The sequence below is a fragment of the Cupressus sempervirens genome, chromosome 1, assembly GCF_028749045.1.
Source record: "Cupressus sempervirens isolate cs-2001-9-10 chromosome 1, ASM2874904v1, whole genome shotgun sequence".
Taxonomy (NCBI): Eukaryota; Viridiplantae; Streptophyta; class Pinopsida; order Cupressales; family Cupressaceae; genus Cupressus; species Cupressus sempervirens.
In genome coordinates, this window is record NC_143118.1 from 223,570,760 (window position 1) to 223,859,117 (window position 288,358).

The 288,358-nt window shown below is 34.5% G+C and overlaps 1 protein-coding gene across 1 annotated transcript; it reads right to left on the reverse strand.

The window, feature by feature from the left end:
• Nucleotides 1-30,027: 30,027 nt before the first annotated feature.
• Nucleotides 30,028-184,243, reverse strand: LOC149576967 (putative NAD(P)H dehydrogenase (quinone) FQR1-like 1). The gene is made up of 4 exons (XM_089821276.1): nucleotides 184,108-184,243; nucleotides 148,526-148,619; nucleotides 89,434-89,696; nucleotides 30,028-30,466 (listed from the first exon to the last, which is right to left on the reverse strand). The coding sequence occupies exons 1-4, from the start codon at nucleotides 184,128-184,130 to the stop codon at nucleotides 30,235-30,237; spliced, it is 612 nt and encodes a 203-aa protein (XP_089677402.1). The 5' UTR covers nucleotides 184,131-184,243; the 3' UTR covers nucleotides 30,028-30,234.
• Between the last annotated feature and the right edge of the window lie 104,115 nt (nucleotides 184,244-288,358).

Sequence of the window (288,358 nt, forward strand, 5' to 3'; positions counted from 1 at the left end):
AATAGAAATATAATTTTCCTTTTCCACTCAATTCTCCCTCTCCAATTTGTAGGGTTTCAAATGGATTAGGTAGGATACAATGTATCTACCTCATATCTTGTTCTTATCTAGAGACTTCATCTAGGTTCTCGTTGTAACCTCAAAAACATTCTGCATGGTGTTTTGTGCCACCAGCTCATCATTCTTATCTTCCATTTAATTCACAGACTTCTAGATAACAACCTTGTTGGCTTGGATCTGGAAAATCTTCAATTATCAAAATAATGCAACAACTCGGCATTATTGGTTTACTGATGCTCGACATCTTTGTGTTACTCAGCTCTATTGGTTTTCTGATGCTCGGCATCTGTTTCCTGGATAGCTCAGCACCTAAATAAAATTGTATCACTCAGCACCTGATTACTCGGCACTTGATAAACTCTGTATCACTTGGCATCTGATATCACTCAAAACTTGATAAACTCTGTATCACTCAGCATCTAAAGTTCACTCGGCACTTGAAGTTGAACTTGCTTAGCTTCAACTAGGAATCTGTTCGACACCTACTAGCTTGCTCGACTTTATAGATGTCTTAGCTAAAACCTTATATCTTTGATATGTTTCAGTGTGCCCATTCTCTGTGTCTTAGAGTATGTCATCAATAAATTATTTCATCAATGGCTTGACTGATCCTTCTACTTCATTCCAACATCATAACTTCAACCTTTCTCTAGGTGTTCTAGTTACATCTTATTGATTTCCTCCTCCTTGTTAATCAACTAATTGATAGTATTTGGATCACTAAAGCAATTGTCATTCCTGCAAGTAGCAAGTTTGATATCAATGACAAAACAATGATTGAGAACATTCTTTAGTAGTTCCATATGATCATTCCAACAATATTCCTTATGATCTTTTCAATCATTTCCAACATTGTCTGATACTTCATTCCAATCTAATTCATAATGGTAGATAATTCTCGGTACAAACAAGCCAAAATGTTTGATGGTGGTAACAAAAACTCACCTATCAATCTATAGTTCAACAAATATGCATTGTTAATATAATGAATATTACTTGCATGTTAATATTGAAGATGACAAAAATGGCATACCTTAGCATACGTGACATTGCTACATCGGATAAACCATTCATAACCTTTAAGTTCACCAACAACACTATAGCCAAGAGTAGAGTTGTTTGGGAGCTTTCTTATAAGGGCTCATGTGCCTTCTCAAGTAAAGGTATATCAAGACCATATTCATCATCATTATCAGATTTTCTAGTACCATCATTGTGAACCTCTTCATCACCTACTCCAATACCATTTTCTTCCATGGGAGTGTTATCCTTAGCTTGGATATTCACACCTCTATATTCCTCCAATAGAAAATCCATATTCAGAAATGGACAAAAATTGTGGCCCCCTTCAATGTGATCATATTTCCTATAGTGACTCTGGGCTACTATGATTAGAATTTTTCAATTCTTTAAGCCCTTACACTTTTTGCAAGGACAATACCATTTATCAGGTTCTCTTCAAAACTGAGATCACAATGTAGCCATTGTCTCATTATTTTGTTCTAGGCTCATATTTTCAAGCATGGTCTTTCTTCATAGGAAAATATATTTGCAAATAAATTGGACATGTTGTAGTTAACGTTTATATCTACACATATGGGAATTGTTGATTAATGTTTTTAAATGTAACTAAAATGATCTTATAATTTCTAGAAGGCATAGATGTTTGCAAACTATGGAGTTATAGAAAAATTATCTTAATTATTTGCAAAATGCCTCAAAGAGATGTCACAAGGTGAAATTTACTTAGGTGCTATTAGAATCATGCCTTGGCTAATCCTAATAGCAATGACTAATGTGATTAATGCATCAGCTAATGAAGATAACTAAAAGATCAAAACATATTAATGTATAGCAATGTTTTTCTCAAGGAAATATATGCTCTTCAGTAAGATATAAAAGGAAATATGAGTTATAGGTGATCTATGTGTGCTCCAGGAAGATGGACATTATCTTTTGAAAATCGTTCAATAGGGGCATCATATTTTCATCAATTTATTATGAGATTTGTATAGTTTGACACTGGAGTAAGAGACAGTTATCATTATCCAAAGGATTGTAGACTAAGTGTAATCAGACATTTCATTGTCTATGGTTTTACTAATTTATCATAAAAATAAATAGATTCTTGAAAGATGGGTTCTTGAAATAGGTTCCTATTTTAAGAACCCATCTCATTTCAAGAACACATCTCTTAAGAATCTATTCATTCTTTCCATTTCAAGAGTCCCTTCATTCTTTCCATTTCAAGAATCTATTCATTTTTTTCATTTCAAGAGATCATCTCTCAAGAATCCATTCATTTTCATGGAAAATACCTTTTTGAGACTACTACTCATGAAACATGGGTTTTTGAATTTTTATTTGAAGGACAACACAGCTGACTTGTAGTTTAAGAAAATGATATTTAAGGTTCTTATTATGTGATTCATTAATGTACCTAGATGGTTTAGATATGTTATAGTAGCACTGCTCAGGTAGTGACTTTAAGAAACCCATAAAGGACCTAAGATTAAGTTAATTATTTTCTATTTATGTTTTATGAATAGTTATGTTATGTGATGATATATCCATAATTCTACTTTATTAGAATGTAAATTTAACTTAATGTTAAAATAGAAGCTCTAATCATATGTAATGAATATGTAGTTGATTGTTTAAACAAAATATTTGTACCTTTATTTTGGCTAGATTAGTGTCGTTGTCTTGGGTTCCTTAGTGGGGTGTTGCACAAATAGTCCAAACAAAAGAATGGAAGCAATCTGATTTTCTATCTTCCAATATTTTGTAGCTTGAACGTCTATCTGAACAGTACAATGGATCAACTTTGACTCTTGTTGAATCTCTTTCCAGGTATATTGGCTCTGTGTTATATTATAAAAATTGACATACTTTAAATGTATCTCACACATCAGGCAGTTGTTTGCACCAACATGGTGTATTTTTAAAGATGAAAATAGTATTATTTTCTAAAGAAATTAGTGAAATTTACAATAGACATGGAAATTTTGTTGACATTGGCCTCAAATAATTTGACTGTTAACTATATCAATGTTGGATTTAACAATTAAGGGACAAGACAACATAAATTTATATTTTTGTTTCTAGTTCATGAAAAAGCTGATTGATACATGTGTTATTGCCCATAGACAAATGCTTATGCTGCTCTGGAACATTTCGGACAAAGTACGCCGATATACATTGTAACATTTGTGTTTTGAGTTTTAGCAACATGCCTTAATCATGTTGCTAAAACTCAAAATATATGTTTTGAGTTTGAATCTTGCTGCATTAGCTGCTTCAAATAAACCCCAACTAGATAACCAAAACATATACAACAATGTTTATATTATGATTAGACAGATAAAGAAGAATGAGTGCAGCATATAAGGAGCAATACATCAGCAAATAAACATATACAAAAATTTTTATATTATGATCGGATAGATAAAGAAGAATGAGTGCAGCATATAAGGAGTAGTACATCAGAAAATAAACATATGATACTGTCAACATTTCCTTTATAGAAATCTTTAGATTTCTAAGGATGTAAAATTTGTCTCAAGCACCTTTTACCAAATAAACTTTGAAAACACAATAAACTAATCAAATAAAAGCTACATAAGTATGCATTGATCACATGAGAATAATTAAAATATTTTGATCACATATTAACTCTATTGAGGGTACTACTAGCTTCCAATTCCACTTGGAAGAAGTTTTGTTGAAGTTCCTAATGGTCTTGACATTGTTTATCACCACACTTATCATTTTTCTTTATGGTACCTCTAGTTCTCGTGTTGAGACCAACATCCCCCTTAGTAGTCATCATAGAACCAAAACTAATTGCGACATGTATGCAAAATGTGGAAATATAGACGAGGCACGTGAACTCTTTGAACAAATTCATCTAAGAAATGTGGTATCATGGAATGCCATGATTGCATGATATGTACAAAATGGATTTTTTGAAAATGCTTTAGAAACTTCAAGCAAATACTATTGCTAATGATTTATTGCTGCTCTATTTTGGTATTTGATGATTGTCCATGCTTAAACATTTAATATCATTATGGTTATATGAATGGATTCTTTGCCTTAGAACACTATCATCTTCAAAATCCTATATGAAATCTATATGACCATTTCATTTCTTCAATATGCCCTATGGATGTCCCTATCTAACTATATATCTTTTAATTGCATATAATAACTAATTTATGTGCTCTTTCATGACTATGTTTGACTCATATAATCGTGATCTCTCTAGCACTATGATGTTGTTTAATATGTCTTGCTAAAGCTTGTAGATTTTGTTCCTTTTGCCATGTCATGTAATATGTCCTGCCTTGTAGCTTATATGTTTTGAAATTTTTGTTAGGCCTTGTAGCTTGTATAATTTGATTGTTGGAGAGCTTCTATAGCTAAGCAAGAAGGTCATTGCACGAGTTATAGCCGCGTACTCGGGTATGAAAATTGTATATTTTTTAATCTAATGTATATTTTAAATAGACTTTTAGCTGATATGTTTTGAAATTGCTTTTAGTGGCTTAATGTTGGAAGGTCTCTTGAAATAAGACCTTCAGGCGGTTGGTCAAAGTTTTTCAAATAATCTTATCCACAAATTTGTCTAGAGCAATTGACTAAATGTTATAAAAGGTGATGGGGTTAAATGTCTTAGGAATAAAGTCAAAGAAAGTATTTTTAAAAATATTAAAGTATTTAACTAGGTCTAAGAAGATTTGTGTACTTTTGATAGTTTTTCTTAGTTTGTGAAAGTTGTAGACCGAATTTTTCATAGCCCAATTTTTGCTTCCTACGAAGAAGGATCATGTCAGATAATGTAAGTGAAGAACAAAATAGAGAGACAATCACTAGATTATGGTCTAACTTGAAAAGAAAAGGTGATGGAAAATGTTATTGTCCTTGCAAAATTTGTAAGGGCTTAAACTGTAGAAGACTGCTAATTAAAACAGTTAAGAGACATTGTAGGGAGAATGGTCACATTGAAGGGGGGCCTAACTATCATCCACTGGTAAGTTGTTCATTATATCATTTTAACAATTTATATACATATGAAATCACTTGATGATGAGTTGATGATCATGGTCTATTTATGTTAATAAATTTTATATAGGTTGATCTCCCCAGGAAAGTACATGATATGAACCACAACAATCCAAAGAATATGGTTTTCAAAGTGGAGGAACATGGAGGTGTGAATATTCAAGGTGAAGATAATGATCCCATGGAAGATGACGATCATGTGCCAAAAAACATAATTGAAGATGATTAGTCCAAGCGTATCTGATCATGATGATGATGATAGCCTTGATGTACCTCTACTTGAAAAGGCATACAAGCCCCTATACAAAGACTCCCAAACAACTCTTCTCTCTGTTGTATTGTTGTTGTTGAACTTGGAGGCTATGAATGGTTTATCCAACATAACAATGTCATGTATGTTAAGGTATGTCATATATGTCTTTATAGTTAACAAAGGGTGAATAATGTACCACTAATATTGTTTATATTAAAAACTTATATTTTTTGTTGTGGATTGATAGGCGAGTTTCTATTACCACCATCAAATATTCTATCTCGCTCATATCAAACATTATTTGTTGTTATGAAAGATATTGGAATGGAGTATGAAGCAATACATGCTTGTCCCAATGATCATATTATATATTATAAAGAACACAAATTTGCAACATAATGCCTTGTATGTCATACGAGTAGATATCGAATAGATCGACTAGCAAAAAAGGTGCCTCAAAAGGTTCTTCGTTACATCCCCATTATTCCACGAATGCGACAATTATTCAGGTGTAGTAGCTTGGCTCAATTTATGGATTATCATGCACGCAATAGAAGTTGAGATCACACTATTCGAATCCCTACGGATGGTTTGGCATTTATGCACATAGAGGAACAGTGGCAACACTTCAAAGAAGAACCTCATAATCTCAGGCTTTTATTGGTAGCGGATGGTGTCAATCCATTTGGAGAGATGAGATCTGTTTACTCAGTGTGGCCTCTTTTTGTTATCAACAATAACATTTGTCTGTCGATGTCAATAAAGAGGGAGCACATTATGTTGGTAATGATTGTTCCAGGCATCTTATCATTTGATAGTAATTAATTTACATGTACTTACAAATCTTGCAGTAAAATGGTTACAATAATTATGTAATGTTACTGTTCATTCAAGTAGGTAAATATCAAGTAAAAGATATGAATGTATATATTCAGCCTCTTATCAACGAGTTGGTGGAGTTATGGAACAGTGTCACTATGTATGATGTGTCTAGACCAATAGGACAAAGGCAATTTCAATTCCATGCAATACTTGCATGAACAATACATGATGCCCCAAGGCTAACACATTTTTGTGGTATGTTATAGTGAATTAAAGTTTTGCACGATAATTCTAATTATAAAAATCAACATATTTAATAATCCAATTATATCATTATCTTGTAGGTCTTCAAAAAAAGGAAAAATTTGCATGTCCAGTTTGTGGTCCAACGATGAAATCTCGTCATTCAAAAAGTTTAGGAAAGTAGGTGTTTGATGAGTGTAGACACTTCCTCCACAAGAATCATAAGTATTGAAGTACAAAAAAACATCTTTTGAATGGGAAAGAAGAGACTACATCAAAGCCACGAAGAATGGCACCTCGCCTATGGAAGTTGGAATATAATAGAATTAATCGTCGAGGTAATGTCATTCCACCTAATGGTTTATATTTTTAATTTATATATTTCTATTGTGATTTTTGTGTACTAATTGTGTAATTGATCATGAAGGTCGTCAAGGCAGTACTGACAACCTTCCAAAGGGACTAAAAAGCTATCACAAACAATTTAGTAGGTTGCACTACTATGAGCACTTGCAAATTGTGAATTTGTTTGATACTATGCATATTAGAAAGAATATAACAGAGACATTGTGTAAAATATTGGATGGAAGGTGTGACAAAAAAAAAATTGTCAAAATTTGCAATGACATTCATGAATCCAATCATGCATTGAAGAATTGCATTCACTCAAATAGCAACAGAGATCATATTAATATAAGTGCCCTTCCTTGGTTATTAATGGAGCAGCAAAGTGATTCCATAATAGAAGTCATATGAAAAAATTGATTTCCCACAGGATTTGTTGGGAACATAAACAATCTCATATCAAAAAAAGGTGAAATGGGCCAGGGCTCAAAATGCATGATTGGCATACTTTCATCAAGGTAAGTTATGTTCTTTTGTATTTACAATATATTCATAAACTATGTGTACTGCTCGTTATGTTATGTTAGAAAACAATGAAATGATTGGTTTATAATTACTGTAGTACGTGCTTCCTCTATCTCTCCTAGAGCACTTCAACAATAACATCAAACAAGTGATATACGATCTTGGAAAATACATGAGGTAAGCAGTAATATCTGTTCAATTTGTTGTATATATTTATTATATTCATGATTTTTTTTTCTTGCTATGTAATCTATTGTATATTATTTTATAAAGTCTCGTATCTATATTTTTTTGTGACTTGAATCTCTTAATGTAGGTGGTTGTCATCTAAAGAAATCCATAAAGAAGATATAAACTATTGGAAGAGAAGAATTCCCCATTTACTGTTTGAAATGAAAAAGTGTCTACCTCCAACTTTTTTCAATGCACAAGAACACTACCTCATACACCTAGTTGAGGACATTGAATTGTGTGGACCTGTACACACTACGTCAATGTGGATGGTTGAGAGGCACTTGAAATCTTTGAAGGCTTTGGTTCGAAAAAGAGCACATCTTGAGGGTTCTATGGTAGAGGGATATATGCTATACCAGACTATGGTGTACATTACTAAATATCTTCCTAAGTTTGCATCAAATATCCATGTAGATCGCATTTGGGATCTCGAGCAATTTAAAAATTAGAAGGGGAGTACTTGATGGGGAAAGGTGCATTGAGGAAAGTGAGAGGTAATAAATTATAAGATGTTATTGTAATAAATTATTTCTTAATTTTCAAAATAAATCGGTTGTAAGTTGTCTATTTTTTTTTTGTACAGATGCTCGAGAGTGGGATGCACTACATTTGTATATTGCAAACAATCTTGATTAGATGACAGTATGGATTGAACAATGTCAACATTCTGGTCACACATTAACATGGAAAGGTGTATCTTCATTGGTTAAATAAGCTCATCGTAATGGAGATTCCAATGTTACGCAAAGGGAAATAGATTTAGCACATGGTTTAAGAGATTTCCAGGTACGTACAAATTTATTAATCACCTATATGTTTATCAAGTTATGATACAATAATTTTGACATGTTTCACATATTATTGTAGGTTAAACACCACAAGGCTATGTTCTGTAATGGTCAAAAATTTTGCATCAAAGTGTTGGATGACTCGAAGAAAACTTGTGATTCATGAATAACTGCAGTCTTTCAACTAACTAATATTTCATCTAGAAATGACTTACATCCTCGAGAGTCTAAAAATCAATACTATGGCATTTTGGATGATATACTTGAGTGTGACTTTAGTTCCTTCAAATTAGTACTCTTCATTGTCAAATGGTACAAGCTACGACTTAATTCAAATGATCCTGATAGAACTATTATTGAACATGATAATGGATTTACAATGGTTAATACAAGGTTGTTTGAGCCAGTTGGGGATGAGCCCTATGTTCTTCCAAGCCAATGTGAGCAAGTATTTTACTCAGAGGTTCCACATAAATCAGGTTGGTCATTTTTTGTTAGACATGAACCAGGAGGAAGGAAAATAAAGTATAATGCAATGGAAGAAGAAGATATCGAAGAAGTAGAAGATGATGTAGATGGTGATCACGATCGACAATTATTGGATGATGTTCCTGACACAAATTTTCATGAAGAATAAGAAGATGATGATGACGATGATGTTGCTACTGATGATGATGATGAAGATGATGTTGATGTTGATGATGATGACGACGACAACAATGATGACGACGATGACAACAATGATGACGACGACAACGACAATGACGACAATGATGATGATGATGGTGAGGATGATAATGATGATCACGATGATGATGATGACAAGGAGGATGATGATGATGATGATGATGATGATGATGATGATGATGATGATGATGATGATGATGATGACGAGGATGATGATGATGAAATTTAGAGGTATGCCATCAATCCTTAATTGATTTAATATTCATTTCTTGATAGAAATATATTTGTCTTATATGGTTACATAGTTTATTCATTATCTATTTAAAATGTACAAGTTTCAACTACAAATAGAATATTGTTAATCTAAATTAACTATTAATCTAAATTAATTAAATAAAACTATTTAAAACACATATTGATGTGTGAATGTATTGAGCCTTATTTTCTTTCAGGTCAAAAGCATTTATAAGTTTTTAGTTTAGAAAAGGGAATTCATTAAATATCTATAAAAGGGAGTTGTACCTAGAATAAAATTCATAGGGAAAACATAATATAAGTGCTTACCCAATTTTTTGGTTAATAATTCTGCCTCTATAGGTGATGCAGAGAACCTAGGTGGACTTGCAATCATTCATAACAAGAGGGACTTCCATAGTGTTCTCACAACACCAACCAAGCATCTTCATAAGATCCCTCTCCTTGATCCAAGCTAACTCCATAACCTATTAGAGTGCACACCAAATCCTTATGCCACCTTAGGTTCTACATCTTTGGAATAATCCCATGAATGTCCTTCAATCCATCCAAGAACTCTAATAAAAAAACTATCAAATATGTTTACGATGTAGATTGTAATGACCCCACTTTGGTAGTCACTCAACGTTTAAATTTTTTCACAATTTTATGATTCCAAACCATAAGAACTTGACTCCATTCATAGCTTGGATATACAAGGTTATGTTATAGGTCAAACTTCAATTAGTTGTCTTTAGTTATGAAAGATTGTAATATTAAAGATCATCTTCTCTTGTAGTATATTATCGCAATTATATTCTAATGCAAAGTCTAGTAGCCACTTCTTCTACTAGCCTTCAGAAGGCTTTCACAATCCAATTTTTGGATCTAGGACTTGGTATAAGTCCCCTTACCCACACTGTGTATACACAACTGCTGAGCCCAAATGGGGCAATCCACTTCAAAAACTTCACTCACTAACACAAGCAATGGTGACAGCAACCAGGACCTCCAGTCCAACCATAATCCTCAGTTTTTTTGGAATCTACCAAATCCACAACAATCCTTTGCACTTCTAGGCCTACAATCCTTGTAGCCTTTCCAATCCATTTTCTTGTATTTTCACCAACTATCCCTCTATGGCATAGGGACTTCTCCACTATTTTAGGCACCTCTTAAGACACTTTCTAGAATCCCAAAAGCTTCTAGGATGATCTTGCTCCAGCACCCTCCAAACTGCTGCTTGGTACCTAGGTCTAGTTGATCAAGTTAGGCTAGGGCTTCAAGGAAGGATGGACTAGGTGGGTTCCCAAGACCCCAATCACTTATGGAAATCCTAAACACATTCAATGCATCTAACTTCAGCACTCACAGGGATCAAAAGTGCCTCCAAACATGACTGTCACCACAATAACAGCAAAAACCAGTTAAGCACATGGTCTTACTTGACCTAGGGCCAGCTTGGAAAAATACTTGCCCTTCTCACCACACCTCCAACTCTTGGAATCATGTAGATAGGTTCCTTAACTCTCATATCCCTCAATTTTAGAGATTGCCACCAGTGGATTTGTAAGTTAGGGTTGCATTTGTACAAGGCCCTAGAAAATAGGGCTATTCAGACCTCTCAAGACAAAAATGCTAATAACTCACAAAACACAATTGCAAATTGAATCAAATCAAATCCAAAACCTTCTAAACACACATCCACCACTAATCTACTTACAGAGTAATCATGAAAGTATTGTACGGAACCATACAACCCACTGTAACAACAATTTTACTAGTAAATTAGAGGTTTTTATTCATTTTCTCCAAGCATCTGCTACAACCTAATCTCTCCCTCCAACTGAGACCTCAAATGATATATTTGTAGGCCTATATGACCATTGGAACAACCAAATAGGCATTTCCAACCATGAAACAAACAAACAACAACTTTTTGTAATTACCAATCAACATCTTAAAAGTTGTCAGCAACTTTTAGGCATTTTTTGCATTTTTTGCAAATCAGTAAGTCTAATGAACTTAAAAAGTGCATGGTCATTTCTCAAGGCCTATATTGACTCAAACACCCTATTATAAGGCCTTTTGGTCCCATTTGAGTCACTCAGTTTATAACCACACCAAAGTGCTAATGGGCCTTACATGTGCCTTTATTACAAAATATTACCAAACATGGGCCAACTTACTAAAGTATGGACCAAACCTCGTTAAAACTTCCTAAATTGCTTGAATCCACCCTTCCATGGAGTGGGTAGGTGTCCTACCTCCTAGGTACTCGTTCCCTACTTGTTCCCCTGCCTCCTAGGTTAGGTGCCCTGCACCATATTCATGTGCTTGATCATGCAATGAGATGTGAATAAATATTGCCTTTATTGATGAAATAATTTTCTAATATAATGTCCTTGATTTCATATAATGGTTAATGGGATAATAAATCTACAATGATGTAGTTGATATTTCAGATGAGCCTTATAAACTTACATCAAGTATGATTATGTTTCTAATGTGTATGAGTTACTTCATGATAAATGGAGTTGTCTTACTTTGATCTTCCTTAGTATTAATCAATGCTTTCATCATCTTCAATTTATATATATATATATATATATATATATATATATATATATATATATATATATATATATATATATATATATATATCGATTGCAAAAACTATGTTGTAATTATTGGCTCTGATCTATATCTGATTTTTTGTCTTCCCAATAGTCACCCTTCATAAGTTACTCGAGGATTCAACAATGTCTTGGAATCCACTCAAGGAACTAGAGTTCAACTCAACAATCAATAAGAAGTCCCTGACTTTAGGATATCAACCAAACACTCCTCTGTAATAGGTTCACTACCTTGATTCATTTTGAACAACTTTCAATTCACTTTGTCCATGTTTCAACTTCCCTTTCATTAGGAACACTCCTAATTCACCCTTCATGCAATCAACACTTAATCTCTGTCTTCAAGGATTCTCCTGATCCTTCCAATGCCTCAATAACCTTCAAACAACATAACTAAGGAGTTCCAACCCCTACCAAGCATCAACTCTATACCAATCTTCAAAATTGTCTTTTGTAAGACTGTCCTATTAGCCCTATCTTGCAAGCAAATTGCATTTTTCTTCCAAATTTCTCAAACACCATGGTAACTTCTCCACCTCTTCAAATACCCTTTAATGATTTCTTAAACCCCTACAAATATTAACCTTTCAACTTGTGACTGATGAACCCTTCTATGGCCATCTCTACAATCAATTAGGCCTAATTAGCCCTTGCCTAACAAAGCAACTACCTTTTGTGCTTATTATCAACCTCTCAAACCTTTACACAACGTTAAGGAATCTAATAAATAGTAGGATTTCTCAACTTGTTTAACCCTCCATGCATTTCTAGATACTTTTCCATCAAACTCTCCCTTTAAGGGTTTCTAGCCTAGGGCTTCCTAGAAAAGACCCTAAATCAACTTATAAAATCTTTCTAATGGCTCAAACACTTTTAAACAAACCCTCTTAGATGTTTTCAAGAAATATTTAGTCATTCCAACCCTCAAATCATCATATTCACCATGTGGTGCCTTGCAAATGCACCTTCACTGTTTGGTTCAACAGTCACCCTGTCATTCCTTTCTTTGTTCACTGTCACCTGCATCTAAATCATGTTAAAGTAATCATATTTACAAGCCTTAGTACCTCTCCCACAAGTTACATTTTAATCATAGAAAGTGGGAGAGGCACATTTTCCCAAATTACTTCAAAATAGTGACAGACTGTCACGTTTCCTGTGACAACAGAGATCTAAAAAGTAGTTTTGCTTGAGAATAACTTACAAAACCCTTGCACAAAGTTAACTAAATATGAAAATCTCTTCAAGAAGAAAAATAGTAACTCTTGAATGGCAAGAACCTTATTGAGTTACCAGTCTGAATCTTGCAACTTAGAAAACTGTCCCTATGACAATGAAGTGCAAAATTCTTTTATTTATATCTTTTCTTCGTACACACACACCCCTTTTCTTGACTACAACACTTGTGTCTTATAAAGACCTTTCTTTTCAAGCCTTTTTCCCATCTAACTGACTCATCAAACTGAACAAAGACTCCTTGGATGCCAACTGCCCTTCATAACTATCTTATGACAGCAACAAACAGTTTCTTTTTTTAAACTTTTTAACATCAATTATCATTTGTTCTTTTATACTTTGTGACAAAGACTTATGAAACTTATGAAACTTTTTGCAATAGGAGCTACAGCATCATTTCTTGGATGTTCCTATGTTCCTAGTACGGTAACGGTGAAGGATGTCATATTGATTATCAGCAACGATGAAGGCATTCCATTAAAAGTAGCCAAAGTTCTAGGTACTTTAAAGTTATTATTATTCTATAGTGATATAATAGTAATTTAGTTTTTGATCACTCTTCATAGACTAATGATCCTATGATTGTTTTGTAGGGAATGATGTTTTTTGGAAAAAACTTCAAGTATTCTAGAATAATGATCCCATGATTGTTTTGTAGGGAATGATGTTCCGATGATCCATAAGAACATTCAAGGCTTGATTCACCTTCAAACAAGGAACTAATCTGTTGTTACAACTGCTCCTTTAATTCATGGACCCAACTCATCACATAAGGCTTCATACTAGTTACTTCTCCCTTGTACCATTCAAGGCCTCATACACCCAACCTTGACACCAAGTGTTTTGGAAACTTTTGTATTTCCTTTTGATATTTTAACTACCCTCCATTGGTTGATGAAACAATGCAAGTAAAATTCACCATACCACACAAAAATGCAGGGCTCAGAGTTCAAGACATGCCTCACAGAAGAGGATAAGAGAATTGGCTTCCAACAAGGCTATAGAGTCGTGGCTAAATGGCTACGAGCTGAAATCAGTGCGGAAGGTTCTAATAATGATGCATCTGAGACACATGTAAATAAGCTAAATGAAATTTATTTCAAATTGAATACTTTACCAATTAGTCTATTTGATGTTAAGTTCCAATATAAAGTGAGTATATTTGTTTTAAGCAAGCAATGATAACAATGTGTAGGATGTTGGAATGTAGCATGACAATCCTTCTACACAATCTGTGGATGTTGAAGGTTCGCATGATGTGCATCCTAGTGGTGGAGGTATACATTTTCTATTAAAAAATTTATATGTAATTGCAATTGGTGTTTGGATTAACGTAACATTTTGTATAGCAGTTGTAGAGGATCGAGGGGTCGATGTTCATGAGCGTGTTGACGTTGAGTCTAGACTAAATGATGTGGTCAGATCAAGTAAAGAGTGCCACAGCTATGTTATTGAAAATAATTAAATACTTGTAAAAATTATAATAAATTATTTTTAATTTAACTCTTTTATTTGTTATTGCAGAGGACCCCCCCTTGCAACAACATAGGAATTTGAGATCATCAAGAATAGAGAATAGAACAACTGATGAGGGGGGAATTGATGATGACACTGATGCTCCTCTTAGAGCTTACATAGAAAAAAGAAACAGGAAAAAATAAAATGATTTTCATCTATATACCTTAATTGATAATGACTGAATTTTATGTCTCAATAAATTTAATTATGTGCTAATGAATGTTCATGAATTATGTGTTAATGCAGAATATTGATGAATGTTGCATGTTAATGAATCTAATGTGTTAATGAATGGTATCATGTGATATTGATTGAATGTTACATTTTATTAATGGTTGAAAGAATGAATGAATGTTAGATGTTAACGGGGAATGTAGAGTGATGTTATGGGGAGGGGGGTGGGGCCAAATGAGCTTCCACCTTCACGTGGTTGGCCCTGTTTAGTAGAGAATATTAAACTATTCTCAAAACAAAGTGAAGCTCAATAAGATACTAAATATTTCTCTATTTTGTCCTATGTTTAGACTGTTGTCCTATGCATCTAAGGCTTCATGCTTTGAACTGTCATGAAGTTCTAAACTTGTAGCTTTTTTATTTGATCCTTGGATCTCAGCACTATCTTGGGATTGTGTTATCACCAATGATACAATTATCATAATTAACTAGGGAAACCCTTGATCAGCACTGTCTTGGGACTGTGTTATCTGAATATGCCGCTTCTTGGAAGAGGTTATTTTAAGCAAAGGGAATTAGGATTTGATCATATTAGATAGCTTTCTTAACAAATATATCTAACTCTTCGGCTTCAAATCAATTGTATCCATGAGTTCATGGTCAGATACAAAGCTTACCTCCAAGTTCCAAATCTTCCCACCCATACTCTCTGAATTTTATATTGAATGGGCCCTCTGTTAGTTCAGTAAGCATAGTTGTTGCTTGAGCCAAGAGAGTCTAAGATATTGCAATATGGATTCAATGTTTAATCTTTTTGATCCAACTATCTTCCCATTCAAGCCTATCCTAACTGGATTTGTATCCTCAGCATTCAACAAAGTTATGAATTGTATCCTCATTTTTTTTCTAAATTTCACCACAGCTTCCTAGTAGGGTGTTTTAAATAAGTTTTTTCTTGCAACTTTTACTTAAAAGAGCTATTACTGTTCATGGCTTTCCTAAACATTGTTTCTTGTTTATTTACTGAAGTTAGCTTGGGTTGTATCTCAATATGTTTTGTGTATTTATTTTAGTGAAAGTTGCAAAGGGCTAATATGAAATTACATTTTTTTAAAAGCACATGTAAGCCAACTTTCATGGAGCTCCCTAATCATTTGTTGTTATGAAATTTTGCTATTTCAAACTGTGATAATACATTATAATATCCGAATTTTGTGTTATTTTGTCATTCTGTCTATTTATGGTCTCAATGTTTCTTTTAAACACAAGCTAGTTTCTTATTTCAGTTCTAAGGTGATAGGGAACAAATTACTTCCCAAGCATGCCCCTCTGGATTTAGGGGTGTTCATGAAATTCACAAAACAGATTTTTGTTTTTTTGTTGTTGTGATTTACCTTCTGAAATGTGAAGTCAAAAACTAAATAGTAAATTTTTTAAGTATGATCATGATAGTTTGATGGTTGGGATTTTTTTTTGATAGGAAGAATGTAGAAAGGTCTCAACAGGAGGGCAGCAGAAACAGTTCAAACTTTCAAATAAATTTCTTGATGCAATTAAGGTTTGTTCTATATCTGGATTTGATTTTTTGATATACAGATAAGACATCTACACATTCTAATTCTTAGCACGATATTTATGTTTTATTTGCCCTAGGTTGATTGTGAAGTATAGGCCTACTATGCCAATAATTTCTATTATCATCCCAAGATTGACAAAAAATCAACTGAGATGGGGCTTTACGGGTGCATTTCAGGTATGCTATACATATTAAAAAAGAAAATTGTTTTATTTTTCTTCTACCTGAGTGACATGGATTAAAATTCAAAGTAGCTTTATTATTATGTGTAAGTTTTTGTTCAAATCATTCAAGTAACATTAATTAAATAAAGAATGATGAGATCAATATGCACATCTCAGAAAATTATGATGCTGCACATCTCAGAAAATTTTGATCCAATTACATATATCGATGTACTCAATCTAATGCCACATCATTGCAATCTTTCTTCATAATATTTTTTTTCATTGAACCTTCCCAATTTTACTGGCTTTTGCTTCCATGGTTTCACTACTTCTATATTTGTATAATTAGTTTCACTACATGATATTGTAGTGCACAAAATATATATTGCACATTCCTAGTCCACCATAGCTGGAAAAGTGTGTGCATGTTCAAGAGATTGTTTCTATCATAGTTTATTTTATAAGAAAGCTTCTGAAAAGAGAAATCTAAGGAATCAATTTTAGCAAAATTGTCAGTACTCAATGATTTAAGCAACATAAGTATGACATATTAAGGCCTAAGAAGAAGTGAGGCAAAGGGAGGAGACAAGGGAGGTGAAGCTTCCAGCTACGTCATTCTCAACTACCTCCAACATCAAACCAAATCAAGACTCTTAAACCCTACGTAACTTCATTTGGTCACATCTTATATTTGAGCAGGATGGTGTCTTATTGGTGCTCCTTCGATTATTTCATGATATATTATTATCAAGCCATCCAATCAACTATAGGAAAAAGATGATTCCTGAACAATCGAATTAGCAATATGGTCGATCTGCATTGCATTTGGACACTTGGTTTTAGGTTCATCTCATTGATTCCCATTCATCGCAAGATCTTTATCTGATTAGACCTCGATAGAAAACATTGAGATTTCCCAAGCCCCAAGCCCAAATCGTGCAGGCTTCAATCTCCACATATCATAAAGCCTATATATAGAGCTGAGCATTCTCACACCATCTGAGAGCTGATGTAGGTGAAGCTTCCAGCCACGAGATGCTCAACTCTATATACAGGCTTTATGATATGTGGAGATTGAAGCCTGCACAATTTGGGCTTGGGGCTCGAGAAATCTCAATGTTTTCTATCGAGGTCTAATCAGATAAAGATCTTGTGATGAATGGGAATTGATGAGATGAACCTCAAACCAAGTGTCCAAATACAATGCAGATCGATCGTATTGCTAATTCGATTGTTTAGGAATCATCTTTGTCCTATAGCCGATTGGATGGCCTGATAATAATATATCATGAAATAATGGAAGGAGAACCACTAAGACACCATCTTGCTCAAATATAAGATGTGATCAAATGAAGTTATGCAAGGTTTAGGAGGTTTGATTTGGTTTGACGTAGCTAGAAGCCAAAAAAAATTTTGTTTTGTTTTACTTTTTCTCCATCGCTATTGCGACGTCAGCCACACAAATTGCGACGAGGTTGTTGTAGCAGCGACGCCCTACTGTCATTGCAATTGCGAGGGTGTCTGTCGCAATTGCGATGTCAACCACAAGCATTGCGATGGGGTCATTGTAGCGGCAACGCCCAACTGTCGTCGCAATTGCTAGGGTGTCCGTTGCAATTGCGATGTCAGCCACAAGCATTGTGATGGGGTTGTTGTAGCAGCGACACCCAACTGTTGTCGCAATTACCTGATGTCTGTCACTGTTGCGATGTCAGCCCCAAGAATTGCGATGGGGTTGATGTCACAATAAAGTGGTTGCATAGTGACGAATAGGCATCACAATTGTGACGGTATAGGATAGATGTCATAATTTGTGACTAAAAAATAGCAACATCTATGACTGTCGCAGTGGTGACACATTTTTGTCGTAATTGTGACTCATAGCCATCGCAAAATGATGCCAAATGTATTAATGACAATATCTTCATCACCAAGCATACCTTCATAAAAGTATACAAATGATTTGTATTCTTCTAGTTCCTTCATAGATTTAGCCTCATATACTTCTGTATATTTATCAAATTTCACATTTGCACTTTCCACAACTTTGTTAGTGTTAGTATTTAAACACTTATAAGCTTTACTTCTTGTGGAATAACCAAAGAATATACCTTCTTCACTTTTTGCATCTAGTTTTCCATTGTTAGAATCTTTGAGAATATAACACTTTTTTCCAAATACCTTAAAATCCAATACCATAGTTCAAAAGGTGTTGAATGAGTACCATTCTTAACATGCACACGGTTCAAGGTATAGACATCTACACTTATAGCTTCTCTCCAGTATTTCAAAGCAACATTTTTCTCCATCATGAGTTTCTTAGCACAGTCCATTACGGATCTATTCCTCTTTTTAGCAAATTTCATTTTGTCAAGGGGTTCTACGAGAAAATGTTTGTCTTTTGATTCCTTTATCGTTACAAAACATCTCAAACTCATTTGATATAAATTCTCTTCCTGTATTAGATCTCAAATATTTTAGACTTTCATTTGTTTCTTTCTCAACTCTTGCTAAGTACCACTTAAACATTTGGAAAGCATCAGATATATGTTTTAGAAACATAATAGTCATCATTCTTGAATAATCATCAAGTAGCATAATGTACTTATCTCCTTTATAGCTTTGCACTTCAATTGGTCCACACAAGTCAGTATGAACAATATCTAATATTCCTTTAGAGGTATGAGTCTTACTCTTAAAACTCGACTTTGTCATTTTGCCTAACTAACATTGTTTGCAAATTATATTATCAAGCTTCTTTAACTTAGGCAAACCTCTGACTTGTTTCATGTTACTGATACTAACCAAGTCGTCAAAATTAACATGACATAACCTCTTATGCCATAGCCACACATCATCCAATTTTGTAATTAAACAAGTAGCATCCTCTATATCAAGGTAGAATAAATTAACTCTAGTTTGATCACCTTTCCCAATCAATTTTTCATTAGTATCATATATCTTAGAAATCTTGTTTTCAAACTCAACCTTACAACTTGAATTATTCAATTGTGACACACTCAACAAATTATAGTTAAGTCCTTCAACATAGCAAGCATTGTCACATAAAATCTTTTATGTGAGCTTGATAGAACATTTTCCTTTTATCAGACATTGTGCATCATTACCAAATCTCACATTATTTCCATCATAATAATTCAAGGTAATGAACTTACTTTAATCTCCAATCATGTAATGTGAACACCCACTGTCAATGATCCATCTGTCATTCTTGTTCACACAAGACAATAGTGTGGTTGCCTCATCTTCATTAGATTCATCCTTCATTGCAACATACACTACTTCATCACTATGATCGTTAGATCCATCTTTTGTTTCCTCTGCAGCAATGTAGCAAGACTTCTTTCCTTTGTCTTTGTAATATTTTTTGTCTTCATCTCTTCTACTTTTGTACTTGTCACCACCTATGTAATTCTTCTTCTTTGGACATCTAGCAACAATATGACCAACCTCATTGCAATTGCAATGCATGATGGGTAACTTACCTTTGAACTTGCCTTTACCTTTGTGAATATCCTTGCTAGTAGTGCTTCAAGCTGATCTACATCGTCCTCGTTTGTATCACTGTTGTTGGACACATATTTTGTCTTCTTCTTATTCTTCTCATTAGGTTCCTTCAATGACAGTTTAGCATTGAAAGCAGATTCAACATTGACATTTTTGTAATTATCAAAATTAGATAGCTCAAAATCAGTGAGCCTACCTACCAAACCTTCAAGAGTCAAATCATTGCCTGGCATACATCTAAGTATTTGTATTGCAAAAACTCTAATATCATAGATGGGCAGAAGTATTCTCAAAAATTTTCTTAGTATAGTATCATCATCTATTATACCAATAGCTCCTCTTATTGCATTAACAAAATATTTTATCCTAAAACAATATTGAGCCATATTCTCACCTTCTTGCATTCTCATATCATCAAACTTACCTCAGAGACTTTTAGCTTTGTCTCTTAGAACATTCTTGTCACCTCCATAGATAGTGTGTAGAGTATTCCACATTTTCTTTGCACTACCACAACCTTTGACATCATCAAACCCGGCATAGCTTAGGGAAGAGGCAATCTCCAACATTGCCTAGTTATGTTCTTTCTTCTTTTTTAGATCATTAGCAGTTAAGATTCCATCAAGATTAACATGCTCAATAGAAATGGTATATTGTGCATGATCTCCAAGACCTCCTAAGTGTAGCTTCATTAGACTTTTCCATGCAGGAAAATCAACTCTATTAAACTTGGGTACCTCTATTTTTGACATCTTGCTCTTTTCACTTCTAGTACCTTCAAACTAGTCTTCTTAAACATATGGCTGTAATACTAATTATTGAAATTATTTAGAATAAATGAGAGGAGGGGTGAATCAGTTATCCAAGGTCCAATTAAAACTTTTCAAAGCTTAGTGAACCTATAGCCATAAAACATTTTCATCATGCATACATCCATTAAAGTATCAATCACTTAAACTTGTAGGTTATTGTCAAATCAACTTTGAAAAAATGTAAATATGAAACATAACAGATTCAATAACACATTTGATACAATGATTTAATGTAGAAACTCAATTTGTGAAAAAACACTAGTAACATGCTACTCATTTTCACTCTTCTGAAGTGATGCCCTACCAACCTTGTTAAAGGTTACAATGCGCACTATTAAATGTGACCCGGTTAAAAGATTTTAATCACCTTGTTAGGAGTGAGCCTTGTTAGAGGACTTTAGATCATTCAGTTGGAATGTCACCTGGTTAAATGATTTACAAATAACTGTTAGGTCAACCTTACTCCAAAGGATTTACCCTAGACTGTTACAATGATTAGAAAGTAACAGTAAGGCTTGATTTGATAACAACTTACAACACACTTGCATATTACAAATCTCTGTTTCAGTCCTTCATTCTATTTGGCTTTCACACACTTCAACTCTGATAGCTTTTTCACCCTTCAAGCATCCATACCCTTAAGCCTTCTTGCTTTTCTTGCCAATGCAGTCTCTTCACTTATTTCACTAAATGAAGCAATACCCTAGACTCCTTGTCTTCCTTAGGTTCTCGCACATGACTACCTCTACTTCTAACCAGCCATCTCTATAAATAGAAAATTAAGATCTTTTGTAGTTCATCCTCCATCATCCATTTTAGGATTAGGTCCAATTAGGTAGGATTCAATGAATCTACCCATCTTTTTATTTCATTCCCTTCTAGAAACTTCTCCTTCAATCCTCTTTGAATTCACCTCAAAACGGTTCATCATGAATTATGTGCCACTAGCTAATCAACCTTATCTTCCACATGGTTCACACAATTCAAGAAATCAAACTACTTGGCTTAGATTCATCAAATTCTCGATCTTTCTCATAATGCCAACACTCGGCATAAACTGGCTTCTGATGCTTGGCACATATTGTGTTGTTTGGCATCTTCTATCAAATCACTCAACACAAACTAAAGTTTATCGGTACTTATTATCAACTAAACTTTACTCAGCTTACACTGAATTTGACTTTGCTCAACTCCAACTAATTTCCTGCTTGGCTTGCACTAAGTTTGTTTAACTTGTTCTTCTAAACTTAATCATTGTAACCAACCTTTGCAACCTTGAGTAGATTATCAATGCATTATAATATCACTGTCTTAACTAATCCTTGTACTCCTTTTCCATTTCATAACTCAACCTTTCCTCTAGGTGCTATTGTTACCTCATTTGATCAAATCCTCTTCATCAATCAAATAAATGATAGTACTTAAATCATATAAGCAATTGTCTTACCAGCAAGTAGTAGGTTTGACATTAGTGACAAAACAATTATTGAAACATATTTATCATGCTTGGATCAATCTGTTTTCAACAGAAAATATGGATGAAACTATTATGTGTGTTCGATATTATAACTTGTTAACAATATTGAAATATGGATGAAATTGTAATGCGGTTTCAGTAATACTCATAATGACAAAAAACACTCATCAAGATACTAACCCTAACCTAACTACCCGATAACAATATCCAATTATGGATGAAACTATATTGTGTTTTTTATAAAACTGAAGCTGTCCGAAAACATTCAACACATATCATATAAATGTATCAGATTACATAATGAAGATATGGATGAAACTATTATGTGTTTTCAATATCTCCTCCTTTTTTATCACCAAAAACACTCATCACTGTGACTTTTAGCGATACAACATCTCTATCGATCATCATTGTAATAATTATATATGTTTTTCGTTTGTCGATGACTGTTATATGTTATAGCATACAAATACATGCATCTAGATATAAAGCATACAAATACATGAATTTGTTACTTATTGCATTTATATATATATCTAGATCAGCTTGTTTGGTTTGTTTACTTATTTACTAACTCAATACATGCATCTACGTATTGAATTTTGTGAAAAAAATGCATTTTTAATTAAATTAAAATCATTTTTTAAATTATTGATATTTTCTCGAGAAGTTGTCGATTTCTCTTCGATATTTGCAGAGAAAAAAAAATTGGCTTTGCCGAGAAGTGGTAGAGAACAAGAAGTTGAACTATGGTCATCACTACTTCGCTACAATCAGTAAAGTGTAAAGACAAATAGTAATTCTATCTCTATGTCATAGGAACATTAAACCGTAACATGTAGCAATCATGTGAAAGAAAGGATACGTCGAAGGAAGAAAAAATTGTCTTATCGATTATGTCTTACGATGTGAACATACAAAAGAGATCGGATAAATGTTTAAATGTTTTGTTGATTGACTACGGTTAAATCACTTCAAATGTTTTAACTCTATGGTGAAGTAACAGTAATGGCTAGTTGGAGCTTCGTAAACAGTTATCTAACTTGATGCAACATTAATAGACTTATGAAACCACATTAAATGAGGTTTCTTTTTCAGTATGAATTCATACGAAAATAGTCCACGGTGACAATTCCATCGAAACTCCATTACTTGGCATCTGCACGACTACATAATTAATAAAAAAACACACAAATCCACTATCAATTCAATGAAACATCCATCAGACACACCCACAGGATGTCAGACGACACCCAGGGAAGGACATAGAAGGACCATCGATGGGTCCATGGCATGGACTTCCATGAAATGACCATGCCATTCAAAAAGGATATATGTATTATGCATTTTTTTGTACTTTTCTTGTATGGCAGGACGATTTATCTGGAGGATAGCTATGTCCATAGTCTATTTCCTGCTATTATTTTGGATTCATTGTTTGGTCCTTTCGATGTATGACGCGATGACGACTAGGATCTTCGATCCATGGATTATTGAACCACCTTTTGTGATTGGATGAATCTCCAATCTTGTTCTTTGTGTATCCACGAACTATCGCTTTGGTAGTAGCAACATAGAATTCAGACTTGTTATTTATGGCTTTGTGGTGTTTGTATGGCTGACGTGACCATCTAATGGACATGTCTAGGTAGGGAGAATCTCCTGATTTGTGTGTGGATGTCACGTGTTGATGACTATATTGTGATTATAATACTTTTTGGTGATAAATAGAAGTATTGGGTTTTCATTATTTTCCGAGATTCGATGAGGGTTCTATCAATGCATTTGACTATAAGTACATGGTGGGACTGCCACCTTGCGACCCTTCCCTAAGGGTCACGATTAATATATTATATTTATTCAAGGCCACCTATTCTTAAGCCTCATGTAGTTAATATTATCACATTGTTTGTTTGTTTAATCATTAATTGATTAGCATCATAATGTTAAATCAATATATTAAGATTGTTACCTATTATGTTTCATTGATATCTATTTGCTCATTATTATTATTTAAATAATATAAAGATATCTATTATTATTATTATGGGCAATCCAAAAACAAAACAATGATTCGAAAATATAATAGATGTTACATGTCAATAGGGGGTTATTACAACTAATGCTCAAATTAATATCAATAACACTATGAAATATTTGTTTCCTTCAAAAATATCCATTTGGTAAAGTTGTCCTTTAGTTTCATATTAATATGTCCTTATAACTAATGCTTTGGATATTTCCTTCAAAGTGCTAACAACATGAAGTTGATCTCAAGAATATCTTCCCACTATGGCGATGATATTATGTTATTTTTCCAAAAAGTTGAAAAAGTATTTCCAATATTATGGACTTTGGAATTGTACTGTAACATTTTAGATTCTAAAATTACACATCATAAAATATAGTCTTTGGTGCTTCAACATGGTCTTATTCCTCATTGGAATCCACAAGATTGGAAACAAATTAAACGTGGAGAAATTATGAGGTACCTTCGTATACCATTATGCATTAGGGTGTCACTTCAAATATGTGGAATGGGTACCTTAATAGAGTCAGAGTAAGTGGTTTGATTGGGGAAATAAAATTATACCTTTGGCTAGATGTTAATGAAAAAATTCTTGTTGCTCGTGTTTACTACTCTTCATGCTAGATGCCTCTAAAAAGGGGGTGTGAAGAATTAATCAAAAATCTTCCATCAATTTCTTTGGCCTAAATAGGATGGTAGTAAAGGATTTATATCTACATCATGGACATGTTGTATCCAATCTAAATGCAAAGATAGTTTGGGGCTTATTGATCCAATAACCCAAGGGTTTTGTTTGGTCGCCAAGTGGATTATTAATGTTATCCACAAGGATGCACTTATACAAAATTGCATTAATCTTATCATTGTGAAAGGCAAATGGAAACATGTGCTATGGTTGGATAAAATGCTTCATGCCTCCTTTTCCTCTATTAAAACTTGTTTTCCCCTCCAATCTATACATAAGGCTTGGCAACATACCTATAAACTTTTAAAATGGACTGATGACTTACTTCCACATTTTCCAAATCATCCTTTCAGTGGAACAATCACATTCACTATCAAGTTTGACCCATTGTTTTAAGCTTACCAAAACAATCTTATGCCCTCTTCAAACCAAAGTGTTTGTAATATTGGTGATCTTTGGGATTTTTGTACTATGAGTTGGTTGGCATGGCATTCTATTAAAGAAGGTTTCAATCTAACTAGTCTATACAATGTACTTCTAGTTTTTAATCAGTCTTTAGTGCCTCTTGTATTGACAATGAAATTATGTACCCCTATCCATTGAAACTTCTAAAAAAACTGGTTATAGATGTCGTCATATTTTATTTTATTTGCTTCCATTAAAGATAGTTTACTTACAACTGCTTTCAAATTTGCCCCTAAGGTCTCAATTGAATTCCAAGTGGAATTGGAAGTTCAATGAAAAATTTTGGTCAAAATTGTCAAGTCAAATATGAAAATTTAAAGGCCAATGTAGATGCACAATTAATTACTAGGAAGATTTTACATTTCAAACTACCCATTGCAAACAGGTTGAAATGTATGGTGGTTCAACCATCCAATTGCTCATGTTTTGTCATAGGCAAATGAAGCATATCTTTTAGGGATGTCAATTTGTTAGGAGCCTTGTACATAATGACTTTCCAGCTATCTTTGAACATAAATTGAATTTGAAAGAAGCCCTTTTGGGTGTGGCGTTGCATGGTGATATTATTGTTGATGGTGCCAAGCATGTTATCTTGTCCCATACATGCAAATTAAAGTGCAAAGTTATTCTCAATAATGTTAATGATACTCACTAGAAGCCTATATTAACTAGGTTTTTATTCAAACAAATTTTGTCATCTAACTTCATTTTTTTATCAACTATAGGCTAAGACTAAGAAGAATTTAAAGATTGATTTCTAAATCTAGCAAATCAAACTTTAGGCTACTACTTAGGCAAAAGAAGGTTGGCATGGCTCACAATTTAAGTTATTTTCAAGATTAATTTTTGTTCTCATTCTATGTCTCGCATTTATTCTTTTGCTATCATGTAATTTGCAGTTGTTGTATCTACTGTCTTGTTATTATCAACTGTTGTAATGTCGCATTTACACTTCGTATGTCATATTTTTAGCTACTGTCATTTAATTATTAGCTATTGTTATGCTTTTATCAGCTGTTATGTATTTAACCTTCTTTTGCAATTCAGGACTACAATTTGTTTAAAATTTATAACACACATTTTTCTAAATATATTTATTTAAAAACTTCATTGCCTTTTAAATCCATCCAAAAAGCTTTAATATCTTGCTTCCATGTTGAGCTAAAATTACTGCACTCAATAAAGCCTAAAAGTCACAAGGGGTCAAATAATGTGAAGAGAATGTGTGTAGAAGAAGAAGATGAAGAAAAAGAAAATTTAACATTCACAAGACTAAACATAGCCTACGGGACAGCCTGTTGACCTCAACAGATCAAGTCTTTTCCTATACAAAATGATGATGAGGACCCCAAACTTCTCAAGGTTCTTGCTAAATAAGTTATGCCAAGAGCAAGCAATAAGAAAATTCTTGAATTTGACACTGTTATCCTTATACGCTTCACAATCAACAACAAAATGGTGCTCCATTTCCACTTTTCCAGAATTGCAAAAGGGACAAACCCACTCGTCCCATGCCTCTTTTGGCCTTTTCAATGCCCAGTCTCACTGAAACGCTAATGCAAGTTAGTCCTTAATTTTACTTTCCAAGGACTATTGGCCCAAAGTGATGCTTTCAAAGTTAAATCATTTCGTCCCATTATCTTCACAAACATATATCCATTGTAATGAGAATTGTCGTGATTCAGGTGATTTTGGCAATTTAGCGATCTGAGGAAGCATGGGTGATATATACTAACTTATTAAACTAGATTGCCGATTTTTGAGGCAAAAGTCATCTAACACTATGGTTTTTGTCAAAAATCGGCCCAAAAATTCATCAAGTTAGTAAAAAAATATAAAAAATCACCAATTTTTTTACATATGTGATGGATTTATTAGTTCCTGACAAAGGTAGGATACTATTGCTTTCATTCAATTCAACTGACCAATCAACTCAGATTTAAAAGATTAAAAGAAACTTCAAACATTTATATCTTTTTGTAATTTTTCATTATTTTGTAAATCACATTTTTCATTCATTTTATTGGACCATACTATTTTTGCTAGGGAGAAAATTCAATTTTCTTCAACAAAAATACAAATATTATCTAACAACTCTATCATGCATTAATGAATACATTAATTACAACTTTATCTTTTCCACATTTGTGACAAGTTGATTAGGTTTTTCAAAAAAGTAATCATTTTTATCTTCCACCTCACATAACTTTGACAAAAATAATGTCTAATCAATATTAATTATCACAATCTATTCTTCTTACCAAGTTCAAAGATAGAGTTAAATGTTTTATATTTCTTATTTTAAATATATTTATGAGTTTTACATTGTTGTTTATTTTTAACAATTGTAAATGTTATTTCTTTAAGTTGACACTATTTTACTAGCTACTATTTTACAATCTTGCATTTTTTTTTATACCATTTTACAAATTGTAAAACTAATACTACCTCTCAAACTTACTGGATCTTTTGGTAGTTTGAATTAAGTAATCAACAATTTATTTTTAAAATTAAATATTTCAACTTATAATTAATATAATTTTTATTGCTAGGGGAGAGGACCCAGTAGTTGAACGGGTTCCAATTGTTGTGATAGTAGTTGTTCACTTAATGTCCAATTTTTTTGAAAAAATTGTACCGATACTTGTAACTTTAAAGTTGTTAGTACAATAATGATTACCCAAAATTGAATGAAAATGTACCTTTTGTTTTAAAAAGTAACCAATGATGTGATGCCACATCAGCTATTCAACTATAGGTACCCTTTATGCGCTATTATTGGTCTCACTTTTTTTTGGCCTGTTTTGGACAACTTGGCAAAAAGCATGCTGATGTGGCATCATAACAGGTGACGTGAACTTGAAATCTTAGTTATAAGTAGGCGACTCGCCAAGTAAGTTACTGTAAAAAATTGAGAGCGATTTGAAATTTTTACGTAAGGTTTTGATAAGCGTGAAGTTAGAGTGTTCAACTACTGGGTCCTCTCCCCTATGTATAGATTTTTTAAAATAATATAGTTATTAATATTTTTAAAATTCCTTTCAACTCTCTCTATCATTCTACTTTTACTTGTCCTTATAATAACATATTATTCTCTCTTTTAGCTCTCTCTTTATATCGTTCCTTTCTATCTGTAAATTTCTATTTTCTTTTACTTCCAATTATTGGTAAGAACTTTGACACATTGGTCTCTTGTTATTTATGTTCCTTGTTTATATATGTTAGGCTTTAGCTTCTAGTTGATGATATTATAATGTGTTTAAGTTATATTCAATAAAAGGTGCAATAAATAAGTTTTAAATCATTAAAATCTTTACATTTCAAGGATTTTTTCACTTTGCCGATTTGTAGTCGATTCATAGATGATTCACAATTCGAGTAGGCCTTGCCGATTCCAATCCAATCCAATTCCAAATTTTGGATTTTTGCATATATCTGACACACAAGCCACTGAAACTAAATCGATAAAGAATTTTGTTGTGTTCCCATGATTAAGATAGGTTATAAAAATGACTCAGATCCAATGTTTTGAGAGCTTCAAACCCCATATACATATATGAGTGAAAGGAGTCAAGATTATTAAGCATATTATTTTGACAATTATTAGAAATATAAAGCCATAATTAGTGTGGTACACGTGTACTAAGAAATCTCGAGGGCCCTATTTTTATGAAAGTGATTCATGTAACGCGAGACACAAATTAACTTGCTGCTTATTAAGTTACAATGGAAAAAGGAAAAAAAAATAGACATCAGCAAATCAATGTTAGCGAGAAATAGCCTGAACAAAACATTAATTAATTTGATAATTGGCACAACGGATCACGATGCATTCAGAAACATGGAGCTTGGTCAACCAAAACATAAAGAAACCTTAAAAAATTAAAATGTGATTGCTCATAGTTAAATACATCTTCAATGTTTCCGAACAAGAGAAGAAATACTCCCAATAACAAGATGAGAATGCTTCTAACCTATGATTCAGAGACAATGCCTATACGTTCTTTGTTTATAAGTGCTAAAATTTACTCATATAATTGGCAGTATCTTCTGGTTCCATGCTTCATGAGACTGGAGCAGATGATATAATGAATCCTTTCAGTTCATGGCATTCATACATAACTACCATATTTTTGGAGCAAATCTGAAAGTGGGTGCATTCAAAACTTCCTTTACATGCGAAGTGTACCATCAATGTTCCATCTATCAAACTGTAATCATACCATCTTCAGAGTCTCTTTGTAAAATTCTAAAGAAAACTGATAACTCTTGCAAAATAATCTCAGAAACAAATATTGAATGAATTGGGATCCAATCTAATATAAGTAAATGTCTCCTAAAGAGACCGTATTAGCAGCAGATCCAAATCAAAACACATATAATTTGAATTATTATCTTCTTTTAGGTTGAGAAGCTTATCCCAATCTATAAAAACATAATGCTAAACTAAGAATGACAGGCAATAGTAAAAATCAATGAAATATAATGCATTATACACCCAAAATGTGGGCATTGCAAATCAATAGCACAAAGCATGTAGTGCGGGGTAACAATAATGGACAAAGCACAAATCAACGGCAAACTGCCTATGATCATGGTCACAGTTACAAACAAACCAAGTTATTTCCAGTGTCCTCTACCTGTATCCAAATTTACAAATACTAGTTTTTCAATCAAGCACTCCCTTTAAGCTTCTTTGCAATACCAGATATATATTTTCCCTGATGAAATGCTTGTTCTAGCTCTAACTTGGTTGGTTGGCGTGTACCATCTCCAGCAAAGGTTCCAGCACCGTATGGGCTCCCTCCCTTTACTTGTTCCATCTCAAACATACCAGCTCCAAACGTGTAGCCAATGGGTACATAGATCAATCCATGGTGAACCAACTGGGTTATGGCTGTCAATCTGCATGAGAACCAAAGATAACATCTGAGTGCACTTAAGTACTTTAATAACTTGCAAATTAACTACTGAAGCATGAAAATTAGCAGAAGTAATTTATTGCATAAACTTTCAAATCATTTATTTAAGAGAAGACAACTTACTTTCAATTGTTCCAATCTTATAAGCATAGTAACGAGAATCACCACGATTCAGGTTATTTTGGTGATTTAGTGATCCAAGGAAGCATGGGCAATATTTGCTAACTCATTAAACCGGATCACCGATTTTTGAGGCAAAAATCGTCTGAATTGCCTAACTTGTCCCCAAAAATTAAGTTGTCTTCTCTTAAATAATTGCCAAAAATCTCCAAGTTGGTAAAAAAACACCAAAAATCACCAATTGTTTTTACATATGCAATGGATTTATTTTTTATGTTCCTTGTTTATGTATGTTAGGCTTTAGCTTCTATTTGATGATGTTATAATGTGTTTAAGTTATATTCAATGAGTTTAAAATTGTTAAAATCTTTAAATTTCAAGGGTTTTTTCACGTTGCCGATTCATACGCAATTCACAATTCAAATAGGCCTTGCCGATTTCCAATCCGATTCCAAGTTTTGGTTTTTTGGGTTTTTCACTTTCCTAATTTGTAACAGATTCATAGGCGATTCACAATTCAAGCAGGCCTTGCCGATTCCAAGTTTTGGTTCTTTGATTAGAAGTGACTCTATATTGCTAAATACTGTAAAAACAAAGCAATGACAACTAACTAATGAGATGAAATTCTTAGAAACTATTAACATTTCCCAACTCCTATGGTGATGGTGAAATCCACTTCAGCTTCTATAAGCTTCGAAGAAAAGTAATAAAAATTTACATGACACAATCCTCGTAGCTTCTTTCTCAAAGATTGTTAACTAGAGATTTAGATTGACACAAACCTCCAAAAAATCTTGTAAATCCTCTTTCCTCAAATCTAGGGCTTCTAGTTACTTCCACTCATTCCAATGAAAGTAGAGAAGGTGACTCAAACAAATAAACTATTGTCACTAATGTGCACCATGTTAGCATGAATTTTGATGATACTAAATTGGGGGAGTATCCTAAGCATTGGTGAGTATTAACATGTTGCATTCATGATTGCGTTTGTCATTGATGTCAACATAGCAGTAAGTTTGTGAAAACTGAAAAAGTAATAGAGAGAGATCGTAGTTATACAGACAAGGTTTTGCTTGTCTAGTGATGCACGGTCATGGGCATATTCAGTACAGTGTCTTGATGATGTGGTTCAATGCGCAGCACATAAATCGAAGATGTAGGGAAGTTGTACCTGATTTACAGAGCAGTTCAGAGACAGGGTGCTTGGAAAGCAATTTCTAATGTTTGTATTATATCTTTCATCTAAGATGTAATAACAAAATGCGCAGTAAGACCATGACAGAGGACAGTTGGATGATGATGTCAACAAATGCACAAGCCCTAGTATCGCATGTGTGAAGATTTGTATAAACTGTGAGCCGACAGTGCTATTGTAGTTTTAATTAATTAATTCTTATTATAATTAATTGAGAAAGCCTCGAGGCCAACTCAAGGAATTATTTTGAAGATTTGGTATAAAGGAAAGCTGTTTTCCTTGTTTGTAAAGTGTGTATCAAGCATTGCATTAAGTGTGAAGTGCGAAAAGGAGCAGAGTGTTTACTGAATGCGAGTAAGCGATCCAAGGGTTATTGGATGCGAGTTTTATGATTTGGCTACAAGATCAAAAGGAGCAGAGGTTCGGTTGAGAGGATAGAGGAAAGGAAGTACTATTCATTTCAATTATTCTGCAAGGGGAATAATACAAAGATCATTTGGACGGTGGATTCATTGGTCTTGCCCTTGAAGTTGTTTGGGCAATGGGTCCAGTTGTCTTCCACAACTCCTAACAAGGTTGGCACAACTCCTAATAGGGTTGGAATCTCTTAACAGGAATTCAAAGTCTCCTAACAAGGACTGATATGTATTGAATGTTGTTATAGACTCCTAACAGGGTCCATCCTCTAACAAGGAATATTTATATTAGTACATCATCTTGTGGGTACCATCCCCACTGAGGTTTTCCCTCCGATCAAGGGTTTCCCATAGTTAACATATCAAGTGTTATTGTGTATGAGTATCTTGTTGTGGTTTCTGATTATATTACTCATATGGTTAAGTTTGTTTAAAGTTAATAATTTTGATATTAGTTGGATAACTGATTCAACCTACCCTCTCAGTTATATTGGTGGGCTATATATTGTAACAATTGGTATCAGAGCATCAGGTCCTTGAAGGATAAGCTTAACAGCTTTGAGAGATCGATGGTGAATCTTTTCAGAAATGATAGACCCAAATTTTATGGGGCCAACTATGATAGTTGGAAAGAAAAAATGAAGACTCATCTGTTGTGCATGGGTTCGGGTTATTGGATCTTGACAAAGAGTGAGAAGACAATTGTCGAAGAAGGGAAACTTGAAGAATGCAATGAAGCAGAGAGAGATCTATTCATGTGTAACATGAGCGCTAGAGAAGCTTTACTATCAGCTCTTCTAGAGAGTGAATACAGTCTAGTAAAGACACTTCAAACATCTCATGAAATTGAATATGTCCATTGCAAGATGCTAAAAGGATGGACGATGAATCTATAAGAAACTATATTGGTAGGATATCAAAAATTGTTACAAGGATCAAGTCACATGGTTCAACCAAGGAAGAAGATGAGGTTGTGTGGAAGATCTTGGAAACTTTGACACCACCATTCAAGCAAGTTGCTCAGATTATTCAGCTACTAATACCCTGCACTAAGAAGTTTACCAAGGAAATGTTGCTTGGAAGATTGGAAGCAGCAGAAGTAGATCTGAGGCAATTAGGAAAACTAACAAGAGTTGAGATAGCTTTCAGAGCCTTGAATGTTTGGCCAAGTCTGTCTAGAAGCGCAAGCACACATGGAAATTTTGTTGGTAGTAGCAGAACTAGATCCGATGAAGACAAGAAGATTGAGGAAGGTGTAGCACTTCTTGTGAGAAGAGAAAAAGATGGTAAGAATATCTTTAAATGTTGGACATGTAATGAGTCTAGTCATTATGCATCTAAATGTCCTAAAAGAGAGAAAAAGTATAAGGGAAAGTTCAAACCTAGAAGAGATAGAAATTGTTTGTATGCTAATGAAGATGAGGAACTTGACGAAAGAGCTCAAGATGAAAGTGATGATGAACTAGGATTTGTAGCTATTAAAGAAGATGGTCTTGATAGAAAAATTAGAGAAGAAAAGGCTCTAGTTTCCCAAGTTGAAAAGAAATCTGATTAGATAATAAACAGTGGTTGTTCATATCACATGACTGGTGATATGAATAAATTTGTTAAATTCAAGAACTATGATGGAGGTATTGTTAGAGTTGGTAACAATGCAGCTTATCATATTATAGGGATTGGATCCATTTAAGGGTATCAATTGCAATTCACAGAAAAGACTGGCACTATCAAGAATAAGGATGGTAAGATGATTGGAATTGGAACTAGGTCCAGAGGTAATGTATTTCAGTTGAATCCCACTGAAATGACTTGTTTGGTTGTTAAAGTGGATAACAATTGGTTATGGCATAGGAGATTATGTCATATAAACTTTGATAATATTGTAAAGGTTAGTAACACGTTTGCAGTCAGAGATCTGCCTAAGATAATTAAGCCTACTAATGTGGTTTGCAAAGAATGTATTTTGGCTAAGAAGAAGAAGGTAACTTTTCTCAGCAAGAAGTTCACTATCACAAAGAAGCTGGAGATTGTTCACACAGATGAGTGGTCCCTCAAGAACAAGAGGATTCTATGGTGAAAGGTATTTTATGATTTTCGTTGATGATTTCACTAGAACGATGTGGGTAGCATTTTTTAAAGAGAAGTCTGAAGCTTTTGAGAAGTTTAAGATATTTAAGAATAGAGTTGAGAATGAATCTGGTATTAAGATAAAATGTTTGAGATCTAATAGAGGAGAATTCACCTCTAGAGAGTTCAACATATTTTGTGAAGAGAATGAATCAAAAAGCATTTATCTTCACCTAGGACACCTGAATAGAATGGGATTGCAGAAAGAAGAAATAGATCAGTAACAAAAGCAGCAAGAGCAATGTTGTTTGAGAATGATGTATCCAAGACATTTTGGAGAAAAGCAGTCAATACAACAGCGTACACCATGAACAAAGTACAGATCAGAAAAGGTATGAGCAAGACACCTTATGAACTATGGTTTGGTCATTCACCATTAGTTAAGTATTTCAAAATATTTGGAAGTGTTAAATTAAGAGAGATGATGATGTTGACAAGTTTGATCCAAGAAGTGATGAAGGTATGTTTCTTGGCCATTCATTGAAAAGCAAGGCATATAGATGTTTCAATCATAGAAATAAGACAATAGTTGAATGCGCAAATGTTAAGATTGATGAAAAGTTTGAAACTAAGAAAAAGATGTTATATTACAATTCAAATGAAGAAGATAATTATGGAATTGTTAGACAAAATGCAGAATTTTTCTCTGAGACTAACAATGATCTGCAGAATGATGTGTTGATTGTTGAGCAAAGAGGAGAGCAGAGATCTGAACGTAGAGATGAGATGAGAGTTGAGATGTCAACTCCTACCTCTACCAAGAATATGACAAAGAATCACCCTCTAGAGCAGATAATTGGAAGCAAAGACAAAGGTGTGATGACAAGAAACAAAGTTAATGAAGATATATGTTCGATTTCTCAAGTTGAACCTAAGAGTGCAGATGAAGCATGTAAAGACGATCATTAGGTTCAAGCAATGAAAGAAGAATTAAATCAGATTGTGAAGAATGAAATATAGGATTTAGTTCCTAGACCTAAAGACAAAAATATGAGAGGAACCAAAGGGTAATCAGAAACAAGATGAATGAGCAAGGAGAAGTTGTGAGAAATAGGGCTAGACTTGTATGCAAGGGATATTCACAGCAAGAAGGCATAGACTATGAGGAGACATATGCACCTTTAGCCAGAATGGAGCCAATAAGAATGTTCTTGGCTTATGCAGCAAATAAGAAGTTCAAGGTATATCAGATGGATGTTAAATCAGCCTTCTTGAATGGAAAACTTGAAAAAGTATATATTGAGCAGCCTGAAGGTTTTCCTTTCATAGAAGACAAAGACATGGCATTCAGACTAAAGAAAGCACTATATGGTCTAAAGTAAGCACCTAGAACCTGGTATGCATGGTTGGACAACTATTTGGCAAAGCTTGGATTTGCTAAAGGTACAACAGATAGTAACTTGTATTTGAAAGAAATTGAGAATGGTTTGCTGATAATAGTAATATTTGTTGATGACATCATATTTGGAGGTAATGATGAAGCAAGTGATTAGTGTGCTAAAGAAATGAAGAATGAGTTTGAAATGAGCATGATAGGAGAAATGAAGTTTTCCCTAGATTGTGCAAAATAGTGATGGTAATTTCATTTCACAAGCTAAGTACTTGAAAGACGTGTTGAAGAGATTTGGATTGAAAAGTTGTAAGCATGTTGGTAACCTATGATAACTAGTCACAAGTTATCTAGCAAAGATGAGACACCTACAATTGAGTAGAAAAAGTACAGATCCATGATTGGAGATTTGCAATATCTGACTCACACCAGACCAGATATAGCAAATGTAGTTGGGATTGTAGCTAGATTTCAAGCTAATCCTAAGGAATATCATTATGTAGCAATAAAGAGGATATTCAGATATTTGAAAGGAACATCTGACTATGGAATTTGGTATCACAAATCGAGTGATTTCACTATATGTGCATATACTGATGCAGATTGGGCAGGTAGTATGGATGACTGAAAGAGCACCAGTGGTGGAGCATTCTTTCTTGGAGGAAGATTGGTTTCTTGGCTAAGCAAGAAACAAGATTGTATCTCTCATAATAAAACTGAGGCAAAGTATGTTGCAGTAGGAAATAACTGTAATCAAGTGATGTGGATGAAATAGATGCTGAAGGATATTAGAATTGAGTTTGCAGAACCTGTTATCATATGCTGTCACAACACAAGTACAGTGAGTATGTCTTAGAAACTTGTATTGCATTCTAAGACTAAGCATATATCTATTAAGTATCATGTGTTGAGAGAGAAAGCAGCAGAAAAGGACATCAGAGTAGAGTATGTGAGTGCTAAAGATTAAATTGCAGATATCTTTATGAAGCCCTTACCTAAAAATACAATTGAGCACTTGACAGGGATGCTTGGGGTCATGCCCCTGCCCACTTTTAAGTAGATGATGCAATAAGTGCATCAGTCCAGTGGTACAAAGCACTATTGTTAGACTGGACTGAATGCTGATGCTTCTCATATGGGGGAAGTATCTGTGATGAGTTGAGTCATTGAGGACTCTTGATATTTGGTCTTGAACAGTGTCTTTGGACACTTGAGCTTGTTGAAGACTTGGAATAGTAAATTGACATAATGAGGATTTTGTCATTGATGTCAATGGGGGAAACTATGCATGAAAAACATCTCCTAAGTATGTATGGGGAGAGATGGAAATATCTACTTTATTAGGGAGATTTAGAAGGATTCATGTAAAGGAGGAATATCTCTATGGGGGAGATATGTATTTCGAGTTGTTTACTATGAAGAACTGTTGCCAATCCTAAAGAAGAAGAACAATGTAGTGTTCCAGAGGATTTGAGAAGATGAGGGTAGTAGCAGTCGCAACAGAGTATTGTTTTGGTACTCATGGAACTTAGATATTTTTCATCTATGTTGCCATCAATGCCAAAGGGGGAGATTGTTAGCATAAATGTTGATGATACTACATTGGGGGAGTATCCTAAGCATTGGAGAGTATTGACATGTTGCATTCATGACTGTGTTTGTCATCGATGTCAAGTATATATTTGTGACTACCACCATCTTGGGAGACATTTATTCATAGACTAAGTTCTCGACCAAAACTTCTTAAGTTTGAACTACTCAAAAACGAATGCACTCAAGAAGAGTCAAGATTAATTACGAGAGGAATCATTTCAAATCAAGAGGGAGAAATTCAAGCTCTTCAAATCAGTACCAATAATAAGGGAAAAAGAAAGGGAATTTATCAAAACAAGGAATTCAACAAATCATACAAGAAAAGAGATTGGTCTAAAGTACAATGCTTCATATGTGACAAATTCAGACACACTCATGACGTCTGTCCAGAACGGGAGAAAATTCAAGCAGCCCTAGTGGAAGTTAAGGATGAAAATGATGAAAATCTTGCATTTTAAGTTGTTGAACAAAGAGATAAAGTGGATAAATTTAAAAGAGAATCCCAAAGTGAGGAATCGAGGAGAGTGATACATTTCCAAAGTTTGAATATATAAATGACATATGCAGTGTTGTACTCAGATAAATCAGTTATCTATAAATTCAGTTTTTCTCTTCAATATAAGCATATTGAATCAAAGATACGGTATATCGAGATTGATTTACATAAGCACAAATGAGCAAACAACGGATATTCTTGCCAATGTTAAATTGGAATATTTCAGAGGTAATCTTGGTATGATCAAATTGTAATTTTTGAATATTGAAATTAAGTTTCAATTTATGTGTGTATTTATGCTTCTAATTGAATAGTGGCATCAGATATATAATGAAGGATGACAATCCTTCATAGACATATATTTTTAGGAGGTAATCATTGTAAGGTAATGATCTTACAAATGATAGGCTTGTTATCATGACAATTTATGTTATTGTTCCGGATATGCCGGAAGTCATCGGTAACAAAAGTATTATGATTACTCTAGTTGTTGATCCGGACTGCCAAAGATCATAATACATGTTATGATGGTGTTCATAACATTGTGATTATAGTTATTTGACAAGTCACTAATTCAGAGTGTTAAGGTCAAATAATCTGTTGATTATATGAATATCTTCAATATTGATAAACTTGTTGAGATTTCACTTCTCCCTTGCTAAGAGGAGGAAGTGTTAAATATATAGCTTCTAATGAAGTATTTTATTCTCTCTATACATTCTGATATAGATGTTTAACATATATATATATATATATATATATATATCAAAAGAGATATATTTGTAAATGATATTATCGCTGGTTAATCTGGACACCCCTTTTTTGTTATTGGGGACTCCATTCATATTTCATATTCAAGTCAATATTAATCCTCGATAACCATCAGGTATGTGTTTATATCAGGTGTATGTTATAGCATGACTGTCAGCTATATTAAAGTCTCATGTCCCCATAGGGACATGACTCTTGCCTCTCTCATAAATATAAGATTGCTGGATGGAGACTGATATCAATTACAATCGGCAATACTCAGTCTACATCAGGAGATCTCACAGCCTCAAATATAATATGATCTGATCAACATACTTTGTCTGATCCATATACTTTGTCTGACAGTTATATACAGCAGTAACAAATCAAATCAAAACTGTCTGATCTCATACATTGAATCAGACATCAGAAATTCAGTCTGAGATTTATATATCAGACATTTCTCATATCTTCAGTTAAGCAACAGTAATTAGAGAAATTAGAATCTCTATCAGAGATCTTATACACATTTACATCACATACCCCATTTTAATATTTTAGTACTCGTATATATGCACTATTCATAAACTAATCAGCAGATACAGAAAGAGTGCACAGGAACATATGCAAATCAGGATATTGACAATAGCATGCTTGGATTTTAACTAAATAGAGTCTACATACAAACTGTAAAAGCAGCATAGGACCTGGTATGATCTCATACAATGAATAGAAGGCCCAGATCATCCCCGTTTGAGTGGTTTAATATTCTGAAACTTGCTACAAGCCAATTTCTAACCCTCTAAGTCTGAAAAAAGGTCTGCATTGTACTAAGAATATCAGATCTGTTTGCTTCACAACACCTCAAACTGGGTTTGTATGACCTGGTAACAAGGCCATTTTTTGGTGGAGCTTATTAATCAACTGGGATCAGCATTGGCGTCCTTGGTGTTTATATCACCCCTCTAAAGAGTTGTCTCTTATCATGCAGCAACATTGATGGTTTGAAACCTGATGTGCTATCACAAAAAGGGCTCCCAAGTCCACAATCTAGGTACCACTCTAGCAGATGTTCTTCAGAACAGCAAACCTACGCATAGTTCTAATGCATGCCTTTGAATGTAGATGAAACCCTCTCATGATCTGGCACTTGGTGTGAAACCTTGATAATAGCAATTAGCACAAACCATATTCACAAATAGGCGAATAAGGGAAATCCTGTAATAAAAAATTGCAAATTTGGAAGCAAAACTGAAAAACTGACAAGGTAAGGTTAGGGTTTTCATCCTGACCTTGACATCTTCTAGGATTTGCATCCCAAAACCTAAGAAAAATATTCTGAAGATCATGCCGAACTTCCAAATGATCCCTAACCTGCAAAAAAAATTGCTGTATATACCTGTTTAAAATGGGTGCTAGAGATCAAAACAGTCAACCTGAAACTAAAGCATTTTATTTTATTTTTTATATTTATTTAATATAAGTCAGCACAAAAGTAGGCACCAAAATTAAATTTCTAATTGATTTATTTTAAATGTATATTAGATTGGTGTTATTATCCTATTTGAATGGCACTCAAAAGAATTGTGATATTGCTATCAAGATTCAACTGTATAGTTTTTTCGGTCAAACTCATTGACCAATGTTTCATGAGTAGTAGTTCACATGAACCCGTCTCTTATGAGAATTAATAAAACACTTAGCAATCTTTGCATCTAGGTGATGCGCACAAAGGTGAAGCACTCAAACTTTCGGGAGGTTACCAATCCCAATGCTACTCTAGCTTAAGCGCACTTAACTACAAAGTTTCCTCATGGTTAAACCTTCAGTAAGTGTTGAGCCTTATGAACCATTCATCACAAAGCCCCTTAAGCTCATCAATATATATGTAGGAGATATTTTCCATAGCAAGTCAAGTCATGATATTGTTATCAGGATTCAACTGCGTAGTTTTTTGAGTCAAACTCATTAACCCATGTTTCATGAGCAGTGGTTCACATGATCCCATCTCTCATTAGAATGAACAGAACACTTAGCACTCATTGCATTCCCGAGAGGTCACCCATCCCTATGCTACTACAGCTCTAATGCGCTTAACGACGGAGTATCCTCCATGATTGAACCCACTCTTCTTGCAACACCACTTGCAAAACCTTCAGCAAATTTTGTTCCTTATGAACCATTCATTAGGAAGCCCCTCAAGCTCATAAATTGGTAAGTACGAGATATTTTCTACAGCAAGTCAAATTGTGATATTGATATTAGAATTCAACTATTTAGTTTTTTCAGCCAAACTAATTGACCCATGTTTCATGGGTAGTGGTTCACATGAACCCTGCTCTCATGAGAATAAATGGAGCACTTGGCACATTGCATCTAGGTGATGCTCAAAAAGGTGAAACATCAAGACTTCCCAGGAGGTTACCCATCTCAATACTACTCCAACTCGAGCACACTTAACTACAAAATTTCCCCCATGGTTAAACCCACTTTGCTTGCAACCTCATTTGCAAAACCTTCAACAAGTGCTCTACCTTATGAACCATTCATTGGATATCCCCTTAAGCTCATCAATTGGTAAGTACGAGATGTTTTCCACAAGTAGTCAAAATTGTGATATTGCTATTAGGATTCAATTGTGTAGTTTTTTTAGTTAAACTCATCAGCCCTTGCTTTGCAAATGGGTTTGCAAGAAGAGTGGGTTTAATCATGGAGGAAACTCCATAGTTAAGCGCACTCGAGCTGGAGAAGTATTGAGATGGTAACCTCCAAGGAAGTCTTGTTGCTTCACCTTTGTGAGCATTACCTAGATACTATGAGTGCTAAGTGTTCCAATCATTCTCATGAGAGATGGGTTCATGTGAACCACTACTCATGAAACATGGGTCAATGACTTTGACTTAAAAAACTATACAGTTGACTCTTGATAGCAATATCACAATTTGACTTGTTGTGAAAATATCTCCTACTTATCAATTGATAATCTTAAGGGGCTTTCTAATGAATGGTTCATAAGGCACAACACTTGCTAAAGGTTTTGCAAATTGGGTTGCAAGAGAAGTGGGTATAACCATGAAGGAAACTCCATAGTTAAGTGCGTTCAAGCTGGAGTAGTGCTAGGATAGGTGACCTCTCAGGAAATCCTAGTGCTTCATCTCTGTGAGCATAACCTAGATGCAATAAGTGCTAAGTGTTTCATTCTGTCTCATAAGAGATTGGTTTATGTGAACCACTACTCACGAAACATGGGTTAATGAGTTTGCCTCAAAAAAATACATAGTTTAGTCATGATAGTGATATCACAATTTGATTTATCCTAGAAAATATCTCCTACTTATCACTCAAAAAGATATATAAAAGGGTATCATTCAATCCAACTGGATTATATGTTCATGCTTGATTATATTAAATATTACATAAGAAAATGATTCAGGAGATCCACACCCTCTTTATGTCACATCTACAATATTGGTTATATGCTTTGTATTAGGGTATTTGCTTGCCTCTTACAAAAACATAGAAGAGCATGACATTGTGCAAAAGTAACCCTTGAAGAGACAAGAAATGGTTGGATAACACTGCAAAGTACAACTAGATCAAAAAATTGATTACAAATGTGTCAGTCTTCCCTTTTTCCCGTGCTTCTACAAGAGCTCATGTGCAAGAAAGAGTAAGGATTAATGTCCCACGAGGAGAGGTTTTTTCTTATGATAAAGTGTTACAAAAATACCTTCAGCAACAACTGGCGCAAACTTTGAAAAAATCTAACTTTCGGGTCAAAAAAACAAATCATGGCACGAATTCTAAGAGAAATCTACACAAAATACAAAACTATCTTTTAGGAAAAAATGGTAAAACCCTTTTAAAAACAAATTATCTTCTTTAGCTTTTATTATAAATTGGTGAACATAAGTAGGACCAGCAAAAATAACCTAGTTGTGAGTTTCACAAATACCCACAAAAACCCACAACTTTACTAAAATTTCTTCACAAAATACATGAAAAAATGTGCTAAGAAAACCTATTCTCATGCACAGAATAAAACATAGGCAAAAACATGAGTGCCAAAAAAACAGTAACAAGCTTCTAGTTATGACTTGAAAAAACCCATAATCGCATCTGATGTAGCTATCTACAAAAGGAAACCCCATGTTGGTGTTTGAAAATGTTACCCATTTTCAATTACCCTGATGAGAACAAGATGCATCTAGGGACAGCTAACTCCCATTATCAACACACCCATTCAGACACCAGGCCAACTATAAGGCTTGACCCTTCTTCTTCTTCAGGCTCTGCAAAAGCAAAACCTAGGCGGGTGAACCTATAAATTCCTTACATGGTACCAGTTGTCAAAGCATACACTGAATCTATTCAAAGCAGATAAAACCCTTATTTCTCTTAAGAACTCATGAAATAACACAAATCTACGATAGCTAGATGCAAATCTATGAATCTCATAAGCTGAGTGAGGGCATTCTATGATAACTCTTCAACATGAAAGGGAAAAAGCATTTGATTTTTGATGTTGATTTCAACAACCCTCAGATATGCAGCAGTGAGAAAGTAATGACACTGTAGCTGATCAGTGCCTAGTGCATTGGGCAAATTCATGGATCACAAACATACATATGAATATCTGAGACGCGTGTATCTTCAGATATAGATCTATCTATTTAACTTGTAAATAGACATCTATGTTCAGTTTAAAATCTCGTTCTTACATGATATCCTCCTCAATAAATCTGCAACCCTGTTGATTTCTATGAAGCATTTACACAATTCCTTGAATTATCAGCAACAATGAAACAACATACAGTCTTAGGGGACTGCAACTACAACCTAAACTCTTTGTTCAGAGATCGTAAAACATTGAAATTCAATGAGAATGGAGACAAGATTCAACTGAAACTTAATTATCTGTTGCTCTTTGCATTATTTCCTTGAAAATATACAATCATATGCATGAAATGAAAGACATGAAACAACCTAACAGGTCTGAACTATCTGTATTTATCTTCCTACTGCTGTTCACATGAGAGAAATTGCTGAAGAAATATGTGGTATCACAGTATGGGAACATATCAAAACTGGACCCAAAATCTGGTATCTCAGTAGTGACTAGTTTTTCTCCAAAAACTGGAACCCTTACAATGACAGAAAGAAAGAATGATATAGCCCAGATGAACTCCCGGATCTGATATGCAATTGCCAGGTGTCCACTTGAAATCCAATCTTCTACAACTGAAAAGACTCTCTCTAACCTCTGTCTTCAATCTGATTTGATTTTCATCATTATACTCTAACTGATTTACAAATATCTCCTCCTGAATGATGAAATCCCTTATTTGCTAAATATCTGATTCCTTATGAAAAAGCCAGTGAAAATGAGTTTTTACTAAGTAAATCTGAACCAATTTGACCCTAACTGCATTTTTACTGTGTTTTATCCATATTTAGCTCATTACCATGCCAGAAATCAAAATTGAACATTGACACCTGAATTCGGCTGCAATCTGGAATTCTGAAGGAAAACCTCCTGTAGCTTGAACCAGCTACTACCTGTGCAAAATCTGACCCCGTATTCGGAAAATTCAGGCTCTCCCGGTTCCAATGGTATATTGGAGTGCATATCTAACCTCTCGAAAACGCCCAGAATCTCATTTTGAAAACGACTCCTCTATTATAACTATGGCTTTGCACATCTTTAAAATTTAAATTTTGAGAAATTTAAATTACTCTAAAGTTAAAACTTTAGGTTAAATGCCTTTTTTGGTTTTTTAAAACATCTGACGTGCATCCTTTCTTTGAAAAATGACAAAAAATAATATTTTAAGTTCTTTATTTTTCCCTTTGCCTTCAGATCTGTGGTCAACTCAGGGTTGACTGCCTGCCACGTGGCATCATCTCATTGGTTGACCTCTCGAACTCAATGCCATGTCACCACCGGGAAGGGCCCGCTGTGCCACGTGGCGCCCAAGCGCATCCCCGCATTATTTAACCTCAGCGCAACTCTTTTTGCGGGGATGCGCACGCCGTCGGATCAATCCACGTGTCGAAATCTGCTGCGATCCGCTCATCAACTCGCCACATCAGCGTGCTTATACTTCGGTTTAAAATTTTGCAACGGCTTCATATTGACTTCATCTATCCAACCACGGGCCCCACCCTCTGACCTGCGGCTTCTCAAAAGCCTCTGCCTTCAACTCATAGAGCTTAACGTGTTAAGTTGTATTTAAACAACTCAAACAATTTTTGCAAAGAATGTGGGACAAATGTTGTGTAAATACTTTGTCTCTGTTTTAATGGCGTGTTCTATTGCAGATTCTTCTTTTACCTTGTCTCCATGCGTGGAGCTTTGTATTAATGCTTCTCCTTAGTGCGTGGGTTTCCTTACATGGGCGATTTGCTTGTGTTAAAAATGCGTGGAGATCTCTAGATAATGGCGTGATCCTCCAGCCTGTTTCCTTCTGAATTCGAAGTGTTTCCTCAGATTTGTGCATCGCACCATGGATAAATTACACCTTTAAAGATGTGCATATCATGGGAGTGTGGAGGCTTGTCAGACAGGCCGAACAAATCCTTCACACTCGCTCCAAAATACACAATATCGTTCACTCTGCATTATTGCACAACCGCTTCCTCTGCTCATACTCACATAATACGGTTGATGTAAGCCAATACATGCCCGAGCTCATCAAAAATTTCTCAATCATTGCTCACGTCGATCACGGTAAATCTACGTTGGTAGACCGTCTGTTGGAGCTCACCGGAACAATTAAGAAAGGCCCCCTTTTCTTTTTTAATTCCAACTACCCATTTGTTACGCTACGTTTTTCAACAGACTACAACTTATATCCTTTGTTATTTCCTTCTACCTGCTGGTCTGCGGCTTTGAATCACTCACCTTCAGTATCTTGATTAGTAAATCAAGCCACTCATGAAGCACAAGTTTGCTGCCTGGAGTTTCCATGGCGCTGACTACCTGCAGGTTTGCTTTGACCTGCGTTTTTGCTCACAGGCTTCCTGCTCAACAGCGTGGTCTTCATTCTTTATGAATTGAACCAGCGTGAGATTCGGCTTGATTGCAGAAGCTATAGCAATCTGTTACAAGAATATGCGAAAATGAAATCGGTGGTGAGCGTGTGGGGGCTCCTTTTAATGGATGGCTTCTTTTCTGGGTCAACAGCCTCCAAACGGCTCCCCTGTTTTAAAACTCTTCCACTCTTCCTTTGTTCCTTGCGTGTGAGGTTCTTTCAATTTTCTTTGACAGGCGTTGGGCTTTCTCTAACCTTAAAACCTTTGCTTCAACCTCAAGTTCAACTCCAATGCATGCAACAGACAAGCAAGAAATGCTCATTTTAGTCTGCACAAACTCTTTATCTCCGGCAATTGTCTTCACAGCCGCCAATCCCATAATACTCGTAATCATTGCCACTGCTCCTCCATGCAATATTTCGTATACATTCGCGATGGGTGACTTGACTTTGAGTGTCGAAATGACAATGCCAGGCTACACACGATCCAATGTCAAATGATGGAGAAGTAGAATGCGGTTCAAGGCGTAACACTGAGTTTGAGACGGAAGAAAAGCAGAGGAATGCATAGCTTCAAGCCATTTAATCATTACAGATTGAGAATGATCAACAGAGACAGAGGATAAGATCGATCTGATGGCCTCTCCTGTGTATTGGCGAGAGATGATTGTGTCATTCTAAGACCCTTTGACATTGTTCTTTTTTAGTGCTGTGTGGGATCTTTGAGCAACATGATTTTAAAACGTTGTTGTTTATTGCCTTGCTCATAATGACACAAGCAACATCTCGAAGCTTCTCAAAACTTGACATTTGAAATACAACTTGAAATACCTCTTCATTCCCTTTTTTGGAATATAAATATGTCGATAAAAAGATAGTGCACTCCAAGTCTCGTATCTGACACCCCCTCAACCCGTGGTCCAGAGAAATTTTAGTCGGGCCCCAAAGTGGGTCCGACTAAAAATATTTTTGTTTTCGAACAACTGAGCTGGAAAATTGATCAACTGAACATCTGATACTGATAGAAATCAAATTTGATTGCTAAATAATCGATTTGAAACTCATTTTACCACTTCTTGTTGAACTATCAGTTTCATGTCAGGAGGTCCATTGACTGCCTTTAAAGACTGACCCGAACAACTGACCAAGCTCTAAAACTCAAGATCTCTGTTCTCTCTGATATGTTCAATAGGCTTGCCAGATCTCGTTGCATGAAGACATCAGGGTCAAAAGATATTGACCGTCAAAGTCACCTTTTCCGAATCATCTGCAGATAAACACGTCAAAAAGCAATAAACTAGGTTCGGAATTGTCTTGGAAAACTGTGCAAATGAGCACATGGGAAAATGAAACTTGGGGTGCTCATTCTTTGTCATGAGGACAGTATGAAAATGCGATTTGGGCTCATGACAAATAGCTGGGCGCAAATGGCAGACGTTCAAAGTATGCTACTTGGAATTTTACAAATTGGAAACATTGACAGAAAGCATTTTTTGCGAATGGAATTGACCTGGTACAGTGTGAAGACGGATTCGTCAAGTTCTAAAAATTTGCACACTTGTAATATTTTTAGAGGACAACACAGTGGTACAATTCATTTGATCTTGCCAATCACGGATTTCAAGTTATAATGCCACGAACAAGGGTACTGACAAATCTGCAAATGCTGTCACCAATAAAAAGTTACAAATTGCATTTGGGATCACGTTTGAAAATTGATCAAACGGATTCGTCATGATATGAAACTTAAAACATAACAAGTCTCTGACACCTACAATACAACGCAAAAGGAAATTTCTCATTTGGGTCGACTGGTCGAAATTTACAACACGTCAAACAGGGCTTCCCAGAAATTTGAATACTTTGCAAAAACATGAAAACAGTAACTGACCAACTTCGAGGGATTCAAAACCTAGTCAAATGAGCTCGAAACAGCTTGAAATCTGAAACATAGGTTCTTGGGTATGGATATTAGACACTCCCCAAAGTGGCAAGTCATGACGCAAATCTGGGTGCAAGATATTAAGACGTAAACAAGGCTTCTTATCGCTGTTTGACACTTGGTGAAAATGCAAGATTGACAATTTCTGAAAATAGGACTTCGCCGAATAGCTTAGAATGATGATCTAACTTCATGGAACACATGGACAGGCTAAAAGTAGGGTGTTAGAAACATTAAACATCATTTAGGCTTCAGATTGGCAGTCGGATACATAGGCATCAAAAAGCTTTCATAGGGCTTAAATTCTCAACAGTGCTCAAAATCAGGGCTGCAATTTTGAGCGCCAACACCCCAAGCACTGGCTAAGAACGTAGAAAACATGATTGCAATTCCACCAAACCATGTGAACTTGCCAAAAAAAATGTCAAGTTGTGAAAACGAAAAAGGCCCAAAAAATAGTGGCACAATATCGAGAAAAAAAAGGCGCCAACTTTAAGCTTCTCATGTGTGGGCTGAGAAAAATTGTGCCAAGAATTGTCATATGTGAAAAATAATGTCGCAGGAGGCAAAAAATATACCACGAAAGTCTTAAAAATGTCGTGGAGCTCAGAAACAAAACGAAACGACCTTAGAAATGAGCCTCAAACCTTTTGAACACGAAGGAAAAATGCAACGTGCAAGCCTAAAAAATGGCATCACAAGTATCATTTGCATAGGAAAAGATGCAAAGAAAAACTTTCTACAACTATAATTTGCAGAAAAAAAAACCTTCAACATGATGCATGTAATGCTTCACCCCAAGTTGTGTTTGTAAATTATTCTATTGTACTATAACTATTGATCACCAACCGTAAATGGGTACTGGATCTAGAACCTCTTTATAACTTACTGCAACTTGGTACATAGAGGATAGATATAGCCAGTCCTATGAATCATCCCACTAGTAACGACAAGAGGAAATCTATCAAATTATAGTAACAATTTCCTCCATTCTATTTCCCAAATAATCATGTTACAATTTCCAGCAATAATTATTATGACAGACAAGGAATATGTGTTTACGAACAAAAATAAGAAAATAGCAAACGAACCTAACATTGGCCTCAGTCTGTATGTCCACGAGGCATCCAATGCAGAGAGTCCTAACTTCTGGAACTCCTCGTCTCAGTACTCTCTACTAGTTCAATTCACCTCCTTCGTTGCGTTCAATGGGCCTTCTAACTAGACCAAACCTAATACATCCGCACATGCCTTACATTAGGAACTCATGTCGTCTCAGTGATCGCTATTGGTTTGGCTCATTCCCATGACTGATTTATTCTCAACTCCCTACTTCTATGCATTAAACACAACGACAGTATAGTATCTAAAAAATCCCATTCACCGCCAAAGCATTCTCAAGCCTCAAAACCATTCTGTAATGGCGTCAAGGCTGTTGGACTGTGAGGATTCCATCCCACGGGCCCTTGCTCGTATGAATGATCAAAAACCAGGGTACAAGTTGTTTGCAAAATACATCCCGTAACCTACTACTCCCTCTTGTTGAAGTAACTAAGATCGTTTTTGCAAATGTATTTTCATTGCCATTCTAATTGATGATTTTCAAATGCAGATTTGAATCTTATATAAATATGAGAGGAGACATGTCTCTAAAGTTAATCACCATTTAGTTTATAAATAACTATATGTATAACTCACTTTTAACATATCTATAATATTAATATATTAACCACATATGTAATATAATATAATATTATTATATAATAATATATAATGCATAATACATATTATATTACATATATCATATATATTATATATAAAAGATATATAACGTATAATATATAATATATATTATACACACAATCTACTTATCTTAAGGACAATTTATCATCAATGAAGTAGCTTTAATAAACTCAATCCAACAAAGACTACAACAAGGTCATGTCCCGTAGCTTATGTAAGTCATAGACATACACTCATACATATATATTATGATCTCCGCTGATATATAACACAATTAGTTGATGCTCTCTCAGCCGATAATGTCATTGGTTCAATCCAAACAATACACACACACACACACACACACACACACACACATATATATATATAAGTAATTGTAATGAACATTTATCTGGAAACATAAACACAAATTACTATATCAAATAGGCATCATTTACTTATATTGATGCTAAAACATTAACACTCCCTCTTTAGCCAGGGAGAAGTAATACACCATTTGGATTTCAATATAGAATACCTAATCACTTTATCTAATCTTCACAGAATGAAACAGTTATAGGTCAGATAACAAAAATCACCAAGTTATGAACACTATCATAATATACATTATAATCTCTAATTGTCTGAAACAATATCTAGAGTGACCATAACGGAAATGTTATTTATGATCTCTAATTGCCCAAAGCAATGTCTAGAGATGTCCATAGTAATAACATAAAATTTGTTATTCATGATCTCTTATTGCCCGAAGCAATGTCTAGAGATGTCCATGATAACAGGCCTACTATTTGCAAGATTGTCACCTTACAAACAATTACCTTCTGTTTGTTTGTTATCATGGTATTTGGCAAAATCCGGCCCAAAGAACCATGATAACAGGTCAACCATTTACAAGATCATCATCTTATAATGGTTACCTTCTGTTTATATATGTCAATGAAAAATCGTCACCTTTCATTACATATCACATGTGAAATAGTAACTTCCATGAACCTAGTCATAGGGTGGTACAAAAAGGGTTTTCACCTTATATTTCCCTCTCATAGAGGAGAACACATTATAAAGAATTTCTCTTTAGAACTGCTCCTCATAGAGAAGATATCATCCAAAAAGGATTGTATCTAAAAAAGAAATTTCTCCCTTTGAACATCGATCCTGGAAAGTCAGGTCCTCTTGTTACTTCCTCAAAAACTCTCTTTACCCAAGGATGCCTATCAAACTCATCACTCCCTCATGATATACATAGGAGTAAGCCCATCAACATCATGCAGTCACCCACATGTATTTCTAGACTCCCTCTGAGTATCAATCTTCTAAGCTCCAACATTGCCTTTGAAGAAGTGTCATACTCCCTCTTAATCTAGAAGAATCTCATAATCTTAATCATCAAAGATGTTTTCTTTAAGAGCTTCACTTTATCCATCTTAATCATCAAGGTCTTTGGAACTACTATCATTAGATTTAGTCTGCAAAATATTTGGTAGCATATGTAAAGTACCAACCTTCTTTTCTTGTATGAATATCCTCAAACATGAAGTAAAATATCAAAGCAACTATCCCTTATAGTTTTGTATAGAATTACAAATAAATGAATAGATAAATGTAAAAGATATGAGTATTTATCTGCTCATGAGGGTAATGGAATATCTCTTTTTCTAAGGATGGTTCAAGTGGGAATGAAACATTGCCTATTATTCCCCCCACATGTAAAATTCCCACCCTTATATCATTGAACACTTTTACATCACGTCAAGTTTGATGACTTCTTTCTTGCTCTTTTCATCCATTGAAGCTCCAAACATTCATTAAGCTTAATAGTAGAAGCTAACACAAGCTCGTACACCATACGCCAATATTTTGATTGAGCATGATTGTACCACTTGAATGACTCTACAACTCATACGTCAAGTTTCATTTATCAAAGAGAGACTCATAGATAGTTTAATTTAAAGTACACAACTTTCTTATGATGTACACAAGGGGTAGGTTTATTTACATAGTTGCATGAATTTCAGTCCTCTTGACTGTTACTATTTATTGATTACGAAAGATTCCATCACAACATTTTTTTACTCCCTCTGAATTAATATGATCAAGATCATCAAAGGTTGACTAAATCAGATTCTCTATATGTTTCCTCTCTTTCAAGATTGCCTAAAATGTCAATCTCTTTTTGAATCTCAATCTCCCTCTTTTCCTACAAAAGCATTCTCAAATGGAAAAATGGAGGCACATAGCTTTTATAAATAATAATAATAAAAATACAACTAAGAGAGAGACTTCATTGATATGTTAAATAAAATACTCAATGATAAATTTGCATAATAATATAAGTTGCAAAATAAATATCTAATTAAATATACACTTTAATCTATATTCACTTATATTCGCAAAATAAAGTTTATAATACTATATTGTTGCATATCAACTAATCCTTTTACATTTAACAATGTCAAATTATTAAATTTAAAAGATATTTCCACATATATATGCATTTTATATTTATTAGATATTTATCCCTTTGCATTGACAAATGTTTCGAAATAATCAACTATACTATAAATATTTAGAACTCATACCTTCATACTTACCATATCATGTTTGCTCAGTACCCAATTGATAATTATTCACTAACTGTTCTTCAAATTTTCATTTTCTAGAAGAGAGACTGCTCACAGGAGAGAACTGGTGAGAAAATAAACCAACCATTCTTCCTAACCAAAACTCAAATCAAGAATTAATCTCTCTGGCCAAAATTTTGATGAATTCCTGGCTTTGATGTTCTCACATGATATTCTCTTTAATATAGCAATCTTGACCTAGGATATGTTAAATAGAGTATATACCCTAGATCACGTGATATTCTAGTTCATATTTACGAACTTCCTCAATAATCTTTGTCGTTATCTCTGTGCTGGGTAGAAAATCCTCTACAAATGTCTGTAGATGACTGTAGATTTTGGGAGGAATGGATTTTAATATTCTCGTCTTGCAGTCTATGTGTCTAATTGTAGTAATTGTTGAAGTTTGACCTAGTAGTAACTGGTATCTTCCTTACCTATCTCCGATACTTAGATCATTATTCTTCCTTTCACTATCGGTGTTAGCTTTTCTTATTTGTTTTGAGCATTAGTGTTTTTGTCGAGCCTTTGTTGGTTTCTTCCTTCACATCCATGGTACTTGGTGTTGCTTGTCATCTTTCATTGTGCAATGACAATTCCTTTTGCAAATAGATGTTTATCTGTTCTCCGATCTTGTGATGGTGAGGTATGCATGTTTGCTACTTCCAAATTGTCTTTCTCCCTTCTTTGATGTCATATGCATTAATAACACCAAAGGAGTCTATGATTCCGATGCTTGTCTTTGTACAATGATGAACTATTGTGTTCGTTGACTACTGAGATTCTGACAGCACTTGTGTATATGGGCAATGTAATCGTCTTTACCTATTCCCTTTCCTTCTGCATAATATCATGTCTGATGTGAATGATGCTTACAATGATAAGTATATGTTTAGATCTCTTCTGTCTGTTTCTTCCTATGATGGATTTCAATAAATTTTATGACTTGCAAAAACAAAACTTGAGATATTAATTTTGGTCTCACATGTCTAATCATAATCTTCCCATTTTATTATTCGTTTCAGTCTATATTTGAAAGTATTGTTATGGGAAAGGTTGCTTTATAACTGCAAGTTTATATGTGACATCCCATGCCCTCTAATAATGATTGCTATTGATTCATTCTTCCAGCTTTTGTAATGTCCAATACTTTTAACTTCCCTTCCAACCAAGAAAAAATATATATATTTGCAGTCTACTCTGTTAAAACTCCCAATATTTTTGACTTTCCTCGTTTCTTAGACACCTTTCCAATCTTTGACAATCCACGATCCCCTTCTTCCTCCTTAGTTATAAGGGCATCCCGGTTTGATTAAATAGTAAACAAGATCATATTAGGATGGAATCCACGTTTGTCAAATTGTCACTGTTGATGTGGGGAAGTCATACCCCCGAAGACATGCCTGATGCTGGAGTTCAAATCCCAAATATTCTCCATACTGTCATCTGTTTAGACTCATACTCATGGTATATATATCCACATCAAGTCAATTTATGATTGCTATGTAGATTCTTATGTTGGTGTTTGATCCACATCCAATACCCATACAATGTTGTGTAGATGTATTTATATCAAAAAAAAATTCTGGAGTTTTTCCAATAGCTATCAGTCTTAAAATACTAAACCTCAACTTCTAAAATCAATATCCACGGTAGAGCTTCTTCAGATTCTAAATTTGAAGTGGCACCATATGACACATTTCTGTCACCTCCTTAAATATTCAAAGATTTCCAACACTTGCAGTTTGGCTCTGATACCCTGTTGAAGTAACTAAGATCATTTCTGGAAATGTATTTTCATTGCCATTGTAATCGATGATTTTCAAATGCAAATTTGGATCTTATATAAATATGAGAGGAGACATGTCTCTAAAGTTAATCACCATTTAGTTTATAAATAACTATATGTATAACTCACTTTTAACATATATATAATATTCATATATTAACCATATATGTAATATAATATATCATATATATATATTATATATAAAAGATATATAATGAATAATATATAATATATATTATATATACAATATACTTATCTTAAGGACAATTTATCATCAATGAGGTAGCTTTAATAAACTCAATCCAATAGAGGCTACAATAAGGTCATGTCTCATAGCTTATGTAAGTCATAGACATACATACATACACTCATACATATATATTATGATCTCCGCTGATATAGAACACAATTAGTCAATGTTCTCTGAACCGATAATGTCATTGGTTTAATCCAAACAATATACATACATACATATATATATATACACAAGTAACTGTAATGAACATTTATTTGGAAACATAAACATAGATTAGTATATCAGATAAGCATCATTTACTTCTACTAATGCTAAAACATTAACACCTCTATGATGACCTCTTAACTTCTCTCATTCCCCCCATTGGTTTCCCTTTCTTGAATGTAACTACTACTGCCAAGGAATCTCCGCCAAAGACCAACACACAGCCCAGAGTAGGATTTGGTTGCTTGCACATCCACCTCGACACCTAGTGCTGACATGCCCATGCCTTGCATTAGGAACTCATGTCGTCTCAATGATCAATATCGCTTTGGCTCATTCTCATGACTGATTTAATCTCAACTCCCTACTTCTGTGCATTAACCACAACCACAGTATAGTACCCAAAAAATTCCATTCACCATTGAAGCATTCTCAAGCCTCAAAACCATTCTATAATGGCATCAAGACTACTAGACTATGAGGATTCCATCCCACAGGCCCTTGCTCATATGAATGATCAAAAACCAGGTTGCCAATTGTTTGCAAAATACATCCCATAGCCTGCTACTCCCTCTGCGATGACCTCTTAACTTTCTCATTCCCCCTATTGGTTTCCCTTTCTTGAATGTAACCACTACTGCCAAGGAATCTTCATCAACGACCAACACATGGCCTAGAGTAGGATTCGATTGCTTGCACATCCACCTCAACACCTAGTGTTGACATGCCCATGTAACACAAAAATAACTCCCTTGCCTTGTTCAATGCAAAAGCAATTCTCGGTTCGTCTTTTTTTAACCATCCACCTAGACCCTTAGATGGCCTCTGAAAATGACACGTTCACCCTTCCTTAATGTTGTTCTGACGGGGACATGATAGTCCGTCCCCCTTGAATTTTCTTGTCCTCAAGCGGTCACGATCCCAATTGCCTCAATGTTTTCTCATTCTCCTAGGTTGCATCTTCATAAGGTAAATTTTCCACTATAACAAATACTCCTTAATCGTCTTCTTGCGTAACACCCTTTCTCGTGTTTATAATGGCCTCGAGAATCAATATTAATTTTCCTTCTGCGTAAAGTGGTGGTAACTCAACCAAAGGTGTCCTACTTTTCCCAATAGCCTTCTTAAGGCGCAATACGTAGAAGACATTGTGTATTTTTCTATCTCCTACTAACTCTAGCTCATATGCAACCTCACCAACCCGTTTGATTACCCTAAACGGGCCATAGTAATGAGGCTCCAACTTCTCGACACCCTTCTTTTTAAGACAGTACTGCCTAATGGCTGTAACATAAGATACACCATATCCCCCATCTCGAAAGTGTGTTCCACCCTGTGCTGATTTGCATACTGTTTTTGCTGATTTTGAGCTCTCCATATGTTATCCTTTGGAGTTCTCATGATATCCAAGGTCTCTTGTAACCATTACCTAGATTTGGGTGTCCGACTATCACTGTAAAGAAAATCCATAGTTCAGAGCATCATAACTATAAAGAGCCATAAAAGGTGTCATTTGTATGGACATCTAGTGAGTGGTGTTATAACAGTATTCGCCAATGTGTAACCATTTCACCCATCCTCTTTAGTGCCCAGCTACGTAATTACACAAATAACCTTCAAGCCACTTACTATTTCTATTTGGCCTTTTGTTTGAGGGTGATAACTAGTGCTCAGAGTTAGTTCAGTGAGACATAATCTGAAGAGTTCTTGTGAAAATGAGCTCATAAATCTGTTGTCATCGTCACTGACAATGGTTTTTGGTAGGCCATGTAATCTAAAGGCCTCCCTCAAGAATGTTTTAGCCACCTGAACTATTGAATGCATGGATGAAATAGTTATTAAGTGAGAAAACTAACCAATCTACCAACTCATAAATACAATCTCTACCTTGCACCCTAGGTAAGCATATGATGAAATCCATTGATTGTTGCCCCACTTCTGCTCCGGAATGGATAAGGGCTGCAATAACCCACCACGATATGAGTGCTCACGTTTATTTTGTTGGCAAACTCTACTCCCTCACATGCTACAAAACATCCATCTTGAGTCCTTTCCAAGAAAACTACTCCCTCACTTGCCTATATGTCTTGAAGTATCCATGTTGCCTTGTCATCAGTGAGTTGTGGAAAGCTCTAAGGATTCTTCATTTCATTGTAGAACCACGTACTAACCATATCCTGTTCTTATACATAATTAATCCATTCACAACTGTATACCTCTCATCCTGGATAGTACCATCTATGATTCCTATGGCCCAATCATCTCTAGCATAATCTGCCATAATCAGCTCTCTCCAGTCCTCTAGTAATGCCCCAATTGCACATAAGTGTGGCCTACAAGATAATGCATCAACAACTATGTTTTTCTTCCCTTTTACGAAAACTACATCGAAGTCATATGCTTGTTTGCTGACCCACTTTTGTTGCCTATTGTTTAGCTCCTGCTGCCCAAGGAAACGTTTCAAATTGTTGTAGTTTGTCTCGACCGTGAACTTGCTACCAACTAATTACTGTCTAAACTTAGCCAAGGCATGCATTATGGCCAACATTTCCTTGTCATAAATATTGTAACTCCACTCACCCCCTCTTAGCTTCTTACTCTCATAAGTGATTGGATGTTTTTCGTACATCAATACTGCACCCACCCCCTCTCCTGAAGCATCACAATGTAACTCGAACAACTTAGTAAAATCAAGAGTGGCCAACACTGGGCAAGAGCTCATCAATTTCTTAAACCTGTCAAAACACTATTGAGACCTATCTATCCACTCAAAAATGTCCTTTTCAGTCAAGTCAGTAAGGGGGGTTGCCACTTGTGAGTAACCCTTCACAAAGTCCCTATAAAAAGCACACAATCCCATGAAACCTCAGAAGTGTGAAAGGTACTTGGGTGGGAACCAATCCATAATAGCACGAATCTTCTCTGGATCCACTCAGACGCCCTCTGCACTAATGATATGCCCAAGTTATAACAACTCTATCATGCCAGATTTGCACTTTGACAATTTTGCATATAACGACTCCCTCTCCAAGATGCTCAAAACTGTGTCTAAGTGTTGTAAGTGCTCCACCTATGTCCGACTGTAATGAGTATATCATCAAAGAAAATCAATACAAATCTCCTCAATTGGTCCATGATGCCTTGTTCATACATGATTGGAAGGGTTTTTGGTGCATTGGTCCTAAAAGCAGTCTTCTCGACATCCTCATCGCGGACTCTAATCTGGTGGTAGCCGGATCTCAAATCGATCTTCAAGAATGTAACACCTAGTTTTTTTGGGTCTAAATTAACATCTAACATACTCAAAGAATACAGTTATTACTTTGTTTCATAGGAAGACAATTATATCATTCATGTTCATGTGAATAAGATTTACCGTTAAAAATCAATTAGACAAAATTTCTTAACTAAAAATACCATCAAATGAAATTACTATAGAAATTGAAAACCACATACCTCAAAAAACTGAGATCGAAATCACACTAGAGAAGCTTTTGCAACCACCCGGTTAGTCCACAAATACACTATAACAATTTCACATAACTATCATCTAAAAACCGCTATTTTAAAATCAAATGATAATTACAATTAAATACCGCTATATTTCAAATTAGGGCATCACATACCACTGTATCAGTTAAGGCATCATTTACCATCGGTTCATTTAGGGCTTCTGATACCGCTATATCACTTAGAACTTCCACTACCACGAATTTAATTAGGGCTTCCGATACCACGGATTCAATTAGGGCTTCCGCTACCACGGATTCAATTAGGGCTTTTGATACCACTGTATCAATTAGGGTTCTCGCTATTGCTCAATCAATTAGGGCTTCAGATTCCTTTCCTTACGATTACTTAACTGTAACAGTAACTCAAGATTAGAAAATATACTTTTATTCGTTATTCATATAATTGAAAAACAATCTATAAATCTTTTTCTTGCATCTAAGTGTAAATAAAGGTAACAATGAAATAACTCAATTTAATCTTACCTCCTAAATAAAAGTGATAATACCTATTTCCGATAAACAATTGAATGCATAGTTATCTCTGTCTAACGCACGACTGACATCTTGGGGAGAGGTGAAACATTGTCAAGGGCTTAACCACCCAACCTCAGACCAAATCTTATCCCCTCACGATCTCTAACGAGAAAGGCCCTCCCTACCCAAAACAGACAGGGGTAATCTTGCCATCCACTAGGCATCTTGGTATTTAACTCACCATATGACTTGGTAGCAAGAGATTACATTAACAGGATTATGCACGAGCTATTTAATTAATTCATATTAAATGATAAATATTGAAATGTCATAACTGATACTGATTCATGTTATTGATGATTCCTTTCTCACACCTCATCACCCATCTTCTTGGCTACACAGCCGGGTGAGTCCCAAGTATTCGGAATTCTCAAAGTAGATAACTCTGTCAATTAATCAAGAAGATTACATAAATCCAGTATTTCACACTTTGTGATTACATAATTATGTTCTTTAAAGATTTCAAAATTGAATGTTTATTTAATTAATTAAATCTTAGCTGATTCTTCTACCGGGTTCTTGCAAATTAACTCCACCTCTTCACCTTTTTATGGCTTCTCTGCTAGTGAATTCCTCGGTGTCACCAATACTCTAAATATGTTTGGAAAATTTACAAAAACATGTGCATTGATGTGGATTTATCTATTCAATTTAGTACAACTGCCAAAGGAATTCACAAATGATATATATACTCAGAGATACTAGGTGAATGATCTCATATACATTTCAGAATACAAATAGCTAGTATTACAAATTGTTCTCTATTAAACATGCCTAGCCGGCTATGGTTGGATACTCATTCAGAGAGAGAAGGATTGAAAAACATATATAATTTATCCTCAGCTCTATCAATATGTAACCAACAGAAAATATGAAAGAAGAAACTGTAAAATACAATCGTAAATATTATATTCGGATAGGTTCATTAATTCATGGTTATCATTATAATTTTCTTTCTTTCATATCCATGGTTGATACAATCTTATGGTTAAAGATCATTCAGTGACATGAAATCAGACTCTATGATTTAGAAAACTATATGAATACCTACTCCAATTCAGTCTGTAGATAGTTGGCGTCAGTATTCGGTTTTCATGAATAAAACATGGCACACGACTGGCATAGCATTACAAAACCACATGGTATCAGTATTTTGAGTTTATGTATCATAAATATTTCTGTACAATTCATCTGGAGACTGCACAATTATTCTCTGACCTATCATTATGTAGTGAGCTTATATCCACTGCTTTTGCTTTTCACCTCTTCACCTATTTTGGCAATACTGCCGGTGAATTCCTCGGTGTTGAGAGTATTCTGAATTTGTTCGGTGTTCATAATATCATCTTATAAAAAGGATGCATTTACATCTTGAACTGAGATATTGGACTATACAGGATTGATATACTTTCATGGCTAGGAAAACATTAATAAAATGCAGACTCCATATTTTAAAATCTATTAATTATTTTCTTGAATTTGAATCTTTGCATATACAGCAGTGTTACTGATACTATGCGATATTGACACAAGGGAAGTACAACTGATTTTTTAAATGGAATAAGGAAACACGAATTGAAACACTGCATAATGGAAGTGGTATTCTGTACTTATACTACAGACTCAGCGAATTAAAATACAAGGAATACATGAATAATAGAGGTCTTACGTGACATCCTTAACACAGTTCGGCTGCTCTGTTGTTGGAAGAAGACTTCTATCTGAAAACCGGAGCCAGAGAGGTGAAGGAGTTTGAAGACGGGTAAATGAGCAGTAAAGAATATCATTTTCCAGACTCAGTAATTCCATGAGCTATCGTTGGCAAGAAATATTATTGAGAAGGAAAAGAATGAATCGTTTACGAATATGAAACTATAAAAAGAAGAGCTTGACTTAACGACTTCTTGCAATTACAAGAATCCATTCAAATTCCTAAGAAGTCTATACGAATTCAAAAACATAAGTTCAATTAAACATACCAAATAATAATCGGTTAAAAGCAAGAATAATAAAAAGAAGAGAATAGAATTGGAAGATTATAATTCGAACATTATTATAATCTTATTTGTAACATTACTTATTAATTATAAATTATAATGGTGCCAATTTATTTTATATATTAAATGCACATATATAAATTATTATTAAAATAATATGACAAAAGATAAATTAAAATCCTTTAAGATACATTTTATATTTAACTCAATTATTTTAATTAAATTATTTATTAAATAGCTCATGCAGGTCCCACAAATGTATTTTGTTCCAAGTCGCTAGGTCCTCTACCCATCTGCTCAGTAATGGAGATGCTCCTACCTAATTCTTTTTTGACAATGCTTCCACCCCTTCGACGTGTTTTCTGCAAGGAAATTCTCCTATAATTATAAATTATTTAATCCTAAATATTCGTAACGGTTAACCTTCATCTCAATTACATGAATTAGTGATTAACGATCATCTAACATATTATCTTCACTTGAAATCATAACGATTAACTATCTTACCTTTTTACCAAATTATAACGAATTAAACTGCCAACTGACTTCATGTGAAACTCAACGGCTATATTCTAAATTAGGGCAAAAATTGGGATGTAACAAAGAAATAGCATGCCCCATGCAATTCATCTATCAACTCATCGACCCTAGGTATGGGATATTGGTTGTTAATGGTGCACTTATTAAGCTCCCTGTAGTTAATGCACATCTGAAATGTCCCATCCTTCTTGACTAATACCACTGCTAAAGCAAAGGGACTCTTACTAGGCCTGATGTGACCCATCTCTAGAAGCTCCTTAATTGTTTTCCCTATCTCATCTTTGTACCTCTTCGGATGCCTCTAAGGTGTAATAATAACCAGTTTGGTTCCCTCCTCTAACTCAATCACATGTTCCATACTCCTGTCTAGTAGTCTCCTCGTAGGAATATCATCAACACTTTAGGGTGTTTGGTTAGTAAGTTCTAAATCTGCAGTAGGTACTCATGGTTCTGTTGCATAGTCTCCTCCAGCATCAATACTATCACTGCACCTGATCATGCTGAATTAGCCTCTCCATGCGTCTCAAGGATATCACCTTAAGCCCCCTATCTGTAAGAGCTCTAATCACCACTTTCCTCCCCTGATGTTCGAATTTCAGAGCCATCCTATCCAGGTTGAAAGCAAACTCATGTAGGGTCTTCATCCAAGTCATGCCAAAAATGCAATCATAATCACTCATGGGAACCACATAAAATCAGCCCGTCACATCATAATCCCCCATACGAAGAGATATCCTTCACTACAAAAGAGTTCAGAAGCTGATGTCCACTAGCGACCATGACTCTAAAACCTCTATGCATATTTGTCTGGAGCCCCAATCTATCAACAAGTGTCTCTAATATAAAATCATGTGTAGCACATGCATCTACCAAGGTAATCACTCACTGCCCCTGAATAGTGCTCCTCACATGGAAGGTAATAGCTTGTTCATCACCTAATAAGTGGGCCATAACTTTCCCCTCAATCAGCTCGTCATATGTACACTCACCTTCCTTGTTGTTTTCATCTTCTGAATGGCTGTCATCTCTTTTTGATAATGATTCTTCCACTGAAAAGTATTCCATGTTAGCTGCCTTAGCTTTGAGAGGGCATTTGCGAGAAAAATCCTATGGTTCCCTACAATGGAAACATAACTTTTTCCTTCTAAGCTCATTGAGCTGATCGCTATCCATCTTTTTAGTTTCAGTCTTTTGAGGTTGTTCTTTGTGGAAGGGCTTCTTATCTTTGTCTTTTTTAAAAGAGGAACCCCTAGAATAAATCTGTCTCTAGATGTGTTTGGCTCCATGTCCCTTGCCTTTTTATAAGCCTGCTGCAATGTAGTTGGACTAAGTCCTTTGATCCTTCGTCTTAATGGTTTTGTGAGACCCTCCATAAAGAGCATTAAGAGCCTATTAGGTGCTATATTAGTGGCTAGGGCTGCTAGCCTTTGAAATTCAGCTATATAATTTTCAGCACTTGTCCATTGTTTCAGTTGTGCTAACTCTTTAAAATGCAACTTAGGATCCTTGTTATCAAACCTTTCAATCAATGTTTCCGTGAAGTCAATGTATGGAGTAATTTGATTATGCCCCAAGGTAATCATACCATGATTCCACCATTCGTGTGCAAGTCCCTCTAGTTGTAAGGTTGCAAATTTGATGGCATCCTCTTCTGACATGGATTCAGCAAGAAAGAGAAATCAGTTGCACTTAGTTTTGTAGAGTCCGACCCAAACACATATCTACCTTTTGGACCCAAGCCCTTGTGGTTATCTTACCCATTCCATCATAAGAAGGGAGGGAAAATTTGTTAATCTTCCTTAGTAACTCAGTTTTCTAGCCTCTGTTACCGACTCTTGGCATGTGTCTCATCCTTAAGTCCATGTAATCACATAGAGTAATGGTTGCTCAAAACTCGTTTCCTTTTGCCACCTATTCTCTCATCAATTGGCCATGTGCATCTTGTAATTGCACCTCTTGCCCTTGTTGGACTTGAACTCTAGGAGGAAAATTCGGAATGCTCGATCTTGAGCAAGTGCTTCTTGCTGGCCCTTGCTGGTCTAGGGACTCTACCAAAATTATTAGCCACATGTATGTTGATGTCAGTTTTGTACCACTACATAACATATAGCAATTGAATACTTGATATGGAATATCAAACACTCAACCCTCTCTTGAAAAGTAAAAACTCATGAAGAACATGAGAAAACTCCAAGGTTCCTTACACTTGTGGATACTAACTTAGTTATATTAATGTGATTTGTCGGTTAATCACGTATGCGGGCTTACGTTATTCATTTGAAGATAACTTGGTGGTATTTCACTTTGCTTGACTTGTTCTTTTTCTCCTTGATCACTTTCACTTTCAACTACTCCTACCACTAATTGCTTACTACTCTACTACTACTCCTATGAATGAAGAAATTAGCAAATGGACGAGGATCCAAACAAATGAAAGCTTGCCAGTAGCACTACCTCCATTGGTGCAATGATTCTTAGGGATACTCTTAGGATTTTTATACTAACACCTATCTTCCAACCCAACTTGAAGTATAAGCGGAAAGATGAAATGCAAGAAGAACTTGGGAGCGATCGGACTAGATTACCACACAAGGCTTCTTAACAAGCTGCTAGGATGCTAGTGGCCTAGTAAATAGATCCCTATCAAACATTCACTAACTTCATCATACAACTAGCCATCTACTTCTACTCTAAAAACATGAAATGAAATCCTACTTCAATTTGATAGATGAGAAGAAACATGCAAATACACCAAAATGATCATATATATCCACCATGCAAGCCACAACAATGAATAAAGAACAATTTTGATAGTATTTTGGCAACAATTCTCCAACATAAATCTCCTTTACAAATGAGAACAAAATGACATTATATAGAGGCTCAAAATACAACCAACGGTAGAGATTAAGAGGCAAAATCAACGATCCAGATCAAATCCCAGAAACCCTAACTAGGGTTGCCACCCCATCGGCCAATGAGAAGACGCCACCTCATCAATGGACCAATGAAAAAAAGGAAAAGTGGCAACCAATAAGAAGGCACCAAAATGGTAGCCAATCAAAATCAGACACCTACCCTACCCAAGAAGAAAGAAGAATTTGCCACGTGGGCTTACATCAAATGATCCTCTAATATAATTCTACCATTTTCTTTCATCTTCTTAGCCAAGGCAATGAACTTGGCTAGCCTGTTGTTGACTTCATGGGAGGGCAAGGCGTGTGCTTCATCTTGAGCTTAGTTGAATTCATCATGTTGCTCGCTGCTTGCAGTGTCTTCTCATGATCCTTTTCATACTCTTTCACATATCCAATAAAGGCATTGAGGGGGGCAAGGGTGCCTAAATGCTTCTTCCTAATCGAAACCTTCCCCAACTCATCCAATATCATTCCAAATTCTGTCTCATTGACGTTCTCCTCTTTGATATCTTCAAAATCAAGTGCAACCCCAACATCGCTCATCATGGATGAAATGGAAGTGTCAACGATGGGGCTGTGTTGTGCAATCTCATTCTGTACCTCTTCAAGTATCTTCAATCTGATGGTCAAGGCAACATACCAAGACTCCACCGTACTCATTCCTCCTTCATCCACTAACTTGGTTCTTTCCAAATATCTCTCGTGTAGCCCAATAACTGTCCATAGTCTGGGAACGGCTAAGTCCTTGACTAGAAGGAAATCCTTCCACTCCCCTTTGAATGTTCTGAATTTGTCTCTGATAACCACCAATGACCTGAATGTCAAGATAAAAGAAGGCAAGAAATTTCATCCATCTTGAATTATATCACTGATCCATCTTTGATTTCGTGCAGCTGAGCCGATATCTCTTCTATGTTGCTCCCGCTATCTTACGGAAGGGCTGTCTGATGCAACTGTTGGATAGGCTAACAATCTCTCCAATACTTGTTTTTGGCCTCCAACTTTACAATCTTCTCGTTTGCCTTCCTCAACCTTTTGCTAATTGAAATCATGCCTTCCTGGATCTCCTCACACTCCATGTCATCCGTGATTCTTCCCAAGTTATGCTCTACTATCTAATACTCCTAGGCTACAATCTCATCCACTACCTTGCTAACCTTTGGTATAGCAATCTGAACTTTTTGGCGACCCTCATCATCGCTCCTAATTACCTTTGCCACTGTTTTTGTAATTTGTTTTTGTTCCTCACTATCTTCCTTTTCCACTAACCCTTGAATATCTTCAACTCTTCGAACAATCTGAAGTATCCCCAACAGGATTATTGCTTCTTTAAACACCAAAATCTTAATCACTTCAAGAGTTTGACATTTCGTCAAACAGTTAGCAATCAAACTCGCTCAAAACCAGTGATAATATACTATGAAGTTTGTTATGCAAAGGGAGTATCTCAAATAATACAACAATTAGAATAAATATAACCAAGCAGTAGACAATAATGCCAATGATGTTCAGGAAAGAATCAATGTTTCCATAAACCAATAATCAAACAATGAACCCGGATTGTATAGGAATAAAAAAAACCTGAGATTACTGGCCTCTGTGGAATTTGCCGATTCTGAACAAGTCTCTTATACCCGGTAGAGTCCGAGGCTTCAAATTCATGCTACTTCCATTATCTTTGTCGCCACAGCACATTAAGCATTCAATGGAGTCCGACCGTATTCCCTAACATGAATTACTACTGGCTCCCAAACTGAATTCACCTGTATCAGGGAAGTGAATCGCATGTAAATGAAACCAAATTCTACTGTCCACCCTCGATGTGGATCCCGGAATTGCAACCGAGCCGCGGTTCAATCGAGAGGCTTCAAACGCTATAACTGGTGCATGAGTTCGGAGTTGTTCCGGATGATTTCTCCAAGCTTGATGCGTAACCCGTGTTATTATGGTTGGAACCAAAGTTAGATCCGTGAAATGTTGTAGATGATTATTATCGCGACCTGTGATGATGCACCCAGACTGTATCTCGTGCCCTGCTTCAAACTTCCGCCAAGCGATGATGCCGGCACTGATCATGGACTCGTCATTGATACTGCGGTTCAGATTGCTATGATAATCTTGCTGTTAACGGCACCTAAATTGGTGAATTTATTCCCGCCATCGGCTTGAAGATGTCTGTAATACGTTTGCCCTTTCACTACTAGGCCCACAAGACACGAATTCGAACCGATATTGATTGCGATTTAATCAGTAATATTTCAAGGACGCCCAGATGTTATAGTTACCGCTACCGAATCCAAGTATATGAAATCTCGCTGCCGAATTCACGAATATTGGAGCGGAAGCCGAGCGTATTGTGTAATCAGTATGAAGAGTGCTTGACGAGAAATGTGCTATCTGCCCTTGGATGTTTGACGTGAATGGGTTCCAAGACTGAGCTAGATAAGTTTCTAAAGAAACTGCCAATTCATTCAAGCCGCATAACCTTCTACCATGACTGGCCTAGATTCCAGATTTCGCATATCATGATTCTGAATCATCCACTCGAATTTTGCTTAGTTAAGTGATATAGAAACCCTTCCTCTCTCATCAATAAATCGAACCCCTTCTGATAATCTAAATCAAATCCCTGACTTGTGGTTAATTCCTTCTGAATCCTCCTCAACTCCGTGTTAATTTGTGAAATGTTGACTAACCCTTTCCTTGCTGATCCTTAATTGAATAGTGAAGCAAAAACCATGAAGCTGGCCTTAGCCACCAATGATCGCCCTGATGAAATGACTGAATGTCACCTCCAATCTGCAATAATTCAAGTGATATTTCACACCCTCAAAATTGCGAACCAATTGAGAGTTATCGTTCTCAATGGCCAGTTGTGACAATTGCAGAAACCCTAGGTTCCACAATGCACCTGTGATTGAATCACAATCTAATAACAAGAGAGAAAATAAAACAACTACTTGATTCGGATGGAGCCCCGGGGTGCCTATTTATTCTTTTCTCTCCATCTTCTCCAGAGACTTCTAGAACATTTTTGATCTTATCTCTTAAGTGACTTTATTAAATATTTTATAATCCAAGTCACTTTATTAAATTAATTAAATATAAAGTTATCTTTTAATATTTATTTATTTAATTAAAATGATTAATTAGTCGTCCTCATAAAATATTCATTATTTTGGACAACCAAGTTAATCAAATTAATTAATCAGACTACCACCGAAAAATTGGGGACATGACAATTCGCACTTCCTGAAATTGCTTGTCCCCAAGCAATGGCTGAACCATGAACCAATCAGTCTGCCTGGATCCCAAATGTAAATCTGTGTATCATCCCAATCCTCACCATACTCCCGTCGAGAAATCATCAATATCAACAACTGAGAAACTGTACTCAATACCAACTGACTTGACAACTCTGGTGAAATCATCCGAAAACCAACTGTAGATGTTGGTAGAAGAAACCATTCTGCGGAACTCAAGCCAACTGAAACATCAACTCTATCAAAACTCAAGCCCCTGTCAAAATGACACCTGCACCCAACTGCACTGTAGGTATGACAACAGCCATAGGTACCTGAATCACTGCCATCAAAACCAATCTCTGAAAAACTGCTCCGAGTGTGTCGATGCTGTAGGCTGAGTAACTTGCTACTACCAATTTTATTTTCAAAAGATGGTGCCAATCTATCCCCTAATGGATGGTAAGAAACTGGAGCCAATCTACATCTGCGTGAAATAAAATCTTCTATCTTTGTGTCAAAAGAAAAATGATGAGCGTACCCTACCGTATAATGCCGGTAAGAACCTCCAAATTCTGTTGCTAGCTCATCATCACTGAACTGGTAATCAACATATGGCTCCAATCTCTGACTCTGAGTGACTGTAGGTCGGATAGGTCCCTGTGCACTCTGCTCAACAAACCCCTCCTCGAGATCCCTGTGAGGTAGCATAGTAGAAAGGACCCCTATAATCTTCTCAACCAATCTGCAAATAACACTAGTATCTTGGATGAGAACACCTTCTGTCACCTTATGCGAGTCCAAATGAACACATGCACTATCCAGCAAATACTCCATGAATGGTTCAGTGCAATAAAAATTATACGAGGAAGCATCAATATACTTCCCTGCACACCACAACTGATCCTCCTGTGAAGGTGGCATACCCAACTATACCACACTGTCATTTATCAGAGAAGAATCAATCTGGAGACTTGACTCTACTGGTATCCCAAACTCATTAGGACCAGCGACTTCCAAATCCTGGACATGTGTGTCAACCCTAACAACATGCTCCTTAGTAGCAACTGCAGGAGTGTACTCACCACCAACCACCTCAATAGACAAATGAACTGGGTCTGGGGCTGGTTTTGACCGCAAATGCTCCAACTCCACGGTCACCTCCTTCAACTGAAACTGCGACTTCTGTAGATCCCGCCGTGTGTCCTCTAAAGCCTCAGTAGTCACTATGAGCTCCTGGGAAAGCTCACTCACCTCCTCTTCACGATCGAAGAGTGCCTCATAGGCTGTACTCCCCCACTCAACCAGGTGATCACGGTCGGCTACCAATCGTAAGTAATCCTGCTTCAAAATCCGGACAGCTTCACTCAAGGCATGAATCTCTGCCAAAGAAAAATAACCACCGCTGGACTCATCTATCATAGAAGTACCCCAACCAGTAACGGCCAACAACTGACGAGCAGTATCAAAATGCTCACAAGCGATAGCAATGTCTCGCTTACTAACTTTCAACTGGCTAGTCACATGATGGCTCTGGCTAAACTGTCTCCCACAAGCCTCTTCTAGAGCTCTGTCTAAAGGAGTATCCTCAATATTAACATCCATATCTCGCGAATCATCTCCAAGGTCCATATCAATATCCAAATTGTCAAAAGCTATAGTACTGCTGTCAAGCTCTTCTGTACCCAAAGAAACTGTCAAAGAAGCTGTGTCTTCAAAACTGTCCATTTCATCCTCCTGGATGTCATCAAGGCCAAAATGATCCTGGGACTCATCCGTACACATTGCCAAATATGAAAAATCTTCAACACCTTCTAGCAAGAACGGTCGTCTGCATGTATAAACCAAACCCAACAACGGTGTATAAAAACCAATACCAACATCGGTCAAGCTGCTGGCGCAAAGAAAGACAACACCGGGTATTCTGCTAATCCAATCCTAAGGATCATCCCAATCCACTGGACCCAATTTTGTTCCATCCACTATATAATAATCTTTCTCTTAGCACATTCTCATCATCTTCTAATTGATCAGGAATATCAAGGCCTCTCCATCTAATTGCCATCATCATGCCCATTGACAATCTTGAGAAAGCTAGCTTCTTCACATGAAAGTCATCCTATGTATTAGCCCAAAAATCTTCTATAGAAGAAATATGTTTGAATGTGTTTTCATGAGATGCCTTGATAAGACCATTAGGATCGAATTCCTATCTTTCTCTATACCATCTTAGATGATATCACTCTAACTCCTCCGCAGCTACAAAGGTGATAAGATTAGGGAAAGTATCATTGCCTATTCCAAATGAGAAGGTAATCTCTGTCTCACCTTTAAGTTTCATCATCTTGTCATAATGCTCAAGTTGCCTGGCTAACTCCGTCAAAACTATTCTGTCAAGTGGCTACCTTGGAAGTCTCTTGGGACAAACTGTACTTCTTGCCACTCTAATATATGTGAATTGCGGAAATTGGATGAAGCAACTCCCATACTACTTAACTTTTGCTTCTGCATCTAATGAGAGCCTCCTAGCAGGTGTCCCTTGTTATATCCTTACCATCTTCATGGCAAAGGTATCATAAAACATCTTATAATCTTTGGTGTTGTGCAAATAAAGTTGTGGATTGCACTCATGCACCAAACATTGCCTTGGCCCATTGCCAATCACTCTCAAGGCCTTAAGTCCAAGATTTTCATATAGTCTCGCAAACAGATAGAAAAGGTAGGACCCCATGTAGAATTGCATTTGAATTTGTATTGTCCTTAGTTGCAACTCTAAATTTTCACTTATACTCCTAGCCCAATCAAATTTCCCTTTCCATTTTCAATTTCATCAATAAAATAGTTCATCCAGTTCTCAAATTGCATACCTTGAGCCACACCCATGATTTTTCTGAGAAGCACAATAAGGTCGCCATACTTTGATTTGAAATCTGACTTGGTGAGCTTTGATGACTTGGTAACTCTCTTCTTGCCTTTGTGTAACCAATTATGCTTTAGATGAATGAAGTATGCATCCTAATTATCCTGAAAGAACTTGGTTGTTTGATCCATTGTTACCACTGTCATGCCTTTATGCTAGGGAATATTGAATACTTCTTCGACCACTTGCCCACTGATGTTAGCCAACACTCTCTTCCCTTCATCAAAAACGATGGACCTCATCACAATATCAAACTAGGATGCACACTCCATTACCAATTCCGAACAAGGCAAGGTAGGAGGGAAAGTCGTTGCTTGTACAATTTTACTCTTGTAGATCTTCGCCATTGGGGATTGTCCTTCCTTCAATCCATCCTTCAACTGTACCATGTTCACTGTGCCGCTATTGGTGTCACTTATTCGCATCATTTTCGAGAAGAAGGTGGTCTTAGGCATCATGTCTTCCTTGTCTTTTTTGGTATTCGTTCCGTTAGGGTTCTTGTTTGTACTAACATCCATCATCCTAAACACTTATTTCTACCCCTTCATTCTAGATGATATGGACTACACTTATAAATCTCCCAACTTCTTTCTATCGATGGAATCTAGCTTATTTTTGCCTCTCCAAATCCTATCTCTACACTTATAATCACTTATCCTATTAAATATTAACATGATAATCCTATTGGTCTGAGAAGTGCAGACCGCACCTCAGTCTTCTTCCATTAATATCATATGTTAGCCTTTATATGCACTAGACTTGACATAAGATAGGTGGTGATCCTTGGAAGAAACTACATTTTGTACTAACCATAACAAATTTGTTATGTTAGTTAACCAATTAATTATTTCTTGAGGTGCCGATTATCTCAAGTGGTGTTTGGACCAACCTAGGGAAGGTCATGTTCCTTTAAGGGACATGCCCTTTGGTCTTGATATATATGGTAGGCATTATTGTAGTTTGAGGACACACAATAATAAGAAGTCTACTCTCTCAAGCAATAATACCTATACGATTACATTGCAGATATAAATCAAGTTCAAATCAGAGTTAAAGAATTTGCAGAAACTTTACATGGTATCAAAGAGGATTCCTTCGTTGGAAGCTTTACCGCTTGAAGGTAGATGTATTCAGATTCATGCGCAGAATCAAATAGGCTTGACTAAGGGATGGTGTATTAGAATTTCACAGAAATTTTATTTCTCTAGAAGCACAAGCAAGAAGTTTGAACCAATCTGATAATGAAAATCTAGATTCTCTAAAATTCATTTTTTCCTCCATTGTCTGCTATTATGATCCTCAGTTTGACACAAGGACTTTTTGTGGTTGAAGTTATTGTAAAGACGAGACTACACAGAAAGAACGATTGAAAGCTAGATGAATCGGATTGCATCTGAAGGTTATAAATATCTGACTTTCAAAGCATTAAAGTCATAAACTAGTGGGCAAAATAAATAAGCTCTTATCGGATGTGTGATATAGTATAGTATGGTCATTGAGAATTAATATTTGTTGAAGCAATAGTGGAGCTTATAAATAAACCTGGGTAAAGCATCGATAGTAGTCTTTGACGACTTCAGTAGTATTAGGCACGATGTTCATATGGAGCATCCAAATCATTCCTACTTGCCGTGAGATGAGTTCAGTGTTGGGAACGGAATTGGTTTGGCCTCTAACATGATTTTGTTGTCTTGAATTTAGCTTCTCACACAAGAAATTTAAGAGTGAAGCTTGCTGTAAAATCTATGAATATTGTTCTGTCACATTGAAAATACCATCGTGAAGTACAAGAATACATTTTGATCACACAATTGGAGCTACACGACAAATATCATTGACTATGTATATGTAAAAGTAATAAATAAATGAGAGCCTTCCTTAGTGATTGAATGTGTCTGGTGTATAGAGGAAAAAAAAAACCACCAACTCAAAAATATTCCTTGCTCCTAACAAGAGTCTTGGTGGAGATTGGTATTACTGTTGTTACAAAGAATTTCTTTGTGTCATGGTTTGGCAAAATATTGCAATTACAAGAATCTCCAGTTGTAACGTACCTGCATACGATGAGTTAGTACATATATCCACTCGTATGAGCACAATGTCTCAACCTTAGCTTGTTTATAGCTGACTTGTTGAAGATTTCCATTCATAGTAGACTGCATGCACTGGGAGTTGTGGTAGAAGAAATTAGGATGGTTGAATGATTAAAAGACAAATTTAGATTCATACGTCAAGATTCAACACTACTGTAGTTCATCACCAGTTTCAGCATTCCTTGAGAATCACAGTGATTCAAGGGGTTGGAAAAATTGGAACAGAGATTCCACCAGAAATGAAATTGTTGCGTGGAAGCTAAATTTGGTATGCTCTCTGAATGTCTTTTCACTATTGAGAATGGAGGAGTTTAATCACATTATTACACGAAGCGGGACTCTATTAACAGGAAAGCATTGGGGTATACGCGAAGGCAAAGGCAGATGTATACATAATATATAATTACTTTTTGTGTTACGCACCGGTTTGGAGAATGGCAATGACAATTGAAAGAAAAGAATGCAACAAATTATGAGACGGGGATGTTGATTTGATGTTACATTTTCAAAGGGAGATGTTCAACCTCAAAGGGAGGTTAAATCAACTATCTTATTGTGTAGACCAAAGTCATCTCTGTCGAGAGGGAGTATTTCAATCATTTTACGCTTGTTAATAAGTTTCTTTTCTGTGATATGACTCTTGTCAGAAATGAGTCTGAGGTATGATTGCATTTCTTTCTGAGTAGGAGTTAAAGAATTAAAACTAGTTAAAAAATTAATTCTGAGATAAATCTGGACTAAGTGCCGTAAACAAAAATTCTCATGGTTTGATAATGGCACATAACCCCTTGAGAAGTTATCTGTAAACTTTGGCTGGATAACGGGAGGAGATCTTACAGTGTGCATATTGAGAGAGAGTCCTACCAAAAGTAGTTGAACCTAAACTTCCAAGGAAGCGGATAGGAAACTTGTAAACTTTTCACTAACAAAGTAGATCACATTAAGTATCATGGACTTAAGTTACTTCAATTTGGTTTAAATACAATCATGGATAAATTGAGAACTTGCATACGTGGATTGAATCCACCTTAGAGATGCTCGAACTTAAGAGGGAGTTTATATATGGGCCTACTTTCACCTAGTCTTGCATTATAAACTCTTCCTTTGGGGATTCATATGTATTAGTATTTCTTTTCAAGACTATATTTAGCCTAAGCTACATTATTGGTTGTGTTTGTTATGATCATTGACTATGTTATAGCAAAGACTAAACCTCTTTTATATAGATGAGTCTATAATCAATATTTGGCAAGATTATGTATTTGATATGTGAATATAGCATAGGCCATATTTGTTGCATATCTGGCTAAATTTATCTATGTGATTATATTTTTTTGATTTGTAGATAGTAGCAATCCATGGTTTGAGTCTTCTCAACTCAAGGATTGAGTACTTGGTAGACTTAATGTATGGATACTAGTACTAGGAGCACTTGGTGAATACCATGTATTTCATATTCAGATACCAGTGCAGGTGACATCATGGATTTGATATCCGATTTAGTACTTGGTGGATTAATGTCCTGATACCAGTACAAGTGACATCATGGATTAGATGTCGGATTTATTACTATCTAACCATAACCAAAATAAGTGATTCATCTAAATCAGAACCACCAATGTTTCAAATGCTTTTAAACTTACAACTTGGAAGGTTGCTATGACAGAAGGATACCATTCCATGTTTAAGAAATTGTTCCAAGGCCTGAAAGGAAATCTGTTGTTTCTTCTAAATGGATATTTAAAATTAATCATGTTGTTGATGTTAGCATTAAACCCAGATTCATAGCTAGAGGATTCTCTCAAAAGAAGGGAATTGTTTATGAAGAAACCTTTGCTCCAAGTTGCCAGATACACCTTTGTAAGAATAGTCCTAGCTATTGCAACATCGAAGGGATGGAAAGTACATCAAATGGAAAGATTACGGAAAAGGTATATTTGGAACAACTTGAAGGATTTGAAACTCGTAACCCTAAAATCTTTGTTTGCAGGCTCAAGTATGAGAGAATTGACTTGGACCTTCATGGGTACACAAATTCAGATTGGGCTGGAAGTGTTACTGATAGGAAAAGCACTTTAGGATGTTGTTTCAGCAATGATATCTTGGATATGCAGAAAGCAGGCATCAATAGCACAAAGTTCCACATAAGCTGAATACATTGCTGCAGCAATGGCCTCTCGGGAGGCAGTTTGGCTTAGAAAGTTCTTGTGGGATTATTTGGTCAAACCATGAATCCTACTATTATTCATTGTGATACTCAGAGTTCCATTAAGCTTTCTGTGAATCCAGTTTTCATGACAGGTCCAAGCATATTGAAATTCCTTACTATCATGTAAGAGATCTGGTAGACAGCAATTCTATAAAATTAGAATGCATTTGCACTATAGATCAAACAGCAGATATTCTTACCAAATCTCACTCTAAAGTGAAGATAGATCACTTCAAGAAAAGGTTTGGTGAGGTTGAATTATTATACATTTGTATTCTTTAATTCTTAATGAAATAATTTTTAAAATTATTATTGTCAGGCTATTGACTGTTATGGGCTTCACCATTTGTGTTCATTATCTAAGAGATGACGATCTCTAAGATAATGAACACTTGTATAAAAGGCATTATGAGAGATGACGATCTCTTAGATAATGTGCTAAACAGTAGAAATCCACTGTCAGATCTAGATGAGTTCAAGATCATATTGTGATATAGACATTGTTATGCCTATGAGTCACAATTTGGATAAAGGAAGAATTTTTATTCTCCAGAATTTATCCTGTGTTCTGGTAGATCTTAACTCAAGATCTTGTTGCGATATAGGAATGCCAGTTCCTATGGATCACAACCTGGATAAATGAAGAACTTAATTGTTCTTCAAATTTTATCCTGTGTATTGCATTACATGCAATACTAAAGTGATAAGTCATAATGTGATATGACTTAGTATCATATGTTATAGGATACCGCTTTTCTCAGAAGATTCAGATAGATATAGAGTATCAATCTATGCTTATTCATCATAATTGATGATGCTAGATATGTTATCTCTCAATATGATTATCAAGTTAAGAGGGAGTGTTAAAGATTCACATGACAATCCTACTGGTCTGAGAAGTGCAGACCGCACCTCAGTCTTCTTCTATTAATATCATATGTTAGTCTTTATATGCACTAGACTTGACATAAGATAGGCGATGATCCTTGGAAGAAAATACTATCTGTACTAACCATAATGAATTTGTTATGTTAGTTAATGATAGGGACTCAACCCAAGAACAGAATGGACACAACAGAAAAGGGAAATTATATTAACTGAGAAAATAAGCCAGTACAAATAGTACTGAGAAAATAAACTTCAGAACATGCCCTAAGGGCTTACAATAGCATAAATCTGGAGAATATTTCTCCTTATAGCACCTCCTCTCAAACTCCACCCCGAACTGCCTTTTACAATGCCAAAAATCTCCTTAAATAGACCCTGGAGGGTTAAGGACTAGGAGTACATTCTAGAAAGTGCTAGCAGGCATCCACCGACGAAATAGACGGTTCCGGAAGCTGCGTTAGAAGTCAGTGCAAATCTAGAAGAATCCAGAAACGGTAACCGAACTTCCGGGAGGCATAACTTTTGAACCGTAGCTCTGATTGACAAACCGTTTACATTTTCGGAAAGCTCTCGAAGACCTCTATAGCCCTATGAACAAGCTTCGCTTGTCCCCCATTTTTTGACCCTTTTCGAGGTCATTTAATGCCCCAAACCTGACTTTGAAGCATTCTTAGGTCTCCAAAACCCGAAAAACTGCAATAACTTTCAAACCGTGGGGCCTATTGACCTGATTCTTTTTCTGGAATGCTCTAAATCATGATTACATTCATCTGGCCAATTCACACCTTCTAGTTTACCGAAATGATGGCCCAAATACATGATCCTATTTTTTCGGGATTTTTAAACGCACTGATAGTTGAACTATGAGAGTTGGAACCTTTATTTGAGCCAAATGGGTATCCAAAAATGTAAAGACATGAAACAGAAACTAAGTCTAAGTACATTTTTTTGGGTGACACAGGATTGCCCTTATACCTCTGGATGCTCCTGCATCAGACACCCAGGGTAGATTGAAAAGTGACCCTATCACTTTATGGATGGTAGAGGAAATCCCAAATGGGAAACCTCAGCTGCTGAAATCCAAGTTGAGTCCTCGATCGGCCGTCCTTTCCATTTGACCAAATACTCTTCATACTGCCTGTTTCTGGTACTCCTACCCACACGATGATATAGAATGTCTTCTATCTCCTCCTTCTTAGAAGCAGGAATTGGACATGGCTCTAAAACCAGCTCCTCATCTGCACCATCATCATGATATTCTGTTAAATCTGCAATGTTGAAAATGGGAGAAATGTGAATACCATCTGGCAGCTCCACCTCATATGCATTTCCTGAGTCATGTTTCTTCAAAACTTTGCAAGGGCCAAATTTCTTCATTTTCAGCTTGTTGTAAGTACCAACTGGAAATCTTTCTTTTCGTAAGTGCACCATGACTAGATCCCCTACTTGGAATTCCTTATGTCTTCTCCTTTGATCAGCCCTAGCTTTATACTCTTGATTCATCTTGATAATGTGTGCTTGAACCTCCTCATGTAGACGCTTGATGTGTTCAGCAAATTCCTCAGCTTCAGCACTTGTCCTCTCCCCTTGTTCTATTTTCCTCAATTCTAGTGCAGTCCTTGGGCTATTCCCATATACAATTTGGAATGGTGATTTTCCAGTACTCCTATTTATAGAGTTATTGTAAGCAAACTCTGCTTGTGGTAGAATCAAATCCCATCCCTTGGGCTTATCCCCAACTAAACATCTCGGCAAATTTCCCAAACTTCTATTTACCACTTCTGTTTGACCATCTGTCTGTGGGTGATGCGTGGAACTGAATTTTAGGTCTGTTCTCAACTTCTTCCACAATGTCCTCCAAAATACCCCACAAATTTAGTATCTCTGTCAGAAACTATACTCCTTGGAAGACCATGTAGTCTTACCACCTCTTTGAAAAATAAGTCTGCAATATGGATAGCATCATGAGTTTTGTGGCATGGAATAAAATGTGCCATTTTGGAGAACCTATCAACCACCACGAATACTGAGTCATTACCCCTTTGTGTCCTTGGCAATCCAAGAACAAAATCCATACTTATGTCCTCCCATGGCCTTGATGGAACAGGCAATGGCTGATATAGGCCAGTATTTTGACTAAACCCCTTGGCAATTTGACAAACCTGGCAACTCTGTACAAACTTCTTCACATCCTGTGAAATTTGAGGCCAAAAATAATGTTCTCTAAGAATGGAAATGGTCTTATCTCGACCAAAATGTCCTACCATCCCTCCACTGTGTTTCTCCTTAATCAGATTTTCCCTCATGGAACTCCTTGGAATGCACAATTGACTACCTTTGAACAACATGCCATCCTGAATCAAATAATCTAACCACTTGGTTCTATCTACAGCAACAGGTTCTTTACAAGCTTTCCATGCTTCAGCAAAATTAGGATCCTCGAGGTACAAATTCTTGAGTTCATCAAACCCAACTACTTCAACCTGCATTACTGTAAGCAGTGACTGTCTCCTACTTAGTGCATCTGCAACCCTGTTAGATTTTTCATTTCTATGCTTCAACACAAATGTATAACTCTGCAAGAATTCTACCCACTTCATATGCCTCTGATTCAATTTACCTTGGCTATTTAGGTACTGTAATGCCTGATGATCAGTATACAAAACAAATTCCTTTGGCAATAAATAATGCCTCCATTTCTTTAAGGCCTGAACTATTGCATAGAACTCTTGATCATAAACAGAATACTTCTTCTTTGCATGATTCAATTTTTCACTAAAATATGCAATAGGCTTACCTTCTTGGCTTAATACAGCCCCAATAGCGCTACCACTAGCATCACAATCCACCTGGAATACTTTTCTAAAATCTGGAAGTGCCAACACAGGCTGTTCAGTCACCTTCTTCTTCAGCAATTCAAAACTTCTTACAGCTGCTGCAATCCATTTGAACTCTTTTCTATCCCCTCTTATTGTATCAGTTAGGGGTGCACATATGCCACTAAAATTCTTAATAAACTTCTTGTAAAAACTAACCAGACCATGAAATGATCTTACCTCAGTAGCAGACCTTGGAGTAGGCCATTCCAAGATGGCTTTTACCTTCTCTGGATCCATTTTGAGACCTTCAGGTGATATAACAAATCCCAAATAGACTAACTCCCTTTTTGCAAAGACACACTTCTTTAGATTAATTAACAGTTTCTCTTCCCTTAGCCTTTCAAGGACACTACGAATATGCAGTAAATGTTCTTCCAAAGTCTTGCTGAAAATTAAAATATCATCCGAATAGACAATAACAAATTTTCCCAAGAACTTCTTAAGTACCTCATTCATGAGCCGCATGAAGGTGCTTGGGGCGTTCGTCAATCCAAAGGGCATGACTAACCACTCATAAAGACCCTCCTTGGTCTTGAAGGCTGTTTTCCACTCATCTCCTTCTCGAATCCGTATCTGATGATAGCCACTCTTCAGATCTATCTTTGTAAGTACTGTGCTCCACTCAAGCAGTCCATAAGATCATCCATCCTTGGTAAAGGAAACCGGTACTTGATGGTTATCCTATTTATAGCTCGAGAATCTGTACACATCCTCCACTCTCCATCCTTCTTTGGTGCAAGTACTGCAGGTACTGCACATGGACTTAGGCTCTCTCGAATCAAGCCCTTCCTCAACAGCTCCTGAACCTGTCTATTTAGCTCCTCTGTTTCAGTAGGAGTCATCCTGTGAGCAGCCTTGTTAGGCAAACTAGCTCCTGGAATCAGATCTATCTGATGACTGATTTGCCTTACTGGTGGCAATCCATCTAGAACATTATCAGAGATAATATCTCCAAATTCCCCTAGTAAATCTGAAACTTCAAATGGTATTTCACTACTACCTTCTTTATCTTTCCTAGGAATCAAAGCATAGCACATACGCTGATGTTTCATGCCATCTAAAAAATTCCTTCCATCAACAAGACAAATCTTAGCACTGCTACATACCTTTTCACCTTCCTTTTTCATGGGCTTCAATTTGTGGCGAACTCCATCCTTTGTCAGAGAGTATGTGTTTGCATGTCCATCGTGTATTGCATGTCTATCAAACTGCCATGGTCTACCCAATAATAGATGGCAGACATCCATCGAAATAACATCACAGAGAACTTCATCATGGTAACTCCCAATTTTGAATTTTACTAAACATTGTTCACTTACCAGGACCTTATGATCGTCTTTTACCCAAGAAATCCGATAGGGCTGGGGATGTTTCTCCCTCTTGAGCTTCAGCTTAGAGACCATCTCTTCTGATACCAGGTTATCAGTGCTACCACCATCAATGATCACATCACAACATTTATCCTCACACTTGCATCTGGTACGAAACAAACTCCTTCGTTGTCCTGGTTCATTCTCACCACTTAGTAGGACTCTTTCATTTACCAAGGTCTCTCCTCTTTCTGCATCCTCTGAATGTGATGATTGTGCATCCTCATCCACATGAGCAACCCTAGCTTGGCCCTCAGCTCTCCTATCTGTCCTTCCTTGTCGTTGAGGGCATTCAAAGGCACGATGACCTTCTTCATTGCAATGGAAACAGGTACCACGGAAGCCTCCTCTTCCTTGTCCACGTCCTCTACCTCTTCCTCTTTGATTTCCAAAGTCTTGATCATGGGAGCGGTTGAAACCCTCATTCCTCTGGTTTTTGCTAGTACCCACATCTTCATTTTTCTTTTGGGTTTCATTGCGGCCTCCAGATGATCTACCGCTTCCCCTTCCTCCTTGACCGCGTCCTCTTTGTCTTCCTTCAAACCTTTTATTCAGCTTCTCTTCAACTCGCAGGGCAAACTGGTATGCCTCTTCAACGCTGGTCATTCTTACCAGACTTAATTCCTCCTGGATGCTAGGTCGCAACCCACTGATATAACGAGCAACCTTCTCCTTATTTGCTTCTGCATGCCCCGCTCTAATCAAGAGTCGGTGAAACTCCTCTGTATATTCTTGGACTGATCTTCTTGCTTGCTTTAACCCATGCATCTTCTTAAACAGATCAAGCTCGTAGTCCACAGGAATGAACTGCTTCTTCAATTTGTCCACCATGCGATCCCATCTTGTGATCTTCTCCTTTCCTCTTCTAAGTCTTTCCAGTTGAACCTCTTGCCACCAGGTTTTGGCATGGCCTTTCAGTTTGGCCTTTGCAAACTTAACCCTATCTGGGTCCCTTATATCCTCATACTCAAAGTATTCTTCCAGTTCATTGATCCAATCGATCAACTCATCTGGTTTCAGATTTCTTGAAAATATATCCACTTCAATTGTAGGTCTTTTTCCAAACTTAGTAATGGCCCTAAAAAGCCTTTCCTCTACAGGATTCAGAACTTCCCCGTCTTCTTCCTCTTCTGGTCCCATTACTTCCTCTTCATTGTCATCCTCACTGTTGTCACCTGCGGCAAGATTTGCTCCTCTACGAAGCTCCTCTTGCAATGCTTGTACCTGCCTCTGGAGGGCTCTAACCTCCTCAGGATCAATAGCTCTGGCCCTTCCACCATGCTCTCTTCGTGGAGGCATCTTCTAACTCGATCCCACAACCACATAGTCCTGGTGCAAACTGCCTCACAGTCGGCGCTCTGTCTACACACTCAGGAAAACCCGCTCTGATACCACTTGATGGGGACTCAACCCAAGAACAGAATGGACACAACAGAAAAGGGAAATTATATTAACTGAGAAAATAAGCCAGTACAAATAGTACAGAGAAAATAAACTTCAGAACATGCCCTAAGGGCTTACAATAGCATAAATCTAGAGAATATTTCTCCTTATAGCACCTCATCTCAAACTCCACCCCGAACTGCCTTTTACAATGCCAAAAATCTCCTTAAATAGACCTCGGAGGGTTAAGGACTAGGAGTACATTCTAGAAAGTGCTAGCAGGCATCCACTGACGAAATAGAAGGTTTCGGAAGCTGCATTAGAAGTCGGTGCAAATCTAGAAGAATCCAGAAACGGTAACCGAACTTCCGGGAGGCATAACTTTTGAACCGTAGCTCCGATTGACGAACCGTTTACATTTTCGGAAAGCTCTCGAAGCGCTCTATAGCCCTATAGACAAGCTTTGCTTGTTCCCCATTTTTTGACCCTTTTCGAGGTCATTTAATGCCCCAAACCTGACTTTGAAGCATTCTTAGGTCTCCAAAACCCGAAAAACTGCAATAACTTTCAAACCGTGGGGCCTATTGACCTGATTCTTTTTCTGGAATGCTCTAAATCATGATTACATTCATCTGGCCAATTCACACCTAGTTTACCGAAATGATGGCCCAAATACATGCTCCTATTTTTTCGGAATTTTTAAACGCACTGATAGTTGAACTATGAGAGTTGGAACTTTTATTTGAGCCAAATGGGTATCCAAAAATGTAAAGACATGAAACAGAAACTAAGTCTAAGTACATTTTTTTGGGTGACACAGGATTGCCCTTATACCTCTGGATGCTCCTGCATCAGTTAAGCAATTAATTATTTCTTGAGGTGCCAATTATCTCAAGTGGTGTTTGGTCCAACCGAGGGAAGGTCATGTTCCTTTAAGGGACATGCCCTTTGGTCTTGATATATATGGTAGGCATTATTGTAGTTTGAGGACACACAATAATAAGAAGTATTCTCTCTCAAGCAATAATACCTATACGAATACATTGCAGATATAAATCAAGTTCAGATCAGAGTTAAAGAATTTGCAGAAACTTTACATCTCTAGCCTAGGGGTGGGACTGCCACTTATTTCTGCCAATTTGTTACCTTAGGATGGACTACACTTATATCTCCCAACTTCAATCCTAGGGTGGTCTAGCTTATTTCTGCCTCTCCAAATGTCCTATCATGAAATCTACACATATATCTCCCAACTTCAACCTATCAATGGAGATGATGAAGGGGTGGATGAATAGTGCAAGAAGAAGATAAGGGAGACGAACCAAGCAAGAACAAGGAATAAAATCTGCCTTTAAAACCAATCTTCACCTCTAAAAATAAATGAGAATCTTAGCTTAAATCTGCCTTCTACCAACAATCTGGCCTCTTCAAGCTCAAATCTGATCTCAGAAAATTCAGTCCTTGCAAATAATGAATCTCTAGCGAAAATCAGAAGTCACCAACCTTGTCTCTCTTGAAAATTCTCCAATATGCAAAATCAGATCTCATGCAAATTCCGCCCCCTCGTGAAATTCACCCAGCTCTACAAAAATCAGACTTTCAATACAACCTTGCTGCCCTTTAACCAATTTCAAACCTTCAAAATCGCTCAGCTAGGGCAAAAAAAATCATTACCCTAGTCAGAAATCGTAACCCCCCAAGCAAAAACGCCAAACTCTAATTTTGCCCTCAAAATTGCACCTCTACTGCAAATTCGGGTCTGCACTTCAAAATTCTGCCATACTGCAAATTTTGGCCTACTAGGGTAGAAAATTGTCCCCTAAAAATCAGAATTGCTGCCTTCAAAATTCACCCAACTAGGGCAGAAAATAAATCTGCTTCTTACAAAAAAACGCCCCTCAAATGAAGAAAGTTGCTACCTACAAGGAGGAAAATTGCTGCCAAAAATTGTAAAATCAAACCTCACAATCAACCATGTTCCCCTTCCAAAAAAATTTGCCGCTCCATAGAATGGAAGAAGTTGGAATGAGAAATGAAGAGGAGCCGCCTCTTCTTATACCAAACTTTTGTCTCCTTGAATAGGGCCTACCTGCATTGGACGAAAATAAAATTAAATAAGGGGTTTAAATTAGCCAAATCCGAAATTACCATAAGCCCTAAAATTGAAATTTTAAAAAAAAGTCATGTAGGCCAATAATATAGCTTTAAACCTTCCCCATTGTGGACCCAATAATTTACCTTGAATTTCACACCTCTTAGGCCTTAAAATACATTGAATTTAACACACAAAGTGGACCAAATTAAATTTCCATATTACAAACACTCAACCCAAAAAGATGATTTTAATTTCAATTTCACTTCCTTTTATAATTTTGAAATCCCCCTCCAGGCAATTTAATATCAACTTAATCAAATTTTGCACTTCAATCCAATTTCAATTTTTTGCTATACAATTTCAATTTGCAATTAAAATAAATCCCTATTTGGCAATTCAATTTCATTCAAAATTCAATTTCACCATCAAAAAATTTATTTTCACCATCAAGGTTTTTTCAGATTTGCAAAACAACTAAGTCCAAAAATTCATTTTGAAAATGCTCAAGCTTATACAATTATATCAAATTTTCAAAAATCCATCCAAGTCCAAAATTTGCAATTTTATCATGCCAAATATCATTTTAGCCATCAAAAAAAATTGTTGCTGTTGAAACCTGTTTGGCCTAAGGACAAAATTACATGTTCTGAAAAATCAAGTTTAGCACCAAGTGAAAATAAAGCGAATCCCTCCTAGAGACCAAGATGTCCAAGGTGTAAAATTACCAATTCAAAACCTCTGTACAACTCTGAAAATTCACTAAAGAAAACAAAGACTTACAACAGCCGTGAAAATTGCCCAGGCTTGCCCGAAAAAGGAGGGTCCCCAAAATTTTGGGGCGATGGTGTGAAAACCTCACAACACCGTATTCCTTCGCTTGGTCCATTTTGGTCAACCTGCTGGTCTATATTGTTCATTGCATTAATCCCACCATTGTTACCCATATTTTGTCCTCCATTGATTCCCCCATTCTCATTTGTTGCACCATTAATCCCAATGTTGTTTGCTAAATTATTTTCATTTATGTCCAAATTTAATCCCATTTGTCTTGCCATCATCTGCATCATGTATTCCATTCGCTGATCTTGCCGTTGCACTCTTTGTTCATCCAACACATGCCCTTGGTTGATGGTTTCTATCAACTGTCTGAACATACGTGCCTCATTGTCCTCTGCATTTCTTTCACCCATAATCTCAAATATCACTTTCTCGGAATCTGTATCACTAGGTTCTCTTTCTACCTGCAATGAAGTTTCACTCTTAGACTCTTGGTCACTTTGATTCTTAACCTGTCGTGCTGGTGTATTTTGTAGATTGTAATTGGTCCTATTCATCCTCCAACAACATTGTTGCAATCAACAATAGCGAACTCCACACGCTGGAGAATCTTAAAGCTTTGATACCACTATAATGCTTCACCCCAAGCTGTGTTTGTAAATTATTCTATTGCACTATAATTGTTGATCACCAACAATAAATGGGTACTAGATCTAGAATCTGTTTATAATTTATTGCAACTTGGTACATAGAGGATAGATATAGCCAATCCTATGAATCTTCCCACTAGTAACAACAAGAGAAAATCTATTGAATAACAGTAATATTTTACTCTGTTCTACTTCCTAGATAATCAAATTAAAGTTTACAACACAAAATGTTATGACAGACTAGGAATATGATTTACAAGCAAAGATAGGAAAATAGCAAAAGAACCTAATATTGGCCCTAGTCTGTATGTCCACGAAGCATCCAATGTTGTGAGTCCTAACTTCTGGAACTCCTCGTCTCGACACTCTCTACTAGTTCAATTGACCTCCTCCCACTACGTTCAATGGTGCCTTCTATCTGGACTAAACCCGATACATCCGCACATGCCTTGCATTAGGAACTCATGTCATGTCAGTGATTGCTATCGCTTTGGCTCATTCCCATGACTGATAAAAAGTGATTGATTTAATATCAATTCCCTACTGTGCATTTACCACTACCACAATATGGTACCCAAAAAATCTCATTCACCGCTGAAGCATTCTCAAACCTCAAGACCATTCTATGATGGCGTCAAGGCTGCTAGACTGTGAGGATTCCATCCCATAGGCCCTCATACAAATGGTCAAAAACCAGCTTACCAGTTGTTTGCAATATACATCCCATACCCTATTGCTCCCTCTATGATGAACTCTCAACTCCTCTCATACCCCCTGTCGGTTTCCCTTTCTTGAATGCAACCGCTACTGCCAAGGAATCTTCGCCAACAACCAACACATGGCCCGGAGTAGGATTCGGCTTCTTGTGCATCCACCTTAACACCTAGTGTTGATGTGCCCATGTAAGACAAAATCAGCTCCCTTGGCTTATTCAATGCAAAAGCAATACTCAGTTCGTCTTTTTTGTACCATCCGCCCAAACCCTTAGATGGCCTCCGGAAATCATACGTAGGAGGCCATGTTCACCCTTAATGTTGTTATGACGGGGACCTGACAATGCAACCACAAACCTTCGAATCACTTTCCATTAAAAATTTGAGATAAAAATGTTCAAGTAAATTTTTATAGGCAAAAAAGCTATGAATATTTATTAAAAAAATGCCAAAAATGACCTAAGCTCTGATACCGTGTTATGGAAATTCATTATTCATAAGAGTAATTACAAAGTGGAGACAAGGTCTCAATATAAAGAGAAACAACGAAGAAAGTTTCTAAAAAAGAAATAGAAACATACTACACGAAAGAAAACAACTAACTAAGGAATTAGAAATTATCCACTAGATTGATATGCTAGCAACCAAATATTGAAGGCCACCATTGAAACGATTTAGGAACCCAATACGGGCTCACTCGTGCCTAAAACCTCTTCGGCTTGGAGGCAAGGACTAAGAAGCTTCTAGGCCATCAAAATCACCCAAGACACGATCCCAGCCTCATTTCTTATGATGTCGGATCCTTGAACTCAGCGAGACTTGATCACTAGTGGGCTTTTCGTGAGCCATTCAACTTCACCAGCAAACCAAGGGCCCATTGACAAGTTAGTTTTATTTTACTTTGCAGCTATTTTATTTATTATTTATGTACATGGACACATAATCTTTTTAGTTAAGAACTACATTGGCTATGTTTTGACTTTTATATTGTACATGGTATCAACATGACACTCCATGTCCTGCTGTCATTGAAGAATGCCTCCTCTTGTAATTATTTATAGTTTTCAAAAATTTACATTTCATTTCATGGATAGCATATTTGCATCACTTAATTAAAACTAAATTTACAATTTTGGAACAATGCATGGCAATGGAAAAAGTGTATAGCAAGCAAAACTACCAAATGGGAACGTAACAAAGCAAAGCGTGTCACTTTGAAGAAAGTAAAGAACAATAACAAGATCATGGCTCTGAAAGTTGACAAAGCTAATGGATGCTTAGTCATCATGATTAGTGATGCAGGAGCAAGATGAGACACTAACACAAATGCTAAAGGATCAAAGATGAAAAAATGAGAAAAAGATGAACATTTCAAGTAATTCTAAGAGGGAATGTGAGAGGATATTTTCATTTTTTGTAATGTTTGATAATATATTAGTTTAGAGTCGTAGACTAATTCTAGCAGTCTACCTAGGAATGAGAGATGGAGAGGATTCAGTGAATAAAGGGATAAAGATTATTGACAAGATTTTTGATATTTTATGGATAGATCATGGGAGGAATTTATGGAGATGTTCTAGGAAATAGTTGGAACAAATTTTCTATATTAAAAAGTTTCTTAAGGTCACCTTACATTATATTAAGGGACCATGTATGCGACAGAAAAGATGGGGGAGGTTTGTTAAAATGTAATTTGTATGAGAATATCTCTCAGAAAATTAAATTTGGGTAAATATTTTCAAGTTTCTTTATTATCAATTTTCAGATTTACTCTTTTTGTTGTTTTTTTTGGCCACGCTCTGCTTTCCATCAATTAGCAACAAACATCAGAGAAGGCCTCAGCTGTGGTATCTATAGAAAACTCAATAAGAATCCGTTTGCAGACAGTGAGAAAATCATTCAGGAGCTTATCTCTAGAGAACATAAAGAAAAAATGAATTCCAAACAAAGAAATATCAAATAACCTCTAGAATCTAGAGGCAGCCTGAGAAACACAGAGAAGGGGATCCAATGAGGCATACTATCATTTTATGGATACTAATAATTTCCTCCACTTGCTTTCTCACCCACTCACTGACAAACTCCTCCCCCCAACCCCGCCACACACACACAGTTTCAATAAGATTTCTGACCTTCACTATCCCCAAAATTTTCATAGAGACCATTACTTGCCCCAATATCTTTAGCTATTAAATATTGCAGAGAATGAGCAAATCATTAAAGAGCTCATCTCTACAAAAAATAAACAAAAACAAAATATAAACAGAGATATCAAATAACTCATAGAATCTGGGCACAAAATAAGATACGCAAAGATGGGATCCTACAAAATCTCCTGCTGAATTTTAAATACCATAAATTTTCTCCCACTTGCTTGCCCATCTCCCCACTCAAGCATAAACTGTCCAAACAAAGAGATAACAGAAAACCCTGAAATTTAGGGACAACCTAAGATTAAAAAAAGCATGGTTACAGGGAGACACGTCTCCCCCCTAAAAGTCGTGTCTCGGAGACCAAGACGCGTCTCGGAGACTTTTCTCGTCTCTAGAGACCTCAAAGTCTCCCTGTCTCCTAATCCAAAAAGTGAAATCTCCCCAAAGTCTCCTGATAAAATATAAATGTAAAATATAATATTAACTAATTTTATATATTTTAACCCTCATTTTAATGTTTTAAATGAAAAAAAAAAAAACCGTTGACAATTTAAATGATTAGATCATTTAAAATATTTTATTTAATAAATTAATAACTTTAAATGGTCTTAATGATTTGCCCCCGGTTGTACTACCATCAAAGAAACCTGAGTTGGAGAGTGATGATTTTTTGGAGAGCATGATAGCTGAAGACCTTGAGATGGATGATCACAACCTTGTGGAGTAGATGACAGTACCATCGACATACTAATACTAGATATATTTCTGTTTTTTGTTTATTGTACAAAGTGTTCATTTTTGTTTGCATATCAGCAATTCAGCATCAAACTATACTTTTTTGAATTTAAAATTTGAATATGTAATGATAATCTCAGCGATTATCAATCTAATATGATGGTGATCATATGCAATATTCGAAAAACAAATATGTCTATGAGATACAATATTGTGATCGTGTGAGTTTTGAAATCTTTGACTCTATGAGTCTATTTTAATTTTTAATGTGACATTACTATTATTATTTACTTTAGTCTTTTAGTCTTACAGTATTACTATTTTCAAATTTTGTATTTACTTTTAGTATTAGACTCTTTAAACTATTTCAAAAAAAAAAAAATTTGCCGTCTCCAAGTCCCCCCCCGTCTCTCCTATTTGACAAATTGCCATACCGGTACCAGTACCAGTACCAGAGACCTCGAAGTCTCCCCATCTCCCGGTGACCTTGAAAAAAAGAAAGGGATCCAACAAGACCTGGTGTTTAATTGGGGATACTGTGAATTTCCCTCACTTGCTCAGCAACCCACATGGCCGCTCACTCCTTACTTCTTGTTTCTCAGCTTTGTCCAATCCCTTCTTAAGAAAAAAGGGGGACACAGGGGATAGGAAGTGATCGGGAGAGTGGGAGAAAGAGGTCATCCCGCACGATCACAAGAAAAATACGTACCTAAAATCTTTTAGCTCCTGTTTCTCAGCTTTTTCTGATCCTAAGTTCACATTCCAAAGGGTCAACCCCCATCTTCACAAAAAACGCATCCCTAAAATCTTTTGGCTTTTTTTTCACTTTTTTCCAGTCTCAAGTTCACATTCAGAGAGAAAGAGAGATCATCCCCCACTATAACAGAAAAAACACAGCCCAATGTTTCCAACCTGCCTTGTCCCCACAATTTTTATATGGGGCAGAAACCATTGCCTACACGAGAATCCTTTAGCTCTTCTATATCTGCCTTTTCCAGTCTTAAAATCAGATTACTTATAATGTAATCAACCGATCACTTGCCCAAGAAAGGGCATCTACAAGTACATGCACATCCAAAAGCACCATGTATAACAGAATTACTAACCTAATATGATGTTGGACACAATAGAAAATTAGCTTCCAAGCTTTCTGACTGCCTAGATGCTTGAAGCCCAGTCAACCCAGTCAACTATCGTGAACATGTAAAGCACATAAGATGCCTATAAATTACTCCATTTATAAACAAAAATATCATTAATTTTCTCTAACTTCAATCATGATTCCATTTTTTTTCTGAAAGCAATCAGACAAGTCACAAGGGCCTCAAGATAATAAATCTATCATTCAATTTGTTAATTTATTAATCTGGTAGCCAATATGACAGTGCTAAGATAATCAAACTTATCTTTGAAAATAAGTCATGATATTCCAGGTATATTAGAAAGCAGAAGAAACACCAATGGGAAAATATCAACAAAATGTGGCCTATTCTAACTTGAATGTCTAATCAACTATTAGTATTACAATAAAGAAATGCATGTATATCCTCGCAATAAACAATTGCATTTTTTCATTGTTGATCACTTTTTTGAGGCAAGAACTTATAAATTATTTGAAATACAGATACCCACACAAACTTTACTAAAAATGTGACTGTTGAAAAATAATGATTTGCAGAAAGAATGCCAATTTCATTGTGTTATGATGAAGTGTAAGAAAGCCTACGGAGTTGTTTCTTGGCCACCACCTTGAGATCCAGTACTGTAAAATATGCCTGCTGGTTTTCCTGCCAATGACTGAGTTCGCCATAATCCACCTGTTGCATCTAAAAAAGCCTTAAATTGGGCTGCCATCATGCCATATCTTGTGGGAAAGCCAAAAATAAGGGCATCTGCATCTGCAAGTTGTCGAGGTTCTATGGTAGGTACTTCTGACCTTGGTGGTACATTCATTTTCATTAGCACCTCCTCTGGAAGTGTTTCAGGAACCTGCAATAAACAGATTTATCAATCTTATTATAATATTAATTGGTAAGTTTTCAAAGATAAATCTTTGTCTTCCAGTAAGGTTTAAACCAAACTGGAAGCCTCTTCCCTGCTCTTCAAGACACCAAACTCACCTGTTGCTCCTCTAGGAGCTTCTTCAAGCAGAGGGAGCATGGAATTCAACCAGTGAGAACAGTTAGAAGTTTTGCCAGAATTAAGATCCAGGGAACTTAAAACAAGCAGGAGGTATATGTCCGATCACCAGGGATATTTCTTCTAGTTAAGCAGTGCTATAAAATAAGAAAATTTGTACTAGACTTTATTTAGTGCACATTTAAATGCCAGTTGTTACCTCTACTTTTGCTCTCCTTTGGAAGAGTGTTTCATATCATGATATTGGATTTCAACACAACAACTACGGTAATGTTTAACAATGAACATTAACTTTAAAGTTTAAATACACAAATGGAAAATGTCATTGAGTCAAAGAGTCCACAGTTTGCACTACATATTTGATATTAGATTGCACAGTAATATTCAAAAATCTTGATAGTTTGATAGGCTGATACAGAAACAAATAACAAAACACCAAAATCTATCCTCTACACTTCTATGACATGATCATCCATATCAAGGTCCTCGGATAGGATGCTCTCCAAATACTCATCACTCTCAAACTCAAGTTCCTCTATTGGTAGTAGAACTAAGGGTAAATCACTAAGGTCATCTGCTCAAACCACTTAATCTACCATGGCTGCAACTTCTCCATCTAGTAAAATTTGGTCCCATTTTGTTGAAGGACCCTCCTTTTGCCCAAGATCTACACATGAGAGAAGACAAAGCGAGCTAAGAATGTACATCAGGTTCTCTATGTCCTCTGGCCCTGATTGGTTTCTCTTTGGTGAATAAAAAAAAATACGTACTCCACATTCTTGTACAAGATGAAGAACAAGCTACTTGTGAGAGCAATCTTATTGCAAACAGTTGCAATTCAAGGGTCTCACCTCCATGGTTCTGCCCCGCCCATTGAAAACACTTATTCCATTGGCTTCTCATAATTGAAGCATCCTCATCTCGTCTATAAATCTTTTTTAGTACGGCCCAAGATCCCTTCATTACCTCTCTATCCTCATATAGAACCCTCTTATTGGTCGCTTATATATTATAGCATTTAGGATTTAAGGCATAGGTAGCACAATAAAGGGGTGTGTCAAGTTCATTCTATCTTCAATGTAAACTTTTTTCTATCAAAGGATATAGAGAAAGATCCTTTGCTTGTGACATGTTCTAGACTTTGTACACATGAAATCAATTTCTTTATAAATTTCTCCAAAACATGGCTTGCCTGAGTATGTGAATTCGATCGCCTCACGTATAGGCTTATTAAAGTCCTCCACAAATTTAACATCAGCCCAAAAATGGTCATAGGCTTATTAAAGCCTCACCTCAACTACAAGTATCCAATATAGATTGTCTCCAAGCTGCCCGTGCACACTGATTATTGTGGAACACAAAGCTCTTTTGATTTCACAAAGATGGTCAAAAAGAATAAAATAAGAAGCACATTGTCTGTCATCAAATTTGAGAAGTTCCACCTTGGTAAATTTTCAATAAATGACTAATGTCTGGTGATGGTTACATATGTATAACTGTAGTATTCTACCTTTTTCTATTAGATCTAAAATCCACCAAAACTTGTCAATATCTGAGCATTTTATTCGTCACATGCACTCAACATCATGTCCAAAATCTGTGTACCTATTTTTGCACCAACACGATTTTTGCTTTACAAACAGGTGCAGTTTCTATTGCAAATTGTAATATACGTGATACCTCTACCTCCTCAATGTTGTTATATAGCTCATTATGAAGAAACAATGCAAATTGTTGTTGCACTAAACAATCTTTTGCCTTAGAAAAATAAGGTCCTTTATTGCATGTTAACACAATATTAAGTAGAGAGCGATTTCTAGATTCTACTGATCCATTCATCACGACACTACATTAACCACACTCTTTTCATCAGTGCTCTTTGCTGCTCTAATCCAACTTTTTCTTTATCAATTAAGAGAGTGTGAATCTTTTCATACCCAGGTGGTTTATAACCAGCGGGTCCACTATTGATAGCTTGGACAACTTCTCTAAAATAAGGTGAATGAAAAACATTAAACGGTATTCCATTTGCATAAAACAAAATATGCAATCGCTGCATCAATTGCTTGTCAAACTTACACATCAAATAATCTTCCAATGGGGTTTGAGCTCCCAATATGTGGTCTCCTGTGAGAACATTTTGTTGGTACATTTCTAGAAGACATATCTACCATTGACTTCTTATTTTGATTTTGAGTTGCTGCAATTGCCCTGTCATTGAAAAATAAGAGCTCAAACTAAAAAGCCTTTCTTGATCTCTCACAGCATTATATCAATGTACCTCATTTGGGCAAGGATCAACACCTTTTCTATGTATGTGCAGAAAATGAGCCCTCACCCTCGTGTATGTACCAAGCCATAACATTTAACAATGCTTACATGTGATTGTGGATGTTACACTGTAATGTCCCCGTTTTGGAGGTAATTTGATTTAATTAATTTAATTAATTAAGTTGTCCAAAATAATGAATATTTTATGAGGATGACTAATTAATTATTTTAATTAAATAAATAAGTGGTATTAAGTTAATTATTTATAAAGTTATCCAATAAATAAATATTAAAAGGTAACTTTATATTTAATTAATTTAATAAAGCGACTTGAATTATAAAATATTTTATAAAGTCACTTAATAAATAAAATAAAATAATATTCCAGAAGTTTCTAGAGAAAGTGGAGAAAAAAAGAATAAATAGGCATCTTGGGCTTCATTCTCACCAGGCAGATTTGTTGTTGTTGATGTTGATGTTTGATGGTTGTGGAGCCTAGGGTTTCTGTAGTTATCTTTGGCCATTGAGAACGAAAACTCTCAATTGGTGAGCAATTTTAAGGGTGTGAAATATCACTTGAATTATTACAAAGTTGAGGAAGTTGCTTCAGAATTTCTACTTGCATTCCAAAGCAAAATTTTAAAATTTTGGCAGTATCAATTTGAGGAAATCTATTGCAAATTTTGGAGGCATTTTGGAGCTTTGGAATTTCATCATTGGGTCGATTTCATTTATCGCACATTGTTGTTATAGTTACCAGTCTTTTTCAGATTTTAATAGAGGACAATTTTGCATATCATATTCAGATTTTTGCTTGTATGGCCTCATTCGGGTATTGTTTCTTTGTGGGTATGTGAGCATTCATCTTGGGAGAGCTTAGCAATTGTTTTGGCGTATTTTGGAGTAGCTATCAAGTTGCTGGTAAATAATTTCAATGGTCTGATATACTACAGAAAGGGCACCATTGGCAAGACATTTTGGTTCATAGCTCATCATTGAAGCATCCTATGGTTCTAGGTATTATTGCATTCAATTGCTATCGCCGAGAAAATCATTTCAAGGACAAATTCGAGGAGCCTAGAATCTGCATTCATTTATCTAAAGTATTGCCAGGCAAGAATAGGGGCGACACTACAAGGGAGTCGATTTCTTCATTTGGAGGGGTCTTCATCATCAACAAGTGTTACAATCAAGTTTCCAACTCTTCTACAATTTGTGTACCAGGTTTCTCAAGTCAATTGTTGCATATATATTGCATTTTAGATTTCATACTAAGGCTGAATTTGTACTCAGAAAATTACATAGTTTGCATATGTTGTAATGCCAAGAGTCTTGACCATTTCATACTAGCATCGTAGTTGACATTAAATGTGCAATAAAGGAGACATAAGTTGCTGGTCTGATATAATTGTAATTGAATATGTTTTATCATTCATGATCAGCTTATTAATTTGCATGCCAATTGTTTGACAAAATGTCAATTGGCTGTAGGTTCTCTTTTTGGCATAAATAATGTTATAATTTTGCATACCAAGTGTTTGTATTAATGCCACTTGGCTGTAAGTGCATTAATGCCATCTTAGGTTGCATCCAAAGTGTTTGTCAAAATTACTAGTTGTTGTAGCTGCATATTGCAAGTAGTTTCAGTCACATATATGAATTGAATATTGTCAAAATAAGTTGCACATTCATGTTAGGTCATTGTTTAGTCAATTCTAAGTCTTCTTGCAAGCATTCTCATTGATGCTAATTGAAGAAAAGGGTCATTAAAGCAAACTGAAATGTTATATCAATCATATGACCTTTCTATGTGAAGTGTTTGACAAAATTTCCAAGGCCAAATATCAGAAGTTTTCAATCAGATTTGAGCAGGGTCATTACATACACCTATACCCTTTGGCCCCAAAACACAATCTCAATATTTCTGCAATGGGTACAAACCTTGTTTACCCACAGAAAAATCAAATATTATTAGTAGCATATCCTAGAAAATGTGAACTGTGAAATACTATGAAGAAACCAGTCAAGTGAACTTGTAATTGGTATTGATTTGTTTCAGCCCAGATTCAGACCAATACATATGGCTGCAGGTCTGTTAATAACCCCATTCTCAAGGCTCATGCTTCTTTACTACAAACTTTAAAAGCATTAACAGTTATAAGAGTATTTTGTAATCTGTAAAAAAGACTTAGATGGCAGACCTTGGAAAAGAGAACTGAGAAAGAACGTCATGGCAGATACTTTAGACAGTTATAAGTTTTTTGCTAGGTTACCACAGGTTTGAGCCAAACAAATCTGGAATACCTTTGTTAAGAGAAGCAAAATTTGGCCACATCCATTATTATTGCATGTGTATTGGGCATGGCAAACGATTGCAAATGGCGAGTTTATTGCAGTGGAAACAAATCACTCATGCAAAGGGAAAAAAATAAAAATCAGAAATCAGAAATATCAAATGACAAATACTTGTCACTACATTGGCAACTCAAAGTTGACATCAGCTACGCATTTTTGTCTTCTAGTGCCAGACTTCTTTTCTTGTGGTGTGTTTTGTTTTTCCTTTTTTTAACAACCCTGTTCAGAATATACCTTGAATCTCTCCGATCTCCAATTTCACACCAATCATTTGGTTTGCGTTTGGGTCAAACATATTGCAGCGAATTTCTTAACAAAATATGCTAGTAGATCAGATATAATTTAATCTTTGAATTTTTCAGAATGAACTGTTTATTAGATTACAATTAAAATTCTCAATGCAGTCAAGTTAAATGCTTATTGAAGTTTACTTTTGCAGTTATGTCATCAAACTCATTTCTAGTGCAATTACAATTATTTGATAGCAGTTCCAGCTGCATCTAACTAGTCTACCCTTGAATAGCAAAATTACAAATGATAAAGAAGAACCTGATTTGTTTGCTGTAGATTAACAATGCAAGGAAACTGCTCCAAATGATTGCCATCCCCAATTATTAGTATGGAGTTGACTGAAATTCAGGTATGTAGATATATGCAGACCCGTCTAACCCCAAACGCTGGTCACAACTCCCTTATTGCAGCCCAATTTACAGTGTTGATGGTCCACTTTGATGTGCCCAACCCCCAATACCTAACAGCAGACTTAATTGATTGAATCGCTGACTTCCAAAACACCTGCATCCTCTAAATTACATAATCACAGGTCACAAATAATTCACTCCAGCCTTGGGAAATCACGTCCAGTCTTGATACAAGGTCTCAGACAATGTTGAAGCTCACATTGTAATGTCCCCATTTTCAGCGGGTTCCTGCAGTTGGCCAAGTCAGTTCACTATAGCGACTCTCGTGAGTTGACAGGCATTTTGGGGGTCTCAGTTATGGATTTACTATTTTTAGCAATTCTATTTTTAGTAGTTGCTATTTTTGGTAGTACAGTGGGTGGCTTGGCAATTGGTCGTCACCTAAGGTTAATCAGGTTATGATTGCATGATCTCTTATTTATTTATTATTCATTGTGTTGCATTATTATAATAATGTTTATATTATTATAATAATGACTTTAAGAAATATTTCTAAAAAGTAAGTTGGAAAGTTACTAGTGTTGAGTCTTTTGGGAAACTTCCACGATTTCTGAAGTGGAGTTTTATGGAAACTTTTGCCAATGAAAGCTTATAAATGGGAGCACATTTCATTGGGGAATACATGCTTAGATATTTATTTGCCTTTGTGGCTTTTCCAAGTTCTGATTTTTGTGCCCTTGCTGAAGTATAAGGGTCTGAATCCTGAGTTGTTCCATTGGATCTACAGCTAAAGTATTGTAGATTCAAATCTGAGATTTTATTCTGGATTGTGTTGCAAATAGTTGCTGAGGTAAAACTATTTTCTATCTTCTATTGTTCTCACCGTATCTAAGGAGAGATTCATTCTGTGGTGTGAATAGAAGAAAGATTAATTGCTAGAGATTTATAGGGTCCTGTGTTTGCATTTGGAGAAATCATTGAATGCATTTGAGATTACTGCTGGAAGTGTACAAGGCGTATATTCATCTAGAAGCCACTTTGTTAGTGAATGCATTTACAACCCTTCACAAGGCTGGACGTCATCAGTGGGGCCAGGCAGTGCTTTACAAGGAGCTGCGAGTTATTACAGACCTGCATTTCATTTCCTAAAGGCTGCAGGTTACCTGTGATCAGGGATTACATCACAACTTGAACCTGTGATCTGGTCTCACTAGGCTGCATTTCAAAAGTCTTCCTGAGGCTAAGTCTCTATGGCCTGCGTTTGAATTGGAGAAGGTTGTGTTAGCTACTTGGGAGGCTGGATGACATTGATCATCAGTCCTTTACAATCAGAACACAAGAAAATTCAAACTGGTCCGATTTTGATGTTGGAGAAGTCAATGTTGGAAGTGGAGGAAGGAGTTTATATGCATCATTAGTCGCCCAGCAGGAGTTCTGATCTATTTCTCATCAAGTTCTAATTATTTGATTGTAAATCTCTCTTACACATGCAATCAAAATAAAGAGATCTGAGTTTCAATATTTATTTCAGTATTTCATTGTGGCAAATCAAATTGTGAAGGGAGTAAAGGGTCATACTCAATTGTCTTAATTAGTGCAGAATTTCAGAAATACAGTAGTCCTGTTAAAAATCAGTTTTTCTAGTGTATTTATTCATCATAGTTTTCAAGCTGGATTGTTCATCTAGGCAAGATCTCTTTGCATTGTGCTCATGACTTAAGCATTATATATAGTGATAATTAGCTTTCCCTGCCAAGTGTTCACTAAAATGACAACCTTATGAATGGGCAAGGAAATTAATGTTGATAAAATTAATTTGGTTAAGCCATAACCAGACCGGGGTTTTTACACACACGCTGCCACTAGATGCAAAACGACAGTCTTTATTTGCCCAATTCGAACCCTCAACACAAAATGCCAATTTACTGGATTGTTTTCCAGACATTTCCAGAACTGATTTAATCAATGGTGCTAGCCGTCCAACAACACAGTTTCAGACTTCTGATCACTAATTCTCCAATAGACGGTAACCACAGTTTGGAGAATCCAAAAACGGGTGGAAAGTTTAATTCAATTCAACTCAATTTACATCAGCATTGAATCAAATTACATCTCAGAATTTCACACTTTCTTCCAAGCAACAGTAATGACAGAAATGAAAGATGCAAACTTTGAGAAATTGGTCCACAATACTTCAGCTGTAGAATCAGTGCACAATTTCAAAACTCCAAACCCTTATACATCAGCAAGGGGACAACACTTTAGAATCTCAGAATAAGTCATAAAGGCAACTAAAGCAAATTAATATCCAAGCATGCTTTTCCCAATAAAATGGGCTCCTATTTATAATCCTTTGTTGGTCAAAGTTTCCTAGAAAACTCCACTTTAGAAATTGTGGAAGTTTCCCAAAAGAACTCAACACTTGAAACTTTCCAACACACTTTTTAGAAATATCTCTTAATGTCATTATTATAATAACATAAATATTATTATAATAATGCAACTTTAATAATTAATTAATAAACAATAGCTCATGCAATTATTAACCTCATTCACTGCAAGTGACAACCAACTACCAAAGCCACCCACTGCATTGCCAAACATAGCAACTACCAAAAATACTCACTAAAAATAGTAAGTCCACAAGTAAGTACCCCAAAACACCCTTTCAGCTCACGAGGGTCACTATGATGAGCTAACTCCATCAACTGCACAAACTTGCCAAAAACGGGGACATTACACTTTTGACTTTCTTTACCTTCATTGCATTTTAACTTGAGTTTTATGTTTTATGCGAGCGGGAGAAGTTTTATTTTTAACAAGAAACTTGGGAGATGTCTAGTGATGGTAGCGGAGCGTCACTTCGAAACTGGAAGTTTCTAGCCACAACTTGGGTACAAAAGATACATTCAAGGGGTCAAAGACGTGTCTCCCCGTAACACTATCATTGTCTCCCTGTCACACTATCATACCCTCTTAAAGAACACTAATAGCTGAAAATCAAGTTGCTTGTCAAAGTCATACAAATTCTTATGACCATCCAAGAATCCCTTTGAACAAAAGTAGCAAGATACACCCACACCTGTCCTTAGATGAGCTTACTGTTGCAGTTGATATGAATGTGTATAATATCCATCGGATGCCATACTGATGTGTGCCAAAAAAACTCAAACATTTTAGCCATGTTGGATACTGTGTGCTTTGATCTTTAAAAGTCTAAGAGAACCTGCCTAGACATAGCTTACAAAAAAATCATTCCCGCAATTTTTTCTATTTCAGCAACCCATTTTTTTGGATCTTCCAACACAATTCTACTATTTTTTTGGCATTTTGACATCTACAAATTTTTTAAAAGTAAATGTTTATAATTTTATATTTATATTTTGTTGTTTAAATACTAAAGATTATCTCTGGCAGATTTGGAAAGAATGCATTAACTGCATATTCAATGATAGACATTCTAAATTGGTGAATCAAGCTAGGAGTGCTGGAAATGGTAAAGGCAATAATAACAATCTCTTTAGCGCAAAGTCTTTCATCATATGGGATGAGGAAATCTTTAAAATTTTGGAATGATCTGAAATGTACCCTAAATTATAAAACAACACAATTTCCACAAAAACCAACAAGGAAAGTATAAAATGGTATCCCCCCTTCAAGCAAGCTAAAAATAAATTTTGATGGTGCAGCAAAAGGAAATCTGTGAGTGTCAGGAGTTGGAGTGGTAATTAAAAATGAAATAGGCGATCTTGTGTGAGCTATGTCCAAGTAACTTCCCATTGGTTTGAAATTTCAAATGATAAGGCTGAATTTCTATCTCTTCTAAATGGCCTTAAAGTATACAAGAGAGAAAATATCAAAAACATTGATATCGAAGGGAATTCACAAATTTGCATCAATCTATCAAGTGTGGGAAAGTGAAAAATTGAAGCAGAAAGCTCCTCAAAGACATGAACATAAGTTATAACAATAAACCACAGTTATCAAGGAGGCAATAGTATTACAGATTTTTTTGCAAACTTTGCATATAAACAACTGAAGATGAAATCATTGCCAAAGAGACTCAATATGGAAGGATATCTCCATATAATCCTTTGCACAAGCTTGAAATGTTGATGATGACATGCAATTTTATCATTGGTTAAAATCAAATAGGAGCTTTCCCTGCTGATAGCACTTTCTTTTTTCTTTTTTTCTTTTTAGGCAAAAGTGGGCTAGCCACTATATAAATATATAATATAACCGGATTCAAGGCTCATTTGGGGAAAGAATCTAGGAAGAAAACCCTAAATCATAGCCAATACAAAATTTATTACAATCAATATGACCAAATGTTCAACCCTAAAAGCATGAGAAAGCAAAAGCCTTCAATGCTCAATGTGAAATGATGAATGACTCAATGCCAAACTAAGAACTAGTAAAGAATACGTCCATCTTCCAGGAATAAGAACATACTGCTAACCTTGTCAAAATTGGAAAATGAAAACAAAAGAAACAAGCACATCTACTAATCCTGTGTTAAGGAATTGGCCATTGTCTCCTGAGACAAATATCATTTAGATTTTGCAATATAAAAACTTGAGCTCCATTCCTATTTACATTTTATGCATTCTGCATTATTCCCACTAGTATCTCCCTTTTCCTTTACGAGTACTAGAGCATTTCGGGCTTCCCAATGTTGTGCCATTTCCTTTTGTGAATTTTGAGCAACATCAATCTAAACAGCATCAACAAAAAACTTCAATTGCAGCTGGACTCCCAACTTGTGAGGTCTTAAACTACACGCCTTCAATCTGCTGATGACAGCACACTTATAATACATTAACTGGGTCATGGGAAGTGTGTGTGGAATGACCATTGATTATAATAATGATTGGAATATCTCCCAAACAATTCTTGTGTCAAAACCCTTGTCGAGAAAAGACTGTTCCAGCAATGGATTCTGCAATGTCGCCAAAGTTAATCCATGCCAAAGGTATAAATGAAGTTTGTGTTTCAAGTGAAAATATAAATGTGTTATGGATGCGACGGATGAGGTCTATGTGCGCGGTATTCTGCTAGGGCAGGCATGCCCTAGCCCATGATCCTTTGTGTGTTGCACACTAGCATGAATCCTTGGCTTAGGGCTCGATTTTTGGGCCTTCTTTGTGATTGGTGGGGCATTTTTTACTACTGGTGATTTCCTTTTGCCTACTGCAGCGTGCATGGGGTTCGCTGACTGGCTAAGGCTGTACGTAGGTGTATTTTGGGGTTGGTTGGTTGTGCATGATTGGTACGGATTGCCTCCATAGCTGCCAGCCCTCTTTGTGGATTAATCTCGGGGCCACGAGATACCCCTCTTCTCTTTCATTGTTGGTTGATATGGAGATGGATGATACTTCTCTATCGATGCAAAATGGTCCCAAGGGGCATGCTGGTAACCTCCAATCCGGAGTTGAGGCTTCTTCCTCCAAGGGGACGATCCACATTAAAATGGTGAATGGGTGTCTAGAGAGATCAGAGGATCAACCCGTTTTGGTCATCCAACCTAAGCAAGTTTCAGAGGATGTTGAATATTGGAGCAAACATGTGCTGATTTGTAAGTTTTTGAGTCTCCGTATTTCTCTTTCAGTTTTCGAATCGTTGGTGTATTGAACTTGGAACACTGAGGAAGATATGGAGATTCTCTTAGCGGCTAATAACTATTTCCTGGTTATTTTCTCAAATATGATAGACAAAAATAGGGCGTTTGAAGGGGGTCACTATTTCTTTAACCAAGTGGGTCTTTTCATCAAACCCTGGGATGCAGGCTTCAACTCTGTAAAAGAGATCACCTCTCGGGTAACTATATGGGTTCGCCTCCCGAGGCTCCCATTGGAATTTCGAAGGGAGGATATCCTCCATTCTATCTCGCTATTGCTTGGAAAATAGATTGGTTCAACAACACAGACTCAGGATCGTAAGGTAATCTCTTATGCACACATCTGTGTTGAGGTTGATTTAAATAATCCATTGCCAAACTCTATGGAAATCTGCTTGGGCTCATCCTCTTGGCTCCAACAGTTGGACTATAAGACCTTACCTTTTAGATGTAGGATTTTCCATGAATATGGACATTTATAGTGCAGGTGCCCTAGAAATAAATCACTACCTGCTGGACCTTCTGGCCCTTCTATATCCGCTTCTAGAGACAAGAAGGGCAAGGGCCCTATGTCTTATGGCAGGTGAAGCCTCGTAACAAAAGAAAAGGGAAGAAGAAAACTTGGATGGACAGACAAAATGATTCCTATTTTAACAGATTTGATGGTTAGAATGAGCTGGCTCAAGAGGAAGGTATTCTAGTTGAACTTTCTTTGGAGGGTGGGGCTCAACAGGAAGCCTAGGTTGAGGGTTCAAGGAATCTGGTTCAGCCACCAGGGGGAAAGCAGGATGGGTAGATGACTACAATAGCAGCTCCTCTAGGTCAAGATTGCTGTGCTCTTGGGAAGGCATAGGCCTTGAGGGATACAATTAGTTCAGCTTTTATCCTCCCTGCTAACAAAGGGGTGACAGATAATGCAAAGGGTTCCAGAGCTTCACTTGCCTTAGGTTTGCAACATAAGTCTTTTATAAAAGGGTCTTCAAAGAAGACCTCCAGGAGTGGCAAGAAGATTGATCAAGAGAAGGTCAAGATGATGGGAGACATTAGTTGAGTTAGGATCTGTAAGGCCCATTTATTCTCGTTTCTCCTAGCCCCTTAAATGATTATTCTATCTTGGAATGTAAGGGGATTGAATAACAACCCCAAACAAAAGGATGTTCGCAGATTGATCGAGTCCCAATCTCCAGATATTGTTTTCATTCAGGAAACCAAGCTCACGGTTGATGGTTTAGCTAACTATACTCCAAAGTTGCGGCCCCATAGGCAGGGTGTGGGTGCTCAGGGCGGCTTAGGTTGGATTTCTTGTCTTTGGAATCTAAGGAAGATGTCTCCCTTGTGGTGGATTTTGAGTAGGTCTTCTATTTCTTTGGTTGCCTCTCATTATGCGACTAGAGAAAGGTACATGTTCTCTAAGATTTATGCTCTAAATGATTTTGTGTGCAAATCTCTCCTTTGGGCCCATATCACTTTTGTCCATTCCTTGGATCCATTTCTCCCATGGATTGTGGTAGTTGATTTTAATGTTGTTACTAGTTTGGATGAAAAATGAGGTGGGGTTGCTCGATTAGATCCTCCAAATTTTCTCAGGGATAACATTAATATCTTGAACCTTATTGATGTTAAACCAGTCAATGGTATATTTACTATAAATAACAAGAGAAGTAGGGATGAGGGTATTTTGGAAAGGTTGGATAGGTTCTTAGTCTCTTGTTATTGGATGAATGTCAAAAGGTCTACCACCTCGAAAATTCTTGATTAAATAAGCTTTGAACATTTGCCTATAAAGTTATATGTCACTTCCTTCAAGATCACCAAAAATCCTTCCTCTAAATTCCAATTGATGTGGTTAAGGGATCACTCCTTAGGAGATCTTATGATACGCTGGTGGTATGAGGGGCAGTCGACACATGGTACTGCTATGTTCACCTTTGAGAAAAGGCCTCAGCATGTGAAATGCGGGCTTAAGAAGTGGAACTAATAGTGTTTTGGGAATCTCAATATTCAACTAAGGCCTGCTCAATCTAGATTGGATAGTGTCACTTGGAAGAATCGAGACCAAGGGATGTCCTCTAACCTAAGCATTGTTCAGTCTTCAACAGGAGTTAGAAGAATGGGAGCTATGGGAGGAGATTTTCTGTAAACAAAAGTCTTGTATGGACTGGCTGCAAGGAGACAGGAACACTACTTTTTTCCATAACTCAATCAAGGCCCGAAGGTGTGGCAATTCTATCTCCTCTCCTGTCTTGGCTACTGGTGTCCAACTTTCTTCTTAGGATGATATCTCTATGGAAGTTGACAGTTATTACTGCAATCTTTATGTTGGGGATGAGCCTACTCCTATGGTTGAGGCTAGTGTTATTTTGAACTGTATCCCCTGGTTGGTCTCTGATGAGATGAAAATGGCTCTTTTGCGACCCATACTGCTTCTTGAGCTGGAGAAAGTGGTTTTTGGTATGGAGAAAGGTAAGGCCTTTGGCTTGGATAGGTTTCATATTGAACTTTTCCAAGAGGTTTGGGAGATAATAAAATTCGATCTTTTGAAAGTGGTTCAGGAATCCCACAAAAACAAAAACATGCTTAGGTCTCTAAATTCTACTTTTTTGGCTCTTATACCTAAGAAGGATGGGGCCGACAATCTAGATCAATTCAGGCCCATTGCTTTACATAATCTCACTTACAAAATCATCACTAAACTAATTGCTAAGACACTCAAGCCCCTTTTGGGTACTTTGATCTCTGAGGAATAGGGATGCTTTGTTTGTGGTAGACAGATTCTTGATGTTCATATTGCAATGGAAGCTATTCACTCTATGACCACATCCAAGGAAAAGGCTATGTTTATCAAGTTGGACATGGCTAAAGTGTATGACCAGGTAAGTTAGAATTTCCTTAATAGAATTCTATTGGCCATTGCTTTTGATATGGAGTGGATGAATTAGATCTTCAATTGTGTGACTTCTCCCTCCTCTATTATGATTAATAGGAAACCTACAAAGCTATTCTCTGCTTTCCAGGGACTCCGACAAGGGGATCCCTTGTCTCCTTATCTATTTATTATTGTGGCAGAGGGCCTTGGTAGATTCATTAAATTGCAAGGTGGAAAAGGGTGTATCCAAAGTTGGAAATGGAACAACAATAACCCTCCTTATCCCCACCTCCAATTTGTGGATGACATAGGACTGATGGGTATGGCTCAGATTAGTGAAGCAGTGAACTTTAGAGGGGCCTTAGACACTTATTTGAAAGCTTCAGTGCAAAAAATCAATGAAGACAAACCTTCCATCTACTTCTTTAATACTCCTCAAATTATTCCAAACAAGATTGCTAGGATTTTAAGATTTCAGATTGTTGCTTCCTCTAGTGTATTTGGGAACCCCCTTGGCTCTGGGAGCTCGGCACAAGAACTATTGGCAGGAACTTTTGGATAAATTCCAGTGCAAGGTTAGTCATTGGACTTGTTGGTGGTTTTCTTCTGTTGTGAGAGTTGTTCTTCTCAAGACGGTGATACAGGCTCTTCCTATTTACAGGTGTTTTGTGCAAGTCCCCCAACCTCTTTTGTGAAAGATTTTGATGCCTAGTCTCACCAATTCCTTTGGTGTGCTAGCCTTCTCTCTTCTAAGTGGAGTCTAGTTAACTGGGAAACTGTTTGCAAGCCAAAGTATGCTGGTGGTCTTAGTCTCAAATGTATGGCTCCTATTGTCAAGGCCCTAGCAGCTAAGCTATATTGGAGGTGGTGTAATAATCAAAATCGAGATTGGGCCAAGATTCTTGCCCAAAAGTACTTTCCAGGGGTTGATTGTCGGGAGAACCCCAAAGACTAGCTTTGGTTGGCAAAGGTTCATGCAGTTGGGACACTCTTAGAAAAGGAGCTCAGTGTATTAAGGATGGCCTATTCTAGTTATGTAATGAGGGGTTTGTGCTTTGTTCTAGCAAGATTCATGGGATGGGCATTCCCCATTCTTTCTGGTCATCCTTCAACGTCTTAGTCATATTTTTACTAATGTTGGATGGACTAAGGTGGAACACTATAAGATTGTGAAATGGTGCGGAATGGTCAATGTGACCTGTTGGAAGGATCCACATTAGGGGCCTCTGGGTGGTTCCATGGAGAGTCGTGCTGAGTGAGCTAGAATCCTTGCAGGAAGGTTTTGCAGTTCTACCAGGGAAAAGGACATCCTTGCTTGGGGCCTTAGTCCAAAAGGGAAGTTCACTATTACTCAAGGATATGCTTGGTTAGATAGACAATGGCATGGATTAGCTCAGGTGCCCCGGTGAAAGAAGGTTTGGAATAGCATTTCTTGGCCGAAATGCAATTTTTTGTTATGTTTGGTTTCTGAAAAGAAGGGCCTTGCATGGGAGAACCTTCAGAAGAGAGGTTTTCAAGGGTCTTCCCTATGTTTCCTATGTATGCATAATGAAGAGTGTGTTTTCCACTTGTTTTTTCTCTACCTTTTTTCTAGAGAAATATTGCATAGATGGTAGGAGGTGTGGCACCATAGATGCATCCATGCTACTTCCCTAGTTTGATTTTTGGGACACCCTAGGTAGGCCTCCTGCTAGAACTACTTTCCTTCAAGTGGCTTGGGCTATCGGGCTTATTTTCATTATATGGAATCTTTGGATGGAACAGAATCAAAGGATCTTCTATGACTCCAAATTGGAAGTTTTCAACTATGGAAGAAGATTATGAGCAGGCTTCAGAAGACTATTTATTCCAAGTGTGATATATCTGAAAATATTATCCTAGAGATTATGGTGTTGCATTGAATTCGAGCTTGGAGGAGAAGAGAGAGCAATAGTAGTGGCAGTTCTCATCAGTTTAAGAGAACAGTTTGCAAGGATGGGAGGTGGAAGCCTCCCCCCGTAGGTGTCTTGAAGAATAACACTGATGGTTCTACTCGTGAGAACCCTGGGCATGCTAGCATTGGTGAATTTGGCAGAAATAGGGGTGGAGAGGTTATCTTTCTCTTTTCTATTAACAAAAGCCAACATTCTAACAATCTGATGGAAGCCCTTGCTATTAAGATTGCTATTGAGAGGGGATGTTCTTTAGGCTAAAAGAGGTTCATTTATCAGTCTGATTTTCAGATTGTTGTGGATATGTTATATAACCAAAGGGTGGATGATGTTAATTGGCAATCAGCCTCTATTATCAAAGAGATCTTGTATCTTTGCAAGTATGTGGATTCAATATCCTTTTGTCATATTTCTAGGAAATGCAATGGAGTCACTAATGTCTCGGCAAAATGGGCGTTCGAGAACGGTGATAATTGGGATATTGCACAAAGAGATAGGCTTCCTACTAATCATCTTGGGATCTTGGTGGTATTTCCATTAGGTTGTTCTCTTGCTTTGTTGGGCCTAAGGCCTTCTATATTGCTCTTGATTTAATTGAATAAATCTTTATCCAAATTTTTTAAAAAGAAAAAGTTTGTGTTTCAAATTTAATGTACCTTCAAAATCAATACTCCTTGCTACAAAGTTTGGTACCTTGCATCTTTATAATAGCACTTTCTTATAAAAAAGAAAAAAAAATACTGGAAATTTTTAGATAATAAAATTTATTCTTTAAATATAATTCAAATTTATTGAAACATTTAGTTGTTTATTCTCTACTAAATTATTAGTATTTAGATTATAATGTAATTTATATTTTTATTATTTTATTGTGTTTTTTAATTTTAAATAGACTTAAAAAATTAAATATAAAAGTCAATTTTATTTTTATATTTATTTTTATTTATTAATAGATCTATATTATTTTATTTTTAATTTGTATTTAAATTTTACTTTATTTTATTTTAATTTAGATTTTTACGGCATTATTATTAATAATTTAATATAGGTCCTAGTTTGGTGTTCGCACTATTGGTTGTGGCCTTGTTGGACTCTTTTCAGTCCCTTACACCCGCTTGTGGTCTCTTGTTGGACATTAATAAATTTATCTTATCTTATACCAACTTTTAATCATTTATGTAGCAATTAAGTTCTCTATATTGTTTTAAAGTAATGCAAATCTCCTCAAAAAACTTAGAAATTTGTGTTTAATATGTGTGTGTCTTTTCTGTTAATGTTATATCCATATTAGATGTCTCCAAAAATGGCCCTACCATATTAGAGACTATATCTCATATCCATGTCCATGGAATTTGGCTTACAAGAGGTCCTAGCAATGAGTACTAAAGGCCTATTTTTCTTTCCACAAATAGAATTATATGTTGACTTTGTAAGCATATAAGGTTCGCATCAACATTACTTGGCAACAAAGTCCCAGGATATTGAAAACGATTATGGTTTCAGGGACCGCGTAATGGCAAGAAACATTTCCTAATTGTCTCTAGATGAGCAAAAATTTTAAAGGACATTTGCAAAGCCCAAAAACAAGACCATTGATAGGAAAAGACAGACTATCTCCGAGATGGTCAAGGACATCAGAGATGTCCAAGAACTATCCCAAGGATGGTTGGTCATTCCTTTCTTTTTTTTGCAATTTTTTATTAATGGTGGCCCTCACCCTTCTAAAAAACCATAAAATGACTAAAGCAACACAAAATAGTTCATTCTCTTAGTCATTTCATGTAATGTTCCCTTTTTCTAAACCATTATTTCCTAATGCATTGCTAGCCCTTTTCACCATGGTCGCATGGAATAACCAGGACTTTGAAAGGATCAGTGTGTTTTTCGACATTGGCATCTTTAGTTCAGACAAATCGGAGTCGAGAGAAGGGTTCAAGATATTATTTATGATAAGTCAGCAGGGATCTGTATTTCAAGTTTTGCAATATTGGACTTAGAGAGTCTTGTCGAGAGCATTGCGGAAAACTATTAAACATGGCTTTCTAAGTTAGACGGGATATTTATTTTAATGTCAAAAGATTAAATAGTCTATTTATTATGCCACTTTATTATTTAAAGGAGACATTGATTAAAAGTGGAATAAGACAACAAAAGCATAAAGAGACACAGAGATGGCTAAAAAAGGACCATTTGAGGCTCATTTTCTTCATGCTTGGTTTATGGTTTTGGCTTATCATTTTCTCTTTTGAAGAGATATTTGGGAAGCATTCACCTTTCAGCCAGACTAAGGAAACCCTCAAGCCGAAAGACAGTGGACGGAAACCCATTATTTGTTGGAGACATCACACCAGATGTCATGGGGCTAGATTTTTACCCTGCACAGAATTGGAGATCCCCCCAAGTTGGGACAACCCCGGACTACGCCTGCCACCAAAGATCCAAGCTCAACACCTGCATGCACTTGTTAATGCAATCACAATATCTTCTTGCACAGTGGAATAATTCAACACAACAATGAACACGATATTTGGGGCGAATAAGTAGCTTTATTGATTTCAGCAAAGGCCCAGTCTACATTAATTTCAACTATGTTGTTGAGCACTACCTGAGTACTACCCACGTACTCTATACAAGTTCCCACACCTAGATATGCATCCACTCTTGGAGCATCAGCACACACTCAATGCACCTCACCTCCCTTTATCGCTGCAACTTGCCAATGTAACTCTGGCTTGTTGTGAGTCGAGTTGGCTTACACGGATAAGACCCTGGCGCCCTCCCTGAATAGGGACTCTAAGTCATGCTGCTCTTCACACCACTATCACTAAACTACTTCACTTCATATTAATCTCAAATCCTTGCTCGCTTAATGTTGTTTTGTGCGTCCGTAGATTTCTCCACCATGACACCTCTCGTGAACAAAAGCAATCATTGTAGAACATTTATCTTTGAACGCTTGGGTTACTCTTATTCACACATAATAGTTTATGGCATGAGTCTGAGTTTGCAGTAGAACTCAAGTCTCTCAAGCGATGCTTGATGTGCTTGAGGGACTCTAAGTCATGCTGCTCTTCACACCACTATCACTAAACTGCTTCACTTCATACTAATCTCAAATCCTTGCTCGCTTAATGTTGTTTTGTGCGTCCTTAGATTTCTCCACCATGACACCTCTCGTGAACAAAAGCAATCATTGTAGAACATTTATCTTTGAACGCTTGGGTTACTCTTATTCACACATAATAGTTTATGGCATGAGTCTGAGTTTGCAGTAGAACTCAAGTCTCTCAAGCGATGCTTGATGTGCTACCTAGGAGTTCAATCCTTGCATCTCTGTCCCCAGATACATAATCCGGGTGCAGCCTCTCCCTTCACGGATCAGCAACCCCTTACACCAGGTGTCTCACTTGTGCTTTCACTTTATCTTTATTGTCCAACCCGACTGCTACTGTTGTATTTAAGATTGGAACAAGTTATATTATTGTATTGCTGAATTCATATGCAATAACAACCTTAAGTTTTTTAAATCAGAGTATTTGTTGGCTACTTACTGGTTGTTCTGAAGTTTTGTTGCACAAAACCATTTGTTTATACTTCTGAAAATATTTTTTGAGAGTTTGGGGTTTAATATCTCGGGTGGGATATTAAATTTAATTCTCATTTTGAAGAGACCAAGGAAGGAGAACGAAGTTAGTTTGAAGATGAGAAAATAAGGCAACAATAGGTTTCTAAGGAGCATTTGGAGGAGTCGAGGCATTGAAGTTGAGTCGTTTCCTTCACATTTGGTGTTTAATATCTCGAGTGGGATATTACATTAAATTCTCATTTTGAAGAGAGCAAGAAAGGAGAAAGAAGTTGGTTTGACGAAGAGAACAGAAAGCAATAGTAGGTCTTTAGGGAGCATTTGAAGGAGTTGAAGCATTGAAGTTAAGTCCTTTCTTTCACATTTGGTTTTCTTTTAGAATTTTTTTTCATAATTTAAAAAAAAAGTCCATCAAATGTCTAATTTTTTCCCTTATGGTTCAGTATTTTTTACTTGAATTATTCTCAATACAGATGAGCAGCAGCAGTTTCAATGGTAATAGTGATGATAAATGGCAAGAGGAAGAAGTTGGAACTGGGGGTGATAGTGAAAGTATTTGGGGTGAAGCAAAACATGCACCAAACAAATTTGACTGCCCTTCAGTTGTCTTAAAAGATTATGCACAATGGCCTTTTACCCCCAAAATCCTCCTGTTTTCCGTGTTCATCCAATAGATTGGGAAGACGAGAAATTTTGGAGGGAGTAGGGTGTTTATATGCCATATATGAAAAACTGAAACTAGAGGGAGAAAAAAAAGGGTGGTCTCATTTCTTGATTTTTTGGGCAAAAAAAATTAATTCTGTAAAGATCTAAAGGAGGATGAGAAGTTGCTGTATTATAGATTACATATGGTGGCAGAAAGCAAGTCTAAAGGTGTGTACTTGCCAATGCATCAACCCTCACAGCCATCTATGCATCACCCTATGTCATTTAGTAGTAATGTTATTCCTAGTGTGGAAACCAAAAAAGAAAAGAGGAAGGCTATTGATATAAAGAAGCCAGGGTCAGTTTCAAATGTGTTCAGTGTGTAGGCATGGGAATTAACAGATACTTCCATTGCTGGTTTTTTAAGCCCATGCCATCCCATTTTATGTGACCTGCTCTTAACTCAAAAAAATGATCAAAGATGTAGCTAATGTTGGTCCCTCTTTTGTACGCCTTGGAGATCATATACTATACACTACCTTCCTTGACAAACCATATTCTAAGGGGAGTTTGATGATGGAGGGCATGAGGCATACTTGGATGAGGAGACATTCTACTGTGATGGATGGGTGGACCAATATTAGTCATCAGTTGGTCATCAACATCATAGTCAAATACATGGTTCTTATTTTCATATCCATTGCTCGTTCAAAGAAACGAAAGGATGCAAACTTTCTATTTGGCATTTTGAGAGAGGTCATAGGAGGATGGGCTTTCAAATGTTATTCGAGTGATCACTGATTCAACACCCGTACAATTTGCTTGGCTTGATGGAAGAGGGTGCTTGCAAGCACATCTTTTGGACTCCATAACATACAGAAATTAGATTGGGTAAAGGAAGAGAGCTAGAAATATTCAAAAATTCATTTGCAATCACTGCACCTTGCTCTCTTTAGGACTTTTTCAAAAAAGGAATTTCTCAAACCCCTATAGAGACGATATGTTGATTACTTCATTTTGTAAGAAAGGATAATTGAGGTGCATGGTGCTCTACTAATGATGGTGGTGAATTCAAAGTGGAATTGATGGTCTAGTGCAAACACACTTGAACGAAAAGCCATCAAACAAGAGATCCTTAATGATGATTGGCAGTCCACTATGAGATAAGACATTGTTGGTTTTAATAAAAAAATAATCTGATTTTATTCTTATTCTTCTTTTACTTTTTTGTAAACATTGAAGATATGTTTGCTCCATCATTTCTCTAGTTGTAAATGTCATCAAATATGCTGATACGGACTTGTCTAGTCTTGAAAAATTATATGAGTCTTTTGACTACATGATTCAGAAGATGGAAATAATTTTGGCTAAGGATAATCAATTGGACTTATAAGGAGTATATTGAGCCCATTGTCATTTAGAGGTTGAATACTATTGTTGATGTCAGTTTTGTACCACTAATAACATATAGCAATTGAATACTTGATATGCAATATCAAACACTCAACCCTCTCTTGAAAAGTAAATACTCATGAAGAACATAAGAAAAACTCCAATGTTCCTTACACCTGTGGATACTAACTCAATTATATTTATGTGGTTTTCTGGTTAATCACGTAGCTGGGCTTACGTTGTTCTTTCAAGGATTGTCGAACTCTCGTTGTGATGGTGATGATGTCTGGCTTTGTAAAGTATATGAGCGCCAAATAATGTTGATGGTGATGATGAAGGATGCGTGTTCAAATGACACTCTGATTTTCTAACTTATTCCAAAAATGAATTCTGACTACTACACTACTCATTGCTTTACTTCTACTCCTATGAATGGAAAGATTAGCAGATGGACAGGGATCAAATCTGATGAAAGCTTACCAGCGGTGCTACCTCCATAGATGCAATGATTCAAGGGACAAAAGACTAGATTACCACGCAAGGCTTCCTAACAAGCCGCTAGGATGCTAGTGGCCTAGTTTTAGATCCCTATCAAACATCCACTAATATCACCATGCAACTATCCATCTATTCTTACTCTTACTTAACAATTTTCATGAAATAAAATCTAATTTAACAACTTCAATGGAGATTTAGCTCTAACTATTGGAACTAGAAACCTTGCAATAACACCAAGTGTTCTTAATCACCATGTAAGTCACAACAATGATAAAGAGAAGCAATTTTGGTATCATCTTAAGCAACAATTTTCTTCCACCCCTTACAAATGAGAGCAAATGACCTTATATAGGGGCCAAAAATTACAACCAATGGTAGAGATTAAGAGGCAAAATCAACGATGCAAAATCAACGATCCAGATCGAATCCCAAAAACCCTAACTAGGGTTGCCACCCCATCGGCCAATGAGAAAATGCCACCTCATCAATGGACCAATGAAAAAAAGGAAAAGTGGCAACCAATAAAAAGGCACCAAAATGGTAGCCAATCAGAATCAGACACCTATCCTATCCAAGAAGAAAGAGGAATTTGCCACTTGGGCTTACATCAAATGATCTTCTAATATAATTCTACCCTTTTCTTTCATCTTCTTAGCCAAGGCAATAAACTTGGCTAGCCTGTCATTAACTTCCTTCATGGGAGGACAAGGCGTGTGCTTCATCTTGAGCTCGGTTGAATTCATCCTGTTGCTCGCCGCTTGCAGTGTCTTCTCATGATTCTTCCCATAGTCTTTTGCATATCCGATAAAGGCACTGAGGGAGGCAACAGTGCCCAAATGTTTCTTCTTGATGGCAACCTTCCCCAACTCATCCAATCTCGATCCAAACTCTATCTCATTGACGTTCTCCTCTTTGATATCTTCAAAATCAAGTGCAGCCCCAACATTGCTCATCATGGTTAAAATGGAAGTGTCAACGCCTGGGCTATGCTATGCAATCTCATTTTGTATCTCTTCAAGTATCCTCAATCTAATGGTCAAGGCAACAAACCAAGACTCCACCGTACTCATTCCTCCTTCATCCACCAACTTGGTTCTCTCCAAATATCTCTTCGGTAGCCCAATAAATGCTCGTAGTCTGGGAATGGCTAAGTCCATGACTAGAAGGAAACCCTTCCACTCCCCTTCAAATGTTCTGAATTTATCTCTAATAGACACCAATGACATGAATGTTGAGATTAAGGTAGGAAATTTTGCCCATCTTCAATTATATTGATCCAATCTTTGATTTCGCGCAGCTAAGCCGATATCTCTTCGATGTTGCTCTTATTGTCTTGCGGAAGGGCTGCCTAATGCAACTGTTAGATAGGCTAGCAATCTCTCAATACTTGTTTTCGGCCTCCAACTTTACAATCCTCTCGTTTGCCTTCCTCAATCTTTCTCTAATTGAAACCATGCCTACCTGGATCTCCTCACACTCCATATCATCCATGATTCTTCACTAGTTACGCTCTACTATCTCATACTCCTAGGCTACAATCTCATCCAATGCCTTGCCCACCTTTGGTATAGCAATCTAAACTTTTTGGTGACCATCATCATCGCTCCTGATTACCTTTTTTTTTGCAATTTGTTTTTGTTTCTCACTATCTTCCTTTTCCACTAACCCTTGACTATCTTCAACTCTTCGAATAGTCACCACCTCGCCTCTTGGCATAAGCATTTGCCTTAACCATAGTGGTGTAGTGCATCTCCCCAAATCTAGATTCGGCTCGACTAGCAAAGCATCACCAACGGCCTCAGGCACCTAGCTTATTTCCTCAATATCAATTGGCCTATTCTCTTGTTCACTAGTGACTGCCACACCATCTCCGCGTTGGTTCTCCGAGAGAGGAGAGTATTCAGTACTGTCACTATAACCACCTGATTCTGAATCAGAGCTCACCTCTACCGAGACCCTTTGTCCACTTCTATTAACCTCTTGGCTCCTAGCCTTAATTATGCTCTCCCTTGACAGTGCCACATTTTGTTTCTTTGCTAGAGGCTCCTGGTGTTCTTTACTTTTCTCAACCTCCAAATTTCTCTTCTTGCTCTTAACTACTCTTGGTTACTGGCCACTACCCCCACCTTTCTATCCGACTGACTCTGTTGGACCTTCTTTCTCCGGCTTCATCTTCTCATAAGTAAGGCATACCTTCTGACTTTGTAATTGCCTTAACTTCTCATTGTACCATGAGTCAGTGTGAAGATCAATTGTCCTTGTAACTGCCTCTAAGGAAGGATCCTGATGATCATCCCAATCCACTCGACCCAATTCTGTTCCATCCACTATATCATTATCTTCTCTTAGCACATTTTCATGATCTTCCAGTTGATCGAGAATATCAAAGCCTATCCATCTGATTGCCCTCATCATGCCCACTGACAATCCTGAGAAAGCTAGCTTTCTCAAATGAAATTCATCGTGTGCATTAGCCCAAAAATCTTCTATAGTAGAAATATGTTTGAATGTGTTTTTGTAAGATGCCTTGATAAGACCATTAGGATCGAATCCCTGTCTTGCTCTACACCATCGTAGACAATACCATTCTAACTCTTTCTTCGCAGCTACAAAGGCGACAAGATTGGGGCAAGTATCATTGCCTATTCCAAATGAGAAGGTAATCCCTGTCTCAACTTTGAGTTTCATCATCTTGTCATAATGCTCAAGTTGTCTAGCCAACTCCATCAAAACTATCTTGTCAGGTGGGTACCTTGGAAGTCTCTTGGGACAAATTGTACTTCCCGCTACTCTAATATATGTAAATTGTGAAAATTGGATGAACCAACTCCCATACTTCTTAACTTTTGCTTCCGCTTACAATGAGAGCCTCCTAGCAAGTGTCCCTTGTAATATCCTTACCGTCTTCATGGCAAAGGCGTCATAAAACATCTTATAATCTTTAGTGTTGTGCAAATGAAGCTATGGATAGCACTCATGCACCAAACATTGCCCTGGCCTATTCCCAATCACTCCTAAGGCCTTAAGTCTAGAATTTTCATATAGTCTAGCAATCAGATAGAAAATATAGGATCCCATGTAGAATTGCTTTTGAATTTGTATTGTCCTTAGTTGCAACTCTAAATTCTCGCTTATAATTCTAGCCCAATCAAATTTTCTCATTCCATTTTCAATTTCATCAATAAAATAGTACATCCAGTTCTCGAATTGCATACCTTGAGTCATGCCCATGATTCGGCTAAGAAGCATAATAAGATCGCCATACTCTGATTTGAAATCTCTCTTGGTGAGCTTTGATGACTTGGTAACTCCCTTCTTGCCTTTGTGTAACCAATTTTCTTTAGATGAATGAAGTAGGCCTCCTGATTATCCTGAAATAACTTGGCCGCCTAATCCATCATCACCACTGTCATGCCTTTATGCTAGGAATATCGAATACTTCTTCGACCACTTGTCCGTTGATGTTAGCCAACACTCTCTTCCCTTTATCGAAAATGATGAACTTGGTAACAATATCAAACCAGGATGCAAACTCCATTACCAATTCCGGACAAGGCAAGGTAAGAGGTAGAGTCGCCACGTGTACAATTCCACTCTAGCAAATCTTCTTCACCACAAGGGATTGTCCTTCCTTCAATCTATCCTTCAACTATACCATGTTCACTGTGTCGATATTGGTATCACTTATTCGCCTCACTTTCAAGAAGAAGGTGGTCTTAGGTATCATGTCTTCCTTGTCTTTTTAGGTATCCGTTCCCTTTGGGTTCTTGCTTGCACTAACATCTACCATCCTAAACACTTATTTCTGCCCCTTCATTCTAAATGATATGGACTACACTTATCAATCTCCAAACTTCTTTCTATTGATAGAATCTAGCTTATTTCTGCCTCTACAAATCCTTTCTCTACACTTATCAATCTCCAAACTTCAATCCTAGGGGTGGGACTACCACTTATTTTTGCCTCTTCGTTACCTTAGGATGGACTACACTTATATCTCCCGACTTCAATCCTAGGGTGGTCTAGCTTATTTCTACCTCTCCAAGTGTCCTATCATGAAATCTACACTTATATCTCCCAACTTCAGCCTATCAATGGAAATGATGAAGTAGTTGATGAGCAGTGCAAGAAGATAAGGGAAATGAACCAGGCAAGAATGAGGAATAGAATCCACCTTTAAAACCAATCTTCACCTCTTAAAATGAATAGAATTTTACCTTAAATCTGTCTTTACCAATAACCGGGCCTCTTGAAGTTCAGATCTAATCTCAGATAATTCAGTCCCCCTCCAAAATATGATGCCCTGGCCAATGAATTGCTTGCAAAATCTGCCCTAAATCAGAATTTCGACTTCCCAAACTCGCCTTGCCTCTTCACCAAATAAAAATCACCATAGCTGAAGAAGAAAATCACTGCCAAGGAGGAAAAATCAGACTTCAAAATTGCTGCAAATCTCGCAAAAATCAGGCTTTCCCTCACAAATTCTCCCTAGGGCAGAAATTGCCCAACTTGCAAAAATCAAATCTGCTCCTTCAAATTCGGCCTAGAGCAAAAATTGCCCAACTTGCAAAAATCAGATCTGCAAAACTCGCCTTAGCTGAAAATTCGCCTCTTTAGAAGAAAATCACTCAATCTTGCGAGAGGAGGTGGAAAGAATGAATGAGGAAATAAGAGAGGGGAAGCCCCTTCTTATATCCTCCAGTTGATCTCCAGAGTGGGCTGACCTACCTGGAGGGAAACAAAATTAAGTTAGTCCCTCAATTAATGGCCCAAATTTAAATGCAACATTAAAATTACTTAGCCCTATAGTGAAAGTAGCCCATTTAATTGCCAATTTAATCCAAAATTGCAAAATAGAAACAAGGTAAGCCTAGGAGATGTCAAAATTTTCATTTAACAATGTATTAGCAATTAAAATATCATTAAAATCAAATCTAGCAAGCAAAAATAAAATTTCAATTCCAAATTATCAATTTCCTTTAACATTTCTAAAATCCTCCAAGCTAAATTTCAACCAATTTAATAAGATTTTGCAATTTAATCCAATTTCAATTTTGCAATACAATTTCAATTTTTAACAAAATAAACTATTTCCCTGGCACTCGAAATTTGAACTCTAAATTGCAACGATTTGAAAGGATTTCTATCATTTCCAATTTGTCTATCATTCTTTTCAAGTTGCATTTGATGCCCTAGTTACCATTTTTAATATGCGTTACATGCCACAATTTAGGGCACGTTTTTTCCCCCTAAATTGGCTATCTTGTGACCAAATCCATTCAAATCTGCATTTTTGATGAGCCAAAATTGATCCTTTAGTGATTTTGTGCTAAAAAGACCCTATAGAGAGCAATATCCATTGAGAATTGACCACAAAATTTGTGGTTCTTTGCTACAAATTCCGTTCTTCTCAAAAATGCCCAAATTAGGTGTGTTTTTGCAAGTCAAAAACATATGTTTTCTCATTAAAAATCACCACTCTTGCCTCGTCAATTAAAAATGCCTTATAAAATGAGTAAAGAAGCACAATTTAGTCCCCAAAACACATGCTTTCTTGTCCAAAATCGCCACTTGAAGAAAAATGCATATACATGAAATAGAGACATGTTATTAGAAGTGAAAAGCATGTGCTTTTAAGAAAAAATCGCCACTTTTGTTTGCTCAAAACATGTACTTTTGGGTTGAAAATTACCAACCATATGAAAACTGCTCTAAAATGCTTTCAAGATGAGTAAAGATTTGGATACAAAAGCACAAGCTTTTGTCTTGAAAATCACCACTTCCAGGCATTTATATGCAAACATAAGCGTTCTTTTTGGAGAGAAAGGCATGTGTTTTGAACTCTAAAAAGCCCACCATATGCATTAACATGTCAAAAAGCCTCTATTGAAGAAGTAATGACATGTTTTTAGAGAGGAAAAACACATGTTTTTCAAAATGCATGTGCTTTTGGGTTCAAATCACTCACCTATATGCATTTTAATCCTAATTCAGGTCAATAAACATATTAATAAACTTCTAAAGTGTAATAATATGGGCTTTTGGGTTCAAATTCCCCACTCAAAGCACTTAAGTGATAAAGAAACATGTTATTGCCTATAAAAAGTCCACTTGTATGTATGTAGGACTTATATTTATCAGTAGTGGGCTTTAAATAGGTGTTTTGCAAGTTGATATATGCTATGAGTGATAAAAACCTAACCTTGATGCATTTTAAATGTCTCATGCAATTAAATTAAATTAATGATAATAGCTTTCAATATAGTAACATGAAAATAGCCTTTAAAAGGCTAATTTTCATTAAAAATTTAAAAACTATTGTCAAATCAACTAAAAATGAACTGAAATTTTTTAATGTAAGTCAAAATCCACTTTATATATTAAATATTAATTTTGTGCAATTGCCATTAAAAAGCCCACCTTTGGAGGTTTTTTCATCCCAACGTGTTGTTGCCTGGAAAACCCCACCTTTTATTTTCTAGCTTGAGCTAGACAACTCCATTTGAGGCCTAAATTAGCTCAAAATGATCGAGATTGAAAGGGCTATTATGATAAGGCAAAAACAAGACTCAACTATTTACAACAAAAAGAAAAACAAGAAGACGTGACAGTTTACCAAAAATAAAACATTTGTGGTCAAAGAAGAAAACTTTTTCTTACAAACATTTTGGGAAAAAACTTGACAGAAACCTTCAAAAGAAATGCACGAATAAAGTTACATATAGTACAATTTAGGGATAATGAATTGCCTTGATGATGTTTTACAAGCACATTGAAACAAGAGAGTACACCTACGAATCCATGAGAAAATTGCATAGGGTTGCCAGAGTTCTGTGATGTCAAAATTGAAGACAACAAAGTTTTGTTTAGAGATTTTGAGTCTTTTCAAACTTTTAACATTATATGATGCATCGATACATTTATATATGTATATGATACTTTTCATTTTGTTGAAACTTGTAGCCTTTGGGCATTTTGATCCTAGATTCAATAAATTATATCTATGTACAAAATTATAAATGCATCGAATTGAGATTTGAACTCTCATTTGACATCCTTTATTCCAAGAGAAAAAATCCAACCTAGAAACCAGTTTCTCCATCCCCTTGCCCCAGGAACTCATAGTAACTTACGTTCAAATGCAAACAAAGAATAAGAAAAGGAGGCATACGTCAATAATCACATCTCTATTATAACTTTTACTAAATCCAAGTCAAATTTGTGGCCTTGTCAATAATTTATGAGCACATGGTAATGATGCTTTTATAATAAAGATAGTGTATGAAAATTAACAAAAAGAGACATTTTTATCAGTTTTGGTCTTGTTGGACCATCAGCTGCAAATATTATAAACCATTACTAATTATCATATGTAAACATATATGCAAAGATGATGTTTGTAGTATGACATGTTATTTATCAATAAATATTAAAAGTTTGTTAGCATCATAAGGATAACAAAAATTCCTAAGGTGAGATAATGAGTATGATAATGGATGAGACATCAAGCGTCAAAAAGGGATACCAATTATTTTAAGTTGAGATTACAATTGTTGTTGATTTGACACCCACCCTAGGTTAAATTAGGTTACTAGGCTTGTGAATAGATAAAATTGATACTACTTCTCCTAGTATGGAAAGCTTAGATGAGGAAAGAGGCTGGTGGTTGGAGTAGGTTGAAAAAAAACCTAGATTATGTATTTAAGTTAGTGCATTAACCCTTTATAATTGTAGTTCAATCCTTTGTTGATTGTTACCAAATGATTTGTTTATGGCATCTCCTCAAACATCAATCATGGGATATAGACTTAACATGTGCCTCGAGCAAGGAATATTTTTATAATGGACTTAACATGTGCCTAGAGAAAGGAATATTTTCTGTACCTAGAATTATCTAGTAAAATGTCAAAGTTATGAAGACGAATAACTATCATCCCATGCCATAAAACAAATGCTAACCACAAAACCTAAGATTTGAGCTTGCAAATACCCATTGCCTTCCTCGTTATAATTTTATCCTTAATACTTGACAAGGCGTGCTGAATTGCAATTTCTATAGGTCATTGTGCCAAGAAAAGTGTCTTGTTTTCTACTTCAAAGTGTGATTCAACATTAATGTTGCATGATATTTTCAATTGTCTTTCAAAATTAGGATTTAAATCCTACAATGATTGGGAAGACAAAATGCCTTCTTTTAAGATCATGCTAAAATGTGTATCAGTGCATCAACCCTATCAAATTTCCTACAAGTTATGTTACCAAATTTCTCCCTAACAACCCAGGGTCATGCTTCGGTCTAGCCAAAAGTTTGGTTTGAATGCAAGTTGTCCAAAATTCACCCAAGGTCTTGCAAATTTGCAATGAAGGGTCCGAGATGAATTTCAAGGAATTTTAAGAGCATTTCTCTGTCAACATCAACACTCAAGAGGAATCTGACAATTTTCATGCATTTTTTGTGCCTTTTTAATTTACTTATTTTTGCCTATTCTAGTCAATTTGATCCTCCAACCATTAAATAGACCACTAAAGAGGCCAAAAAGGTAAAACATATGTTATTTGTGCATTTTTTCATTAAAAAAAACTTCTTGCCTCCATTACAAAACTTTCTTGTTTGGTTTCCATTGCTCAAGGAGTATTAAAAGGTGATCTTTATATGCTCTAAGCTAGTTAGTGAGCTATTGCTACATGGTTGCAAGTGTTAATAACTCCTCAAAACATTAAATAAGAAGAATTCTATTAGGATAATATTTCTATAATATATTGTTTATTATCATTTAATATTGTAAATCCTATAAATATTAGATTCTTTCGAATTGTAGCGATTCTTTTGTTAGGAGAATGTTTCTCTTACTAACAATTGCTTCATAATAGAAATATCATCTTTGTAAACTGTAAATAAACATCTTGTTCGTTCATTAATTAATTCAAGTTTTTCCAATTACTTGTATGCATTAGAGCCATCTTAAAAAAAAATCAAAAAATATATAATTTCTCTTTCAAAATTGTATTAAAAAGTTTGAGATTAATGTTTGGTTTGGGATTTTTCAAAATATTTGCAGTGATTGTCTGGTAAAAATTTCTCTCAACACCCATGTAGGGTTTCATCTTTGTTTCTTGTCCCGATCATAGGGCATTGTTGGCTTATTATTCTGTGATTTTTTTCTCTCAAATCATAGATTTCCACTGGTTCTTTGTGTCCGTGCATCACCATTTTTTTGTATTTCAACACTATTTTGTGGCTCCATTCTGCAACTCGAGACCTTATCTATCAACTCATGACGATATTTTTCTAAATCCAAAGGCCATTTTCCTACATATAAATATGCATTTTACATTTTCCTAGTCTTCTCATGGTTGTTTTTCTCTACATCGACAACCATTTAACTACAACTAAAAACACATGATTGGATTTTCTCTACCTATTCATGGCTTGTTTTGTGTACTTGACGACATTTTTTGTGCCTCTCTTCTACCTTTACAACCGTCTTTGCAGTGAAGTTCTATTCCATACAACAAAGTTCTTGAACTTTTCTGCAATTTTAGCCCATTATTTCAGTTGTTTTTGGATTCTAACTAGCTTCGTTTTGCACCAAAACAAGATCTCTTTAAGATTTTGTGACCAACAAAGGTTTTTATAAGATTCTACAAACCTCCAAGTCCACCAGTTAGGGTTTTTATCAAAACCTCCTAAATTCTTATCACATTCAAATTATGATTGCTGATTCTTATTTGGATTTTAGAGAGCTTTTTGGGTTTCTCTCGAAAAATTTTGGGTTTGTCAAAATTCCTATACTAGGATTTGTGCCCAAAAATTTTCTATTTAATCTCGAAATTAGTGCATGTTTTCTGCTGTAGTCTTGTTCTTTACACAATTTTCATGTTGAAAATCTTTTGCATTGATAGTTGCACTACCATTTAGTCAACCACCTTTGACATCGGTTTTTGCAATGACATGTCTAACAAAATATTTTCTTGAAGGGAGTTGAAAATTCAATGGTAGAAACTACAACACCTGGAAGCAACATATGATGATGATCCTTGAATACATATGTCTTGACAAAATTGTTTTGGGCAACACTGATCGTCCTACAAAAAGGCAAGGAGGACTAAATTTTTAAGAAAAATCGAGGAGCTAATATGCTCATCAAACTCTCAATCACTGATGATCAACTATGGCATGTTCCTTCTAGCAAAACAGCTGCAGAAATTTGTTTGCATCTAAACAAATTGCATGAACTTCTAATGAGAATCATGTGCTCTTCTTAAAGAACATGCTCTTCATGATCATGATGGATGATCAAGTGGCCTTGCAAGATCATCTCAATAAAATCAAGGACATTCGAGATCAATTAGAAGCAATTGGATACAAAATGGAATAAGACATGGTGGTGATCACCTGAAAAGTCGACCATCTTCATACGAACACTTTGTTGAGACTCAACATTGCTTCAACTAATGTTGACCTAAGGTTTTCCGATCTTTGCATGATGCTCTTATGCCAAGATCACTAGAAACAAGCATTCGACAATGGTATCAATTCATCTTTCAAAGAATAGGCCTTCACAACCACCTCTCCCTCTTCTCAATCTTCTCAGCAAAAATTCTTTGTTGTGGCATTAGAAGGCTCAAATAAGAAGAGCATTCAATGCAGCCATTGCCATTAGTTTTGCTATACAAAACTTGAGTGTTGTAAACATCTTCTTGCACACGCCAAGCAAAGCAGTCCAAATCTTAAAGAAAATGTAGCCAAGCACATTGACCAAAGCGAATCTACCTTGTCCACCTTCATGGCTAAAAGACCTACAAATTATCTTATGTCTTCTAACTAGTGTAATGATTCAGGAGCATCATGCCACTTCACTCATCATTAGGATTGGTTCACAGAGTTTAAGCCATTCTCAATTTCACTTGCTTCAAATGGGGAAGAGTACACCGTTGTCGAAAAGGGCACTATACAAATTTAGACTAGAGGGAGAAAATTGATTTTCCTTGAAGTGTACTATTTTCCAAGAATGGTACTCAACCTTCTCTCGATCAATCAAATTCTAAGACATTCTCCTTGGCTAGATGTGGCCTCTTGTTCACATCAATGCAGTACCACTGATCAAGAGACTCGATCTACTATTTTTGTGGATCTTGAGGATCATGGTCTATTCAAACTTGTTGACTGTGGTGATTTGCCAGAGCTTGCAATGGCAGCCAAGTACTCTTCAGCTACTACACTATGGCATCAACAACATGGGCACTTAAATGTGCACTGTCTTTCTCAACAAGTTCAGTAAGATCTTGTCATTGGACTACCAGAGATTCAAGCGAAAAACTTGGAATTTGTTGAGCGTGTTAGGATGGGAAGCAACATCGAACTCCATTTTCAGATGGCAATTCATAGAGAGCTTCTAAGGTACTATAACTAGTCCATGCTAATAATTTTGGTCCTCTAGCTACTCCTTATGTTACTAGATCCAAGTATTTCTTACTTTTTGTTTATAATTCCAGTCATACATTCTAGGTGTATTTCCTTCATAAAAAATCAAAAACATTTTTTTTCAAAAGTTCAAAGCATCTGTAGAAAAAGACTATAGTCAACATATTATTACTCTTAGAACTGATTTTGCTCTTCTATCTTCTCCCATTTTTGTCAACAACATGGCATAAAGTGCCAATTAAAAATATCCTACACCCCTTAGCCAATTATGAAACAACACAATTACCGAAATTGCCCACTCTATGCTTGAACACAAGAATGTTCCAAGAAATTTTGGGCTGAAGCAATCTACTGTGTCATCTATCTTCTCAACCTCTCTCATACAATGGTTGTCAAGAAGAAGACTCCAAAAGAGGGCTGGTCAAGTCATAAGCCCAGAATCAATCATCTCAAAGTTTTTGGTTCTACTACTTTTGTCTGGATCATTGATGCTAAGAATGCCATGTTTGATGCCAAGAGCCAAAAACTCATACAAACTGACAACAATGATAATCACAAAGCCTAATGACTTGTTGGCATCCAGACAAATCATCTCATCTTCAGTCATGATGTGGTCCTTGAAAAGGAACAAGAGGCATTTCGTCTCTCTCCTCCAGTTATGGACTCTAAGGATTAGCCTCTCCATGCTCAAGACTTGCATGTTCGTCTTCCATTAGGTCCACCACTGGGAGGGCTTCATCTATTCCAGTTCTTACAACTTCGTTAGTTCTTGAATTTCCTAAGGATTCATTCAATCTTTTGTTTGATGAACTTGATCCTATTGCACTTCCCACCTCTAGTGTTGGCACTTCTACTCTCTAGCATAAGTGGGCTAAGACAATTGGTGATCTTCATGATGATGATCTCATTGAGGGTAGAACTGCTCGGAAGAAGCATAGACCTTGTAATTCTGTAAATTTTTCTCTCATGACCAACATTCATAGTGTGTATGAATATCAAACATACACAAAGGCGAAAGAGGTATCTAAGTGGGAACAAGCTATACACACTGAGCACCACAACTTGCTAAAGAATAACACTTGGGTTTGTCAAATCTTCCTCTAGGGAAGCCATCCAGTGGATGCAAATGGGTCTATAAGGTTAAATACAAGGTTGATGGTACTTTAAATAAGTACAAGGCTCATCTCGTTGCCAAAGGCTTCTCTTAGTGTAAAGGAATTAATTACGAGGAGAGCTTTTCTACGATAGCAAAAATGAGCACCATTAGATTAGTCCTAACCATGACAATTCAATGTGGCCAAAATGTCCATCAAATGGACATCCAAAGTGTTTTCCTAAATGGTGAGTTACAAGAAAAGGTCTCCATGATGCAACCTCCTAAATTCAGGGTTGTCAACAAAGAACAAGTTCAAATTGGTGAAAACACTCTATGGACTAAAACAAGCTCGTTGGGCATGGTAGATAATAAAAAATGAGAAATACCTCATAGATTAGGGTTTCCAAATAGGTCTTTTTGACTCAAATTTGTATGTCAAGACTACTAGTGATAATATCATCCTTTCGGTTATATATGTTGATGATTTAACTATTACTGGAAATTCAACATCTTTGATTCAGAAAATCAAATAGAATTTATGCCAGTCTTTTACATCACTTGTTGGTAAAATAACTGAATGAATTATTAACTAAGAATGAATTGTTCTTATAGAGTTTACAAATGAGATGTTTTTAAAGATAAACATAGAAAGAATCTATTCTACAAGATATTTATAATAAACAAAAGTGATCATTAAAATAGAAACTCTTAACTTAGGAGATATTATTTTAATACCCTCCCTTAATGGTCAACTTATCAACAACATCAAGCTATCCCTGAATTTGACAAACTTCTCTAGAAGAAGGGACTTGGGAGAATTTCCACAGTCTAGTCAGTAGTAGGAAAAAACTGCAAATCCATGGATCTATCTTCAACTAGTTGACAGATAAAATGAAAATGAATGTCAATATGCTTAGTGTGCTCATGGAAGAATGGATTTTTGGCAAGTTTGAGGACCCCTTGATTGTCACAAAAGAGTGTTGAAGGCCTACCTGAGGTATATGGATGTCGGAAAGCATTCTACAAAGCTAAACAGCCTCACAATCTACTTTGACAATTCCCTAATAGTCATCTTTTGTTGAGGAAAGAGATACAACTTGTTGCTTCTTATTGGTTCAAGTGATAGCACGTGTCCAAATTGAAGACATATGCGAAGATAGACTTTTTGTCATCAATATAGCCTCCCAAATCCAAGTCTATGTAACCAATGAGTCAAGCATCTTTGGTTCATTCATAAAGGATACCAAAATTTGGAGTGCCCTTGACATAGTGCAAGAGGCAGTTTGTTGTAGCCCAATGATCTAAAGTGGGAGTTGTAATGAAGTGAGATATGCAACTTACTGCAAAGCTAAGATTGGGTCTAGTGGCAGTGAGATATATCAAACAACCTACTAGTATTTTGAATACATATTCATTCTCAAAAGGAGAACCAGATTTGGCTTATAACATTAGATGAAACTTCATAGATGTAAATGCAGGTTTACAATCCTGCATTCTGAATTTGTCCAGTAGAGCTTGTACAAACTTAGATTGAGAGGTGAAGATGCTATAAGACTTCTAAAAAAACACCTAGGTAGTAGTGGAAAAATTCAAGGTTAGTAATGTCAAAAGACTGTCAAAGATTTTGTTTGATTCCTACATCAACAATAAGGAACTACCAGTGATAATTAAATCATCAATATATATAACTAGAATGATGATATCAATGTTAGTAGTCATGACATACAAATTTCAGTCAAAAGGACTCCTCTAGAAACCCTGATATGTGAAGTACTTTTTCACATACCATGCCTAAGGAGCCTATTTGAGGCCATAGAATGTTTTTACCAATTTCAATACCTAGTGTTCTTTATCATAAACCTTTAACCCAAGAGGTTACATCATGTACACTTCTTGTAACTCACCCTTCAGGGAAGCACTCTTTATGTCCATTTGATGGACCTTCTAGCCACACTACGACATTATGGCGAGGATTAATTTGATGGTGCTCAACTTTGTAGTGGGAGAAAAGGTCTCTTTATAGTCAATTCCTTCACACTGAGAGAAGCCTTTGGCAAAAGAAAAGCCTTGTACCTATCTAAAGTACCATTAGCTTTGTATTTGACTTTGTAGATCCATTTGCAGCAGATGGGTTTCTTTCCTAAAGGAAGATCTAACAAAACCCAAGTGTTATTTTCCAACTGGCTATGATGCTTAGTCTACATAGTTTCTTCCCACTTAGATGCCCCTTTTACCTTTGTGTATTTTACAGGTTCATAGAAACTTTGAATGTTGGCCATGAGAGAAAAATTTATGGAGTTAGAAGGTTTGCTCAATTTTGCCCTCAATGAACTCATCATGATGAAGATTGCCACTCACCTTAAAGCACCATTAGGTCTAAGAGTAGAAGTGCTAACATCAAAAGAAGGAGATGCAATGAGATCATCATCGTCAATAGAAGATCAAATAAATTCTAAGAAAAATCAAGTGGTGTGGTTGCATGTCTGGGTGAGCCTGTAGGAGAAGAAACTAGTGGAGAGGCAAGAACAGGAACAGCTGGAGCCTTCTCAATTGAAGACCACCCATCAGGTGGACCTAATGGGAGACGGATGTCCAAGCATTGAGCTTGGAGAGACTGATCATTTGAATTCATAACTAGAGGAGAGAGTTGAAATGGTCATCTTTCCTCATCAAAGACCACATCACAACTGAAGATGAGATGACTAATCTCAACGTCAACTAGGTGGTAGGCTTTGTGATTATCATTGTAGCAAATTAGCATGAGTTTTTGGCTCTTGACATCTAACTTGGTGTATTTAGTATCAAGGATACAAACAAATGCAGTAAAGCCAAAAACTTTGAAATGATTGATTCCAGGCTTACCATCTAACCATGCCTCTTCTGGAGTCTAATTCTTGAGAGCCATTATAGGAGAGGGATTGAGAAGATAAACGACGACATGGATAGCTCTAGCCCAAAATTTCTTTGGAGCATGCTTGTGTTCAAGCACAAAACGGGTCATTTTGGATATTGCATATGGATATTGCCTCTTCCAATAACAGAGTAGTCTTCTTCAAAAGTAATTGAGTTCAAAAATGGCTAGAAATCAGTGAAACAATCCCAACAATGAGTGAAGTGGTGTGAGGTACCTAAATCATTTAATGCAGAGGACTATACATGCTCTGCAGGTCTTGTAGCCATAAAGGCATAAAAGGTAGATTCACCTAGCTTGGTGTACTTTGCAACATGTGCTTGAGGTTTTTGACTAGATTGCTTGGCTTGAGAAGCTTAGTATTTTTGGCACTCCAACTTCATATGACAAAACTTATGGCAGGAGTTGCACTCAACACTTTTCTTCTTCAGGATTTCTTATGTCTAAGCAAAAGGATAGTGTTGAGAAGACTCAGAGAATTGATAGTTTCCTGAGGATTTTGCTGATAAGGCTTGTGTTTTGGAAAATGAGCTAGTACTACAGACGCATTGTTGTTTCTAGCAAACTTCTTGGAGATGCACCATACAGAGATTCGAAGACAAAACATCAAAATGATTGGAAGCAATGTTGAGAGTTTCAACAAAGTGCTCATAGGAAGATGGAAGACTTTTCAGGGTGATTATTGAGATGATCCTGTACAGATACTTGATCATCATCCATGACCAAGAAGAGTGTGTTCTTAAAAGGAATGCACAACTCTTGTCCAAGGTTTCATGCAAACCTTTTAGATGGCACCAAGATTCCAAATTGTTGCATTTGTATTTACTCGAAGGAACCTACAGACACGATCGTCACTAACAAAAAGTTTGATGAGCATGACAGCTTCTCAATTCTCCTCATCATATCTATCCTGCTCTTTTCCTTCATCTGTAGGATGAGTAGTCATGCTCAAGACAATTTTTTCTAAACATAGGTATTCAAAGATTGTCATCATGCATTGCTTTCATGTGTTGTAATTTCTTTCATTGAGTTTTTGACTGCCTTCCAACAAAATGTTGGTCAAAAATGCCATTGCACACATTTTGAGGCACAAAAAAATGAGGTACTTAGATTGTTGAATGCACAAATTTGAATGTGTTGATAACTGAGGCAGGTACAAGTACAGAATTCAATGTGAATCTAATGGCACTAAATTTGAGGCAAAAAACAAGATACTCGAAAAAATGCAAAGACGACATAGCTGACGTCCCGAAAACCCACCAAGAATCTATAAACAAAATAAGGTTTTGACTAGCACAAAATTTGAGACATGGAAAACAAGGTACCTAGAAAAATTTGAAGACAGCCCAATTGAGGTCTCAAAAAACCTACCAAAAATCTATAACAAACAAAATTAGGAGAGGATTGTGGAGAAACCATAGTCAGCTGACTAAAAAATAAGTAATGTATACAAGAAAAATGAGTTGCAGGCTGCAAAGGAAATACGAAAGGTTTATAACACCCTAAGCAACAGAAAGATGACCATAGAATGCAGAAAAGAAAATGATGGACGTCACTAGAACTAGGTAGGAACAAGAGGCAAAAGGAAAACAACACCCGTTAAAACAAACAACCATATACAATGTTGCAGATGAGGAGAACCGACTAGAGAATAGTCGCATTATTTTTGTCGCCAAATTAAACAACCAAAGGATGGTCATTATGTCCAATGCCAAAGACTTGGAAAACCTGTGGAAGATGTAGAAAGCAGAAGAAAAGACAACACGTTTCATAAAAATGCGACCAACAAAAAGAAAGACCTTCATGACTTTGCAAGCGTGAAAGAAAACCAAGTTTTCAAAAAAAAAAATCGTGTTGCAGAGAACCAGACATGAAAATCCCTTGAAATGTAACTAAAAACCCAAGACGAGTTTTGGGAAAAAATCAACTAGAAAGATATCAAAAAAATTATAGATATTTAAATTAGGAAAAAAAATTCAAAAAAGAAATTCTCCTATGCTCTGATACCATGTTGGTAAAATAATTGAATGAATTATCAACTAAGAATGAATTGTTGTTATAGAGTTTAGAAACGAGATGTTTCTAAAAAGAAACTCAAAGCTCTATTATACAAGAGATTTACAATAACTAGAGATGACCATTAAACTAGAAATACTCTTAGGAAATATCATTTTAATATGACAAATCTTAGGCTTTTGCACTACTGCCTAAGCATCAAGGTTTGGCAACAGTGGCATCTTCACCTCTCCATCTAAGTGTGCATGGGCTCTGTTGGACAAATTCAAAATGCAGGACTGCAAACTTGCATCTACATCTATGGAGTAAGGTATGAGGTTATCAACAAATTTGGTTCTTCATTTGAGAATGAATCCACATTCAAGCAACTACTAGGCAATTTAATTTATCTCACTGCCATTACACCTAGTCTAATATTTTCAATGAGTTAAATATCCCACTTCATAACAGCTCCTATTTCAAATCATTGGGTTGCAGCAAAGTGCATCATGGCAATGTCAAGGGCACATCAAACTCTTAGTATTAATAAGACAGAAATAACAATTACATGCAAATATAACCAATATCAAAAAATAATAAATCACACAGAAGAGAACACAAGACACAAAGATTTAACATGGTTCACCCAATCCGTGAGCTATGTCCACCAAACAGCAAGTTCAATATTCTTATTATGAATTATCCAGTGTTTACAACCTAATTACAATCTATAATCTCTTACAGCTCAATACTATTGCAAGAAGTTACAATCTCATCATACATTATGAAATCCCTAACCCTAAGCCATTTTATACAAGCTTTTTGCCGCTTACAAAATTAAGAAAGAATAAGCCGACCAATAGAAAAATATAACTCCCAACGCCTTTTACAATAGTAAATTCAATTTTGGCTTCAGGGGCATTTCCCCTCGACCCCACCCTATATCGTGAAGGGGAGCACGCCTGGGACTACGAACCCGCAAGGGGCGTTGCCCCTTGCACCCTAAAGCATGGGGGCACTGCCCCAAACCCCTATAGTAAAACCTAGGGGAAAGTCGTGCCAAACAAAATGGGGGAAATTTAACCTCCAAATCTGATTAGGCTCCACATCACAACACAAACTTAGATATCCTCTATGGACAAACCAAAGATCCTAGACTAATCGAGTACACAGATTCAAATTGGGGAGGCTTTTTGTGATAGAAAGTCCACTTTTGGGTATGTCTTCAATTTGGGTACATGTCCTATCACTTGGACCAGTAAAAAGCAGCAGGTCTTATCTCTTTCCTCAACAAAAGTTGAATTTCGAGAAACAATCAGTAGCTTGTGAGATAGTTTGCCTTCAAAATTTGCTTTTAGAAAATCAAAGGGTGCTCAAACTAACCAAAAATCCAATCTTCCATGTGTAGACCAAGCATATTGGACTTCATTGTCACTTCAACCACTAGTTGGTTGAAGATGGATCAGTGGACTTGCAATATGTTCTTACAACAGCCCAAAGTGCAGATATTCTCACCAAGTCCCTACTTCTAGAGAAGGTAAGTTCAAGGGGTGCTATAAAGTAGAGATAGGTTGACCATTAAGAGAGGGTATTAGAATATCTTTCCTAATATCTTGTTTATTATTATTTAATGGTCAATATTGTAAATCCTATAAATATTAGATTCTTTCTAATTCTAACTCTTCTTTCATTATTAGAATGTTCCTATTTCTAATAATTTTTTATAATACAAACATCGTCTTTGTAAACTATAAATGAATGTCTTATTCATTCATTAATTAATTTAAGTTTTTACCAATTAACTATGTAATAATTTTAACAAAAGAGTAAGTTTTTTGTTGATTTTGTTTGTTTTTTAAAACAATATTGCATTTTTTTCACAAAATTAAATGACCTCTCTAGTTTATTTTATTTTTCATTGTGGTTTGCGGATTTTTATGTTGTCTATAGATTCATAGAATGGCAAATGCTTCTAGCACTAGGAACTCCCTTTCCAAAACAGACATGGGCTCTTCACTATGTAAATATATGAAAATGGCTTAGAAAGTACCAAGTGAACGAGGTTTCCTTTGGATTCGCAGCCATTGCAAAGAAGATTATAAAAAGCTCTTATAATAGAGTGAAAGCACATTTGTGCTTTATCCCTCAAAAAGGCATCAAGTTTTGTCCAAGCAAACCAAGAGTTGAAGAGCAGCCTCCACCTAAAACCTTTCTTGCAAACTATTTTGTACTGAAACATATTAAAGAGCAAAGACAAGCAAATTAAGCAGTTAAGAATCCAATTGTTCATCCTTTAGAAAGGTCCAAAATTTAAAAAGCATCAAATGCCTCTAGCTCTATGGCTTTAGTTTTCAGTGAACAACCCATAGAGGGCCATCCATTCTTGTGTGTTACTTAAGAACCAATGACAAATAAGAGTGCAAGGGGCCCTTGGAAATGTCATTTTACAACAAGGCTAGATATATTAATTGGCAAGACAAAACAAGATGCATCTATGCAAATAGATAGACTTTTAATGTTGTTTGCTCAATGTATTGACAAAAATGGTGAGCTCAATTAATGAGGCTCCAAGAAGGTTCAAGGGCTTGAATTATGAGAAGGTGCACACCACTTTATTGGACAAAGAGTTGAAACATGTATAGATTTCTTTTAGGCCCATCAAGGGTTCATGGATCGAAATAGGTGTGTCCATAGTAATTGATAGATGGAAAGATGCAATAAATTGCCCTTTAGTAAATGTTATTCCAATGTCCAAACCAGATGCAATGTCTTTGAAAGTGGTGGATTGTGAAGGAGGAGTGGATGAACCATTTAGTGCAAAAATTCTCATCCAAGCCATTAAGCAAATTGACCCTCAAAATGTTTTTCAGGCGATAACAAACAATGCCAAAAATTGTAAGGTTGTCGAGTTATCTGTTGAGAAGCACTTTAAACACATTTTTTTGGACACGTTGCGTTGTCCACTCAATCTAATGCTGTGAAAATTTGGAATGAAATTTAGATGGATCAAACAAATGTATGAAGATTTCCATTAGCTCCAAATGTTCATCATGAACCACCATATATTGCAAGCCATATTTAGACAATTCTCAGAATTGAAGCTCTTTAAGGTAAGTTAAATTATTTAAAATTTAAATTTAAACATATTTTAGGCTTAGTTTGTTAAACACTATGTTTTTAATTTTAATTTATTATTGTTTTGCTTTTGAAATAGGTTGCTAAGACTCATTTTGCCTCCAACACTATTTTTTTGAGACGACTTGTAAAGGTTAAAAAGGTATTGTCCAAAATTCTAACCAGTGTTGAATGTTGATGTTTCGTCCAGAAAATAGTGGTAAACAACAATAAGAAAATTAGAATAAAGATGCATAAAAAGACACAAGAGATTATCTTAGGAAAAGACTTCGACTTGAAGGGAAAAATCCAACCACACCAGATAAGATAAGATAAGATAATGATATTAATGTCCAACAAAAGACCAAAAAGGTCTATGGGATTGGAAGTTTACAATAGTGAGGCAAACACCAGCAGGAACACACAAAGGTGTCTGAAAGTAAATGACAAAAACCAAAGCAACAACAACAAAGAAAGAGAGAGAGACAGAGAAAACGCTAAGAGAGACTAGGAGTCATTCTTAGGCGAAAAGAAATCAATCACTGAATGATACACATGCCGATGTGTAGAGGCACTATACTGTCTCTGGCCACTCACAGAGGGGTGTCACTGGTGCAAGTAACCAGAGCGGGATCTCACACATCTGGATAGCCCGGTAGATCTAATAGAGCTAGAAGGCCTTTTCACACCACACAAAGGAGATAATGGTGTAAAAAAGGCAGTAATGAGCTAAGTAGACGAGTGCTGATGTGGAAGCAATGATTGGATCGTGCTATCACGGAGCATACTGGCCTCACGAAGATAAAGTGCAAGACATTTCTAATCATAATAGCTAAAAAAGTCATAGAGAGAGAAGCATTCCCGAAATAGATAGAAGAATCTCCCTCTGATCTCATAGTAAATAGGGCATCGAAAAAGAAAATGAGCCTCAATCTCCACTTCCCCTAAAGTACAAAGCATACAGATCCGCTCCCCACTATCAATATGATGATCAATCTGGGCCCGAAGATGGTGAGATCCAAATCTAAAAGTACCTAAGGAGATCTACAGGGCATGAGACCACCGCCGGGAAAGGTAGGTAGGACAAATAATAATCCCATCAAAAATCTCCAAAAAGTGCTTCGCATAAAAGGACATTCGCGGGCATAACCCGCCAGAAGGGTTAACCCAAGTAGCATCAATGTATCGTCTATAGATGTCAAGCCGAACGTGCTCATTCAACTCCTGTCGAGAGGGGAGAAGATGAGCATGGTCATCAAATGAGAACTGGAAAGGGGGGAGACGATCAATATCAATACCAATCAAACCCAGCAATGAAGAAGCATGTGCATACCAACTGCAAGCACGAGAACCAAACTCAACCTTCACAATAGAAACAGATGAACAATAAGCTAAATAGCAATATCGGTCATGGTCCCCAACATTATCCACAAACCCACAGCGATGAAGGAACCAAACCAAGTCAAAGATGGCCGCGAGACTAAAGGGATGAGCACCAAACTCAGCCAAAATGACACTGTGAGAGTCAACCTGTGACATCTAATGATGTGCCTCAAGAACAAAATCTGAACCCACTCTATCGAAGCCCAATCTGAGCTGAGAAGAGAAGGGCCCCAAACCACAGATCCATAAAGAACAGTCGGCCACACAAGAGAATCTAAGAGAGATAACTTAGACAAGGTTTCCTAGAAGTGATGTCTGAAACACTGTTTCTCAAGCAAAGCAAGAGAACCCATACCCTTATTAACTCTAGGCTGAATAGTTGGTCTCATACTGAAACGTGGACCGGAAAACATAAACCCCAAATAAGTGTAGGATGAAGTGATCTCAATCTCCTGACTTTGAAAAATGAAGTGGAGATGAGAGGTCTTTAAGCAATTAAAGACTATGACCCGAGTCTTACCCAAGTTAATCACAAGCTGTCTCTAATCACAAAATGAAGCCAAGCCATCAAGAAGTCTCTGTAACCTATCTAGAGAGGAAGCAAGGAGATCACAGAAAAATATCTCTTTTACTCATAATAGATATACAATGCTTTCCACTTGATGTGTCTCACAAAACACTAAGGAAATCACATATATTCATTGAAATGAGACTCTTCGCTTCAATTTCCAAATACAAGACTCTTTGCATGACACATTTCTCTCCAACTAATATTATTCAAATATTATCTTAAATATAATCTCCAACTTTTAACACAATATTTCTGTTGTTCAACATATAGCAAAAATAGAGAGATCTCTATTGTAACTACAATCTTCAACACTCTATCTTAGCAAGAGAGAGATCTTTGGTATGGAAGACACACATAGCTGCAACCAGAGAAATGTTATCTCAGCATAGCCTAATTCACCATATAAGCACATAAATTAAAGTCATGAAATCACAAACATGACTTCCACTATGCCTACTCACAAAGGGTGGAATGAAGGCTTTCACCTCAAACTTCTCCCTAAAAAGTATGCATTTTCACCATGCCTACTCGCAGAAGATGGTCCACCATACCTACTCGCAAAGGGTGGAATGAGGGCTTTCACCTCAAACTTCTCCCAGAGAAGAATGCATTTCCACCATGCCTACTCGCTAAGGGTGGTCCACCATGCTGACTCGCAAAGGGTGGAACAAGGGATTTCACCTCGAACTTCTCCCTCTTAGAGAATAACTCATTGTGGTAATATGTATATGAACAACTCCCTCTGAACAGGGACAATTTTGATCACCAGAATTAGACAGTTGATTCCAATTTGACCAAATGAACTTGCATAGAATTTAGACATCTCCCTCTATCACATAACCTCCCTCTGAAGTCGAATATACTGCCTCTGAATATAAATTTAGTCTCATGGCTGCAAGCAATTGTTCCCATTTCTACAGTTAGCATATAATCTCTCATCATCTTGATGCGTCCCACAGCCAAGAGAGATTAATAAAATCAACTTGTCATAAATATCAATGCTAAAAAAAATGTTTTCCAGTTATATAACAAAAATTCATGAACCATACAAAAAGTAGAATACTTATCTCTATGTTAGTGCCAAACCAGAGTCCATTCAACAATTGTTGTAGCCATCTTGCTACAAACATTGATGTCAAACTTTTTCTCTTCTCGTTAGACTGATTCTAGTAACTCTTGGGTATAAATATATATTGGTGTCAAATGACAAAATAATCACCATTGGCTATATAGTGTACACAAATGCACCATTGAAGATGCAGTGACTCTACTGACAGGTGTCGACCTTGATCATGGATGTAAATGCATAACTCTTGTTGTTTATACTATGCATCTCCTTTAGCAATGAGCAACTCACCACAAGTAGTTTCCCTCTTGCTGGTATACAAACTACTCCCAAGTACCCACTCACCACAGTAACCTGTTGATTGTTGTCCCACTTAACTTTGTCGCCTATAAGCTGCAACTCAATATATGTCAACACACTCCAAACATCCCTCCCTATAATCCTATCGTAGTTGCTACAAGCTGTCCATCCAATCATGATAATGCTCTTCCAACAAACCCTGTTGAGAATTAACCTCTATACAAAAATATGATAAACTGTTGATACATAAAAATATATAGCTTGACTTCACATTAGATATTGACAAAAATGAATTTCCTCAATCTTGCACACATGAGACAATCGAACCGAAACAATAAGATTAACGTCATTCCACACATGCATAAGACTTCATCAAGTGTAGAGCTCGCTAAAAAAGCAACTGACATTCTTAAGAGTCTAGACAAATTAAATATGCACCAATTACCTGTGATACATCACCAAAATCATTATGCCATAACCTCTATACACAGAGTTAACATCCAAAAGAAATATTGTTGCTCAAGAGGTTCCATGGTTAAAGATGAGACAACAACAATTACCAAGAGAAGACGAAAAGGAATCCATCTAGAGATAATAGTCTTTTACCATTCATGCAATGAAACTTCAGCAGAAATAAATTGTCTCTTTCATGAGATACGAATGGCATACATATTACATCCTCTATCAATACTTTAATGAAATGTTGGTGCTCATAGACATCCACCATCGGCAAGTAATATGTCATACATATTACATATACACTCGAGCCACCTCATCCATGAAGAAAATACGGTGCCATGTCATGACACGGCTGACTTGAAAGAGGCAACCATAATAAAAGAAACAAATTGATCACCGATAAGGATTCAGTTCGAATAATAATTAGAAAATGTTACAAATAATTGAGTGGTAACTTCCATTGAAGACAAGTCTCAAAAATATGAACAAAGAATAACAAATATGGTCTCGACAGAATACAAGAACCAGCTACTAATGAAATGAGAAATAGGAACCAAAGAATGTAGATGAACATTAACACAAGCGCTTGAACCAAAATATGAAAGAAAACCGATAGCATAGAACCATACAACCTAGTGTAGGAAGCCGGATGACATCTCTGGATGTAAATGAACGAAAGGAAAGATAATCACAGTGGATACTAAGAGAACCGAGAGCTGAAGATTACCATCGAAAGCATAGTAGATAAACTCAAAGAAAGAAAGAAAAAAGATGTTATATATGAATGAAGGAGCTCTCTTGATGCTACCGAAAGAACATAGTAAGAATAATACATATGAAAGAAACTGATACAATAGAGATATTCATGAATTTCTCTCACAGCTATCATAATCAATAGCAATCACAATTGGCCTTATATGCTCTCCGTTATTGCTGTAATCAAACTTGTCTTTGATTCCATGTTGATGTTTTGTCCAAAAAATAGCGATAACTGGCAATAAGAAAATTACAACAAAAATGCATAGAAGACACGAGATTATCCTAGGAAAACCCTTCCACTTGAAGGGAAAAACCTAGTCACACAAGCAACATATCTCTTTTATTCATAATAAATATAAAAGTGCAATGCTTTCCACTTGATGTCTCTCACAAAACACTAAGCATCACATGTATAAATTGAAATGAGACTTCATATTACACCCAAAGGTCTCTTCAATTTCCAAATACATGACTCTTTGCATGACACATATGCCTTTCCAAGTAATACCAGTTGTTGACACAACATTTCCTCTATTTCAACATATGGCAAAATCAGAAATAAAGATTGTAAAGAACCCCAACCAGTTCTAACTTCATTTCTAGTGGTTTCACATTTTTGTCAAACACTTATCATGCAAGCTCTAATACCACTGTAATGAGCCCTGTTGGCTCACTCTGAAACTATGATGAAGAAGTCTCTTTCTTCATTTTCAAGTTTCATAACTTTTTTTTGAGTTTTGCAATATGTAGTTTTTGGGAATTTTTCAAACATAAGAGAAATGACAAACTTGAAATGCACAAGAAACTATAACAATTCAAATCCTGCTTATTTTCTATCATTCACTTGCAAATTTTTACAATGGAAAATGTAATATGCAATTATCAATTGTATAAAGAACCCAGCAAGAAAGATGATCAAACTTGAGCACTGAAAATTGTTCACATCAATCAATGCAGCCTTGAATTGCAAACACTGCCTCTAGGATAATAACCTCAGCCTTCATAAGAGCAACGTCACCATGTGGGAAGTGATTGCACCTGTAGTAAACCAAACACTGCTATAGAAGATGATAATATGCAGCCAGTAAATGATACATGCTGCCAGCAACCCAGATGCAACATATAGAGTTGGAATGCAGGTCCAAGGTATGAAATTGCAGCTATGTAATGCAGATCGCTGCCACTATAAAGCTCTTCAAAACAACACCAAACTTGTGATATGTTTGCAGAGAAATACCCACGCTGAATTATAACTGTTCTACCTCCAACGCAACAGTAGATATGATTGAATGATATACATAATCACCAAAAAAATGCAGATTAAATACTCAGTAGATAAAAGACAATTCACCTAGCATTTCACAAATTCAAAGTGTTGAAATGGTGAAGAATTCACAATTCTCCAACAATGTTAAAACTGTTATTTCAATCTCTTCTCCAAACACAAAAGTGCACATTAAATAATATACAATAGAATGATCAATCCTTCTCATGGAGTGCTTTTTATAATACTAAGAAGCCAAAACTTCACCATCACACCAAATGCCATGTCGCTTCTTAGATACACCTTTCACTTAAAAGCCCTTTATGTTATACTTAGGCAAATATTTGAATAATATAATTTATTAACTCCCTTTGGCTCCAAAAATGGCATTTTCACCAATATTATGATATTCTGACACACGCGATCATTGTTTCTTGTGCCCAAGATTTAAATCTCTTCAACTTAGTTCCAAAGAGCTATAACACTAAAGTGACCAATATACAATACCAACAAAAATAGCAACTTTAGCATATTTAATTAAAAAATAATCATAATTCACCCATCTTGCTAAAATGACTAAAGATGCATCGGAATCAAAATCTGATAGCACAAGAGTGATCCTAATGAAAGAAGACGATGAATGAATCTAATGGGGTGACTTACTGAAAATAGACACTCCCTCCAAGATTCTTGTAGCCCAAACTAGAAGCCAGAAGTAAAAATTGAGAGCATCATTCAACTCCTCTAACTCTGCTGAGCTCATCCTAGCCGTTTATTGACTTACTATAAATAGTAAGTCCCACCAAACAGAACCATAACTCTTAACAGGATCCTCTAATCACTAGTATTAGCCTACAAGGACTCGGTAATAGGCTAAATCCATCCATTATCATCGTCAAGCTAAAAGGGGGACATTACAAAGATCTCTATCGCAGCTACAATTTTCAACACTAATTGAAGCATATGGAAGCAAACTAGCATTACACGGGCAGCTACCATTAAGGAAACGATACGAGATGACTCTTGGTGGGATTGTCTTGAGTACCTTTAAGATTCACTTAGCCTTTATTGAGCATGATCTAATACACTTATGTGGATAGGTCTTGCTTGGGTAAGGTATGTGATGGCATTGACACCACAAATAAGGATAAGAAAAATCATAAATGAGAAAGTACAAGATCCTAAAGAAGCATTCTTCAAGGAACTATAGAAAATCATGGTGTAGACAAAATAAAATGACCACGCCTTTGCATCTCTTTACCTTTGCATGAACCCCAAGTACTACAGTCAAAAGATCCTTAATGAGAGTGGCACTAAAGTTGCCCAAAGATCTTGAAGTTACTCATGGCTACAAGGATGCCTTTCATATACTCTTTCCCGATCCTATACAACCTCCAGTGAGGTTTGAATCCAAAAGTTTCATAAGCATTGATGCTTGTGGTCTTGACATTCTTGAAGACAAGAAAGATGTCGATGCTCATAAATGGTGGTACTTTTATGGAGAAATATACCAACACCTACAATTTGTTGCCATCAAGTTTATTTCACAAATAAGTTCTTAACTCTTAAGCTTCTGATTTCTAAATTCTTGTTGATGAATATTGAATTTATATTTAAAATGTTTATTCATAACTATTAACTCTCTGATTTCAATATTGAAAATCTTGATAGGTTGCTAGCTCATCATCATCCGAGAGGAATTTGAGCACACACTTCACCCACTCGATAAAACACAATAGACTACATTCAAAAAAGATGGAAGACTTGATCTATGTGCGACTTGAGACTCCTAACACACAAAGACAATACCTACAAGAAAGGGGAGTCAAAGCATTGGGATGTTGAACCAGAGCGTGTAGAGTTGGATGATTCAATAGCCCTCCTTGACGCACTTGTAGTTGATGATGATGATCACAAACTAGCAAGTGATATTAAAACTATTCCTGAGGCTAAGATTCTAGTACCAGTTCCAGTGACATTGTGTGTGCTTCTAATCTACTAGCACAGGAGGAGGAGGATATGTTTGATGACTTTTGATGATATCCGATCAGTGATGGTTGCTTATTATGTTCAAATTATTATTTTTGAACTGAAACATTGATATGGTGGTGCATTTTGGCATTTTCCTATGTCATATGGTCTAAAACATTAATATGTATGGTTGTGTACTTTGTTATATTGCTTTACTATTAGCATAGTGATGTATGAACTTATTTGTTGTGTGTATACATAAATAATTTTTTTAAACATGCTTTTGTCCAAACAAACATAAAATTAACTCAAACTTACCCAAAAAAAAAATTGAACGAATCTCAAACCCGAATTAGAATGCAAACACGCCCTGGCAACTTAGCCTACAGGCTCTTTTAAAAAAATGATACTTCAATGTTCATTTGAAACATTCATTAAAGTAGAGAAAGCATAACCAATAGTAGTAATAGAAGCAACACCAAACCAATGTTTTCAAATGCAACATAGATGCTCAACATGAATGTTGGCCATAACAATACCAAAATCATTTATTGGAATCTTGATCTATTTAGAATGCCTATAAAAATCTGTTTTTATATCACATATAGAGAGGGGTGTTGGCAATAGTATTGATCATAGTTGGCACGCTCGGTGACATGAGTTAGTTGCCAATTCACTTGCTAGAAAAAATCACCTGCAGCTATTGAAACACAAAAACTGACTAACATGTGCCAAAAACATGTCAAGCCACCCATTTTTTCTGCCTATAAATGCATGAACACCGTCACAATTCTTCACACAGCAGTTGAAGAACAAACTTGAGCTGATTGAAAGGATTTCTAGGCAAATTTGAAGAATTGAAAAGGTCACTAAAAAAAATTCCAGCATTTAAATTCATTCTAACAACTAGAATCTAGGATGTAGGCCATGAAACTATCAAATTTCCTAAAACGCTAAAACCTAGTAGAATTTTGAAATATTCACTTCGAAATAATTGGATTTATCACCACTTTCATACATTCATACTAAATTATAATTTTTAATTCAACCTATTTAGGAATCAAATGATTAAGTTGAATTTATGTTGATTTAAATTGATTTATGTTAACTTATATGAATTAACATAGGCAAAATTTATTTTTCAATTTACGATAATTTTTTTATATTTACGAATTAAAATAATGTATTTACAATTTTTACTTGTGGATTAACTGTTGGATACAATTGCAAAAGAGAGACCTTTAGATCTGAATTATGCTCAAGCTTAGCTCAATCAACACCAGTTATATGAATTTATCCATCAAGAGCAACATCAAGGAGGTATAAATTGTCTCAAATACCATCTTGCAGACATTACTCATTGTGATGCCAATCCTTGTATCAACATCACATAAGAAATCAATGTAAGATGAATGCACACCTTGCATCGGCAAAAGAAAAAAATTGCAAGGGGAGAAGACAAGGGCAGCCATAGCAAAATCCGTAGCTAGTGGTCAGGGTCCTCAAAAGCAAGCAGAAATAAATGAAGAAAAAACACTCAAAGGCATATTGAGTTTCCTTCATGGTCCATGCTGAAAAGAACATTAATATCCTCCTCATCCACTTCAAATAGAGCACCTACAGACACACCACATAGCTTTTTAGTTTTTTGTATCCAGCAACATGCCTGGAGCACAACTATCATTAGAATGTATTGGGAGAAAAAGGGAGATGCATCAACAAAAAGATAAGATGTGTCAATTTTTTGTTAACTGAAAACCTTCCTTTCAATGTCGTGAGCTCTCCTTATTGGGAGAATCCGGTAACTACATTGATAATTGTAGAAAAGGATCTGAGGCAACTTCACAAAGGTACTTAAGTAGGAGATTGGTAAACATATGCAGATTGGATTTTATGCTAAATGTACGCTGATTTATTTACAATAATTAATGTTGAATTTAAGCTAATTGCGTACATTCATTTTGTACTTGTAGTTTGTTTACGATGCATAATGCCTTCACCAGATTGTGTAGGCTTCTAACCATCTGTGTATGTCTAGGGAGCGTAATGCCTTCATCAGATTGTGTAGCAAGGAAATATTGGTGTTGAATGATTCCAGAACTATAAATGACTGAAACAGTTACCATACATAACAAACTAGCTTCTCGTGTTATTCCAGTTCTACGATGCACCCAGAATATCATCTGTACTTGTAGTCAAACAGAAGATTACAATTTTTTAATACAATCACAGGTTATCAACCTTATAAGCTTCTCCACTTATAGGGTCCACTGTCAATTTGGGATTCTGTAATGTCCCCGAATTATGAATATCAAAATTTTCCCTAGATTGCAATTTTTGTCAAAACAAGTAGGTTTTAGAGATACCTTTCACTTTGATTGAAGCCCTGCAGCACTAATACAATTATTTATATTCATAATTCAAAGTTATATTTCTCTAATTAGAAATAAGCTTATATTAGGAATGCAAGTCAAATCAATGAATTGTTAGAATTAACTTTAAGATGACACAACCATAGAAGTGACAAGGTAGGATGAATTGATGAGGAGACCCCCTACCCTAGGCCCAAGAGTCAAAATACCATACCTCTTGGCTTCATATAGCCCATGTCATACATACAAGGAAGCATACCTTGTGTGGAGTCCTATCACCTTTTTCCTCCATCTTGCCACTCCCATATTGCTTCAAATAATTGAGCGCCCATTTACCATGATAAGATTATGAGAAACATTCACAACAGGGTGCCTGGAAAGTCCCTCCTGTCTAAGCCCAAAGGCAGTCCCCTTGTCTCCCTTTGGCCCCATGGGAATCCCTAATCACATAAGATGAGGTGGTGTGCTTAAAAGGTGACCTTGTCACCGTTTTCCCACCTGTGATCCCCTCAGTTCCCCTACCATGGCTAGTTGCAGCAGACAGAAAACATACATGATATTTCCTACATAAATTCTATATTAAAATATTCATGAATCAGCAAAAAAATGCATATTAGATCATGGGTATGCAGATGTATAGATAAGTATGTATGTATATCTACATACAACCAGTCCCATGCTAACATTATATCTCTGAAACCCATACAGAATTCAAATAGAGAACAGTCATCAAACTGCTTTCTATGCAATATATATATATATATATGATGTGATACTCATACCCAGGGATCCCCAATCAAACTTATTCTTCTTATTAATGTCTTTTCTCTTGTCTTCTGATGATGCCTCCCATTGAAGGAACCTCTACCTTTTTATATCTTAATGCTTATATATGAAGAGGTGTATCTTTTTGAGAAGTGCTGTTCATTTGAAAAAGACGCATCTTTTCATTAACATGCTCCTTTACAGTTCATTGATGCTTTTCTTTTACTTTGATTGCTATCTAATTATTCTCCCTAACCACTGCATCGTGTACCTTAATCACTATTTTATCCCTTTACACCTTATTTTATTACTTTATTTCTATGTGTTAGTTTCCAGTGCTCACTTCATGGGACAATTCCTTTATTTGCAATCAATATTCTGTTGAAGATAGTAGCTGCGATAGAGATCTTTATCTCTGGAAATATGAACGTCATTACCGTTATTGTCATCTTCAGCTGAAAAGGACACTTAAGTTTAATTTGTAATATTATAAATGTAAATGACATGTGTCGTTCACATGCATTGAGGCATGAATATTCGAAGAGTCATATTTAATTATAAGAGTTATGAGAAACTCAAGAGATCTTCGGTTAGATTATGAAGAGTCTCTTTTGTTGTTATATATTCGCCTCATACGATAAGCATTGTACACTTGAACTTTTATTATCAATAAAGATATATTTTGTTGTGTGGTTGGGTTTTTCCCTTCATTCTCGAAGGGTTTTCTCAAGATATTTCTAGTGTTCTTTGTTTCAATTTTTCTCTTTCTTACTGCTGGTTATTATCTTTGATTTCTGGGCTATAATTTCAACATGGTATCAGAGCCTATTTTTAGATTTTAGTGATATAAGAGTGATAAAGATGTATTTCTATTGGAGAGTCCAAGTCTGTATTGATTTTATGTTGATCCAGTTGTTTGATTCTGAACAGTTTGTTTGAGTGCTCAACGTATATCATTCATTCTGAAGTTTCATTACAAACGTTATTTTCTTGTTCTTCCAATATAATTTGTTCTTCCAGTATAATCACTGCTGATGTTTAATGTCAATCTTGTATGTTTTCGTCTCCTTCAATGCCATATTTCTTGTGGTAAAAGACTAACATTTTGATTTATTTTATCCTTCTTCAATAGCATTGCATTATTATTATGAGTCATCAGAGTTTAATGTGAATTTGACAGGTCAATTTGATAGTGATAGTCTCTTGGTCTTTTATTCACCGCTTCAATGTGTTATTGAATAAGTTGAGGATGCATCTTCTCTATTGTTAGATACTAATGACGTCTTGTTTTTACTGATTATTTTGCATGAGTATTATAGGAATTATAAAGGACCGTGAAGTGTCGGTATAGTTTTGTTTATTGTTTTATTTTATTTTTTTAACCAATCAAGGCTTCACTTTATATCGTACTTGGTAACATTGTATTGAATTCACTGTGCCATTTGTAATTATGTTCAAATGACATCGCTCACATTCCCTATCATATTCATTTTAATATTTTTTTTGTCTTTTGTGTTGTCGGATGTTATTGGAGTAGTTGTGTATATCGATTCTGAAAGAAATGACAAGATAGAGCAAGGAACAAGAAACAATCCGAGTAAGTTAAGTGTGAAACAATATTACCATGAGATAAGCAAAATCCAAGAGCATACACCAAGATGGTTCAACAATGGAGACAAGGATTTATAAGGGGAAAGCAAAGAAAACCCCTTGTGAGTATTATGAATGAAGGCAAATGCCTAGAGAAGAGAGAGAGAGAGAGAGAGTTGGAGCAAAATAGCTCAATACAATAACATCAATATGATGTGTAAAGAAGAAAGAAAGAGGAGCATCTCTTTTAAAGAGATGAGAAAGGAGTTGCATGTGTTCGCATGTGTAACTCTCATTTCTATGAATGCCACATTCATAATAGGTGTGTGCAAAGTGTCACAATCCTCTTAAGGAGGATAAACTAAATTTCTTAATAAAGGAATTATAAAAATGAGTTGTCCTCGCATGTGGAATAAAGGACAAATAATGACATGTCCTCCACATGTGTACAATAGGACAAACTACATTTAGGGATCCTTGGAATATCCCAATTAAATACATCCAAGGGAAGATTAATGTTTCTAACAGATTCTTTATGACATATGGGCATACCATTTTAAAAGGAACAAGCAAATATTTTGGTGAAAAAATCTAGAGACGTTATCTGTCTACCCCAGATATAGAATCTGTGCCTGAATTGTTGGGCATCTGTATGTTTTAATCACTATATTGTCTCTTCATTCAGTCATGTCATTTCACCTTTCTTGATGGAGCTTTTGCGCATTAGGAGCATTACGCTTGCCGTTCTCGCAACAAAAGAAATCATGTTAAGTCTTATGTTTGAGCTAGTCAATCACTTTTGCACATTTTATGACACGATTGTGATAAAAGAACTAAGGCAGAGTTATTTTTTAAAGTGTAAAGATAAGTTTTAATTTCTATGTATTATGTTTATTCTTGGCTTTATTAACATATCTCATGCCACCTCCATCTATCTTTTTTCCCTTCGGTTTCTCTTTCTCTTCGTATCGTCAACTTTTGTTTCTTTCGTTATCTTTCTTGGGTGAAGTGGAGTCTTTCGTCGGTTTTCATTCTTTGATGCGTTTATTCATATTTTTTATAATCGGTTTTCAACTTGATTGTGTATTTCTCTCGTATTGGCTCTTACATTTTATTGCAATATCTTCTCAATTTTTTATTGAATCTCATAAGCTCTACTCATCTTTGACTATGTGTGCAATTCGAAAGGGCAGGAAATAATATTATTATAGTAAAGATGAAGCTTCTCCTGTATCCAAAGAATCTCATAGAAATCTTGAAGATGAAAAGTCAGAGAAAAGTGAAGATGAATTTTCTTCTTGGCCTAAAGATGAAGAAGGGCTGGGGTTTCCCCTATCTGAATTCTTTAATATTATTCTTATTTATGTAAGGAAGGTTGATTTAGATTAATCATGTTGTGTGGTGATCCATCAAACAAATGCATATTCAAGATAAAATTGGACTAGTCTACTTTATATAAGAAAGTGCAGGTCGCTCTCAAGTTGCAGGAGGTAAATAAAATGGAGACAAATATTGCATCATTTTCATACAACCGGAGAAAGATATGGAAATCTACTCTAAGAAATCAAGAGATAAGTTTTCATTTTAAACATTGATTGTCTAATCCAATCTTAAGTCATATGAAATGGTTACATATATTACTTCTAGTGCTATATGTGGGTGCATGCATGATCAAGATGATTATTCTTCAAATAGATAAATATTCTGAGTTATATTTGGGAAGTATGTTTAAATTTTTTATTGTAGGGTGCATCAAGATTTGAATTAGAGCTCAAGGGGAGATGTTGAGCTTTAAAGGGAGATGTTGAGCTTTAAAGGGAGCTTTAAGTATTCGGAGGGAATTTTCATGCATATTCTTTTGTGATATTTGCTTACAAAATGATCAAATATTGAGTAATTTATGATTATTTTTTGTAAAATTCTGAGTTTTGTGATCTCTGATTTTGATTTTTTTTTAAGGATGGATACTTGAGGAAGCCATTTTTTTGACAATGAGAGGACTGTCCTAGCTGAAAGAAGAATCACTCAGATTATTCTTTTAGGATTATAATGGAGTTTGCTGAAGAAATTTCTCTTGATGACATGCATGGTGTTTTCTTGCAACTTATTTTTGAGTTGTCATTTCACTAGGAATAGTGAATATTCTAATATTGATTCCTATTAGAATTGTCATTAATGTCTACTTTCGTTGCAGGAGAAAAGCAATGATTAAGAGGGAGATGTTTTTAGCTTCAGAAGGAGGCTACATAATTAAGAGGGAGTACTAATGGAATTCCCACCATTCTCGTATATGCTTGTGATGCTTATAGGATTTGTAAAATCTGAGACTTAAATGGAACTAAGTCTTGTTTTTATGCACATTTTTATTCTTGTGTAAAAAAATTTGTAAGATCAGCTATGATAACTCTTTCACTATGCGATAGTGAACATCATGTTGAGAGAGTCCATGATGTTATCACATTGAGAGATTCCGTGATGGGAGTTGGATGTCATGTTGAGAGATTCCATGACAATTCACGTTAAGAGAATCCATGAATAAAGGCTTAGTTGCAAGTCTTGCAAATCTTTTCATGTTGAGTGATTCCATGAATATGAGTAATTGTTACAGGTTTTCATGTTGAGTGATTCCATGAATATGAGTAATTGTTTTAGGGTTTCATGTTGAGTGATTCCATGAATATGAGTAATTGTTACAGGTTTTCATGTTGAGTAATTCCATGAATATAAGGAATTGTTACATGTTTTCATATTGTTACAGGTTTTTATAAGATATATGGAATGAGATTTTATCATTGACATTCTAGTTGCAGTCTTGTGTGATTGTTCAGCTAAAGATCTCTCTCTGGCTAAGAGGGAGTGTTGAAGATAGTAGCTGCGATAGAGATCTTTATCTCTGGAAATATGACTGTTATTACCGTTATTGTCATCTTCAGCTGAAAAGGACACTTAAAGTTTAATTTGTAATATTATAAATGTAAATGACATGTGTCATTCACATGCATTGAGGCATGAATATTCAAAGAGTCATATTTAATTATAAGAGTTATGAGAAACTCAAGAGATCTTCGGTTAGAATATGAAGAGTCTCTTTTGTTGTTATATATTCGCATCATGCGATAAGCATTGTACACTTGAACTTCTATTATCAATAAAGATATATTTTGTTGTGTGGCTGGGTTTTTCCCTTCATTCTCGAAGGGTTTTCCCAAGATATTTCTGGTGTTCTTTGTTTCAGTTTTTCTCTTTCTTATTGCTGGTTATTATCTTTGATTTCTGGGCTATAGTTTTAACATATTCAATTTGACTTCATTTTATAATCAACTATTGATATTGCTGTTGTTAACTCCAATGAGAATTGATTACCTTCTTACATACTCTCGCTGCATTGTATTTTCATATAAATCACTGCATATTAGATAGAGTCAGTATCTTTCCTTGGCACTATTAAGATGCAGAAAATTGTAAAGTCTTCTGGAGTAAAACAAGTTTGAAATTTTATTTGCTAATTAATTCATCTGCAGACGGGGTCATGACAAATTCACATAACACTTTGTAATTTAAAATTTTCACTATACAATCTGATGTTTCTTCAAAATGAATTCCTTGTCTACTAATTAAGTTCAAGTTTTAAAAATATTACAAATGTCCAATAACATGAAAACCCATATAAACAAAAGATGCCGGTGTTGCTAAAAATCATTATTCAAATCATCATCAGACTTAATGGAATCTACTAGATTACTTTCTCTGCATATAACTGTGTCACTTGCAAACATTGTGTCGTTTTCCAACAATTTCTTCTGAAACATGAAACAAAACTGTTTTAGAAAGCAAACCTGCCATAATGTAGCCTCTACACCTTCTACAGAATCTGAGCCCTTTTTAATCTCTTCTGCAAGCTTCTCCACATGTCCATACATTGAATAGTACCTGAAACAATAATTATTTAGTAAAGAACATTAAATTCAAAGAGGTAGAATGACAGCCAAATGCACTTTTACCAATGCCTTATTTATCAAGGTACAGGCAGCTTTAATTTAGTATGCCTTATAAGCAATTACACAATGCACAATTACCACCATCATTAACATAATTTCACTGCCAAAGAAAATCCTTTGGCTTGTCAATTTAAAACCGAAAAATACTCTCCATCTTTCTGAAAATTGATGTTTCTGCTAATAGCTGTGTAAGCATATGCTCCTTGTTGGACACAAATAGTACTCAAGTCTTGATGACATTAAAGATTCCATTGGGAGCCCAAAATTGGCAAACAATGTCTTGTAAAGATTTATGATTGCAGAAATAAATATTTGACACACCACACATAGCCTCCAAAAAATAGGATGTATTGGGAAAAAGTCAAAGGCTCTAAGACAAAAAGAGAATGATTACAGCAATTAATATTTCTGACACACTTATTGTACATAGCCTCTAAAAAAAGGATGTATTGGGAAAAAGTCAAAGGGCCTCTTGAAGCCAAAAAAAACACTCTTCAAAAGATAACTGTGAGCCTCCACTTAATGTCACAAACAGTAAACAAGTAGTAATAGTCTAAAAGTCTCTTTTGAAGCCTGCCTTAGCCATTGTTCCAAGGTGACCACACTTAAAGTGCTCAGACAGTTCATACCAACTGCATGAAAATTGGTAAATGTGTGTCCAATCATAAGAGTTCTGCAATTATTTGTGTTTAGAGTGTTTTTCTACTTGTGAATACAATGAATGATATTGTTAAAGTTTCGGATCGCTGCAAATGTATTTGCACTACCTGTACAGTATGTACTTTCCAAAGGCAGTGATCTCTTATATTTATATGGAGAATGAGTCAAGAATAGGTATGTCCCTTCATGGGACATGTCTATTCATTAGCATATATATATATATATATATATATATATATATAAGTGCATATATACATCTCATATATACTACACACACACACACACACACACATCTTTGCTAGTATTTATCCAACTGAAGCTACAAAACATCAACACTCCCTCTTAGCTAGGGAGGATAAACATAGGAACAAGCATTACCTCAACGTAATATTAGAAATGACAATCTTGTGGATGTATTTGATCAAGAAGATATCCACCATTTAGATATCATCTCATGATATGAAGAGCAATGGCCTCCTAAATGTCAAGTCACAAGAAATTCACCAAGTACTCTTTGAGCAATGGCCTCTTGAACGTCAAGTTGCAAGATATTCACCAAGTACTATGAGTAATGGCCTCCTAAACATCAAATCACGTGATATTCACCAAGTACTCTGAGTAATGGCCTCTTGAACATCAATTTGCATAATATTCACCAAGTAGTCAAAATGATCATAAGATATGTGCACACGCATTTTCAATAATCCTTACCATATGAATATTCATGGTTTGTTTAAGGAACTTAATCCACCATGCAATTTTTCATCTATCATGATCTACTTAGACATCATAAGATGTCCATCACAAGAGAAGGTCATGGTCTATGCAAGGAACTTAATCCACCATGCAAGTTATCATCTATCATGATTTGTCTCAGACCCATAAAATGTCCATCACAATAGAAGGTTAAGTTATTGAAAGATCATCGCCTTTCAATAACTTTAACAAATGCAAGTGATAATCATTTGGAAGTCGTCACTTCCTCATGATGTACACTGGGGGCATGCCCAAATAATCATGAAATAGCACTCATGAATCATGGTCCACTGACTGCTACAATTTCTAGAGAACAACAGAGATCATCAAAGTTGAATGAATCATATCCTCTATTTGCTCCCTCTCTTTCAAGGTTTCCTTTGATAAAGCGTCAAGACTCCCTCTTAAAATCAATTTCCCTCTTCCTGTAAGCAGAACATCCTCAGAGAGAAAGATCAAGGCAAATAACTCGTATAGTACATATAGAATAAATAAGAGAGACTAATATAATACTCAATATAAGATCTTTCCACTAAAACGTAGATAATTATAAACTAATGTCATTCCCTCTTTTCCTACTTTGAGAATGATCCTCATTATTCCAATATAATATAGATAAATATCTAGTTTAAATATATAAGATCATTCCAATATATAATATAGATAAATATCTAGTTTTAATAAATCTAATTAACTAGTCACATCCTATTTAATATTATATCCATGAAAACAAATTCATAATCCTATCGTTGCTTAATGTGGCATACTTGCAAATGCCATGTTCACTTACCTTTACCCTTTGGTGATGTGGACCCTATCTGATCCTTAAGTGTTGAATTCCTTTTAATTACCCCTCCTTACACCTTGCTTGACGTGCAGCTCAAAGCTGAGTAAGGTGTTGGGGTTATTATGTCCATGTTGGTAGAGCCAAGACCAAAGGAATACTTCGGTGAGAAAAAATTTAATGATATTCGAAAGGAAGGAAGGTAGATCAGAAAAACAGATCAAATAGGATAAATCCAAAAAGGACTTACACTGACCACAATTAGGAAGAGACGTGGGACTGCATAAATTTATTGAGGGAGAATAAAAAGGAATATACATCAAAAAGGAAAAGATCAAGAGGATGGGAACCCTTAAGAGTTCTTGAATTATTTGTGTTTAAAGTATTTTTCTACTTGTGAATAGAATGAATGATATGAAAATATCAAGAGGATGGGAACCCTAGAATACAAGATACTTACAAAGCTCTACTAGAAGAAAAGGCCAACAAACCCACACAATAACTGAGAAACTCAAACAAGAGCCCTTGACAGTATTCTTTTGTAGTATAGATGGCTTAAACAAAGTTCTTCAAATGTCACCACGGAAGAAAATTAAAAAGGAAAGATTCTGGGAGACACACAACAGGATGATATGAAACATTATAAACATAGTTGGGCATGGTGTACCACTGGTCAGACTCTGTTTAACATTCCAACATGTCAAATTGAGTTCAATGCAGCAACCTGAAAAAAATCATGTCATTCAATTAAAGTAAAAAATCCTTTGGAGAGGGCTACACCTCCTCTTTCTCCTGCATGGGAGCCCCAAGAAACCTATGAAACAAGGAGGAAAAATTATTGATTTTTGTTTAGCTCGAAAGGGTGAGTAGAGTTGCTTTAAAGAAACTCAAGTTGGATATTTAGCAACAGCTTTATTTTTTTTTCTTTAAAAGAATATTTCTAAGTTTGTGAAGTTGAGTAAAACCAAGAGTGGTTTTATAAATAATTTAAAGCCAAAGAATGTAAGGAAAGATTTTTTTCTTGCTAGCTAAGGAAAACAGCTAGGCTCTATTTATGTTAGGTTATTGTAGTAAAGTGTGATTGTATTTTAAAGAAAAAAAGTTTGTTGTAGGCAGGATAGAAGATCCAACATTGCAGGTTTTCCCCACACTGGGGTTTCTTGGGTATATTTGTGCTATTGTCTTTTTTGTGATTGACTTTTGTTAACTTCTGCTATTATTTGTTGTTAATTAACCCAAAGTATTGATTTCTATAAAGAATAGAGTTTCTATTCTATGGATTTATTGTGCAATTAATTTGTAGATAGGTTATAAGGAATTAGCATGGTATCAGAGCTCTAAACTTTGAATACAAAGCCAAGAGTTGTGATGCCAATTTCAAGAAAAGAAAAAACAGATTTTTTTCTTCAATTTCTTTTAGGGCTATGGCAACCAATGTTCAATATGAGGACAGGTTTGAGGATGAGTCTAACTTCTTACAGTGGAAAGTTTGAAATATATATGTTCTTGACAAGAACAAGTTCTGGATCTATGCTAGTACAAAAGTGACACCGCCAATAAATGATCCTATTGCTTTGGATACACATGAAGTCAAGGAGGCCAAGGCTTAGAGGATCATTTTTGATGGAGTAAGAGATCATTTGATTCCTCATCAATTGGAAAAAAATAACACCAAGGAGATATGGGATACGCTCACAAAATTTTATCAAAGTGACTACCAAAGTCATAAGATGATGCTCAAGGACTATTGTCCTCAATTTTGACATCACAAAATTGAACAACCCTACGGAATTGTCATGAACCATAATTGATGTGTGTATGTAAATCGGATTGAGTATCACTAAGTCTTTACTTAAATAATCAACATTAACAATATTATTTATCAATTCATAATTAATAATATTAATATTAATCAAATTAATATTCAATTCTCTAATCAATACAAATATTATTATTAATCAATAAAAGGCAAATAATTAATATTATTAATCAATCTAATAATATTAATATAGTTATTAATATTAGTACTAATAAATCAATATCAATAAATGTAATTATCAATGTAAAAATAACAAGACAATATCAATAATATTAATATTAATATAATAAATCAATATTAAGAATATTAATATATTAAATATTAAATCAAGATTTGAAAGTTGCGACCCTTTGCAAGAATATTTAAATGGCATGACACTAGCAAAGAAAGACACAGTCGGTTTTACTTTCCATTTTTATTTTAAACAATCAAAAAAGCAAACGAGAAAAGGGAGAAAAAGGAGGAAAAAGAGATAACAAAAGGAACACAAAAATATATTACACACATAAACAATAATATTAGACAAAGAACGAAAGGTGACAAATTAAGGCAAGAGCATACTTTGCAAAGGGGCATAAATGCAAAAATGGAAAATTATTATAAAAGGAATATTGAATGAGCTAAATTTAATATAAGGAATATTCCCTCCTTAAAATTAGAAATTAAAGGTACATAATTTTATGTCCTTTCTATATATTTGTAAGACTTTTTAAGACTGCCCTATATGAAATTGTTTTTTTATGAAATATTTTAATGCATAATTAATATGAAATAAATTAAATAGATAATATATATATATAGATAAAGATATGCAATGTTTCCTTCCACCTTTAGACCTTTTTTTATGTAGTTATAATGTATGACAATATAGATAATTAAAATTATCAGATGAGAACTAGGAAAAATATATATATACTAATTTATATATTCAACAAATACAAATTCAGAATTATACGTGTGCATAGAGAATATGTTTTTTATTTTTATTTTGATCAATAAACCAAACCCTTATATTATATTAGATAAACAAAAGAGATTACAAAGTTCTCTGTTCTAACGGGCATTGGTAGGAAAGAATGGAGTAAGAAAACCTCTAGTCTAGCCCAAGACTGAATTCCTATATTATACAAATAATAAACAGGGCATTCCCCAGTGTGAATACAAGCTCAAATTATTAAATTAATACAAAGATGAAAACCTGAGCAGCGAGAAACATCCAGGATAAAGGGGCCAACGAGCACTAGAAATAAAGAACAGTCAACAGGGAGAAGCAAGAAACCTGCCGAAGGAAGAGAACAAAATTGCTGCAAAAAAATACTAACATCCAAAGGGGTTAAGAAACACGAGTTATAATGAAGGAAAAACGAATACCGAAGATAAACAATGGAGAGTGTTGTTCAATGTCTAAATGATAGCTACCAAAACCCAATTGGACCGTATAATCATAAGACGGTGTTCCATTCTAGTCTTAAATGTTAGTTAAGGTTCAATGCAATATTAAGGCAAAGAATTAATTATAATGTACTTCTCTATACGAATATATTTGTAATTAATAATTAATATTGGATTTATTCATTATCCCGATTTGGATTTGCATAGATATTTTGATACCTGGTAATGTTCTTTGTTAGTTATTAAGATTGAATTGATTAATTGGTTTGCAATTAATTGCTATTATTTGATAATAAGTTAGAGAATATTCGTAGTGTTGAGAAACCCATACAAGCCTCAGAATCCCAAGGAGTGCTTAAATGCTAAAGATTAAGAATTTAGGGTGATTGATGAAAAGGCAAATGCAAAGTCTAATCGTCGAGTATGCGGTAATAGGACCTAGAGAAATAAATCAACTACCCTCTAGAGCAGAAAAAATAAATCTCTTGAGGATTTAGTACTTTGAGCAATAAATCCTAATCTGATCTGAGAACCAATTCTGGTATCCACGTTCAGCCACAAAGGAATACGCCTTACAAAGTGGCCGGGCCCAAAAACCCATATCAGTCGAAAAAACATACATAAAGTAGATAAAGGAAATATTATTATCATGAACATTATATTTACATAAGAAAGATAGCCATAATCCGTTGAGTCCTGAAGATGCCCTAATCTTAAAATAATCTAGTCACTGCTTAGGGAAAATGCAGCAAGCCTAACCATAATATAACTCGATAAGTAAACATCTAGGGCCACACCCACAAAGCCTCTTTATGAGAGGGTGTAAGAGCCACCATACTTAAAAACAAAAAACCACCATCACCATACCCAAAACCTCGATTATTCTTCAGATGTCTTCTTACCAAAGACCATGATGATTTCTGAAGCTTCCCTGATGTTTTTTGCCCAAGAACTAGGGGGGAACTCGTAGGCATTTCTCATTCTGTTGGATTTGTCAAAATTAGGGAGGCAGAATTCAACAGCCTCTAGGTCAAAGAAGTCCACATCCGGGTGAATATAAGCATCAAAGGCCCAAAGGTATGTCAAAAGCCACTCCGTCACAAGATCCTCTTCAATGCCTCTCCATCATAGCAGAAATTGCACACTGACTTCCATTCTGGGCCATTCTCGGAAGAAGAGAATATTGCCTCTAATTACCAAATTGGGGCGCCTAGGAACAATAGCGAGCTCGAAACTACCTAGTTGGTGCCATGTAGGCTTCTGGCAACGGGATTTTAAGTTTCTCATCAATACTAAAGACCACTTGTTCTAAACCTACTAGCCAGCTAGGGTCAAATAGGTTATAGCAGAGTTTGATTATATCCCATTTCTCTACTTTAGCCCTAGCTAAGCATCCAATCCATGTCCCAAGGGTGTCACTATTGGTACGCCATGAATAATCATAGTTGAAGACTCCCTCACCCAAAACCCTACTGACAACAACACTACTCATGTCCTCCATGGGCCTGAGTAACCGATTTCATCTCTCGAGTTTAACTATGCCATGAAAGGCCATGGTTTGAACTTCAGAGGCATGACATAGACAAATATTAGTATCCATGAAGGGGACAGCCCAAAACTAATTTTCAGACGATATGGGAAAAATGTGGTGAGAAAGGGACCCCACTCACATTTATAGAATTACAGTTGAGTAGGGAAGGATCTAGAAAACCAGGTGATGATGCCATTTCCATGCAACTAGATGATTATTCATCCACTCGGAATCATAATTAAAGTGATGTTGACGATCACAATATCTCTAGGTGATAGATTCATATATGCTGAAAAACGTGAGCCGAGATTTACACCAATTGGGAAAATCGTGAATCCAAGTGTCAAGGGAGATTCTATAGAGGTTTAGATCTTATAATAGTCATCCCTAACTGACTATGATTAAACAATAGAATGTTTCCTCCATCTGTACCTTTATTTGCTAAAATATCAGCTTCTGTATTACCTTCTCTAAATATATGTGTAAATCTTACTTCTTACAAATTTTTCCAATGGTCTAATAGTTTTTTCTAGTCTAGAGTTTAGTATCCAATTAGGAGCCCTTCCATTCCTAAGTGCATTTAGGATGATTTGCAAATCTCCTTTGATTATAATTTTCTTGATTTTCAGGCTAATGCAATGTTTTAGTCCTTCATCCACTGCTTCCAATTCTACCATGTTGTTAGAAACTATTCCCAGAGGCTTAGCTCTTTTTATGAGCCAATTTCCAAATTCCTCCCTAATTATACACCCTATTCCTGCTTTTTCGGGATTACCTCTAGAGGCTCCGTCGAAATTTTGAGTTTCTTCCAACCTTTTGGTGGAGGTTCCCATTTGCATTCTTTTCTGGCTGTGCTATTGCTACTTTTGTGAGAGGTGGATTAATTAGATGTTTCCAATTCTTTTTAATTTCAAAATCCCATTCTGAGAAGGAGCCTTCTTCTTTTGTTGTTTTCCTGAGGTTGTTGTTTATGACCTCTATAATGCTAGCTTCAATCTTATTGTAGAGAGATGTTAGATGGAGTTCTTCATTCTTAAAGATTCATTTGTTTCTTTCCTTCCATATCTCCCAAGCTAGGATTGCTGGAGTAATATTCCATAGTTTTGTGTATACTTTATTATTTAATTTTTTTGGCCATCCTATCAGATGGTCTTGCCATTTTACCGGCAGAGGAGTTGTCCAATTTAGTTTGGATTTGAGCCATAACCAGCATTCCTTCGCAAATTTGCATTGGTATAGAAGATGTTCTGCAATTTCTGATTCTTCTTTACAAAGAGTACATCATGATGGGCCTTCAAATCCCATTTTTCTTATTCTATCAACTGTTAGAATTATATTTTGGGAAGCTGCCCAAAGAAAGATACCTGCCTTAGGAAGACCTGGTGGATCCCAACAGAGATTTACCAGGATATTTATTGCTTCCCATCTTTGTGAATTTATAATTTGGTTATATCCCTCCTTTACTTTGTAGATTCCATCTTTAGTAGTTGCCTAGATAAGTTTGTCCTCCCTATTGTTGTAGTTAATTGAGCATTCTCTAAGGATATTTTCTAAGATCTCCTGATCTACAGAATTGAGACCACAATTTTCTAAGGATTTCCATTTCCAGGCAGTTTCTTCATTAGACTAGTCCAATTGAATATAATCTTCTATCTTAGTTCCCCAAATCATTTGTAATTGAATTTTTGCATTGCAGGTTATGTCAGATTGGTCGAGGGGGGGATACCCGTTCTACGAATCTTCCTAGAATAGAGCTTTATCTCCTTTCCCTATATCCCATGTAGTATATTTGGTGATTAAGGGGCAACATTTTAATAAAAAATTCCATGTTGCATAGCTTCTGGGAGGGTTCCTAGTTCTAAATAGTGATGTGTTATCTGATGCGTTTAGATATTTATTATAAAGAATTCTAGCCCATTTGCTATCTTTTTCTTGACACATTCTCCATACTTGTTTTGCACCTAATGCTTAATTCTGCCACTCTAGATTTTTTATTCCTAGTTCTCTTGCTTCTTGCGCCCTACATATTTTTTCCCATCTTATTAATGTTGCCTTCTTGTCTTTGATACCTTTCTAGAAGAAGTTTCTTAATTTCTTTTCTATTTTCTAATTGATATTCTTTGGTAACTGTGAACATGATAGTTGATAAGCAGGTATAGCTGATAGACCAGCTTTGATTTTTGTTACTTTCCTAGCTTTGGTCAGCCATTTTCCTTTCCAAGCTTCTATTTTGTTATCCATTTTTTCCAGTGCATGCTCCCAACCTTGATTATTTTTATTCCCTTTATCCAGGTATATTCCCAAATATTTACAACGGAAGGTACCTTTCTTATACCCTAGTTCATTGCATATCTATTCTTCTCTATCTACTATTGTGTTTAAGAAAAAGATTTTGGATTTTTCTGCATTGATTTTTTGACCTGATGCTTTTGTAAAATTGTTTAAGATTGTTTTAATATAGTTTGTCTCTTTTTTGGTGCTTACTACAGCTAGTATTGTATCATCAACGAATTGTCAATGTGTAGTATTAGCCAGATTTTTAGTGACCTTAATGCCTTTAATTTTGTTTTGGAGTTGTGTTGTCTTGATTGATCTCCCAAAGGTTTCTGCCATGATGATGAATAGGAAGGGAGAGATAGGATCACCTTGTCAAAGCCCCCCAGATATACTGAAGAATCCTTCTGGAGTTCCATTGATGAGAAGCGAGATTTTTGGGGTAAAAATACACTGAAAAATGATGTTAATCCATTCTTTTTGAGAATCTGAAAGCTTTGAGTGTTTTACATAGGAATCTCCAGTCTACTTTATCGTATGCTTTTTGTATATCTAGTTTTAGTAACATGCATGCTTCTTTATTCTTTGATTTTGAGTGTATTGTTTCTTGAATGATTGATATGCCATCTAGAATAGATCTCCCAGGTACAAACCCTGTCTGCTCTTCTGATATTAATTTATGGAGATGTTTTTTAAGTCGGTTTGCTAAAGCTTTCGAGAATATTTTATAGATAGTATTACAGAGAGCAATAGGTCTGAAGTCACCTGGTTTGTTAGCCTTATTTTTCTTTGGGATTAGAGTTACGAATGTGTGATTGATTTCTGCTAAAAGTGTTCCCTCATTTCTTGATACTTCAATTGCTTTCCACAAGTCTACTCTTATTATTTCCCAACATTTTTGGAGGAAGAAAGCTTGGAATCCATCTGGTCCTGGTGATTTGTCCGGATTAATATTAAAGAAAGCCGTTTTAATTTCTTGCAATGTGAATGGTTTTTTGAGGGATTTATTATCATCTGTTGTGATTACCTTCGGTATTGCTTTCAGCATCTCTTCTTGTTCTATTCTGTTAGAAGTTTCATAATTATTAAGGATATCTTTGAAGTAATCTACAAAAGTTTCTACTATTTTGTCTAGATTATCTAAAAAAATACTTTGTGAGTTGTTAATTTTTGATATATTATCAATGACTCTCTATGTTGTAAGGTACTTGTATGGAAGTATTTGGTGTTGTGATCTCCTTCTGCTAGCCATTTCTCCCTGGATTTTTACTTTCAAAACACCTCTTCTTTAGCTAAAATTTCTTCTTGTTTTAGTAGGTATTCTTTTTCTTGCAAGTAAATTTCGTTATTCATTCCCTTTTTGATAACTTCTTTGTTTAATTTTTCCAATTTTTCTTCTATATCTAACTTTTCTTTAAATATATTTTTGAATTGTACTTTATTCCATTTTAGAATCTTTTCTTTTATCATTTTTAGTTTGGATACGACAAGAAACATTTTTTAGCCCTGAATTTTCTCTTCTTGCCACCAATTTTTTATATTTTTGTCAATAAACCATATTTTTTCACGCTGAAAAGGGTTTCTGCCAAGTATGGATGGTTCCTTGATTTCAATTTTTACTGGCAAGTGATTCGAGCCTACCATTGGTAGGATTTCTACTTTGATTTCTCTTTCCAAACTACATAGATCTCCTTTAAAAAAGAATGTGTCCAGTGTTTCTGCTATGTAGCTAAAGTCTTTCCTTCTGTTATTCCATGTGTATACTCCATTTTTTGTTGGAATATCTTTGAATGCATTTCTTTCTGTCCATTCTCTGAAGTCTTTTGTTGCTCTTGGAATTGTCTGAATCCCTCCATATTTTTCATCCCTTTTTAATATTGTGTTAAAATCACCTCCAATGATAATGTTCTCATTTTGTAGTGTGCTTAAAAATGTGTTGATCTCATTCCATACTACTAATTTGTCTATTGTTAGTGTAGGCCCACAGACATTTATTACTATAATTTGGAGATTATTTTTTGTACTTGAGACACAGCTTCCCATCCAATTAAAATTTGAGGTTATTATTTCTAGGTTGGATTTTCAGTGATTCCATACTATTCCCAATCCACCTGAGGCACCATATGATATATTGAATTCTAATTTCCAAATTCCTAGTTTCTGTCCTAACTTTATACCTTCTTCTTTGTTTAATTTTGTTTCTTGAATTAATAGAATTTTTGTTTCAAATGGTGTGAGATTACGCTTCAATAAGCGTTTCTTGCTAGGGGCATTTACACCCCTAGCATTCCATGTTGTAATTCTCATTAGTCCTTGGGAAGGTTCTTCCCCTTCCCGCCTTGTAAAATTTCTCTAATCTTAGTTTGTTCCTTTGCTTGTCCTGCTGCCTCCCTAAGCTCCTTGAGTGATTTCCATCCTTGTTCCAGTTTTTGTTTTCCACAATTAGGTGTTTTCAACCCTTCCTGATTAATGGATATACCCAAATTTTCCAAATTTAATTGATTTTTACCCTCTACTGCAATTTCTGATTCTTTTGTTTCCTAACCATCCTCTGTTAAAATTTCTTTAATCAGTTGGTTGCTTATTGGGTATTCTTCTACTTCTATAGTCTTTCACTCTCCCTCCATTCTGTCTTTTTCTAATCCTTCTTCCCAATTGGATTTTTCCACCATGGTTCCAAATTCTTCCCATGGTGAATTGTCTTCTCTTTGATAATCATGTTCTTCTCCTAGTTTACTTATTTGTCTGTTGTTTTGTTCTGTTTCTTTGTATATTTTTTCTGTCTCTACTAGTATCAATAGCTATGTTTCTCCTCTGTCTTCTGTTGTCCTACATTTTGTCACCACAAAATGTAAGTAACAGCACAAAACTTTTTCAAGCTAGTTTCGCATTTCTCTAATCTTGAATTTCATATTTAATTGTTTAATGTTGATCGATTGATCCATTTCAATTCAAATATCAAATTGTTTTACTGAAGGCCTTCATCAAGTCTTTTTCATTTTGCTTTCTGTCGAGTCTTTGCTTGATTTTTGAAGCCTTCATCGTTTGTTCTTTGCTTTTGAATTTGTGTTTGTTTCTTTTTAGTCTTTTGGTTTTGCTCATGTCATGCCTTTCGTTTTTCCCTTTGATTTGGTCTAACCTAGAGGTCAATCAAAGTTGCCAGTTAAAAGTTATGCCCGTTTTAGTGCCTCAAAAGTGGACATTTTAGGTGCAACAGCACGAATTACAAATATGATGTTATATTTTCAATTTGACATTCACTTTTTGAAAAATATAACATTATATTCATTTTTTGTTATGTTTTTAAGTTACTTTTACTTTAAATTTATAACTTAAAGTTACTATAGTGCACTTTACGTTAAAATTTTAAGTTGAGTTACTTTTTAATTTTTCACTTAAAGTAACTATAACTATATAGTTTCATTTTAATTTTTTATTTTAAAAATCAAATGTTTATTTGAATGTTACTTTAAAATAATGTTTATGTATTAAATTTCATAATATGATAAATAAATATTGTTTATGACCCATTTTGTAACATTTTTATAATTTTAAGTGAATTAAATAACTTAAAAGTCTTCATAAGTGGACATTTTATATGCAATAACATGTAAAATACATCAAAAGTAGACATTTTACATGTCACTGCATATAAAGTTAGCTTTGTTGGACATTTTTTATGTCATTACATCAAAAGTTCATTATAAGTGGACCTTTTTCATGTAATTGCATCAAAGGTGAAGTTTTCATGTCTTTGCATTTAAAAAGTGAGATGTAACTTAAAATATGCAAGTGACCCAAAAAGGTCTGATTTTGATGACTTGCATATTTTAAAACATGCCATGTACCCAAAAAAAGTTCGATTTTAACTTGTTGCATATTTTAAAACATGCTATGCACCCAAAAAAGTCCGATTTTGATCAAGAGCATGTTTTAAAATGTGTTGTGCCCTCTAAAAAGTCCGATTTTGAAAGAATGTGTGCATTTGCTCCTCAAGAACCCAATTTTTCTCATTGTGAGAGCTTTACTTGGTGGATTTGTATGAAATCTTCTCCATTGAAGGCGTTTTTACTTGGCAATGAGTTTCCTTGCATCAAGAATGGATTTAATATGCTGAAAATCGTTTTTGGGAGCTCAATCCTAGGGCACGTTTTTGAAGAAAACTCCAAATACGTCCATTTTTTATCAACGTGTTTGCATGAGGATGGATCGATTTGGTATTATTTGGTGATTACATTTCATATTGGTTAACATTTTGGTGTTTAAACACCAAATCAATTTACTTATGCTCCTTGGTGAAACACATTTTTCACCAAAAACATTCCATGAGCTTTCATTTGCAAAAACATTGGATCTTGGAGTGTTTTTAGGGCACGTTTTGGCATCTCCCAACAACTTCTCCATATTTGCTGCCCTCTCCCATTTGAATTTGTTGAGTTGGAAAAAGTCTTACCATTTTTGGAGAATTTTTCAAACATTGGAGCATCTTTTCCCTTCATTTTTGGCACATGTAAGTAGACTCTTTCTTTCTTGCTTTAAATCCATGCTTATCCTGCTGATTTTATGCATGAAATTACTTGATGGTTGCCATTTGTGAAGATCTTTGCCATGGAAAGTGCATTTTTCCTTTAAATATGAAGTTTTTATTCATTTTCTTGTTTTTGGTTCTTTCCCAAGTCCCAATTTTGAATTTGAGTTTTGAAGTGCATTGCATCTTGGCATGTTTGAGTTATTTTTCGAAGGTACATTGTTTCTTTTGTGTTATATGTTTTGTGTTTGCTTGCCGGTTTTCTCCACTTATAGAAATTACAAGTTCTTTCCCAAGAACTTGTTTTTGCTTCATTACATGCGAAAGCATCATCATATTCCCCTTTTTGTTTCCATGTCACAACACTTCATCTCTCACTCAACGAAATGCGATTACATATTTTTCATCTCATTCTCCATCCGCATATGCATGTAATCCCATTTTCCACTACCACTTTCACCCATCTCACTTTTCGCTTCCATTCGCACGACATGATTACACAAAATGTCTTACATATAATTGTATCAAAAAGGTCCGATTTTGATTAAAAGTCACATTTCGAAAAGTCAAAAAGATGTCATTTTCACTTCCCATATACTTTGACTTCTCCTTTTCACCAAAAGTGACTATAAAACTCATTATCTCATTTCCATTTTCCATTTCCATCCCTTCATATGCATTTGCACTTTCGTGAGCAAATTCATGTTTTCGCATATTTCCATGCTTTCCATCTTGACCTTCATTCGCACATACATGTGAAGTGTAATCTTCACCCACATTCGCATCTCATTTCACCCTTCACCTCCAGTTACATGTTGCATTTACATGTACTCATTTTTCATGTAATAATGCCTTGAAAATGCTAAGTTATTTTTGAAATCGCCAATTTTCATTTGCACGCATTCTCATGTGTTTCACCTTCACACATTCTCATTCCATTCCACTTTTCGTTCCATTGCATATGCTTTCTCTTTGAAGTCACTTTGTCGGATTTGTGAAGTCTTCAATCCATTTTTGAATCTTCACTGCTGCTCTGAAATTCACTTGTATGAAGATTGCTTCTGATGATGTATTTATGTTTTAGGATTTTGGTGTTGTAGTGCAAGCACAAGATATGTCCTTGCCATCCAAATCCAAAGGCAAAATGAAATATCAATATGATAAAGAATTGGCTCATGCAGCTCCTTCAGTCATATCTAATTTGGATAATGTGTTGGACACGAAGATTGATCATGTGAATGTGGTTGATTTTCTACAAAGAGTTGAAGCTCTAGCTAGTCATGAAATGAAGCGCATTAGGAGAAGAAACATTCACTTGGTATCTACATTTCCTATGGCAACTATAGAACCTGACTTCATTTATGGATGTGCATGGCGATTTACTCCCAAGACAAAAACTATCAAAGATGTTGACGGCAAGGTTATCATTAGCTTAGATCTTGAAGTTATAGAACAAATCTTCAAAGTTCCGCATAAATCAAAATGTGCTGATTTGACTAAAGGATCATCATTGGCCAATTGAAATAAGCAAAAAAGTAATTATTAGAAATATGTCAACTTTTACTGTTTAGACAATAAAAGAAGCAATTTCTCCAGATGACCAAAGACTATTCATTAGTCAAATTTCAAACAAGAGTATAAGCATCTCATCATCCTTCTCAGTCAGATTTGTGGCCTTAAAGATTCTACTAATTTTGAGCCATGGATGTATAAGTTCATGTTTCAAATTATGGAGAATAAAGAAGACATCTTTGGGGAGAACTTAATAGTACTGCACTCAGCCAGCAGATATGTAATGTGGGAACATCAGTACTTTTTTACATTAACTCTTATCTAGTTTACATCGCTGCTACCATGGGATCTTTCTCTGGTCTTTCTACCAAAGGAGATCATCTTCAAGTTCCTAGTTGGGACTACTATGACCAAATCACTTTGGCAAATAGTAAATTCCACTACAGAAAAGTTCAAGATGCTTTCTTCGAACTTTTTTATGCTTGTTTGATAAGCAGTTGTCTATCAAAAGAGTATCTAATGTAGCATGGGAAAAGGTGAACCAATATGGCTGTATTTTTTTTCAGTTTCCCACTTTCACATACTTGAGAGTTGAATATTTCACAGGAGAGCTGTATACTTTACCTAGGTATGCTACAAGTTGAATCATCCCGATGGAGCTAGCTAGACAGCTCATAGATGTGCAAAGTGATCAGCATGCTTCACATAGGCTTGGTTTTGGCATTACCTCAACTAAGCCTTTGGCTATTGGCAATTATTCAATCATTTTTGTGCCTAAAACAAAGAATATGGAAGCAAAGTTGCAGTTGATTATCTTGAAGAAGTTCAAGGTCAGATTTAATTTTGACTATCGAGAGATGAATTCTCAGATGAAAAGAGCCTATACTCATGTTCATCGCATCGAAGACATCTGGATAGATATGAGAACAGAACTTGACATTATGAAGATGGATTACTGCAGATTAACCTTGCAACAAGTAATTGATCTTAACATGTTGGAAATCCCTTCAGATTTTCAAGTTGAAGATGATGGCGACATCCTTGATCCGCAGTTTCACCAAGCCAACTTTGATAAGAAGTGCCCTCTTCCTATTTAATGGCAACAAAAGGAAGGTACATCCATTATGGAAAGATTTCCATTCTAGCAAACACCAACAAATGGTTGAAAGGTAAAGACCTTAAAAGAGTAAATCCTAAGATGGGCTCGGATTGTGAAAGTTTTGGTCCTCCTGGTAGGAAATCACAACTGGAGATTACAGGGAAAGATGGTGCTTCATCTTTTGATGCTAAGGGTTCCCTCAAATTCAAATTGAAGGGCGGAAAAGAAACAAAATCATCTCAAGTTTCTGAGCCAATTCAAGAATTAGTCGCAAAATCAGAAGAAGAATTGGAAACAGAATCTGATAAGGAAGATTTAGATGAAGAAGGGGAAATCACGATCATATCTCCTCCAAAGCCTGCACAAGTTTGTACGTCTTCTATACATGAAGAACCCATTTTGCATGAGGTTGATGATGATGTGGATTCATTTTCCACTGTTTTCACTCCTTCTATTCCAATCTCAAAGGTTAATATTATGGTTCTTCCTATTTCATCTGATGTTCCTCGCGTCCCTACACATGAACAATATGATCACTTACAAAATGTGTTTGAAGATTTTTTGACTCTTACCAATGGTCAAGTTTCTCAACTTGATACATCTTTGACAGGATTTGAACTTTTCATGACGGAGTCTTTTCAACATGTTCCTATGCCTTCAGTGGTACAAACTGAATCTTGCTTAGTCACTACGGATATACAATCTAGATCAATGCCAATGGTCTCCACTGTGCCTACTTCTGCAGATGAAAGTTTCGGCCTGCCTACATGGTTGAGTAAAATAACAACAAAGAGAAGGAAAGTGGTTGTTCCTCCTAAAAATCTTCCTGTTAAGAAGACTAAATCCAAATCTTTGAAAGATAAGATTGTTTCCAAAATTTTGGTTAATTTTGATAAAACCAAATTTGTTGAAGTTGTTGAGCCCTTGGTAGATAAACCTGTTGAGGAACTTACTCCTTCTGACTACAAGTTTACTAAGGTTGAAGTTGGAAAGCAATCATGTTTGGGTTGTTTACAAGATGCTCAAGATGCATTGGCCAATGTACAAAAAGCAATCATGAGCTTTTGGAAAAGAAGAATCGGTTGAAACAGGAGATCTCTCATTTGAATGAGGTTATCAAAAAACAATCTTCTCAAAGTGTTGTTGTTATGTCTCAAACGTCTAAAAAGAGAAGGTTGATTGAAGTTGCTAAGTCTTAGATATAGGAAATCATTTATGAAGGAGTTCGAGCCATCACAGAGACATTTGCAATTCTTAGGCGTGTCAAAGAGATGAATGAAATGGAGCAAAACTTAATTTCTTCTTTGACTGAAGAAGCAGATAACTTGAAGGAAATCCTTGATGACTGGGATGAAATGGTGAAATTCGATTTGGATGCCTTGGTTTCATGTGACATTCTTTCGTCATGTGAAATGTTCTTCAAATTTCAAGGGCTCATTGGTTACAAGGAGGAGACATTAAGGAAGTTGATCACAAAGTTGCAGGTGGCCTTTGGAGATTGTCAAGCAATTGAAACAAGTGTCACTTGTAATTTGGAACAGATAGGATGTCATGGTACAGATGAATCTGGTAATCTTATTGCAACAGAGATAGTAAATTTAGAATATACTAACAAGATTAATGTTGATGTAGATTCTGAAAATTTTGGTTCACATACGATGAACAAGTTTGTTTTGTATAAATTCTTAACAAAAACACTTGTTAAATACTACAGCAGCAAATTCCAAAGTTCTGCAATCAGCATATGCAAATGCAATGAGAGTAGAAGTCATATCGAAGACCATGAAAATTGTTGATCTTCCCACAATGCGTTTCATGTGACATTCTTTCATCATGTGAAATGTTCTTCTAATTCCAAGGGCTCATTGGTTACAAGGAGGAGACATTAAGGAAGTTGATCACAAAGTTGCAGGTGGCCTTTGGAGATTGTCAAGCAATTGAAACAAGTGTCACTTGTAATTTGGAACAGATGGGATGTCATGTTATGAATGAATCTCATAATCTTATTGCAACAGAGATAGTAAATTTAGAATATACTAACAAGATTAATGTTGATGTAGATTCTGAAAATTTTGGTTCACATACGATGAACAAGTTTGTTTTGTATAAATTCTTAACAAAAACACTTGTTAATTACTACAGCAGCAAATTTCAAAGTTATACAATCAGCATATGCAAATGCAATGAGAGTAGAGGTCATATCGAAGACCATGGAAATTGTTGATCTTCCCACAGTGCGTGACATCATTGTCAAATTCAAATCACTGAGAAACAATATCTAAGATTGTTGTTTTGTTTTTATTTTATGTTAGTAGTTGTAAAGAATGCATTATATGAAAAAGCATAATTACAACATGTATGTAAAAGGATGTAATGCAAGTTGCATGTGCAGTTGCATGTAACCCTTTATTTTCTCTGTAGTTAGACTAGGGCAAAGTTGGTTGAGTTGCTCCCACTTTTTCCTCCACCTTTTTCTCAACTCCTGTGCCTATATAAAGGAGTGCCCCCTCATTGTAAAATCATCATTATCTTTATGCAAGAGAGCTCTACAAAAATTGTGCCAGCAGAACTTTGTTTGTGTAAGCACTATTTTCAGAGAAAGTGAATACATAGGAGCATTTGAGACTTAACTTCGATTAAGTGAGATTGTTATTTGTGTGAATTGTAAGCTTTGTCTATAATTTATCCAAGTTGTCTTTGATTCATGTTATCTTGTGTTATTGGTAATTTATCTCATGAATTGAATAGAAAAGAGTTAAGAAGCAATTGAAGCCAAAGCTTTGATCAGGAGCAATTGTGAAAGTGTATAGCTAGAAGCTTTGTCTGTAGCTTATACTTCTCTCTTAATTCGTAAAATAATTAAGTTATTTTAACTTTTAGGAGTCTTTGTACCCTAATTGTAAAGCTTTTCCATATAGAAATACGACCGGACTTAGAGCCAAACCAGTACATTTTCAGCTAGCCTTTGAGTTAGTGAAGGTTTATCGGTATCACTGTTTCCAGCTCTTGATAAAGTGTAGTTAAAGATTCACCCTACCCGTTACTCGCTCCACGAGTAAATGGATTCTTTCTTAAAATATAAGAAGAAAGGATATTGGTAACACCCGTTATATAAAATCTCTCGACTTCTAGCTTACCTTGAGTGATCCAAGGAACGGTGAGAAAGGGGAGTCTTCCCTTTAAGGTAGGAGAGACTCTGTCTCACACGTTGTGGCTGGTCATCCTATTTTGCGACTGAATTTTTACCCAAAACCATCAGTTGCAAAATATCCACCCAACATCTTCTGTCCTACTTATCTCTTCCTTGTCCAAATCAAACATGTCCTTCCCATTGTTAGGTGTCTGCCAGAACTTATAACTTTTCTTCTTTGATTTTTTTCTGATGGTAACATTACTCCATTGAACTGATTCTGCTAGCGAGATATTAGGGCTCTGATAATCTTTCTCATTTGATTCTTCTCCCTTTTCTATATGATTTTGTTCTTGATTCTCCTTTTCCTCTAATCCCATTACTATGTGGGTCTCTATTTCTGACTCTTTGTTGCAATTTTCTATATTCTGATCCGTATTTGTCTCTTCTTCTAATGGTTTTGTCTTTGTAATTGCTTCCTCTTTCTATATCCTTTTCTGAATCTGACCTCATGACTATCTTACCTTTATGTTCTGTATACTTACTATCTGCTATGATAAATTGGTCTTCCAAATCATTCTGTAGGAGTAGTACCTCATTGGAAAGCATATTTAATTTTTTTACATTGAACTCTATCTCGTTTAGTGTTTCCTTTTCTATTCTACAATCTTTGCAGTTTCTATATTTTTCTATTGAAAATTGGTAATCCGTATTTGTCTTCCATCTATATTTTGTATCTTCTTCTCTTCCTGTATTTTCCTTTTGTTCCTCTTGGACTACCTCTTTTTCCTTCAAGTCTTGGTTTCTTTTGTTCTCTGATTTTCTTTTCTCCCTGTTTTCTTCTACCTTTTCCTCCCTTTTCCTGATTGTCCTTAATATTTCCTTCAAGTTATTCTTGATGTTTATACTTTTAAAGTTTGCTCCTATTATTTTGTTTATTTCTCCTATATATTTAGTAAAGGTTAATTTATATATAGATCTACTTGTTTTGATTTTTCTATTTATGGATCCACTTTGTTTTATTGTTATTGAGACTAGGAATCTTATCTTACTTGTTTTAAATTGATTTACTTCAAATCCTATTAAAATTCCTAGAGATTGTCATATTCTTCTCATTATATTGATATCAGTTAATTCTGATGGAATATTTGCACATTCTAGCCATTTAATTGATTGTTTCTTCTTATTATAGTTTTCATTAAAATTGGGCTGTCAGGCTAAAAATTTAATAGGATGCCCTTTGTAAAAACAATTAGATATTTCTATCAATTTATTCCTAAATTTACTATCCTGACATTGTAGATACCAGTATTGATTTTCATGAGGAGTTATGTTACTTACCTTTGCTCCACAAAATTTTGTTAGGTTTCGTTCCAAATTGGCTTTGTATTTTGCCAGAGAGTTCCATATTGCATAGATAACTAGATCAGAGCATTCCTGCTATTTTGTTTTGCTGTAATTGTTGCTAATGATAATAGTTTCGATGTTTTCAACATTGTTTGTATTTCTTTGATGAGGGTTTGTAACTTCACTCTATTTATTTGATTCAGACTGCTTTTTCCGATGTGGGGGAATATACACAAGTGCTTGGGATATCTTTGTTACCTCTTGGTTGATCTATCAATAGGGTTTTTTAGTATAGACAGAAATGATTTTGCTATTCTACTAGGGCTTTTGACAAAATCGGATAGGGCTTCAAAAAATTTAATGGTATATTAGTTGGTTCAGAAATCTGTATGGATTGAGATATTTGAGTGCTCTGCTCTTGATGATTCAGGATGCGCTTTCTTTGTTTACCTCCTCTACTAGTATATTTGGATTTTTCAAAAAAAGCTTCTTGATTCTTCAATCGCTGATCCAAGCCTTCGATCCTAGTATAGGGTTTTGAGATCTGGTTTTCATTGTCATGCTTGCTATACTTTCTATTTTTTACTATCTTCCAGCCATCTTCTTCATTGCTCTTCTGGTTTTTGTGAATTATTGTGTTTCGTTCTGCATGAAGCCTGATTAGGGTTTCAAAACCATTCATTTTTTCTGATATTTTGCAATCTTGTTGTTCTTCCTAGATCATAGAGAATGCATCAAATCAATTTTTGACTCGCAAGGTGCTTCCTCCTAAAGTCTGAGATTGACTCACCGAATAGTTTAAGGGAAGTCTACATCTGGTGTTAATCACATTTCCTGCTTTTTTCAATATTTTTGTCATCTTCACTAGGCAGAGCATATTTGTAATACATAGAAGTGTGCACATAGAGAATATGTTTTAAACATTTGTTAGAATTATATATATAATAAGAGTCATAGGCGAACTGGGTCAACCCAACCAAGTTATGTCAACTCGTCTTATCAAGTTTTAGGGCATGACTCATCTGACTGGTCAAGTTGACAAAACTTGCCCAACTCACTGAGTCCATGCATGCATAACTCACTCAGGTTCGAGCACATGCTTGCAAGTTTACTCTGCAATTCAATACTTGGCCAGGGGGCAGGAGAATTTATACAAATATATCATTTAAGTATAAGTTACATTTCAGGATGTTTGAGATAGGTTTCAGCTTCATAGGAGTTAAGATGCAAAATCTAGATTTTGGGGTTTTCCAAAAAAAAAAGACAACTAAATTCCAAGATTTGACATGCCTTCAACACTCTAACTCCCCATAACCTATCCTAGCTTTCTAAGGTCAAACTGAAGCTAGAAAAAGGATTGTCTTAAGGTTTTAAGTTTTTAACTCATTACATTTAAAATCCCTTTGGTTTCAATTCCATATTCCTGACATGCTTAGCTACAATTTACATTTTACGTATATGATGGATTTATCATTTATGTTCCTTGTTTATGCATGCAATGAAAAATTAGCTTATATCTGATGATGTTAAGTATCTTTAAGATTTATTCAATTAAGGGTGGATGAAACAAGTTTTAAATCATTAAAAAATCTCTAAATTTCAAGGGTTTTTTTTCATTTTGTCTAGTCATTGCCAAATCGAGTCCTAGATTGGGAACTATGGTATATAAGCATGTTAAAATGATGCAATCATAATTATGTAGTAACACATAAGGTGTTAATATATATTGTAGTTTGTTCCTTAATCTCTTGCTATAGTTGTGGGGAGGTGATGGCGTTGTGTAGGGAGAGAAGTAAATCCAAAGAATGTACTAGCGTCGAGTACCCTATGACAAATAAATCCACGGTTAAGTTTGGAAGAGAAGTAAGGAATCAAGATTAAATATATTAACTACCAATCTATTATGAACTATTCTTGCCTTGGATGCCTAATAATGTATGTTAATCATTGGAAATTGATAACCTCATAGTTACAGGCATGACAACTATGTGTGATAGTAATATGCACTTAGCTAATTCTTTAATCATTCACCAATACAACTAATCGAAAAGGGATTTTGCGAAGGGAAGAGTAATCTAGTCATAGTGAGGAGAAGATTCCCTAAATGGGTTTTGTTCATTAGGGAGCCTCTTGGAGACACTTTCTACTCGAGCACAATAATTCTAGCATCCGCATTAGGATTAGCGATTAGGAGAGGATTAAAGAATGGGAGCTTAAGTATGTATTATGGGTCAATGATTGTTGGTAAATATGATGATGATAGAGAGTTGGAATTCTCTTAGGATGAAACAAATGTAATCCAAACCCTAACTGGGAATTTTCAGAGAAAATCAAGCAATGCCCAAATAAGGATCATACAAATGGTATCAAAGCATGATCCTGCCATCTAGTCGGGGAAAAGATAAACAAGGAATCTAACATATGAACACATTTGAGATAATAATGACTATAAATGGATTGTTATGATTACATTGCTTATATATTGATGTTTTATGTAGTGTCTGCCCCTAGTTTACATTTTGTTATTATTGCCGAACTCTTTTAGGCCAGTTTTATGCTTGTTAATTAGTAGCATTATCTTTGAGATTATCAGATATTGTTTCATATTCAATTGATTTTATGATGAGACTACTTGGTACTATTTACTTCATGTATGCATCATGATGATTATTACAGTGATTTCAGTTATTTGATGATGATTAGTTAGATGGATTATCATACGTGTTTTCTTATGCATACTTACCCCATACTGCATGTGTATGGTGTGCGTGTATATTTTCTTTATGTATGACATTTATGATGTGGTTAAGGAAGGGAATCGTAGTTACCTACTAGTCAGGATCTACACAATGCACCACTTCTTGCCATTGCCTATTTAGTTTAGTATATATGTATTTGTACATGCGTGGATTTTATGCAGATTGCAGGTACCGGATATCAACTTCCCTGAATTGCCAGGATGAGCATACCCTATCACATTATCTCAATGGTAAGAGAGGGAAGATAAATTCTTGAATCCAATTCCTAACCTTTAAACCCATTTGTCCTAGAAAATTAAGACAAGTATTTGAAATGATTACCTTCTGAATGCGTCGTATAACGTAAATTCATAATTATAACCCTTTAGTTTGATTTTGTATGTAGTATTTTATGATGGGTTTTCCTATTTCGTCCTATAGATCTTTGGTGATTTTTTCTATTAATTAAGTCAAATTAAAAAATTAAATTAATGATTTAATTTAATGGAAAAGTATTATGATATTTTCAATATTTAATTATATTTAATTAATTGGGAAATATTTTAAATAAAAAGAATTAAATTTAAAGATAAAATTATAAATTTAATTTTAGAGTGTAATAATATTTATTTAATTTAATAATAATATATTTAGGAGATCATTTTTAAATAAATGCTAAATATTATTATTACTTAGTAAATATTTTATCAATTAACGCTTCGAAAATAAATTAAAAAATGGAAAAGATATTAATTTATTAAAGAGTTTTAAAATTGCATAAAGTATGCATGAGATTAAAATACAATAAATTAATTTAAAAAGAGAAGGCAAGTAAAATTTAAATAAAGATATTTAGAATTGAATAAAGTGTGCATGAAGTTTCGAAAAAAGATAATAGAGAGTTAAAAAGTTGTGAGCAAGAAGTCCTCTCAGGTGATTGCATAATTAGTGCCCCGAATTTAGTAGAGAACTCCTTATCAGCAATTGAGGGTTCATTTTCAAGGGACCGGGAATTTTGGAAAAGGAATTTCTAGAGAGAAGGTTTTGAGAGAAGAAATTTCTCACAAATCTTTTGGGTGTTTGCGATTTTAGCATTAGAACCAAGTAGATTCGTGTGTTTTGATTCACCCAGTTAATTACGTTATTTAAATATTCCTACCTTCTTCGTGACTGTAAATTGTTTATTTGAATTTCTTTGTGACAAATATTTCAATATTGTAATTTGGTATTATTGGTATGCATGTTGATTTCTTCTATATACGTAAAGATTAAAATATCATAGAATCCTCGTTCAATAATTTTACAAATTGGAATTTAAATCGGGAAGGGTTTTGAATTGAAAAGGAAATTTTAAATTGAAAATTCGACTGGTTGGCCGTATTTTCCCTATCAGGGCATTGTTGGAACTTTAATAATAATAAATAAATAAAACTATAAAAAAATTATTATATGGGAAGGTTTTGTTTATAAAATTTTATTATAAAATAAAATAAAATAAAAAATTATTATTCGGAGGAGGTGGGGAAATCGCCACACACCCCCGTACCCACCTGGCGAATAAAGCCATGGCAACAAGCCAGACTACCAGCCACAATAGCAGTAAATACTGCTGCCTGCGGCAGCAATCAGACCTGCCACCGTAGGTCAAAGGCCGACGGGCCTTTTAAATATAAACGCATTATGTACTATGCATTTTTTTTTTAATTAAATTTTTTTTAAAGTTGTTTTATTAATAATTAATAATATTATTTTTTTAATTTTTAATTATTATTAATTTTATTAATATTTATAAATTTAATAGATAATTAATAAATGATTAATATAGTTAGTTTATGCAATTATTAATTAATTTAATTAAATGTATTTAATTAAGCTTAATCGATAATGGAAATTATTTAATGAAGTGTTGGATTTATTTTATTATTACTTAAGGATATTGTTTTTAATAAAATTGTAATTATTTTATTTTAAAATCAATAATTATTATTTTAATAATTTAAACAAATAATTACCCTTAAATTATTTTGGGAAAATTGACTTAAAATCAAATAGGGGTAACTATGCATTTTATTCGAATATAAGAACATGTTAATTTGTAAGGGTAAACTGTGAGTTTTATCTACTTGAAACATACATTAAAACTAAAACTAAAACCTTACAGTTAACTCAACTAAGCGTCTTCAAAATCAAACCAAACTATGAAACCTACACTATTATTTATATGTTGTCTATGCTTTGGGTTTGTGTTGACTAGAGTGTTGACCAATTTAGGACATCTACCAAAGGCTTGGGAGTTCTATGATTGTGGTATTATGCTGATTTGATCTTGATCTTTTAAACTCAACCATGGTAATGTGTTGGTATGCTCTATGATGAGTTTGATTATAGTGTTGGTTATTGCTTTCAGTGTCCTTGTGGAATAACAAGAGGGATGTTATGACATATTTGACTTAACCTTTTTGAGTCTTCAATCAATATTTTTGGGGATGTTTTCCAATTGTTTGTAAAGAATTGATGGGTTATTGTGAATTATCTTTTGATGCTTTCCAGTCACTTGTATAGGACTGACGTGAAATACTATAATTCTTTGATTTGTGATTTTATGAGCTTAGGGTAGGTTATCTATATGTAATGTCGGGAAGTGGCTTGCAATGGAGACCGAGGCCCAAAGTGGCTGCCAGGGTAACCCATTGTAAGTTGTTTAATAAGTGAAAACATTACACTAAATGAGAGAATGAACCTGATAAGTCTTTGTATGTTCTCGCCCATGCCTCAAGTGCTAATACAGACTAGGATGGGAGTAGAGAGAACACTTGGTTGCGACCACGCATCGTTAGTATGCCTTGTCAGGACAAGAGGATACTAGTGTCGCATAGAGTCACTAGAGGGCTAGGGTCAAGTTAGACTGCCAAGGTAACTCTAGCATTGATTCGTGCGATGACATTTGCCCGCTTACATAGTAGATTTCCTACATGTTTGTGTTTGCCTCTGGGTCTAGATGTCGATTTATCTTGGAACCTTTGAGTTAGTTTACTTTTAGGGTTACCTTGACTTAGATATTACTTTTGATTTTTGGATTGATATCCTGTTTAGGACTTGAGACTATCTCCTCAGCATGGTGGGAGTGGGCCTTTTTGGGTTACCATACTGTCAGGTGATAGTGCTTTTTACTCTTACCATTGAGATCTGTCTGTTGATGTCGTGGCTAGAGTTCTTTCTTTGTCTATTTTTCCTTTCATTCTATCTTTGTGTATTATGATGGATGGTTATATCTTTATGATGGATGATTATATCTTTATGGTGGATGATCTTTACTTATTGTACTGTATTTGTTTCATGGATCCAAAAGGGATGATGTAACCTATTTTTATAAATGTATATTCTTTTAGCTTTTCATACCCTGTGACATGTACAATGGATGATTGTGCATTCCGAATTTTATTGCCAAGTGGCATTTGGAACAAATGTATATTATTTAAATGGACTTGGACTTGTAATTACTCTTTCATGTGGATGTGGTATTTATTAGACTTAGTATTATTTAAATTTAAATGTGAATCAACGTCTTGGGATCCTTAAGGAATGTAATCTGTTATGTTTGCTTCTGTATGATTGTATGTTATTGCTTCCACTACTTTATGTTTGATGTGTATGTTGTTCTTCTAAAAAAAAAATGTTTGGCAAACTTAGTAAAACTTTAGGTTAATTCTTTTGGATCTCTTGGCGGGGCATTACATCTTACCTCATAATCAATTAGAAATAACGGAGTAAGCTAAATAGGGAATTGCGGTTTACTGGTTTCCCCAAGCTAAGTAGGCCATCCCAAGGAATGGAATTGTCATAGTGGGATGTTCTTGCTTCTTGTGGGCCAAGGGATGAGTTGTCATAGTGGGACATTGTGCGCTCTTGGGCTTAGTTGGGGGTTGAACAGTTTACAAGCGCCATCTTGAGGCTTTTCTACCAAGCTAAATCAGGATTGATTATGAAAGAAATATTTAACATTTTTGTGTTCTAAATAATAAATCTAGCAATGTGTATTATGTACGCTTTGTGTCTTTATGCATCCGTGTGTATGTTTCGTGTCTTCTTGCATCAATGTGTATACTTTGTGTATGATTTGTGTCTTCTTGTATCAATGTGTATGATTGGTAGGCATTTCCTCTAAATTTAGGTGTTATAAAAGATGCATCTTGGAGACGATTTACTATCTCTTGAATTGTCTTAGATTTCATATATTTTGAACATCATTTTTTAAAAGTTTCTGACAAGCTTATCATTGTTTAGCTTGTCAGAACAAGCTTTTCTTCTTTGACTGCAAGCACTTGATTTTCAGCAACCATCGATTTTTTTCTTGCTTTTTCTGGGTTGTGTTCTTTTTTTAGCTTTGTTTTTGCCCCAGAATTGTGGCATTTTCAATTCAGCTCATTTTGAGTTATCTTGGGTTTTAATCAAAGTTGTCTATCAAAAGATATTAAAGAATTAAGTGCTTAGTAGGTGGGCTTTTTAAGTCTGACTGCATATCTTTGTTCTTTAATTAAAAAACTCGCCTAAGTGGACTTTTTGTTGACCATTACATATCATTATCGGTGTATGTACAAGTAAAATTAAAATAAAACTCTATCTTTGTATGTTTGCATGAGGATATATTAACTTTAAAATAGTTGATAAAGTGAAGGTAAGTTTATAAACTCTGATTGAATATTTTCTCTTTAAAAGTTTACTTGTAAAACACATGAGGATACCCATATGTGTTTAAAACATTAAACCATATGTAAAGGTGGCAATTTTAATGTCTATTGCATGTCTTAAGTCAAGCTTAGATATGTATTTCATTTCCCAATGTCCATGGTGGTATTTTTAATAAGCTTTACATGTATTTTTGATCAAAGTTATTACATGCTAACTCCTCCAAACAGCCCATCATAACCATAGTGATGATTTCAATGTCCATTGCATGTTTCAGAACATGTGATTACATGCAAATAGATTTTAAAGGCCTGTTATAATTCATTAATGGTCTTTTTATTAAGTTTTGCTCGTGCAATATTTATTCCGAAACCCGCTGGCAGCCTTGATCAGTTTGGACGCCTTTTTAACTATGAGTTGCATTTTTATAAGTTAAGATACATGCAAAGTCATCTTTAAAACCAGTTATAACTTCCCAAAAGCATGTAGCATGAGTTTAAAATCCATAATGAGCATTTTTGACATGTGCTTTCCTTCTATAAGACCATGGTGGCAATTTTTTTGCCTATTACATGTCTCATTTGATCAAATGGGACATGTTTTAAGTGTTTGAAAGCCTGTTACGAGTCTTTGTATAGCAGGCAATACATATCTTCCTCTTCCTAAAATGCATTTTTTTTTTTTTTTTTTTTTCAAAGAGGGGTAAACGCTTTGACCTGGAGCTATGAACCAGTGAGGCCACAAACAGGGGACCTCATCCCCATGAGATTTGAACCTTGATGGTAAGGATAACAACACATCAACTTAACCATCACAACATGCCACTATTGGCTTCCTAAAATGCATTTTATTAACACTGTGTATTGCATTTTATTTCTCTAAGCATGGTGGTGATTTTGATGGCATTTGCACATCACAACGGCTTATGCAAGAGCCTACGGCTGGAGTTGTGAAGCCCGTTTGGGGACATTTACTGCAAAAATGTCATCTACAGCAGTGTTTGAAGATTCATTCTCTTTTCGAAGACCCATTTTTAGCCAAAATGTTGACTCCAACACTTGCTGCGTGGTTTTGAAAGCCCGTCCAAACAGCATAACATCATTTGCAGTTTATATATCATTACTCAAACTGTGTTTTTGCCCCTCAAGGCGCTGTTTTTGGGGTGTATTGCATCTCTCTTGCATCTCCATTACAATCTCATCAATTTGAAGGTTTGAAATATTCCTTCTTATTGCTGTTTTTGTGCATTTTTGTCCTCCATCATGAATATTTGTCAAGAGTTTGTTCTTGACTCATGAATACATTCATTTTGACAAGGAATTAATCAAATTTCTTTGCCTATATAGCTTCAATCTTGGGATCTTTAGCTCAAATCAGAAATCACTTGGATTCGATCAAAGTTCTTCAAAAGATTTTGAGAGACTTCAGTCCTTGCATTTCTCAAGAGAAGGTAAGATTGTTTTACAATTTCTAGGGCTTTCATTTCAAGTTTTGGTATATATTTTTGTTTGTTCTTGTGAATGCAAATTTCTCTTTTCGTTTTTAGATTTGTATGTTTTTGTTTTTTCGTGTTGATCCTTCTATTCCCGTCTCAATCATTCTTCTAAGTTCCATATGCAAGAACTTCATCTTTTGTGCATGTGTAGTCAAAATTTAAAACCCCATTCTAAGTAATAAATCACTCCGGAAAAAAAGCAAGAATTTCCTATATGTATACACTGTTTAAGCGTTTTCCAAACACTTTTCCCCTCTTTACCAAGGCTGTAAGTGGACTTAAAACACTGTTTCTACACATTATGAGCTTTCCACTTGACTTGTAGTGGGACATAAAAACCCCAACTATGAGTGAATGAGCCCTCTTTGTATATATTTACATATTCACCTCATTTCTTTCTCCAAACTTGTTGTCCATATGGCAGTGCCTCTCAAAAACTCACTTTTGAGTTTTCCCCTCTTTTAAAGAGCCAAGTTCGCCCAAAATTCATTGCCCTTCGCTTCTCAAAACTCTCCAATCCTATGTCCTACTTGCATACCCTAAGATCCATGTCATTTTTGTCTCAAATCAGCCTTCTATGGATCCATCACACGAGGATGTACTCCCTGTGGAAATTTCATTTAACAGTGTCTCACTATGTCAAAAGGAGTTGTTTCACTCAAAGGAAAAGAAAAGAAGAAAATGAAGTATCAGTATGATAGGCATCAAAATTGTATTTCTTCTTCTCGAGTAACCTCATATGTGGATCAGATTCAGGACACATAAATCTCGCACCGGATATATGGATGAGTTTCTTAAAAAGGTTGAATCTCCAACTATTGATAAAATGGTCTACATCAAACATAGTTACATCCACTAGGTTGCAACTTTTCTTGTAGCTGCCTTGGAGCCGGAATTCCTTATGGCATGTTCTAGGAATTTTGACCACACATCTAGAACTATCAAAGACCAAGATGGAAATACCATCATGAGCCTGGATGCCAATACCATCAATAGGATTTTCAGAATGCCACCTACTCTTGTAATTATGAACATTACGAAGGAAAAGGCTCCTAAAAGATGGAATGTAGAACAGACAATATTTTATCAAGTATGTCAATGATAACTAGTTGATAGACAAGAGGCCTAACTTATCCAAATCGCCTAAGGGAGGAGTTTACCGCTCAAAGTTCAAAGAAAAAATCAATGATCTTATCAGGTTGCTCAGTAGGATCGCAAGCCTCAAAGAATCTCACACTTTTGAGCCTTGGATGTACAATTTTATCTCCTCGACAATTAGGTCCAAACAAAAAATATTATGGGGAAGATAATTATTGACATCTTGTGCAAGTAGTTATCCAAGGTAACTTCCACATGTATATTTTACATGCATTCCTATCTAGTGTACATTGTTCTCGTTATAGTTTCTCTCTCGTCTCTCAACCAAGGGAGATAGATCTATAGTCCCTTGTGTAGGATTATTATGAACAACTAACTTTGAGACCCAGTCGAGCTCATTACCGCAAAGTGCAGGATGCCTTCTTTGGGTATTACATGTGTTTTTTTGACAAGGAGATTCTTATGAAGCATGAGGCCCGAAACAAAGTTAGTGAGTATGGTTGCCTCTTTCTGCAATTTCCTAACTTCACATATCTTAGAGTTGGCCACTTCCATGGTGAATTCTAAACTTCACCACGATATCCCACAAACAAGATAATTTTGATGGAGTTGGCAAGGCAACTTATGACAATACAAGCATATCAATCAACATTGCACAAGCCTAGAGTGGGGAGATTTTTGCAAAATCCACTCACAATAGGAGGATCATCCTTGGATAATGTGCCTAAAGCTAAAAACATGGAGTATGAACTTCAAGTAATAACTCTAAAGAAGTCCATAGTAGGGATTTCTTTGATGGAAGGGACGTGAATGACAAGATGAGGCGATTTGTGCATGTACACTGCCTTGAGGACCTTTGGATTGATTTGTGCACATAAGTTAAGATCAAGAAAATGGACTACAATCGGTTGACTCTAAAACAGATCGTAGACTTCAACTTATCAGGGATTCCTAATGGAGTTGAAGATGACAAAGATATTCTAGATCCTGAGTACATGAGACACCATGTTGAGAACTTGCCCATCTTGTTGCCTTTGTGGTCAATCAATGAGAGCATGTTCATATGGGATAGCTTTCAGTCCATCCTTGCTAAAACAAAAATATGGCTAAAGCAAAGGGGTCTCAAATGCATAAAGATTGAGTTGGGCAAAGGTTTTGATCCTACTAGTTCAATTGGCCGAAAATCAAAAATCACAAGCAAAGGAAAGGATGGGACTTCTACATCTGAGCTTCTAGCTATCCCGAAGCTTACCATCAAAGGAGGCAAGGCTACAGTCAAGGCTCCTAAGGTAAGCATCATAGAACCTTAACAAACGCATGTTGAATCCAGCGAAGATGGGATGGACAAGCAACCTATTCCTAAGGTGTCTTGTTACATGGATACATCCGGCATGACAATACTCTTGAATTCCGCACTAGTATCAAATGAGTCTCCAAACTCTCTGTTGGATACAAAGATGGATTCATTCCCCACAAGACATGTTCCTTTTTATGGATCCTTCCTCAATCACACTCGTCACGTCCATCTCCTCAGTTGCTCCTACATGCACATCAGCAAATCAATATGACAGCTTAGAGAATGTTTTTGATGCATACTCTACATTTCCTTCAATGAGTGATGCACCTATGACATTGGTTAATAGCACAACTACACAATTTGAGTAGTTTATGGTTGAGTTTACACGGAGTAGCCCAACACCAGTAGTCATCCAAACAAAGGCCCCTTCTATAGTCACTATTGTTGCACAGATGGATAATGTGACTACAATCACTACTACATTAGCATCGGCTTCTTCTTATTTCTCTTTACCTCCATGGTTGAGTTCCATTACTCAAAAGAGGAATAAAGAAGAGATTCCGCCTGAAGGATTTGGTTTTAGGTAGATCAACAAAGCCAAGACCCCAAAGAATTAAAAAGTTAAAACAATTTCTCGGGTCCTAGTGGGCTAGAATGAAATCAAGTATGTTGAGATCGTTGAGCCCATGGTTGATAAACCAACAGAAGAGTTACAATTTGTTGATTACAAGTTCACCAGAGTTGAGCTTAGCAAACAAACACAATTGGGATGCTAGCAAGATGCAAATGATGCAATTGCTTTGCTTATGCAAAGGAACATCCAAAGAAATGACAAATTGTAGAACACTTGATTGAAGGAAGAAAATGCACACCTTCAAGAAACAATCGAGAAGATGAACAAATCCTCACAAAGAGTTAATCTCATCTTCTCATCTCTCCTAGATGAGCATAACAAGCATACTGAATAGCTGAAATGCAAGGCCAAAGCCATTGATGATTGGTGTAGTCACTTGGAGTGACAAGGTGTACAGGTAATTTAGGATGAGCTCAGGGTATATAAAAATGTCAGGACAAGTGTTTCTAGCCTAAATGAGCACCTTGCATCATTCATTCAACAACTGAAAAAATGTTGGATGAAGACCTAAATCTTTGGAAGAATATGCTAGATGTGGATTTGGAAACACTATATGAGTATGAGGTCATTTCCTCATTGGAAATGTACCACAGATTTTCAAACTTGACAACCAACAAACAACATGTCATCCATGAGCCAGTAATAGAGTTGAAGGCAGTAGTGGACTTGTGCAATGAGCAAGAGCGCATGGTCAAGGATGGTTTTCAAGAATTGGCATGCAAAATGGTAACTGAGAATAGCGAACTGATTGAGGGAGCACTTAATTTGCTTAAGGAAATAGTGATGGGGCTACCTAAGATGAAGATAAAAAAGCATGAGGTGTGCAAGGGTTGTGCTCTTGGGAAATATGCCAAGACCAATTTTACAAGTAGCAATCGTAGATCTAAAGGGATTTTGGATCTCGTACTCTCAGATGTGTGGTGCCTATGTCAACAGGATCATTGAATGGGTATGAGTATAACATTACTTTCATTGATGATTTCTCCAGATATGCATTCTGGCGTAATAAACTAGATTTGGGGCACATTCGTACTTTAGATGCCTTGTGTATTGTCACATTCATGTGGAGAAGAAAATCAAGTTAGAAACAAGTGCAAAGAAGGGTATCCTTGTTGGATGTAGTGAAATTTCTAAAGCTTATCAAGTTAACACTCCTTCCCTCAAGAAAATAGTTGTTCGTGAAGATGTGAAGTTTAAGGAGCATAGAGTTCTCGGAAGTTTAGCAGCTTGATGGATGAGGAGCAATCATCCACAAGTAGGGTACCACAAATTCCTCAAACTTCAGTCACACAAGCTAGAGAGAAAAGCAAGCAAGCCGAATAGGATGGTCAAGAGAAACAAAGAATTCTTCAGCCTCATATTTCTATTACAAAGAAGAGGAGAAATAAGGTAGCTGACAGCCTTTGAGAGAGGCTAGGAATATATTGGCCATTCACAAGATTCAGTTAGACAGAGTTAGGCCGAGGCACCTGCTGAGATAACCGCAGTCCTCCATCCTGAATAAGGATGTCATAACGGGTTCACACATCTGGCTATATCGCATACATGGAAATTTAAGTGAGATATTTTGTCACAAATATAGATGCTTAACCCTTAGACAAATAGGATCTTCTCATCAGCCCAACCTACACTAGAAGCTAAAAGGTTGCACAATTTTAATTTCTCGATTGACAAATTGTGTAAAAATGTGCAAAGCTTTTCATCATCATATACAAAAAGAGAGTTGAGGGACCCTAGGCAATTGCCACACAAATGGAGACTCAAAATATTGCATTTCCTATCTGCTGCCATGGAAATACGAACCCGAACCATCATTGTGATGAGACTCCAACTTTACCGAGCAATCATGCCTGGTGCATCCACAGTGTTGTAGAATTAAAGAAACAAAGAACTCTTTTTTGCCGAAAATCTGGGAAAAATATATAGAATTGCAATTCTCTTCTAGGATCAACTGCCTTAATCGTTTACTACATGATGGATTCCGTTGAGATCCCTCAAACATTGGAGCCTAATCATTCTATGCAATTGATCTCAGAAGAACATTTCAATTCAATGCAACATGAATAAAATATTCCATACAAAATACCCTCTCCTACTATTTTTAATCCTGAGCTAAAGATAACAGAATTTCCATGTATCTTTGCAATATACCATTTGCATTGATCTTAATAACACCAGTTGTAGGAGTTCGCCAAAATAACAAGGATAGCAGAATTCGGCAACCTATTGCTGAAGATTGTCTATATATGTTCATTACTTGATTTTCTAACAAGCGACTGCCGTAATTTAACTAAATACAATAATTTCAATGATTGCTAGCTCCCAACCTGGTAAAAGTTTGATAATTAATTGAAGAATTTAGCACTCTAGACATGAAATTTAGATTGGCATTGCGATTTCAGTTTCTATCACTGAGCCACCGAGAATCAATTCGACATAAAGAGGTTTCAGAACTGCCATGGTAGATCGAACTTGACAACTTAGAATTCGCTCTCGTTTGACACAAACGACCTATGAAATCGCATTTAAACAAAGCTGGATCATAGGTTAACGCACCGATCGGATGCAAGGATAAGACTTGATGCATACACACAAAATATACAGCAGAAAACGAAAAAAAAGGGCGATTAAATTGCTTACACGACGTAAACTTTCGTTGCCATTACGGAATACCCTCTTTACTGTAATCAGCGACAATTGATCCAGCAGATGGGGCGAATTTGAAGGGTTGTTTTCCAAGTAGCGCTAAATTGCATTCGACAATTGTGAACCTTCTGGTTGGTTTTTGTTCAAGATTTGTTTTTTAACGTTTTTTTTTCGGGAACGGCGAAATTGGCGTTATTTGCTGGCGGCGTCACGGCTGCTGTATTTTATTTACGTACGCTATGACTCGTTGCGTGCAAAAAAATAACCTTGATGCAGTGATAGGAATGGCCGTGAATACTCAAGCACAAAAAGTGCATTATTTAATGCTTTCCTACGTGTTGTCGCATGGCTTAACTTCACAGATGTTTAAAAAGTGTGCTCATAAATAGAAGTATTAGTAAAATAGGATGAAGAGTTGTAGGGGAGAGGAGCCATAAGCCCTCTTAACATTAGAGGTCTATGTGGAAATCACATATTAAAAAAATTCCCCTCTTAGTTGGTCTAGTTCGCATTCAAAGCGAAAAGTTGAGTTCATTCATAAATACCTTGTCATGTGTTGAGACAAGATTGGTTGAAGGTAGGCAAAATTTATCATTATGTGTGTCAATTGGGACGTGCAGTGATTGAGATGAGCGTAAGAGTTTTGTCTTGTGTGTAGAGTAGGGTAGTCACATGGCATTTTATGGCAACGGCTAAAGGGTGAACTATTTTGTTTACTTCTGTCGCTATGTCTAGCCATGTACCCTCCCGTCAGTGCAAATTATCCTTGTTCCTACAGACGTTGTGCGATCGTACTCTGACGAAGCGTGACAGAGGGAAGTGCGTGGAATGCAAGATGTTGAGGTGGGTGAATAAATAGATTGCGATGGAACTCCAATTTATGTCAAACAAGATTGCGCCACTGCAATGGCTACAAGACAAGATTTGCATGCCATGAAATAAATGACACACCCACTTTCTCCTGTATTAAAAAAATAAGCAGGAAGCTTCTACGTACTGTTGGTTTCCACAACAAAATAAGTGGGAAGCTTCTCCTTACTTTCACAACATTTGACAACCGTCCACAAATCTTCACATTTGCATTGATTTGGATCTGATGTAATTAGCAGCTGTGACTAGCAAACCATCTGCCTCCCCACTCTTCACCAGGTAAAAGGTATGCAAGTTCTACTTTGCTACTCAATTTTGCTTTGATTTTCTACTTTGTTTAGGTTTTTTAAAGAAAAATAAATGCCAGTAGATAAATTGCTATGGAAATCCTTAGTAATAAATTGTCTTCTGTTCTCGTCCTGTTCGCTCAATTTTTTAGCCTTCCCTAAGCCGTTTCGCATGCTTAGGGAAAAATTACATATTAATCAAACTATTTTAGATGTATATTTGAACATCAATTCACCTAATGATTAAAATTGCAGTTATTGTTAGAACAAAGATATTAATCGAAGACACTACATTTCTATTGTTCTTGTTCGATTGCAACTTATGGCATGTGTTATCTCATCAGCGTTGGACTAGCACTGGTTTCATTTTTCTTTTGATAGCCTTAAAACAACTTTGGAGCGATTCAATAAATAATAATAATAATAATAATATCACCTTTTACCTGAACAATAAGATGATGTAATACAGGTCCAGAGCTTTCCAAGTGTAAACATTCACCCGCCGAATAAAAGAGCTGCAAATATAAATTTTGCAGTCTCAAAAACAAAAGTTTGCAAAAGTACCCTTACTTCCTGCGAAACTGGAAGATATTATTATTATTAGAGATGACATAGGGACCAAAAACTATCAATGTCTCTTGTTTAAAGCTAAAAACATTAGAGTAAAAATGAAATGTCTCTTTCCTCCTCATTCAATGGGAGCCTACTTTTCCTTAGATATTGATCAAATTGTTTTAGATATCGTTTGTTTGTGTTTTAATGAGAGGATCTTGTGGAGGTGAGAAAAATGTTTCTTTCCAAAAAGAGGATCTGTTTCACTTTGTCAAACAAGAATTGGGGCCAAGATGATGAAAAGTTAAAACCACCAAGCTCCAAAGTTGACTTAAAATCTTAAGATACAGATTTTTAACATTTCTTCTTTTCCATCATTTTAAACCATTACTTTTGAGTTCATGAAAAAATGCCCATATGTATTGGCATCCACAAACAAAAATTCCATTTGATTAATATAATTTAGGTACAGAACGTCTAAGAAAGTCTTAATTTAGTGATTATATGGATAATTGGTATGAGTTTTCAACCGTTTATCTTGTATTATTGGATTTAGTGTAGATTATCCACTTCAGTTACAATTAGCCATCCATCATCAGAAATGTCTAATCCCATTTATTCATCCATCATTCTAAAGAACTATAAACAATATTTAGTAATTTATTATTTTAAAGAAGCACTAAATCATATTCAATAATCTATTGGTCTGTAGAAGATAATAGATTGTTGAACTAATCTAAAACAATGAATTACATCATTCTAAGAGAATGTTGAGCTACATTTAATAGTCGATCATTCTAGAGAGACGAATAGTCCTATGTTTGAAAAACTATTATTTTTTATAAAATTAAAATTAAATTTCATATACAATATTTATTTATATTTTATTATTATAAATAACAATTTAAATTAACACTTCAGAGTTTCAATTTATTTTATATTGTATAACTAATTATATAATGTAATTCAAATCTATATAATTTAATAAGATTAAAGGTATAAATTTTAATATATTTTTATTATACAATAATTAATATATAAAAATAAGTCTAATATATTTTATTATTATTTATAATTTAATAAGAATGCATATGTAATCATATAAATTTTATACCTAATAGAATATAATAAAGTTAATTTTTCATCTTCAATATTTTTCTTTTTTCACTTTTTGAAACATTAAAAATATAATATCCTAATTAAGTATAATTATATTTAAAAAATAGAGTTTTAATTTATTTTACATTGTATAACTAATTGTATAATGTAATTCAAATCTATATAATTTAATAAGATTAAAGGTATAAATTTTAATATAATTTTATATATTTTATTATATAATAATTAATATATAAAAATAAGTCTAATATATTTTATTATTATTTATAATTTAATAAGAATGCATATGCAATAAAATAAATTTTATAACTAATAGAATATAATAAAGTTAATTTTTTATCTTCAATATTTTACTTTTTTTACTTTTTGAAACATTAAAAATAGAATATCCTAATTAAGTATAATTATATTAAAAATATATATTTATTAAAGCACTTGATAATATTAAATTGAATTATGTTTTCATTCTTTTTCTTGTTGATAATATTTAATTATGTCTACAATCAAAAGTCTTTCAACTAATAATATAAAAATTTAAAGAACAATTTGTAATTAAACTAGGGGAAGAGTACCAAGAGCTACTATAGTAATTTTGAATCCTAATCTACTAAATTATATAATAGATTGTGACCATTTTCTTAGTCTCATATATAACTCAAGTTGTTGGTAAGTGATCTTTGAACTTATCTATCATGAGATTCTGGCTTGATCTCTTATTCAAAAACTTTAATGTAAATTAGAATGACATGTTTCAAAATTTGAAATTTGTAATTATTTTATTTGCCATACTTATAGGTACATGACATTTTAAACATGATTTTTTTTGAGTTGCTTATATATATATATATATATATATGCACAAAAAATGTACCTAACCTACTACATGTTTGATAATGCACAACTTTTGATTTGACAACTTTGCATATAACTTAATTACTCATAACTATTGATTTAGCTTTGAGGTGAATTTTGTGTATTCTTTCATGCGTGCAAGTGTTAAAAGTGGTTATAATGTCATTTGAATTATATTTTATATCATTCTATTATCCACTTACTTTGAAGCCAAAATAAGTGGTACAATTGATCCAATACTTACACAAATGTTTCAATAATCAAGAATAAAGATAACATAATTATTTAATGATCTCTCATTGAAACAAGAACAATTTTAAATACTCTACACTCCTAGTCCTAATTTTTATTTTTATTTTATGGGGGTCATCCACAAAGAAGTTTTAGGTACTTGATACGGAATATCCATAGCAACAAAAAAAGAAAAATAGAAAAGGATAGGATAAGTAGGCCCACGAAGAAAATTAGGACTAAAAGGAAAATAGATAAATTACTAAGGGTGAGATTGACTGCTTAAATCACACAATAATATTTGCTCTACGCTTTAAACTGTTAAACACCTAAAGTTGATTGAGACTTTTTAAGATAAAATACTACAAATTTACAAGGATATAGTAGGACTAGTAAATGTTGAGTTCATATATTAAATTCTATAAAGATCATTTTTGGGTCTTAATCATTATTGGCAAGTTAGTATTAAAGAATATACTCTTTTGTTCTTATGCTTTATATAGATGAGAAAGATCTCATCTCATAGTTGTTAAATGCTTATGAAGATAGTATTCCATATTTTTTATTATGGGAAAATAGGTTTAAAGGGATCTCAATACCTTTACAAATAGATTTTGAGAGGGATCTGGAACTCCACTAAAGAACCTATTACAAGGATAAAACATTATAAATTAGCAACTAACAAACAACTGAGAATTAACATCCTAGTGTATGCACCCTAAAATGGTCCTCTTGACTATGTGCCCTGGTTTCATAATTTATTTGAAGCTTGAATCGATATTTACATCACCATTTCCTTTGATGAAATTAAATTATTTGAATTATTTAATTAATCATTATTATTTTACATCAATTTTGTTGATTAAATTGGAGTTAATTTACTTAATTAATTTTAAATAAATGGTTGGATCATCTTTACTTTTTAATTATTTAATTAAAAGAATTTGCTCCCTTTTGATTAAATAAAACCCCTCCTCACTTAATTTTATGTGCAAAAATTATTATTTTAAAAGAAATAATTAAATAAATGTCACACACTTTTTTTATAAGAAAAGAGATTATTTTACATTTAAATTAAATAAAAACACCCATCTTATAATTTTTATGGAGTTATACACTCCACATCTCTTAATTAAATTCTAATTGCACATTCTCTTATGTGGGTCACACCTTTTCATTTAATTTTTATTTTCCCTCTAATTTGGGAATGCCTCTTGGCTTTGGTATATATATTACATATCTTGTGTTTGCTTGTTTTACTTGTTGCTTTGTTCATTGCGAGCAGGCGTTCAAGCATAAACAAAAGGTATAGCAGAGAAAAATGCATTGCAAGGATTACTAGGTATTTTGTTGGATCTCTATAACATTTAGATTTGGAACTAAAACAAACATCTCATGTGTTTGGCTTGAGTGCTTTTACATTCTTTCATAGATTCACACTTCATTTGGTGCTGTAAAATTAGATCTAGATTTGCTTTCACGCATATATGTTTCACATAGTAATTAGGCCCTATAAACACTATTTAGGAGATCTTGAGAGACTGAGCTTCATTCGTTTTCTTTACATGCAAAGCTCCTTTTGACGACGGATCCCCTTGTAGGTAGGGAAGGATATTTGTCATTGTCTCACTATTCCACTTGGGTTTGTCCTCAACATCCATTAGTACTTTCTCTTTTGAGACTAGTGGTGTTTGTTGTTAGATTTTTCAAAAAGTTGGTGAGGTGATTTCAAATTATCATGTCAAATAATCTTGTTTGTTATTTTTTAGTAAGGTGAAGAGGCTAGAGGAGTATGCTTTGTTTCCTTTTGGGCACATTAGAAACTTGGAACTCTTAAATCCAAACCAAGTCCCCATGTGGTACAACTTTGTGAGTCTTCCTTGATTAGAGAGGGTTAAATCATAGTGGACATTCCCTTTATTGAATTAACCATGTGGATGGAACCTCAAGTGGTAATAGCCATTTTTGACGTGGTAGTAGCAACTGCTATATAAATGTCCTTGTGGGAGAAATCCCCATGGGTGTAGTCTTTTTTTGGGTTGTCAGATCTCCTCAGTATCTCCGATTGATTAAATTCTCTAAATATGTCAAAACACTGGTACATCGGGATTGGATTTCGCCCACTCTAGATTGTAAAAGCTGTAGGGTTGACCATTACTAAAAACCTTAGTGCTGCCAAATTTTTTTTTCTAGGACTATGTGCATGATTGAAAAATATTTTGAGAACATACACAGTAGTGGTTCTAGGGATTAGATTCATACTACGACACTATTTTTGTTCATGTGCAAGGTTGCTTTGTCCCATGCCCATTGCTTGTAGATGTTTTCTTGAAATCCCTAATTGTTGTTCTATGTGCCTGATTATTATTTATAAATCTAAAATTGATCTTAGTTGGTTAAAAAATGACAATTCATCATTCATCATTTGGACTCTAGGGTAACTGTGTTTTTGTCATTCCTGAGTTGATTTGACCATTGTGGACCTAATCTTGAGCATCTAAAATTGTTGTCACTTTGGATCCTTGCATCATAGCTATGTTTGAGTTAGTAAGTCTTGTCTTATCTTGTCGCCAACATCAAAACTTGCAAAGTTAGAGATTTTCCTAGTGGAGAAAGTTTTTTTTGGGATTCTTTGATTTCATCCTTGGATTGTGGGTATTCACTTGTCTAAATATATCAATTTATCTCATATTATTACATTTTATTACAAAACATTATAACTCTTGGATAATTCCACAATCGTGAGACCAACAATGGCATATTGTGTTAACCAATCGTGAGACCTCTATTAGCACTTTATGTTAACAAGAGTGATAGATAACTACATTATTACACCTTATCAATTGGACAAGTGATTACTTTACTACCCAAGAGTGATACCAACATTTCTTGGAGTCTTCCTATTTACTAGTGTTTTCCCTCTCATGCCAGTTATGACTAGGTTTCAAGTGAGTCATGGTAAACAACCTCAAGTTAACTTTGGTCAATTATCGTTAGTTCCAACTCATCAAAAATGTAAAGGAAAAGAAACTATCTTTGATCAAACACCTAAAAGAAAAATGAAAATTGAGTTTACTCCTCCTAGCAATATTAGTAAATTGAACATACCTAGGCCCTCCTCACTTTTTGAGCAAGACATGTTATTCATTGGAAGCAAAGATAAAAGCATGGATGACATGATAAATGATAGATTATTGAGGCAACATGGGGTTGAACCTTTGGGATCTCACATAACTCGTGAAGATATTGATGGAACTACCTCAACAAATGATTTTTTTAGAGGAAATCAAAACTACTCTCCATTTCTTGCTCCTCTTGGATTATCACCTAAATCTTCTCACCCAATGGATGATAAAATTAGACAAGATGAATTGAAAAAGATAACATACTTGGAGAAGAAAATATTGTGTAATTTATGTGTACTTCGGATATTTTTATCACATATTTGGGAGATGTCTTGTCATTGATGTCAATACAATTCTTTCCTTTTGTCATTATTCTTTCCTCTCTTGGTCATCTCAAAACTATCCCATTGAGATTACATTCCATGTTAGTTGTGCTCAAGTTCATTCAAAATTATTATAAGCTTAAATTAATGTACATACATAACACATTTCTGGTGATCCAAGGAGTATGGTTACACCGAGATTGTCAAATGAATATAAATCTTATATTGAGTCATTGTTATTGATGGGTGTGGGGTTTTTTACAATATGTGAGCAACATTATTTGGATCTTGGTCTTATGAAGTTAATGAATAAGAGGGACACAATTTTTCTAAGAAAAGATGTAATGAATGCATTGAAAAGTGTGTGTTCCCTCCAATCACAAAAAAATGAAAATGATGCCAAAAGTGTAAGTTTATGGCACGTAGAGGAGAAAGACAACTTCTTCTACTATAAAACACCCAATAGTGGAGAAAAATTTTTATTTATCATAGGTATTCAAACACCATGGATGCGAGAGATGATGGTGAGATATTCACATAACTCTATTATAGCACTGTATTCTACTTTTTCAACAAACAAATATGTTGTGAGTATACCAATGTCAACTATATTAATATATATTAATATCCAACTATACCAATGCCACCTATATTAATATTAATGTCTAACTTTTGGATCCATGCTTGTGCTGAACCTTTTTTTATACCATTAAATGTTGGCAGTGTCAACTTGGACATCCTATTCTGCAAATCCCTATTGAAAAAATGGTTTGTTTGACTTCCCATTGATCCATTCTTTAAGTTGTGAAAATGGATAAATGGGAGTTGTTGTCTTATTTCTGGATCAATCTTCATAAAAGCCTCCATGTTAGCGTCGAGATCTCCTTTCACAAGCCTCAGTTCTTTGCCTCCATTGCTAAGGACCTGTTTGGGTATGAATGAAGGTTGTGTAGAGCGTGTGCCTTTGTTTCGTGACTCGAAACCATTGCCTTCCATCCCATTGTTGGACGTAGATCTGCCATCCATGTCTTTCATAGTCAATAGTACTATTTGCATTAGCTGGTTATTCTACTCCTGTTGTTTGGTCATTTGGTCCTGCATTTGACTTATGAAATTGAAAAGTTGTTCATCCTTGTCCATCTTATTACCACTGCCTCCTATCCTTGATAAATTTCATAGTCTGTAGTACTGTGTTGCCTGCTATTCTTGACACTGAAAAGGTGAACATGATATGAAAGTTTATACAAAAAAGGGGTTGCCAAACCCAATTTCATGTTAAAGTTATGTATGGTAGACCACAGGTTGCTATTATCACATATAATGAATTTACCCATCAAGATGTTAATGGTGAATTTTTTCATAGAAAGAATGACCCTTCTAGAGATCCAAGGACTAGCTTTGTACCAAGACTGTCAAATGAATGTAAATCATACATTGAGTCATTATTAATGATGGGTGTTGGAATTGATACAATTTGTGAGCAACATTACTTAGACCATGGTCTAATAGAGCTGATGAATAATAGAGATGCTTGTTTACTAAGGAAAGATGTATTAAATGCATGGAAAAGAGTACGCTCATTTTGATCACAAAAAAATGAGGATGATGTAAAAAGTGTTAGTTTATGGCATATAGAAGAGAAAGGTAACTTCTTTTACAAAACACAAAACACCATGGAAAATGTTCCATTTATTGTAGGCATCCAAACACCTTGGATGAGAGAAATGATGGTCAAGCATTCACATAACTCTATTATAGCAATGGATTCGACATTTTCAACAAATAAATATGGTGTAAGTATAGAAATGTTAACTATAATTATTGATTTTATTTTTCACTCATTCATTTTTTTTATTTCAATAAATTAATTTTTTTAAGTTGAACTAACGTGCAATACGAGTTATATACATTGCTTATTTTTTATGAACAAGAGGCTGGTGTGCCTGTTGCATGGGCAATGTCTTCGAGAAGTAGAGTTGAGGATATAAATGAATGGTTAACAGTAATCTATAGATAGGGGAAATAGTTGAGAGATGATTGGCATGTCAACGCATTTACGACAGATGATGCTAGTGCAGAAATTGAAGCTATCAAGTTTTTATTGGCCTTAATTTACACATTTAAACCAAAATTAACTCAATTTTAGTCATGATTTATGATATAAACTACAATTTTGCATTCATTTTCTTATAATATTATTGATCAATTTTTGCAATGTATACATATCATCTTTTAATTTCTGAGTGCTTTTATATATTTGGCATGTGTGTAGGGCATGGCTAAAAAATGCGTATAGGTGAGTCGATATTTAATCATAATATGTCAAACATCACTTATTTGAGTATGCAACTCCATATTATCTTTTCTAATATAGGTTCGCAAGCAATAGGGATGTTGGAATAAACATGTTTGATAGATTGGGCAACATAATGCATGCAATGAGTGATAGTAAAAATATCACCATTCACTTAATCAAACAATTCATGAAGGAGTTCAAAGAAGAGAACATTCATTGATTATTTTCTAAAAATTTGGTGCCATAATGAAACCCATATTGATAAGTTTGTCGGTACTTTCAATTTTTTTGTATATTTGTATTTACATGGTTAATTTTTTAAAAAGTTAATAATATGTTTTTTATGTTTTCTTGTATAGTAATGTGGGCAAAAAATCTTCGAAATTTTCTGCATGCTAATCAAGAAACTAATGCATCTATAGAATCTTATCATTTCCATATCAAGAGTCATTATTTAAGTGATTGTGCCAAATAATGTAAAAGGAGAATGGATTGGCTTATCCATACACTTCTTCATAGGATAGAGCCATTTTATAAAAATAAAAGATATTTGTAGTTATCTAGATTTGTCACTAACTTTAAAATAGAAAGATATTATAGAATTGCACTAGAGAGATAAAAAAATAATACCAGATTTAGATTGCTATCCTTATGATCTCTCCAATACATACAAAATGAGAAGTCAATCTGATCCTATGAAGTGGTACATTGTTAGAAAATTTGAACCAGATTTGCATGTGTGTGATTGTCAATGGGCACAAAGAGGAAACACATGTAAGCATGTGTTGAAGATTTTAGATCTTATAAAGAGAAACCAAGCAAATGAAAATGATCAAGTTGTTGGTAAGTTTCTTCTAGCATTTGACTATTATATAGATTTATTTTCAAAGTTTATGTTTTCTTTGAACTAACAAAAAATGAATTGAACTACAGAAGGTGTTGCTTCATTGGTTGATCATGGTAATAATGGTGGAGAGAGTTCCTATCATGAGAATAATATCATTGGTAATGTTTATTTATCTTTCATAGTAAAAATAATTATTGATTTTTTATGATTCTTAAGCTTAATAAATTATTATTCAAAGTGCAGATGCATATAATCCGCTAGAAGATCAAGAAGTGATTAGAGTTGGAAGTGTTCAAGACCAAAGAATTGGTAACTCTTAATGCCATGAATTTTCAATTAAAATATTTATTTTTTTCATTTATTTAACTTAATTGTTATTTGTGTATAGATGGTTGGAATTTGTCAAGTCCTTCCAATGATGTGTATCAAAGTGCTAAGAACATGCCCATGAGACGAATACCACCATGGTTTAGTCCAACCAAACTATATAAAAAAACATATTGTTCTCCAAAAATGTAGTGACATTCATCAAGAATCAAATGAAATAGTCGTAGAGCAGGAAGAGTTTCAATTCCCTTCCATATCTCATAGATAGAAAAAGAAAAAGAAGGTCTTACATCATTCAAGCATAGCCATACAAGAAGAAACAACTACTATCATGGAACATGGTTAGTACATTTATTTTAATTTGTTTTAGTAATTTTCATAATAATAATTCTTCCTCTTATTTATGTGTAAAATTATTTGATTGTAGCTTTGAAGGATGTAGAGAATACACGGCAGCGTCAACTACCCTTCTCTATTGATTTGAACCAATCAATAATAGATGAAATGCAAACTATAGATCGTAATATTTAATGATTAAATATGTTAATTCATTAATTATAATATTGTCATTATTTGTTGCTTCTAACCTCCTTTCTATACTTAATCAAATAATTAGCATGTACAATTTGTGAAACTCAACCATCATCAACTATTGTTGTTATCCCCACTCAAGCGTTTAAACAAAGGATTTCAGGTAATTAAGAATTTCAATATTACTAATTTATTAGCTACATATTATACTTCTAAATGAATGACTAATTTGTGTTGACTAATTAATTATACATTTCATTGCAAGTTAAGATGGTGAAAAGAATAGTGGACATGGGCTACCATTTTGTATTGATCTTAACCAACTGCTAGGAACAATGTAAGCAATGCAAACTGGTGAAGGTAAAATCATTATTAAATGTTTTTTCTTACGATTTTAAAACTTAACTTTATAGATTTTTTTAACAACCAAAGTATATATTTATATGCAGGTTTTAATTAAATTAGCATGGGGAGTTATCATCAACACTATTGCAAATAATCAATATACTTTACTAAATTTTCCAATGTTTTGTTAGTTTAGAATACATTTAATACTACAATGTTGAGTGGGGAGGAAAGAGACTTATTCAATGTGTAAGTTTAATTACCTCTCAATTTGACAATGATATTTTGGATGGAGTAGCTTGATAATTCACAATAGATTCATCATTTATATAGGTACTTTATATATAACATATAACAATGATTTTTATTACAATTATGGATGTTCTTGACCTTAACTTATTTGGGAAAGGAGAATATAATTTTGCTATCTTCTTTTATGTTTTACTATAATTTTCTTTTGTAGTTTGAATGACTATTTTACTTATAAATTATCTATTAGAGGTTAATGAACTTGCATTTTTTCGTTACCAACCTAATATTACATGGAGTCAAGAAACAAGTGATGTTATGCAACAATGTTGAAGTGATTTAATTTCTAAGTTTTCAAATGCATTTACTTGATATCTTCATTTAAAAATCTAAATGTCTTATAAATGCTTTTCTAGTTTACTAGGACTATCTATAAATACATAGTTGTAAGTTCTCAAGTCAAGGTATTTATCTTATAGGTTAGTGGGATAAAAATCAAAAGAATGCTTCAAAAGTAATTATATTTAATTTTTTTACTAGATGGACTATTCTAGGTTAGTAGAATATTTAAGGTTCAATCTTAGTAATTCAAAAAAATTATCTTTTTATTTTATAAAGTTGTGTAGTTTGAATCATAGTATACTTAACTATTAATGTTTTCTTTGCAACAAAAGTCTAAATAGAGACATGATAACTTCAAATCAACTATCCATTCACTTATAGGGGTTGAAGACTACATTAGAGAAGTGTAAATGCTAGTAATTAAAATATTAGATCGTGTTATTTCATAAATTTGTATAGTTGGAATCATAGCCTATTTAGCAAGTATTATTCTTTTTTAAACAAAAGTCTAAATGGGGAAGGGATAACTTGAAATCAAAAAAACATTCATGTATAGTAACTTTGAAATACAACCTTTGATTTAGTAAGTTCACAAAACTTTATTACCTATAGGTTTATGTTATGTTGCAATACTAAAGTAAATATAATATATTTTACATTTAAATATAATATAATATAAAACTTGAACCTTAATCTAATTCTTAGATTTATTTTAAATATATTATAAAATTTATATTTAATATAATATAAAAAATAAACTTTAATCTAATTCTTAAATATAATATTATTTAAGTTTATAAATAAGAATAAGATTAATACTAAAAATAAATTTATAACTTAGAATAAGTTTATAAGAATAAGATTAATCACACCTTATTTGATATATTATCTTCTTCTTTTTCTACTTTACAAAGTTCATTTAGATAAAGCTCTAGAAATTTGGTTGTAAGAATTAATTATACAAATATTCTAAAATTGTATGTAAAAATATGTATTTTAATGTAATCCAATCTAAATATTCAAAATGTCTCTTTAGTAAAAATGATTGATCTTTAATGCTTTATAATTATAAAATTGAGTATAGTTAAATGATCTCAAATCTAATATAAAAGTTTGAAAAAAAATATATTAAGTCAATTTAAAACTAGTTCAAAATTTAAAAATTAATTTAACATTTATAAGATTAATTTAAAAATTCACAATTACATTAAAATGTTCTCTACAATATACAAGCTAAAATAAGGTTTCAATTCAATTCTATTGGTTTTAAAAAAAAAATTGCATGCAAACAAACTAATCATCATCTAGTGATAGTCATTTCAATAGGACAATTGTTGCTATTCTATTAAAATATATAATAAGTGGCACCAAACTATGGAGAGATAACTTTTGTGAGTCAAGTGGACAATGAATAAAGAATAAATGAATGTATGTTGATGTGAGGACGCCAAACGAAAGGGACTAGGAGAGATTCTACTTCTTAAAATTAAGAAATTTAAAGTCAAAATTAGGCGAGCTTATTTATTTTTTCTAGCAAAAAAGAGCATAGGATACCATGTGGTAAAATATAATTGCATTTGATACATTGCTTTTCTTTGGTGAAATTAAACATTTTTGATATCTAATTCCAAGTGAGTCGTAAAACCAAAAGGAATGCCAAAAAGCTCGACCGCATGCTTGCTAAGTTGAGCCGACCATATGTCAAAGATGCCTACTACTTCTTTGCGTGTAAAATGGTAGGGGGATGTCAGATGCACTAACGGCAACAGGTAGGTAGTACATGGCTAGGCATAGCAACAGGGGTAAACAAAATAGTTTACGCTTTAGCCGTTACCGTTCAAAATCCTATAATTATTTTATTTTTAGTATAATATTACATTTTTTAAAGAATATTCTAATTTTTTATAATATTGAATTAAAAAAAGGAAAAATTATATTATAAATAATTTCTAAACTATTAGGCCAATTACATGCCACTGCATGGCACTTATTAATTATTATTATTTATTAACTGCTAGGGGCTCACAATTTTTCATTAAGATTCTACAAAAGAGGAAATGGCACAAGATCTCAAATGTTAAAAAAATGGATTACACATTCTTAAAACCTCACATCATGTAATGATAGATAGGAAGAGACATGTCTAGCTAACATTTTGAATTTTTTTTTCACAATTAATTTTTTGAGCTTTTTATAAGTGTTCATTAGAACATGGGCAACGATTGAATGTATTCCCCTAATAGAATATGATTAAAAGCACAACAACAAACAAATATATTACTGAATCAAAACAAATTATCCTAAGTAAATAATTTTTAACATTATATATTTTGAAATACCAAAAAAACTCAGTAATTTTCCTATTTCTAAATGCCTACCTTTGGTCAAGCTAACCTCTCAATTACTATCTTTGAGAAAAAAAAAACCTAGACTAAATATATAAGAATAAAATAACTAGGCAAAATATATAACAAATCAATTGTAAAAAGAGCTGCTCCATAACTATTATCTTGTCAAACAATAGGATAATGGTTGTCACTTGTAACGGCTCCCTTTTTCTAAAAAAATCTCTACACGCATAGCAAATCTCCCTTTTCATTGTATCTATAAAAATGTGAAATGAGAACTTTGAACATTTAAATTGAATTTATAATTTACGAACTTAAAAGATATTTCATATTTATTGTCAAAGAAAATCTATAATTTTAACCAACATAAAAAAAAAGAATTCACATAAAATTCTTAATGATTATATTAAACAATGAAATACTGAAAGCAAGGAATGTGTAAAAAATGTTCTTTGAAAATCATGTTGTGAGCAGTTGCCATCAAATACAAATAATAAAACTAATATACATATATATCAAAGCTCATTTATGAGATCAAGTTGTAAGGAGTTGAAAAATAAAAGCATATCATAGTTGACTAAATCACGTGAGTGTACATGACGTGTAGGGCCACCGTCACGCTCTATCAAAGTACGATCGCATGACGCCCGTAGGAGCCAAGATAGCACTGACGACAGGGTACATGGCTAGGCATAGCGGCAGAGGTAAACAAAATAGTTTACCCTTTAGCCGTTGTCGCATTTTATTGCTATGCTACCCTACCCATTGCCCTAGTTGCCTATACTTTCCATGACCATCTTACATTGTTAGATGCAACTTTATTTACTACGTGCAAGTCACCTTAATTTTGTTCAAGGGAAGTCATTTATCATCAAAAATACATTCAAGATGCATTTATCTACGTGAATCGAGACACCTAAGAATCCTTTTATTCCCGCATAAAGTCTTCCATCAATTGGGAGCCAAAATGTGCTCAATAGAGAACCTTGCAAACATGGAATGTCGTCATTATTTGCTCGGCCATGGATCACCTTTTAATTTGACTTTACAAATAGTTTCTTGTTTTTTTCATTTTTATACTTGCTCTTTCATATATTTTTCACATTTTTGTGGGATGCTTGGGATTTTGTGGTGAGGGAGGTAGATGACAAGTTTTGAGAGGAGATATGTGTAATACCCCTCCTTTGCTATCATTGTAGACTTAATTGTTAAAGTTCTATATGACTCTTCTATAGATGTGTTAGCCCTTATTTGATATTTAAAATGTAATACTTTGATATGTTGAGTAATTGATTACATCAAGTTGTAACAATCCCCTACTAGTAGTGATGATGCTTTAATTTCTCTTAGTTAATTAATGAAATTGTTTTTATGATGATGTCATATGGTGTGTCCTCACGTTGATGAGATATTCATGTTAGAATATGATGTTATTTATATTTAGGATTTACTATTATACTTACCTCATACTTGCATGTGTATGGGGTGTGTGTGTTTGTTTTACATTCATGTTTGACATGTTTGATATGGTTGAGGGAGGAAGTTGTAGTCACCTGCTAGTCGAGATCTACACGATGTATCACTCTCTATCATTGTTTGTTTAGCTTATATATATATGCACATGTGTATACTCATATTTTATATAGATTTGCGGGTACCAGATATCGTCTTCCTTGAATTGTCGGGATGAGAGCGCCCTATCACAATAACTCAATAGTAAGAATGGGAAGATAATGTTCAAGTCCCATCCCAGTCATAGCCTAATTACTTGTCTTGAGAAGGAGGACATGCATATGACTTTCCACCATTTTTAAACCCACGAGTTTATCTTTGTTTGTGTTGTTTACTTTGGAGTTTTGGTCAGTTTTGGTAATGTTATCTTTTGTGGATTTGACTATGTGATTTATTTGGTAAATGATTTAATTATAATATTTGGGTTAATCATATAATATTGAGAATTATTAAATATTATTTTATTAACAATAAAATATTAAAGTATGAGAATATTTAATTAATTTAAAACTAATTAAATATATCTTTTAATTTAAAAGACTTAATTTAGTCATTAGTTCCAAAAAATTGAAAATTTGATGAAAAAGTTGTCAATTGATTAGAAAAGTTGTCAGTTTGGCCGAAAAATTGTAAATTTGTCTCATTAGTTATTTATCGGCCAGTTTTTTTAATCTCACTTCACTTTTAACTCTTGTTTTGACATTTATTATATCTTCACTTTTAACTATCATTTTTCTTTTTCTATTTAAAAAAAATAAAAAAAACTTATGTCCACATTAGCTCATATTGTGATATCTATTTATTTAACTTTTGATTTTTAGTTGTTATTTTTGCATACTATTCTTTTTGTATTTCTCTTATTAATTTTTCATAATAGATTTTTTCTTGAGATTTTTTTAAATGATTTTTTTTTTCATATTTTGATAAATTGAATTTAAATAAATAATATTTATTAATCTATTTAAAATATTTTAGTAAATATTATGTTATTTAAATTGAAAATTATTAATAATATATTTTGTTCACTGTTGTCACCTAAATTTGCACCCTATCAAATTTCAAGAAAAATTTGAAAATCTAGGCCAACATTGGAACAACCAAAGGCTGTGGGTAACCTATCAATCACTGAACCTCTGGATTCTAGGTCGGCTCCTCTATGGAAAATCACCTGATTAATTCTCCTAACACTACTTTCTTGCTGAGAAAAGGGTTAAGGAAGATTGCAAACAGAAAATTAAAACTACTTTCTAAAAGGTGATGCACCAAAGATGTTTAAAGAAAGATTTCAACAAATAATAGCCTTTTACCACCAATATATCGGAAAACACTAGTAAGCACTCAAACTTTATATTGGCATGCAACAGTGTTTCACATTAAGGTCTTGATTTTCACTAATTAAGGAAATAGAAATTTTCACTTAATAAGATGAAAATGAAACAAACACAAAAGGTGACCTACAGATAAAATACACTTCAGTGATAGGGTAGAGCTGAGATAGATTAATAAGGAACCCTTGAATTCACAGATTAAACTATCGAATCAGAACATTACACAGCACCACAGAAAAAGATTAAGGCTTGAAAATCTTCCCAAAATGAACTTGTAAAAGCTTATCATATATTCAACTATTCTTCAAAATAGTTACAGAAAAATGCATAACAATACTCAGGATAAAAATATCACTCAATACTATTTTTTGCATAACTCAGAACTCTCTACCAATGAGTTACCAAACTCCATAAGTACAATGCCCAACTCTTTGGGTCGTATGCAGAAAGATAGCCTCCAAAATAGGGCTTAGAAACTTCCAAAATGAAGTCCCATAATGTCTAAGACTCCATTAACTCATAATTCCCCTCCATGACTCATCAAAACTACCTAAAACACTCTAACAAGTCATAAAGAGTCACAAACTAACATGGCAAAGTCAAACTCGACCCCCTATATTCTTTCCACCTGTTTCCCAACTATTTGTTTGAATTAAAGACCATTACATAAGGATAAATTCAATTCTTCTCTTTTTGCATTTAAAATAGAAGAATATATATTTAATGACTTATAAAATTGTCATTCAAATACATCTTCTTTACAATGTGACATATATATGCAAAAAAGAAAAGAAACAGATTAACTACCCATAAAGTATTGAATAAAACCTTTCCCTTTTCTTAAATTAAACACAAAGTTTCAAAAAATATAAAAACCCCATCAAATACCCTGTGGACTTCAAATGATCTTTCAAAATGATAAAGGGCAGATAAAATAATGAAAGAACCCTAAACTCTTCTCATTTCCACATTTTAGAAATTTTGAATGGTGAAGAGGATGAAGGGTTTGCTGATTCAAAGCTGCCATAAAGAAGTTTTGTTGGCTTTTCTATGAAAGATCTCTATTGTATGTTGCTACTCAAGGATTTCTCTAACTTTCTTTGAGTTGGTGGCCAATAATGAGCTTGCTGGAGGTACGATTTATATCATTCTTTGTTGCATTTAGTTGTTGCTTCATAATTTCATTTGATATGAGGGCTTCCATGTGTAAATTCGAAACAATACATACATGTCATTGCATATTTTACTGGTTTGATTGTTTCAATACGTCATTTCTTTCAAAACTCGAGTAGGGTTTATTTGCCATGCTGAAAGATCTTCATTATATTTTGGAATCACTTATAAAAAGAATTTTCTGTTGCTCTTTTTTGGCTTGAATCCGCCATGGGAGGTTTATAACAGGTTATTGTTGTTCTGAGGTTTGAAGTCGACATGGCTTTGTTGGAAGTAACAATACCATTTTTGAATGTAATTCCATTGGTTGTGTGAACACGTAGCAAGATCTTCCTTTGCCAGATTAAGTTATCATGCTATTTGAAGCCCTTCTTTTTTCTCTCTTGCACTTGCATATAAATCACTAAAAATGGAAAATCATTTTAATGGTTTATTACCTTGAAATTATTTGGGTTTGTTTTGAATCTCCCTTTTGCTAATAGTAACCTTATTATATGCTTTAGATGGATCTTCCATGTTGTTTGAAGATGAAAATGTCGCCATGAATGATCTCTTCTTGTTGAATGGAACTTCATGGATTCGAATTGGTTTTCTTCCTTTACTGGCAGCTATTGCATATACCATTGTTGTTCTTAAATGATGCATCTGGTGAAAATTATTGATTGAGTTGACTTATAGGGTTCGAGCACGGGCTCATGACACCCATAAACAACTTCATCAACAATTTAGCTTGTCACCTAAATATCAATGTCCCTGCCTTCTGCACATGACACAAACATGTTAGTAATAAAATCACTTGTATACATGGTTTTGATTTTCAGACTCTAATATTGCTGCTCCATGATTGATTGAGTTTACTATTCTTGTTCAAATTAGGATCATGGGTAAATGGTACAAGTGTATATGTATATTTTTGCAGAACCAAACATTGCTTAGATCCATATGGATCTAACATGTACTTTCCTTTCACTTTTTGCAGGAGTTGTATGCTTGGAGAATCAGGAAGAACTCAATTTCAGCAAGGCAACCTCGAGAATGTAGACTCGGACCAGCCATATATGCCCAGGAAATGGCTAGTTCCCTTTCTCATACTCTTGCATATTCATTTGTATCATTTATTCTATTTTTTTTACATGTTCCTTATTTGCACAAGAATAATGAATACTAGGTTACTCTCATGGCCTTGTGTGAGAGATTTTGATCATTTTTTCATTCAGTACATGTTCTTTAATTCTTCAATGTATAAAATCCAAATTGAAATTTGTCATTGTTTAATACAAATAAAGAATTTTCTCATTTTATCAATGTAATGTACCCTTTTTCGTGTCTGTGAACATTGGCAAATGAATGCAATTGATAAACAGTAATGAATGTTAAAGAAAAATTTCGTAGGTAATGAAATTTTGATAACATTTTTTTTGACTTCCACTGGATGTATGGCTGCTATACACGAGACCGGTTGTCTTACAAGTCCATTGGGCTATGGAGTTTGATAATGCATTCCTAGCACCTAAACCTGACACAAAGCGATTTCTAAAGTTGTTGGTTCAATTTTGAATGTATGCTCGTGAATTTAATAAGACTGGAAATTCTTATTAAATTGATGGGTATGTAGGGTCAGAACTCAAGTATCAACTTTAGGAGTTGAACTGTCATAGTCGACCATTTGGTTGATGTATGTGTGGATGTATGGACTTATGTGAATGTATGTATGCAACGTATGCATGGGTATGCAGATATGTATGGCTAACAGCCAGACATATTTAATGTCAGTGATATGTATGTGTGTATGTGTGTGTATGTTGAATATTTGCATGCATTTAGGCACACATAACTATGCATGCATGAATAAAATGGCAGATATGACTGCAGAACAACGTAAACCAGCAACTTGACTAAACTAAACTACAAAAAAGAATAGGATAGAAAAGAAAACATAACTAAATGTAGACGCATTTATTGAAAACAAGGGAAACTAACCTAGTATGTACAAAGTAGGACTGAAACTCATACCTCAAAACATGGTCTGAGGTGGATTCCGTTAATGGGAATATGCAGCCTCTCCCCATTCATCTTTAATAACTGAAAATCATTGTGCTCCTTGAAATTTGTAATGATGAAGGGACCACTCCACATTTTGTCAAACTTAGTATGCTACCCCGGTCTGCTTTTCAGAACATCCCACCTCAAGACAACATCACCTTCTTTGAACACTTTGACAATTGACTTCTTATCAAAACTTTTTTTCATTTGGAGTTGGTGGTACTCCATATCCTTCATTGCTTTGTCCCACATCTCTTCTAACTCCATAAGCTCAGCATATCTGACGGCCATTGGGTCTTGAGCCTCTAAAATTTCCGACTGACACACAATCTCCAAAGTTGGAATCTCTACAGATAAGGGTAATCTAGCTTCCTTCCCATAAACTAGCATAAAAGGGGAATTTCCAATTGATCTCTTTGGTGATATACGATTTTCCCACAATGTAGATTTTAGCTTAGTATGCCAACTCCACTGGTTATCTTCCAATGTTCTCTTAATAACCCCTATCAGATTCTTATTTGTGGATTCAGCTAAACCATTACCTTGAGGGTAATAGTTTGAGGATGTATTCAAATGAATACCATGCCTGACAACCCAATAAGTGACTCTTAATCGCAAGAATGCTAATGCATTATCAGATATAATTGATTTTGGGACTCCAAACCTGGCTACCAAATCCTCATAAAAATTTAGAACTGATGTTTCATTAGCCTCCTTTAATGCCACTGCCTCTGTCCACCTTGTAAAATAATCAGTAGCAGTAAGGATCCATTTATGTCTTGAACTAGATGGAGGACTAATAGGTCCTATAAAATCCAACCCCCACCTGACGAAGGGCTGATCCACTTGAATTGGCTGAAGGGGTAAAGCTGATAGCTTGTTTTTCCCAGCAAAAATAGCACACTTGGTACATTTTCTGACCTAAGCATGGGCATCCTTAAACAAACCTGGCCAATAATAGCTAGCCCTTAGGATTTTCCAAGCTGTAGTCCTAGGTGCAAAATGCCCTCCTACTATTCCATCATGGAACTCATGCAAAATCTTCTCAACCCGATGAGAAGCTACACACTGCAGCAACACACCACTATGATCCTTTCTAAATAGTATACTTCCAAGCAGCACAAATGGAATTGACTACAACCTAAAGTACCTTCTTTTAGCTTTATTCATATTAGTTGGATATGTGCCATGTTGCAAAAAACTTGTAATTTCAGCCATCCAATCACCTTCTTTGACTTCAACCTCTTGCTGCTGTCCAGTTTGCAGCATTAAAACATTGTCCATCTCAGTTAAAATAGGGCCTTCAACTAGCTGGTCACATAAACCTTTACCTATGACCAGCTTGGTAATCTTGATATGCACGTCATATTCCATGACTTTGGTGATCCATCCTGCCCTCTTTTCATTTAAATCCTTGTTTAAGAGGAAATCCTTCACACTAGGATGAGAAACCATAAGATTAATCTTGCTATTAGACACTAGATGTTTAATTTTTTTTAAACTTTTGATAACAGCTAGCACATGCTTCTCTACAAAGGAATAACACTGCTCATAATCATGAAGCCCTTGATTGAAAAAGGCTATTGGCTGCTCAAATCCATATTCATTTTCTTGTACAAAAACTACAAAAATACGATCATAGCTCCCATAAGCATAGAGGATAAAATCCTTATCAAAATTTGGATTTGCTAAAGTTGGAGCTTTACTGAGAGCTTTCTTGATCTCCTCAAAACTCTGCTTTCCCTCTTTTGTCCAATTGAAAACTACATGTTTCTTGAGCATGGCTATTAATGGTTTGAGCAAATCTGCAATGTTATGAATGAACCTTCAAACAAAATTGATCCTTCCTAAGAAACTTTGTAGTCCCTTTTTATGATGAGACAAAGGAAGCTCCAAAATAGCAAAAACCCTCTCAAGATCAATGGTGGTTCCTTCTTTTAACACAATATAACCTAGCAATTTGCCTTGGTGAATAACAAACACAATTTTTTTAGGATTCAAGGATATCCGAAATTCTCTGCAGCATTCAAAAATTTGCTTTAAATGGCCAAGATGATCCTTTGCTTCTTTTGAAAATACTGTTATATCATCAAGATATACCAACACTATTTTGTATATTATTTTTTTGAAAGCCATATCCATAGATTTCTGGAATGTTGCCCCAACATTAGACAACCCAAAAGGCATCTTTTTATAGGCCATAGTCCCCCACTTGGTTGTAAACACTGTTTTATATTGATCCTCATCCTTAACTAGAATTTGATTGTATTCGCTATAACCATCCAGCAATGAAAAGCGTCCAGCTCCTGAAACAAATTGCAGAATTTGTTCCATTGAGGGAAGGGGGTGGTGATCCTTCAATGAGCACCTATTAAGGTCTCTGAAATCTACACAAAACCTAAGCTTGCCATTCTTTTTTCTCACTGGGACTAGATTTGAAACCCAGGAAGTGTGTTTGATTGGAAAACTTATGTTGCTCTCAATCAATTTGTTAAGTTCTTTCTGCATTAAAGGCTCCAATTTGGGATTCATAGGCCTCTATTTCTGCCTGACAGGTTTGGCACTAACTTCCAATTTGATGGTATGCTATGCTAATTTTGGATCAAAGCCTTTCAAGTCTCAATACTCCTAAGCAAAAACATCACTAAACTCATTGAAAAGCTGCACAAAAGATACTTTCTCCTCTATTGTACACACTTTTCCCAGCTTAAGCTTCTTCCTTGTTGAAACCTCCACCTCTTCATAATGATCTTTCTGTACTTGAATGCTAGATTTTGGCTTTTTAGCTTCATCATCAGTATTAAATACTGATTCAAGGGTAGTGAGACTTTGTTGTTTTTCAGCTGGATAATCTGATCATCAAAGAGATGCCGAATTTTATCTTCATTCATTAGGGAGAATTATGCCTCTTCTCTGATAAAATTTATAATTCGCTGGTCACTGTCAAAAACTTGCCAATGTACGCTATTATTAGGTACAACCAATCTAACAACTACCTTAATCTTTTTGTTCCAGCCCTTGCTGTTGACTTCCTTGGGAATATCAAACTCTGCCACTATGGCAACCAACCTGTTAGCGTGTTTGTTCTAATTTCCTCGAATTGAAATAAGATTTATGGCATCAAAATCCTCTAACAAGTCCCATACTCTATTTTTATAAGAATTCAGCAAATTGTTTTTGGTTGTGTTCAAACTCCTCACTTAATTAACCGCTAACTCACTATCTCCATAGATCCTTAAACAACAGATACCCATCCTTCTAGCCCATTCTAGTCGATGTATCAATTCTTCATACTCAACTGCGTTATTGGAACAGATAAAACAAAAATGACAAGAAGAATAATACCTCTTTCCACTAGGAGATATCAGCATACAAACACCACCAGCCCCAACTTTTCTTCTAGCACCATCAAAATACATGTATCAAACTTGCTCAACTAACTCTTCATCTTGTTGGTTAGCCTCTTTGACAAGATTTGGGATCACGACATTTGGTTCCATCATCATGTAAACTCCAAGGTCTAAGTGTTCAACAAGAGCTGAAGTATCTTGTATTTGGTCCTGAACAACCCATTCATCAAGAAGTATATCTGGAATACCTTCAATCAGAGTTTGACCTTCTACCCCATTATCCTCTAATTCATTTATCATCAAGTTGGCATTGATAGGGCTAGGATTATAGGGCTCAATGTGGTCTTTTGCAATAGGCTTAGACTGGATAGTAACTTTGGTGCCATACCTGGTCCTAAACAATATGTGTGACCAATCTGAAGATAAATAACCTCCTATTTTAGCAGTGAAATCACATGAAAGACACGAGAAAAAATAAGGCGATAGCTCAATGATGTAGATATCTTGAGGAATGGAAAATTTTGGACAGGCATGTAGAGTCAAACCCAAACCCTTAATAACACCAATTGTGCTTACGGATGTTCCATCTAGCTGAACAACTCCCTTTTCTAGAGGCTCATACTCAATTCCTAGCTTGTCCACAATTTGTTTAGGCATAACAGAGCTGCTAGCTCCTGAACTGATCATACAATTATGGACTAGGCTATTTCCAATGATTAAGGACACATAAAAAGGAGGTGGTTTAGGTTGTACCAAAGTTTTAACTATTGGACTTTCTTCAGCATTAGTCAATATGACTTTAGCACTATTAGAATTAGGCTCACTAGATAAAGTCAAATCACGCAGAGCTGATTGCAACAAATCCTTCTGCCCTGGAATACTTAAAGAATCCCATAATGACATGGAAACATTGACCTTCTTCATTAAATCTAAAATATTGAAGGTAGGGACACTTACTTTGGCACCTGTAGAAGGAATCACTAGATTATCAGTTGCTGGAACAACAGGTGACACACTTGGTTTGGGTACACTTGCTGATTGGTTAGCAGCTAGTAAAGGTTGACCCCTTGGCAAAATCCTTTGGTTAGAAGGAATTTGTTAGGCCTAATTTGTAACCACGGCTGCTGCTGGTTTATTTGGTACCACAGCCACATTTTCTGGTATTTTGGCATCCAAATCTCTCTTTTTGCTTCTTGTGTTATTTGCTATTGCTCAGCCATCTTAGTTAACTCCACAAAAATCTTCTTTTTGCCAGTTTAACAATATTGTTTCAAGTTGTGGCTCTACTTGATTAGATGTTGAAACTTCATTGACTACAGCTTGTTGGTTGCCAGGCATACTTTGTATCATCAATGCTTGATTGATCATTCCATTCACACAAGTATTCTAATTGTGTGCTTGGTTACAAGGATAGCACCATTCAAAATCTTGTACCAGGTTATTCTGGATAGGAACTATTTCCTTTGAAGTACTGGTAGAATTTGGGTTATAAGGCTAAAAAGGTCTATTATTGTACGCTCTTTGACCTTGATTTTGCTGAAACATGGGCCTATTCCCTTGGTTTTTCTTAAATCTAGGTTGTATAGGCTGTTGATAAGGCCTCTAATTTTGACTTTGTTGCTTTTTAATATTAACTATCTCATTACCAAAGTTCTACAGCAAGCCTTTGATTTCTTGAAGTTCATTTGACTGAGCTGAAACATCTATTTGTAATGCATTCTGGGATGTTCCTGGTGCTAGTAGTGCTGGTGCAACTAAAATAATCACTAAAGGAGCTGCTTGCAATGGCACTGCTGGAGGTATCATTGGTGCAACTAGAAAAATAGGCATTGCAAGCCTTGGAGCTATTTGACCAGCTTGTATCAAGTTATTTTATGCTCTTATAGCTATTTGATATGCATTTGGGAGAGTATCTCCTCCTAATGATTGAATCATTACAACAATGTTGCTGTTAAATGCCCTTAAGAAGTATAAGAATGCATGCTCAGTAGATGGCCTTACTATTGCAGGAATTCTTTCCCAAGTTTTTTGGAATTTGAAGTTGAAATTAGATACCTGCTCATGAGGAGCCCACTTGATAGTTGACAACTGCTCCATCAGAGACAAATGATCTGAGGTGTCCTTGAAAAAATCACACAAGGCTATTCCCAGCTGGTCCCAAGTTGTAATGGATGCTGTAGCTAACCTTCTATACCACTCTAGAGCTTTTCCTTTAAACGAGGTTGCCAAGAGCCTAACTGCAATATTGTCTTCAGTCACATGATGTAATGCACATAAATTAGCTACATCTTGAATATGCTCTGTAGGAGTGGTTTGTTCTTCTCCTGAAAAGTATGGTAAATTTTTCAAGGTAGCCATTGGTATGGGATCATGATGTGCTAAATTTAAAGGACTCCCTTGGTCAAACACAACAAAAACTCTTGCCATTTTTGCTCTCTTAGTCCTTCTTCTTCTGACAAAAACTAATGGAAATGGATGTACTAATACTGGACTTGTAGGAGGAGGAATATATTTTGCTCTTCTTGTCTTGATTAAGCTTTCTTGCACTCTGTCAGTTGTTCTTCTACCTCTCCTAGGTGGTGACAGCTCATTATATTGAAGAGGTGCAACACTGCTCCTTATTTGAACTTTACTCATAAATTGCTGCATCGGAAATGCTCATATCAGAGTAATAGAGTCGCCAAGTGTGCTTACTTTCTGCCTTGTGCAGAAAAATATATTGTTGAACACACCACCAACAATATAAAAAAAACACAAAAAGAAGTACAAAACTCCTTTTGGTCCCATGAGGTGTGCCAAAAACTGTTGTCACCTAAATTTGCACCCTATCAAATTTCAAGAAAAACTTGAAAATCTAGGCCAACATTGGAATAACCAAAGGCTGTGGGTAACCTATCAATGGTTGAACCTCCGGATTCTAGGTCGGCTCCTATATGAAAAATCACCTGATTAATTCTCCTAACACTACTTTCTTGTTGAGAAAAGGGTTAAGGAAGATTGCAAACAAAAAATTAAAACTACTTTCTAAAAGGTGATGCACCAAAGATGTTTAAAGAAAGATTTCAACAAATAATAGCCTTTTAACACCAATATATCAGAAAACACTAGTAAGCACTCAAACTTTATATTGGCCTGCAATAGTGTTTCACATTAAGGTCTTGATTTTCACTCATTAAGAAAATAGAAATTTTCACTTAATAAGATGAAAATGAAACAAACACAAAAGGTGACCTGTAGACAAAATACACTTCAGTGATAGGGTAGAGTTGAGATAGATTAATAAGGAACCCTTGAATTCACATATTAAACTATCGAATTAGAACATTACACAACACCACAAAAAAGATTAAGGCTTGAAAATCTTCCCACAATGAACTTGTAAAAGCTTATCATATATTCAACTATTCTCCAAAATAGTTACAGAAAAATGCATAACAATACTCAGGATAAAAATATCACTCAATACTATTTTTTGCATAACTCAGAACTCTCTACCAATGAGTTACCAAACTCCATAAGTACAATGCCCAACTCTTTGGGTCGTATGCAGAAAGATAGCCTCCAAAATAGGGCTTAGAAACTTCCAAAATGAAGTCCCATAATGTCTAAGACTCCATTAATTCATAACTGCCCCCCATGACTCATCAAAACTACCTAAAAATGCTCTAACAAGTCATAAAGAGTCACAAACTAACATGGCAAAGTCAAACTCGAGCCCCTATATTCTCTCCACCTGTTTCCCAACTATTTGTTTGAATTAAAGACCATTACATAAGGATAAATTCAATTCTTCTCTTTTTGCATTTAAAATAGAGGAATATATATTTAATGACTTATAAAATTGTCATTCAAATACATCTTCTTTACAATGTGACATATATATGCAAAAAAGAAAAGAAATAAATTAACTACCCATAAGGTATTGAATAAAACCTTTCCCTTCTCTTAAATTAAACACAAAGTTTCAAAAAATATAAAAACCCCATCAAATACCTCGTGGACTTCAAATGATCTTTCAAAATGATAAAGGGCAGATAAAATAATGAAAGAACCCTAAACTCTTCTCATTTCCACATTCTAGAAATTTTGAATGGTGAAGAGGATGAAGGGTTTGCTGATTTGAAGCCACCATAAAGAAGATTTGTGGGCTTTTCTATGAAAGATCTCTGTTGTATGCTGCTACTCAAGGATTTCTCTAACTTTCTTTGAGGTGGTGGCCAGTAATGAGCTTGTTGGAGGTACGATTTATATCATTCTTTGTTGCATTCAGTGTTTGCTTCATAATTTCATCTGATATGAGGGCTTCCATGTGTAAATTCGAAACAATACATACATGTCATTGCATATTTTACTGGTTTGATTGTTTCAATACGTCATTTCTTTCAAAACCCAAGTAGAGTTTATTTGCCATGCTGAAAGATCTTCATTATATTTTGGAATCACTTATAAAAAGAATTTACTGTTGCTCTTTTTTTGCCTGAATCTGCCATGAGAGGTTTATAATAGGTTATTGTTGTTCTGAGGTTTGAAGCCGCCATGGCTTTGCTGGAAGTAACAATACTAGTTTTGAATGTAATTCCATTGGTTGTGTGAACATATAGCAAGATCTTCCTTTTTCGGATTAAGTTATCATGCTATTTGAAGCCCTTCTTTTTTTCTTTCTTGCAGTTGCATATAAATCATTAAAATTGGAAAATTATTTTTATGGTTTATTACCTTGAAATTATCTGGGTTTGTTTAGAATCTCCTTTTTGCTCATAGTAACCTTATTATATGCTTTAGTTGGAACTTCCATGTTATTTGAAGATGAAAATGTCGCCATGAATGATCTTTGCTTGTTGTATGGAACTTCATGGATTTTAATTGGTTTTCTTCCTTTACTGGCAGCTATTGCATATACCATTGTTGTTCCTAAAAGATGCATTTGTTGAAAATTGTTGATTGAGTTGACTTACAGGGTTCAAGCACGGGCTCATGACACCTATAAACAAATTCATCAAAAATTTAGCTTGTCACCTAAATATCAATGTCCCTGCCTTCTGCACATGACACAAACATGTTAGCAATAAAATCACTTGTATACATGGTTTTGATTTTTAGACTCTGATATTGTTGCTCCATGATTGATTGAGTTCACTATTCTTGTTCAAATTAGGATCATGGATAAATGGTACAAGTGTATATGTATATTTTTGCAGAACCAGACATTGCTTAGATCCATATGGATCTAACATGTACCTTCCTTTCACTTTTTGTAGGAGTTGGATGCTTGGGGAATTAAGAAGAACTCAATTTCAGCAAGGCAACCTCGGGAATGCAGACTTAGACCAACCATATACCCCCAGGAAATGGCTGGTTCCCTTTCTCATACTCTTGCATATTCATTTGTATCATTTATTCTATTTTTTTTACATGTTCCTTATTTGCACAAGAATAATGAATACTAGGTTACTCTCATGGCCTTGTGTGAGAGATTTTGATCATTTTTTCATTCAATACATGTTCTTTAATTCTTCAGTGTATAAACTCTAAATTGAAATTTGTCATTGTTTAATACAAATAAATTTTTTTCTCATTTTATCAATGCAATGTACTTTTTTTCGTTTCTGTGAACATTGGCAAATGAATGCAATTGATAAACAGTAATGAATGTTAAAGCAAAATTTTGTAAGTAATGAAATTTTGATAACATTCACATAAGATTATATTTTAAATCTTTGCTTTTAACTATTTTTTTTTTCCTATTTATTTAAAAAATAATTACTTGTGATCTCTACATTAGCTCATGTTGTGATCTCTATTTATTTAGCTTTTGATTTTTAAAATTGATTTAGGTTTTAGTTTTTAAATTATTATTATTATTATATTAGTTTAGTTTTTTTCTTAAATATTATTGTTTAGTATCTATAATTTATTTGGTCAATAGAATATTTGTGAGATGGCGTTATTTTTTTGTATTTCTCTTATTAATTTTTCATAATAGATTTTTTGATGGGGTTTTATTAAATGATTATTTTTTCATATTTAATAAATTGAATTTAAATAAATAATATTTATTAATCTATTTCAAAGATTTTAGTAAATATTATGTCATTTAAATTAAAAATTATTAATAATTTAATTTGTTCACATAAGATTATATTTTTAAAAATAATTTTATTATCGAGCACCTATTGGCTTATGTTGCAAGCATAAAAGCATGCAACTGCTAGTTTATAAGTATAATTTAGAAAATTGGTTAAAGAGAAATTAGAATATGTGATATTTAGTTAATTAGAAATTAATTACATATATGCTTCAGTTTAAAAGATTTAATTTAAAAGTCTCATTTAAGAAGTTGAATAAAAAGAGATTTAAAAGATTAAATATTTAATATTGTTTTATTATAAATATTTAATTAGAGTTGCATTCAAATAATGAGTTTTAATTATTATTATTATTAATTTGAATAATAAACTATGCTGTAAATAGTGCTTTACTGATTAATAAAGTGGAAGAAAATAAAATAAAAGAATATTTTAATTTAAAAGTTCTTTAAGTGTGCATGATAGAATTAAGTAATAAAAATTTATTTTAAGGAGAGGTCTTTAAACCAAAAACCATAGGCAAAGTTAAACTCTTTATTAAGAGATTCGAGCTCATTTCTACACACAAGGTTTAAGAAGCAAAATTCAGAATTGGATGAAATGAATTGTTGAAAGTTTCGAAGGGTTTGAATTTACATGTGTTCATAGACTGTCTCAGATTTTAGCTACAATTTTGAGGTAGGGTTTGAAAATTCATTATAGAATTTATTGAAAGATTTGTCTACTTCATGCCTTCCTAGGTGCTTGCATAATGCTTATTAATTTATTGTATTGATTTTTAAATAAAGAAATATGTTATAGATTTTGAAAAAAGTAAAATTTTTTAATAAAAAAAACTTGACTAAGAAAAATTGAAAAAAATCTATAAAATTATTATGATTGTATTATTTTAAAATCCTTTCTAATATAAGAAAAAAATTGATTATAGAAAATTGGAAGAAAACAACAAATTGAACAACTAAGGTTTCAACTTTAAATTTATCATTAGAACCATGTGATTATCATGAATTTTTTAAATAAAAATAAATTTTCTTCTTATATCTAAAACAATTTGGTTGCAAAATTTATTAGAAAAAAAAAAATTAATTGAGAGGAAATCATGTTCTAACTAAAGTTATGCATACATGTGAAAATAAATATACTAAAGATAGAAAACAAAGTATAGTATGGTTGCATGATTTGAGAGATCAAAGACATGCAAAAATATTGAATGGATGTTTATTTTTATTTTATAAAATTATATTTTGATTTTTAGATTTTGTTTAAAGAAAAAATAATTATTAATTATTAATTTCAAAAAAAATTATTTATTTATTTTAATATTTAAACAAATAAATACTATTTATTTTCTTATGAGTGGGTTTTTAATATCAATTACTTTTAAAACTCTTAGTGGGATATAACTTATTATATACTTATTAATGCAAGTGGAGTTACAAATTAATAAATATATAATTGTGATTTAGTTATATTTTAAGAGAAGCTATAGTGGAGTTCACTATATAATCATCTAGTTATAAATATTTAATATTATGAGAGAAATTGTAGATAAATTAATTAAACTTATAATTTCAAGTTTGAGTTATCTCTAGTTGCATCACAAATTAAAGGAAAAGTAAATATTAATATTAGGCTTAAATAGAAGTTGAATTAATATTTTAGAAATGAAATTGATATTAATATTTAATCTAATATTATACATTTATGTCATTAATTAAATCTATCATGATTTAAGATTATTTAAATTAATAATATGATAATATTACATGATATTTTATATGCACAAAGAGATTTGACATTCAAATACTTATTGATTTAAATAAGTATATTAGCATAACAATTTATATTAACATTTATATTCTTATTTTATTTTTAAAGACATCTTTATGACTCAAACTAAACAAGAGAAAATGATAGAATCAAATCATATGACTGAAAACTTTGTGTTTTCTTAAATATTTTATATATAGTCTTGTGATGTTTATTTTCGTGATAGTTTTTCTATGTGGATTATTTAGTTGGCCAAGTTAGGATGTGCACCATAGATGTTTTTGATATTTCTTTTATGATTATTTGATTTGATATCATGATGTACTTTATGATTTGAATTGAGATTTATGTTTTATGGGCTTTATGCTATTGAGCATTTATGAGAACTTGGGGTTTGATAACCAATGTCATTTTTGGGTTGCCTATTAAGGAACCAAATTTGATCAATATTATTTTTGTGGTATGGGACACAATTGTGGTTTGTGAGTTTTGGCAAGGTAGTTTAAGTGCATGTCAATGGGAGTGGCTTGCAATGGGGGTTGAGACACAAAGTGGTTGTTAGGGTAACTTATTATAAGTTGTGTAACAAATGATAACATAGTAATTAAATACTTTCCTCTCTCATGCCTTGTGATAAATAAAAAAGATAAGTTAAAGATTTTTTTCTCATCTATGCCATGAGTGCTTGTATAAGCTAAAGATGAGAATGAGATGATATCTTGATAGGCATGACTAGTTTCCTCATCTTCATGAGAAGGTATTATGGTTCCACATAGAGTCATTAGGGGGTTGGGGTCCTGAGAGATTGCCATGATAACCTTAGAGTTGGCTCATGTGATGACACTCCATAGTATATAGCCCGAGTCTCCTTCATATTTTCGTTATATTTGCCTCTGGTGGTGTACTTGTTGGATATTACTTTTGATGGTGTATTTATTATAAGTTATTATTTATCGACTGAATGTTAGTTATCATTGATAGTTAAATTTTATTAATGAGTGTCAGTTATTCGTTGGTGTTGTTTTTATTGTTGGAGTTAGTGATTTGTGGTTTACTTTTATTGATGACAATTACTATATGTTGGCTATTGTGCTTGTGAAACTTGACATTAATTTGGAGGTGGTTGTATCTTTTTTATTTTGATATTTGATTTGTACTCGGTATCTGTTGTTAATTTTGGTATGTAATGTTGGTTTGGATGAGTGTCTTTTTTACTTTAGTTTTTTTTTTTCTTTATCAATAGTTTATGTTACCCTTGAGTTAGATTTTTCTATCAAAGTTCCTTATCTAGGATTGTTTTATGATTTGATTATATGTGTGTGGATCATATATTATCTATCCTACACATGGGAGTGGAAGCCTAATTAGGTGACCACACAGTTGGGAGGTAGTGTCTTCTTACTATTTGGGTCCCCCTCAGATTGACAGATCTTGGATGTGTATTGATACAATTATACCATTATCATTCTTATTCTTATCTTAGAGACTTCTATTTGTTTGATGTATCTATGTATTATGTGTTTTGAGATCCTACGAGATATTGTATTGTATATTGGTGTACTTGTATTTATTATTACATACTCTAAGACATGAGCAGTGGATGATGCTATCTGAATGTACTCTACCATATCAATTGTTTTATGTATTTGTATATGGTATTATGTATGTGTTTATTCATTTTATGCTTATGGACATTGTAATTAAGACTTAAACTTATTAACAAAACTTTCTTAAATGTGACTCAATTTGAAGGAACCCTTTAGGAATGAAATTTGTATTGTAATTGCATTTGTGTAAATGTTGTGTATGTGTATATTGTTTTCTCATTGTTACTTTGATGTTGTTTATATTTTTTTAAAATAGTTTCATAAACTTTGTAACATATTAGATTTATTTATTTTGGGTTCTCGAGTGGGGCATTACAATATGAGAGTGTGTTTACTATTTGATCTTTGATGGAGATGAGGATATCTCTCATCACTATGGCTACCTCTCACCATCGAGCTTAATTAAATATGTCTTGATTTCTTTTCTTTTCTTATTTCACTAACTCAAGCCTCCACTACCTATTTTTACTTGTTTCTTCATTTTGTATACTATATGTTTCCATTTGTATCATTTCTAATTTACATAATGACTTTTAAATTATTTGTGTGTCATTTGTTGTGTATGGCAATGACATTTTGATTCTTATTGGTTTCACGATTTTTGTTGTAGTGCCTGCCATCGTTCACATTTTTCTAAATACATTGTTGTTATCATGGTCGAACTCTATTAGACTAGTTTTATGTTGATGGTTAGTAGCATTGTTTTGACACTATTAGATATTGTGCTATGGATTCAATCGATATATGATGTGATTATTTAGATTTCACATTTCATGTATGCAAGATGATTATTACATTGTTTCGGTTATGGATGATGATTAGTTAGATGGTTTATTATCACGTGTTTTCTTATGGATACTTACCCCATACTTGCATGTGTATGGTGTGCGTGTTTGTTTCTCATGTTTGAAATTTTTAATGTGGTTAAGGAAGGGAGTCATAGTCACCTACTAGTCGAGATCTACATAATGCACCACTTCCTGCCATTGCCTGTTTAGCTTAGCATATACATACATATATATATATATATATATATATATATATATATATATATATATAGTATGTACATGCATGAATTTTATGTAGGTTGTAGGTACTGGGTATTGACTTCTCTGAATTGCCAAGATGAGCGTACCCTATTGCACTATCTCAATAGTAAGAGAGGGGAGATAAATTCTCGAGTCCAAATCCTAAACTCTTAAACCTTTTTTCTTAGAAAGGTAGGACAAGTATCCGAGATATTTCACCTTCCAAATGTGTCAGATGACATAATTCATGATTTTAACCCTTTAGACTAATTTTGTATGGATTGTTCTATGATGGGTTTTCATGTTTTATCTTGGAGGTCTATGGTGAATTTTCTATTAATTAAGTCTAAAATTAAAAGATTTAATTAATAATTTAATTATTTTAGAGAAAATTAATATAATGTCATGATATTTAGATATTTTGATTTTAATTAATTAAATGGGAATTAATTGAGAAAAAGAATTAAATAAATTAAATTAAAATTAATAATAATAAAAATAATAATAAAATAATAAATAAATAATAATAATAGAAATAATAAAAGAATTAAAATAAAAGTTATAAGTCTACCTAGGAGTAAATGCACCTCTTGAATGCACGTGTGTCTACAACACAGGAGTTAGTGCACAAATTAAGCACATGGTGTCTACAACCTTGTGACTCATCTAGAAGGTTGGAAAAAGTTCGTGCTTAGTTGTCAACACTTATCTCATCTTCTAGTTGTTTCTAGAGACATTCTAGGTGCTTCCTGAGAGCTCTTTATATTCAAGAACTCCTAGAAGCTCAAAGAGTGTTTTTGGAGGACCCAGGAATGTGGGAGAAGGAAGGAGCTTGCTTTGCAGTTTCTGAGTGAAGCAAATTAGCATCAGTGTCCAGGTAGACACTTGTGATTCTGCCTATGTTATTTTTGCTTCTTGCACTTCTTGTCTTCTTCGTATCTTCTGAATGCTTTCTGAGGATTTTCATATCTTGGTTGTATGCATTTTGTCATGGGTAGTTAAATTCTATATAAAAAAATTTCATATGCGTAGATTTGAGGAAACTATGGGGCTAGGGTTTTCAGATGCATATGGATAAACCTATTTAAAAGAATTAATGGGTAAATTTAGAGAACAATTACTTCTTAAGAGAAATTCTTAATTCCTCGAATTGGAAAGCCCTTTTTGCTTAAACTAGGTATATGTTCTCTTTTTATATATATAAAATTTACACACACACACACATATACACACACACACACACACACACACACACACACATGTATATATATATGTATATACATATATATTATGTATATACATATATGTATGTATATATATGTATGTATATACATACACACACACACACACACACATATATATATATATATACACATACATATATGTATAAATATGTATGTATATGTATTATATATACATGTATGTATATACATACATATATACATATATATACATGTATATATATATATATGTTTATTAAAAATGCAGCAATGCTTGATATCAAATTACGTGTATATATATATACATATATACATATATATATATATATATATATATTAAAAATGTAGTAATGCTTGATATCAAATTGCGTGAATATATATATATATATATATATACATATATACATATATACATATATAATATATACATATATACATATATATATACATATATATATATATACATATACATATATATATACAGACACATATATATATATATTATATATATGTATATATGTGTGTGTGTGTGTGTGTGTGTGTGTATATGTATATGTATATATATATTATATACATGTGTATATATATATATATATGTATATGTGTATATATATATATGTATATGTATATATATATATTATATATGTATATATATATATATACATATGTTTATTTAAAATGTTGCTTATTAAATCACAAAGGAAAAACAATTATAAAAAATTTGAATCCATTGAAAAGAAACTTTTTTTTTTCTTTAAATGTTTGTATATATAATAATACATATGGGGGGGTGGATACACCCATCCCTACCCCATTTAATGTCTGCGACTGGCGGTCATGTACCTGTAGTCGTAGGGATTTTGACATGACAGGTTGGGACCATTCGGTTAGACTTTAAAAGCCCCACGGCTCTGTCGTGAATCACATACTTGTTTAAACATGCCCATGCACGGGGGTAAGGTAAGGCTCTGCCATATTAAATAGCGACAGTGGTCGTAGAGATGGTACTGTGTACCCGCGGCGATGGGTGATAAATTAGTTAAGTTTTTATGTATTATGAATCAAATTTTGTGATTCGATTTTATATGATATTAAATATTAATAATTTATATATATTAATTATTATATTATATTATATGTATATATATAATATAATATAATATAATATATATAATATTATATTAATAAAATTTTAATATTCAAACTAATTAAATTTTTTAAATAAATAATATAGTTTTAAATTAATCAATTTACTTAATTAGAATTTAGTCTAATTAAGGTTAATAAGAATGTTTTAAATGAAATATTTAAGTTATTATTTTTGGGGTTCTCAAGAGAAGAAATTGAGCTATTAAAAAAAAACTGAGACCCCCACACTTAATTCAATTATGCAATTTTAAACAAACCCAAACATGTGCTTGTATATGTGTTTTCTCTATGCTATATGTATGGGGTTTTTGGGTTGACTAGTTTGTTGACCAGTTATAAGACGTTTGCTAGAGGCTTGAGGGTTATGATTGTGATGTCGTGATGATGTCTTTTGATCTCGATTTTTTAAACTCAACCATGGTTATGTGATGACATGCTCTATGGTGTGTGTGTGGTTTATTGATTGATATTGTTTCTAGTCTTCTTGTGTAAGCTATGATATATGTAACCTTTTTATGAGTTATTGATCAGTTGTATTTGGATTACCTTCCAGTTGCCTTGATGGGATTAGATGTCGGTTTGTGATTGGAATCTTTGAGATAGTATACTTTTAGGATTCCTAAACTTAGAAAGTATTTTTGCTATGTGATTGATAGCCTGTTTGGGACTTGAGATTATCTCCTTAGCGCGGTGGGAGTGGACCATTTAGGTTCCACATGGTTGGGTGGTAGTGCTTCTTCACTCTTACCATATGAGATCTGTCTGAGACACCGTGGCTGATGCATTCTTTGATTATGATGGTGGACATGTATCCTTATATTGATGTTTAACATATGATAGATGATGTTATTTACTTGTCTTATGCCTTATCTTGCATGTTAGATTTCTTTTTGCATATGATGTAGTATGATTTAGGAGTGACATTCCCACTATGTTAATATTGATGATCTCTTCGGTGATTTGGGATGTTATGCATGGAGGGATGGCTAGGGCCCATGATGGTCTAATGATGCTATTTACGGTTGGGAGGAACTGTGCACTTAGTTAGTTATGTTTGTGTTTTATGGTTATCTGTTATGATGGATGTTTATATCTTTTATGATGATGTATCATGTATGACATTTGGTTTCATTTACTCTATAGCATTTGCATCATGGATTAGAATAGGATGATGTACTTTATTTATACACATGTATATTCTTTTAAGCCTTTTATACCCTATGGCATGTACAGTGGATGATCGAGCAATCGAAAATGTAATTTAAGAACGCTAGATTTTTCATTATTATTTTATGTGGATATAGTATTAGATGGAATCATTAATAGTTAATTTAAATGTGACTCAATGTTAAGGGATCCTTGAAGAATGTAACCTATTATGTATGTTTATGATTACTTTCAGTGGAATGCTTATTATTGCTTCTGTTACTATATGTATGTTGTGAATAGTTTAACTTTCATGTTTTAAAAAAAAAATTACTACCAAACTTAGTGAAACTTTAGGTTAATTCTTTGGATCCCTTGGCGGGGCGTTACATTTGTGCAAATTGGGTTTTGCATATTTTTGTTTATTGCATTTTGCAGGTTTTCATATTTTATAATAAGTTGTTTGTTTTAGGGCTTGTATTTGTCGGCTATGGTTTCAAATTTAGAAATAAGGGTTTTAAATTTCAATTCTGATGTTCTAGGTTATGAGTTTAATAAGTTATTTGCTTGATGGTTTTAATGTGAGATCATTATTATTATTATTATTATCAGCCAGTGGTATCCCTGTGACTCCCCTTGCCTTACCTTGCGCTTATAGATGCCAAGTTGGGGTTCAATGAAAGGCGATCTAAGGTTAGACTAATCCACTAGAGATAAGATCGATGACTCAAAGTCTAATCCCATCAGAAAAGCTAGGAGGGGATTTGAACTCGAGACCATGGGGGTGACCTGTAGCCTCAAGCTTCCTCTCCCAACCATTTAAGCTAGTGCTTGAAGGCATGTTAATGTGATTTTTAATACAATTTGAATTTTTTCATCTTATTTTATTCGTTTTAGGTTCTTAAATCTATTTTATAGGGTTTGTAATTTCATTTCCACTTTTACAGATCAAGACTTTTAGAAGTTGTCCTTTTTTGGAATTAATTTCACTTGTAAAGGATATATAAATCATCTTAAGTAATTTATTATAGGTATTCAAATTTAGTGCTAAGGTTTTTTTGTGCCACTTCTAATGTTAAGGATTAACGGTTTAATAAGTTATTTTCTTAATAACTTTAATTTCATTATCAATGTTGTAGAAATAATTTCATTTTATCAATTTTAAGTACTCAATTTTACTGTGTAAAGTTTTCAATTTTAGTTCCACTTATAGGGGTGAAGGTTTGATAAATATAAAGTATTTTCAATTTCAATTTCAATTAATTAGCTGTAGGGTTTCAAATCTATTGTTAAGGATTTTCAATTCTAATTCCAGTATAAGTTATCTAGATAACTATTAAGGGTTTTCATTTCAAGTCCAACGTTAAAGATCAAGGGTTAATAGATTATGTTCTTGATGGTTTCCATGTGATTGCTAATGCTTTATGAGTTAATATCCTTTTATGAGTTTTAGGTTGTCAATTTGAGTGTAGATGTTTTTAATTTCAAATCCAATGTTTAGAATTAAGGATTTAATAAGGTATCTATTTTTTTAAAAATCAATTTGACTCCAAAGGGATATAGAATTCAGTTCATTTTATTGGTTGGAGGGTTTTCAATTTGTTGTTAAGGGTTTTTTTAAATCTCATTTCTAATGTTAAAGATCAAGGGTTTAATAAGTTAAATGTGGTTGTTAAGGCTTTTTGAATTCATTTTAATTTATCATTTACTTTAGTAGAGATAGATAATTTCAATTCCAATGTTGGTAATTAAGGGTTCAATGTGATTGTTAATGCTTTGAGTTTATCTCCTTTCATTAGATTTAGGTTGTGAGTTTGAGTTTGAATTTGAGAGTAGTATATGCTCTCAATTTCAAATACAATGTTGGGGATTAAGGGTTTAATAAATTATCTATTATTTTAACCAATTTGACTCCAATGGGATAAAGAAGTCATTTCGTTTTGTTGGTTGGAGGGTTTTAATAATATTGTTAGGGTTTTTTATTTCATTTCCAATGTTCAAGTTCAAGGGTTTAATAAATTTTCTACTTGTTGGTGTTAATGTGATTTTTTTTTATAGGTAATGAGCTGAAGCCTAGATAATTTATTATATTTATTTATTTATTATTTTTGGTTGAGATTAATTATTATTATGTATTAAGTTTAAGTAGATTTGAACCTAAAGACCTCCCCAATAGTTTCATTCAATTTATCTCCTACTTCAGTAGAGATAAAAAAACTCAATTCCAATGATGACAATTAAGGGTTCAAATGTGATTATTATTGCATACCAAATTCATTTCAATTTATTAATGTTGAGTTTTTAATATTAGTGTAGTAGATGTTCTCAATTTCAAACCCAATGTTGGGGATTAAGGGTTTCATAAGCTGTCTTTTATCTAAAATTAATCTAACTCCAAAGGGATATATAGAATTCATTTCATTTTATTGGTTGGTGAGTTTTAGATTCACTGTTTAGGATTTTTTTTTTTTCATTTTACATGATAAAGATCAAGCATTTATAAGTTATCTACTTGTTGGTTTCAATGTGATTCTTAACGATTTTCAAATTCATTTTAATTTATCTTATACTTTAGTAGAGATAGGCAATCTCAAGTATAATAATGGCAATTAAGCGTTCAATGTAATTGTTACTATTGTGATATTGCTATCAATTGATGAGCTTAGATATATTTTTAATTAATTTTCAAAAGATATACCACTTGTTGAAGGTTTTGCAAATGGGGTTGCAAGAAGAGTGGTTTTAATCACGGAGGAAACTCTGCAGTGAAGTATTCTTGAGTTGGAGTAGTACTGGGATGGGTAACCTCTTTAGAAGTCTTGGTGCTTCACCTTTGTGAGCATCACCTAGATGTAATGAGTGTTATGTGATCCATTCATTCTCATGAGAGATGGGTTCATGTGAAGCACTACACATGAAACATGGTTCAATGACTTTGACTCAAAAGACTACATGATAGAATCTTAATAGCATTATCACAATTTGACACCTTGTGGAAAATATATCCAACTTGTCAATTAATGAGCTTAAGGGAAATTCTAATGAATGATTCATTATGCACAACACCTATTGAAGGTTTTGCAAATTGTGCTACAAACAAAGTGGGTATATCCATGGATAGAACTTCATAGTTATGCACGCTTGAGTTGAAGTAGTAGTGGAATAAGAGACCTACCTAAGCATCATTTAGATACAATAAGTGTTAAGTTTTCCATTAATTCTCACAAGGGATGACTTCACATGACTCACTGCTCATTAAACTATTGAAAATAATTGGTTAATTATGTATTGTCTTTGATGTTACACAAAATGTCATATCATTGACAATCAGTGTATGCCAAGCTCACTCGAGCGATGAAGATAGTTTCTTGTGTCTTTTGAGCATTCCTATGTATGCCAAGTTTAGAATTTAGTGTCTACCAAGTTCACTCAGGAGACAAAGGAAAGTTGGAAGGTAAGGAGTGTTAATCAAGCTCACTCGATTACCAAACAAAATTTGCAAAAGACAGTGTCTACCGAGTTCACTCGGGAGTCAAAGAAATTTGGCATGAGAGCTCACTTGGTTAATGAAGGAAAATCTATTTTGGTTAGTGTCTACCACATAGGGTTGGCTAGTGAAGGATTTTCTTATTTTGGCATATTAAGTTCAATTGATTTGTTTGTTGGTTTTAGCCAACTGGGGAGATGAATATTAAGTATTCTAAGTTGTATTCAAGCTAACTTGACAATGTGTAAGATATAAATATAAGGTCAAGTTGAGAATTGAAAGTGTGAAAATAAAATAGAAGATTTGAAGATGCCAAGAGGAAGCGAATTTCAAGGATAAGTAGAATATCCTTGTGGAGTTGCAAAGATACATTCGATCAGGAAGGATCAAGTATTAGAATCAAAATTGAGATATGTGATCAACAATTTAGTTGCATCAGAAATCAAGTCATCTCATTGTTACTTTCTAACCATTGTAGCAGTGATCTAAAATCTCTTAATAGAGTTGGCTTAACAGCTATTTGCAAATCCTCTAACAAGGTGACATTTCTATTTGAAGTGTCTTGAAGACCTCTAACAAGGCCACTCCTAATAGGGTGATTAAATTCTCTAATAGAGTCACACCTAAAAATGTGTTTTATAATCTTTAATAGGGTTGACTCCTAACAGGGCTCACTTAAGAAGAGTGAAAATAGTAACTAGTTGCAATTGGTGGTTTTTTCCAAATTGGGTGTCCACGTTAAATCTTGGTGTCACTTTGTGTTCATGCTATTTCTTTTGTGTATGCAACTAAGTTAAGTTTAAGGTTAATCACATTGAGATCAATATATTTAGTTATTGCTAAGTTACAGTTGATTATGAGTACTTGTTGAGTTGTAGTATTTGCTAGTGTTAACTGAGTGTTTGTGTGTTTTCCGAGTAACAACAAAATACAGTTTAATTAGAGTTTATGTTTTGATTTATATTGACATCTAAGGGATCTAAGATTTATTTTTTTGGTAACTAATTCACCCATCCCCTCTCAGCTACTCCTCTTATATTTCCAACAGGTCAATGAGCTTGACTCAAAGACTACAGAGAAGAATACTGATAGAAATATCACAATTTGACTTGTTGTGAAAAATATCTCCAATATATCAATTGATGACCTTAAGGGGCTTTCTAATGAATGGTTTATAAGGAACACAATTTTTTACAGGTTTTTCAAATGGTGTTGTAAGCAGAGTGAGTTTAACCATGGAGGAAACTATGTAGTTAACTGCACTCAAGCTATAGTAGTACTGGGATGGGTGACTTGCCAGGAAATTTTGGTGCTTCACCTTTATAACCATCACCTAGATGCAGTGAGTGCTAAGTGTTCCATTCATTCTCATAAGAGGTGGGTTCATATTGACACATGAAACGTGGGTCAATATGTTTGACTCAAACAACTACACAGTTAAATTCTGGTTCCAATATCTCTATTTGACTTGTTTGTGGAAAATATCTCCAAGTGATTGTTACTGATTTCTAAATTTATTTTAATTTATTAGTTTTAGGTTGTCAATTTTAGTTTAGTACATGTTTTCAACTTTAATTATAATGTTGGGGATTAAAGTTTTCATAAGTTATCTACTTTTTGAAATCAATTTGAATCCAGAGGGACATTGAATTCATTTCATTCAAATTTATTATTAAGGATTTTTAATTTCATTTAATCCAATGTTAAAGTTCAATGGTTTAATAAATTATTTTCTTGTTGGTTTCAATGTGATTGTTGAGGTTTGTTGAATTCATTTCTACTTATCTTTTTCTTTAGTTGAGATAAACAATTTCAATTCCAATTTTGGTAATTAAGGATTCAATATCATTGATAATGTTTTCCAATTTTATTTCAATTTGTTAGTTTTAGTATAGTAGATATTTCCAATTTCAATTCCAATGCTACTAAGGGTTTCATTGCTTATCTTTTTTTTTTAAATCATTTTTTCTCCAAAGGGATATTGAATTCATTTTATTTTATTGGTTGAAGGATTCAATATTCACTTTTTAGTTTTTTTTTTTTTTTTTTCATTTCCAATGTTTTTTTTAAAAAAATTTATTTATTTATTTTTTAAAAATGCGCCTGGTAAACTTTTTAACGTGACCGGTAGCGCTGGCGCAACACGCCCACCGGTACCACCAACGCTTTGACCTGGAGCTATGAACCAGTGAGGCCACAAACGGGGGACCTCATCCCCATGAGATTTGAACTTGGATGGCAAGGATAACAACGCAACAACTTAACCATCACAACATGCCACTATTGGCAAAAAGGGTTTGTGGTAAACCTAGTGTGACTCGAACCGGAGTTGATGCGTAGCACCAGGATCATTAGCCTAACACTACACCTCACGACTCGCCTTCACACCAACTCGGCTACTCACTCACCCTTTTTTCATTTCCAATGTTAAAGATCAAGGGTTTAATAAGTTATCTACTTGTTGGTTTCTATATGATTATTATAGCTTTCCAAATTCATTCCAATTTATCTTTTACTATAGTAGAGATAAACAATTTCAATTCCAATGTTGGCAATTAAAGGTTAAATGTGTTTCTTACTTCTTTCCAAATTTATTTTAATTTATTAGTTTTAGGTATTCGATTTTAGTATAGTAGATGTTTTGGAATTTCAATTCCAATATTGGCATTCAAAGGTTTAATATGTTATTTTTAAAATGGTTTCAATATGTCAACTTATATATTCCGCACCCAATTTATTTCTGCTACCGTAGTTGGTTGGGGTGGTTAACAAAAATCAAAATATGAGTCGTCTTATTTATCATTGAGGGTTTGCTTCTTGTTTTGCTTCCATATTTTCTTTTGATTTTGCTTTCATGTTTAATTATTATTAGGTGAACCCACAATAGTGGGTTACACTTTTTTGCCTAAATGGACATTAAACTATGCATCCTGAAATTTAAAAAAAAAAAAAAAAAAAAAAAAAAAGAAGCTTCTATTTTCTAATGCATATTGTCGCTAAGCTGTTACAAATTTGAAGACAAAGTAAATTAGAGTCTTTTAGGATTTTCTATCTAGATTCTAAAAAATAACTAAAAATTATTTGATTCAAAAAATAATTATCCCACAAAATTTGGTATGCTGATGAAAATCTAAATTTTAAATAGTGGCACTATTTTTTAAATGCATAACTTATTTTCTAAAATAATAGCAATATGATTCTTTAGAACTTAGTTTTCCAATATCCATATCAAGATCATGGAGCTAGTTTGATGTCTTTGCCTATTTCATATTTTTAATGTTTGAAGTTGATCAAACTCTAATTTTAACATATGTTATTTTTGTAACACATAACTTGCGTATTTGTCCAACTTCAAAATGTATTTTTCTAATAGAAAGAAAACTCTCATATGGTGATTTTGGTTATTTTAAATTTTTTTAATTCTCTTGTTTACTATTTTTCCATGAATGACGAATACAAAGGTTTTTAAATTTATACTAAACCTATTTTTCATTGATATAAAAAATATTTACACAATAAATTCTAAGTTGATCAAATCTATAATTATTAGAAAGTTCATTCTGAGTACTTATGTTACTCAAAATGGCTTGACTTCATTGTTCCATTTGATCCCTCTAATTAAGTAGCCTTGAAATGTTTAGAAATTTGTTGGCCTTTGCAAATTGGGCCTAATTAGGGACTTTCAATAGAAAGTGCTTTCAATGAAAAGTACTTAGGTGAAATCAACATAGCTAACATTTCAACCCAAGTAATTTCAACCAATAGTACTCTCCTACTTTTGATCAAACTTGGGTTGGCCAAATTCATGTTTTATTTGGCTAATTAGGATCTCATATAAATAACTTTTTTTTTTCATTTTCTAAATATGAAAATTAAAAGGTAATTCACATTTTTGAGAAGGAAGACATTTGGAGTGTATTTTTTTCTAATTTGTTAAATTTAAGAAGAGCATTTCACAAATAGAAGAGACGGGAAATAAAAATAAAAGAGAAAATAAGATTACATGAAAGTATTTAGCTGAGAAAGAATAGAAACAATGTGAAGCCTTATTGGCAAGGTAGTATAAAATGAAGCATTGTATGTCTCTTTAGACTTATTGCTCTCTACTTCTTTTGAAAATTGTCTCTCTCACTCTACTTCTTAAATTAGATGTTATATATATTTTTCAAATGTTATGTATAAAAGTTATAATATAGTTAGAATCAATTGTTTAATGGTATTTGAGGACCCCTAATTACAACTTAAGACCCTTAAGATACCTAAGTCCTCTTAAAACACAAAAGGACCTCTTAGTATGAGTTGTTGTGACATATTAAGTTCCCTTAACAACTTATTTTGATATGTTGACACCGTATGACATAGTATTTTATTTTGAAAATTTATCTTGTATAACAAATATGATTTAATATTTTTACATAAGAACGTACTTAGCATTACATATTACAAAATAATAGGGTCTATTACATTCAACATATATGTAATATGGTCTATTTATGACCTCATATGATATTTTGACACAAGAATCATCAATATCAAGCATATTATGACATAATATGACTCAATTCATGTGAAGAACCTTTAATACTACACATTATGACAATAAGGTTACATCATGGCATAATATGGTAGATGTATAATTATGATATAATGATGCAAAGGCTTGGGGTATCAAGACAATTTAGACAAATAGGTTTTATCAAATGCTTCAAACTCTTTGTATTAACTAGGTGTCCTCAATGCACCTTATGGTTCCAAAGGGTCAAAAATCAATTCCACACTTCACTATGTTCCAAGGTATTCAAATGCTTATTCCAAACTAATACAATGTGAATCAATAGGTTCCAAAGTCCCAACCACTCATTAGGTATGCAAACCTAAGTTTACCCCTCAACTAGGCTTACAAGCCCTATTAGGTCTCAGTCGCCATTTTTCTCAAATTTCTCCAGAACTTTCCAAAACACCAATCAAATTAATAATTTATTCAAATTCCTTTATTAAGTAATGCAATATATAAAGAAACCAACTATGGTCACTTTAGACAACTGTATGAAATATGAATTTTGTCTATTTTAAAGGGAAAATTAGCCCACTTTTACAAAGAAAGTGTGTTAAACTTAACCCCAAAACCTAATACTATAAAGTATTTAGATTTCATATGAATCAAATTATCTCCAAGCCCATTTACTCCCATGGCTTTATTTGAATTGTTAATCACAAAACCCTCATTGAAACATACCCAAAACTAGGGCTTTCTAGAAAGGACCTTTCCCAACACTTCTGAAACCCATTAAAAGTCACAACACATGATCTTTAAAATACCTAGTTGATTCTAAAAATAAAAAAATCTCCTTGTTAAAGAATATTTTCTATTGCTATACCCTTGGCACATATTTCATGCACTTTTCTCTATATAATAGTCATGATGTACGCTTAAATTCACTCTTCTTGCATGTTAAATGGTTAGGATCATATGATAAAAATTGTTTGGATTCCATCTCGAGAGAATAAGATAATACATTAATTGAATGGACCCTATCTTCATTGAAATTATAAAAAAAAAGACAAAATAAAGTAGTTTACTTAAACCCTTCAGCACTGTTTATGGAAATTTGATTACATGTATCTATACTATTATTCAATTAATCAAAAGAATCCTCAAAACTCATTCCTCATTCATCCATAATTTTTTTCTCATTAGAAAATTAAAGGAAACATAGAAAAGCACAAAGATTTGCAAGGTCTTAGAAAATCTATTGTATTTCCTTATTATCAATCTGTACAATCAGAATCTCCAATCACCACTGATAATAAAAAATCCTTCCAGAGGATTTTTAGAATCATTATTCAACTTCTAAAATTGATACTTATTGGTTTGAGTGATATTATCCCCCTTAATAATGCCTAAAATAGGTTACATGCCCAAAGGCTTAACTAGTCATTATTATTCAAATTTTAAATTTGAAACCATAGAAAAGTATTAACAATTGACACTACTCCAATGGTAGTTCATCACAATTGATCTTATATCACCCTTAGACCCCTCATAGGCCCTTCTTAACCATTTATAATCTTTCCTCCAATTACATGTATTATTTAGGTCCTATGGTCATTTCAGAAACATCAAGGCAATTTACAATTACATAAAAATTTTCAACATCAAATGATATTATAGGCCTTAGTACATTATAATTGAATTGTACAACTGCATGGATACCATCTTTGGCCTTCAAGTTCATCATGCATCTACTTGATCCTCTTGCACATGCACCACACTCCATACCAACAAGAGAACTCTTTCCCCAAGAGTTATATGGATTTCTCTTGACTCCATGTATCCTCCATAATGACACATGATTAGGTTTTCACAACCACACTCCAAAGGTGTCTTTCTTCTTCCTATAACTTGCATAAGACTTAAAAGAAAAATCAGACTTGAAAACATCATGTTTATTCCCCTTTTAGTGCAAGAGCACCCAAGCAAGAAATTGGCCACATCAAGACTTGATGTATGTAGGAAGACTCAAGGGAATCAATAAGGGTTAATTGGAATTTACTTAAACCAATCATGGTCTTTTTTAATGATCAAAATAATGTAATGTATAAGCATTCTAAAGATTCTAATAAGGACATTAGGATGTAATTGATTGTATGGGGGATCAATGGTACCCAAAGAGAGATCTAGATGGACTAGGAGGTTGGGAATATACTAGATAGGTCATTTAGATCCTAGGATTAAATTGGAATAAATTTTGATATATTAGAGGACACACACAACAATTAAATGTAAATTAGAAATTCAAAATTTTGAATTCTAACAATCAGTTTGTTTTGGGAGGGAAAGTTGATTTAAGCCCTTAAACATATTATTTATGCATGCAAACTGACTTAGATTTTTTGGAGGAGTTAATGTGCACCCTATATAGCTTGGTTAGGGAATAGGGTCTGGAGCAGTACGGATTTGGTGAGCAATTAAATGACTGTGTTATGGAAATGCAATAAAAGTTCATTATTTTTTCAATTTCTTATGGATTATTGATTCTATTTATATATTTCATTGATGTAATAGTTTATAAATATCAAATATGCCCTTTTTTAACATTGGTGAATGCTCTAAAGTTATTATTATTATATTTGTATAAGAAGTTGTTGTGAGAGCATGGGAACTAACTTTGATTTCTAACTAGTTTTAAAGAAATTTATGAAATTGTGATCATTTCATGGATGTAGGAGTCTGGTACCAATAAAATGATCACACCCTAACATGTATGATATATTTTTAACCAACTGATGTGCAGATAGAATGAAGAGTTGCCAGAGATCACAATTAACATGCATTGAAGAAATACTAATTTGAGGATTGGCTATAATAGTAGCAATTTTGGGTTTGGGAGGACCATGTTTTATGATGGAATATGATGATATATTCTTAAGAGAAGGTGATTCCATATGTGTTTGATTGTAGAAGTGTTGAGAAGGTTGACATTGAGAAAGTCCTAGTTTTTTAGGGTTTCTAAGGAACAATTTGAGGATTTTGTGTTTAAAAAGCTCATAGAGTCAAATTGGTTGGATATTTCTCTAATGGGAGGACATTTATAATTTTTTCCAAAGTGGAAAAGTCTAGAGATGATATTTAAGGGGGGTTCCTTTGTAAATGTACCCTCATTTTAAGGCCTAAAATAGTCATAGTTGCCTAGTTGAGGGGTTTAGTCCAAAACACTTGTTAGAGATCTTTTAGTATGTTGAAGAAAAGACAAATGGGTATCATAAAAAATGTTTTTATAAGGTCCTTTAGAGAGTTTCAGAGAAAAGAATTAAATTCAGTTGTTGGAGGCCTAATTGGGCTAGTAGGCCTAATAGGCAGAGTTGGTTGATTTTGCTTGGAAGATAAGAGTTTGAGGTTTTGGGAATTTTCCATTTTGGATGGGTTGGTAAATTTAATACCATTAGAATCCATATGATTCATTGGGAAGGTTAGGTTTTTGGTTTGGGCTCTTTAAGCCTTGAGATTGTATTAGGAACAATTAGGAAAGTGTAAGATTTGTGCATCTTGATATTGAACTCAATCAAGCCTTTCTCTGCATTAAAGTGGCATCAGAGCACAAAAGAATCCTTTGGGAAAGCAGAGTGAGTACATTTCAGAAGGGGGATAATTTAAAGTGGCTCCAAGCATTCCTCCAAGAACGATAAACATAGAGCTTGCCAAACTTGTGGCACAATGAACATAAGAATACAAGAAGGTTAGGAGAATATGAGAAAGATAGAGATAGAATTAGAGAAATTAAATAATAATAAGAAGAATGGGATTGATCATGAAGATCAAAGTGAAGATGAAGAAGAGGAAGTGGAGGAAAGAAAAAGAGGAGAGGGAACCAAGAGAGGAGTTAGGTCCAGATGATATGAGGGTGGCTAAAATTGCTAAAACCATAAGAGGAAATGATTACAAGGGAAATTATGATATATCCATGTATGATGGGAAACAATAGATTGGTTTAGTCATGTGGAGAATTTAGTCGACTATGAAGATGTGGAAGAAGACCAAAAGATAATGATAGAAAAGCTAGATTGAAGGGTCATGCACTACTTTGGTGGGATTGTTTACTATTCAAGATGAAATTAGCCTTAATGCACTTGATATTGTTGGAGAGTGTTATAATTTAGTAGTAAGGGATCAATAAAGGATAAGAAAGAGGCAAGAAACATAAAGAGGGGGAAAAAAAGCTAAGGGAGAAGGTAGCAAACTTCTAAATGATAATAAAAGAACAAGTGGACAAGAAAAAGGAAAATATCCTACAATAGATTAGCGCAAGGATATAAGAGGTGGACGATTTGGTGTAGGGAGAGGAGTATTTGTTGGTCCCACCCACAAGTCAATATATTAAGGGCGGCGGGGGGGGGGGGGGGGGGGGGGGGTGGGTGTGAATCAGTATACTCACTATGCACAATTTTTTTCTTCAAATCACACACAGTACTTCTCTATAGGTTAGTGCAACTTATGACTCAATCACTTACAGTTAAGCAAACAAAATCACATGAAAATAACAACACATAACACAATATTTATGTAGTGGAAACCCATCTAGGGTAAAAACTATTTTGTGTGATTTGATCCTCACAAGTTTGTGCTCTTCTGAAGTGCATTTGATCATGAGCTTATCCCTATTAAAAGATTACAATGACGTTGTGAGGTGCCACAATGTTAGGGGATTTGAATGAGACCTATTAATATATTACTTGATTAAGATCATCCTAGTTAAGGGACTTTGAAACACAAGTTAATGTGTCACCCTATTAAGGGATTTATACAAAGAACCAATTAGGGTCCACCCTCGATGGGATTCACTATTGCATAGATAAGAAAACAAAAAAGAAATGACCTAATAGTTTATCTACTAAAATTAGCTTGGTCTAGATCTTTCTTCAACTTGCTTCACCAACATCAGAACTATAATTTTCCTTCTCTAGGCTCTGCAACTTTAGTCTATGGTCATGTGTGCGATTTACTCTCTTATCTTGAGCACATGATACTCTTTGCACTATTTTAGGCTCACTCTCCTCTTCTCAACACAATTGCTACCTTGAAGATGATCTCTCCCTGATCACTCTTCTTCACTTATGAGATTCCACTTTAGCTTGGCACTTCTAGCTCTCAGGCTATTCACTTAGCAATCTAACCTTCTCCCTTTCAACTTCATTTTATTTATACTCTTCTTCTTGATCGAAGAATTCAAAATTTGAATCTCCTCTCTATTACTGACTTAGCAACTCATTGTTGTGGTGCATTGCTCTTGTCAGGTTGTGGTATATTCGTACAAGAGTCACATGAGCTATATATTGCTAGTTACAAGCTTTAATTAGAAAGAATTCAAAATTGAATTCTTTTGACTATTCGTTGATCATTTCTCCTATCCCTATTAAATGCAATGTTAAGTGCATCATTACCCTCTTCATGACTAGGCAATCATGGGTATCTTGCTTCATGCTCATCATGTTGAATCATCTTACTATTATGTCTAATCTAATGAGAATCCAAAGGTATCCCTATTGGAGGTAAACCAGATCCTTGCAAATAACCACACAACAAAGGCACATCACAAGATACACAATCACAATACTTGATTCATAAAACAACTGCTTATGTGCAATATGCCCAACTATAAGGTCTTTCAAGTTAGGGCCAAATAAAAAAATAATTATAAAAAAGTTTCACAAGATCCCTCAAGATCCAAATCCACGCTAATCCTAGCTAGTCTAGATCTACACTCTAGAAGAAAACCCCAAGGAAATCACAACTTGTTTTCACAATCCCACCAAGCAATCTCCTAGTTTACCAAGCCTCAGCTACTAGTCCTTTTTAAAATTTTCTCCTACACTTCATCTTCTTCTCCAAGCTAGATGAATCATTGACTCACTCATTCAAATGAATGAATGCATAAAGACTCCACAAGACCCCCTACTTATACCCAACTAAGCCACAAGTCAGCCTAGCCCAATACAAATTAAAATAAAACCTTACATTAAATGTTTTCATAAGCCACAAGTCAGCTGCAACAAAAATTAAATACCCATACATAAATTAAATGCCAAGGTTGGCTCACATTATAGACAACTTATGCACCATAGAGGCTAAGATAAAACTTAGTTTCAGAGAAACCACGCTAAGCATCAACAACTCTACCAAGCATAACCAAGCCCCTTATTGACTGAGCCAACTTGGTCAACACTACAACCAAACTATGTAGACCAAACCAAGCTCACAAGTATATGCAAAGTCCCTTCAATAACTGAGAAACTCAAGAAAAACTATTTTCAAGTTCCTCCTTAGCAGACCGAGACCCTTCAATGACTGAGCAACTCAAGAAACACTATAGCTAAGATACACCACGCTCCCAGTCTGTCGAGTTCTCACAAGCATTGCTGAACTCCTTTGATGACTAAGTGCCCCCAAGCCATGCCGAGATTCTTCGACAACTGAGCACCTCCAGAATCACCAAGTCCATTCATCCATTGAGTTCTCAACCAAGAAATTCCAAGAGATGACTGAGTAACCTCTACCAAGCACCTCTTCATCAACCAAGTATAAGTCCAAGCACTCTTTAAAGAAAATACTAAGCCTTCTTCCATGAACTCCAAAGTAGCCACCGAGAAAACCCAAGATGCTCCTACATCAGACCCTCTAGGTAAATAGAAAAGTGTGTCCCACACTTTGATGTGAAAAGAAAGATCCAATCCAATCTTTATGTTCATCAAATGCTTCCACTCTAATAGGGACAATAAAATCAACATAAAAATTATCCACATCTACATCCATATGTCAAACATCTGAATCTCAATCATCTAAGCAACATGCTCACTCCAAGAACAAACTGAACATAAGGATTCATTAGCAAAAGCTCATTCACATCAGCAACTAGTGAATCCACACCAACAATAAAAAAACTCCATATCAGCAACAATATATAGATCCTCAACAACATATGCCAAACTCTCAAGACCAACAATCTTATTGCTCACAACAAGATGCTCTGCAACACATAACTCATCACCAATAACAACCAGATCATCCATGAATAAATGCTCTGCAATTTCCATGTCAGATGCAACCGACTGATCATGAAAACCGATTTCCATTCTAGCATCAACCAGGTTAGGAATATTCTTAGCAATAGTCTCAAGTTTCTCTATAGGTCATTAGACTCCACAAATTGATCAACAAAACTAACCTCTTCCACCTTGACCTTGCTATGCCATCTTCTCTCATGGAAAAGCCTTCTAACCAGCTAGACAACTCTCTTCCAGATCAGTAGACTCCAACTCCATAAACATCTACAAAATTTCCTCCCCATCCCGTCCTTAACTCAATCAGCCAAATTAGCTTCAAACCAAGAAAATATCTCAAAAATCCTCCTCTCTACCACATCATGGAGATTCACAATGATCCCAAGGTCTAATCCTCTTAGAGCCATCTTTGAAGATCTTCACAAACCCTCTCCAACAAATCACCAACATATCAATCTTCCCCAACAAGATCAACCTTCCATCTTCACATCCATGGATCCATCTATAAGTCCTCTATAATTGTAAGTAAGAACCATGATCTGCCACCTCACAACCAAGAGATCTAGGACTCTAGAAAGAATAATCCACCACCAAATTAATATCTTCTCAGATCAACTTCTCTCAACCCAAGGTCCTAGTGCAAACTGTCTCAACTTTGGTGATCAGTCTACATACTCAGGAACAACTGAGCTCTGATACCACCTGATGCAATGAGAATATGGGGGTACCCCTATTGGAGGTAATATGGATCCCTACAAATAACCACACAACAAAAACACAACACAAGATACACAATCACAATACATGATTCATAAAATAATTGTTTACATGCAATATGCCCAGCTATAAGGCCTTCTTGGTTAGGGCCAAATCTAAAAAGCAATTAAAAAATAGTTCTGCAAGATTCCTCAAGATCTAAGTCCACACTAATCCTAGCTAGTCTAGATCTACACTCTGGAAGAAAACCCCAAAGAAATTTTAACTTGTGGTCACAAGCCTACCAAGCAATCTCTTGGTTTACCAAGCCTCAACTACTAGCCCTTCTCAATATTTGCTCCTAAACTTCATCCTCTTCTCCAAGATAGATGAATCATTGACTCAATCCTCCAAATGAATGAATGCCTAAAGACTCCACAAGACCCCCTACTTATACCTAGCTAAGCCACAAGTTGGCCTAGTCCAATACAAATTAAAATAAACCCTTATATTAAATGTTTACATAAGCCACAAGTCAGCTGCAACACAAATTAAATGCCAAGGTTGGCTCACACTATAAACAACTCAGGCACCATAGAGGCCAAGATCAAATTGAGTGTCAAAGAAACCATGTCGAGCATCAACAACTCTACCAAGCATAACCGAGCCCCTTATTGACTGAGCCAACTCAATCAACATTGCAACCAAACCATGCAGAATAAACTGAGCTCACAAGTATATGCCAAGTCCCTTTAATAATTGAGCAACTCAAGTAATACTACTACCGAGTTCCTCCTTTGTAGACCAAGTCCCTTCAATGACTGAGCAACTCAAGCAACACTACAACCAAGCTCTACCAAGCTCCTAGTGTGTGTCGAGTTCTTGCAAGCATCATTGAGCTCCTTCAATGACAGAGTGCCCCGAAGCCATATTGAGCTCCTTTGACAACTGAGTACATCCAGGATCTCCAAGTCCATTCATCCACCAAGTTCTCAACCAAGAACTACTAAGAGATGACCGAGTAACCTTTACCAAGCACCTCTTCATCAACAAAGTATTAGTCCAAGAACCCTCCAAAGAAAATCCTGAGCATTCTTCCATGAACTCCAAAGTAGCCACCGAGAAAACCTAAGATAATCCTACATTAATGTCTATTATTTTTTCCACTTGGATTCCTTCTACTTGCATGTACTTCACTTAGCATGCTTTGTCTAAATGGATTACCATTTTCATTACTTCCACTAGGGTTGTCATCTCGCCTAATTTCCTTTAAGAGTTAGGGTCACATATTGGATGCCTTGCAAGTTTTGCATATCTACTAGTCATAATCCCTTTACTTGTGTTGCCAACAATGCCAACACCTATCATGACTAAGTTTAATGGTTTGTCTACCGCTTAGTATTCAACACTTAAGCCAACAATATCCCCCTTTGGCATTGCTAGAAATACTTAGTCATTTTGGCACTTTCTACATTGAGTACGTGCATTCCTCTTCTTTCCTTCCTCCATTGTCTCCCTCTAAGATACTGGGTAAAAGCGCAAACCTGTGTCACCCTTTTACAAATCAAAAGGCTAACAAAAGTGTAGTTGTTCACATTCAATGACATAAAACTGGTATTATTATTTAGAATTTTAAAATGAAGTAAACTAATGAAATGTGTAGAAATGGATGAATTTTAGGATTATAATTTTTAATAATTATTTGGAATAAGAAATTATATATTTTCATATTTTTTAAAGATAAATTTTAGTTGCTGAAAACTATTGGAAATTAAGGGTCTAATTCCCACCACAAAACTATTTGGAAATAAACTTATTTCCCTTTGATCTTAGATTAAGGGTGTACCATTTGGGATTTCATGATGGCTTCTTGAGAAGTTATTACTTCATTCATATCATGGCAAGTGAACAATAGGGGTAGTGTCAATTTTTGGTTTGATTCATGGAATGGGTTCCCCCCTACCACTATTGATTCTCTAAAGGATTTTTTAAACATAGTGATTCAAGCTTGGGGGACATCCTTTTTTTCTTATGTCTCAACCATTCATAGGTTCACAGGGTTAGTCATTTGGCAAGACCCCTCATCTCTTCCTATATCCCACAACCAAGCTACTTCTTTCAAACAAGTACTAGCTGAAAGGAATGTCTTTATGTCTAATCATCCAGATTGCCTCTTTTGGGTTCCAACTAAAGATGGTAAATACTCTATTAAACTAGGATACTTGGCTCTCCAACAAAACCAGTATAATCAGACCACATATCGTGCTTTTGAATTCTGCTAGGGTAACTCAGTTCTGCCAAAAGTAGGATGCTTTGCATGGCTTGCACTTAAGAACCAAATTTTAAATAGTGATCATCTTCACAGATTGAACATTTTCAATCCGGTTAACTATGTGCTCTGTCTGCAAACTATAGAAACAATAGACCACCTCCTCTTAAACTACCCTTTTGCCCAAGATTGTTGGAATTTTGTCCTTGATAAGCTTAATTTCCATATGTCATTACCTAATTCTCTATGGGATTTATTCCAAGCATGGCCAATCTTATACTCTAAATCAATGTTTTCATGTCTTTGGAACTGCATCCCTACATCTGTAGTATGGGCAATTTGGTGGGAAAGAAACAAGAGAATTTTTAGACAAATGTCATCTCCAATACATTAATTTTTGGAAGGATTAGAGAGATCAATTATTGAGCTTGTTAATGCTTTAGTAAGTATAAGGGTAAACATGTTTTTTCTCCTTGGGATGGCTATATTATTCAGTGGTGGAAAGGTTTACTTTTCCCTCATCTTCTTGCTTCATTGTGTCCATCCAAGAATCCTCTTATCCATGCTCAAACCAAGTGGATTCCTCCAAGTGAGGGTTATTTCAAACTCAATTTTGATGGGGCCTCTAGAGGAAATCCAAGCAACTCTAGCTATGGCATAGTCATTAGAGATTTTAAAGGTCATGTGATTTGTAGTGCCTACCCTACTTCACATTTTTTCTATCATTGTTGAACTCTTTTAGGGTTAGTTTTATGTTGATGATTATTAGTAACATTATTTTGAGATTATTAGATATTGTTTCAGATTCAGTTTATTATATGATGAGATTGCTTGGTACTTTATAGTTCATGTTTGCATGATGATTATTCAGTGTTTGCAGTTATTGATGATGATTAGTTAGATGATTTATTATCATATGTGTTTTCTCATGGATACTTACCCCATACTTGCATGTGCATGGTGTGCGTGTTTGTTTTCTTTATGTATGGCATTTCTGATGTGGTTAAGGAAGGGAATCGTAGTCACCTTCTAGTCGGGATCTACATGATGCACCACTTCCTGCTATTGCCTGTTTAGCTTAGTATACATTGTGCTTGTACATGCATAGATTTTATGCAAGTTGTAGATATCGGGTATTGACTTCCCTGAATTGCCAGGATGAGCATACCCTATCACATTATCTCAATGGTAAGAGAGGGGAGATAAATACTCAAGTCCAAATCCCAACACTTTAAGCCATTTGTCCTAATTGAAAATTAGGACAAGTATCTAAGTTGAGTAGCTTCCGAATATGTCAGATGACATAATTTGTGATATTAACCCTTTTGGTTTGATTTTATAGGTGTTTAGCTATGATGGGTTTTTCGTATTTTACTTTATGAGTCTTTGGTGTATTTTCTATTAATCAAATCTAATTAAAAGATTTAATTTAATGGAAAATTAATGTGATATTTTAATATTTATTTTATTTAATTAATTAAAAAATTAATTAAATAAAATAATTAAATTTGAAGATAAAAGTTATAATTTTAAAGTTGGAATGTGATAATATTAATTTAATTTAATAATAATATATTTAGAGTTCATTTTTAAATAAATGCTAAATAATATTATTATTATTTAACTTAATAAATATTTTATCAATTAAGTTTCAAAAATAAATTTAAAAGTGGAAAAGATATTAAAATTATTAAAAAATTCTAGATCGCATGATGCATGCATGTGATCAAAATATATTAAGATAAAATAGTGGATTTAATAAAATGAGTGCATGAGATTTAAAATTAATAAATTAATTTAAAAAGAATGAAGTGAATATTAGTTAAGTAATGTGCATTATTTTAATATTTATTCACATAGGAGTATGCAAACTCTTAGGAGTTGTCATGTAGACAACACAAGAGTTTGCACTCTAATTATGCACGTGTTGTCTACACTTAGGAGTTAGCGCATTATTTGAGCACATGGTGTCTACAACATTCTAGACACCTCATCATGTTTATCTTCTTATCATGGAAGTTATGTGCTTAGTTGTCATGCTTATCTCCTAGTTCTTTCTAGACACATTCTAGATGCATCTTAGAGGCTCTCCTAGTGTGTATGGACATACTCATATGCTTCTACAAGTTCATATGCTTCCACATGCTCATATGCTTCTTCAAGATCCTCATATGCTTTTACAAGCACTCCTAGTCACTTGGGGGGGTTCGGTTCTTGGAGGAATTGTGAATGTTGGAGAAGGAAGGAATTTTTGAAAAGGAGAAGGTTTTAAGAGGAGGAGCTTCTCTACAATTTTTTGAGGCATAGGGAATTAGCATCAGTGTCTAGGTAGGAACTCATGATTATTTCACATATTTTATACACTCTTTCTTTTCCTATCTTCTTCGTGTCTGTTATGTGTGTCTGAATAATTCTTTATGAATGAATCTTCAATTTTGTAATTTGGAATTCTAGCATGCATATTGTTTCATCCAGTTATGGGAATTAAAATATTATTGAAATATTCCCTTAGTAAAATCAAGATTTGGAAATTGATTCAAGTTTGGGTTTGAATTAAAATAGAATCTTATTATTATGTATTAGTTGTATATGATTTATTAACTAATCTAATTAAATTAAATTAAATTAAGATTAATTAATAGTAGAAGAAGTGTAATTAATTATTAGTCAATTTAAGTAAATGGATTTTTAAATGAGGGAAAATTAAAAGGAAAGAGATATTAATAAGTGTTTAGTGGAATTAAATAATTGAATTATTAATGAGATTTATTTTACTTAAAATCAATTAAGATTATTGTCCTTGAAGTGTTTTAAGGAAATTGTACACTAATTATTTGAAAGTTTATAAGTAATGTTTTGAATAATGTGGATGATTTTATCTAAAAGTCAATGGGAATTAGTTTAATGATTTAAATAAGTAAATAATTATCTTTTGACTGTTTTAGAAAATTGTTTTATTCAAAAAGATAAATGGGTTGACTTGGAAATTAAATGAAGAATCTTATACACTTGAAGTATACTTGAAACGAAAACTGAAACCTCATATTTATCTCAACTATTTGATTGTAAAAGCAAACTGAAACATGTGTTTGTATCCTGTTTCTCTATGCTATTTGTGTTTTGGGGTTTTGGGGTTTTTCACCTAGAGGCTTGAGGTTTATGTGTTTGTGATGTCATGCTGATGTTGATCTTGATATTTTTAAAACCCTACCATAGTAATGTGATGGTATGCTCTATGAGATGTTTGTATTTACTGGTTGTTATTGCTTTCCAATCTTCTTGTGTGAAGCTAAGGTGTATGTATATGAGATACTTGACTTAACCATCTTTGAGTCATCGATTAGTTATACTTGGATTACTTTTCAATCGCCTTGATGGGATTGAAGTGTTTGTTTTGATCTTGATGATGTCATGTTGTGACATGTTTTGACTCGACCATTTTGGAGTCTTCGATTAGTATTACTTTGAGATACTTTTTGGTTGCTCATTGAGAACTGATGGATATTATGATTATCATTGGATGCTTTTTAGTTGCTCGTGGAGAACTAATGTGATTATTTTGGATTATCTTTTGGTATTTTTCTAGTCGCTTGTATAGGACTGAGATGATTTTGTGATTTATGATTCCATGAGCCTAGGGTAGGTTATCTACTTGTAGTGTTAGGAAGTGGCTTGCAATGGAGGCCAGGGCCCTAAGTGGCTGCTAGGGCAACTCATTGTAGGTTGTTTTAATAAGTGAAAACATTTACACTAAATGGGGTTTAAAATGAACCTAATAAGATCATTTTATGTTCTTGCCCATGCCTCAAGTGCTAGTACAGACTAGGATGGGAGTAGAGAGAACGCTTGGTTATGACCTTGCATTCCATAGTATGCCTTGTCAGTACGAGAGGATACTAGTGGTTGCATAGGGATCACTAGGGGGCCAGAGTCTATTGAGAGACTACCAGGGTAACTCTAGTGCGATTCATGTGATGACACTTTCTTGCTTACATAGTAGGTTTCCTACATGTCATTGTTGTGCCTCTAGGATTAGATGTCATTCTTATTAGAACCTTTGAGTTAGTATACTTATAGGATTCCTGGACTTAGAGAGTACTTGTGTTATGTGATTTGATATCTTGTTTGGGACTTGAGACTATCTCTTCAGCATGGTGAGAGTGGGCCATTTAGGTCCCACGTGGTCGGGTGGTATTGCTTTTCCACTCTTACCATTTGAGGTCTATCTGAGACACTGTGACTGGAGCTTTCTTGTTGGCATTTATCTTCATTCTATTCTTGGATGTTATATCTTATGATGGATGTTATTTACTAACATGTTCCTTTATATTGATGATTAGCATGTGATAGATGATGTTATTTGCTTTGTAGAATCATCTTATGCTTTATTTTGCATGATTAGATTTCTTATGTATATGTTATAGCATGTTAGATTCCTTTCTGCATATGATGTAGTATGTTTTAGGAGTGACATCCCTACTATGATAATACTGATGATCTCTTCGGTGGCTTGGGATGTTACGCACGAGAGATGGCTAGGGCCCATGATGGTCTAATGATGCTATTGATGGTTGGGAGGAACCACACACTTAGTTGTGTTTTATGATGGATGGTTATCATTTACGTTGATTGTTATATTTTTATTAATGGATGGATGTATCATGTATGTTATTGGTTTCATTTACTTTATTGCACTTTTATCCTAGATTCGATGAGGATGATGTATCTTTATGTTTATATATGTTTGATCTTTTAAGTCTTTCATACCCTGTGACATGTAAAGTGGATGATTGAGCATTTCGAATAGACATTTGGGAAAAATGTGTAATATGGACATTGGACTTTCTATTTATTCTTTTATGTGGATGTGGTAGTTGTTAGACTTAGTTTTTATTAGTTTAAATGTGACTCAACATCTTGGGATCCTTAAGGAATGTAACCTGTTATGTATGCTTATGTATCCTTTTAGTTGAATGTATGTTATTACTTCTGCTACTATGTGTTAGATGTGAATGAGTTATTTTTCATGTTTAAAAAAAAAAAGTTTGGCAAATTTAGTTAAAATTTAGGTTAATTCTTTTGGATCCCTTGGTGGGGCATTACATGATTGCAGCAAAATCATCTTCTCTCCCTCAATGTACTAATAACAAAGCTGAGGCCTTGGCCTTTCTTTTTGGTTTGGAACTTGCAAAATCACTTTCTATATCTAAGCTACATGTTGAAGGGGATTCATCAATTATTATTAATGTGTTTATTAAATGTCATGTATGTAATTGGTCCATACAAAATATATTACATCAAGTATGGTCTCTTCTTGATTCAACCTTTGAATGTTACATCATGCATAGTTATAGAGAAGGCAATCTTTTAGCTGATTGTCTGGCTAATTTGGGTACTGACAGGGTTTATATTAACTCTTTTCTTTCCCCACTTAACCTTCTTGATCTCCCCAACTTGGTTAATATTATGACAAAAGAATATGTTTAGAATAAGGTTGAGTCCTCCTCATTTTTTATTTGATAGTAAACCATGACTTCTCTATGATTTCACATGTTTTTACTTTTATGGATCTCACTTGTTCTTTTGAGATATTATATGCAGGTCAGGGTCTTGGATTACACTTTCATTAGATGGCTTTCTAATATCATGGTCTTAATTGAAGTTTTGGATGTAGCTTAGGGATGGTAATCATTGTGACATTTTTTACTGGGCTCTGAGTCTTGTCTTTGGCACCAATCAATGAATTGTATTCATATGAGTTTTGGGCTCTTTGTAATTGCTATATTCTCGATCTAAGAATCTCTAGGACAAGATTCATTAGTGTTGATAGATACTCTCTCTTGATACTATATTTCTTCTTCTGCATTCTTTTTTTGTAACAGGCAATGATGGAAGTTTTTCTTTTCTGGATCCTTTCTTTGGGAGCTCTTTTGAACTAGTTATTATTAATATAAATATAATGTTTCACCAAAAAAAAATGTAGCTAGAACAATAAAAAATAAAAATGGGCTTTAGACCTATATTTTCTCTTTTATAACGATTCAAATTTTAACTTATTCAAATCGATAGTTTTCATCTCCCCACCCCCCTCCACATTTTTCAAAATAAATCTATTCCAACCAAAAGAAAAATTATATATTCTGGAAGAGGACTCTCTCCCCTCTAGAACATCATAATTTTTTAATTTTTTTTGATATTATTTAATATTTTTTCTTTCTCAAAATTGACATCTTCTCGAGTGTTAAAATACATACTTGTAGAATTTTTTAAGTACAATATATTATATCTAGTTAAAACACTATGAACTCTATATGAGAATATTCTTGACTTTGAGCTCTATAAAATGGTGTTTATATGTTATTAAAAAAATACTATAATAAATAGTAAGAGTTATTGAAATGTTAGTTTTATGAAATAATTATATATTTTTAGTAATTGGATACTAACTAGAATAAAACATGCATTTAATAGACATTTCCAATTGAAAAAGTGTGAGACCATATATAACTTACCTAGAATAATTTTATCAAGATCATATGTTTGAATACAAATGTTTTTAAGATAGAAATACACAAATTTAGTTGTTATGATAGGTTAGCCTGAAAGGTGACACAACTTTTTACTTTTACCCTACTACATTTCCATGCTTTGAATGTCTACGACTTTTTTTCTTCCTCTCAAATTCTCCCACTTTGATAGAAATGCCAAAGGTGTTCATCTTTACTTTCTCATTTACTTCTTGACTTCTCCCCCTATGGAGTAGTCCCTTCTTCTCATCAATCCACTTGGAGTGTGTTATATTTTTGGTTCATGGATTGATGTCTTCCTAGCTTAGCTTAGTTCAGGATAGATAGGGGTAATAACCCTAACCTTTCTCTTAGCTACTTAAACATAAAATAGGCTTGGTGAAAATATCAGTTAGATGCTCTTTGGTTGGTACATATTCCAATATAACCTCTTTTTCTTACACCTATTCTCTCAAAAAATGGTACTTGATAGATATGTTCTTGGTCTTTGGGTGCATGACCAAATTTTTGGATATATTTATAGTACTAGTGTTATCACAGTTGATTACTATTGGTTCCTCCATTTTATCTTGAAACCCTTCAAGTAGTTATCATTGGTTCTTACAAACCCAATCTTTATTAGTCATGAGTGTAGCCTCTAATACCATGCTCTTGGTGCTTGTTTCAGTCTATACAAGGTTTTTCTCAGTCTATACACTTGGTTCTTGCTTTGTGTTCATTTTAAAATCCCTTTGGTTGCTTGATGTAGACTTCCTCTTCCAGAATTCCATTCAAGAATGTGGACTTTACACCCATTTGATATACTTGAAGTTAAATATGTGTGTTGCAAACACTAGGAGTATCATGAATCTTTATAGTCTGGCCATTGGTGTGAATGTTTCTCCATAATCTATACCTTCTTCTTGTTCACATCCCTTGCAAACAAGTTTGGCCTTGTTTCTGACCACTTCTCCATTTCATTGATTTTTTTGAAACACCCACTTTGTGTCGATGACATTCTTGTGATCTAGTCAGGATACTAAGGTCTATGTATCATTTTAACTAAATGATCAATTTCTTTCTCCATGACCTTCTTCCCATCTTCATCCTTCATAGCCTCTCTTATAGCCTTAGGCTCCATGTGTGAGAGTAGACATACTATATCTCTTGTGTTTCTCCTAGTTATTACTCCAACATCCTTATGTCAAATGATTTGGTCTATTGAATGTTTTCTTCTCACATACTTAGTTAGCACTAGTTCCCCTCTGGGTGCTTCTACCCTTTACTCTTTATGTACGTCTTCTTCTTCTTGTACTGACATGACTTCTTGATCAAGTTATACCTCAACCAATACCCTCTCCACTGTATCACTTAGTGAAATGTAAAATTATTTTTAATCCACTGGTTCCATTATGTTGTCTTCCTCATTCTTCTCTCTGAACCCATCAACCTTTATATTTGTAGATTCCACAATTTTTTTTATTTGAATATTTAGACATCAGTATGCTTTTCTCTTGGTAGAGTATCACAAAAATATACCTTCATATCTCTTAGGCTCAAACTTCCCTTGGTATTCATCTCTCTTGATATAAAATTTTCTTCTGAGTACTTTGAAGTAACTGATAGATGGAGTGTGACCAAACCATAGTTCATAGGGAGTCTTCTTTGTCCCTTTCTTTAGTTTTAGCTGGTGTAAGGTGTACAGTGCCGTGCTTACACCATCTCTCAAGTAGATATGTGAAACATTGTTTTGAATCATTAATGTTCTGGAACAATCTATGATTTTTTTGTTTCTTCTTCCAACAACACCATTCTATCATGGTGTTCTAGGAGCTGGCATTTTCCTTTTAATTTTGTTCTCTTCATAGTAGCTTTTAAATTCTTGTAAGGTGAACTTACCTCCCTAGTCTGATCTCAAGCACTTCAGTGCTCTATCAGTCTCTCTTTCTACCATTTCCTTGTACACTTTGAACATGTGAAAGGCTTCTAAATTATCTTTCAAATAAATAGGTCCACATCATTCAACAAAAGTCATTATCAAACAACATAAAGTATATGTCACCAGATATACTCTTTGTCCTGATAGGTCCATATAAGTGAGTATGAACTAGATATAATACATGTTCTGACATGAATGAATTTCTAGAAAAACTTGAACTTTCTTAGTTGACAATCTTTACACATAACATTGTCGAGTTTAACCTTACATGGTTCTTCCTTCCTACTTTGACAATACTTTCAAAGTTTACATGACACAACCTCTTATGCCATAACCAACTATTATCATTTCTATCTAGCATGCAAGTGTTACCAAAGATATTGAGGTAGAAAAGGTTACCTCTTCTCTGTTCTCTTGTAGCCAACAACTTTCCTATCTTGTCAAATATTTTGAAAGTCCTTTTGTTGAACTTGAACTTGTAGCCTTTGTACATTAGTTGAGCCACACTCAATAGTTTTTATTTCAATCCTTCCACTAGATACACATCTTCATAGGTGGTGGATTCATTTATGGCTACAATACCCTTACCTATCACTACACATGGCGAGTTATTTCTAAACTTTACAATTCCTCCATTGTAGGTCTCTACCTCATGGAACTTGCTCTTGTCACCTAACATGTGATGCAAGAAAACATTATCTATTATCTAGTTTTTGTGGATACTAGCACTCATTGGTAGGATTCTCTCCACCCTTTCTTTAGTAATGGAAACATAGGATACTTCAACCTCATCATCCTCATCATTCTCCTCATCACTAGTTGACTCTTCATCACTCACACCTTCTTCATCGATGTCAGCCTACTTCTTTTCTTTTTCCTTTGACCACTTCTTTTTGGAACCTTTCTATCTATTGCTTTATTTCTAGTTGTTGGTACCCTTTTTGTTAGATTTTATACATATAATTAGATAGTGTCCTACCTTTTTGGAGTTAAAACATTTGAAAGGAATATTTCCCTTGTACTTCCCTTTACCTTTGACCATTCTTCAAAGCCTCCAACTCTTCTTATTTGACTTCTTTAGCATACAGGCTCTTGAGTTCCTTTCTTGGTTCGGATGAGCTTGGTTCTCCTCTTTCTCTTAGCATTGCAACTGGTGCAACTAAGGCCATGAACATAGTTTTGACCTTAGTTGGTCAACTATTGTTGAAGTTTCTAAGTTCAAACACAATGAACTTGCCTATTAAGGCATTGAGTGCCACCTCCATCTTGTCTACGGTCCTCAACTCTTGGATGACTGACACACTTATGGCATACTTGGGCAGCAAGGTTCTTAGCATCTTTCTCATGCACTATAATATCCCCACTAGCAAGGACAATAATACCTACAAAACCAATGTTAGAATTTATACAATAATAAATTAACTTTCACTATTCTACCCTCTATACTAACCCAACCTTAAATATGTCTTTGCCTTGGGATCAATAACCCTCTTAAGGACCCTAAGATCCCTAGTTACATCTCCATATTCTATGAAGTGCTCTCTTTAAGTTTCTTCCTAGAAGAGACATTCTCCATATAGGGCACTTGTCACATATGCATATGTTAACACCTACAAAATATTTTGGCCTTATAACCATATTAAGATCACCCTCTTTCCAAAGGGACTTGCTTGATCTTAATCCATTAACCATATTAAGATCACTCTCTTCCCTAAAAATGGACTCTCTTGATCTTTAACCATTAACCATAAAGTCATGTGTATTATCCATTTAGAATTCCACCTTTACATATACATATGTATATGCATAAATTATCCAAAAGTATGATTAATTAATATAAATAAATTCATAAACATAATTAAACAAATATAATCTATAAACATACCTTTCCTACCTTTTTCTTTGGTTGCTCCATGTGACTCTATCCTTAGTTGACCCTTCATTGAATTATTCCTACTAGATTATCTCATCTCTATATTTACTTTGTAAAATTCTTCCTTTTCTAATTATAGAGAAAAGATAAAATATTCTTTTTGATTTCTTCAATATAAAATATTGTTTTTGATTTCTTCTTTTCCAAGAGTCACAACCTTTCATAATATAAATCTTTTGAAAAGTCACAACACTTCATAGAAATAGTCCTTTCGAAAAGTCACAACACTTCATAACTAAAATCCTTTGAAAAAGTCTCAATACTTTATAATTACAACATTTTTGAAGAGTCACAACTATTCATGATTATGACCCTTTCAAAGGTTCACATCATTTCAATATCATTAATACCTTTTTAGAAAGTCACTTCCTTATTTTCTTCACATTATTTTCCTCTTCCATTTTTCCTTTTTGAACTCCTATCTCCTCCTCCTCTTTTTTCTCCCTCTCTAAAATAAATTCTCCTCCTTTTTATATCTTAATTTTAAGGAGTCATGTCAATTTGTTAAATGTCTCTTGACTTTTCATTAGATTTAGTTAATTTATATTATTCTATGTTATAATATTTATTTACTTACTTATTTGTGTTTATTATTAGATTCTATTTAGAAAGTTAACATATTTTCTATAATATTATCTCTTGTATTTAATTTTATTTATTTTTTAATTATTTAAAATATCAAACTAAATATTATTTCATTGATAATATAGAATAATAATAATTTCCTATTTTTATATTTTAGTATTAGTTTTAATATAATTTTATTATCATTATTTATTTAATAATATTGTAATATCTAATCATTATTAAAATTCTATCTTAAAATGGGGATATGACACACACTCATCTTTTAATATTATTCCATTGGATGCTCTGATGGATAACATGATGTCCTTCACTCACTTTCCATAGGCTTCAATCTTTGCACCTTCTTGCATTCTCATATCATAAAACTTTCCTCCCTGGCTCTCATCTTTATCCCTCATGATGTGCATGTCTCCACCATGGATGACTTTTAGCTTCTCCCACATTTTGTAGGTTATCTCTAGTTCCTCCGCATCTTTATATTCAAAATATGATAGGGTGTTTGCTAGAACATCCATTGTTATCATGTGTATCTCCTTCTCCTTCAACTTGTTGGCACTGAGTTGGCTAGTTGGTTCAACATTCTTTACCTCTACATGGGTCTAGTAAGCATCTCCAAGAGTCTTCAGATGCAAGTGCATCTTTGTGCACCATGAGCTATCATTTTCCCTAGAGAACTTTGGTGTATCCATTTTAAACATCTTGATCTTTCCCTTAAGTTGTCAATTATTGTCTCTTTGAGGACCTAGGCTTTGATACTAATTATTAGTCCCACCCATGGGTCATTATACTAAGACAGAGGGGGTGAATCAATATACTCACTATGCACAACTTTTTACTTCAAATCACACACACTACTTCTTTACAAGTTAGTGAAAGCTATAACTCAACCGACCAGGGTTAATAAAAAATATACCACAAAAAGTAGCGACACATAAAACAATATTTATCTCATGGAAACCTAGCTAAGGTAAAAATCATAGTGTGTGAGATGATCCTCACAAGTTTGCAATCTTTTTAATTGTGCCCAGTTAAGAGCTTATCCCCATTAAAATATTTGAATAAGACATGTTAAGATCTTTCTCTATTAGGAGCAGCCTAGTTAAAGGACTTTGAAACACAAATTAATGTGTTACTCTATTAAGGGATTTATGTAAAGAACCTATTGTTGTGGTTCCAAAATGCATGCTCCATCTTTGACTTTGAAAAAGGGGACCCCCTACTTTTTTTTTGTTTGCATTCCATCTTTTAGCTCCTTGATCTATTAGATTAAAGTCTCTTTTGAGAGACCTTGATGGTTAAGAGGCTTCAGGTCATGTCAGGTAGGTTTTTTGCATTAGTGTTGTTAATTTCATTTTGTGTTGAGTTGATGATTTTTTCCTAAGTGTTTTATTTTGCATCTTTCACTTTTCATTCCTAGAGCATGATGGTGGCCCTTGGGATCCACTAGACCTAACATGGATTCATGATTTAGATCATAGTTGAGTTAATTTTCTTTGATTCGTTTCTTGTATTCAATAAAACACTGATGATAATTGCATTGCATGTGCAAATTCAACACTCACATCTTCATAAATTAAGGTTAAAGAAGGAGTTCAATTCCATGCTAATATTGGACTATAAGAAGGGCATAAATCATCAAAAATGCTAGAAATAAATACTTATAAGTGCTCCAAGATCCCATTTGAGAAAAACCTAGAAATAATTTTCAAATCTAGGAACTTTATTTTTTTGGGGCTTGAGTACCTTGTATAGGTCCCCTAGGTGTACAGGTGCACAATTGTACAAATTTTGAAAATGCATAGGTCCAAAAGTGTGAAAATGGGCCTAAAACATCAAATATATTATAAATAAGTTGACAAGATTGGTCTAATACCCCAATTGAGAAAATCCAAAAAATCATTTTCAAATCTGGGAACTTTGATTTTTTGGGACTTGAGCACCTTGCGCAAGTCCCAAAGGTGGGCATGTGTGCAATTTGGAATTTTAAATATGCATGAGTTTAAGGTCTCCAAGGTCCAATAGTGTGCATGTACACAAGTTTGCAATTTCTAAGTTCTGGAGATCCGTACATTCAAAGGTCCCCAAGGATCACACCCAAACCCATGACTTTCAAATTGGAAGGAGTACCCAAGAAGTCACACTTCATAGATTTGCACTCAAAAATTAGAGATATCGAATGTTGTTAATTGTTATTCAAGAGAAGAACTAGATAAGAACAATTATTGGATTGGTAATAAAAAAGGCAAATAATAAGGGCATGTTATCTATGTATAAAGACATCCAAGATATGTAGGGAAGAACACACACCCAACTATTAGAAGTAGATAAATACTATAGTGTGGCCAGCTTGGATATTTTTGATGATAACTCTAGAAGACAACTATGCTTAGTGGAAATAGTTGTACAATAATTGTGAGAATCATTTGAAATAGTGTCCTCTAAGGAAGATGTTAGACGTATTTTCAAAACCAAGGAGACATTGAGGTAGTTGGGCTCTAAGTCGAATGATTTTGCAGAAGGCAAGAAGTTCATGATTTCCATAGGGAAGTGCAGGAAAGCTATGAAACTTTAGACTTTCTAAATCCTCAGGAAACTCCTTTTCCACCCAAAAGTTTAAAGATTCACATCTAAACATCATTTTGGTCTAAGTTCAACAAGACCTAGATGTTGGAAACTGAAAGTTGTGGACTTAGACAAGTTTTTCCAATTTTGGTCATGTCACCTCCAAAGGTGCATAGGTGTACCGGTGTGCAAGTGCACAAATGTTGAAGTCTTAGATATGTGCAAGGTCCTCAAGGTTTGCAAGTATGCAGGTATTAAGGTGCACCAATAATTTTGGATTAGTTGTGATGGTGCTAATAGTTAATTGCCAATTTTATTTTTTAATGTTTCATGCATTGAAAATGCATTTTGATAGTAGTTTAACTAGTAGAGACATAAAATGAGGCCCAAGTTCACATAGAAAGAAGTGTTAGAGACTCCTTGATCATCCAAAAACCCATCTCTTCTTATCTTGTTCTTTTTTATAAGTTTCAGAGTCATGTAAAGGTCCATACACCAGCTAATAAATAAAAATAAGAGTGCAAGCCTACGTAGCACCTAGTTAGGAGTCTATTTGTACATATTTTGCTTTAAATTAGTGTTTTTAGCATGAATGTTTCAAGGAAAAATCCCTCCATCCAAAAATTTCATTTAGAATGGAGTTTCCTATAAATATAGAGATGTAATATGTATTCAAGGTTGGTATTTTGATGCAATAAAGTATGCTATTGGTGCTCTCATTCCATGTGTAGTGTTTCTTGCTAGAATGTGCTTTTCTTTTGTGAATTTTGTGTTCATGAATGACAATAAAGCCAATGGTTGTATTGCATTTTGATGCTTATGCAATTTATTAGTTCTCATGTTTGTCATCTACTAACAAATTCCTCTATTGTGATGAATTGGAGAAAGGATCACCTTCAAGTGCTTGTATAGTGATTTGTCTTGTATATGCACACTTTTTATGGCTATACTATTTGTTATGTTGTGAAACATCCTACGATTTTTATTATTCCCTTTGACGATTGCAGCAATGGAGTTGAGGATGCATTGCTCCTAATTTTATTGGTTTTTTACTAGATCCTTTCAAATATTTAATTTGCAGAAGCACTTTTATCTTATCCATTAGAAATTTCATTTATAGCACTTTCCTTTCAATTTCTTATTATCCAAACATTGTTATTTTCTTTAGAACACATGGTTAGAATAGGAATCCATATAGTTGCATTGTTAGAATTTGTATTCATCATTAAAATCAAAAAATACAAAAAATACTTTGGTTTATGGTTGCATTTTTAAGAATTTTTGTAGATTTAAAGATACCAACAAAGGCCTCCTTGTGAGCCTTCACATTTATCTTGAATTGAGCTACTCAACGGATTGAAAAACAACAATCTAGAGCCTTGGAGTTGGTTAATTTGATCATCTTTTTAACAGAGAAATTTGCAAGGATTTATGTTGTTAGCATTGTGCAAAATAACCTCTCAACACATGTTAGGGTCCACCCTTAATGGGATTCACTATTGTATAGATAAGTAAATAATAGATAAATTACCTAATGGTTTAGCTACTAAAATTAGCTTCATTTAGATCCTTCTTTCACTTGCTTAACCAGTCTTAGAAATATGCTCTGCCTTCTCTAGGCTCTACAACTTCAGTCTCTAGTCACTTGTGTTCTTTACTCTCTTAGCTTGAGAACATGATACTCTTTGCACTATTTTAGCTTTGATCTCCTCTTCTTAGCACAATTTCTACCTTGAAGATGATCTTTCCCTAATCACTCTTCTTCAATTTATGAAATTCCACTTTAGCTTGGTACTTCTGGCTCTCAGGCCATTCACTTAGCAATCTAACCTTCTCCCTTTCAACTTCATTTTCCCTCTCTTGGAATATTTGATCTAAGATTTCAAAATTATAATTCCCTCACTATTACTAACTTAACCATCCATTACAATGGTGGGCCTCTCTTGTTAGGTTGTGGCATGTTAGTACAAGAGTCACAAGAGCTATGTGTTTCTAGTGACTAGCTTTAATTGGAAAGAATTCAAATTTCAATTCTTTCAACTATTCCTTGATGATCCTTTCTCCTGTCACTATTAAATGTGACATCGAGTGTGTTGGTGTTTGAAATGTTACAATTTCAAAATACCTTGATGAGAACATAATACATCTAGGGGAAGGTACTTCCCATCTGCAACATATCCTTTTAGACACCAGGGCAACTATAAGGCTAGACCCTTCTTCTACTTTAGGCTTTACTAAACCTAGGTGGGTGGACCTATTACATTCTTCATATGGTACCAGTATTCAAATGATAGACTAAATCTAAATAAAGCATATTAAACCACCATATCTTCTGTACTTATGCGAAGATCATAGATATGAAATAGCTAATGACATGGCCTAAGAAATCGGTAAGCTAAGTGAGGACATCCTTTTACCTCTTAAATGGAAAGGGAAATGGATGATTTTTTTTTTTTTTTTAGGAAATCCCCAAATATGAAACAGTAAGAACAAGTTGATCCTATAGTTGATCAGTGCCTTATCTATTGGGAAATTCCATGAATTACACACATACATCTATGATACTAGTGACATATTTCATACATCAATATATCATATCTATCTTATCACTTTGTGAATTAGACATCGGTGTTCATAAAGACCTCATTCTCATGAAGTATCCTTCTCAAATAACCAACAACCTTGTCAAATACATTAAGCATTTACTTGGCTCTTTGTTCCAACAGAAAAACATACCAGACATACAACCTTACAAGGATGCAAATGAGTCTAATTTCTTTGTTCCCAAACCTCAAAACATTATAGATCAAAGAGATAGGATATGAGAATCAGAATGAAACTAAGAAGATTCTTGATTATTTGTATTCATTTCCTTGAAACTATACATTCAAGATGCATGTAAACAACTCATAAAACCACTAAATAGATCAAAAATATTTATATTATCTTAACTACTATTGTTCATACAAGAGAAATATGCTGAAGAGAATGGTATCATAGTCATGAGAAACTTTCTCCAAAAACTAGAACCTGGTCTCACAATAGTGAGAAAAATCTCAAGATTGGAACCTCTACAATGAATTAGAAAGAGAGAGATATAGGAAAGGAATGAAATCCTGGATCTAATTAGGAAGTGACATGTGTCCATTTGAATCTGAATTCCCTATTATTGCAATGCATCTCTCATCTTTCTACAATCAAAATCTGATATGATTCTCATCATTGTCTATAATAAACTTGAAAAATCTCTTCCTCAATGATGAAAACCTTTGTTTTTCCAAAATATCTAAAATGCTGATAATACCTTGATCCAACTATCTTAGGAAAAAATTCACCCCTAACTACATCCCTATTGCTCTGATCTTCATCTAGTTCACCATTTGATCAAGATCAAATCTGAACTACCCTAATTGAAGGAGGTTGAAAAATGGACACCTGAGATAAAACCTTGTATATCTTGAACTAGTGGCTTTCTCTACCAAAACAAACTCCAAAAATGGAAAGTTCATTCTCTCTTGGTTCTAATGATATTTAATAGTGCTATATTGGTGCATTGGAGATGCCCATGATCTTCATTTGAAAACCAAGTTCTTGTCATGACCTTCAAGATTGCAACTCATTTTTATGACAAATATTTAATGTTTAGACTATAGGTTATATACCATTTTGATTTTAAACTGATTTCATGTTCAAAATCAAAGAATTTAAAAGATTATTATTTTTAGAAATTTGATTTTCCCTCCATTTTCAATCTGGGTTAAACTAGGTTTGACACACTTGACATGTGTTAGCATACCATTGGTCAGTTTTGCACAATCATTCACCACTCAAGCACCATGTGGTACCACTAGGTTGGTCCTCATTTTGTCACTTGTGACTGGGTCATCTACCATGTGGCAACCTTTGATTTGGTCACCATGTTGCTATCCTAGTCAACATGGGTGCCACATCATTATAACATAGCAACATCATGACACGTAGCACCTCTATAAACATCATTTCCTTGGGAACCACACCACATCATCCTATCCACCTCACTAGCCCTGCCACATGGTAGCTTGTCACTTTGTCACTATCCTCGTTAGCGACTGCCACGTCACTAGCAAAATAGCAACATCGTGCCATGTGTCGCTCCTCACCATGTGGTGACCTTGAAATCTATGCCAAGTCTAGGGTCGTCCACCATGTGTCATTATACTGTTCATTCTTAGGTTGCCACTTGTTGCATTCTAGTTGGTCATATAGGTGCAATCATCATTTTGGTCTATGTGTGTTTGATCAAAATTTCTCTAAGGTTGCCTCTAGCTGGCTAGGCCCCACACAAGAACTTCCTTTGTGTCTCAAAAGGTGATTTTCTATTGGACATTAGTCTTATTGTGTCATGGGGTACTTAAATAAGCTAAAAGCTTACCGCTGGAGCAATGTGGGTTATAGCATTTTATTTTCCTCTGGACTGATGCAATGCCTTCTACCCTTAATGTGACTACATTCGGAGCATATTTTCACATTTTTTATTTAAAATATGGCACACAACTATTCCCTCCTTTCCATTGCCCCTTAGCTTCTCAAAGACACCCTTCCTTAGTTGAGAAAAGTCAAAAAGACAATAGGAAGGCTCTCAAATGGGCATTTTTAAACTGACATTTCCAACCTCTAATTGCCATTGCCATGGAAGGAGGTGTGTTCCTTCCATGTCCTAGTTTTCAAACTTTTCTACCACTGTGGTCTTTACTGATCTCCTCAATGTTGAGCTCTCTACTCTTCTTTCCATGCTATGGAGCTAAGCATCCTCCCAAGGCCATGGATTGCTCTTGCCACAAAGCTTCTCTTGCCTTCAATAGAATTTCAGATTCTTGTTTATTTCCTGTTCCAAACACTAGCTGGGATGCTTCCTTTTAGGTACTACACCATCTCCCTTTTTAAAAAATATGGGGCCACTAAAGATGCCCAATATCTCATCATAAGAAGCATAGGAATATAGCAGATTTAGACATTTCTAGGTGTCCCAAAATGAGCACATAAACTTATAATATATTTGTCTTATTAAACCTCATGCATCTAGGCACCACCTATATATTTATGTTACCTTTAGCAGTAACATTCATTTCAAAAACTTTCACAAGTCTAACCTTTGCACAACATGATTTCCCTTATTTCATTCTCTCACATTTGGTTATGCATTTGACCTTAAGGCTCACGCTTGTCTCCCTACATGTTTTTCTCTATACTCAATTTGGCCCTCTACTCATGTAGCTAGGGAGGAAATAAGAATGGGATAAAACAATTTCAAAGCTAGAGACAACCAATCAACAACTTCAAACACACAGTGACTGCTCCCTGACACCATCTCCTTTCAAAATTGTTGATCTCCATAACTTTTTCTATAGTATCCACACATGGAAATGCAAGTTGATATTAGATTAAGATGAGGCTTTATGAAAAAATAAAATCTCTAAATTAACTACAGGTGGTTGATTGACATCAATACATAAAATAGACTACTCCCAACTTACAATCTAGGGTTCCTTATGCCCAAAGAATGTTATATGATAGGAATATTTGTGAGTACAATAGTTGTACTAACACTGCCCTTCAATTTGATATTAACGTTCTAACCATGGATCTTGAAAAGGCCATTGGCATGGTCATACAAGTCATATGTAGGTTGTGTTTGGAAAAGAAAGATTTTCTTATTTTGTTTGCACTATTTAAACACAACTATACCATCAATAGTCCATTGTTGATACATTATTTGGAAATGAAGACTTTTACATCTTCCTCCTGACCCAAAACTTGCAACATATCAATCTCAAACATAGTCTTGGCAATCTAATGAATTTAGTCGGGCCCCAAAGTGGGTTCAGCTCAAACAAATTTCAAACTAAAACATCTGACCTTTGGAAACCACCGATTTGACCTTCTGAATTGATTGGATTCAAACTAGACTAAAATCTACCATCAATTCATCAATTAAAACTCAATTTATCATGTTCATGCAAACTGTGATTTTCCTGCCAAGAGGTCCTCTAACTGGCCTTAAAAATTGACAGAAATAGATAACTTGGCTTTGGGATCTGACATACTACTACTTCTTTTTTCTACATTCTCTTATTTTATTCATGATGACACCCAGGTCAAAAGTTATTGACTGTTGAAGTTGCCTGCAAGCAAACATGTAAGAAAACCATAAAATGCATTCAATTTTTGCTTCTAAAATAGGTCAAATGGGTATTGGGGAACACAAAAATTGGGGCATTTCTTCACTATCATTAGTAGAGTATAAATCTGGGATTTGGGCTCATGATAAATAACTAGGCACATTTGGCAAGTAGTCAAAATGGGCTACTTAGATTTGCAGGATTGGGAACACTGACAGAAAAGCAATTTTTGCAAATGGAATGGACTTGGAAAAGTGTGCAGACGGATTCATCAAGACTTGCAAATTAGCATACTTAAAGGATTTTTAGAGTAGAATGCAATGATACAATCCATTTAGCTTAGACAATCACGGACTCAAAGATATGACATCTCGAATAGGGGCATCGATCAATTTGCATTTTATGACACTAGTAAAACTAAGAAAATTGCATATGAAATCACATTCAAAAATTGATCAAATGGATTTTTTGTAAGCTTAGAATTGAAAGATAACAAGTCTCTAACCTCTAGAATTCAATGCGAAAGGAATTTTCTCATTTTGGTCAACTGGGTCAAAGTTATAACTAGTCAAACATGGCCTCCTAGAATTCTGAACAATTTACATCAGCATGACAATAATAAACAACAGATTTTGAGGGATTCAAAACCTCATGAAAACATATCAAAAAAACTTGAATTATGAAACATAGGTTCTTTGATATGCATATTAAAAATTCCAAAGTGGCGAGTCATGAAACATAACCAAGTTCAAGCTATTCAATTGCAAACTAGGCCTCCTGTCGCTATTTGACACTTAGGCAAAAATGTAGATTTGGACATTGCTCGAACAAAACTTCATAGAATGATTCAGAATGGAAATTTATCTTCATGGGATGAGTGAATATGTTGAATGCAAGGTGTTAGAAACATTAAACACCTCTTAGGCCTCAAACGAATAGTCAGGTACACTTTGCATTAAAATGCGCTTATAGGGCTTGATTTTTAGAACGTTACTCAAAATTAGGACTTCAATTATGAGTTCCAAAAGTGGCTCTTTCTGGGGATGCATCTCCCTTATGAGCATGGCAAGGATCTAGAATCACTAGAAGAAGCAGACCACACACTTGACAACAAAACTTCTCTCGAACAACTTACTAAAAGCAAAAAATAACTACTCCTAAACTATACAAGAAATGGCCCCAGGCCATCGAACTTCAACAAATTTTTTTACCTCTATCATATATCTGATTTTAATTTTAATTTTTATGAGGTAAGATGAAATTATAACTTCCATTAGTTTCACCAATCAGGTTAGCACTTTGAATCAACTCACTTGGCAAAACAAAATATACATCTTCACTTTCATAACACATATAAAAATTAGGATTATTCTCTACAACTTGCTGATTATGAAAGTATGGATCAGCATGCTCAAACTTATCACAATCAAATTGAAACTCCTCTTCATCAAATGAATCATGCATGCTATCAATCTTGAATATGAAATTTTCATATTCAACCTAGGGAAAATGATCACGCATACCTTGAAATTGTGTATCCTTATGTTTAATCGGATGGTACTCAAACAAGCAATCAGATTTATACTAAAAAATGTCATCTATGTCAATGTTTGAAACTAATTGAAAGTCCTCCAATGACTCTTTGAAATCAGTAAATGGATTAGTCATCACATTAGAGTATTCACATAAAACTCATTGCAAGGTGTATGTTGATCTTCGATCATAACTTCCTCTAACACCTCGTTATCAACCTCATGAGATGCAACAACAGTATCACTTTCACTTTCACACCTTGAAAAAGAAGAAAAATATGATATCTTATAGTAGTAAGATAATGTATCATCATCAAGATAAACATTAACCAAATCTAAACATTCCATGTGCTCTTCAAAAAGTGGGTTGATAACCCCATGCAAAGCTCCCTCGTAGATGTTATAACAAGTGATGTACTAATGAACATCAAACTCTTCACCATAAAATGGATTAATGAAAACTTTGAAACCATTTCTAACATCATTGTCATGAACACTTTCAACATATGAAGAAGAAAAATCAGAATCATCACATGTAGAGACATCATCCACTCCATCAATGAAACACGTGGAATATAAATCAATATTACTTTCATTGTCTTCACTAAGATGATTCAAATGTCTTGAAAACCAATCATATTTTATTTTATCAATATGTGTTGATGCATTAATCTTAGAATCACTCACATATTGCTGATTACTACTACATGCATCTTCATGACATTCATCTACACAACTAAGTAATTTTTCCTTATAAATGATATCCATATCCTCATATTGTGTAGACAAGTCTTCTTCAAAAATTTCAACCTCAAGCTAATTTGTATAATTTTGAAATGGAACTTCATTTTCAGGTTTAGAAAAAGAACTCATACATTTACTCGCATAAAAGTGCTCACTTCCATCATTGCTTTCTTCTTTCCAATTTGCATTAGACTCATATGAAGATGAACATGTGTTATCACTATCCTCCTCTTGACTTGAGTAACCACTCTCATCATTGTCTTCGCATGATGCTTCTTCATAACATATTGGATCAACAACCTTATCTACATCACTTGAAACATAACTTTCAACCTCTTCATCCTCATACTTATACGAACATCTTTCAACTTCAAGGCTAATAACATTCTCAACATAATGCGATCCATCAATATGAGAAGGAATGACTGAAATTTCTTCTTGCACATATAGCTGATCAAGTAAATTAATTCTGTCATCTACTACTGTGATAGTACAAAAATGTGCACTATTATCAGCAAGTAAAGGATCAGCTCTTCTTTGCAACAAAAGAAATTCATCTTCACTTGTTTTTATTTTTGAATTTTCAACAAGATTGTTTACACCAGTAGTAGTACCTACATGCTGATCTAAAATTGGACACTCTTTATGACATTGATTTCTCCTTTGAACTTCATCTTGCTAGCAAACATTTCTAGAGAAATGACTCTTAATTAAGCCATACTTTTATATTGTTCTCAATCTCTACTACTGTCATGAATGCTTGATGTAAAGTCTTAGGCTCTTTATCTCTTAACTGATAACTCATCTTTTCACCAAATGCATCAAGATAAACCACTAAAAAAATTTGATCATCTGGCCTACAATTTTCAGGAATCTCATTTAAAACTCTTGCAAATTTGATATTAAATTCAAAAACTAATTCATCATTCCTAATTTGGATTTTCAAGAAATTCTCAAAAGAATTAGAGATGCTTACTCTTTCCTCGAACTACTTCACGAAGGCTAAACGTAATTCATCCCAAGATGAAATAGAACATGTCAACAGAAAGGAAAACCAATCTCTAGCATCACCTTCTAAAGTTTGAACAATCAACTTCATATGTATGTCTTCATTAGCAATCTCAAAATCACCAATCAAATCATTGAACATCTGAACATGATGACTGGTTGAATCCAAATGGTTCCCACCAAATTTAGGAAAATGCTTTCTAAGATCACATGACATAGTGTTTGGGAAACCATGAATGCCATAGAAAATTAATGGCATGTATCTCTTGGCAGAAATAGATCTACAATCTTTATTCATGAACTACATACTAGGTGAAAAGATTTTTTACATTTCTGAAAAACTTACAACTCATTCACCAAGCTTACTTTCAGAGTTTGTAACTTGTAGTAGATTTAAAAACTCTTCTACCAATCCAATCTCCAAACATACTTCAAAATGTAAAGACATCTGCTAAATATATCTTTCACAAAGTATGTTGAGATGCATCAAACAATTCTCCTACTTAGTGCTAAAAATACCACTTGACGAAGAAGCTTTTGTGGAACTTATTTTCATGGAAAATAAATCTCATGACTTACTTACTCTCATTTTTGTCAACTCGTTCAAAGTTATAATAGGTCAAACAAGGCCTCGCAGAATTTTGAACAATTTACATTAGCATGACAATAATAAACAACTGACTTTGAGGGATTCAAAACCTAGTTAAAACATATCAAATCAACTTTAAATTTGAAACATAGGTTCTTTGATATGCATATTAAACATTCCCAAAGTAGTGAGTCATGAAACATAACTGGGTGCAAGATATTCAATTGAAAACTAGGCAACCTGTCACTATTTGACACAGGCAAAATGTAGATTTGGACATTGTTCAAAATGAAACTTCATAGAATGACTCGGAATGGAAATTTATCTTCATGGGATGAGTGGATATGCTGAATTCAAGGTGTTAGAAACCTTAAACATCTCTTAGACCTCAAATAGATAGTCGGGTACACTTTGCATTAAAATGCACTTATAGGGCTTGATATTTAGAATGGTACTCAAAATCAAGTCTTCAATTTTGAGTCCCAACAAAGTGCACTCTTACCCTCTTCATGGATAGGTAGTCATAGGTATCTTGCTTTATGGTCATCATGCTAAATCATCTCACTATTTTGTCTATTGTTTCTATTGCTTAGCTTCCTTCTAAAATTCATTGAGCATGCTTTGTCTAAGTGAATTACCTTTGTCATTACTTCCACTGGGCTTTCATCTATCCTAATTTCCCTTAAGAGTTAGTAGTACATGTTGGTGTGCCTTTTTAGTTGTGTCTATCTACCAATCATAATACCTTTGCTTGTGTTGCTAGTAATGACAACACCTTTGATGAATAATTCTACCAAACTGTCTACCGGTTAATCTTCAACTAAGAGCTATTTTACTTCCATTTGCATTCCTTTGTACGTCATGACTAGGGAGCTTTAAGTTGATATTTGAGGCTCTTAAACCATGAGATACATTGAATAGAAGGACTCAGAGAAGTGCACATTTCAAGTGTACATTTTTTGCACTTACCATGAGGCAGAACAACTTTGTTTTGCCTTTCTTTTTGCATTTTTGTCACTTCCTTACTTGTTTTTTTTTGTCTATTTTTCCATTTTCTGATGGAGTTATTGTATGATACTTTTCTAGTATCATACGATATTTTCTTCTATAGTCATATGATACTTTATCGGTAAAAGTATCACACACTATACAAGATTGTGTCGCATCGTAGTTCTACAAAATATCACACGTAGTGACATAGAGTATTGTCTTGGTCAATTGTATCACTTGGGTATACTGGGATGTGTCATACAATATTTCTACAATAGAAAGTATCACTTGGTTTAGAAGAGAAAGATTTTTTGGGTTTTTGATTAGCATTTTGAGTTCTTGAAAAATCTTATTTTTGGGTTTTGTGGATTATTTACTTTCTAACCAATGAGCTTTTGCAGGTTTATTATTTTTGGCTAACCCTTTTTGATGAAGTAATGTATTTTTTTTGTAGGGTTACCTAAATTAATTGCAAAATTATTCATTAAAAGAATGCATGTCAAAGACTCTATTTTCTAAAAAGAGATACTAATATTTTTTTAGGGCTTCTCAAGCAAAGAAAAAAAAAACAAACCAGGTGTGCTTGATGTTTTTTTTCCATTTCTATGTGCAACATATAATAGTTGTTTTATTTCCTAGGCACATAAAACTTGTGAGTGGATCTCATTGTTGGTAGGAGAGTATGCTCTTCACCCTTGTGGTGAATCAAAAATCTTGACCCTTAACTAAGTCTCGAAAGTGAGTGGTATATTATACTTTTTAGTGGTCTTGATAAATCTTTTTGGCATGTTTGGGGGAAGCATTAAGAATAGGAAAGTATTCTCTTCACCCTTTGGGTGAATCAAAAATCTTGAGCTCTTTGGAGTGGATCAATTTTGTCTATCTCTTAGTGTGATATCTCCTTTAGAGGGCTTGCTATTGGTGGAAAGATGCCAATAGGAATGACCCAAAGTGGGAATGATCATAACCTAGCTAACCTAACCCACTATAATCACAAACCCCTTGACAAAGGCCAAAGCTTGGGGGGCATAACATTTGTCTTCATTTAGTGGAAGTACTTTTTGGATTGTGACCATGAGGAAAACATTAAGTAGGAATGCTTAAGGTAATCTTTTAGACGTGAGGTCTGTTACTTGCTTATGAAAATATGTCATGTTATTAGGTGCAAGAGGGGTGTTGTGAATGGGACCCTTTCTAATCATATGAGGATTAGAAGCTACCTTTATTATGCACTCAACATCTTGGTACAAGGATCAATCCTAGTGGACTACCCAGATCACCCCAAGATTTTTATACTCACCATTTGTGTCCTTTGGTTGTGCCAATAGCACGTCCATGACAAATCCAAATTCTATTGTGGGAAACCACTTTATGTGAGGTGAGGGAGTATCAAGTGTGGACCAAGTTATTGAGTAATGAGCTATGACCTTTAGGTAGTTCTTCTTGGCATGTTTTTGAATGTGATAGACCTATGAAAACATTTTGAACATACAAATGGTGTTAGCATTCATAGGGTTTGATTTTTGAAGATTTCACAAGTGCTTGTGTTGACAAGGTTACTTTCTCCCTTGTTTAACTGTTTGAAGACATATGCTTCTACCCTCAATTATTTTCAAATCTTGGTATCTACTATCACAAATTGAGATATTAATCTGTCACAATAGAATTTTAGCCTTAAACACTTGAAAATTGAACCAAAACATAGATGTTTTAGGCACCAAGTCAAATGCTATAGAGTTTATTGAACTTTTATCGCATGTCAATTCAGAGAAATATTGTGCGATACTATCGAGTTCCCAGAAGTATCATGCTGCTTAACAAAGTTTGTCACCTTGCTATATTATGATCTATTGTACAACCTGCTAGAAAGTATAGAATGCTTGGAAAGTATCGCCTACATATTGTGAAAATTGTCACACAATTAAATTAGTTGATCTAATATTACCTACTTTATTGTAAACTATTGCCTAGTTTTTTACGTTTTCATAATTGAGTCCATATTGCATTTTAACTAAAGTAGGGGTTTCTGTACTTGGTCTTACCACGATCTTGTCTAAAACCTTCATGTCTAGTACTGTCTAAAGCTAAAAGGATGAGTCTAGTTTCTCAAATAAGAACTTAATGTCTATATTATTCACTTGTTAAAAAATCGATTACCTCATTCTCTTGGCTACTTGCTATTGGGCTTCTTGCTAAAATCTTGGTTGGAATCATTAGTGCTATAAATTCTTGAGCACTTTTGACAAGCTATTTACTCCACTCTATCTTTTGACAAGTCAACATTTTAACTATACAAGTTTATATCCTAAAAGGATTTTCATCTTCTTATTATGATAAAGTATTACCTCTACATGTTTGTTGCAACTAGATTCCAAGTCTGTCAAGTAAGTCATCCCTCTTTTACTTTTTCACAATTTTCCACTCTTACTAGACATCTTCATAAGCAAGCATGTAAGGAATAACCTATCCTTGATAGGCAGGGAAAGACTAACACCACTACTTGGCACAACCTACTTTATCACTTAAAAATTTTCTTTGATACTCCCTTTGACACTCCTAGGGCAGAAAATAGTGTTTCTCTCACCATGAATCCTAAAGAAAGGAACCACCCCCTAGAAGGCCTTTTGGCATGTAGAGAAGAACAAGCTTGGTTGGATAGAGTAAGATTAGGAGAAGTTAGGCGTATAGCTGCTAGGGAAATGTCTCACCTAAACACTAAAACTAGTACTTGCACACATGAATTTGAAAATAGACATGCTCATGCCAACTATAGCAACCCATTTATAAAAAACCCATCTTGTGGAAACAATGGGAACAACACTCCACCAAGATCTCCAAAAACACATGCTGCGAGATGTTCCTCACCACCTAGACCTTTGCAATCATACCATGAGAGTGAGGTAGACAATGAGGTTACTAGTAAGGACTTCATGAGATTTCAACAAGATAAACTTCACCAAAAACTTATTCTTAAGGCCTTAGAACAAAATAGAGATCAATACTTTCAATACATGACTTCTTGGGGATGGAAACTCCCTCATGATTATGTCATTTGAATGATAATCTAGAAAAGAGAGTCAACTGAGGTTGAGATCCTATGAGAAGAAATGCAAGAGCTAAGAAGTCAACTTGCCCAACTGCAAATAGAAAAAGAGCAACCCAAAAAATCCTTTTGTAGAAACCATATGTGCTCTCCCATTTGAGAGGAGTCTCTACATGGTGCCATTTCCTTTGGATATATAGGTTTGAAAGTATGACAAATATGATGGAAATGGTGACCTGCATAAACATGTGCATCACTTCTACACTTCTAGCATAGATTTCATGCATGAGAACACATACCTCATGAGACTATTCCCTAGAAGCTTAAGGGGACAAGCCATGAAATAGTTTACCAAGTTGTCATCTCCCCTCAAAATATTTGATAAACTTGTGCAAATTTTTATCCAAAAATATTAATACAACATACAATACACAATTACTATGTTGGATCTTTGCAACATAAAACAAAAACAACAAAAACTATTTGCTATGTACTTACAATGATGGAGATCACTACACTCTAGGTTTACCCTAACAAATTCTTGAGATTAAGAAGATTGAAATCTTTGTCAACACACTTTTTCCTAAATTATATTATGATCTTAGGCAGCAACTATTTACTCCATTCAATGACATGGTTGAAAGTTCCTATCACATTGAAGATGTTGCTGTCAAGAAGGGTGACACTATTCTCAACAAGGATAAAAATGATAAATGGAAATGGGAAGGATGAGAATAAACCTTGGAACAAAAACAAGTATGTGGTCAATGATGGAGTTATAGACATTCCTAAGACTAAGGAACCAACCTTTCACTTATCTAATGCTATATATGCAGTTAAGCAACAAAATACCTGAAAGACACAATCTTTTGACAAGGCTAAGAAACCCTATAGACCAAGATGCACTTACACCCTAATTGTTGACTCATATGAAGTGACATTAAATTTTTTTCTCGCTAATAAGATTATCACATTGCCTAAAAATTATTGACCCTACAACCCACGTATAAAACCTTATTGGTGGAGAGATGGCCAATATTGCAATTACCATTGGAATAAGGGTCATAATATTGATAATTATTACAAGCTCAAGGATGTCATTCAAGACCTATTGATGAGGTAAAGGTTGTCACATATCGCTTAGTTAAAAATTTTGATCATAAGGATTTTAAAGAACCATTACTCAAGTATGAAAAAGGGGAGACATCTAAGGCTAACAAAAAGGGTAATGATTCCAAGATTAACTATACTTATGCCAACATGCACAACATCATCAAAATGATTAGGCCCATAAGTGAAAGCATTATCATGATGAGACCAAAATTTGATGAAGAACCCAATTATGACATTGATGACGAGAAACCCAAGGTTTTCTTGAGGACACACAATCCATTTCAATGCTCTATAAATGATAGACCAATGGTTTCTCTTAGGGTGGTAGATTCCTCTCATGGTGAGACTTTGAATGCTGTCACTCAGGGGCAATCTAAAGTTGTTCTTAAAGTGGAAAAAAACCCCAAACATGCTTCATCTTCCAAACAAGTGGCTCCACTTTCTATATCAAGTTATGACCTCATGAGTCAATTGTAGTAGACTCCCACACATGTTTCCATCTTCAAGTTGCTAGAGTTGTCTCCTTTGCACAAAGAGATCCCAGAAAAAGCTCTATGCACTTCTAATGATCCTATAGATATTGATGTTGATAAATTCCAAGCTATGGTAAATCACATTTCCTTACCTCACTAGCTATCTTACATTTTTTGAAGAGAATGAAAAATCCTTGAGTCACTAACATAACCTTGCTCTCCATAATGAAGTTCAAATCTACCATACTTGAGTTTGATGAGTACCGATAGACAATGGTGTCAGGTTAAATATTGTTTCCTTTAGTGTAATACAATAATTGGGAATGTTTGAATTTACAATTGACCCTAGATGAAAGATAACCATAAAAGCATATGATGAAGTTAAATGGTACTCCAAAGGCCTAATTGTACTTCCTATCCATGTGGGTCCTACAAAGAAAGATGTGGTCTTCTAAGTATTAGACATCCCATTTTCTTATAACCTTTTTTTGAGTAGGCCATGGATCCATGAAATGCAAGATGTATCACCAACATACCATTAGTGTATTAAGTTTCCATTCAATGGTGCAGAGATTGTGATCCCAAGAGACAATTCCATGTCTATCAAAATGCTTATTATTGCAAAGTTATTGGTGCCACACAATCAACCTTCTACTAACATTAGACCATCTCTTTTAGAATGTGAAAAGAAAATAAAAATGATGAGTATTGGCATGGGGGAGTATACCTTGGACTCCATTGCAACATTACCTATTTCTCCATGCTCCTATGGAAAACTGTCTAAAACACTAAAACCCACTTCATTGGCTATGACCATTTTTGGCACCTTTATTTTGTTAGAGTGGGGTTGTCATTGTACCAAAAGACCAATCTATCAATGCCAGAGACAACCACTCAACTTATAGTACATAAAAGGTGGTTAAGCCCTTGTTAGGAATCCCAAGGGGAGTGCTAAACAAATCTCTAACAATCTCCCCCTCAGCATTACCTGAGAGTGTGAGGATTCAAACCCATGATCAAGCTCTGATACCACTTGTTAGAGTGGGGTTTCCGTTGCACCAAAAGACCAATCTATGAATGCCCAATACCACCACTCAACTTATAGTACATAGGAGGTGGTTAAACCCTTGTCACAAATCCTAAGGGGAGTTTTGAACAAATTTCTAACATATTCAGTCTTTGACTCCTTTAGAAGATGAAAAAGGGGATCAAGATGTTAGATACTAGATCTATAGCAAGGAAGAAAATAATGATGAAGTCATATTAGATGCCCCTATTTATCCTAAAAGATATGGGAAAAGGCTACTAGTTTCTTAGAAAAATGGGTTATCGTAGTCAAGGACCTTTGAATGATATTAAGAATGCTCTTATAGAACCCATAAATAACACTAAGGGATGAAAAAGAAAAGATACTACAGGTTTAGGGTGTGGGGTTGATGATGAATTTCTATGGTTTGACAAAGAAGTCCCTACAACTAGTGATTCTAAAGATGACATTCAACCCCCTACTATTGCTTTGACACCTAAAGTGGATTTCATCCCTTTTACCTCCCTTCTTTGGGGAGAAGATATGTTGTTTCATGATAAAAATACTGAACCATTACATCTAGGCAACCCAAATTTGATGAGCTATATGTTGAAAATCCTAATGCAAAAATAATCAAGAGAAATATGTCTTGAATTGTAGCCCGAGATCAAAGAACTAATTCTCAAGAATATGAGTGGGAATCCCTTTCTGATGTCTCTTGTGAATTGGGTGTAGATGTGATACATGCCTATATTACCCAATCAAATGTATTTGATGAGTCTTGTGTAGGGTTGGACAAGTTGGATTCCCAACTTGCCTTAGTGGATCATGTTGATCCCTCTAAGACTTATCTTGATTTGGATTCCTTTGGAGCCTTCTCTATAGGCTTAACCTCTGTTGTCACCATAGACAATTCCTCTCACATCAATAACCTTAAAGACTCCACCTTGCTTTCACTTATGCACCTTGATCTCATAGACTAGTCTATTCAAAATCAAAGACTTGCGCTACCCTTGTTTCAAAATGATTATAAGATCACATGATACTTGAATGTCATTGAATCCATGGTATCTTCCACCAATGAACCATAAGTTAACATGACTAAAATAAACATCAAGTACCTCATCCACAAATTGAAAAGAAAAATGAAAAAAAAAAGATGGCAAAAACCACTTTGTGGTGGTGTCTAAACCAAAAAAGAGTAAAAATGAAGACATGTCCAAAGGTGAAAACATCTTTGAGGAACCTGAGGATGAGGTGCTAGTTAGTCTCCCAAGCTATTTTTAGGATAGATCATTGGTCTTAATAGAATTGACACAACCTATCAACTTGGGTATCGATGAATCTCCCAAAATTATACATGTGGCTTAGTATTTATCAACAAAAGAAAAAGAAAAATTCATCAAGTTATTTAAAGAAAAAAATATTAACTTTGCATGGACCTATGTTGATATGTTTGGTCTGGATACAAAGATCATTATGCATCATCTCTCCATCACTCTTGGGGTTAAACCTGTTAAGAAAAAATTAAGAAAGATACATCCTCATGTTGCCTTTTTAGTCAAAGATGAGCTAGAAAAGTTTCTAAGTACTAACTTCATCAGAGCTATTGACTATGCAAAATGGATATCCAATATAATGCCTATTTCTAAACATGACAAGTCCATTCACTTCTATGTAGACTTTAGGGATTTAAACAAGGCATTCAGAAAGGATGATTTTCCACTACCAAATATTGATATGATAGTAGACATGACTATGGGCTATGAAATGTATTCACTAATGGATGGCTTCTCAGGGTAAAATTAGATTAAGATAGCTCCCAAAGATTAGGAGAAAATAGCTTTCACTTATGCATAGGTACATTTTGTTGGAAGTTCATAGCCTTTGGGCTAAAAAATATAGGTGTTACATGCGAAAGAGCTATGACTACAATATTTCATGACATGATGCATAAAAACATGAACAATTATGTTGATGATATCTTGACAAATTATAAACAATGAAACACCCACCTAGATGACCTAAGTTTAATACTAGACCATATGGAATGGTTTCAACTTAGGCTTAATCTCAAAAAGTGTGTGTTCGGTGTCACATTTGGAAAATGGTTAGGGTACATAATATCAGCTAAAGGCATAGAGGTCAATCCAAAAAGGTGCAAGCTATTATGAAAATGCTAGATCCCAAAAACATTAGTCAACTAAGAAGTCTACAAGGATGCCTTCAATCCATCAAGAGGTTTATATCTCAATTAGCTGATAGATCACAACCATTAAAAAAAAAAATGCATCATGCATATGGAGTGTGAGAAAATCTTGGACTAAATCAAATAATATCTAGCAAAGCCACCTATCCTCATGCCTTTGATTTAGGGGAAACCTTTGATTCTTTACATCTCAACTACTAAAAATTCTCTAGGAGATTTATTAGCACAACATGATGAGAATGGAAAAAAAGGGCTATATATTACATCAATTGCACATTCCTATGTGATCAATTATAGTAGTATTGAGAAATCTTGTCTAGCTGTAGTGTTTGCATCATGAAAAATTCACCACTACATGCTCGCTCATACCACATTACTTGTTGATAAAATTGTTTCTTTAAAATATTTCTTGAGTAAGGAAAGATTTATGAGTAGACTAGAAAAATGGATGATGATTCTTTCATAATTTGACATTCAATACGTCGAACATAAGGCTATCAAAGGATGGGCTACTTCTGATCAATTTGTTGAATTCCCAATCAGAGATAACACTCCTATGTAGATTGAATTCCCTGATGCATCTATCATGTACATTATAGAAAGGAACTAGAAGATGTTCTTTGATAGGTCATACACTCAAAATGGAGCTGGTGATGGAATTATGTTTGTCATGCCTCATGGCTATACTATCCCAAAATCTTAAAAACTACTATTCCCAAGTATAAATAATATAGCTAAATATGAAGCTCTTACTAATGGATTCAAAGTAACCTTTGAATGGAGAATTAAAAAGCTACACATCTATGGAGGTTCCCAACTTATCATTAATCAAGTTTACAATGAGTATCAAAACAAAGATGATAAGTTGATACCCTATAAGAAACTAGTGGACACTCTAAGGAATTACTTCACCTTTTTAACATTCTAGTAGATCCGTAGAGCTAAAAAAAAGGCTATAAATGCTATGACAATTTTGGGATCTATCTTGCAACTACAAGAGCACGAGTCTTTCTTCAAGTTCCTGGTGGAAGAACTATGCCATCCCTCTTATTACTCTCCTAATGACCATGCCATTTGCATAGTTTTCAGTCATGATTTCTCCCACTACTCCACCATCTTCTCCTATTTATGAGACCAAATCATTCCTAAGAACCTTACACATAATGAAAAGCATCATCTTATCCATAACATGTTTCATTAAACCCCCGTCTCTTGTGACCTATATAGAAAGAGCTTAGAAAAAATAATTCTTAGGTGTTTAGAGATAGACAAGTCCAAAAAGCCATTAGACAAAGTTCATGATGATATTTGTGGGTCACATTCTAATGGACTTGCACTTGCTCAAAAATTGCTTAGGGTGGGATACTATTGGCCAACTATGCAAGCTGATGCCATCTGATATGCTAAATCCTATAAGAAGTGCCAACTACACAACAAATTGATTCATGCTTCTAGGTGTGAACTCATTCCCCCTATCAAACATTGGCTTTTACATTAATGGGCCTTTGATTTAGTCAACAAGATTCATCCAAGTTCATCTATTAGACACAAGTTTATTATCACAACAACTAAATACTTCACTAAGTGGGTTGAAGATGTTCCATTTTCTATTACTACAAGAAAACATGTTGCCTTGTTTATACCAAATCATACTATTTGTTTCTATGGAATTCCCTAATCCATACTCATTGACAATGTAGGGAAATTTAAGAACAAGGACCTTAGGCTACTCTGAAAAAAGTTTAAAATCAAACAACATTGGTCCTCCATCTACTATCCCGAAGGGAATTGATGTGAAGAACCAATCTTGCTTCTTCCCCAAGCTCTCCCAGGGTCTCTCTTAGGTCATAAAATTGACCCAACTAGGGATTCTATCCACCCTAGGCTTCTTAGGACTCTAATCACAATATCCTAACCATTCAATTGGTTCACATCAATTAGGTAGAACACAATTTCTTACCAACTCCCCACCTACATAGGAAAACCCAAGCTTGCAAATGAATCCCAAAAAGATGATTGGAATCCTAGGAGCTCCTTTTAATTCCCTCAAGGTCCACAACCAAGATCAAGACTGAAACCCTAATTGATTTGTAACCTACAAGCAAAAATGCATTAAAATACTTGTAAAAAAGCTACAAGAATTAGCCCTCCAAATGCACTAAACCAAGATAACTTGAAAAAATCCTTAACAAGGGGGAAAAAAACAACCATTTTGAGTATCCTTTTAAAGACCTTACAAATTTTGTGGGGCTAGGGTTTCCAAATTGTCTATACTATACAGGGATAATTTAAGCCTAAAATCAAGGGTTTTGAGGGTTTTACTACCTATCAGCAAACAAGAAGACTTTTCTCTTCACATAACCCATTCCAAAGGCTTCCATCTAACTTGGGGCTTCACTACTCACTCCTTTAAAACCTCTAATTCTTAAGTTCAAGTATTCATATGTTCAACCACTCCTATTAGCTCTACAATAAACTGTGATCCCTAACCAAGTTGCTATGATTTGCTTAGGGCATTACTACAATAGTAGATCTTCAACATTCCAGGGCCCCATCTCCACTATAAAAATGTACATGGACTCATGTTCCAAATCCCAAGAGACCATACTTTACCTACAGTGGGAAGTGGCCCTATGACTCCATTTTTTGCAACATGTCTAGTTTAGGACAACAAATTGGTAAAAACCAAAATATTTAATTCAAGCACACAAAAACTCCCAAAAAAATAAACTAACTATATAAATATCTTTAAATCATTTACTACTAACACTTCCAATCCAAAAAATTCCTGAATCTAATCTGTACACATCTCAAGAACACTCAAAACTATAAACTGCTATTAGAATACTGGTTGCTCAGTCCGTACAATGACAAAAGAACTTTCTCCAACCCCTTGGATAGGTTGAGAATGGCCTTATTAAGGATTACCATGAGTGCTCCCAACTATTTCATATAGTTGAAAAGCTCTACTAAAAATTTTCTCTACACAAGAAAAGTTGTCGAAAAGTTGTCAATGACAACATTGACAATTTTTGCAATTTTAATATTTGACTCTCAAACTTGCTCTCCTTAATGCCAAACCATGCCAAAAGAATTAAATGGTTACAAGATACATAATAAGGTCCCTAAAATACATATTTGACATTTCTAGCCTTCAAAAATAAAAAATTCTCTATGTAGCCAAATTAGCAATTTTGAGCAACTCTAAATAGCTTAGCCTACACAAACTCACATTGCGACTAGTACCTAGGCCCTATTATTGATATAGTGGTGTGACTAGTACCACTACAACCTAAAACCTCATAGGGGATCCCTAGGCCTTCCTTATCCCTCCTAGGTGCCCCTGTACCATACTCCCCTAGAGAGAAAATGTTATGTCACTCCTATGGATAGTGTTTCTTTGCTGAGACCCAGTTTCTTGAAGTCTTCCTCACCAATCCACATGGCTTCTAAATTAGGTTTGGTTTTCCACTTGAGAAGGTGCTCCTTGTATACTCTATTTCTAGTAGTCTTCTTGAATCTAGATTCTATCACCTTTTCAACGTCTAATCTAGGAGTGGAAGGAGCTATTGTAGGGTCCAAATCATGTTTAACTCCTTGACTGGTGGTAGCATCAGTAGGAAATGCTCCTCTAAACTAAACCAAATCTTGCACATTAAATACTGGAGATATTCCCAAATTTGATGGAAAATACACCTTGTAGGAATTTTCTCCATACTTTGCTATGATCTTACAAGGTCCTACTCTCTGCATCTACAACTTAATAGGCACACCCTTTTGCAATCTTGCCTTGCTCAAATGTACCATTACATAATCTCCGATGGAAAACTGAACATCCTTCCCCTTTTCATCTAATTTGGCCTTGAGCTTCTATGTATTGTCTTGTATAGTCCTTTTTACTTGGTCTTGTATCTCCTTTATGGTTTGGGCAAAATCTTCAGCATGTCCACTCCTATGGTCCATTCATTCAAGATCCCTCAATTCACACACACCTCTAGGATGCATGTCATAGACAATTCCAAGCGGATTTTTCCTGTTGTTCTGTTCCTACTATTATTGTAGGCATATTCCTCTTGGGGAATAATGGCATCCCAAGTTTTCCCATACTCCATAGTTAGGAACCTTAAGAGATTACCTAACACTCTATTTACCACCTTAGTTTGACCATCAGTTTGAGGATGGTATGCTGATCCAAATGACAAATTTGTACCAAGTATACCCTACAAAGTTTCCAAAAATGACTCATAAACTTCACATCCCTATCTAAAACTATGCTTAATGGAAGACCATGAATCCTTACAACTTCTTTGAAATACAAATGGGCAATGTGGCTTGCATCACTAGTTGTTTTGCATGGGATGAAATGCCCCATTTTGCTGAACCGATCAACAACCACATAAATACTATCATAGCCTTGTTTTGTCTTGGGAAATCCCACTATGAAATCCATGCTCACACATTCCCATGGCCTATTAGGGATTGGAAAGGGCTGAGAAATACCTGCATTACTCATCCCTCCTTGAACTTTCATACACACCATGCATTGTTCAACACACTTAGTCACATCTTTGACTAGTTTAGGTCAATAATAGAACCTTTGGACCAGTTATAATGTTTTGTTGATCCCAAAGTGTCCACTTAGACTTCCATCATGTTTCTCCTATATAAGGTTCTCTCTTATGGATCCCCTTGGTATACACAGCTGGTTACCTTTAAAGAGAAATCCATTCTGCGAGGTAAACTCTGCAAATTTTCTATGAAAATGGTTCTCAAAATTTGAGCATACCTAGTATGCTTCTTCAAATTCTTCGTCTTCCTTGTAGAAACTCTTAAAGCTTTCTATCCCAATTATATACAATTGGACTTCTTGTACTGCCAACACTCTCCTGCTCAGTACATCTGCCACTTTGTATATTTATCCTTTCTTGTGCTTGATTGTGAAAGTGAAGGCCTACAGATGCTCCATCCACTTCAAGTGCCCATTGCTCAATTTTTCTTGTGTGTTGATGTAGCTTATGGCCTACTTATCTACACAAAAAATTCTTTGGGCAATAGATAGTGACTCCACTTCCTAAGGGATTGAACTAAGGCATAAATTTTAAGGTCACAAGAAGAGTATTTCCTTTTGGCATCATTAAGCTTCTCATTAAAGAAAGCTACTGGCCTACCTTCTTGACTCAATACTCTCCCTACTACTAGGCCACTTGCATCACATTCAAGGGTAAATAGTTTCTCAAAGATAGGGAGTTGTAAGACAAGTTGGGTAGCTACTTGCTTCTTGAGCATCTCGGAAGACTTTTTAGCTTCTAAGGTCCACCTAAACTTGGATTTGACCCCACCCTTTATGGTCTCTAATAATGGTGCACATATGCCACTGAAGTTTCTAATGAACTTATTATAAAATTGAGAAAGACCATGAAAACCCTTACCTTAGTTGAAGTAGTAGGTGGTGGCTAGTTGAGGATTGCAACAACCTTCTCTTGATCCATCCTCAATGTTCCTTAAGAAACCACAAAGCCTAGGCACACAAACTCTTTCTTGAAGAAGTCACACTTATCAAGATTGATGGCAAGCTTCTCCTCATGCAACCTTTGTAACACTACTTCCACATGTTTGATATGCTCCTCCTTGGTCTTGTTGAAGATGAGGATATCATCAAGACACACAACTAGAAATTTGCCTGTGAAGCCCTTAAGCACCTCATTCATGAGCCTCATGAATGTGCTAGGAGCATTGGAGAGACCAAATGACATCACTAGCCACTCATACAGCCCATTTGTAGTCTTAAATGTTGTCTTCCATTCATCTCCCTCCTTAATTCTGATTTGATGGTATCCACTCTTCAAATCCAATTTATTGAAGTGCTTAGATCCTTAATCTGAGGTATGGGGAACCAGAACCTATACCCAATTGTGATCCTATTTCTGGCTCTTGAGCCTATACACAATCTCCATTTTCCTACTTTCTTGGATGCTAACACAATTGGGATTGCACATGGGCTTATGCTACCTTGGTCCATTAATTCTTATACTTTCCTTGCCACTTCTAAGTTTTGATCTAGAGTGAGTTTGTATGCTACTTTGTTAGGCATGGATGCTCCTAGAAAAAAGTCAATTTGATGACTTATAACCCTTCTAGGAGGTAGTGTAGCAAGAGCCCCATCACTCACCATGTCTTTGTATTTCTTAAGGAACTCCTACACATCTTTAGGTAATGGTTCTTTGACTACATTTTATTCTCCTTTAAATTTAAATACTACTACATAACTTTGACTTTCTTCATCCTTGAGATCTTGAGAAATTTTTTTACCACTGTAGAATAGTACACTAGGTACCTTGGTCTATGGTTCTTCCCCCTCCAATAGAGATTGAATCTTGAATGTTTTTCCTCCCTTCTTAAATGAGATGGAGTTGGCTTTTCCATCATACATTGCTTTCCTATCAAATTGCCATGGTCTACCTAGCAATAGATGGCAAGCATCCATTAGTAGGATGTCACACAACAACCTATCCTTATACCCATCGAAAGAGTGAAAAAGAGTAACATGTTGCTAGTGGTTTTTATAAAATTGTGTTTCCATATAAAATCCCAGTGTTAAACTATGATGAATTTCTTATGAATGTGTTGCCCAAGTTTCAATTCATATCTTTTTCTCTAGGGTTTTGAGTCAAGTCAAATGTCAATGTCCCTAGTTTGAGTCTAGACTACCTAAAAGATGGTCTTTCTTCACATCATTACTTTAATCTAACCTAATGTAGGGAATCATGTGAGTAATGTAGCAGTCCAAAGCCAGGTGATTAGGGTTTGGAGGGTTTGTTATGCATTATCCTAATGAGAAGAAGGTCTAGATATTTTGCTAATTCATATTTCCTTGTTCCTAATCATGTCAGAGACAAAGATTTATGTTGAAGATGTAGTTCTTCATGAAAGCATTTCTAAGTCTCTAAGAATTGCTAGCTTCGTGGTCAAAGGTCCATATCTAAAGGAATGATACATTTAAAAGAGATCACAAGCATATATAGAGAAAATGTAGTAGAGAACATTGATGATTAAAACCAAAAGACTGATATGTAGATCATGAGAACAAGTCAGAATAAAGATCAGTTGAATTCAATACAAAGTGAGCATTCAAAAATGGTGAAAGAACCAAGTCAAAGGTGGTATGACTCTTTTTGAAATGAAATTGATGGTTAATATTTAATCCATGCATGTGATTGGCCAATTGAAAAGTCAAATGCTTATTTGTCAGATCGGGTCCCATTCAAATATTAAATGAAAGTGGAATGCCTTCCATCATCAGATCAAAAGAAGATCTACATTCATCGCTTTATGAAAAGATGAACATGTTTTAATCATGGATACATAGTGACAGAACAATACATGTCCTGTGGTCCATCACATTTCATGAAGCGTAGTCAAAATCTAGTCATGAGGTGCCATGAAGCAAGGAAGGTCAATGTCAGATTCTTTAGGCAATGAAAAAGTGCCAACTATTCACCACAATGTGTATAGACAAAAAATAGACCCACAGTGTAGAACAAAATGAAGGGTTAAGATCTTTTTCATCACTATCAGATCAAGGAAGACCTATGGAGGTCATTATGTCATCATAAAAAGATGTCTGTTTGATAACCTATGTGATAAAGTGACATGAAGGCATGTGTCTCGATGGGCCCATTACATTCTACCATTGCCGAACTCTTCAAGCAATGAATTACTACCATTTGTCTACCATGACATACCTAGTTGGAAAGTGGACCTGGGCCATGAAACAAAGAGACTTAACATTGTTTTATTATAACCATTAGATTGGAAAAAGATCTACATTCGTCACCATCTTGCTATGTAAAGTTGCAAGGAAAATAATCATAGAAACAAAATGATGTAAAGACACGTGTACACTGAGGGACCCATGGAGGAAGTTATAAAGGAAGGTCATCATGTTTTAATCATGATCATTAAATTGAGATCAATGACTCGAATTCAAAATTGCAGTGGCCGTTGGAATATAAAATACATGGGTTTGGCACAAAACAATAGAAGATGAAGAATAAACAACTTTCTATAGGATTTTCTAATATTGTATGAAGTTGAATAGTCATCATGTGTATTTAGAAACACCATAGATTCATAATCATCAATAGAAGAGATACTACGTGCTCATATCATGATGCATATTGGATAATTTCATATTTTATTCTCATTTTCTTTTCTATTATATGAATGTTGCTTTGCTAGAATTAAGAAAGAATAAAAAAAAACTATAAATGTAACCTCATTTGATAATATAAATGTTGACAAACTTGATGGTGAATTGGTCTATAATTCCATTTACCCTATTTTCTTGTCTTGCTTTGTTGCCCATGGATAGATTAGTCCTACATTAAGAGTTAAAGGGCAATTATATGTGATCCTGTGATAATCAGGTGGATTCCATTTACTTTCTTCATATAATATTCTTCTTCCTCTCTTGTTCTTTTCATATTATGCTAGATTGTTTCATTGGGAATTGAAGGATAGATGTGTGTGAATCTATTAGTAACTTGCTGAATTCCATTTCATTCAAGCCTAGTAGTCAAAGCAATTCCATTTTCCTTTATGTGCATTTCTTCTTCGCTTCCTCTTTTGTATGTAGATGATTAATTTTTCATTTAGAATAGAAGGTAAGAGTGAAGAAATATCAAGATCATCTATTACAATCATTCCATTAGGTGTGATATGTCATTCAAAATCTATTTTTCTAGAATTGTTTGTGCCTGCAAACAATTTGGTTATCCTTTACTGCTCTCAAGTTAAGAACTTATAATGTCAAAACTTCTAACCTCATAAAAACATATTTATTGCATATCATATAAAATCATAGGGAGATATACCTATTCAATTCAGAGGGTAGTGATATAATATTTACATTGACCCATTTTTTGGTAAACATCCTTTTGTCTTTCCAAACATTGGGTACCAAAGAGTCAAGATTATAAAATCTAATAGGAGGAAAAATTGTTAACCAACAAAATGTTTACATGTGATGCTATTTTCATTATGCAATGCAAGTTAAATTTTATGATAGTTTTACAATAGAGACAAAGCAACAATAAGATATGAAAGAAGAGAAGAATAATAATGTGTTTAATGTTTAATTTTTCAAGTGGTACATATAGACCTTAAGTAACTGATTCACCCCTCCCTCTCATTTATTATAAAGATTTCTAACAATTGGTATCAGATCTTAATGGTTACAGAGAAAAGTTTGAAGGTACTTAAAGCTAAAGATCATGAAAAATAAGAGAATATGGAGAACATTCTTGCATGGTAGACCCTAATGAAGCTACACATATCTAGTATCAATGATGTTGCTGTCAATTTTTTAAGCAATGAATGTGTAGAGGTAACAACTTCTCTTCTGACTATTGAAGAACTGAAATAGAAGTTATATCACAACCAAGAAATGGTGGAGATTGCTTCTGCCCTAATCTCAACCGAGTTTGATGACCTTTAAAGATTTCAATACTACAAAGAAGATGTGGGATAGATTGAAGACCATATATGGAGGTGATGACAATGTACTAAGAGCCAAAGAAGAAAGTGTAAGAGGAAAATTTGATGATACAAGAATGATGGAAGGTGAAAACATAGTACAATACTGCACAAGAGTTAAAGAGGTTGTTAATTCTATTTGAGGAGCAAATGGAATAATTGAATATGAAATAGTGATAAGCAAGGTATTAAGGACTCTACTCCCTATCTATATCATTAGAATCTCTACAATTCAAGAACTAAGATGCACACTAGGTAACAATTTAACCTTAGAAGGTGTAGTTGGTAGACTTACTACTTTTGACATGTCTAATTTTGATAACTACACATCTACTACCATTGAATTTGCTTTCAAGTCACAACTAATTCTTAGTAAGAAGAAAGGAAAACATGTGAAGAGTGAAAGTGACAGTTCTGATGATGAGATTGATGAACTTGAAGCCCTCATTCCAAAAAAATTTGAAAGAGGATGAGGTAAATACAAAGGTAAATTTTGTATCATTTTTTTTTCATGCAACAAAGTTGGTCATATTGCTGCTAGATGTCCTAACAGAGAAGACAAGGATGAAAAGAAGGAAAGAAAGTACAAAGGAAGAATATATGACAAAGACTACATAAGAAGCAAGGGTTATGAAGGTAAGAAATCTTGTTATGTTTCTGAAGAAAAGATTGATAATGAATCTGTGAGTAATGATGATGAAGTTGTCTATGTTGTTATGAAAGAAGAGTTTGCTGAAGATGAGAAAATTACATTAATTTCTTATGTGAACAAAAGTGATAGATGGATAGTTGATAGTGGATGTTCCAATCATATAACTGGTGATAAAGAAAAATTTGAAGATATTGGTCCATACAATGGTGGATGTGTTAAATTTGGTAATGATATCCCATGTGTTATAAAAGGCAAAGGCACTATTCAACTAATTGCCAAGATAACATGTGAAAATGTTTACTGGGTTGGAGGACTTAACTAAATTTTTTTGAGTGTTTCATAGCTAAAAGAATTAGGTTACAGAGTTGAATTTCACAATAGAAAGGCCTAGATACATGATGGTGATGGTAAGCTAATTGTAACTAGTGAGCAGACAAGAGGTAACTTATTCTATCTAGATATATCATAAGAGACATGTATGTTTGTACAAAAAGAAGATGTTTGGTTATGGTACAAAAGATTATGTCATGTGAATTTTGATAATTTCATAAATATCAATAAGAAAAAGTAAGTGAGAGGATTTCCTAAACTGAAGAATCCTGACAATTCTATGTGTAAACAATGTCAATTAGGAAAGATGACCAAGTCTAGTTTTAAGAGTAAAGCATATACTGCCAATAATATTTTGGAATTGGTTCATACTAATCTATGTGGACCCATTGGTGCTAAAAGTTACTATGGAGATCAATATTTCATTCTATTTTTGGATGACTACTCTAGAAAAATGACTATGATGTTTCTTAAAGTTAAATTTAATTCTTTTCAGTTATTCAAGTAGTATTTAGCCACAGTTGAAAAAGAAACAAGGAAGAGTCTAAAGTGTTTGAGGTTTGACAGAGGTGGTGAATTCATCTCACATGAGTTCAACACATTCTGCAATGTAGAGGAATTAAAAGACAAATTTCAGCACCAGGGACCCCTCCTCAGAATGGGATAGCTAAAAGAAGAAATAGATCAATAATGGATTGTGTAAGAATGCTAATGATGGAGAAAGACATATCATTAAAATATTGGAGAGAAGTGGTTAGTACTATTGTCTATACCCTAAATAGAGTTCAAATTAAGAAAGATACAAATGCTACATCTTTTGAAATATGGTATGGTTATGCTCCTAATGCTAAATATTTCAAAACCTTTGGAAGTAGATGCTATATACTGAAAGATAATAGGAATGGAAAACTTGATGCAAAGAGTGATGAAGGCATATTCCTAGGTTATTACAAAAAAAGAAAAGCTTATAAGTGTTTAAATTATAACACTAACAAAGTTGTGGAAAGTGCAAATGTGAGAGTTGATGAGTTTGTAGAAAAAGATAATGCTTCATGTAACGAAGAACCTGAAGACTATAGTACCTTTCTATGTGGATTGATGCTCCCAAGACTCAAAATGAATAGACAAGTTAGGCTGCAAGTTCCCATCAAATAGGAAATGATGAAGTGCAAATGCAAATTGTCGGGCAACAACAAGTGGGTGTCGAGCAACAGATTGAAGATACTGAGTCATAGACAAGCAATGCCAACCATCATAAAGTGAATGATGAGCATTCAAAACTTGAACCAGAACTAGAAAAAGAAAGAGGAAATGAGCTAGAGATAATTTTTTCAGATGAACCTGAAGAAGAACCAAGAGGAAAACTACATATATTAGCAAAATATGTGAGAAGAGATCATAAACCTGATCAAATAATTGGAGATGCTAAATCAAGCATGATGAAAAGGAGAAAACTCAAATGTTACAAATGCTTATTATGTGAGTTTGAGCCTAAAACAATAAAAGATGCTTTAGACAATGAAGATTGAATACAAGCTATGAATAAAGAAATTGACTAGATTGAGAAGAATAATACTTGGATCTTAGTGCCAAGACCTAAAGACAAAAGTGTCATTGGGACAAAGTGGGTTTTTAGGAACAAGCTTAATAAAAATAGTGAAGTAATAAGAAACAAAGCAATTGGTATACAAGGGTTATGAATAAGAAGGAGTTGACTATGGAGAAACTTTTTCTCTTATAGCCAAACTTGAAGGAGTCAGAACTCTACTTGCATACTCAACTTACAATAATTTCAAGGTATATCAAATGGATGTCAAATTTGAATTTTTAAATGGTATACTAAAGGAAGAAGTATACATTGAAAAACCTAAAGGATTTATAGATCTAGACAAGAGAAACATGGTATGTAAACTAAATAAAGCTCTTTATGGATTGAAGCAAGCACCAAGAGCATGATTTAAAAGGTTACATAAATATTTAGTGAAATTTGGTTTTGAGAGGAAAAATGATAACAACAATCTATATTTGAAGAATGGTAAGAACAATGAAGTACTATTATCTGTGATATTTGTAGATAATATCATATTTGGAGGAAGAGAAGCATTATGTGAATCATTTGTTGATGAAATGAAAAAGGAATTTGAAATGTCTATGTTTGGTAAAATACAATTCTTTGTTGGATTACAAGTATGTCAAGTGAAGTTTGGCATTTTCATTTCACAAACCAAATACATCAAGGAAATATTGAAGACTTTTGGTAGGTAAGATTCAAGGCCAATGAGAACACTTATGTCTACATGAAATAAGCTATATAAGATTGATGATTCTACTAATGTGAACTAGACCCTATACAGATTATGATAGGAAAATTGCAATATATTGTTCACAACAAACCATATATTGCATTGGTAGTTGGGATAGTTGCTAGATTCTCAAAAAATCCTAAAGAGAATCACATGATGGCATTAAAAAGGATAATGAGATATCTAAAAGGTACATAAGACTATGGATTACACTACAAGAGAAGTGATAGATTTGAACTAAAAGTTTTCACTGACTTAGATTGGGCAAGAAATATTGATGATAGAAAAAACACTAGTGGAGGTGCATTATTTCTAGGATAGAGATTGATGTCATGGACAAGCAAGAAACAAAATTATATTTCCCAATCAACGGCTAAAGTCGAGTATGTGGGAGCTACAAAAAATTATTCAAATATAATGTGGATTAAGTAATTGTTAAAAGACATGCAAGAAGGGATTACATATCTAGTAGTTATCTACTATGATAACACAAGTGCTATTAAAAATCAAAGAATCCAATGATGCACACTAAGACAAAGCACATTTCTATCAAGTATCACTACTTGAGAGAATTAGTTCAAGACAAAGAAGTGAAGCTATAATATGTGAATACAAAGGAACAAATTGCTAACATATTCACAAAACCATTATCCAAATATGCTCATGAATATCTTAGAGGTAAATTGGGGGTTATTCTTCTTACTAAAGATAATTAAGAAGCCAAGTTGCATTGCATCACATGTGCTAAACATAACATTCTACATAGTGGTGCAATACAAATCTACTTTGGGACATGCCTAAGGTAGAATACTTTAGTACAACATAAAAGATCAGTCATAGATAGATGACAAGTATCAACTAGACATGCAAAATATAATAATCCAAATGTATGAAGAATTTGAAGCTGAGACAGCTACACATCTTTGGCATTGTTATCAAAGAGGGAGAGAACACTAAGAATCTACGATGAAAGTTGGTGAGATTACTAAGAAGTCACAAGATTATTGAGAAATGAAAGATAAACCTTAGAGTATTAGAATCATGAAAGAGAGAAAATTGACATAGGGAGTTTGAAAGTTTGAATTGATAAGAATTAGAATGACACTAAGGATAGTGGTTACTCATGGAAGTAAAATATTTTGGATTGTATGGTAACTAAGTTATTGTTAGTATTTCAAATATTTGAGATGTTTACATCAATGCCAAAGAACGAGATTGTTGGAAACTTACAATTGGAATATTTTTTTTTTTTCATTGATGTCAAATCTATGGATGGTATATATTGCTACCTAATCTTAATGTCATATCTATTTGATTAATGAAGAGGATTTGAGAGTTACTCATAACTATAGCACCTAGAGGAAAGGTTGAAGTTACAAAAAACAAAGTTATAATGGACATTTGTTTAAATAGATTTTGATAAAGCAAAGTAATTATTTATGTCAAGGAAGCTAAGACAAGCCAAGAAAAGAGTAAAATACTAAGGAATGTCAAGTAATGCTAAGTCAATTGAGCCATAGTTAGTGTTGAGCCAATATAGTGTTGACCGAGCATTAGCATCAACCAAGAAATTTAGTTGATGCCAATCCAGAAAGCTTAAACAATGACCAAGTATTTCAATATTGATGAAGTGTCAGAATTCAGTTGTCATGCCTAGAATTTTAGGGCAACACACTACTAAATTTTTATTTATTTTTGAACCACTTCTTAAACTTACACATATAGGAAATATAGTTCCCACACAAGGTTGTTGGTGAGTTGAATATGAGATGGGTTGGTGGTTACACCTAAGTATGGGAGATGAAATTTTCGAAGCTTTTTGAAAGGTATACTTAAGTGTGTTCCAAATGCTTGTTCTATTCTCAAAATCTCTTGGTTGTAACATGTGCAAATTAATCTCATTACTTCCTAATGTCCTTATTCCAAAATAAAGGTAATTATCTTAGTTGGTGGAACTAAAATGGCCTACATCCCTGACCATATCTGAAGTCATGCTCGTATTAACATTGGTAATAGAACTTCAGGTACTATAAATGCAAAATGATAAACATTTTCTATAAGACATACTAAGATAGAGGGAATAACTTTGATGATTAATGAGGTCCAAGGTAGAGTCTCATTTAATATCCTTTTTATGAAAATTTGTGTAACATATGTAGTGAATTGAAAGGTCACCTTGTGAAATCTACCTAGCAATGGGTTCAATTGTAGAAAAAGGAAGTTCTACAAAACATATTGATTAGATATTGTATGTAGGTAAGAGGTGCTCAATGTAGCTATTAGCTATGTATAGATAATAATAATACCTATAACATTGTTTTGTTTTTCATGACCTATACTTACCGAGTCCTTGCATTTGCATATACTATGCAACTTCCATGGGCATGCATATCTTGATACATTTTCCAGTCTATATTGATTTTATGCTCCTACATGATTACATAAAATAAATATTATAGATCAAAGATAATATACGTGACATGTAATACCTAGTAATCACCTAATAAAATTTTTATATGTTATTTTATTAAGGGAAGTATATTTGTGTATCATACACACACACACACACACACACACACACACACACACACACACACACACACACACACACACACACACACACACACACACACACACACACACACACATGTAGAAGACTACCACATATATATGTATATAAAATATCTGGTGCTTAATTGCACTTCATTTTCATATCGATTTTTGTGAAAACTCATCAACTTGGTAAAATGATATATATACACTTATATACCTTCATATATATATATATATACCTCCAAATTATTTACTAGGATCCCATATAAACATATATCTCTTCTACAACATTAACGTTCTATATTTATTTACTATCATCCCTTATACTATATATTATTGTGATAAATTTAACACTACAATTTATTTAAATATAAACCAACTATTAAATATTAAAA

Coding starts and splice junctions, on each gene's coding strand:
- LOC149576967 (XM_089821276.1), bottom strand. CDS start 184,130: ATGGCAACGAAAGTTTACGTCGT. Junction 148,620..184,107: donor GCAACGAAAGTTTACGTCGT/GTAAGCAATTTA, acceptor TTATTGTTTCAG/GTACTATTCAATGTATGGAC. Junction 89,697..148,525: donor TAGAGGCTACATTATGGCAG/GTTTGCTTTCTA, acceptor TGTTTATTGCAG/GTTCCTGAAACACTTCCAGA.